The sequence below is a fragment of the Pelmatolapia mariae genome, linkage group LG10_11, assembly GCF_036321145.2.
Source record: "Pelmatolapia mariae isolate MD_Pm_ZW linkage group LG10_11, Pm_UMD_F_2, whole genome shotgun sequence".
Classification (NCBI taxonomy): domain Eukaryota; kingdom Metazoa; phylum Chordata; class Actinopteri; order Cichliformes; family Cichlidae; genus Pelmatolapia; species Pelmatolapia mariae.
In genome coordinates this window covers 4996698-5285055 of record NC_086236.1, presented here as the reverse complement: position 1 = coordinate 5285055, position 288358 = coordinate 4996698, and the positions used below count along the sequence as shown (strand labels likewise).

General features: G+C 39.9%; 1 protein-coding gene and 1 long non-coding RNA gene across 3 annotated transcripts; both read right to left on the bottom strand.

Moving 5' to 3' along the window:
• Positions 1-51927: 51927 nt before the first annotated feature.
• Positions 51928-54263, bottom strand: LOC134637374 (uncharacterized). 2 transcript variants are annotated; one of them, XR_010095108.1, is made up of 5 exons: positions 53795-54263; positions 52868-53035; positions 52500-52616; positions 52294-52402; positions 51928-52150 (listed from the first exon to the last, which is right to left on the bottom strand). It is a non-coding gene; the product is annotated as an uncharacterized LOC134637374 (long non-coding RNA). The 2 variants fall into 2 exon arrangements; XR_010095107.1 differs by having other exon boundaries at positions 52294-52395.
• A 44151-nt stretch (positions 54264-98414) lies between these two features.
• On the bottom strand, positions 98415-221775 carry LOC134635850 (polypeptide N-acetylgalactosaminyltransferase 10-like). Its single transcript, XM_063485442.1, has 12 exons — positions 221466-221775; positions 184619-184721; positions 183408-183546; positions 175999-176165; positions 139918-140103; positions 137888-138071; positions 129032-129149; positions 121058-121165; positions 111865-112086; positions 111113-111229; positions 105313-105462; positions 98415-104566 (listed from the first exon to the last, which is right to left on the bottom strand). Exons 1-12 carry the CDS (start codon positions 221622-221624, stop codon positions 104402-104404), a joined length of 1818 nt encoding a protein of 605 aa, XP_063341512.1. The 5' UTR covers positions 221625-221775; the 3' UTR covers positions 98415-104401.
• Between the last annotated feature and the right edge of the window lie 66583 nt (positions 221776-288358).

The following is a 288358-nucleotide window of genomic DNA, read 5'->3' as shown; positions in this document are numbered from 1 at the left end:
TACAGCACCAACAAACCTCATTTGCTACAAATTACAGCAGATGTTCTGGTTATTTTGTGTCTTTCATTTTGTCCAGTTTTGGAAGTGTCAGAGAGAAGGAAAGCTGAACATATAATTTAAAGTTGGTTTGGAAAAATGTGGACTGCAAGCAAGACTCAGAAGCAGAAACAGGCCTGCCCGCTATGCCATCAACTTGTCAGCTTGCATCAAGTCCAATATTTGTCTACCGTTTTACTCCCAGGTTTGGGGGGGGGGGGGAAATCTAGTTAGTGCTCAGTTCTCTTTTAAAATGTCTTTGTTACTTTATATTTGGAAACTTGAGATACTTGCAGTAAAATGTTACACACAGGAATGTGTTTTTTTTTTTTTTTGTATGTTTGTTTGTACCACTGTAACACTGACCTGTGAATCATGCAAGCATTAAAAAGGCACCCAAATTTAGGGACAAACAATTGTTATTTATACAAAACACACTACTTACTTACCAAGTGTATCATTATTCACTTTGTTACCAGCAGCCCATCACAAACATAATGTATTCCCATCTGATTTCAAAATGCCAGGTTCATTACAGTAAAATCATTTTTTTTATTTTTATTTTTAGTTTTTGTAATTCCTTAAGAGCGATTAACTGAAAATCTGTCATAGCTCAGCATGGTGTTAAGGAATCGAAAGACCTGGACCTAAAATTTGATGAAGTGTGGCTATCAAACTAAGCCAACCAAAAGGCTGATTTATGCCGGTTGAACCAGAACTGGGCTAAAAATCAGTGGCAACAGGTCCTATGAAGTGATGAATCCAACCTTCATATTTCTGTTTCAAATCATCATGTAAGGAAGAGGTCAGGAGAGAGGCTCTGTCGTGGCTTTGGTATGCTTTTCAGCCCTTGCTAGTGGTCAAAAATTATGAACTTATGAACAGAGAAAAATACTCTAAAATTTTGATCAACCATGCAATAAACCTGGAAAGTATCTGACTGGCAAGAGCTACATTTGTCAGCATGACAATGATCCCAAATGCTGTAAAAGCATGCTTGATTAGGAAAACACACAATGGAACACCATCTGTCATGGATTGGCATCAAAGCAATGTGGGATCATCGTGACACAGAATGAAGCAAAAGCCAGACTTCCAAAGAAGAGGTTTGAAAAATGTCTCAAGAAGCCTGGATAACTACTCCTTAACACTGCTTAAGGACTAGTTCAGCTGCGTTTAAGGAGAGTGGTGGTCATACCAACTACTGACTTTCGTGGTTGTTGGCAAAATATAAAGAAATTGTGTAAAGGTCAAGACTTTTGAACAGGACAACATTAGCTTGAGGAATTTCCTCAGATTCCTTTTATTTGAGAAATTTTATGACCAAGATCTGAAGAGAAAGAAAGAGCAAAGGTCAAGGCATAATATGAGGCAAAAGGTCTCCAAGAAAATCATTTAAGGTTCATAAAATCTAAAAATAAATCCAACTGCACTCGACTCAGATGTTTAAGAGTAGTGCAGCAGTGCTTCTAATTCATTTTATGTAACCAGCTGTGCACCACATTCTGGAGGCACGACATTGCATGTAAGGAACACAGTCGATGAGGTCAAGACGCTTTAATCCACATTAGGGCATCCAGTATGGAAAATGTATGCCTCTGGGAATTCCCCACAAAAACAAACCACTAAACTAAAGTGAAGACACATTCAGTATCTGCATTGTTTGTCTCAAAATAAGTAAAATTTGATTTTGGTGGTTCGTATGTGTGCTTGTCTCTTGTAATGACCACTAATCTGTGAGCTAATTCTTCTTTATGACTGGCTGACATATGCTGCTGGCTCTGAGGTCTGTTGGTCTTTGCTGTTTTAGACATTATGCTATGTAAGTGTTACATAAACTATTATGGCTGCTCAGCCATGGCCAGTAGTTTAAAAATGCAGCAGCCTTGACTGGTACCAGGAAATTTTGCCCTATTACTCCTGTTCTAGCTAGCTTGCATTGGCTGCCCATAAAGTACGGTATTCAATTTAAAATATTACTCCTTACATTCAAAATTATTAATAAATTAGCGCCAAGTTATCTTAGTGAACTTCTCAAACCACATACTCCTGCTAGAACACTTAGATCTGCCACTCAACTACTTCTGACCCAACCCAGATCTCGGCTGAAGTCCCGGGGTGACCGTGCGTTTGCTCTGGCTGCCCCGGTACTGTGGAATACCCTTCCTCTCGACCTCCGCGCATCTGATTCCATTGCACTGTTCAAATCACGACTAAAAACCCACTTATTCAATCTTGCCTTTCCCTCTAGTTAATATTTCTTTTATGATTTTATATTATGCACTTTTATGCTCATTTAATTTCTTGTTTGCTCTGTACCTGTTGCTTTCCTATGTATCAGTGACAGCTACCTGCTTGCATACCTAGTACTTGCTTTGGTCCTATTTCTATTATCTTCCTTCTATTGTCTATGTTACTTGTTAAGCACCTTGGCATACCCTTGGTTTTTAAGTGTGCTTTATAAATAAAGTTTATTATTATTATTATTATTATTATTATTATTATTATTATTATTATTATTATTATTTAAAATGATGGAATGATGAAGGCGAGGTTCCAGGCCATCTTCCTTCAAGCGCTGGAGGTGCACCACACCTTCGTACCACATGTAAGTAATTAGAATACATTGCAGGGCTGATGTAAAACAATGACAAACCCAAGTGATAGATGATGTGATGGACAGTGGAAATGAGCATCTCTAAACATCTTCTGGAGACCACCCTGTATGATGCTCCACTTAGTAGCTGGAAACACAAACCAAAGTCTCACTTGTGGCACCTCCTTCATCTCTTTGGTCCTGATTCAGCAGCACTATCAGAGACTTCCTGCTCCACCAAAGATCAGGCCTGGTTCAAAGTGCTTGTGCATACTGGGCCACTGAGGTTAATCCTGGACTTTAATAATAACTTTTAATAATTAATAATTTTGTTGCGTTTTTTTTTTTCCACTGTTGTTATTTTCTCAGTTTAGACAATTTAATGGGGGCGATCGTGGCTCAAGAGTTGGCAGTTCGTCTCGTGATCGGAAGGTTGCCAGTTTGAGCCCCGGCTCGGACAGTCTCGGTCGTTGTGTCCTTGGGCAAGACACTTCACCTACCTACCGCCTACTGGTGATGGCCAGAGGGGCCGAAGGCGTGATATGGCAGCCTCGCTTCTGTCAGTCTGCCCCAGGGCAGCTGTGGCTACAACTGTAGCTTGCCTCCACCAGTGTGTGAATGTGAGAGTGAATGAATAGTGGAATTGTAAAAGCGCTTTGAGTGTCTCGAAAAGCGTTATATAAATGCAATCCGTAGTAGTAGTAGTAGTAGTAGTAGTAGTAGTAGTAGTAGTAGTAGTAGTAAAAATAATAATAAATTCAGTTACAAATAAATTGTTACATTGTACATAGTTTGAGAAAATTTAAATACAGTTGAAGTATTTACAATGTTGTTTATTTACAGAACTTTAACTATGTACAACATAAACAAAATGTATAAATTTTATTTGAATTATTTTTTTCAAACTATGTACAATTATTTATTTATTTATTTATATATATATATATATATATATATATATATATATATATATATATATATATATATATATATATATATATATATATATATATATATATATATATATATATATATATATATATATATATATATATATATATATATTAATAATTATGTATTCATTTTTTTTCCACAAGTTTTTCTAGCAAACCAAACAGCCTGTCCATTCTCTCTGTTCTTCTTTCCTCCATTTCCCTTTTGTATTCTCAGGTCCTCTCTTTTTAAATCCAAAAATTCATCCTCCCTGTCCTCCTTTCTTTTTTCCACTCTTGGCTCCAGCTGGCCCTCATTTTGTTGCTCTTCTTGATCCTGCACTTGGTTGCCCACTGCGGAACTCGGCCCTGCAGTGTCCTCCTGGATGGAGGCAATTAGGACTGGAGGCCTTCTACCAGGCCTCTGTCCTAACACCTCATCCATAAGGGCAAACCAGGGCAATGTAGCAGCAGTGCTCTTCCCACTCACTCCCTCACCTGACGCTGGATACCTGCAACCCTAAAGGCAGAGGAAATCATAAGTGGCAGTTGACTAAAAAGGCAACACTACAGGTTTACATGAGTAAGTTCAACAGATTATAGTTAACAATATTAACATATTTCAATACTACTGTACATACTTTGCAGGCCTCCCAAAAATGGGACAATTTAAAAAAAAAAAAAAAACCCACACACACACACACAAGGGTGATTTTTGTCCTCCAGGCCCATCTTCTCAAAATTTGCTCTCCAACCCACAGCAGCTGAGTTTTTAGCACCGGTGAAAAGGTATTTGTTGTCTTGGCGGAGTTTAATGAACTCAGCCTTCTGCTCCTTTCTCCCTAAAATATAACAGGACATCAGAGTAAATTCTCTAACAGACGTATTAACCTCTGGCTAATACGTCGGTTCCGTGTCGGGCTTGTAACCAAAAACTAGCTTTACTTTGTTGTCTGGGTCAACTTTGCTAGCGAGAGACAGAGAGAGGCGTTGAAAGGCTGCTCCAACTGAACTTATTGTTTCGGAGAAAAACACAAACACAGTTTACAGTAGAGTCTTAATAGCTAACTTACAACTGGGCTACAGTGGCCATGAGGCTACATTCTTTAGGACTATGCCTGTAACACTCTGCCTATTGCCTCCATATTAAATTATTTTTGAATAATAATTTAAAAAATATTTCTTCATGTCATTATGCGGCCGCAAGTAGAGGTGACATGGGCCGCGAGATTGAGACACAGGCATTAGAGCCTCTTAATGCCCGTTTTGTTTGGGTTTCTACCGGCGTGGAATTACCAAAAATAGAGAGGGCATTGCCTAACATATGGAACAGGAAAAGACCGCCGTGTAACCCCCTTTATTTCAGCCACGTAACTGTATTCTGAATACCACCTTTTTAAACGGTAACTGTAACGGAATACAGTTACTCATATTTTGTTTTTTAAATACGTAACGGCGGTACATGTATTCCGTTACTCCTAACACTGCTTATATATCATGTTTAACATGATTAGTGAGAGACTGCGGGGTATGAAAACTATGTGCAGGGAGTCTGGTGTTCCCATGGGCTCAGTCAGCTTTCAAGCTGGTGGGTAACAGACGTCTCCAAAAATGTCAGAGCACTTTTAACCCTTATGTTAAAAAAACTGTGTGACTGTGCATTTACAGTTATGTAAGTTTAACGACTGCAAAAAAATCCAAACAAAACAAACAAACCCTTCACCTTAACATTTAAAATTAAACTGCCATTAACTTTAACATCTTAACATTTGCATCGCTACTTCACAAATAACTTGCATTTAAAAATTTACGTGTCGTCTGCCTCCGTTTCTACCCTCCCCGTAGCTGCTGCCATCATTACAAACTGAATTGGCTAGGTCACGCTATGAATTCTGGGATAGGTTGGGCCACGAAGGATACACCAGGCCGATCCTTCAAATCTGGGGAAATGAAGGACGCATTTGTCGGCTGCATTTGGAGCAGCCTTCGTAGTTTTCATGTTAGCGTTAGCTTACCCAGTTTAGGTTCTAGTTTAGTTTTGCCCCAGCTCGCTTTGCCTGTGTGTTTTGTTTTTGTTTTGTTTCTTTGCTAACAGCCTAAATCAGGGGTGTCCAAACTCCGGCCGGCCCATTTTTAATTGGCCCGCAAGAAATTTTATAAATAGAATAGAGTATGGCCCGCACGTCAACTTTTGCTTGAGTGTATTGCACTTCTTAGTTTTAACACCAGGGGGAGCTGCTGTTGATCAAGGCAGTTGCTCCACCAAAAAGGACAATCACAGAAGAAATTTACCCCAAGTTACTAAACATGGCAGAACCAAAGAAGTGAAAGGTAGAAAGTGAATGCAGAAAATTTCAGACACGGTGGGAGAGTGAATATTTCTTTAAAGAATTCAAGGGGACGTGTGTCTGTTTGATCTGCACTGAAACTGTGGCAGTTATGAAAGAGTATAATGTACGACGTCATTATGAAACCAAACATCAGGCCTATGCATCCTACACTGGTGCTGAGCGAGAGCAGAAATTAAAGCAAATGGTAGCTCTCCTGCAGGGTCAGCAACAGTATTTTTTTTCGTGCTCAAAAGGTCCAGGAAAAGGCTACAATAGCCAGCTATGAGGTCGCCCAACTCATCGCAAGACATGGCAAGCCTTTTTCAGATGGAGACCTCATAAAACGCTGCCTCGTTAAAGTCGCCGAAAAAATGTGCCCGGAAAAAGTGCAGGACTTCAACAACGTCAGCATGTCCAGAAATACAGTTGTGCGACGCATTGAAGACTCGTCAGCCAACATTAAACTGCAACTGTCTGATAAAGCTGTGCTTTTGATTTTTACTCCATCGCATGCGATGAGAGCGCTGATGTCACAGACACCGCACAGCTGCTAATTTTTTTGCGGGGAGTGGACGAGAGCACGAGCGCTTTAGGTGAGTAAAAGATATTCTACAGTACCCGTGTGTTAATAAGCATGCATGTGCAGGTACACATGCTTCAAATATCAATAATGCGCATCAATTCTGTCACTACCCTGCTTTTGCGCACCACTTTCTTATATGCGTTTTTCTTGTTAACACACAGAGTACACACCGCTGTGCACAGCGCACACACTGCACACGCAAAGTCAGCTGATCTCATCTGATCCAGATTTGCTCCTTGATCAAGTGACATTTGTCTGGATTTTTGGCACGAGTGGCGTCGGATCAGCACCGCAGCTGGATGGCCCGATTTACATACCCAGCGCAGCTGATACTCACCAGAAGAATTTACTAAAATTATATGCACTCCTGTTATTAAGTCCAGTTCAGTCTGTTAATGTTGATAACGGTTTCAAACGAACGTTAATAGGTGTGTTGCCTAAGCCTAATAACTTAAATAACAAGCTTGAAATTTACCCGTTATTGTTTTTTCTCTGTATTGTAAATTCTGTCTAAGAAGAAATCTGAGGCTGCTGTTCTGAGAATGAACTACCAAAGCTTTTTCTGAATAAATCAATAAAGATCCATTTATGGAAAGCTGTGATGAAGGCAGTTTGTCTAAGTCCACACCATAAACACACTGGCTGCTCAGCCGTGACACTAAGATGGTGTAGCCTGGATTAATTTGGTATATTCACCCAGCCTTTGAATAAAACTGTTATCATTTAGTTCATTGTAAAATATATTTTATAATTTGCAATAACCAGATAACTTCAGCAACCCATCATGTAGAAATCCAATACCTGAAACGTATAAAATGTAACTGGTAATAAAAGCATGTCCTGTTTATCACATGTCAACTGCTGATCCTACCTTCTGAACATCTCTCATCGTCTGCTTCTGTACTCATCTACCTTCAGTAATGAAGTTATCACACATTAAGGTTTCTTGCTTTACTTAATGGTAATTGTGCTGATGGAATGCCACCAAATGAAAATTGAAGTTACTTGATATTATTAGTATGCATGTATGTACAGTATGTAATGGTGGACTGGAACACTGGTTAGTTCAGACTTATTTTATCCCTCTCACCTGTCAATCATCTTCTTTGCATGACTGCCTAGTGGCTCATCCGTCAAGCATCCAGTGGTGGGAAACAGCACGATCACGCTCACGCAAAACCACCATGAATAGTCACACTTCTTGTCTGACTGTCGCTCCATTTGAAGAAGATATTTTCCACGCCTGAACACCTGCCTGTCTGCCTCCTTTGTAAGACTGGAATAAACAGGAATGAGACAATTTCAATAGAAGGAAAAATTCAAAAGGAGGAAACATGGAAAATGATTTCTTTTCTTTTTATAACAAAATGTATTATTTATACACTATACAACGACTTCAACATTATTCAACATAATTTCTGCATGTTAGAATAAGAGAAGGCTTACTGTTTTGTTTAAAGACAGTCTGTGTGTGTTCACCAAGAATTCAATGAAACAGTCAAAAACTGAAAAGAACATTCAAGTCTTTAGAATTTCTTTGGCAGCCTTAGATTAGCAAAGGTAATAGCCTAAGAAGTCCCAGATTTTAATTAATCTGTAGTAAACCACATCTTCAATTGTGTTCCATTGCCGCAACGACTCATTGGGGAAAATCAATTTTCTCTCTCTCTGTTGTTAATTGGAAAGAATGGCATTTGGCTGATTAATTGAAAAGAGGGGAGAAAATTGGCATATGTGCTTTGCCTTGTAATTTGCTACTACTCTTGTTACATGAAAACTATGAGTAATGATAATGGATAGTATATAACTGCTTGTGTGGGATTGAACAATTACTACACAAACTCACCTTTGGCTGCAATAATTAATAAATGGTCAACTGCAGCATGCAGAGCCAGAGCTAGATCCAAATGCATGTGTCAAAATTTGATTAAGTCAATTAAGGAAGTGTAGGACTGCAAATTTTTACCCCCCAACTTCTTTCTGCATTCAAAGAAATGTGCTTCCAATCCATACAGCTGTGCTTTAAAATAATGCTTTGCTGCTTTTTCCCCAAAGTTCATGCAGGTTGGTTCGCATTACAGTAACTTTCCAGTAATTTCCAGCCTATTCTGGGGACCTGGGGGGAAAGCATCCGTTACACATCACTGTTGCTTCAAACTGCATGAAAATTGATGAGCATTGCGCAGTGTCCCAGGCCCCGAAGACGAGTTACTCTTTATGATAACACAAGCTACTGATATGCACACTGATAAGAAATCTGTGTTAAGGAACAAAGCAAAGGGAAAAAAAGTGGATTCAACTTTACTCAGTCATGCAGCTAAAGCGATTATTCTGGGTCACAGGTTCAAACAGCTACTGTAGTTCTTTGCTATTGTGTTGAGTTGTGTTGTGCCTGAAGCTTCAGGTTTGCTTGTTCGCTCCTTTCTTTTTTTCCCCATCTCATTCTTTCGCTGTGTTCCTACCTCGTAGGAAAGTGACACAGTGACACTTCCAAAAACTCTTTTACAACCAGCCTTGGAAGAAACTATGGGAAAGTATTCAGCATAATATAATTACTCCTCTTCAGAAAAAAAAATGATGTGCTAAGAGGGTGAATGAAATGCACTGAAAAGACCTTTCTTACTGTAATTCTCTGTACAATCATTATTTGAAATGTTTCTTGCCAAGTTATCAGCAGTTTGCCATGTTAGCAATCTTGGTTGTGCTGCTAGTTACTGTTAAATAAGAAGCTAATAAAAATACTAGAATTTCACCCGCCAAAACTCAAACATAAAATTACTGCCTAAATGATTGCCTAAATTAATCAAGTCTTCACTTACAGCGTCCCCATTCCCACATGATCCCTCAGATCTTTGAGCACAGACAGTTGTGCGTAATTTCTTTTTCTTTCCCCATAACGACCATCAGTAAGAGATACTTTTTTTCTGTTTTTTCTTTTTTACACTTTGTTTCTTGAAGTTTGTCATGGAAGGTTGCAGGAAAATTTTAAAGTTGTGTGTGCTTCATATGTGTGCTTTATGCTTTATTCTTCTGCTATTCCTGTGCTAATTTTAGTTTGTGCAGGGTATTACTTTTATCCAATTATGCTGCTAACACAACTTCTGCTCTTTGCAAAGAGCTGCAGACACAGCATGCTAACACTAAGCTAGCCAAGAACCAAGAATATTTTAAAGCTGAACCAATGCCGACTGCAGCCCAACAGCCAGACCCTGAACCTGAACAGATGAGCTGTTAGGTGGCTTTTTAAATCGTGCCCAAAAAGTACTTAAGAGAGGCCCTGCAGAAAAGCTTGGGCAATACTGTGTTGGACTATCATGCAGCAAAAGCTGAAATAGAGTTGAACTTGTAATCGTTGCTGCAGAAACACTAAGGTGGATATCATGTGGATAGTTGGATTCTGATATATTAGAGACTGCTCACGTTTCTGTTTGAAAGAACGTGTCTCTCAAGTCATGGCTGACAATCTTTCTTTAGACAAATAGATGCAGCTGCTTAAAACGTTACATAATATTTAATGGAGGTAGGAAATCATTAAAATGATTAAATGAATAATTTTCGTAAGTGTTTCAGAGGAACTTATAAAACCAGCAATTCTGATTATAGGATATGAGTCATTTTAGAGGACGATGACTCATTTGTTCCAATGGTGAAAGCCTGTGTTACACACAGGATGACTTTCTGACATGGTAGACAGAAATATATTGTACAGTTCTGTGCAAAAGAGTTGAGCCGCGTCTCATTTCTTAATATTTTGCTTGGAAAATAGGTACAGTGATTTATTGAAATGCCCAAACATAAATGGAAAAAAGTATCTCACTACCTTTTTATTCCTGCTTCCCTTCCTTAAGAGTTGCTTCTTGATAGTCACCCTCCCACTGAGGCCATTTCTGGTGAGGCTTCAGTGAACAGCCAATGGATCAGCTGAAGAGCCAGAAGCATCTTTCAGGTTCTGTATCAGGTCTTTGCTAAATTTAAGGACATGACTTTTAGATATCGTTCATGTGCTTTAGATGGTTTTTCAGGCCTGCCACTTCTTTTCTTTTCCCTCACTTGTCTGGTGCATTTTTTTTCTCCCTCTTCTTTTCTTTGAAGGACAAAGACACCATACCAAGATATTTCAAGTTTTTGCTCTTTGGGAATTATCTTATTGCTGCAAAAATACCATTTTATACCTGTCAAACTGAGCCTGGGAAGAAATGATGTGGTTATTTACTTTTTTAACAAGCTGCTAGTAACAAAATGCTCAAAGATACAATTGAACACTAGTTCTGAGTTCGCTGTTGTGTAGACACAACATTGATTCATCCCTTAAATTATGTGCCATTTTCATGTTTGAATGATTGGTAATTGGTAATTTATTTTTTTCAAACATGTAAACAATATAGAAATTTATTTTTAAATAGAGACATTCACTTAATTTCAATATTTTCCATTTCTTTATAGTTCGAGAAGATCATATTTTTATAACTCTTTTTGAACTGTTTTATGTTTGGACATTGCTTTAATTCCATATTCAGACTGTTCCACAGTTTCACTCCATGAACAGAAACACAAAAGCTTTTTCTTGTAGTACGGACCTTCCCTGTTTTGAAGTTACAAAAACCCCTTAAATTATAGCTTCCTTCTTTCAAAAAAAACATACTCTGAATATTACCTGGCAGTTCTTTATTTTTTGCTTTGAATAGAATTTGTGCTGTTTGGAATTTCACTAGATCGTCAATTTTCAATATTTCAGACTGCAAAAATAGTGAGTTTGTATGTTCCCTATAACCTGCATTGTGGATGATTCGAATTGCTTTTTTTTTTTTGAAGAGTAAAAAGTGAATGTAATGTGGTTTTATAGTTATTGCCCCAGACCTCTGCACAATAGCTTAAGTATGGTGAAACCAGTGAACAGTAGAGAATATGAAGTGATGTTCTGTCGAATACCTGCTTTGCCTTGTTTAGTACTGCAATGCTTCGTGATACTTTGGAATGAATATATCTTACGTGAGCTCTCCAGTTAAGTTTTTCATCTATTATTACCCCCAGAAATTTATTTTCACTGACTCTTTCAATATCAACACCATTTATTTGAATCTTTGCATTTGTATTTAAACTACTATTTCCAAATAACATAAGCTTAGATTTATTCAAGTTTAATGATAATTTGTTTTTATCAAGCCAGAACTTCACTTTACTTATTTCATTAGTCATATCCTCCAATAAATTCTGCAGATCATCACCAGAGCAAAAAATGTTTGTATCGTTAGCAAAGAGAACCATTTTTAATACTTTGGACACTTTACAGATGTCGTTAATGTACAAGTTGAAGAATTTTGGACCCAAAACTGACCCTTGGGGTACACCACAAGCAATGTCCATACCTAATGATGATTCGTGGGTTAGAGTGAAGTGCCCTAACCAAACATTATAATTGAAGTGTTTAAGGCTCGTCAGTAAACAATCGCAGGGTCTTTACCTTACAATATAAACCACCTTAAGGTGACTCTTGTTGTGATTTGGTGCAATATAAATAAAACGATTTAAACTGAAATGGTCATGTGCAAGGACTGGACTGAAAATAAGTGGGAAAAAAACAGCCAATACTCAAAGAAAAACTTTGAGTATTGGCCTTCAGAAAAAGTGGAGAGCTATTTCTAGAGACTACTTTACAAATAGACTGATAACTTTGGCTCCTTGAAAAGCATATGAGGAGTGAGTCAAGCACATGTAACTCAGAAAAACCAACATATGAAAAGCGTATACAATGACATGTTCTGTGTCTTAATTAGCTGGATTTGCAGTTTGTCTGCAAATCCACTTGCATTTCTTTCTTTATTCATGTCCTCTCTGCCTTAGGGAGGCTCATCAGACATTTTTAGCTGCTTTGTGATTTTCAGAGGCCTCAACAGTCACTGAGCACTGGCCTTCAACTGTGATCTCCTGAGACGGAGTCAAGCAGCAGTTTCAGATGTAGAAAATTCACTTTCACTAGAGCAGCAATTGTGTTGGGATCCAGTCTGCTGTGCTGTGTACAACTAGTCTATTTTATGTCTGATAAGTATTTAAAACAACTGTGGTGTGTGTCTGTGACAGTTTTGTTTTTAATTTGTGTATTAAAGACCACAGTCTGACACTCCTACAATGAAACAGAGAACCTTGCACAACCATTTAACAGTTAGTGTACAGTCTCATCAAGACCTTTAAAAATCATATATAATAAATAAAGATGCTTAGAGCTGGGCTGGTCTTTGAGGGTTTAGCATGTTGTAAAATTAGAAAAACAGAAATGTTTTTAGGGTTAAAACACAATCAAAATGCTGATCATTGTTTTGAGTTTTCAGTAGCTTTAAAAGTCTCTGCTTTTGCTGTTTTCAACCATATTAAATGCTTGGCCTTGATCAAACCAAAATCATATTAACAGTAAATCTAATCATCATGTCTACAACATATAGGCAGTTATTGTCTTTTTCTTTCTTTTTTCCATTTGGAAAAACCCCTAATATTTATTTCTTGCACCCAAGCGTTCAGCGAGGAAACTAGACTGAAGCTCCTGTTGTTCCGTTTTCAGGGTTTAGAAAAATGACAACATGACAGGCTATTTTAGCATTTTCACAGAGAGGGCGTTCCCTACTGGCTGGTCTTCTATTGCAAGTATGACTGCAGGACCCTTACGATTGGGTTATGCTTGGTTCAATTGCAGAAAGTCTTGCAGAAAATGGTGCTGTTGCAGCACTGGCAACAACACAAACTACAAAACAAGGTAACAAAAGGAAATTGAACTAAAAGAGAGTCTGACATAAAATGCATTAAAACATATCCGGAAGCCATACTCAGAGTCTGATTGAAAGTGAGTAACTACATTGCATTAGAAGAAACATTTCTCTCCAACATGTAAATATCTGAATATTGCAAATAGTCTGGACTTCTGCTAACTGTAGGCAAAGTGTCACAACTGTGGCTCTAAGTCTTATTAAACTTTAGATTTCTACATTGCCTGGCAGGCTCCCCTTCCACCAAATAAATATAGGCAAGCATATTCTTTAGTTTTTTCCTTCTTGAACAGTTTTTGGTCTCCTGCAGCTTAAAATTGGTGCCATCTAGTTTAATATCTCCTGTACTTTTATTATACCACGAGTGCAAATGGAACATAAAAGATGGGGAAACAACACAGCTCTGTTTCCTTCCTCCTTCTCAGAGTTGAGCAGAAATGTCACATGAACAAACAAAGAATTTTTGACTGACACAGGTTGCTTCCGAAGCTGACTATGTTTTTAAGAGCTATACAGAAAAAATAAATCACAATAGCAAATCCTGATGATTCCCTCACAAATTACTCTGAACAATTTAATCTTTTGTTACTGCAGCTTGCTATTCAAAGCTGCTGTTGCACTTTTACCTTTTGCGGTTTGCCTCGTTCTCATCTTCCTGTTTTTGAACTCCATCTCTGTCTGTCTCCTGTAAAAACAAGCATCGTTATTAGCCCTGCTGCTCCCACATTCCATGAATCTGCTGTAATTGAGACCTTGATCATCCCACACAAGACGATGCATTGATGGAAGGAGAGAGGGAGAAAGTCGAGGTCCAATTAGCAACTCTGCAGCAGCCCCACTCCCGGGACTTCCAGGTGGTCCCATGGATCTAATTTGGAGAAGACTTTGAGAACTCCAAAGTTATCTCAGCCAGTTTATGCAGAAGAATGTTCTCGCTGAAGAATGGTTTCCACATATTATTCATGCACTGAATACCTGCTCCTGCCAATCATTTGTTATTACTATTCTAGTGAGGTCCCAAAGTACAGTACTGCCAGAAGAATGCCAGAAATTTTACTGTTGAAAATCTTTTTCTTTTCTTTTAAAGTTGCACATTCATTTTATTGCATTTTTATCTAAAAAGGAAATAAGGTCTTGTCACTGGTAACATCGCCTGAGTCTGTATCTGGTCCAATTCTGTCAGTTTGAGTGTATCTGCACTGTAATTTTCAGTAAATGTCTAAAAAAGTTTGCTTTTTTCATTGTATGATAACTAAGGCTACGTTCACCTTCAGGCGAAAGCGCATCAAAGCCGACTTTTTTTGACCCTATGCGACCCATATCCGATCATGGTATGACAGTGTGAACGGCACAAATCTGATATTTTCAAATCCGATCTGGGTCACTTTCGTATGTGGTACTGAATCCGATACATATCTGATATTTCAGAAAACGACTGCTGTTTGAATGGTCATGTTGCATTAAATCCGTCTTTTACGTCACTGACACAAGACAGACGCCAATTATCAGCGCCGGAGAAGCGCCCGATAAGACATCGCGAACGCTTCCTGGCCATCCAGTGAAACTGTTGGGAAGACAACGTTGGAGAAACGTGAACATTTTATTTGTACTGTATAATCTGCAGATTTTGACAGAAATTTCCAACTATCCTTTGAAGCACCGCTCTTCTCTAAAACAGCAACAAGGATCATTATTGGGCCATATGTAAATAACAAAATAACTTTATAACTTAAAGCAAAATTGGGAAACGTAAAGTCCGAAACAAGTCTTTATATTAAGGGCCATCAGTCAAACAATGCTGTTTGGTCTGGGTCTAAACAGAGCGTGTTGTGTGTGACGTCTTCTTTTGCGCATGCGGGCCGCTTTGAGGGTTCGCGTTTGCTGTCGCGTTTTATTTGTAGTGTGAACAAGCAGACAAAAAAAATCGGATTTGATCAAAAAATCGGAATTGAGCATTAAGACCTGCAGTGTGAACGTAGCCTTAATTTCAAGGAGGAATTGTTTGGGGAAAAAAAGAGAGAAATATTTAAAAGGAAAAAGAGTACTCAAATTAAAATCTTAATTGAGGGTAGAAGGTAAAGTGAAAGTCTTGCTTTCCAAGTTCTAAATAAGTTCATATTACTCCTTATAGCGTATTAGTTTTATTTTCGATGCGCTCTGAGGTCATAGCAAATTAGAACAAACATCCTAATGAGTGATTTTGCAGAACTACGTTCTATTTATAGAGTTGCTAATTATTTGGCATTATTGCAGGCAAACCAGCCTATGAAATGGATGAAACAAATCCTGACTGGGTTCCAACGCTACACATGGGTTCTGTGTTCCAGCAGTGTATCTAATAGCTGTGACAACTCCAGAATAGCAGGTGGAACTTTTCTTTTTTGAGGACGGCTTCTTTTGCCTTTCACTACGGATGGTCTGTTTATGTTTTGATCAAGAGCCTTTTTCTGGGCAGCTGAAGAGGAGAAGTGTATTTTATGGCCAACCTCTTGCTGTATCTTGGTCATATTACCCGGCAAAACCCAGTATGCCGTTTCATCTGCAACAGTCCTTGTGCCACGGATCCGCACTTTTGCTTCTACTTTAAACGGAAGAGCAGCGACATGGGTGCAGGTCTCTGCGACTCCGGGGATACAGGTGCAGTGGGCGTCTTCAACCTTCCCTGTGATGCTGACAGTGACCCATGGCTGCAATGCTGGCTCATTCAGTCTTTGTCTTTGTGTGTTTCAGGTACTGCACTCTTAAAGTTAATTTAAAGACAAGAACTTTAATGAGCCAAGGCCGACACAAATGTGTTTTATCTACTTTCAAATCCATCCATCCATTTTCTTCCGCTTATCTGGGGCCGGGTCCCAGGGGCAGCAGCCCAAGCAAAGAAGCCCAGACCTCCCTCTCCCCAGCCACCTCCTCCAGCTTGTCCGGGGGAACACCAAGGCATTCCCAGGCCAGCCGAGAGATATAATCTCTCTAGCATGTCCTGGGTCTGCCCCGGGGCCTCCTCCCGGTGGGACATGCCCGGAACACCTCACCCAGGAGGCGCCTAGGAGGCATCCTCGTCAGATGCCCAAACCACCTCAACTGGCTCCTTTTGATTCGAAGGAGCAGCGGCTCTACTCTGAGCCCCTCCCGAACTTCTCAACCTATCTCTTTTTTTTTTTTTTTTTTAAACCTGTCCCGTTTGGTTCTTTTGCCATCAGAATTATTGTCTAAAGGCGAAGAAAGATGCCCAACGGATTTACTTTACCAAATGGACCATCCCAGCCTTGCCGTAATGGTCCATTTGATTTACCTTTTATTGTTTATTTTATTTTATTTTTTTTATTTTTACTTGCTAGATACGGGACAGGGGAAAAGAAAAGGGAGAAAGAAAGAGGGGAAAAAAAAAAACAGCGGAGAAGAGGGACGGGGATAAAGGGCAAAAAACAAAAACTAACAAAATAAGCAGACAAAAAATACATATATCGATCACCTGGATCACCTGTTGAGAAAGAAAAAAGAAAACAAGCAGAAGAAAACGAGAGTAATAGAATAAACAACATCACAATGATATATGGGAATATAACACTAAATACTTAATATTAAACATTATTGTGCAGCACGTAAGATCGACAGCGCACAGTGTGCTTTGAGGTAGGAGCCAAAAAGGGTGTAGTTTGTGTGTGTGATCACCTGTGTGTACACCTGTGAGCATGAGCGCGCTTGTATTTAAAAGGTTCCTTAATGTAATGATCTGCTAGAGGGTGTGGGGGGCCACAGTCCCATCCTCCAGGGCATGAAGCAGGTATGGAGGAGATCAAAACTCCAGACATCCAGAGGCCCCCAGAACACAAGAGACCAAGGAAGACCAACAGAGGGGCAGCCGCGCCACTGTCCCAGAAAGAGCTGAGGAGAGTCCCAGATGAGGGATCACTCAGCAGCTGCGGAGCAGAAGCCAGGGGGGGTTGCAGTGACGTGAGCCAGTGAGCTCCGCCGGCAGCCAGCTGTGCCTGAGTGACCGAGCCCCAGGCCGAGAGGCTGAGGGCACCCCACCCCCGAAGTGGCCCGAGCGAGCCCCAGGTTCCAGGCCCCGATAAGCAGCCACCAAGGAGTGAGCCAGTGTGTACCCGGACGCCCACCCCCGGACACAAAGAACCACCAACGCATCGATGTCTGAGGGCGTCTGCCACCGGCAGGGGAAGTGGTGGGGGGAGATAGGCCTCCAAACCTTGGAGGGCCTGAGATGTCCCCAGAGAGGTGGCGTCTGATACCCAACCTGACATATAGACACAGACATACAGGCACACTCAAATACAAACATCCATTCCCACCCTCATGCTCTCATAGGCAATTACTCCACACTCAACCAACGTGGAGACAGACATAAAGAGACGCTGTACACACAATCACACTCCCCAAGCGTACTCTAAGAACCGGGTCTAGGTACCCTTGCCCCTGGAGGGGGAAACTGCACCCAGACCCAGGTGGTGTTACCCTTTTCCCTGCAGTGGGGAGAAGCAGACTGCCCCGACTCCGCAGCAGCAGGGAGGCCCCACACCCCAGACCCCAGTCGGACGGCCAACTCCTCCTCCTAGCCCCCCCGCTCCAGCAGGCCGCAGAGACCGGGGGTGTGAGAAGACTCCAAACCTCCCTCTACCCGCTCATATGTAGTGTTGATGTATATGTGTTCTAAGGTGCAATTAAAACCCAGGAGGGCATGGAGCTACCTGCCAGAGAGCAGCAGGTAAGCGCATAGCCCCTCCTGATAGCCCTCAATGTCTACATGTATTTAAAATTGAGAGGTGGGCAACGACGCCAGGGGTGAGGTGTACACCCTGATGGTAATTTGGAGTCCGTGTTGTGAGCCCACCCCCAAGATCCTATATGTATGTGTAATGAGAGTGTGAGTAATGTGAATGTCTAAGTTGTGGGATAAAATTGAGGCAGAGGCAGCCAGAAGGGGACAGAGGGGGGGGATGCCTCCTCTGCACCCTGGTGACACACCCCTACCCCAAGGCCCTGCATGTGTGGGTGATTGTGGTGGAGCGGGAAGAGGGAGGCAGCTGGAGATGGGGAGGGAAGAAAGGGAGGGGCAAGTGACCCCTCCCTGGGGCCAGCTCCCCCGCTGACCCCAGTAGGCACCGCCATACTCTGCAACCCGCCAGGGAAAGGGGGCCCAGGCCCATCCGGACCAGGGCCCAGTGCAGCAGCGCCGCCCGGCCCCACAGAGCCCGGGACAGCCCACCCGACCCCACTACAGAGAAAACTGCACCCACCCCATCATCCACTCATCTTCCAGACTACACAAGACAATAGAGATCTTCCTCCACCTCTCCTATATCTCCCCCTCCTGCAGAGAGAATTCCTGAGGAGAGGAAAGCTCCTGCAAGATGTGACAAACTCCCCCACCAGTTGAAGAGTCCCCCAGGTGGCTTGATGCACTGGCCCCCATATACCCACCCGCCCACAACCCCAGCAACACACCAACCAGGACCCGAGCCCCCGAGGCCCGGCCAGGGCCCCAGCCCAGAGACGGAGCGCCCCCAGAACCTCACGCCCGTCCCGGACCCACCCAGGGGCAGCCAGGCTACCAGGTCAGTAACCCACGTCCGTCAGCACAGACCCTCCCCTAGCCCCGCTGCACGCAGCCACGAGGAAACCGTCACCTAAGAGCCAACAGAGCCCCTAATTGGCCATGACCGCTACCCCGGGTTGAGCCCCCCAAGGAAGATGCTCCTGGGGAACCCCCCGACGCCCTAAGCCTGTCCCTACCCCCACACCAATCACAACAGTGAAGGTGGGACCAAACTATGACCCCCCACCAACCTATCTCTAAGGAAGAGGCCAGCCACCCTTCGGAGGAAGCTCATTTCCGCCGCTTGTATCCGCGATCTCGTTCTTTCAGTCATTACCCACAGCTCGTGACCATAGGTGAGACTATGGTCTCACCTATGGTCACGAGCTGTTGACCACCCATTGGCCAGTCCAGAGCTGGACTGGCCAATGGTTGTTTTTTTTTTTTTTGTTGGTTTTTTTTTTTGTAACGGCATAAACAATGTAAGCTGGTGGATTGGCCAGCATCTGGCCAATGTGTAAAAATAACTCAGTTGTTTGGTGGTGTTTTCTATGGCGGAGCTTCCACAGAGGCCAGCAGGTGGATGAGGGAAAGGAGAGGCAGGAGGAGGAGAGACCTGAGGCGGCTGCCGGTCCGAGTGTCAGGTGAACTGAACTTCAGGTAAGAAGTTATGACCTGCAGTCTATCTGGGTCAGATATAAACCAAGTTTAGGTGTAGTTTATTTTCGTTGTGCTGACTTTTTACAGTCAGTTACAGTCAGTTACAATAACTCGTACTCCTACTAGCTAGCATGACGGAGTTTCTATACAGCTGGGTGGGTGCTATGATGTTACTGATAGTGAACTTTATTTTATTCATAAGGTTAGTTGGTATAGTTGCCAACCGTCCCGTATTCAGAGAAAATATTACGCGTTTCGTATTGAGCTGAAAAAGAACACAGTTTGTCCCGGACTTCAGCTAGAATGGAAAAAGACACAAAGCTGGAGTTATTCTGCGTCTTTACGCTGTCAGCTGCCTCTTCTTCTCTCATTTTCTCCCCCTCCCTCTCCTGTTGCTATTTCAATCATGAAACTGATCAATGATCAGCTGATCGGCTTTTCTGACGCAAGTCCCGTCTCTCTTGTTTGTTTATCGCCCACTTTGTGCCAGAAAGAAGAAACCAGCGGATGTCGCGTTAAACAACAGCAGCACGTTTAAGCTTGATCAGCTGTTGTTAGAATTTATTTGATATTAATTTCTAGTATCAGCTGATGTTTGCTGGAGCCACAGCTGTAAAAGCTGCTGGTCATGATATCGGTTTGGATATGTGGTGAGAGGGAACATGAAGATGAAACCAGGAGATGTCCTTACTGAATCATCAGAGCTGAACAGGTGATGGAGAAACAGGTTTACCTTTTAGGTGACATGAATGAGTTGAAGGGAAGTTATGAACTGTTTCTGAGAGACAAATAACACCAGGATCCTTTTCTAAGTAGCTGACAGCTGGTAACTGTGCAGGGGCGGGTCTAGCAAAGTTTTGCCAGGGGGCCAGGTAGGGCATTAACAGGGAAAGTGGGCACAAAGAAATACTTTTCTTTCTTATTCTAATTTAAAATGCCTCACTTTTAATAAGTAATTATCTGAATCTTACAACCAAAGTTTTTATCTGATATAAAATCTATAGACATCATACATATACCAACAAGACAGTGTACATCACTGTCACAACAGCGTTCGTTTTCATTCAAAGGCTTTATGGCTTTTCCTATAATACCTGGTGGGCCGGTTTCTAGTCAAAATGCCTGGGCCGTTTTTTTTGTCCCAGTCCAGCCCTGGTAGGGACGTAGATCGACCGGTAAATTGAGAGCTTCGCTTTTACACTCAACTCTCTCTTCACCACAACAGACCAGTACAGCGTCCACATCACTGCAGCCGCCGCACCAATCCGTCTTTAAGTACTTTCAAATCCATTTATCACAATTTGAACAATGAACACGTTTAAAAAGTTAACACATACATGTAATTTTTATTGTTTTATGTATCCATCTATAGAACGCTGCATGTTATATTGTAACTGTCTCTATACCATCCTTTTTCTTTTGAGCTGCTTTTAAGCATGGTTCGTAGCAATCTTCCTTCCAACACAGTTTGTTTTGATTCGTGGCCTTCAAAAATGGCGCCGTGCTCCCACAATACACTGTGCCATTATGCCACTTCCAAAGCTCTATACCAGGGGTCAGCAACCTTTAACACCCAAAGAGCCATTTGGACCCTGTTTCCACGCAAAAGAAAACACTGGGAGCCGCAAATACTTTTTGAAATCTAAAATGAAGATAACACTGTATATATTGTTTTTTACTTTTATGCTTTGTGTGAACAACTAAGGTGTGTTGCTTATGAAATCCATGAAGTGATACAGATAAAATTACATTTTATTTATGTAATTAACACATTTTGAACTCTTAAAGAAATATAACAAAAGGAAAGACACCCAGCTGAACTAAAATGATCCATATAGCAAACAAAAACTGTTGTGAGCCGCCACCCTTATATCGCCTTTGGGCTTTTGGAGCCTTGACCTGACTTTTAAAAAAATAATTGAAAAAAAAGCACTATGCTACTAAAAAATGAAAAATAGATATTTGCAAAATTCTGCCTAAATATGTATTTTACCTGGTTAATGTGTGTGGCGGGGCGTGGTCTGCAGCGCCGCTGCACCTGAGCGGCATCCGCAATCACGCCTGTGCCATCTATGCTGTTGTGTTGGTGTGTGTCGGGCTGTGAGCTGCAAAGCTACAGCCAGCTGTATGCGTACAGCAACCGTGTGTGAAAAGTGGTCAATAAAGAGATGCTGAAAAGCATGTTCATGGAAACATCGTCGGGTCTGCCGTGATATGTTTACAATGGGACTTCTGCTCCTGAAACTCTGCACAGCGTCTGCAAATCGGGGCTGTACGAAGTCACTTTCATCTTTACGCAGGACTGTAAGCTGTCATCTGTGAGGCGTGAGCGGTGTTTGTTTTTAACATAGTTCACAGTGGAGAATAGCTGCTCACATAATGTGGATCCGAAGATCCATAATTGGCCTACCTGGGGTTGAAAGTCTCGATAAATGCATGGCGTTTCGGCGGGTATACCGGCTTCCGCGAGTGTGACGCTTATTTTGAAATAAAATATAATTTTATTTTTATATTTCAATATCACAATAATCTTCCAATTTAGAACTACAAGTTAAAAAAAGAACTAACATAAATAAAATACACTTCAGCTAAATACTTCTAATTTATTTTCCTAAACCACGCGGAGCCGCACTATAAGGAGTAAAGAGCCGCATGTGGCTCCGGAGCCGCAGGTTGCCGACCCCTGCCCCATACAATTGCTTATCGCAGCTGAGAGGCAGGGTGTTCCCTGTTTAGGCTGCCACCATCACAGGGCTAACAAAGAGAAGGAGAATGTGAGAATCACCAGTTCACCTAACCAGTACAACATGCAAACTCCACAGAAAGGCCCCAGAAAGGCAAAAAGTTCCAGCCCACATCCATTTTGCAGCATAGCTGGAGTGCTAGCATTTGCACCACTCTGATCTTAGACTAGTATATACTGCATTCACTTCTTATTGCAGAGGTAACTCATGTACATTAAAGGTTTATGGTAAAACAATGTGTCCTATTATGTAACAACAATGGTTTTCCAACCACAGAGTCAGTCACGTGACTTTTTTTTCCTTTTTTTTTGGGGGGGGGGGGTCCTTACAATTAACGCTCACTGTCTCCCTAAAATTCGTTCCCTCGCAGCATCACTTCTTTTCACCGGGCTTCCTAAACTATATCTTTATCAGTAAAGCAGTTAAAGAAATCTGCCTCATCCGAAGGTTTATTTTTTAGAGAATTAAAAGCACCCCTTGAGCTACGTTAATCTCAACTCTGGCAGTGCAAGCATTGTCTCATCAAATGAACTAAAAAGAATTTACCATTTCCCCATTTGAAATGGTGTATGAGTCAGACTCGGTCTGCTGCTTTACAAAAATGAAATGCAGATTGAAAGCTCGTCTCACTTTGTAGCTTAAGTAGTTCAAGTTTAATAAGTAGTGTCTTTCTTCAGATCAAAGCCGTAGGTTGTGCCTTAGCCTCAGCTTGTACTCAGACCTTTTCTTCGTGTCTTTTCGTGCTCTTTTTATTCTGCGTAATGCTTTCTTTATGACAACAGCTTGCATCACACTCGCATGTTTTTCCAGTTGCGTAAATGGTTCACCTTAATGTTTCTCACCTTTCCTTTGTCCTTGGGTGTTTTTTCACCTTCACATAAAAATTCACATAAAAGAAAACAGCGACTGATTTTCTTCTTTTAAAAAAAAACAAAAATTTCTGTCTCTTCATCATGTGCTGAGTGAGCTCCTTTCCACCTTTTATCCATGTCAGACTTATCTTTCTGCTAATTCACTGCCTTCATTAACATTCACTGTGTTCAACCTAGATCATCTATGACTCCCCCCCCCCCCCCCTTCTTTCTCCCCAACCAAAGCAGATCTTTTTACTTTTAAGAATAACACAAAGAATGTGCTCCTCCGAGGTCTGCTTCTATGTTTCATTGAAAGTAGCTTCCTTTTCCCCTTGTCTGCACTTTGACTGGATGAAAATTATAAAAAAAAATAGGAGAACCGTTGCTCTGGCAATCTCCCATTCCCCCTGAAATCCCTGACCTACTAAAGTGGGCCCATTGGAGCCAAGTCTATAATATATACTTAAAGCAGGAAATAGGATTATATGATTGCAGGACTGTATCCTGAGCTATATCTCCTTCTTTCAGCTGCTCTTTCTCTGTAGTGAGTTACATGAGAAACTCGAGAGTCCCCAGTGGAAGACATGGAAGTCCTTCAGTCAGACACACAGCAAGCAGATCAGCTCAGTGCTGCTCGGAGAGGGTTCATCATCCTCTATCATCATCCTCTGCTGCTGGACATGCTTGACAGGATCAGAGGGGAGCATCTCCCTGGGTCTCATCACAGACATCAGGAACTGTGCTGCTCTTTAGTGTTTGCAGGGTTTCAGCTGTTTGATACTGCTTGGGCTTTCATGCATATGGCAAAAAAAATGCACTTTCTGTAGCGCTCATGTTGTATCCCAGTGCCACATGATATGCAAACTGTGCAGAATGTACTGCGTACTGGTACTTCTGGTTCTGCTTCGGATACATGAAATCTGTTCATTACTGCCTAAACAGGCAGTAAGAAGATGCTTTTAAATTCAGGTAAAACTGAGGTTTTTATGCCTGGTCCTAAAAATCTTAAAAGATGGTGTCTACGCGATGCTTAGTCTGGATGGCATTACCTTGGCCTCCAGCAACACTGCAAGTCATTTTTGACCAGAATAAGTCCTTAATATAAGATAAGAGATAAGATGAACTGTTTATTAGTCCCACGTGTGGGAAATGGATTGTGTCAAATCAGAAAGTGGACATTGTTTTTCTTAATTTTTGCTGCTGTAACTTTGCAATGTAATAGGATAAAATAAAAAGAATAACATACTTTATGCAATAGAATAAAATACTACGTGGTCAAAAAACTTAGTGTTATTGCACATGCGTGTGTGTGTGTGTGGGGGGGGGGGGTGTCAGCTGCAAAGTCTTTGTTGTGGAGTCTGACAGCAGTAGGAAGGAAAGACCTGCGGAATCTCTCTGTCCCACATCGTGGGTGCCGCAGCCTGCCACTGAAGGACCTGCTCAGTGCTGTCAGAGTCTCCTGCATGGGGTGGGAGATGTTTTCCAGCAGTGATGACAGCTTAGCCACCATTCTCCTGTCACTCACCACCTCCACTGGGTCCAGAGGGCATCCTAGAAGAGAGCCAGCCCTCCGGATCAGCATGTTCAGTCTCTTCCTGTCCCCAGCAGAGATGCTGCTGCCTCAGCAGACCACACCGTAAAAGATGGCTGAGGCCACCACAGAGTCATAGAAGGTCTTCAGGAGTGGGCCCTTCACTCCAAAAGACCTGAGCCTCTGCAGCAGGTACAGCCTGCGCTTCCCTTTTCTGTAGAGTCCAGTCCAGTTTATTGTTTAGATGAACACCAAGGTACCTGTAGCTATCCACAGCCTCAATGTCCATACCTTGGATGTTTAGTGGTTGCAGTGAAGGATTTTTGCACCTGCGGAAGACTACCACCAGCTCCTTGGTTTTTCCAGTGTTGATCTTGTGACCCGTGGGAGGTACCTATTTCAATAGGATGGAGTCGTAGGCATACAGTCAGTTCACAAGGGTTTAATGTTGATACAAAAATAAAATTGAACATGTAACAGTAGCACCTAAAAACTGTTAAAAACTCTACGTTATTAAATATGGTTAAAACTGTAAAACTGTAGGACTGTAAGTGGGGATAAGCGCTGCGGGGAACCTGTTAAAAACTAATCAACATTTGACACACGTAAAGGGGACGACAATTCACACTTCACCCCAACTGGGCAAAACAATGTAAAAAGGAAAATCTTCAGTGAAGTCTCCACTCAAGCTCACCACGGTGCATGCAAAGGCAACAAGAAAAAAGATCAGTTTCCATGCAGCGCCTTCACTGTCTGCAATGATATAAAAAAAGTAAACCACTCTAAAATACAATCAATACATGCATTGGTGCCTACTGATACAGTGAAATAAAACAAACATATAAACAAAACAACATCAACAGCCGCAGCCGTCACAGTAATCGTCAGCTCTTCACTGTCAAATTAAACCAGTCTAAAACAAATTAAAATAACCACTTGTGTATCGGGACCTCGGCCCCGCAGCCAGAGATCCACCCGGGCAAAGCAACAGCTTGGCAATCTGTTTACGAGCTGGGGACACCGCCACCGTTTGCCGATATTTGTTAGGGGGAGTCCACTACATGTTTCTTCACAGGAACAAGACAATGGTTTCTTCTGCTACAACAGCAGGCTATGGGAACCTCATCAAGCTGTCATAGAAAGTTAAAAGCGCCAAATAGCACGGCTTGGACCAGGCACTCACACAGCTTCAGGTTCACTCAAGAGAATGACTAATTGTCTGCACCTGTGCTTATAAAAAGGAAAAAAAAACAGCCTCCCTTACCAAGGGCAGGTCCCAGTCTCAGGTCTCACCTGTCACAATCTGGAGGTAGTTCTGCTGGCACCAGTCCACAACGCCTTGGGTCAGTTCTGTGTATTCCTTGTCCCATTAGTGATGAGGCCGACTATTTCAGAGTCATCCGAGAACTTCTACCACAACTCCACCCAGTGCTTCCTGCAGAAGTCTGCAGTGTAGATGGTGAAGAGGAACGAAGCCAGAACCATTCCCTGTGGGGCCCCTGTACTCCAGGCGACCCTGTCTGACACACTGAGTTCTCACATACTGTGTCAGTCGGTGAGGTAGTCCAGTGTCCATGTTGTCAAGTAATGGTCCACTCCTGAGCTCTCTAGCTTGTCACAGGCCTGGAGTTCGACACCCCTGTTGTAGGATCTTTACTATAGAACAGGGGTGGGCAACTCCAGGCCTCGAGGGTCCTCCAGGTTTTAGATATCACCCTTGGTCAACACACCTGAATCAAATCATTAGTTCATTACCAGGCCTCTGGAGAACTACAAGACTTGTTGAGGAGGTAATTTAGCCATTTAAATCAGCTGTGTTGGATCAAGGACACATCTAAAACCTGCAGGACACCGGCCCTTGAGGCCTGGAGTTGCCCACACCTGCCTTACAATATAAAGCACTCTGAGGTGACTCTTGTTGTGATTTGACACTATATAAATAAAACTAAACTGAATTTAAATTGAATTGAACAGAATGAGATGTCAGCCTGTAGGATTATTTGCCCTGGGTTAACATTTAAAATAATGGTTTTTTTTAAATTAACCTGGCTGTGTTGAACATCTGTTGTAGTATCTGGTTGTCTTTGCTTTAGATGACTTGACAAACCCTAAAACCCCAGAGAGATAAATAAGAGACATCATAGATCGTCATCACTCGGTCATCTGATAAAGACCAAAAAAAGTATAACAGTAAAATCCAGTATTGTTATAGCAATAAGACAAGGAGTAATCATTAAACAGAAAATCACTAATCTTGAGAAACCTTGATCATCACAACAACCCCAAGCATTAAAAAAAGTGATGTATTATTTAAAGTTGTCTCAGTCCTGGGGCCCGTTCTTCGTACCTCGCTAAGTAAGTTAGCCGGATTTGAATGTTGATGATTTCGCGTGATCTTGGATCGTTCGGTTCTCCGAAGCTCATCTGGGACTTGCTGTCATAGCAACAGATCCGTAAGCGTAAACCTGCTCGGGAGCAGGTTTACTTTATGTAAACAGGATTAGATAGCGGCCACTCAGGTATGTCCGCTGCAGTTATATGAAAGCAACAGCGATATTTCGCCACTGTTTTACCATAAATAAATATTATCAATGTAACTAAATATAATGCAGCATTCTTTTATTGATTTCATACAGATACATACAGGTCATTTCCGAAAAAAAGGGAAATGTACTATTAATCATTCTATGTCATGTAGTAGATTATGTCAGATGTAATTCATATTTTAGAGTAGTAATAGTAAATGACCTCGTGTAATCAAGATGAGAGACCACGGCTATAAAAGCGAAGGTGGATTTGGGAAGTCTGTCGCAGCCATGTCCTGTCCGTTTGGACGCGAGCAACCCATTGCGGAAGGTGCAAGATTGATAAGAAGGGTTTTCAGAATTCAGCGTATATTGCGGGATAGACAGGATCCTTTAGCTCAGAGCGACAGTGTGCTCATAGAGAGATATCGATTTTCCCGTGAGGGTATTATTTTCTTTCTCTCTCTCTCTCTCTCTCTCTCGATATATAGATATATAGAATAGAATAGAATAGAATAATCCTTTAATTGTCCCACAAGGGGAAATTTGGTTGTAACAGCAGCCAAAAAGACACATATACAAACAAACAGTACACAGGACACAGAACAGAAACATACACAATTTTTCTTAAATATTTACATTAAGGACAATGGTTACTATATACAGAGTATTGTACAGTTATTAAATTAAATAAAAATAACTACAGATAAGAGGCAAACCAGGTTGTAGTGCAACTCGGTTAATTAACTTATTGCAGTTACAGTGCTGATGTAAACATCTATGTTTGTTGGGAGCAGTTCTGATTGTACAGTCTGACAGCTGCAGGGAGGAAGGACCTGCGGAAACGCTCCTTCATGCATCTAGGATGCAGCAGTCTGTCACTGAAGGAGCTCTGCAGTTCAGCAACATTTACATGCATGGGGTGGGAGACTCTGTCCATCAGAGATGTTATTTTGGCCAGAGTCCTTCTGTCTCCCACCACCTGCACTGGGTCTAGGGTGCATCCCAGAACAGAGCTGGCCTTCCTGATGAGTTTATCCAACCTCTTCCTCTCAGCTGCCGATAAACCGCTGCTCCAACATACCACACTGTAAAAAATGACAGATGCCACCACAGAGTCATAGAAGGTCTTTAAAAGCGCTCCCTGGACTCCAAATGACCTCAGCCGCCTCAGCAGGTAGAGTCTGCTCTGACCCTTCCTGTAAAGAGCATCAGTGTTGTGGCTCCAGTCCAGTTTATTATTCATATATATATATTTCCCAACTTACTGTGCATGCTTCAGTCACCCCTTGCATGGGAACAAGTAAAAGTGATGGAGTGTTATGTAAAACTACACACAAAAAAACCCACAATGTCAATAAATGTCACAGTACAAAAAGCCGGGGTGTGACGAGGGGGTGCAGGACCACCACCTGTCTTTATTTGCTCTGCCCTTTTCTTGGTTGCTGTTATGAACAAACAAACAGGTTATTTCAGGGTCTCTTTTCAAGAGACTAAAAGCAATATAAGTGATAAATATTATCATTCTGTAGAATATTCTTATATTTCACTTTTACTTGTTCCCATGTTCTAGTGGGTCCTGTTGTGGCTCTAATGTGACAGAGGATATGGTGTAATATAATATAATGTGGTATAATATAATATCACATGATATAATGTAATATAATAAATTACTTACGAGTTTAATTTGTCAGCAACTTTCTGCCATTCCTCTCTCAGTGTTCCCTTGCGTTTTAATTAGACTCTGAAACTCCTGATATCCCTCAATCAAGAGTTCTTGGTCTGCTGCCGTAAAATACTGAGCGCGCTCCTTCGACATCTTCGCCGACCAATCACAGGGTTGCCGATCAATGTTTCTATCGATGCGTAGCCCCTTTTAAGCCACCCAGTGATCTCAGATTACTTCATCCAGCTATACTAATCGTCAACAACAGGTGTGTTCGGAGAACCGGATTAGCGAGCTCAAAGTTAGCGCGATGATTTGATCTTGGATGTGTCATTTGATCTTGGATGTAGTAAGCGAGGTACGAAGAACGGGCCCCTAGTTCAGTGACCGAGTGTTTTGTGTTATAATTAATCTTTGATTTCATCATGGTTTATCATTACTAGTCTTTTGGTTTATGATTCTGTATTTCTAGCTCTCTAGTTCTTCTCTGTTTTGTGGTTTCTAGTTCTTGGGTTTTGTTCCTGTGCCTCTTGTGTTCAGTGTAGGTTTAGTTCTGTCTTCATGTTTATTTTCTTGTTCCTCAGTCAGTCGTGTCTCATGTCGTTACTCGTGTCCCTGTGTTTCGTGTGTTTCCTGTTTTATTCTGATAGTCCCTGTCCTGAGTGCAGTGTATTTAGTTTTGCTTCCCCTTGTCTCGTTATGTTTGATTACTCCCAGCTGTGCTGTCCTTCTGTGTCTCATTTCCTCATTACTCCCGTGTATATTTATGCCTTGTGTTGTCCTCTGCCCTTTGCTGCGTCGTACTCCCAGTATGCTGTGTGGGGATGTTTTGTTTGTTTTTCCTACACGCTCCTCACAGTTTTCTAGCTCTGTTTCCCAGTGTCTTTGTGTTTTGATTTTAGCTCGTATTTCTAGTTCCTCGCTTTCGGTTTTGTTTTCTGTATGTTTGTCGCTGCAACTTTTAGTTCACCCTTGCATTTATGAGTCCTGTTTGGGTCCTACGTCCTGCCTGCCACACAGCAAACCATGACACAAATGGTATTCATTTTACCGTTCTGTGTGCTCTCCGAGCTGCGCATCATACGGTGGTGTTTGTAAAGCAGCTGCATATATAAAATATTTCTGTTTTAGCAGATATTTCTTCAGCTACATCACACGTAAAGCATAAAGTAAATAAAAGCATTTGTGAAAATGTCAAACTTCCATCCCATTTGAAATCAAACCTTTGGACATACCCTACTTCGGTTCAGAATGAGTTGCCATGGTGATTTCACCTGACTGAAAGAGAACCACCTGTGTGACACTGAAAACTCTGACCCAAAGCTCAACATTGCTCACTAACCCATTAATCTTGCTTTGTGGTACACCCCTCAGATCAAGTATAATCCACTTAAATGAGTCTTTTGTGTGTCTCTACTACAGTACAGCCTGCAGTTCTTCAAGATTCTTGTAGCATCCAGAGTGAACATGTCTGTTCTGGGTTGCAGAGCAAATTATGGATGATAAAATTTAAGGCAAAAAAAAAAAAAAAAAACAACACACAACGCGAAGCTCAAAATGTCAGAATTAATGTTTTGTTTTGGGTTTTTTTATATTCAGTTATGTTTATAGATCTGCTGGTTTGGTTGTGTTTTACTTCCCTTCAGGTTTCATTTCAATACCAAAGCTGCAATAACATATATCAACTGGGTAACCTGGTTTTTGACTCTTTGTGGTAACAGACTGTTTACAGCAAGGACAGCAACACTCTGTACACTACAAAGGGAAGATTTTAAGGTACATTTGTTGGCAGCATTTTTAGCCTTAACAAGAGAAGCTAATCATTGTAAATTTGTTTAAAATCATTAAATGGAAAAAGGGATGTCTTATTATAAAATAGCAGAATTACAGTGCTACGCATTTTCAGTATTTTTCTATATTATTTATTTTTGTTTATTATGTGTTTATATATCACATTAGCTGAAAATATTTGCATGTTTGAGACTTCAAAAGTCCCTAATCTAAAATCAAATAACATGTCATAGAATATTTTCAGAATTCAAATGTATTAATTTTAAGTTTGTCAGTCAAAAAAAATCTGTTCTGTCACGTTTTGTCAGACTTACTGTATAGCTGTGACCAAGGCAGAGACTATGTTATTGACATGGTCAGGATTTCCAAAACCTAAGCAAGCAACACAAGTGAATCCATATGGTGATTTCAAATTTCCACTAAATTAAAGAATTACATGTTTCTTCATAGTCTAAATAATTCCTCGTGCTTCAGAAGTTCAAAATCATTTTTAAAAAAAAGTAATGGGTAGCTGAAAAATTCATTTTCACAAAGCTAAAAATACGGCAGCTTATTAAAAGTGCATGTTTTCATATGAGAAGTTCATGTTTTCCCCAAACGGGGAAGACATACGGTAATATGCTCACATACGATGATTGAAAATATCTGTAGCTTTGCTTTAACACACTGACGTTACGCTCTTCTCATCATCACACGTTTCATTATTTAGAACATTTGTGTGGCCAGTTATAACAGTTGCAGTGAATTCCAGTGATGGTTCAAAAAAAAAACCAAATTTAACCAAAACAACCATAGAAATATCGAAACTTCTCCGTCAAATCCCTCTTCTGTGCACTTGTCTTGTTCGCCCCACTACAAACATATTTTTCACTTCTGTTTTTTTCTAGAACCAAGGACTTTGACATCCACATAACCTCATGGCATATGTTGTCATCCCAATGTGACAAAATCAAATCTGGCTGTATGAGATACTGAAATCACTACAGACAAGCTAAAGGCTTCCCTTAGACCTTGTTGTTCACGAGGTGAGCTTACCCATGGGTGCTACAGGCTGTAGGATGACACGCTTATTAGTCCGACGCTGCTTCTTTCAAACCTACAGTGCAGCAAGTGCACTCCTGAGTCAGCGGAAGCAGTCACACTGTGTCCCCGCCGACTTATCTTACCCACTGGCACTGCCATCCGCCAGAATTTAACAAGCAGACAGAGACAAGTTTGGATGTGGTTTGGGACCATTTACCCTCCTGGTGCTTTACACAACTAGGTCAGTGAGCTAAAGACTGCTAGAGCTCCTTCAGCAAATAACACACAGACCTTTGTCCCTGTGGAGGAAAGAATGACTGAATCCATCCAAACGCATGAAAACAAGCTAGATATGAAAAAAAAATAGATTGCCCAAAAACTGCCATTAACAGCCAATATATTGTCTCCATTGTCTATCCAGCACTAGAATTTGAAAGGTGTTAACATCTTAATGAGAGAGAGAGAGAGAGAGAGAGAGAGAGATAAAAATGTCATGCTAGTTTTTCATGTTACTAGCAAGTAACTTGACCACTTGAGTGAAAATGACATGTTTTGATAAGTTATAACAAGTTAACACGCCAGGCCAGAGGCTACAGTTTGGGGAAGGCCTTGTTACGGATCAGCAGCAGCTGAACCAGGTGTGGCACAGGAAAGAGAGTGTATGGGGTGTGGTCTGCATCCTGACCTTCACAAAAATGATCTCCAATAAGAAATTATCCTGAGATTTTAAAAGTACAATGGGTGGCAGAGGCTTCCGCTAGCATGTATTGGTCCCTGTTCTTGGAAACAGCTCCCAGTCTGTGTTTGACAGACTGACCTCCATTCTACTTTCCTTCTTGACAAAATTTAGTTAGACATGGTCCTGTGGCCTTGAACTATCCCTTAATTATGCATCTATTACCTCACACTGCTTAATGACCAGCCATGATGCACTTGCACCTTCTGTTTAGTCCCCTCTCTTCAGCTCTCTATGCATTTATATGTCAGTATTGCATGCCATTAACCTTGTCTTTATTTTTTGTCCTGTAGTGCTGCTTTGACCCCTCTGTCTCCCCGTTCCTTTCTGTAGGTAAGCATTTATTATGCTGGCTGTCATCTCTCTGTGCTCATCTTCGCTCACCTTGTCTCACAAAACCAGCTGCTGCATTGGTTTTGTCCTTGTACCTAAAAAAGACAGAAATGCAAACAAAATCCAAAACCAAACACGCACAGCTTGGACCAAATGTCATGATTAACTTTGGGTTAGTCAAAGTCAGCTTTATTGTCAAAAACCATATCAGGAATTTGAAATTGCAATGTTCCCACGGCCCTCAGTGTACACTAAAACAATATAAAGATAAAAATAAAATAAAAGTCTTTTATATACAACACGATACACTACAATACAAGCTTACATAAACAACAGTGTCCAACACAATCAGAGTGCTTGTGGGCAAGAGTTTGTGTGCAAGTAGGGGTGGGGGGGTAGTCAGTGAAAAGGCAATGGTGGTTTGTATGTTTTGTGTGTGTTGAGAGGTGGGGGGGTCAGAGGGAAGAGGTGAATGCAGGTCTGGAGTTTGCATGTGAGAGTTGAGGGGGACAGAGCAGGGAGTGAATTCAGCATCCTGACAGCCTGATGGACGAAGCTGTCTCTCAGTCTTCCATCAGGAAGGAGACTAAAGATGTCCTGGTTAGAACCAGCAAACTGAAAAAGCTGTTGGACGGATGAGTGGATTCACCTGTAATGCAGAGGGCTTTTTGGGTGAGGCGGGTGCCATAGATGTTCTAGAGGGAGGGAATAGAAGTATCCACGATCCTCTCCAGTGCTGTCACTACTCGTAACGTTTTCTGGCAGGAGCCATAGCACACAGTGATGCAGCTGGTGAGGATACTCTCAACAGTGTCTCTGTAGAAGGTGCTCATAATGGGGTTTGAGGCTCTACTTCCTCCAGAAACTGAAGAGAGCAAGAGTCTTTGTTGGGCTTTCATAGAGAAAAAACACAGCATCACTGGCCAGTAGAGATCTTCTGAGATGTGCACACCCAGGAATTTGGTGCTGCTTACTCTCTCCACAGCAGCACCGTTAATGGTTAGTGGGGTGTGAGTTCTCCTGAAGTCTATGATGATCTCCTTAGTTTTGATGATCATAAGCTCTAGCAGAAATGAACAGTGTTTCTGTTTGAATAGAATAGAATAATCCTTTAATTGTCCCACAAGGGGAAATTTGGTTGTAACAGCAGCCAGAAAGACACACATACAAATTTTTTTCTTACATATTTACATTAAGGACAATGGTTACTATAAACACAGTACTGTACAGTTATTAAATTAAATAAAATTAACTACAGATAAGAGGCAAACCCAGGTTGTAGTGCGAATCAGTTGATTAAATTATTGCAGTTACAGCACAGATGTAAACATCTATGTTTGTTGGGAGCAGTTCTGATTGTACAGTCTGACAGCTGCAGGGAGGGAGGACCTGCGGAAACGCTCCTTCATGCATCTAGGATGCAGCAGTCTGTCACTGAAGGAGCTCTGCAGTTCAGCAACATTTACATGCATGGAGTGGGAGACTCTGTCCATCAGAGATGTTATTTTGGCCAGAGTCCTTCTGTCTCCCACCACCTGCACTGGGTCTAGGGTGCATCCCAGAACAGAGCCGGCCTTCCTGATGAGTTTATCCAACCTCTTCCTCTCAGCTGCCGATGAACTGCTGCTCCAACATACAACACTGTAAAAAATGACGGATGCCACCACAGAGTCATAGGTCTTTAAAAGCGCTCCCTGGACTCCAAATGACCTCAGCCGCCTCAGCAGGTAGAGTCTGCTCTGACCCACTCCCTGGATGTTCACCGGTGTCAGTGTGGTGGGTCTGCGTCTCTGGAAGTCCACCACCAACTCCTTGGTTTTCCCGGCATTGATCAGCAGGTGGTTCTGCTGACACCAGTCTACAAAGTCCAGAATCCACTGTCTGTACTCTGAGTCGTCCTCACCTGTGATGAGGCCGACTATGAAGAGGAATGAAGCCAGCACAGTTCCCTGTGGGGCCCCCGTACTGCAGACCAGCGTGTCAGAGACACAGCCCTGTGACCTCACATACTGTGGGCGTTCTGTGAGGTAGTCCAGTATCCACTGGGACATATGGTGGTCCACTCCCGATAGCTCCAGCTTGTCTCTCAGAAGTCGTGGCTGGATGATGTTGATAGCACTGGAGAAATCAAAGAACATGATCCTCACAGTGCTTCCAGGCTTCTCCAGGTGAGTCAGAGCTCGGTGCAGGAGGTAGATGATGGCGTCCTCCACCCCAATGCCAGGGAGCGCACGTTGGACAGTACGATGGTGGAGAAAACGGGTTTGTGTGGATTAGCTACTAGCCTACTCCGGATGCCTCCTGCTCCTCCCTCTTGCACTGCCTGATCTAGTAGCTGATCTAGGGTTGTTGATGATAGATCCCTCCAGAGCAGTCCGTAGTTCCTCGGTGTAATTCGTAGCTCTTCCATGTGAGAACACCATTTTGTCGGGACAGAGAGCAGTGGCAGCGTGTCCGTGCCGCTAATCTTAGGGTTAGCTAAATGACTTGCATGGAAACATTTTAAATTTCAGCTATATATCTTAAAGTCCTGGTAAAAAGAAATTGTACCCTCGTTCAAGACTAATATGTTACGTATCAGGACATTTTAACATTTTAACCTTTTTTATTAAATAAATAATGACTTGACATCATGTGTTCTAGTTCTTATAAGAGATGCTAAGATCTAGATTATCATTAAAGTAGGGTGTGAAAAAAGAAGTAGACTTACTGCTTCCATGGGAATTCCTGTAATAGGGAAATTAGCTACCAGTGCAGCTAACCAAACACGGCTGATTAACTAATCATCAGTATTGTGAGCACTTATATAAAAAGGACTTTGTCAGTTTGCTGACGTCTAACTTCCTTGGCATTGTGGTAACAGAGATCTCAATGTTCCAGATCAGCAGTGATCTTAAAGAAGTAAATGCTGCTGCCCATCAATCTGGGAAAGGTTAGAAGGTTATTTCCAAACAATTTGAAGTCCATCACTCTACAGGAAGAGATTATTCACAAGTGACTCCTGGAAGTTTTGCCAGGAGAAAGGCTCTTCTCTCTAAACATCAAATCAAAATTTATTTATATAGCACATATTAATAACAACAACTTGACCAAAGTGCTTCACAGTCAGACAGAGCGATAGCATGAGACACATAAAAGAAAACGGTTAAGAAGGAACAGGGCGAGAAACAATAAGTGACAACAAAACAAGCCAGATAATAGTCAACTAGTTTGAATCAAAAGCCAAAGTAAAAAAAATAAGTTTTAAGATGCAATTTAAAGGACTGGATAGACTCAGAGGTACGAATATGAGCAGGGAGGTTATTCCAGAGTCTAGGTGCTACGGTTGGAAAGGCCCGATCACCTCTGGAATTCAGTCGAGACCTCGGTTGTGTTAGGAGCATCTGATTGGAAGATCTTAGTGCTCTATCGGGATTGTACAAATGGAGGAGTTCGGATAGATAGCTGGACGCTAAATTGTTTAGAATTTTAAAAGTAAACAAAAGAATGTGAAAATATAAAGCAACCTGATGGTGCAAGATCTCTCTCTCTCTCTCTCTCTCTCTCTCTCTCTCTCTCTCTCTCTCTCTCTCTCTCTCTCTCTCTCTGCTAAACATGGCTTAGCAAAACTTTCTGGAACAATGTCCATACACATACTGGACATAATGCACTGTGCTACGTTTGGCAAACACGTGTCAGCACTAATGCCACATACCAACTGTCAGCACAGTGTTGGAGGGGTGATTTTTTTGGGCTTGTTTTCTAGTCACAGTTCACAGCCAGCTCAAAGTATTCTAGAGTCTAATGTGAAGCCATCTGTCTGACAGCTTGCCCCAAAAAGGATCACGTAACACGTCAATCATCCTAAAACTCCAATAAATCTGTAACACAATGACTGAAAAAGGAAAAGTGTTGCAATGGCCCAGTCAAAGCCCTGACCTCAATCTGATTGAAATGCTGTGGTGAGACCTTAAAAGCACTGTGCATAACTGAACGGCTGCAAACCTCAACGAACTGAAGCAACGCTGTGAAGAAGCGTGGACCAAAGTCCTCCACAATGAAGTGAGAGACTGTCACACAGAAAACAATTACTTCAAGTTCTTGCTGCTAAAGGTGGTTCTGAGAGGTAAAGGACCCTGAGGGATACTTAGGTTTTCACACACTGCTCCTGTATAGTGGCTTTGTAAAATAATAACAGTCATATTTCATATTTTGTCATTCACCTGGTTGTATTTACCTAATCACCTAATCATTTTTAATGTCCTATTAAATCCTGATATGTAAATCCTTAGAACCAAAAGAAACTTTATTTGAAGGACTTTTAGTTTCTTTAATTTTCATAGTGAAAAAAGTAACCACTGACAATGGCTACGTGGAAACATAAACCCACAACAAACCAGCTTATCTCATGGCATTAAAAGTCATGTAGACATGAATTCACTGCCAACTGAAATGTGCTTTATACCAGCAGGAAAACTGTGAAATTTCACTAGATCACCAAACCTTCCATTTTAATTAGTGCAACACCCACTGGTGTCACTAAAAACACATTTTAATGAACTTCCTGCTGTTGTAAGAAAATACTGAAGCATACTTACTGTACAAGACATGGAACTGCTGCTGAATGACTTCTTTGTGTTGCTCGAGCTTCCGATAGATTGCAGCACCGATTTAAAAGCTTCTGATACTTTTCTTTGGTGACATATCACTCACAATAAATCATTTCCAATTGTGTTTTGCAGAAATATCAAGAAAAACCCTCATTGTTATATGAAAATTAAAAAAAATATCGAAAAGTAACAGCAACAAAGCTTGCTGTATCACACAAAAGGCCTCATCTCAGGTTTCTTTCAAACTGGTTGACAATTTTTAACCGAGGACACAAACAGCATGACACTTCGGCTGCTGTGACAAATGCTTCAGGTTAAATGCTCCTTCTCTCACCTGAACTGGACTGCACCATGCCAATATGGCCCAGTTTCTTTCAAACTGCTAAGCCATTTTTAACAGAGACAAGTCTCTCACTCCCAACTAAGAGGCTGGAAAAATGAGGCCAAAAACTGCAGTTCCTGTAAGCGCCACTTGAAGTGGGTTTCCCAGTCTGTGGATATTTCTCCTTTCCAAACTGTAACCAGCTAGCTAGGCCTCTAGGCCACTCCTCTACAAACTGAAGTCACTGAACTGGATCTCTCCATCTTACTGTGGCAGCACGAGGTGGTGGAGAATGGATATGGAGCAGAGAACCAGTAATGTCAGCGGCACGGCAACTGGAAGCTTAAAGCTCTTACAATTTAATGGAAACCCGACAACGCCACCCTGGGACTTTCACCCAGAGGAATGCTGAGTTGAGGTTATGTTCATTATCAACAGGCACTTAGGTCAGTTATACTGAGGACCAGTGTAGGGACTAACGCGTTATTAAGTAACACGTTACAGTAACTACGTTATTATTGTGGTAATGAGCACCAAAATCAGGAACGCATTAATCGTTACTGGGATTTAGATAGGGTCGTTATTCGTTACTTCGTGTGGTGGCTATCGCGGAGCTTCCACAGATTCAGTAACATTAGCAAGTGGTGGAGGCCAGCAGGTGGATGAGGGAAAGGGGAGGCAGGAGGAGGAGAGACTCGAGGCGGCCGCCGGTCCGCGTGTCAGGTGAAGTGAACTCCAGGTAAGAAGTTATGACCTGCAGTCTATCTGGGTCAGATATAAACCAAGTTTAGGTGGAGTTTATTTTCGTTATGCTGACTTTTTCGCACTGGGTACTAGCTAGCATGACGGAGTTTCTATACAGCTGGGTGGGTGCTATGATGTTACTGATGTTGAGCTTTATTTTGTTCATAAAGTTAATTATTACCGTCCCCTAAAAAACTGAATCGTCTCGTATTCAGAGAAAATATTACGCGTTTCGTATTGAGGTGAAAAGGAACGCAGTTTGTCCCGTACTTCAGCTACAATGAAAAAGACACAAAGCTGGAGCTGCACAGCTGCCTCTTCTTCTCTCATTCTCTTCCCCTCCCTCTCCTGTTTCTACTTCAATCATGAAACTGATCAATGATCAGCTGATTGGCTTTTCTGTCGCAAGTCCCGTCCCTCTCGTTTGTTTATCGCCCACTTTGCGCCAGAAAGAAGAAACCTGTTTAAAATAGCACATAAAAAGAGGCAATGAAACAGTTGCACGTGTTGCAGTAAAATTCAGAGCTGTGGCTTACCAGTGGGGGAATGAGATGCCAGATAAGGACAGGTCCAGGAAAAAAAAAAAATCACCAATGAATACCAGCCAGTCAGTCAGTCACTCTATGGTGCAGCTCAAACCAAGGGTGTATGGCACACGTAAGGTTCCACCATGAAGGCGCCCCAGTCACCTTCATTTCAGGCCTTCTGTGTCTGTATAAAAGAAAAGTTGTAATGTACTCCAACAAAAAAAAAACCTAACTACACCCTCTGTGGTTAGCCCTACTGCAGAAACACACTGGTGATCCGCAGCTAGATAAAGGGCCTCCTTCCAGTGGTGTAACACAAGAGAATCTGCAAATTAGTGATGGGAATTCCGGCTCTTTTTAGAGAACCGACTCTTTCGGCTCGGCTCACTAAAAAGAGCCGGCTCTTTCGGCTCCCAACCAACTCTTCAGGTTGTTTTGTTGCTTTAATTTATTATCAACAACAATATAAAATTATCCACGTCCTCCGAGGAGGAAGCAGAGTCTGGGGATGAGGGGAATGATCCGCCAATTTCCGGGGGCGAGGTCACTGAGGCAGTTAAACAACTCCTTGGTGGCAGAGCCCCTGGTGTTGATGAGGTCCGCCCCGAGTTCCTGAAGGCTCTGGACGTTGTAGGGCTGTCTTGGTTGACACGCCTCTGCAATGTTGCGTGGAGATCAGGGGCAGTACCCCTGGACTGGCAGACCGGGGTGGTGGTCCCCATCTTTAAGAAGGGAGACCGGAGGGTGTGTTCCAATTACAGGGGAATCACAATCCTCAGCCTCCCTGGGAAAGTCTATGCCAGGGTGCTGGCAAGGAGAGTTCGTCCGCTAGTCGAACCTCAGATACAGGAGGAACAATGCGGTTTTCGTCCTGGTTGCGGAACACTGGACCAGCTCTTTAGCCTCTCGAGGATACTTGAGGGTGCATGGGAGTTTGCCCAACCAGTCTACATGTGTTTTGTGGACTTGGAGAAGGCATTTGACCGTGTCCCTCGGGGTGTCCTGTGGGAGGTGTTGCGGGAGTATGGGGTGTCTGGCCCATTGCTACGGGCCATTCGATCCCTGTACAACCGTTGCAAGAGCTTGGTTCGTATTGCCAGTAATAAGTCGGACTCGTTCCCGGTGGGTGATGGGCTCCGCCAGGGCTGCCCTTTGTCACCGGTTCTGTTCATAATTTTTATGGACAGGATTTCTAGGCGCAGCCAAGTGGCGGAGGGCTTTCACTTCAGTGGCCTCAGAATCTCATCTCTGCTTTTTGCGGATGATGTGGTTCTGTTGGCTTCATCGGGTGAAGGCCTGCAGCTCGCACTGGAACGGTTCGCAGCCGAGTGTGAAGCAGCAGGAATGAGGATCAGCACCTCCAAATCTGAGGCCATGGTTCTCAGCCGGAAAAGGGTGGAGTGCCCACTCCGGGTCGGGGATGAGTTCCTGCCCCAAGTGGAAGAGTTCAAGTATCTCGGGGTCTTGTTCGCGAGTGAGCCGGAGATCGACAGACGGATTGGTGCTGCGGCTGCAGTGATGCGGACGCTGCACCGGTCCGTCGTGGTGAAGAGGGAGCTGAGTGTAAAAGCGAAGCTCTCAATTTACCGGTCGATCTACGTCCCTACCCTCACCTATGGCCACGAGCTGTGGGTAGTGACCGAAAGAACGAGATCGCGGATACAAGCGGCAGAAATGAGCTTCCTCCGAAGGGTGGCTGGCCTCTCCCTTAGAGATAGGGTGAGAAGTTCGGCCATCCGGGAGGGGCTCAGAGTAGAGCCGCTGCTCCTCCACATCGAAAGGAGTCAGTTGAGATGGTTCGGGCATCTGACAAGGATGCCTCCTGGGCGCCTCCTGGGTGAGGTGTTCCGGGCATGTCCCACCGGGAGGAGGCCCCGGGGCAGACCCAGGACACGCTGGAGAGATTATATCTCTCGGCTGGCCTGGGAACGCCTTGGTGTTCCCCCGGATAAGCTAGAGGAGGTGGCTGGGGAGAGGGAGGTCTGGGCTTCTCTGCTTAGGCTGCTGCCCCCGCGACCCGGCCCCGGATAAAGCGGATGAAGATGGATGGATGGATGGATGGAATTACTAATGTAAAAAATGTGGTTTTATTTATAGATGTTTATATATAAATATATAGGTTGGCCTCTAGAGACAAAGCACGTACAAACTCCAAAGCACATTGTTTTGGAAGTTCAGTTAACGCTAGCAGAGCTACCTAGATCACTTAAATTACACAACTGAAAGCATATGTGTATTGTTTGTGTATTTATACACAAGTACTCATATATATGTTCAAATAATTAAAAAAAAAAAAAAAAAAAAAAAGTTCATTTACCTGTTACTACCACACACCAAATCCGATCTTTGGTACTTCCTGGCTTGTGTAGCCACTAGGTAACAAAAGCTCAACACTGCCCATAGCATCCTGGAGCACTGCCGTTGTGTTTTGGAGTTTGTACGCATTTTGGAGTTTTTTTGTTTTGTTTTTTTATTTGTTCATTTCAGGCACAACAAAAATACATATATTGAACATAAAGTGCACAAAACAAAAAACAAAATTTGCCTGAAAAGGAGTGGGACGAAGAAAACTTATTAAATCCCACCCCTATATCACTCATCAACAAAAACAATAAACTTCCCGCAGCTACGCCCATCGTTGCAAACCAAACAAACCCATTAACAGCCCCGGGCATGTGCATGTGCATGTGCAAGCATCTCAACGGCAGCTCGCAAACAGCAAATAGAACCTTCATAACTGAATACAGAATATATTAATTATAAATTGCGTTACCACAGGTAACAGGCAATTACATACATATATATCTACACACACATGTACATACATACGCACACACTTTTTTTTTTTTTTTGGAATCCATACCAGCAATGGTAAGAGAACAGACATTACAGAGCACACTAAAACCATCATTGAGTATACTGTGACCAAACCAACTGTTTGTAGAGGAATTTAAATCTATGAATATTTTTGCATTGTTTCAGTTGTAAACTCAGACTGTTCCAGATTTTCACACCACATACAGACACACAAAAACCTTTACGGGTTGTTCGAGTTCTGGGTAATTTGAATTCTCCGAAGCCTCTCACATTATAAACCCCTTCTCGAATTTCAAATATAGTTTGTAAATTTGCAGGTAGAAGTTTATTAAAAGCTTTGTATAAGATTATGGATGTATTGTAATTAACCAGATCCTGGAATTTGAGTAACTTTGCCTGAAGAAAGAGTTTATGAGTATGATCTAGATAACCAGCCTTGTGAATAATACGCAGTGCTCGTTTCTGTACTGTGACTAATGAATTAGTTGTATTTTTATATGTGTTTCCCCACACTTCCACACAATATGTAAAATATGGAAGAACCAGGGTACAGTACAGAGTACGAAGTGCATCTTTATCAAGGTATGGTTTCACTTTGTTCAAAACTGCGAGGCTTCTTGAAATTTTGGTTTTTATGTGTCTGACGTGGGGTTTCCATGAAATTTTGTTATCAATTACGACTCCCAAAAATTTGTTTTCACTCACATTATCAATTGGTACACCTTCAATGATAATTGGTAATTCTATATTATATTTTAAATTACCAAAAAACATTGCTTTAGTTTTATTTATATTTAATGATAGTCTATTTATATCCATCCATTTTTTTATTAATTTTAGCTCCCTGTTTACGGTCATTACAAGATCAGTATAATCATCGCTACTGAAAAATATGTTGGTGTCATCTGCGAACAGTATGAGTTTAAGTACTTGAGAAACATCAAAAATATCATTTATGTATACATTGAAAAGTTTTGGTCCCAACACTGACCCTTGGGGAACACCACATGTAATACCAAGTTTCTCTGAATAGTAATGCCCTATGCTAACATATTGTTCCCGACCCGTTAGGTAACTTTTTAACCAGTTACCAGCTTTCCCTCGAATACCATATCTTTCCAATTTATCCAATAAAATTGAGTGATTGATTGTGTCCAAGGCCTTTTTAAGATCAACAAAAATACCAACTGCATATTTATTTTTATCCAGTGCGTTAGTAATTTCTTCTACTGCCTCAATTATCGCCATTGAAGTGGTTCTTTGCGTTCTGAAACCATACTGACCAACATTTATTATTTGATTTTTTTCAAGGAATTTTTCTAATCTTGAATTAAAAAGTTTTTCTAAAATTTTTGAGAATTGAGGCAGTAGAGAAATAGGCCTATAATTAGTAAAACTGTGTTTGTCATTACTTTTGTATAGTGGTATTACTTTTGCAATTTTCATTTTTTTTGGAAAACAACCGGACTGAAATGATAAATTACAGACATATGTTAAGGGACTAGCAATATTCAGAATAACCTGTTTAACTACAGACATAATTATGTCATGATAATCCATTGAAGACTTACTTTTACATTTTAATGTGATATTTATTACTTCTTGCTCATTAGTAGCTGAGAGGAACAGTGAAAAGGGATTTGATTTTATATTACTGATATTTTCATTTTTTTGACACGGGATGTCCGCTGCTAGTTCAGGGCCAACATTTATAAAAAATTTATTGAACCCTTCAACAATGTTACTCATGTTGTGATTTTCACCATTTGCATCAATGAAATATTCAGGATATGATGTTCCAGAAGATCCTTGTTTAATTAGTTTATTTAACACATCCCAAGTTCCTTTTATATTGTTTTTATTTTCATATAATCTTCTTCTATAATAAAGTTGTTTATTCGTTCTTATAATATCAGTCAATTTATTTCTATATGCTTTATATCTTTGTTCCACTTCTTTTGTTTTTACTTTGATGAACTGTTTATACAGATTGTTTTTCTTTTTGCAAGCATTGATAATTCCTTTTGTGAGCCAAGGACTTTTTATCTTTTTTTTCTTTGTCTTGTGTTCGTTTACAGGACAATGTTTATTGTACAACATAGTGAAAATATCTAGGAAATTGTCATAAGCCTTGTCCACATCTGACTCTTCTTACACCGAGCTCCAATCATGTTGTGCTAAATCGAAATTGAAGGCATGAATTGCTTCTTCATTTATTGTTCGCTTTGAGGTTTCACATGGTTTGGAATTTGTATGTGATTCGGAATTTGTACGTGTTTTGGAATTTGCATGTGTTTTGGAGTTTGTACGTGCTTTGTCTCTAGAGGCCACCATATATATACTTTTATTTATTCACTCCACGTAAAATGTAATAAATAAATTATATAATACAAAAACCAACTATTTACATTTCAGCTTTTAAATATTTAAATGCATGAATAAACTTACTGAATCCTTTATCATCTGCAACTGAAAATAGTTGTGGATGATTACTATACCTTTCTAATGTGACGTTGTTGTCCCTCCGCTCTGTTCCTGTGCTACTGAGAGTGTAACTACCGCCCCTCCCCCCTCTGCTCAGCGCAAGCACAAGGCTCACGTGCAGCGTGAAGCGGAAAAAAAGTGCGAGAGAGAGGGTGAGAGAAAGGGGGGGGGGGGGGGGGGGAACGCGGCTCGCGTCGTTCACGTCAAAGATCCGGCTCTAAGAGTCGTTTCGTTCGTGACCAACACATCTCTACTAGAAATCAAACATTCAGAAACCAAATATAAAAACACAAAATTAAACCTTCAATTTAGAGCAGATGGCGTCATGCCCACTAAGGCCCACACTTCCTGTAATGCATCATACAATTAAGGGCTGAAAACGAGGCTGAAATCATAACAAATCTATAATTTGTAAATGAAGCGACCAATAGGATGCGCCTGCAGCAACAACTTATGAACACACTCGTTTACTACCAAGTTTTGTGCACTTTATGTTCAATATATGTATTTTTGTTGTGCCTGAAATGAACAAATAAAATAAATAAATAAAATAAAAACGTATGGCACAGGATAAATGCATACCAGCAACTGAGGGAAGGCTTTAGGGAAATAATCCGCAGGTGATCTCTGTAACAGCTGTGGAAGTCAGGTGACCCAAGGCCCGGATGCAGATAGCAACAGGTGAGCGAGTCAGGAATGCTCAAATAGCAGCAACTATTTATAACAGCGCCATTTAATGTGATTGGCTAATAGCGGGATTGAAAAAAAACCAAACAAACAAAACAAACAGTATTGAAATACTATATTCATTCTGCTACATTACTTTTGCTTCTAGTGCCATTTGGAGCATGTTTAATGGAATTATCTGATAAATTACATACTGTGTGGTATTGCCAGTTCAAGAAGTTGTGCTTTGAAGATGACTAAGGACTGACATACAGCTGACATGGACATCCTGTACGTTTTTTCTCAGACACTAATGGTTTCACACAGAGAAGCATCAGGTAAGAACTAAGGAGCTTGGAAAGAAAAGCCTGTGGACTTCTTTTAGTTTCTTGAAGACCTTTCACCTCTCATCCGAGAAGCTTCTTCATTTCTGAGAGCAACTGGTGGAGTCCCAGATTTTTAAGCCCTATTGGGAGTGTCCCTAAGAGGGTTGTGGATACGCCATAGTTCCTTTGACTAATCACACGAGCCAGGGTGTGAGTCCAACACGTTCTCACTCCCAACTCGTCAAATGTGTGACGCATGGTCAGGCTCCCTCTGCTTCACTTATCGACGCGAAGGGTACCCCCCTGGCGTCGAGAATTGACGTGCGGGGTCCTCCTATTGAATACTATACTGATCCCTAATCGTTGTTTATCGACGACAAGAGATTTCCGCGGAAGAGCCTGTTGTCCGTATATTTATATATTTCCAAAATCACATTGTAGTGACGTGTACTGAACACAATATATTATATAATGTAAACAACTACCTGAGAAACAGCAGATACAGCAGATAAATTAATTATAGGCCATTACTTTTGTATCGTTTATTGCATTTATGGAGGGAGAGGTGTATGCTGGGTAATGGCACAGCTAGCGACCGGGTGACTTTATTCACCCGCTTCGGCTGTTATCAGTCCATACAATGGGCGTTATTAGCAGAAATCAGTCCCATAGATGTGGGCCATCCACCTGCTAGATTGTTCAGAAGCTTGTTATCATCCATCCAGATGGAGGATCACTGACAGGAGCGTGGAAGACTCCAGAATCCACTCTGGCTGGAATCCGGTGGATACAGCAGTGTTACAGGTAAGACCATTTAAACGGACAGCATTTATAGAAGGACTATTAAAAGTCAGCGAGTGTCAATAATGTTAATGTGGTTATGTTAGTAATACACCGAGTGCTAATATAACAGCTGTAAGATGCATTTGTAGATATTATTACGTGTTTTACCGTCTTTATGGTGCTAGCTTAAAGTTACGGTGTAAACGTTAGCTTATATTGTAGTAAAGCTGTTACTGTTTAAACGATGTTGGGACAGAAATATTAGCTTCTGTCATGACTGATGAAGTTACTAGTTAATAAAGTTTCCAGTAAAGTGATTAATCGCAGCCACAGATTGACAGTAAATATCTCGATTAGCTTCAATGCATCTGTAATAAATATGTGCAAGTTTCAGTGCTTCGTTTAAACTGTATGATACTTATACTGACCCAGGGTCAGTGTAAAATACAATCCTAGCTGTGTGAACAAAGCCTGGCTCTTTTAATCCTGCATGACAAACCTCAGGATGCAGGTTCTTATTACTCTTTCCTGCTGGCACACCTGTCACACCTGAGAGTCAGCTAGAAACTTACAGTGACGTGGACATCATGCAAAGACTGCCAGACTCTGTAATACTGTAAATGATCAGTGACTCAGGTTAACACTAAACTTTAAACAGTCCCTCTGTGTCTCTGTGTGTGCTGAACATCTAGGATTGAGTCAGGCTGCATTGACTGTGGGACTTTTCTGTGTTAAAAGCAGGTTGAAGACGGCTCAGAAACATTTGAAGATTAAAATTTAGCGTTATGGCTGCTGGTGGTTTGTAAAGCCTCTACTCAGCTGTATTTTTGTTACTAATTTATGTTAGTTGTTGTTTAACACAGATTTCAGAAGAGCAAAGATGAGCACTGTTGCTTAATCCTTAATAGTTTAACCTGATTGGAAATCAAAAAAATCCAGATTCTTCTTCCACAGAAGTTTCATTTGTCAGTGTGGGACTGCTGAGTCACCTGAAGAACTCATTTCATTCTCCACGATGTTGATTTACAGAAATGTTTCACAGGAACTGATTCCTCCCAAAGGGTGAACTAGTGTGTTTCCATAGATTATCTCTGTATGAATGTACTTCTTAAATGAAGGCAAGTGTTTGTCCTTTTTTGTTCCTCAGGTACAGTACGTGATATTAAGGGCAGGTGGTCATCACTGGGGGAAGACAAGAAGCAGACGTACTTCCAAGAGGGAGCTGCAGTGAGGACACAGCCTGGTCACTAAGGTCAGAGGTCAGAATCTGAAACAGCTCAGGTTTATATTCTAGGGGTTATAAAAAAATCAAAATGTATTTATAGAGAAACCTTTAAATAATATTTCAAATAATAGTCATAATTATAATTATTATTAGAAATATCAAACATTTAAGTGGATTTTCTGTTACACGTATTGTCTTAGCCCTGCGATAACTGGCAGCCTGTCTTTGTCCTGTATCAGCTGGGATAGGCTTCATCCTCCCGCGACCTTGAATTGGATACATGAATTATATTGAATTGTATTCCAATTATGTAATCTGATCATTTACAAACTCAAGGTATCCAATCAAAATGTAAGTAATAATGATAAAAATGGGAAAGCAGAAATAAGTGTGACATGAATGTAAATGTGTTAGCTGACATAGAGGACAGCTACATGTAGTCTGAAAAACCTTTGTTGTCAAGTTTGCAGGTCCATCAGCACGAGACATTCTTACATAGAAGAGAGTGTTAAAGTCTCTAACTCAGTGAAGTCCCGTCTGTTTGGATAAATATAGTAAGCTGATGTATGTGCATTTATTGACACATTTTCTTAAGTGCTTATCCAGTTCAGGATCACAGTGGAGCTGCAGCTGGATATGTTCAGTAAAGAAACCTATTATTATATTTAGAAACCTAAATATCTAAATATCTAAATATTTCCTGCCCGTTATATTTTAATGATGTAAGTCCAGACGTCTGTTATCGTGTTACATTAGCATTCCTCACATATCAATGAGATGCTGTACAGTACAATCCTACTGACACAGCAGAGGGATAACGACGGCTATTTAACATCGTTGCACGACACATTCGAGCTGCATGATGCAGACAAAGTGACTAAATCATCTTTTTTGTGGTTTATTGTCTTCAAACCAGCAGACAAAGCCGATGGCAGAAGATCTTTGGAGAAGAACTTCAGGTCGTGTACTGACAAGGTATTTTTTTCTTGTTATCAAAAGACATTTGGAGTGACGGCTTCTACAACTGTGCTGATGTAAAGCTTACAGTCTAAGAAGTCACAGTGTTGATATTCAGCACAAAGAGAAAAGCTCCCTTGTTTGAATTTATTTACAATCATAGTTTTATAAATTCTGACTGTAAACAGCTTTTACAGCTTTGATATTGTTTGACACTCGATATCAGGTGATGGTATTTAATTTAAAGGTTTCTATGTCCCAATGAGCCATTTACACTGACCAGTGTCAGTTTGACTGTAACACATTCATTATTTAGATCCAGCATTTCTAAGAGAAAGAACTGAATGTAAAAAATGGCAGCCCTCAGGCCAGGTTTAATTGATAGAGATATATTCATGCATTATGAAATTTATGTATCGCAGATCATTTTTATTTATCTAGTCCTGGGAGACCCACCCCTTTCTCCCAAGTTAACTGCAACCCAAAAGAACTAGTGGGGCTATTTACACACTCACAACCAGTAGGGGTAAAAAGAGCCACCAAAAACCTGTCAGCCTGCACAGCTACAGATGTGCTAGAAGCTATAAGAGTTAGAAGCTCTGCTTATGGAGAAACGTTCTAAGCCTAATAGAGGACAGGTACTCCTGCCCAAATAACATTATATAAGCCCACATACAGCCCAGCCATAAAGTGAACCAAGTCATTTGGTTAAAGACAGCATGGGACCAAATGCATGTAACCAGCCTGCACCAACCTAACATTTCTTCCTCCTGAATTAAATGAATAAATGTATGAAAGTTAAATGACTACAAACCTAAAGCCACTAGTTCCCACACTGGAGTTCCCTGACACTGTGTTAACTGTACTGAGCTTGTATCAACAGTTGTAACAGTCTAAGCTACGTGAGACACTGCATTGAACGATTGTTTCTATCTTAATGGTTTCAGCTCATATGTTATTTTTCCTTTCAGTAGATCAAAGCAGCTCATGCTCTTTCTGCTTCCATTTTGATGGCAAGAAGAAGAAAAAGAAGAAGAAGAAGACTTCAGCGAAGTGGCGTTCATGGTCTCAGTGGACAGTCATGGTCACATACTGCATGTGGTTTTAAAAGCAACATGTCTGTTCACCACAACAATGGAGATGTGTAATATCAGTGCAGCTACGGTTTGTTCTTGAACATCAGTTCTGTTTTCTACTTTGACCACTTAGACCAAAAAAGTCTTGTTTTCAGATTCTTTCTTTTAAATCTATAAAGCACCTGCTCATATTTTATTACAATTAGTTTCACATAAATAGTAGTGTTTCCTTTATGGTCTTTTAATGCTTACACTAGACTGTACACGTCTACAATAGAGACATTTCTGTTACCTATTTATGAGACTGGGCTGCTTGACTACAATTTGGAAATTGGTGCTATTGTTTGTTTTTTAATATGATGGACTGAACACAGGAGGTATCTGACTAAGCAAAGATTAATCTGATCCCATTTCTACCTGTCTCTACTGTTTCAACTGTAATTGTCAGGATATATATTTATTCCAGCTCTCACAGGGCAAAGGAATGACTCAGACTTGTCAAATGTTCTTTGACTTGATAAACAATTTGAAGTTCACAATTTTCTTACAAATAAAACTATAATGACAAACATGAACAGCTGTGCTTATTTATGAGACATGATTTTTTTTAATGTGTTCACATTTAGACAGTGTGCATCTGTATGCTGAAACTGTAATGGTGAACCTGAGGTGATGGTCAACACAAGACAAATATATATAAATATAAAACAATACTGAAGTAATGTCTTTACCCTGTGCAGCGTGTGGACGCTGTGCACACAATCACCTTAATCACTGTAGTAAACGTGCACCGCTAGCTCACGTGACTGACTGTCTCCATGGTTACATCGTATATTATTAGCTATGCAAACAGCTTCCAAAGATACCGCCATATCTCTGCAGCTGTAACACTTTCATGCTTTACAAATCATTTCACGTTTTTGATAGTTATAGACAGTTATAGACATATATACAGAATATGTTTTTAAAGTCATGCTAGGCTGTTGCTATGGTGGTTGCTGTGGACTAGAGTGGACCGCGCGTCCGATTCCTGTTGTTAGCTGTCCGCCGTAGGAAGCCTGCGTTCCGTTTAGAAGTAGCGCCAGTCTGCCGTAACTCGAACTCAAACCCGCTTTGTTCTGTAATTAAAGGGCTTTTACAGCCGTTCATGACACACACGCACACACACATAAAGCACTTTGCCTCACCATGAGAATGCAACTTTACTAAAACCTTTAAAGTGTCTGATATAGGATAGAAAAATGAAGCAACCAGAGATTTAATGATGAAGACTCTGGGTTCTGTAGTTCACGTTTTACAGTCCTGAAGGACTCACTTCAAATAATTTATTGAAGAGGAGTTTATAATGCACTTTACATTTAGACTGTTGCTGTTTAATTTTTTACATTGTTACTGTGTTATGTCATGATAAGGTTCACCTGCTGGGGGTTTGATGGATCAGCTGGACAATACAGTCAAAGACAGACTTCATCCATCATGTGCAAAAATCCTAGTTGGATTTTTGTTTTCACTCATGTTTTAGAACCAAATATTGAAAGCATTTCTGACAGACTGGATACCTGGTCAGGCTGTACATTACCTTTCACTCAAGCATCCCAGGACAGAGCCCTGCCCCACCATGAGCCTGGGTGGATATGTGGTTATAATATAAAATGACTGATACTAAATATGAATATTTCATGAAAATCAAATTATAATATGAATTCCTAGGTGTTTTTTATATCCAGCAAAAGATTGATTACATATGTCTGAATTGCTAACCCTAACCCTAGCTCAACAGACCACAATGCCCTGGACTGTCACTATTATTACATGCTGTGAACATAAGTAGCTTTGATCACAATTTATGTTGTAAAAGAGAAGGAATATTGAAAAAAAGATCAACATTGTGATATTATTGACCAGAAACTTGCTTGCCAGACTCTCACAGCACAGGATCAGACTCACTGTGCATGACGGCTCAGGCCAATAATGTTTGTCAGTTGTTTAGTACTTCTGTACAGTTAGGGTCACTGTCTCTGTGTCAGTATAATTAATATGCAGAAAACACTGAAAGCTGATTGTCTTCCAATATTCTAGCATAATAAAAAACTTTGACTTTGTTAGTACATATTGTTACAGTCCTAATGCCAGTATGATTCTTCATAATGCCTGCTTTGAAATACTGAACTTTAAAATTGACCTGATGAAAGATAATTTACAGTTGGAGTCTGTCAGGATAATTCTGACTGTAAGATCACTGTATTAATCTGAATCCTTCTGAAATGTGCTGTGAATGAATGCTGATGCAATTCACTGTGTGAAAGCTGTTAATAAAATGAATCTGTGACACATGCAACACATTCACAGAGGAAGAGGACACAAAGGGAGGACACGTAGAGGCTGTGTTAAAGTCAGAAATCCAAATCTTTAGTCAAAAACAGGCGGCGGTTACAAACAGGAAGACAAGCAGTCCATTAAACAGTCTACAGGGTCAAACATGCAGAGAATTCAAACAGCAGTAAAAAATAACTGAACACTGAAAAACTTAAAGCAATGTGTGACGCAATAAAAGGAAGCAGCGCAGTATATTCACTGAATTACAAAATTACAAAAGAGAAAAACGACGATTTCTAAGGTTTGTTTTCTAAATGCAGGCAGAGTGTGGCTGGTAAAGATGGAAACATACAGAATGTAAACTGTGTGAGTTTGGTGAACTTTGTTAGTAACAAATGAGGTAAAAAAAACCAACACAAAACAGACAAAACACAGAAAGAGGCTCTCAGTATTCATTAATAATTAGAAAGCATATAAACATTCTGGTCATGGATTTTTACAGTCTTAGTTCCGCTCGCTGTCATCACTATAATCATCATGATCAATGGCGAGATCATTAGGTGGGCGGGGCTGTCTCTGTTGATGTCACCATGAAGGAACAGCATCTGGCACGTGTTGGTGAAACAGCCCAGTACTGGTTTAGTTTCCTCTCCAGCTGTTGGACATTTGACACTTCAACATTAAGGGGAAGAAGAAGAAACAGTGTTAGGTCAGGTGACCACATGGTTTCTAAAAAAACTGACAGGAAGTAACCAGGCCGTTAGAAATGGATATCATGTGTTTATAGTTACTGTATGTTAGGTAACTCTACTTACCAAAAGCAAAGCTGCTGAATGTTGCAGGAACATGCTCATGTGTGGTGGTCATTCAGTGCTGCTCCGGCAGGTTAGACAGTCCAAGACTGATATCCTGCCCATCTAAGAGCTTGAAAACACACATGCAAAGATTTAATTGTATTACAGTCAAAGTTGGATGTTCGTTTTTGTCCTTTAGAAATGTTTGTGTATTTGAAAGCACTAACATTTAGGGATGACTCGGATTGTCTCTCTATCTCCTTTAAAGGGGAGACAAGTGTGTCCACTGATCCACGTCACTTTACCTGGATGATGACTCCTCTCTCCCTCACCCAGAAACACTCCTAAAATAACCAAGCAAATAAATAATACCGAAGATTTACTCACATTTCAAAAACATCAAAAACATCTCCCTTTGATTCCATTACTCCATTCCTGCTAAACATCAGGCAACAAATGTCCCAGTAAATCACAGTAAAATGTAAAGCACATGTTTTCTCTGCTTTGTCTAACCTCTGCAGAGCCCCTCTGTCAAGAAAAACATATCTTTAAGCATAAAATAAATATACATTTCATAACACGTCACTGGACAAACCTCGATCAGTTGATTTCCTCTGTGCAGTGCAGACGAGCATCAGTCAGCAAGTCAAGGTGGTGAGATGGACTCGTGCCCTTGGTGACTCTGCTAGTTCTTCTGCTTCTGATGAAACACCACCGTCTCTCCACACCGTCACCATCTGTGAGCACAAACTGCCGCTGTGCTCTGCCAGCATGTAGGAAATCACATATCACACACACAAGGGTGAAGAAACATTAGAGCTCAACTTTGGATACTTTAGATCTAAAAATCAAAGTAGCTCTTAGTTTCAGCAATCAGTGAACAGACACAATGATACCAAACTGATTCTGTATGAATACAATATGGTATTTTCAATACAGGTGTCAAATTAATGTATTAAAACTAATACAGATATATGTATATATATATTTGATAAATTAGTTTGCTAAATTAGAACATATATATATATATATATATATATATATATATATATATATATATATATATATATATGTATATGTACACATTATTTAACAATTGCAACTGAAAGAAACTAAATATTGAACAAAAATATATTGTCACATTCTGCATTCTCTAATACAAATTTCACAAAGTAAATTTTTGATTAACAGAAAAAATATGAATTACAAAAAATAATTGTATATTATTAAAATATTATGCAACCGTGACCAAAGTCAGAATCATCATTACAGTATTGTGGACTTACTGCTTGGGTAATAGTGATAAACTTCAGGGGAGATAATTGATGACAGAAAACTGTAAACAACACTCTGAAGTCAAGCTTCTTATCATGTTTCTGTGACCTCAGCACGCTGACAGACTTGAAGTTGCTAAAGATTTCAAAAAGTGATAATTACAGGGAAGAAACTTTTTCATCCGTTTAATCAAACATTTAATGCCTCAGCTGTCTCAGTCCTATAGCATTCTGCAACTACAACTAACCTGAGGAGGCTTGGATTTGGCTGCAGGTGCCCCTGTACATCCTTCTCAGCAGCACACATGTGGGTACCATTTAATCACACTTCGTCCTGAGCTTTGCTTCATCACAAGACTAAAGGTGGCATCCCGTGTCACGGTCTTATCATCGTCCAACTGGAGAAGAAACATTTATGGTCATCCTGGTTTTGTTTTCTGATTCTGCAAAAAGACTGAGGACAACAAAGCCCAGAGAACAAGAGATACACAACATCCAACATTCAGACTCAAACAGCCTCCATAAATGAAGAGCACCAGGTTGGTCCAGTTATACTAGATATAAGCATAATTCACATTACTGTGTATGAATAATAATCAAGAGACAAACTTTGAAGATGCAGAGCATGATGTCCCATCATCAGACTGTAAACAAATATCCACCAGGCTTCTTTGTTGGCAGAGGTGATGATTCTCCCATCAGGGATCAGTAGCGTGTATTAACATGTGGTATAAGCAGCAGTCACTGAAATGTTACTGTTTCAGATAAGAAATCTAGCACATAAAAGCCAGGGTGGGAGGGATCTCTATAAACTGACTTACCTCTGCAAGTGTGAGGCTGTTCCTCCAGCTTCAACAAAATTATAACTCTCCAGTCACAGACAAACAAAGAAACTCCAGCTGGGAGATAGAAAACACTGTCTGGGTCTTGCTGGATGTTGCTGGTCAGAGTCTCACATTAGCAGAGTGCTGCTTGGTCCCACTGACCCATGTGCACAGTGACTGTGGAGAACTGTTCTGGAAAATGGAAAAGAGAATTAAAATGACAAAAAGCCAAACAGGCTTTCCACAAAGACTCTCTTGGAATCAGCAATCAAAAAATCATTGGTTCATATTACAATTAAATATGAACAGGCTCCTTAAATGTAAGCAGTTAAGATCTGATTTGATTTACATCCTTCACACAGCACATGTGTCCAGGCTGTCAGGTAAACATAGAATTAATCTCAGGTAACATGACTCACAGTAGAGATTCAGTAAGAAAGATTGCTAGCTCTAATATTATTACCACACCAACAGCTCAGATTTCTAGAAGTATTTAAACAAATGTCAGTCTATCCATTCATTTTCTTCTGAATATTCAATTCATGTTCACAGGGGGGGTCTCGTGGAATTTTGTAAAGTCTGCAACACAGAAAGAGCTGTGATCAAGCTATTTATTACTGCGCGCAGGAGAGCCAACACACATCAAACATCACAGTTCACAATCATGCCAGCTCTGCCACAGAAGTCGTGCTCCTACATCTTTATGCATTCCAAGGAAGAGGAAGTTACAAACTGATCATACCACACTTCACACGCCTCGCTATGAAACCTAACGGATCAATGGTTACGCTGTTTTGTGCCCTTGGCCTTATCAGCACCTGTAAAGGGAGTTGTTTTCTCAAACTGCTGATGCTGAAGTAAGTTCATCTAGTTTTAGAAACTTTCACTGATCAGTCTATAACAGTGTCACAAATAAGCATATGCATAAGCACTTAAATACTTTAAATGAGAATAATAGAACATTTCTATTACAGGAGCCAGAGCCTGTCCCAGTAGTCATAGGCAGAGCACACCTGGACAGGTACCAGTCTGTCAGAGGACTAACAGAGAGACAGACATCAGAGTAACAAATCTATTTAAAATTAATGTAAGCTTGCTACAGCTGTATGTATGAGCATGTGTTTCTGTGCTCTCAGGAACCTGGAATTCATTTTTAGTCTACTTTAAACAGACCTCACAAAAGGCTGATGTGGCTAGGTCAGTAGTCTGATTTAAGTATGATGCCTTTGGCCAGGGATTAATCTGCACTGCAGTCTTACATATTATCCCCACACCTGAATCAAAAATATTGATATTTACATATAACATTTCAGCTGATGCAGCCTGACTCAATCCTAGATGTTCAGCACACACAGAGACACAGAGGTACTGTTTAAAGTTTAGTGTTAACCTGAGTCACTGATCATTTACAGTATTACAGAGTCTGGCAGTCTTTGCATGATGTCCACGTCACTGTAAGTTTCTAGCTGACTCTCAGGTGTGACAGGTGTGCCAGCAGGAAAGAGTCATAATAACCTGCATCCTGAGGTTTGTCATGCAGGATTATTAAAGGAGCCAGGCTTTGTTCACACAGCTAGGATTGTATTTTACACTGACCCTGGGTCAGTATAAGTATCATACAGTTTAAACGAAGCACTGAAACTTGCGCATATTTATTACAGATGCATTGAAGCTAATCGAGATATTTACTGTCAATCTGTGGCTGCGATTAATCACTTTACTGGAAACTTTATTAACTAGTAACTTCATCAGTCATGACAGAAGCTAATATTTCTGTCCCAACATCGTTTAAACAGTAACAGCTTTACTACAATATAAGCTAACGTTTACACCGTAACTTTAAGCTAGCACCATAAAGACGGTAAAACACGTAATAATATCTACAAATGCATCTTAAAGCTGTTATATTAGCACTCGGTGTATTACTAACATAAGCACATTAACGTTATTGACACTCGCTGACTTTTAATAGTCCTTCTATAAATGCTGTCCGTTTAAATGGTCTTACCTGTAACGCTGCTGTATCCACCGGATTCCAGCCAGAGTGGATTCTGGAGTCTTCCACGCTCCTGTCAGTGATCCTCCATCTGGATGGATGATAACAAGCTTCTGAACAATCTAGCAGGTGGATGGCCCACATCTATGGGACTGATTTCTGCTAATAACGCCCATTGTATGGACTGATAACAGCCGAAGCGGGTGAATAAAGTCACCCGGTCGCTAGCTGTGCCATTACCCAGCATACACCTCTCCCTCCATAAATGCAATAAACGATACAAAGGTAATGGCCTATAATTAATTTATCTGCTGTATCTGCTGTTTCTCAGGTAGTTGTTTACATTATATAATATATTGTGTTCAGTACACGTCACTACAATGTGATTTTGGAAATGTATAAATATACGAACAACAAGCTCTTCCGCGGAAATCTCTTGTCGTCGATAAACAACGATTAGGGAGCAGCATAATATTCAATAGGAGGACCCCGCACGTCAATTCTCGACGCCAGGGGGGTACCCTTCGCGTCGATAAGTGAAGCAGAGGGAGCCTGACCATGCGTCACACATTTGACGAGTTGGGAGTGAGAACGTGTTGGTGAGTCACAATCAGCCAAGGTTTCAGGTGAACCCATTGTGAGACCTAGCCCCACCCTATCATGTGATTTCCTGAGGTCAGATGGCCCAGGATGTGAGTGAGCATTAAGGTGTCTGGGAAGGGATCTCAAAACTGGATTATAGATGGCAGACAATTGGTATCGTAAACCACCCACTCTGTTCAAAGATGGTCGTTCACAGTGGACATAGATGGTTTGAAATACAAGTGAAAGAAGCCATCTGTCTTCTCTGTCCAAAATGTGAACATTGGCATCCTCGAACGAGTGACCTTTGTCCTTTAGATGCGGGTTGGACAGCCGAGTCTTGTCTCGTTCAACTGCTGTGCCATGAATTTCTGAAGAGGCTGTTTGGTTTCTCTAATATAGAGGTCTGAACACTCCTCGCTGCTCTGCATAACTTATACCACATTGTTAAGTTTGTGTTTGGAAGTTTTCTCTTTAGGATGAACCAGTTTTTGTCTGAGTGTTCAGAATCAGAGAGACTTTATTTATCCCCAACGGGGCAATTAAGATACAACAGAGCAGCATGACGTTAGAGATAAGGACAGGGCATAAACAGGCAATTAGAATGAGATAATAAATACACAGAATATACAGTATATACGCAGTTTTAAAATGAAAGTGACTGAATAAGTAACTGTAAGTGAATACAGTGTTGGTGGTATATTAAAAAAAAAAAAAAAAAGCGTATAGAGTAGTATAGTGTTTCTCAGAAAAACTCAGAAGAGTCTTCTCCAAGCATGACATCCCAGTGTACTTCAGACACAGCCAAACCTGCTACATAAGGGATGACAATATTCGTCTGTTTGTCCTTGTTTTTAGGCTTTCTGAAAATAGTGAGGTGTCACCAAAAATGAGTGACTGACCATAAAGTAATTCTACAACTGGCTCCCAGTTTGTAGTGAGGAGGGTTATTAAAAAGAAAGAAAATACAAACAGTTACCATACAGCACTGTAGCACAGAGGCTATGTAGACAGTTCTTTTTAGTTTATTATGAAGATCAAGTCATTTTCTTTCTTTTTTTCTCTTTTTTTTTAATTTGGATTTTTGACAAAAAGAAACATACAGAATTTCACCAACCTAATCCCCCGACCAAGAAGGTCACTGAGATTAAAATAAAAATCTTTTACTTGTTGCCAGGCAACAGTAGAACCCAGTGACACTATGTTATGAAGATAGTAGTTCTGTAATTGCCACTAGATGGGTGTTATCAAAATTTGCCAATAGAACTGTCCGATATCGCTTTAAAACAACAAAGAAAACTATCGTCCAGAATCTTGTTCAGTATTCCACAAAATTTAATGAAATTATGAATCTAGGGGTCTGTTAAATTTTAAAAAATATCCATAAATAAACTAAGCATAAAGAAAAACAGCAAAAAAGTGATGACGAAACCCTTCAGTCCAGCATTATCCTAACATGAACTTCAAACTAATCCATAAAACTGAGGGATTTACTTCTTGGGGGAGATTATCAGACTTTGTCATATAATTTAAATTAATCCATGTCATCCACACAATTCAGTTTCACTTCGGTGCACTTGAGGAAGCAGGACACAATCAAAATTGCCATTTCATGTTGCCTGTAGCTGAGCTGTTTTAGTTTGTTTGCAGTAACTTTGAACTATTTGGTCACTGTCTCTGTATTGCTGCTACTTTGTCAGGATGTCATAAATCATAAGTAAAAAGTCACGCAAGAATTAGATCTACAATGTGTATCTTACAAATATGTGCGATATTGGGGGGGGTTGTTTTGTTTTCCCTGTGTTGAATTTCAAAGTGCTGATCAAAGCAGAGAGACTTTTCACTAAATTAAATGGAGAGAGAGAGAAAAAAACCTGTCAGCATTCACAGCTGGAGCTCTTTATTGATTTTCATAGCTCGTGTTTCAGGCTCATTACTCATAGAGCTACAGTAAAACTGCAGCAGGAAACTTCAGAGGAGATGCTGCTGCCCACATGAAATTGCCAAAAGCACCAGAGGAAAGCACCAAATCCCAAACCTAATTGAGGGCTGATCAGTTTCAATTACAAAGGTTTTCCATTCAGTGTGGCCGCTGTGAATGCTGCTAATGGCGGGAGAGATGCCCACTTACACCCACTCACAATATGTTATTGTGCCATTTTTACACAGAGTGGCGGGGTTGGAGACAATTCTAGAGATAAAAAAGAAAAAAAAAACAACAACTGAAGCTGTGAAGGACCATTGCTAAGTTAGATGTTCAATCCACAGTTGGACAAATGGAGGCTCTCTCTCTTTTTTCTTCATAGATTCCTGTAATTATTGCTTTGGCTTATTGCTGTTGATTTGGCTTGTAAGATGGTTGGTGATGTCTTTGGGTAAAATGGAATTCATCCTTGAAATTTAATTGAATTTGCTGGATGACTGACATGATAAGCAACTTTACTTGTATCTACCAGCTCAGCTGAGTATGGACTGCTTCCTCTAGTTTGTCCAAGAGATGTTGCCCCAAATGATGAATTTTAAAACTTCAGGATCTCGTTCACTAATGATGGGAAGGTGACACGTGAGACTGGTGCGGTGTCAGCAGTAATGTAGACGCCTTACCTGACCATCACGGTGAAGAGAGAGCTGAGCCAGAAGGCGAAGCTTTTGATTTACCAGTCCATCTACTTTCCAGTCCTCACCTGATTTATCGGGCAGTGACTGAAAGAATGAGGCAAACTGGTTCCTACGTAAGACAGCTGGGCTCAATCTTAGAGATACTGAAAGGAGCTCAGACATCTCTGTTGGTATTATGCAGTGCTATGGTGACAGCGTGTTTTAACACAAAGTTTGACAGACATAAATCCTTGCTGAGCTTACTGAGAAATCTCAACCTCAAGCTGAAATTTCCCATACATATGAGTTCATAAATTCACATTTTTTTCCAGTTTTCAAGACATCATGTTGGAAACATAGCCCTCTTCCCACTATTATTAAATTAAATCACTTTTTTGCACATCATCAGCTAAAGTGTCATGCTGTGTCCACTGCCTCCTGCTGTTCCCATTCCCTTGCCTGTGCAACTGCAGTTTAATCTATCAGTGAAGAGAATTTCAGCAGTAGTAACATGGAACACACAAGCAAAAATCCTGTTCTTAATGTTCCTGAGCTGGAGCTGCTGTAACAAACACTTCATGTTAAACGTTCCTTCTCACTTGAAACTTAACTGGACTGTCAGTATGACAGGTAGTTCTGATCAGGGAGACAATATACAGTCTGTGTATTATAAACCTATAATTTTAGGTTTTTGACCAAGTATCTTTCCTTTCCAATTCCGCCAAAAGCAAAAGAAATTCACTTTAAAGTTTTAAATGCCATATACCCGTCCAAGGACTATCTTCACAAGAAATTCAATATAGATACGAACACATGCACATTTTGCAGCACTGATATTGAGACTACAGAGCACCTTTTCTACTCATGTGAAAGCACCAGATCTTTTTGGGATGGTTTTCAGTACTGGTTAACCTCTAAAAATATTGACTGCCCTTCTCCAACCTTTCAAGTAATTAGATTTGGCCTACAAACAGAAAATAAGAAAATAGAATTTGGGATTAACAACCTATTTATAGTCGCAAAATTCTTCATTCATAAATGTCGCTTCTTGAAAATTACTCCGATCTTTGCTGCTTTTAAAAATGAAGTCTCTTTATTGAAGGCTTCATTAGACAAATGTAATGTTAATAAAGCTCACACCTTACTTGATTTTTTGATGCTGCTTCTAAGCTAATGTAGATAGACTGTATGTGCGTAGACTGTACGTTTTCCTTTCTTTTTTGTTTTCTTTCAGTATTATTACTTTTTTTTTTTCCCTTCTCTTTAATTTAGTTATATCTTATTTTATAAGGAAGGACATTAAGATAATTGTATGCTGCTGGATACTTCTATTACTGTGCCTTTCCTTTCTTCTTTGATAAAAAAAAAATATATATATATATATATATATATATATATATATATATATATATATATATATATATATATATATATATATACAGTCTGTGCAAACTTTCTACATCTTTAAGGGCATGCATGAAGTGGATGTCATTTATAGTTTGTTTTTAAATGCATTCAGAAACACAGAGGGATGCAGGGGTATCACATGAATGGTCCATCTGTGTGCAGCTGACGTGGACGGACACAACCTTGTGCTCTGCAAAGTGCAACTGAAAAAGGAATAATGAGTTTGACTTGGACATTAATTATAAATGAAAGAACAGTGTTCACATTGAATGCTCTGAGCATTCGAGGCTCAAGATGTTGTTGAGCAACAGAAATCATATGATGGGCAACACAACACATTAATGATTTCATCCCATTTAGAGAAGAAAGTTCCAGGGTTTTGGTTTTGTGCATGTCAGCCAGTTGGCAAGGTTCACTGAGACATTTGATGAAATTGAATCATCAAAAGTTTGTTTTTACTGTATAAAAGCTCTGAGCTGTATTTAAAAAAATTACTATGTACTACTGCATGCAGCTTGCACATAATTGGACACACTACTCTGCCATAGCATTGTACTTGAACTTTGATCCATGAGAAAATTTGGAATAAAATACAAAACATGGAGTTTGGAATGGGTGTACCATTACCTTAGAACCATTTGTTAAGTTTACTATACATATTGGAGGTCAGCCCAGAGAGATCTGCAGCACTTAATCTCTTGGTTTTTTTTTCTTTCTTTCTATTTTATTACTCATGGAGTACTTTTATACTTTTGGATGCCCTCATATAGCTGTTATGAAAAGAATGAGAATATCTTTATTGATCCCAAAGGGAAATGCCATTTGAATGAGAACTGTGAAGCCTGGTGTCTGGTTGGTTAGGGTTGGTGTTGGTCCATGAAGATAAAGTGAAAGAAAATGTTTTCTTATTTTTTGAGGTGTACTTTTTGAAAATATTGTAGATTAGTGCAGAGACCTCACTCCTAACCAGTCACAGCAGACAGCTGCCCCTCCCAGAGTCTGGTTCTGTTGGAGATTTCTTCCTCTTGAAGGGGAGATTTTCCTTGCCACCATCACCAAGTGCTTGCTCGTGGGGATCATCTAATTATGGGGGTTTTCTCTGTATTATTGTAAGGTCTTTACCTTACAATATAAAGTGACCTGACGTGACTGTAGTTGTGATTTGTTGCTATAAAAATAAAATACAATTGAACTGAACTGATTTATCTTCAGGTCATCTGCGATGTTTTTTCTGGGTTCAGGGTGTGCTGAAAAACAAGCCAGTATCTCCACCCACCAGTGTCTCTCTGTATCTGATTAAGTAATAATATCAGTATGCTCTGAATGTTGCTTAGGGCAGGTACACTAACAGGCTGTCCAGGCCCAGGCACATAATAGACTACTCTCTGGAGATGATAAAAACCTATTTCTGTCCCATCTTTTCAAATTTTGAGATATAAGCTGCATTTTTCTACATTTTCTCTGTTGTACAATCCTTCAGTCTTTGCCAATACAATGTGATGAAGAAGATGCTGAAGCAGGAGATGAGGGAACCTGAAAAGTCTAAAACAGGAAGTCAACTCAGCCAACTGAAGTTCCCAGAAACTGCAGGTCTAATTAAAAAAAAATACTAATTAAAAAGTTTGGTGGTTTGTCTGAGCAATTCTTAGACAACATACTTACCCCAAGTTGGTCTCTGTGTGTGAATGTTAGAAACCACTTAAGTATAAAAAAAAAGTGCTTGTATGAATGGGTGAATGAGGCATGTTGTATAAAGTGTTTGGAGTGCTCAGGTAGAGTAGAAAAGTGCTGTATAAGCAGTCCATATATCATTTAACTTTACAAGAGCTGAAGTTATTGGATTACTGTACAGGTATACAGGTCCTTGTAGTTCTCATACGAGTGTTGCAAGGTCAAAAAGGTGTTGCAGTTTTCCCTGAAACCAGAGTAGCCCACTAATGGCAAAGGTACAATCACTGGAGAGAAAAGGCAGATCGTATCTAAAGATCTTTAAAAACCCTGGGAACTATTGCTCAGAACTGTTTTAAAGTAAACGCAGCTCCTTGGAAGCGAAATTTGAAGAAATGAGAGGCAATGCAAGACCTTTGCTGTATGTTACAGTACTGTTTTGATAACTTTTATTTTTACTTTTGACTTAGGACCATTGTTCTTGTTGAAAAGAAGAAAAAAGACATAGTTGTGATGGGGCGTGGTCTGCGGTGCCGCTGCAGGGGAGGCAGCACCTGAGTGGCATCCGCAATCACGCCTCACCACATAAAATGGGAACTGGGTCCTATCATTATGTTGTTGTTATTGGTATGTGTCTGACTGTGAGCTGCAAAGCTGCTGCTGAGTGTTTGTAACAGCAACCGGTGAATAAAGAAAGATACTGCAAAGCATGAATATGTCGTCGGGTCTTCCATGGTTCTTTCACAATAGTTTGCTAGGCTGGCTAGACACAAGTTATTGCATCAACGGTGACTTTCTAGATGTACCAAAAGGAAACCGATACATGCAGATGGAAATATGGTCAAACAGTAAAGCCTGTGGTAGCTGGAAAGGCCATGGGAGACCAGGCTTCCGTTGTCATCACTCAATAAATATTATTTTCACTGCCAAAGCTAATATAATATAGCAGACACACACTGTCCAGTTGACTAAACAAAAAGCATGAAATAAACATAAATTAGGAGTTGAATAAAACAAACAAGTTAAAAGTTAAATGATGCATCCAGCAGTTTCATAAATGTGTTTTCCTGCCTCTCCCTCGTACCCAAAAAGCTTGTAGCTGATCAAACAGCTTTTTTTTGTTTTCTCTGTCTGTTTTGGATAGTTTAGGACCGAGTCCTCCCCTTTCATCTATTTCTTAATAGTGTTCATTCTGAATTACTGGACCACTAACAGCAGGAGTTTAAATTACAACAGTCTCCCAGCTAATAAAGAGAGAAGTATTGGTAGGGTGATGGATAGCTTGCTGCTTAGTGGCACATCCATCACCTGACAGCATTTCCACGAGGCTGCTTTTGCCTCCCTTTCCTTGGGGGTGACCTATGTTCTTGGATTTAAGTCCTGCAAATTAGATAAGAGAAATTTGTGTTACTAAAGAAAAGCTTCTTCCACTTCCTTTTTTTTTTTTCAAACCCAGATGGGTTGCACTCAGCCTGTTATCTACCACAGATATACCAAAAATGGCATAAAGGGAACCCAGCTGTGGGCTGAAATGCCAAGCAATGACAAATTCTTCTGTTATCATATGTTGTTGGAAAGTAGGAGTAGTAGGAGTTCGTGCTTTTCTGACTTCCAGCACATATAATTTCCCACATGTTCATCAGACATTAAAAACATCCTGTAAGCTGTGTTTCCCCAGGAACTTAATGTCTTTTACTGCACAGACATGTTTTAAAGGCATTACATTGCTGAGAGCAGAGTACTGTGGGTCAGAATGGTCAGAAAAGCACCAGCTTTATTTTCTGTCCCACCAAAAAAAGTGCTGTGACAGATCATCCTGATATGTGCGGCTTCCTGTATTGAGAGACCATGTATTTAGGCAGGTTTCTGCCCCACCATATTGAATGTCACCTGGATATTAAGGAACAACTCATGTCACATACGCTAACTGCTTATTATTTTCCACCTGTGACCTAGGCCAGTAGTCTCATTGGTTTTTGTGGGGGGGGTTTTAAATCAGGGAACCAATCACTAACCAGAGCCCCTGAGGCAAGAGGAAAAGTCACACACATCAGTTTCTTTCTGCTTTAGACATTGAGCTGAAATGTGAATTTATCTGGTGGCGGCTCTGAGATACCAAGATTCTACCTCAGCAGTCCATTTCAGCTATACCAACTCCTATGCAAAGGAGCTAAAGGGAGGGCAGCAGGTCAAAGCATCTTCAGCAGGCTGACTGCATGAAAACTATTTTTATTCAGTGAATTTGTTCAGAGTTAGATATACTAGATAAAAACATTAAAGGCTTTGTTTGAAGGCGCAAAGGGTAAGACAGAGTGTCCTCTTCCTGTTAGGTTGTCTCCTTCCAAACATGCACAACAACTTACACCTGCAACTAAACAAAGCAAAAGGTCCCACCATGTGTTTGATTTGTCTGTGTTAGGCTACTGTAGAAACATGGCTGTGCATCATTGTGTGGTTAAACAGCTGTCTCTGGAGATTATGCTTCAGTAGGAATGCCAGAGGAATGCTTAGTGGAGAGGATTTAAGCTTCAGTGGTAATTTTAAGACCATCCAGTGACATAAAACATGACGACAAGCTACAGATTGTATGTTGTGTTGTGGTTTCTGCACTGCTAATTAAAAAAAATCTATATGTAATTAAGTAAAGTAAACTTGCAGCTTATGTCAGTTTCATATCTTTACAAGGATTGCATAACATGAAATGACCCAAAACATTTAAAACATCAGATTCTCTAGAATATCATTGTGAAGTACCCATTCTAATATTTAAATGCTTTTATTACTTTTATTTCCCTACTCGACCTTTTAATGACATGCTAAATCAACAATTAATTAACTGATTAAAAATAAATAAATATATAAATAAAAATGAAACCAAAAACATTGTATGAACAACAAAGAAAGGTGAGAATTTCATGTGCTCCCAAATATTTTAAGGCTATTCCAGATGAGAGACATCTAAAACTTTAATGAACAATTTTTACATGCAACACTGCCTTGTTTGGTTTTAGGTTTTGTTTTGTTTTTTTGTGCCCAGACATTGTTTTCTAGGCGAGAATAAATCGGAGGCAAAAAGCCATTCAAGGCGAGGGCAGAAGTCTGAAGAAGTTAGATGGCAAAAACTTTGCTTTTAAAAACTTCACACCATCTGATCTGATGCAGCAGCACACAGATGTGAACACAGACCGGGTGAAACACGCAACACAGCAGGCTCACACCTTTACTGCCTCCGAGTCTCAAAGCAGCTGAATAAATGGAACAATAACAGGGCAAGAACAGCCTGCCGACAGAAAAGTTTAAACCGGGGAGCCTGTGGTTCTTTGCTATAAAGCAGAAGGTAGCACAAATTGAAGAGAGATCTGCAAATTTAATTTGGGATGAAGCTGCCTTTAAAACCCAGCGCCGCCTCATTGAGGCACCAATGTGGTTGCAACACATGACACACAATAGAACACATTAGAGTAAGGCCCCTCACAGGCTTATGGATGGGAAATAAACTGCAGTGAGTTTCTGTCAGGAAAATCAAGGTCAGCCACACTTTGTGTCCATCACATTGAAAATTACATCTAGGTCACTTCTTTCATCTGCTGACCCCAAGCAGGTATGTTCCCTTGATCTACACATGTGGTGTACACATGTTTTGGCTGTTTACTGCATGAATGGTATTCAGTACTGTTGTTTGATACGACCTCTGAGCTAAAGCTAGAACTACCCTCTTGTCTGTGTGCATCAGCCAAAAAAGACCCACTTTAAAAAGTTTAGGAGAATAAACAGAGACTCGTTTAGATAACTGTTGTTATTCTGGATTAAAAATAAATAAAATCCATCACTGAGCATCTTTCCTTCATGCTTTTGGATTATGTTTATTGCTTCTGCCATTTCTTCAGTTTTTAATTTTAATTATTTTCCTTGTCTTGACCTTTAATACTTCCAGTCTTTCTTCAGTTTCCATCCAATTTTTGGCCTCATGATCTCAAATCAGCTTAGACTCTCCTGTGCATATAAGTACTTCTGGGTTTTCTTTCTTTGTACAACTCTGTAAAGTGTTCAGTCTCTACCTCTTTAACTTTATTTTTCCTGTTTGATTTATGGTTTTCCTTTCCTGTATTGTTCCTTCTGTCTGTCTGTGCTTTGTTTGCTCAGACTATATTTTTATATCATCTCACTGTAGGGAAAACTTGCATTTTGCGTTACTATAGGCTGTATATTAAAATGAACATAGTTATTGTTACGTCTGTGTTTACTGACGTCCTGTTCTTCTGTTATACACAGCTCTGCATTTAATTAAGAGTTATTATTAATTTCTGTCTCTCTACCACACAATGTCTTTTGTTCTGTTTCCCTACCCTCACCCAAACCATATGGCAGACGGCTGCCTCCCTTGCTTCTTCCTGTTATAAGGGAGTTTTTCCTTCCCACTCTCGCCAAAGTGCAGCGGGGGGTCTGATTGTTGGGGTTTCTCTGTATTATTGTAGGTCTTTACCTTACAATATTAAGTGCTTTTAGGCAGCTGTTGCTGTGCATTTATGCTATATAAATAAAATTGAAATGAACTGAAATTGTGACACTAAAACGGTTTTTGCCATTGCCTTGTTCATCTTCTGTAAAAAGAGCAGGGCGGAGCTCTACAGCATTTTACAATATTAACTTTTTATCCATATATGATAGCATTTGGACCTCTGGAGTTTATAAATGTTAGTGACTGAACTTATTTTAGCTCATAATTCACCCTTTTTGTCCAAATCTGGTATCCTCTCTTTCCAAAAATAACCCAACCTGGTGGTGGCCAAAATGCCAATGTCTTTGCTTAAAACTTTGGTGTGCAAAACCACTCAGTGATGTCACAGTGGTGGCTACACCCATCTTTTAAATACAGTCTATGGGAATAACCCAGCAGTGAAGCTTTATAGTACATCTTTTTGTTTGTTTGTTTTTCGCACACTAATTAGTGCATTCATAATTCTGCGAACCATTCAAGAGTCATAGCACTGGTCTTTTCATAATCTTTGTCAGATCATAATTGCTATGTATGGATACTGCAGTTAGAGGTTGCAACAAAGCACACAAAAACCTCTGTATTGGATGAATGTTGTCACTGAACAATAAGCAAGTCCTTGTAGAATCGTTGAGTATGTAATTTTCTCGTCTAATAATAGGCTTTTTATTGAAACAAAGTGTTAGAGTGCTCTTGCTCTGAATGAAGATATTTCTACTGGAAGGACACTTTCTTTTCTTCAGGTGACATTCTCTCCGAGTAAACATGATCATGAAATGCAGAGCAAACACTGAAAACAACAAAGAGTGTGGAATTACTAAAAGCCTTTAAAAAAATGTAATTTAACTTGGTCGTGGTGTGTATGTCCGCACGCTATGACTTATTCTCATTGGTGAATTACTCTCTAATCACGTGCACATGGCATGTAATCATAAATTCAACTGCCATTTGTCTTAGGGGGCAAAGTCTAAACCAAGGGTTCTCAAAGTTCTGCCCGCAGGTGTGATAAGGCAGGAAAAATGAACAATTGTACATTTTCCTATTTCCTTTATTCGCTTCATCTTTCCTTTCAGCTTCACTATGATAAAGCAGCTCACAATGACATCATGAGTGCATTTCTCTTCAACTCTTTTATTCTCCCAACACTGAAAGTATTTCCACTAAAAAAATATGACGACGCCAACATTCAGCACTACGCCAAAGTAACGCATAACTAACATTAAATATGTTGTGTATATTATTCTTGTGCAGCCCTCATTAATATCTTGAACATCTGGTCTAAACTAAGCTCAAAATTCACATGTAATGTTTCCTCAACTCTACAGTGCTGGTGTGATATCAATGTGAAGCATGTTGCAAAGTCTGGCAAATGAGCAGTTTAAACATCTGTGTAGATTTTTGAAAGCATAGTTGAACCACATTTCCCTCTCAACCAGATGGTTTCGAATTTCCATTCAACTGCTCCCAAACACGACAGGTGCAGAAGCACCTTCATTCTGCAGGGAAAAGGATTAGAACAGTCAGCCTCACAAAGAAAACGTGCCTGCTCATTGAAAAGGCTTGCAGATTGTTGGGATTTTATCTGTTCTGCTTCCAATCTCATTTGGCCGTATTGATTCAGACTGGTGGTGGTAAGTATTTTGTTATCAAAATAGTTTAATATTGTGGCACAGGAAGATTATAGCTTTGTTTGGAGAAATGGGACAATCCTTTCCGCACAAACGTTCTTAACGAGCAGTAGGTTGGCTGGAAAATAAAGAAAATACAAATACAGGCTGTGATTGCATGGCTATACATCAGCAGAGGATTGGAGAGGATCCCGAGGAAAACAAAAACCTAAGAGCACTTTTTCTTCCCAGTGTCCTGCTGTCAGTCAGGATTCGGGGACCCTGTGGAGAAGCTTGTTTAGAGCTCTAGAGTGTTTCCTGAGCAAATGATAGTGGACGCAATATAATAAAGAAAAATAAATCCTGGAGCCCTCTGCTGCTTTGCTCTCCTACTCTGTCTCCTCTACGCTCTACTTCTTCCTCCTTCTCTTTAACTTTCATTTTGTGTCCATCCTGCTCTCCTTTTATTCATCGTCCCAATTCAAAGCTCTTTGTCTTTTCTGCCGTATGGTGGGCTGTGGTGTGTTTCTGCTCTCAGAGCCCTCTCTGGCTTTCAGTTATCAGTCATTTATTCTCTAATCTCTCCGTCCAGGAGCAGCCTTGGTCTGACTCCATATGGCAGAGAGCAGAGGCAGCAGATGGCCTTTTATCAGAAAACAGAGACTGACCAGGTTACATGCACAAAAAAGCACATCTCTAAATGCAAAACCCAGAGAAGCACACACAGACAAACATGTGCAGGTACGAGCACAGATCAGCTGCTCATGCAGAGTTGCCAATGCACAAACAGCTGAAATTTGTAGCCTGTTCTCATTTCCCAGTGTGTCAGTATCAAAAGTAGGCACAAGGTGTCTGGTCACACAGAGTGCAATCAATCCTTAAGGGTCTACTATAACGTAAGAATAATGGCTTTTAATGAGCTGTGTTGAATTTAAAGCCAAACTTTATGTCACAAAGGTAGCTCTGTTTTGACCAGGCTACATAACCTGGCTCTGTTTAGAGTTTGGGTTTAAAATCATCTGTAAGCTCCACGTGTCTGATTCTTTTGATGACAGTATGCTCAAATATCACTATAGAGCCACAGCAGGGAGAAGATAGTATACAGCCTGTTCAGATTCACTTTAGTAACTCAGCCAAATGAAGTTGGGCAGTAAAGTTACAGCAACACATTACCCTGAGAATTAACATGTATTCAGTTCATGATGCAGAAAATATTTAAATATGCTTTTATGTTTAGTCCTGATGTACTTTTAACACTGCTGATATTTCAGCAAAGTGAACATAAATGGGGAAAACTGATTCTTATTTACTTATGTTAGAAATACAGGGCAGCACTGAGACAGTAAGAAAAATGATTCAAATACAAAAGTCTTTTGTGAAACAAAAAGGAAGTTATGAATTTTCAGTTTCCACAGTTTTAACCATGAGGCCTTCCTGTCTGTTCTCTTTGGCCGAAAACCCTGAAGACAAGTGTCTATGTGCAGATTTTATTTCATTTTTTTCTGTTGAAAATGTGCTTGTTGAATTCCAGTGTTGACCCTGAAGCCATAGTGATTATGAACTTGCAGAGGCAGTACCAAAAAGCCGGTATCAAATTGTGTATTCTCTTGCCTTATTTGTAGCACCTGTGTTATATTTTGCTATTTTTTTAATCTATATTCTTCAGATCTCTCCTCTGGCTGAAAGCAGGTGGCACTCAATCAGTGCATTTTATGCAGAAGAAGAGTCAAATCATGTGGTAAATGCCCCTTTTATGTAGGAGCCTGAAGCAGAAAGCCTGGGTTAACAAAGAGAGCTGATAACTGCCATCATGATATCATCATCTCTGCCTGCATTCGCTGCCTTGACAAAAACCTAAAACCCTTAAGAAAGCTTTTATTAAACTGTAAACTTGCATCATTGTGTCCCCTTATATACAGCCTTATAGAGAGTCTCTGTACAGAGGCAGAAGATGTTATAAATCACCCGAGCCAGTGAAGTACTGTTACTGCTGCAGGTGTCAAGTAACTTCATTGAACTGAGTGACTCACTGACTCAGAATTAATCATCAGCGTGACTCGCAGATTCACCGTGCAGATAAAACAATGTGTTGCAGTGTTCTAGGCGTGATGTATGGAAACTATCTGTTGCACAAGTGTTTACATTCACCAGGGTATTAAAGATAATTGCTTGTGTTTGGTTCAGAAGACAAAGGGGCAAGAAGAACATCCTGTACAGCCCCGTCTCCTTAATGTTACTGCAATCCACCTCTTCATATCAAAATATTAAGTTTGCTATTTTGAAAAAAGAAACTGTAGACTTGGCTTTAGAGTAATGAATATTATAGCCTTAGTTTTTAAGTTGTAATCCTCTGCAGATACTGTTGTGTCTGACTGCATTGTAAGTGCTGTGGATTTATGGTTTCTTGTGGAGCTTTTTAAAACTGTAATATTTTATTGTCAAGTCTTTTAAACCTGCCTTGCAAAGCACTTTGTTCTGCATTTTTGTAAGGCAGGCAGTGTATGTAAATCAAGCTGAGCGTTTCATAAATTATTAAGAAACGTTTTCTATCCCACAAAATCTCTTTCAAATAGTGAGGGGGAAAGGTAGGGGAGGCCAAGAAGTGATCCATTAGATTTTCATCGATTAGAACCAGGTTCAACTGCTTACATTTGAGAAAAGATTATAGGCCTTTAACAGAGAAATATGGTAAATGTTTTAGAAGTGTCCAGCTCAACCCCAGGCAGGAAACCAAGAAGTTAAGTTGATCTACAAACTTGTTGACCACCACAAAAAAATCTATTCCATGAGAAAAGTTGAACTGAGAACAGTTTCAGTCATTGTGCAAAGGTACTGTTTATAAGGCTGGGGAATCCTGCAGTCAGCTCAGACTGAAGACTGATGAACCCACAGAAAACGCTAAGTCCAGATGAACAGAATCAATCTTTTGGGAACTGAGAACAGTCGTTAGTTTCATTTTCAAAAACTACAAAATATTGACTTGATATCATTTGAAGGATTTCCATCCCCCAAATGGTTTTTAATTTCCCCCAACCCCTAAAAGACACAGAAGAGCAGCTTATAGGAAGACTATTTCACACACAATGTTGCAAGAATACAGGTCTGGCTTTGTGTGTGATGATGCCAGAAAATATAGGCTATGGTGCAACAACTAAATCTAGAATTACTGGGAAAACTTTCATGTCACTCCCTAAGGTGGTAGTTCTCAAACAGCGGACGGGCTCACTGGTAAGGGGCGGGGCCACTGCAGGTGACGTGAACTTGTTTTTTTTTTATGCTGTTGTTGTTGCCTCTGTTGCCTTTGTTTTTGAGCAAGAGATCCAGGAATATCCACAAGCAGCTGCTTCGTAGACCCTTGGGCTTTGGCCATCCTACGTAACTGAACTTTTACATCCCCACACTCCTACCAAACCACTGAAACTCTTAAAAACAAGATATAAAATTTTAAACTGGAGCCAGAGTAGGGAGGTCAATACAGGAGTGATGCGATCACACCATGTCTTTCCTGCCAAACGGCGAGCTGCAACATTTTGTACAGCCTGCAGGCAGTGCAGTAATAACTGATCAACGACATCTTTCAAGTCTGTAGTCGAGCTTATTTAAAGAAATTTGCTGCTGGTACAGTTATGATCCTGGACAAAGTACAAGCTCCTCAGGGTTAAGAGCAGTTTGACAAAGATGATAAGAAGGACAGTTGTATATTTGCATGGTGTTTCTGCCATGAACAATTTAACACTGATTCTTACTTAACACATCACCCGCACTGTTATTCATAACATATGCAAATTCATAACATGTGCAACATATGGTCAGCTGCAATGATATGATATCGAATACAAATCTGTTTCTTAGCAGCATGCCAGTATTATGACTGCACTTAAGCCAGCCAGCATGTGATATAACAATGACCTTAAAGTTAACATGGAAGGATAAATTCAGTTGAAGAACTACAGGAACACATCCCATCAGTAACTGATATGTGAAACAGCTAAGAACCACTGGTTTATGGAGAATTTCAGCACCAGAGAAAGCAGCAGCCGCCCTCAACACATGCAATGAAAAATTCAGGACCACGGACAGCAACCGAAACCACAGAGCTCAGAAGAAGGCAAAACAGTGACCTGACGCAACTTTACAGCTGTTTTGTTTGACCTGTAAACAATGCAAACTACACCAGGTAAATAGCCGAATTCAAGGGAGTTACTGGCAGTAAGATACAGAGTTATTAAAGTTTTGTATTTTTTAATTAGCTTTTATTTTTATTTCGTTTTGACTTTGTTTTTAATTCAGTTTAGATTCCAGAGGGGATTTTCTTGTTTCACTTTAGTTTTTAATGTTTGAAAATGTTTGTTTTTATTTTAGTTTTATTAGTTTCAGTCTTTCTAATGCTGTACTGGAGGGAGGGCATGTGTCAGAGGCAAGATTTAGAAAAATTAAGGTACTAAAATAAAAACACGTGATTTTTTAAAATCTGTTGACTTATAGTGTGTCATAGTGTTATAGCCATCTAGAGCCTCAATAAACATGTCTTTCAGTGACCCATTAGGCAAGCTGTAATGTTTGTTTTATTTAATATTATATTTTATTTATTTAGTTTGGTAATAAATAAATAACAGACACTTAGTCTAGTTTTTATTTTTATTTTAGTTAACTCCAATGTGTTTGTTTGGGGGGTTTTTTCCACATCAGCCAGAATACTTTATTAATCCCCAAGGAAATTATGTGGTTACAGTTGCTCCAAGACAATAAGAACAATAACAGACTGTATTAATTAAATAAGACAATATATTCCAAAGTTTACAAAATATAAGAGATAGCTGTAATATATACAAATAGTTCAATTATAAATATCCAGAATATTACAGAGGTGAAATATATATATATATAAATGACATTTTACACTGTGTGCACAATTATTAGGTAAGTGAGTAGTTTGGCCATATCATCATTTTTATGCATAGTTTCCAACTTCAAGCTGTATAAACTTGAGTACTTATTGGATGTAAGCATGTCAGCTGATGTGTATTTAAATAATGAGTGAGAGTGTGGCCTAAGGCAGATCAACACTCTGTATAAAGGTGTGCATATTTTTTAAGCAGCTTCCCTTCCTCAGGGAAAATGGGCCAAAAGAGATTTAAAGGACTCTGAAAAGTCAAAAATTGTAAAAAGTCTTTCAGAGGAATGCAGCACTGTTAAATTTGCTAAGATATTGGGGCGTGACCACAGAACCATCAAACATTTTGTTGCAAATAGCAAACAGGGTTTTAAGAACATATTGAGGAAAAAAAGACGGATATTAAATGCCAAAGATTTGAGAAGAATCAAACATTACATTTTCGATTGACCAAGAGCACTGGAACTTGCCTAATAATTGTGCACATAGTGTACTCTAAACTGTAAAATTATTTTTACTGTAGAGGATGTGCAAAAGACTGTAAATATTGCAGTGTGTACTGTGCATTAGATGGAGGAGTTGTACTGAGATATCCACAGGTGGGAATGATTTCCTGTATTGTTTAGTGGTGCATTTGGGTAATCTCAGTCTCTCACTGAGCGTGCTCCTGTGACTGGCCAGCACGTCATGGAGTGGGTGGGAGGTATTACCCAGCATTGTCCTTATCTTGGACAACATCCGCCTCTCCACCTTAAGGGAGTCCACCTCCATCCCCACAACATTACTGGCGTGGCAGATCCGTTTATTGGGTCTATTGGCATCTGCGACCCTCAACCATATAACAGTGATGTAATACCTGAACTGACTTTTGAGATTACTGTGGCAACAGAGGATCTGCTGTGATTGCGCTGTTTGCTCTGTCCTACTTCTGTTATTGATATTAGAAAAAACACTGGATAAATCTCTTTTATATTATATTTTTACTGATGAACTTGCTGCCTCAGCAGAGACTATGAAATATTTGCCTGGCTTGTTTATCCTGTGTCTCTTGTCTAAAGTTTCTTATCACCTGGTAGCATTCACATTTTTATTATTTTTTATTTTTTTAATGTGTGTGATTTTTCATTAAAAATATTCATTAAAAAAGAGAAGATCTTACCCCCAATTACAGCACTGATAATAATGGTAGCACACCTCATCCTTTGCTCAGTGGAGAATTACGTGCTCAGAACAATGCAGCTCACATCTGTTCTTCATTACGCCTCTATTCAAAGGTGCCTCTCATTATCCCCCCTCCAGAAATAGCATGAAAATAAATACACAAAATTAACCAACAATATGTTCTCACACAAAGAACAAAATTAGGGGGTAAATTAGTTGAAAATAATTACTTGAATCACTGAGTCATCATACAGTCAACACTGAATTCAGCACTGCACAACAGCACTTGCATTTTATTTGTTTAAAATGTGCAGGGAAGCACTAAAGAATTTCCAATAACATTTTACTTGTTCAGTTGTGTGAAATTGTTATACATCTTGCAACAGATTCTCCATCTTATCACAGATGTCATTTCAAAATCAGCAAAATCCAAGCAAATCCATTTCCCCAGCAGTCGGAACCAGAGACAGATGTTTTCCCCATGTGGGGGCAACAATCAGCTGCATTTTGCTTATCATGTGTGGTTAAATGTCCAGTGGCGTGGGAGACGGAAACATCTGTTTACTCTATGAGGGAACTGCTGTTTTACAACTGTAACCATGGTGGAATATCTTTCATGTGAAAGAGTAGATTTTCAGTGAGAAAGAACAAATTAAACTCTGATGCAGTTGTAGAAAAGCTGGAGTATTTACACAAGGTACAATCAAAGTTCTGTTACTGTGCCTCTCCAAAAGTCAAAAACTTTACTTCATTAAAGTTTGGCTGCTACTACCACCTTTGTTAGTATGCCTGGGTTTTGGACCCAGTGTCTTACGTGATTACATTTTACTTTTCATTGACTAGTCCTTTAGTGTTTAGTAGTTTTTTTCCCCCAGTTCTTCCTAGTTTAGTTATCTGTATTTCTGTGTCTTAGTCTGTTGTTTAATTTAGTCAGTTCATTTTTATTTCCAGTCTGCCTTGGTCTCGTCTCTGTGCATACTCCCCAGCATCTCCTGTATTTAGTCTTTCATTGTCTCCATGTTGGCTTACCTTAGTCTGTGTCTAGTTTCTAGTTTCATGTCAAGTTCATAGTCTCTAATGTGTTTATATTTTGATCTATCTTCTTGCTTTGTAATATTTAATTATCTTAGCCTGTGACCCTTGTCCTGTCTCCATGTCTATTCTCTCTGTACCCTGTCTCTATGGTTGTCTGCTCTCCAGATTAGTTATGTCAGAAAAGTATTGTTTCCCTTTTCAGTGATGTCTTTGTGTTTGTTGTGTTGACCTTTAGCTTTTATGTCTTGAGTCTGGATCTCTTGTCCATTGTGCTCTGTGTTCAGGCTTCCCCTGTCTTGTTAGTCAGATTTAGTTCACCTGTATTCCAAGGTGTATTCCATCTCCTTGATTACCTCATGTGTGTATTTAAGCCCTTCGCTTTCTTCTGTTCTTGGTTGTGATCTCCCTCTAAGCTGTGTGTTCTGTTTGTTTGGTGGTTCCTATGTAGTTTCCTAGCTAGTGTTCTGGTTCCTGCAAGTCCAGCAATAAAGCTGTCTTTGAGTTCAGTTCTGCGTCTGAGTCCTGCATTTGGGGCCACAACTCTGCCTGCCTCACAATATATCGTTACACCACCTAGGTGTAATATTAGCTGTACCCTTTTCACTCTGTCAAGTAAACAAACTTTCAATGTGAATTTTATTTTGTAGTGATAAAGTTTCAGGCAGCAGCACAGTAAATTATGATTTCCTGTTTGTGCTGCAGATGTGAAGCACACCCTTAAACTTGTCCACTGAAAATTGCTGTTTGGTCTGAGTCATAACCAGATATCCAGCTCTCATTACTGGTAATGATCTTTGACATGAAAGTTGGGTTGCTTTGACACAGAGGTGGATGTTTTGCTCTGCACAATTTCAGGTCAGTGCCAAAACTGCTGTTGATGAGTCATCAGGACAAAATCTAAATATGGAGGTACATAGCCAAAGCCAAATTAAAATCTGGTATGGGTTCTGCTTTCTTTAGGCTTAATAGGCAACATCATTTTATATCCCATAACTATAGCGTTAGTGGCCACTTAGCCAAAATCCCAGGCTTCAGACTGCTATAAACAGAAGTGGAAGCCTGGGGGAGTCTCTAGGATTCGGGCCCCAGGAGCTCAAAGGCAAGTGTCTCGTGGCAACATCTGTGTGCACGGGATTTGGTTAGGCCTTAGGCACAGCCTGAAAAAATAACATACATCCTGTAAGTGAATCCTCTAAAGCACAAGTGTCAAACTTCAGTCCTCAAGGCCTGGTGCCCTGAAACTTTTCCGTGTGTCCCTGCAGCAACACTCCTGAATAAAATTAATAAAACTGATCAAGACTATAGAACTTGGCTGCATGCTGAGATGGCAATTCAGTCATTTGATTCAACAGCTCATGAGTGAATGAACATGGTGCAATAAAAGTACTTTCAGAAGTACATTTTTTTTCAAACACTTATAGTTACTTGAGTAGGGTTAGGGGTTGCCACCTCAGCATGCATTCAAGTTCTATATAGTCTTGCTAATGACCTACTCATTTTAGTCAGGTGTGTTGCAGCAGGGACACATTTAAAAGTTTCTGGACACCGGCCCTCGAGGACTGCAGTTTGATATCCCTGCTCTAAATCTAGTTTGATAGATTCCAAGAATAATGAGTCTGTCTAGTGTCTTGGATCTGCCTGGAGTCTTCTCACATGCCCACCTCTTCCTCCAAGAAGATGCCTAAAAGTCCTCACCTAGGAGGTATTCTGTCTACTGTGACCCCTCCCAAACAACCAAGTTACTCACCCCATCTCTAGGTGACAGCCCAGACACCCCACAGAGGAAGCTAGTTTCTGCTTGTATCCACTCAGTTTTTTCACTCACTACCCAGAGCTTGTGACCATTTGTGAGGTTCAGAATGTAGAGCAACCATTAAATGGGCTCTGCTCTACAATGAGCAGGATTCCACTTTACTGCAGACGCTGCTCCAATCCGTCTGTCAGTTTCCTGCTCCCCTCTCCCTTCACTTATGAACAAGACCCAATGCATTTCACTTGAGGCAGCATCTCGTCCTTGACCTGAAGTGGGTACTCCAACCTTTTCCTACTAATTCTCATCCGACTCACTCGACTGCAAACTGCCTCAATTGCAACTTGCAGGTCATCTCTCCATGAAGCCCAGAGAAGCGCATCCTCTTCAGGAGGTGGAGATGAGATTGAGACCAATGGGGGTGGTTTGCAGCTAAGTGGGAAGCAGATGGGATGAGAACTAGCATCTCTGAGCCTGAGGCCATAAGCCCTAAACCCCCCACACTGTGGCTGTATTTAGAAATTCTGTCCATAAATATTATGAACAGATTCTGTGAAAAAGGGAAGGCTTGTCTGCTGGGTCTGACTTATTGCTGGCAATGTGAACCAAGTTCTCTCTGTGGTTGTACAAGAAACAATTGAAGCTAATCAAACACAAGAGGCAGCTATAGCACTGAATTTGCCTCCTGCTAGGCTCGGAGTATGCTGGCCTGTTACAGGAGGAACAAACAGTTGTTACCTTCCTGTCTGTGATTAAGGAGCAAATGCAACTTCTTTTGAGGCATCAGCAGGTGAAGTTTTAATCACAAGAGAGTCATTGTTGCTCAGATTTGGGCTCATAATGTTCTCATTTGTGGCATGGCTAGTTATGTCACAGCTCTCTCAGGTACAGTAGATCCAGAGACCTCTTCAACATACCAAATTCCAGTCTGGAAAGTCCCCTATCCAGACGACGAAAGCAGCAATAGCATCCAAGTCTTTTTATTAAACACAATAATCAAAGCAGCAATATAACACTCCATTAGGAACACATTTTGTCTTAAAGCCCTAAAAATTAAGAATGACAGAAAAAAACAGTCGGCAGGATGAGGGTTAAACAAGCTGTTTCATTGGTTGGCTAATTTGTGCTGTGCCCAGATGTCATCCGTAAATGCCAGCAGCTGTCCATCCGTTTGGTTCTATAATCACAGGACTGATGGTTGGATTTGGTCATTCAGGAGAAAATAAGCACAGACATCAGAGAGTAACCACAGTTGGTGAGCAATAGCAGGGGGTAAATTGAGGATAATGGAAAGTCTGGCTCATGCAGCCTGCTGTGTTCAGGCTTGACCAACAGTTGTGAGGGACAAAGACCAACAAAACACAATGGAAAACACAGAATCTTTCGTATCCATTATAATTGTCCTTGTTCAGGACAGCTGTGTATGCATCAATTTGAGGAGCACCTGGCAGACTGACCTGAACTGCACAAATAGATTTGACAAAATGTGGTTTAAATGATGGTGGTGATGATTCTACAGCTGGCAGGATTACCTGTTCTGTCACCTCTGAGGCTGAGAAGCATTTAAAAAAAGATTATTTATTTGTTTTAATGTGGAAATAAAAACATTTCCCAGTGTGTTCAACATGAATTTGTATTTGCCATTAAAACTTTCATATGTTTCTAACCTCAAACAAAGTGTATATGATAAAAACCTCCATTTCCTGTATCAGTGCTTGGCTCTGAATTCTACCTTGAATGTAGAATAAACACCACACTTCCTACACACACACAAAAACGCTGCCAGTGGTCCATAATCAAGCGTGACTATATCTAGAAAAAAAGATTAGTAGTGCATGAATTTCTAGGAGGAAAAACCTCTGTAAATTATACAACAATATTATCATCTAGAGTGTACATATGAGAGCTCTTAATTCTGATATCCTCCTCCTGGATGACGTTTGAGTGACAGTCTTCATGTACTTTCCAAAAGTATCACCAGAGTGATAAATATTGAGTGATTGGTAAGACCGCTGGGAAGATCCTAGAGCCAGTTACAGTAAGTACAGCTGTTTACAAACACTCACCATGGGCATGTACGTCACTGTAACGATGTTTAATGATTTCTTTGAACTGTTCTGTTTTTTCCGAGTAGACTGATTAAAAAAATAGCTGTGCACCTAATTCATATTTTATTTCTAATCCAAACGGGGGTCAGAAGTACATAGAGGCTCAAATGCATACGCACACCCTCACTAATACTTGGTTAAATGCTAAGTTTTACACCTTGACCGGATGCTTTTGGTAGCCATCAACAAGCTTCTGGCAAATTCTGACTGGATGTTTGTCCAATCTTCTTGGCAAAATTAATAGAGTTCATTTAAATTGGTTGGTTTCTTGGCACAGACCTGGCTTTCAAGCGTAGTCCATACATTTTCAATGGAGTTATGATTAAGGCTTTGGGAAGGCCTTGATCATAATAAGGAAACCCCAAAAAGATGATTCTCTTCATCTGGACATAGTGTTTTCTGTGTGAGAAACGTTTCGTGACTCATCCGAGTGAGTTTTTTGGTCTTGAATTGAAGAATTCACTTGGATGACTCACTTTGGGAGGAAGCTGGAGTATCTGGAGAGAACACACGCAAACATGGGGGGAACATGTAAACCTCCACACAAAAAGGTCCCGGCCAGATGGTGGAATCAAACTCAAGACCTTTTTGCTGTGAGGCAACAGCATTTAAGCCTTGCCCACTTTGATCCATCCGTGAGAAAAAAAAGCTAAAATCACTTGAAATGTTTTTAGAGGCATTTCAGATTGAGAGCCTTCCATGTTCTAATAATGTTCTAATTGTTACCTCCAAAATCAGAAAATATGGGGCCAACAAGACTGAACTCCAATATTACCTTAAAATATAACAGATTTCATACTTTGCATAAAAGCAATTGTTGATAATGAACTGAATAAAATTCATAATCTAGAAGTTTGTTTGTTGTTTTTCCATTTGTTATTACACTATGATAATGCTGCAACTTTATACAAAATTACAAAAAAACATGCTCAAAATACGGGATTATCGACGAGGTTATTCTTGGAGGGAAAACATCACTAATGTGTTACCTGTAACTCCTGAGGGAGTCCCTGGGAAGAGGTCATTTCTCATGAATAGTAGAGCATTTCACAGCAAGATGATTCTTGGTGTGAACCTCCTGGTTGGCTGGAGCCTTCCTGTGTGGGGATTGCATGTTCTCCTCATGCCTCTGTGGGTTTTCCAGTTTCCTCTCACAGTCCAAAACACATGTTGTTATAGGTTAACTGGATGAAAGTGCGGATATGAGACTGGTCGTCCGTCCAGAGAGTACCTCAGCTGGGACAAGCCCCTTCCCTCGGTGTTGCATTGCACAGATTGAAGACACTGGAGAACAACTTTAACATTTCATCTAGCCCTTGGCACTGATTGGCTAATCACTAATCTTTGCATTAATTAAACCTTCTGAAAAAAAAAAATGTCACTCATCCGCTTTAGCTTTTCTTCTCTCATGGATTTTTTTTCCCCTTTACATTTTTCCTTACATCCTTTTTGAACAAGAGCAAGAAAAATCTCCCCACATAACACATTCATTATAACAGAAACTTTTCCTAATTTTACTAAGTAGCACACAGTTTTGCATCTCTTAAGGCAGTGACAGTGATGGTGTGGTGTTTTGAAATATCTGTCATCTTTTTTTTTTCCTCTTTTTAATCTGTTTCTTCTCTCTGTTTATGATGCTGTGACATTTAGAGGCAAAACCTATCATGATATCATTTCGAGACATCTGTTAGTATTCGTCTTTGATTTTTCTCTATCTCTCCCCCGCACACGCGCGAGCGCGCACACACACCCCGCACGCAGTCATGCACTACAGAGGCTGCCATTGTGAATCCAGAGCACAGCATGGCAATCCGTTAATTACACAGCTCCCAAAGTTCAATGTTTCAGAGGCCATAACTACAAAGGAAAGAATGGAAATGTATAAATAATGAATTCGGCATTCTCTGTGATTAAAGCTGAATATCAAACCAATCAGACAGTCGTTGCAGCCGCTATCTGATTATCATTCTCTGGCTTTTTTTTTTCTTTCTCCGGCTGGAGTGATGCTCACTTTCCTCAGCTTTCATGCAACACCAGGGAAAACAGAAAAGGCGAAAAACAAAATAAGCATGAAATATTTGTTATTCATGAGTTCATTTTATTCAGATTTCCCTCTGTGTGATAGTTCATATCTCGCCCTAATATGGTTTCATGCAGCCGAACGTCTCCAGTGTGGCTCCGTAGATGGTTTTTGTCTCGAGGAGAGACAAAGAGATGACTTTGAACTGTTTGCACAGAAAGTGTGAGAACACAAAACTCTTCCACTCTCACTCTGACTCACAAGGTCATGCACACAACGAGGAGTGTCACATGTGGGCCCGCATCGCTTGACTCAGATGAATGATATATTGCAGCTCAATTTAAAACACTTTCTCTTTGCACTGCAGCACCTTCCAACCTCAGTCCTCCCACAGCACATGACTGTTTTTTGCATTGAACAAAAAATATATTTCAATCAATAAAACTTCAGGCAGTAGCCTTCTTTCCCATTCCATTCCTTGTTCTTACAACCTCTCCTTTTTACCTTTTCCCCCTCTTCTCTGGTCATGTTTATCTTTTTCCATCATTCCCTGCACTCTTGTTTCTTCCTCTGTTCCTCTCTTTCTTTCTCAAAATATGACTAGGTAGAAATATTTAAACTTGTTGTGGAAGATTTTTGGACCAGAGTGATGGACAGCTTCTTCATCGCTATTATCAAAGCAAAGTGAGGAAATATCTTTTGGAGAGAACCATCCCATTTCTCCAGTAGAATTCCAGACTTGGAGATTTTAACGATATAATAAGATGCAGTGTACAGTAGCTAATGGCAGTTCAGTGGCTTAATATTTACCAATACCATTTTCTGGTTTTTTGGTCTGTATTTGTACAGTTTTCAAATAGAAATCCATTTTCTGGTCTGGTTGTAATCAGGCTTTGGTTACCATGGGGTTTGACAGAGTCCCTAATTAAAATCATAGTGTTGCTAAATTTACATTTTTTAAGGGGTTTGGTTTAATATTTGTGTCAGTTGATGTTTGGCCCTGCAACATATTGGCAATCTTTCCACGATGTGTGATTACTCAGACAGTGAGGATAGGTGCGAGCATCCCCTCTGGGATGGATGGATGTTAGCCCTCCATGAGCAACCCCCATTTAGACAAAAATCCTGAAAACACAGGTATTATGCAAAAAATGATTGGTCTTGTATTGGATGCAGGTTTCATTTTTCATCTGTTGCCAATTTAAAGGGTAAAAAAAAGCACATTTTTACAGCAAATTCATGCTTATGCCTTGAAATTGTTGTTTTTGGTACTAGATCGCATGTATGGATCCCGTAGAAAATAAGCAGTTGTGTTGCTATATCATAATACAACAGTAAAAGGTTGACATCTAAAGTGGGGTGGGCTGTTGTTTCCACCAGTGTTTTCCCAGTTCATGTTTTTTGCATTTTAAACAATATATTTTAGTGTAACAATAGTTTTTTGCTATGCCCACCAGTTATAATTGATTCAACTTTATTTCTTAAATATTTTTTCTCTCATTTTGGCATGGCGGTTTTATATAAATACCCATGAGCCTTTGCTTTGTTTGTTATGGAAAAGTGCAAGTCAGGGAAGTGAATCAAAATTGTACGGCGAATTCAATACGGTTCTAAGTCAATTAGAATAAGCTGCAGACTGTTTTTCCCCAGTAGTATAATGTTGGTCCTCTTGAGTTTAAAGCCCAGTGATTGGAAGTTACTTGCCAAAAGTTACCTTGAGTTGTAATTAGTTTGCGAGAGTTCACTAATAAGTGTTAAATTGGTTTCTGTTGGTAGGATACAGGATCAGCATCGTTTTAGCCATCATTCTAAATCAAACCCTCTCTCAGTGGTCATATATAATACCATCGCTATTCCTTAATATTCTCTCTCTGCTTAAAGTGATCAGAATTCCTCACAGGGCTACAGGGCTCTGTTACCAGAGTCAAAGGAATTGCTATTACAGGGCATTTACTGGAATGATCGACGTTGTTTTTGTGAGAAGGATGAGAACGATGAGAGTGGTGTAAACACTTTGTACTTTCTCCAGAAATTGTCTAGTTTTGCAGAGACCAAGTGGAAGCTTAAAGGTGAGTTCTGAAACCTTGTACATGTCCCATTAATGTGGAGTGTTGCAATTCACTCCCTTTTTTTGTGTGGTCTTTAATGGTTATACAACGATGCAGCCAACTATATTTGCCTTTAAATGTATTAACCTTAACTGACTGCATAGCAAATTTATTTTTTCAAGCTCAAAGATACAAAGTACAATTAAAGCTGCAAGCAGCGATATGAGGGCCCTCGCACCCCAGCACGTCGAACCAAGCCCAACACCTAAAACCAGTGCGTCCGATCTGATGTCACATTGATGGAATTCATGCATTTAACCACCAGCTAACATTTTATCTAATTCAACCATTATTATAGTCGTCCCACTAGGTGGCGCTCTAACCATTACTGACAAATGGCATGAAAAACATTTCCGAGGTCAAGTCTCATCACGCCTGCGACCTTTGGGAGAGATTGGACATTGTATTTTTGAGTGATAGCAGATTACTGCTTTTTGGCCAGTGATTGAAACTCCACATGCCGCCATGACCACCCCGTTTCCCTGAACGTAAAAAGCTTCGCAATTTAACATCACAAAGGTCTTTGGATTCCACGCACTGGAGATCGCGTAAATCTAATGAAATCCCTTGGAGGAGTTCGTCAAAGAACGGTGCCTGAAAAGAAGGGAAATTGTCTCCAAAATTACACATTAATTTCAAAATGGCTGACTTCCTGTTGGATTTGGGATATTGCTCCAAGAGACTTTTTTGTACATCTGGATATCTTCCATAAGCTTACCAGGTTTCAGACTCATACATAAAACACAGAGCAGGGGCTGTTGTTTTGAAAATTTGTAGGGGGCGCTGTGGAGCCATTTTGCGCTAATCAATGAAGATGATCACATAATAAGATAGCCCTCATCACATTGGAGGTGTGTGCCAAATTAGAAGACTTTTCAAACTTTCTAAGACCCTCAAAATCCGCTTCATCTTCCATGGTGAACTGCGTTGCCACCAGGGTGCGCCGTTCAGTTTAAAGTTACAATTTTCGCACTGAAGCATCACGAGGGACTGATCGTGATATTTACCGCTTTTGAGGTGGCCACAACGTACCTGTGAAAATCAGTACAACAAAATATAAGACATGACATTTCCTGTTGCCACTAGGTGGCGCTCTACGTATTCTTGACAATGGGCACGTCAATCTGTTCAGGGCGGGTCTGACATCATCCCTGTAAAGTCTGGTACTGATCAGACTGGATTTCATTGAGTTATACTATTTTGTTTCTTCATGGCGAGACATCAAAGTTCGCCATGCTGCAGGGGTCACACCCTCTGACGAAAAGTCACAGTTTTCACTGTAACCCAAGACCAACTCCTTAAGGCTTTCCTGGAGAAATTTGAGGCTGCTGAAGTCACCCATAACAATACTGTACACCAAAGTGTAAAACATGACATTTCCTGTTCCCACTAGGTGGCGCTGTCCCTGGTGTCAAATATGGCAGTTGAAATATGTTCAGGGGTGGAGCCTTATCATATGTGTTCTCTTTGGTCCAGATGGGACCATGTATGACAAAATGAGAGGCAATAAGATTTTCATGGCGAGTCATCGAAATTCACCATGGCGCCACGGCCTTAACGTATTGTGAAAACTCAAAAGCTCCGCAATTTAACATGGCCCAGGTGTGTAGTTGACACTGACCAAATATGAAGCTTATACATCCAAATCCCAAGGAGGAGTTCGAAAAAGTTCGAGGCATGGAAATGGCAAAATTAGAGCCAAAATGTCACCTTCACTTGCAAATGGCGGACTTCCTGTTGGGTTTGCATCAATGGTCCCACTGACTTTTTTGTTCGTCTTGGCATGATACACATGTGTGCCAAATTTCATGCATGTAGCTCAAACGATGTGTTCGTAGGGCTGCATTTAACAACACATAGGTGGCGCTACTGAGCCATTTCCCAATGCTCATATGTAAAACCATTAAAATACAAAATTTTTCACCAGACCTGGCATGTGTGCAAAATTTCATGAGTTTTTGGGCATGTTAAAGCCCTCAAAAAGGCAATTCATTTCGGTTAAAAAAAAAAAAAAAATAATAATAATAATAATAATAATATTATTATTATTATTATTATTATTATTATTATTATTATTATTATTATTAATAAACGGAGCAGATACAATAGGGCCTTCGCACTCTATGTGCTCGGGCCCTAAAGATTGAGCTATTTGGCCACAATGATGAGGTAGTAGAGTAGTAAAAGTGAGATTTCCACCCTAAAAATATACCAACTATCAAGCATGGTGGTGGTAGCTATACTCTCATGCTGCTTTGTTCCCATGGTGCTGGTACATTGTTTTTCCCCATTCACTGTGCAAAGGAGGAAGACTACCTCCAAATTCTTCAACTTCCCCTCAAACCAAATGAAGCTTATGCACAAGTTCAATAAGAAAGATCTGTAGTCACACATCTGTCTGCTTCCCAGGTGTTGGCAGTTAATCTAAGCTTTATAGATTAGCTGCCAACTAACTTCCACTTTCCAACAGTGTCAAGCGGATTGTGACATCACTGGTCTAGTCCAATCATCTTTCTGCCACCCTTCTTCAGGCCAATCGGCCTTCACTCAGCGTACTTTAAATCTCACTACTTATCTGTCATTCTTTCTTGCAGATGGCTTTGTGCAACCCACATCCTCCACATCTCCGCCTCTCCCTCATCACTCAGGCTCCATTTAAGCCTCCATCTTCATCTCCATCACCACTTGTGCAAAACTTGTGCACGCAGTTCTTGCTTTTTAAATTCATTAAAGGTATATGGTGCACAGTGATTCCACCCTGGAAGAAAAACCTGTTAAAATGAAAAGGCATCATGCTCGTGATGAATGTTTGCAAACTTCTGATCATAACTATACTTCGACAAAGACTTCAAACTTTGGGCCTGGATCATAGACACTATATAAAAATGCATGTGCATTGTTTTGGAGTAATGGCCTATTGGTTTTGTACTGATGGCCATCTTTTTTTTTAAATTGGTTATTAGTTTGGAGCCAGACATTAGCATATTTGGAAGAGTGGTTGGAGTGTTAGCACGCTTGGTTACCAAGCTACTAACAAATGCTACAGATGCAATGCACATAAACCTGCATTTGCTAATAGTGCTAAGTAACTGACTAATAATATATAAAAATTTCCTACACCTAAACTGAAACATAAGCTTCTTAGATGCCAAATTATTATAAGCCATGTTGTTATAAGCCAAATTATTAATTAGAAAGGCATTTAAACTGCACTAAACACACAGAGTTCCAACAGTTCCAGTTCAGTGGAACTGATTAGAAGCAGTGCATCAGAGTAGACTGGCTACAACTCCAGGATTGAGCCATATAGGCTATAAGCTTTTTTTGGTTGCTTTTTATAAATTCCCATAAATGAATATGAGGGCTCAATCCATTTTGAAGAAAGTGGCTATTACCTTATTTGTTCTATGGGTGGTATGAGGATCTATGGTGCTGTTGCATGCTGTCTGAAAAACTAACTTTAACTCAAAACTCCTACAGAGCTGTTTTATTTTATTTTTTTCATAAGCTGAAAAAAAACCTGTTGAAAATTGGCTTCACACTGTCACACAAATGTCAGCCCAAACCCATTAATGCTGTTATTTGTTTAGAGGCTGATGAAGGTATTAAGGCAGCAGTGGATAGGAAATAAGGTAGTAAATGAGTGGAAGGCCGGCTGTTATCTGCTCAGTATGAAGCGAACGGCACAGAGAGAGGACATAAAAGATTGAATTTGTCGAAAATGGACTACACAGGTCTGTATTGTCAACAACCCAGATCCAAAGTCATTTTCTTATTTACCTCATACTTGTGCTGAGATAATCAAGTAAAATGTGGAGTCACAAACATCCTCCTCCATTTCCTCCTCCGTGTGTCTGAAACCATCAACTGAACATGGGACACTGATTACCTTAAAGCTGCAGCTTGTGATTCCATTACCTCACATCAACTCCAGTTCATCAGGGTTTTTTTAAAAATAATAATTTTTATATATATATGTATTATGATTAGCTCTAGCATTTTCATTACAATAAATGTCTGTTTTGTAAATGAAGCTATGTGCTCACCAGTGCAAGCTTGTTTCGCCTCATTTTATTTCATGTAAAATTTGAAAAGACAAACTGATACTTACATTGTTGCAGTTGCATGATGACAGTGGCAGTACACATTAGATTAACAGAAAAAGGGTTCTGCACTCCACGAGACTCCTACATGGGAAAGTAACAGCGTGGTCAGATCCTGAGGGGAAAGATGACACAGCAGCAGGACTAAAGAAAAACCTCTGCAACGGCAGCATTCAACACCCTGGGATGAAAACACATTAGGCATGCTAAGGTATGCACAAGGGATCCTTTGGTGTTGCCATCTTGATGCACTGTCTACCTTAAGATAACAGTTCTTTTATTTAAAGTGCAATAAAGTCCGCATTAGGAAGTTGTGAGATGGCAGGCTGAAAAATGACACTCACCACAGTGCATTTAAAAGTAACACCATGATGAGATGGGAGTGAGAGATGACTGCCGTGACTTGATATGTCTCATATCTCTGATGGCAGTGGCTGTAGCAAAACAATATGTGTAATATGTGACTCCTTGGAGCACTAACAAAGTTGTGACTGCAAGGTACTAACTTGCCTTGGTGCTGAAATGATGGTGTAACCCATTTATTGAGCAACAAAGCCAAGAGCCTGCAGCCACACTAGCCCGCTTAGTGCTAATTTGAAGATTTAACAGTTCTATTTATCATGTTTGTCTTGTATTATCATGCTACCATGGTGATGTTCACCCATTAGAGACAAGATGCAGCTAACGTGGATTAGTCAGATTACTGAATGGTACATGAATAACATCAATTATTTTTGTTCGTTTTTAATTTTCAGTTACATTTTACTTTAACTCTTATTTCATGGCATCAACATAGAGAAAGGTTAGGCTTAAAGTTGGGCTAAACCCTAACTCATAACAAGCCTGAACTACTGATGTCAATGGTTTGGTAGCAATGCTCTTAAATGGAGAAATGGGATATGGTAACTCTATAGGGATACAAAAAAGTAACATAAGTAACTTGTAATAACTTGTAATGAATTAATCTGGCCTTATTTTATTACCACTCACTGCCAGTAACTATAACAGAGTTGCCATATATTTTGTACCATTAATTGTGCTATAAGATGATGTGATGGCCCTCATGCCTTGGCTAGAATTGCTGTCTGTTTTTCCCTTTGTGTTGATTTGCAGGTTCTTGCTAGGCGGATTTAACCAGGGCAACTGAGCGTGCCTGGCCAGTCTTCCTGCATCATGTAAGAGCTGTCAGCCTTTGCCCTTACTCATTCATGTTGTTTCTTTTTGTCTAATAAATTCAGTGACCACATCCTGTAATGAAACATCAGTGAGGTATTTGGTGCTTATTTAGACTGTTTATGATGTTTTGTGAAGAAATGATTGCTGAATATAAAGTCAGGCAGCTGCTTTGGTGAGAGAGAGAGAGACTGTTGTTGTTTGCCACTTTGTATTTTGCTCCTAAAATGTGATCTGTGGCTTCCCTGGCAGAGAATAATCCTTCCAGTGCCCAGCTAGCATGAGGATTCAGTTTAGACTCTGAACCCCAATTAGCAGTGATGTGATGCCCCTCAGCTTGTGATGTAGGCTGTTAAGATAGGTGTACTCTTACATAAACATCAAGCCTTCGGTCTGATCCAATAAAAACAAAGGGCTGTGAGGCTGACAGCCACCTTCTCTGCTGTCAGAGAGCGAGCCACCTCACACTGTGCCTGTAATCACTGAGCAGGATCCCTCCACAGTGGCAATCTGACACAGAGCTTATTCACTCTGAAGCTTTCGTTTCTCCTTCAGTCTCCAAGGCTTGTTCACTCCATCTGTGATCAAGCAGGAACTGAATGCTGAAGTCGATACAAATGTAAGTTAACCTGGAGAAAATCTGCCTCTACATGCTAACACTTTTCCTAGTTAAGTATTTTAATACACTATGCTTCCCAGTTGGCCAAACTGAAATAAATGTAAATTGACCTTAGAAGTCCTAAGAATATTTCGACCAGACGGTCCTTGTTGGCTCATTACAAGCTTCTGCGACTTGGCTCTGCTGCATTTTTAGGCATGCCCAGTGGAAAAAATCCCAAAAGCTGCCTTGAGATGGACTCCTCTTGGAAAGCAAAAGATGGGCAGGCTTCAGGCCACCTGGTGTAGGGACGTTCATGGGGTGACGCACATGCTCAAACCCAAGTCGGTGACAAGTAGAAAAAACTTATTGCAGCCTTGTGTCACACTAGAGACAATGTGCAAAAGATGAATATAGTCCTTTTTGGCTCCTCTGTGTTGTTGTGTATATCCACAGCAGTGTTCTGAGCTAAATGCTCAGACTGACAGAGGCACAGTTGCCATCTTAATCCTGGTTTAAATACGAGTTTAAACCTGGAAAAGTCAAAACACTACCAGTAGTCCTGGTGTGACTGAAGTTCTTGATTGGCATCAAAACCCAGGTGGTATATAAAAGACAACTGCAGCAATCCTGATCTGTGGATTAGCATTAGTATTAGCAAAACCCAATCTTTCACATTTTGGCTGTTGGCCTGTTTATTGTTTAGTGTAGCCAGAAGTCATATATCTCTCCATCCTCTAGTTTAAACATGATAAGGTATTTCTAGCTAGCACAGTTAGCTAGGTGCATCATACAGGTAGGTACATAATAAATTCTAGTAGTTTATATTTTACAATTTAAATTACTCTTTGGGTTAAGCACAGACCTCTTGGAAGATCCTTTAGTACATAACAGCAAAGCTCAAAGGTTTCAACACCTCAAATGTAATGGAGATATTTACTTTAGTGGTTCATATGTGCTGAGAGATGCAGACAGGTGGGTAGTGCTGCTGGTGCCTTTAGCCATAGCTTTGATGTAGTGGCCACATCCTTAATCAGGCATCAACTTAGATGCATTTTAAAATATTTTAACATGTGCATCTATGAGGGACTGACTCTCTTTTGAAGCGGACCTCAAGTGGCCATTAGAGGAACTGCAGTTTTTTGATACATTTTTAATAGTCTTTGTTATAGTATATGTTCTTTACCCTTTGAGCATAAAGATATAATTGAAGACATGTGATCAGTGTTTTGTTAAAGGTCAAAGAAAGTACTCTTGAACAACACGTAGGTAAATGTATTGAAATTCCTCAACATCGATATTTAAAGCACTGGCAAGGCTAAAGGTTACATCATTCACCTCCAAGTGAAATGCCATAAATTTGGCAGATTGGCTGAGCCAGCAGTAGCTTGAAACAGATTTGAATGAAGGAGGGAGCTGACTTTCTCGGTATTTGAGGAGACTGTTTCAATCCCCCCCTCCAACTGGAGGCAGATACCAGAACTGAAATGCATTCAAGCGCAGGCCGGGGGAAGCGATGGTAGAAAAACAAATGTGACATCTTGTGTTATTGTTGCTGTGCCCACACGTGTCGCTGTCAGTTTATGTCAGGGCTGAAAAACCGACTGCAGAAATTAGATATGAGTGGTTACTCTGAATTGAGCACGAAAGGCGGCAGTGGAAATGAGGCTGTACATGTCTTCAGCCCAGAAATATTTGCACTGTCTGCTTGTCTTTTATCTGTTTTATATTTTATCCACCTGTGTTACTGTGCCTCTTAGTCACTGTCCAAACTCCACTTGCTTTCACCGTCTTTCTGCCTTTATTTCTTTCTCTGGTGTCTGGATCCTTTTTATGGTACATATGCTCCATTCTCTTTTTACTTTCTCCTGTTTTTTGCTTTCCTTTTCATTTAGAGTCCTTATGTTGGCCGGATGAATTCATTGGCTCAGTTAAATATAGATTACAGTGTTTTGAATATGAAACACAGATCATTCCTCCTTCCTGTTTTCTATAGGTTTCTATTCATGCACTGGACTATTTTAGTGGTCTACCCATTTTTTTCTATTTGCTGGAATACATTTCAAAAGGCTTTTTCTTGCCATATCGCTTATGATCTGTCACAAATTCTGCAGCAAAGTATTCAAATTCCCTGAACGTAAACTTGGAAAAAGTGTGAGTGATTGTGGGGATTATTAAAGTGCATCACTTCACCTTTTTATCTCCCCTTCTCCTCCCCACATCTAATTTTCTCTGCTGTCCATTATTATCTCTCTTCTCATCACCTCAGCTCAGCAATCTGACCATGTGCTCATCGCTCACTTTTCTTTTTTTGCCACTTTAATCTCTTGTCTATTTGTACTTGATTTAATAGCTTCTATCTGACTTTGTACCCTCAAAGATAGGAAAGATTAGGAATGAGTGTAGAATTTTAAAAGGAACCTCATGGAGTTAAAATAGTCTTTGAATACTGAGTAAACAACTTGCCATTCACACATTAACACAACAGATATGAGCTGCTGATATTTGTACACAGAATCTGTATTTTCTCTTCAGTGCAAATTGAGGTAAAACATTTGGAGCTCATTCACACATCCACACACACAGATGCTCACACACAGTGAGCTACCATGCAAGGTTTTGGCCCAACCATCAGGAGCAGCACGGAGCTCAGAAGCTTGGTTAAAATAACTGCTGTTCTACTAACACAGGTTACTGGAAGTAAAAGCTTCACCCCACATGCTAAGCATCAGTGCTCATGAAAGGGACTACAGGCAACAGATGATCGGCACATAAAGTAGGTGATTTAAACTTCCATTATTTTCTGTCTCCAGAGTTGACCAGATTTACAGCATGTGATGCTACGTATTGTTCGGTTTTTAAAAAAAATGCAAGCTGGCAATGAAAAGCTCCAAACTCACATCCCATGAGTGAAAACAAGGTAAGACTTTAGCATGTTGGCAAAAGGAGTCCAACCAATAACTGTATATTTGTCAACAGCTACTGTAGCTGCTAGCATCTGTTTTAATATGGGACTGTATGGCGGACTGAAGAATTAAAGAATTACTTAACCCCAACCCCTAGGCTTAACCTTAACCCTCATCCTAAGAGATTCTAAGAGTCTTATCTCTGATAATTGGTGGGTGTATGGTTGACATGAACAAATTAAAGGCTGGCCTTCAAATACTAGAGAGAAAATATTTGAATCTGGCTGTTGGCGCATTCAATATCTTTTAAAAAAGGCTTCACAAAATAGCAGTTTTTTAAAAGTAAAAAACAAAACTAAACACCAACTGGAACTTTTCTATCCAGAGTCTGGGTGTTCTCCTTGTGCCTGTCTCCCACAGTCCAAAGACATGCTTGTTAGGTTAATTGGTGATTCTGTGTTGGCTGTAAGTGTGGATCTCAGCATGGATGTTTGCCTGCTGCTGGTCATGTTGTACTGAGTCTCGCCCATTAACAGCTGGGACAAATTCCAGCCTTCCCACAACTCTGAACTGGACAAGCAGTCAGCAGACAAGAAAACTGAAGCCTGGATTTCAATAAAGAGAGATAATTTGAAAGAAGTGATCACGATATATTGAGAAATGAATATATATATATATATATATATATATATATATATATATATATATATATATATATATATATATATATATATATATATATATATATATATATATATATATATATATATATATATATATATATATACATACACACAGAGAGAGAGAGAGAGAGAGAGGAATGATTGTATTTGGGAATCCCAGCAGGGACAGGACCCCCAAGAGTCTGGACACTGGTGGTGACAAAGAAAATTTGAGCCTTGGATGGAGCTCTGAGTGACTTGGGTGAGCGTGCATGAGTGAGTTTCTGGAAGGGAGAATGATTTAAACCACGCAGAGTGGCATGTGTGTATACATGTATATGTGTGTGTATTTATACATACTATACAGTTATCTTGGTCTCCTGCCATGCTTTCTTTTTGTCAGACAAATTAACATGACAACTTGAAAAACTTGCTAAAAGTATGACAATAATGCAAGAAAGTCAGTAAAAGCTCGAAGATTAGGCAACTAAATTTGATCTATTGCCAAAGCTGCTCTTAGAATAAATCTTCATCCTCTTACTTTCCAGGCTCTTCAAATGTCAAAATGCTTCCTACCTGTTTCTCGTTGTGTAATCCTTTCATGCTGGGGAAAAAGGATTAGTCACCTCTCGAATCATTAACATATGTAGACGTCACGCCCCTTTCCCAGTATTTCACCAGACTCTGCTCGGTGTGCTCATCCAGACTTGGACACAATAATGATCTTGCGCTTCTAAAACTTTTTCTCATCTCTGTTCTTTAAAGCAGCTAAGACAATGATGAATGTTGTTGTCATTTCTCTACATAGCTCAAGTTTTAGTAGAAGACAAATCGATGCAAAATCCGTGCAGCCTAGTCTGGCTCATGTATCCCTGCAACGGCACAGACACGACGACGCGCATGAGAATCACCAATGGGCCACATTCATCAATCAGAACCAGCTGAAAACAAACAAAATCAATTCGGCATCAGTATTTTAGAATGTGTAATGATTCTAAAAATAAATGTTCTGACCTTTATTTAATCGATGCAGGGAGATAAAACTCACTTTTCTTGTCATTGTCACCTTGGCGCTGCACAGTCCTCAGAGCCCACACTACAGCATTGGGGACCATTTGAGGAAACTATGAGGAATCTCAATAAGGAGCTGCATTCTTGATGTGAAAATGTTCCTTTTACACGTGTACGTGTTTTCACAGATCTGGTTAGAAGCATTCAAAGTCAACAAATTGTTGCACCTGAAAACAGTCTTTTGTCCTTTTGGTTCTAGTCTGTGTTTTCATTCTTTATTTCATCGCTATTTGAAATATGTCTTAGAAAACCTTCCTGAAAGACTTTTGCTACAAAAGTTGACCATGGTTAAATTCTTAAATGATCAAAGACATCATACGCTCATCGGAAGAACCACCTGGAGGCATCGGTTATGTTTTTTTTTACCAAACTGTCTGACGCAACAGTTGTTAAATTCAAAGTATGTCAGTAATGTCTCAATAAAGCCCTCACCCAGTCCAAAAAATGTTTTTTATACCTTATAACACTTAGTTTTAGATAAAGACTATTTGATGTAAAATCAAAGAATAAAGTTTCAGTTAAAACAGAGAAAAGCAAAACACCCTTGTTCATGTTTGCCAGGATCATACATCGCCTTCATCCATGAGTCTGGCTGCACATAAAAATTAAACTTGCCGTTACAGCTCCATCACCTCGAGTTTGGTGTCAGAGAAAGACATTTTGTTGTAGTTGCACACCTCTTTTTGATTCAGTGACTTTCTGAAATCTCTAGCAATTTCTCCTTACCAGCAAAGGTAAGGAGTTGTGATTGAAAAGAGAAACTTTGTACTATTTATGTTTGATTTCCCTAATCTTTGAAAAGAGAAACTTCCTCATGGCAGACGCATGCATGGGTCTCACTATATACTCATGCATCTGTCTACTGTATTTAACTGGGCTTAAGCAGAAGATGTGGACATCCAGGTTTATCCATGGGACGTGGCTGACCCCCTACCACCAAGCCCAAACTCCCTGTGCATTGCAGCATTTATATAAGCAGACATCTACCAGCGACAGCTACTGACATGATGTATTCTTCTACAAATTTATAGCTTATTTTTCATTGAAGATGTTTCTAATAATGTTCAGAATCGAGACATGAGGGAAGGGTTAAGCTGGTGTCACTAAAGCAACACCAAAGACTTGTAGAGCACAGAGAAATGGACACATTTCACAGTATGCAGTTGTTGTTGTTTTTACTGTAGTCTATAGGCCGAAATAAGAAAATATAAGGAAAGAAGCAGCTTTAAGCAAATGTCTGAGAACTGAGAAGAAAAAAGCAAAAATGGAGAGCTGGAGAGTACTAAAAAGCTTTGCGCTGATGTTCAACATCAAAAACAGCACCTGCATAACAGCTAGCATCAGGTACTCTCTACTCTTAGGAACACAGATGTCAGTGGTTTGGAGTTAAGCAGGACTACATTGTGGCGTAGTGTTAAGTCTGCATTATTGTTCTTCATTTGCTTTTTGTTTGAGTTGTGGAGAAGGAGAGCACAGGCAAGAACCCTATCCCACATTTAAGTTTCTTCTGCCTCCTGACAGTGAATTTGCACCTCTGTTTTCTCCCCACAGACGCTCCCACTAACAATGAATCGATCGATGACGGGCGCCGCTTCAGCCCAAGCTCTGTATCGTTTTGAATTTCATGGACCAGCTAAGTGTGTCTGTCTGTGGAGCTTGTTAGTTTGTTTTGAAGTGAGGTCTGACCGGAGATGTATTATCTCTCAGGCTGGAGTTGTATTATCCTTCACTGACCCAAGACCGAGATAATAAGACTGAGGAGCAAAGGGCTGATAGCTGAGAGAGAGAAGAAGGGCGACGCCATGGGAAACAAACAATGTTATTTAGTCCCTTGTTCTTTCCTTTTATTATATTTGTTCATGCGGTGGCGTGTGTACGTTTTGCTTTTGTTTTTTTAGTTTCTTCCCATCTCTTATATTATTTTATGTGAGGCGATGATGCCTTCTTCACATTTTGCTGCAGGGAAAAATGTGTTATGATAGGCATGACCAAAGATTTTGTCAACATGTTTTTTCCCCCATATTCCTATAGGAATAACAGATTTATTGGCAGATGTGTAGATGTGCGTGGATGTGTCTCTTTTTCAACAGCTGTGTAACTTTCCCATTAGCAAGGACGCCCCATGTTCATATGCATAAAACTATGCTTTGAGAACTATGAAACCTGGGTGTAATTGATGCTGTAGGTTATATGCCTGTGATACAGAACAAAATGCTGTGGATGAAGAGGGATGCTACACACACATAATGCAGTTTGTAAGTAAATTTGAACCTTTGTACAGATATTACAGAATTTGCATTACCAAAGTTTTAATGCAATTTCTGTAATGGCTGTCGATTTGTATTCCCAGGGCATCAAATGAAGGGCATTATATATTTGATATGACATTTAGTTTACTTTGCGAACCCATACTTGGCTAAGCCTTCAGACCACATGTCATCACTGTCATTACAACTCAGTATGTATTTGGATCTGAAATTTATTTTGTCATCTGCATTTAGATGAATTAATAAGATGACCCAGCACTGCTTCACAGCAATGGATTGCTGTATTTAAAGGTAGCTGCAATTTAAGCCCTCATGTGTGAGACAGCCTTCCTCCTCCATCCAAAACTTTTCTTGTCAGCGTGGGATGGAACAAAATGACGTGAGACAAGAAATTGCAAAACAAAAGGCAACCATATTCCCCACACCCCCATATAATTGTGCAGTTCAATCTGCCAAACCCTCTGTACTCTTTGAAGATGCGTGGAATCAAAACCGTGACACTCTGTCATTGAAACGTCTTCCCATTTTTGCTGTGTAATCTGAAGGAGCTGTTGGCCCAGAGAGCAAGCAGCACAGAGAGAGGGGGTATTAGTGAATTATGGGAGACAATTGGATTGTGTTTTTCTTTTTATAATGGTGCTGAGCCCAATAAAGAAACTTAATGGATATCTTTAGAGGAACACTGTGCTAATGTAATAGCCTGATCTCTGTCCCAGTTACAGCTCCTGAGTCTCAGGGAATGCTGATTATTTGCTAATTAACTGGAAATAAATATGAATATGAAAACAATTAGTATCCAGATAACATCAGTCTGGTTTGCACACCCTGAATATATTGCCTCATCATTGAAACTTTTCCTCTTTTTTACTCTCAGAAACCTAAAACCAGTCCTTTGATCAGCATGTTGCTGCTCAAGTGTTCTATGTGACTGTGCAATTACATGAAAGCTCCCATAACACGGACACTATAAGTGTTCTTACCAAACCAGAACGTTCTCAGTCCTTCTCAGCCAACATGAAAAAGTTTGAGTTACGACACATCCCAGGAGACTCTGGGAGAAATGGGCCAACTTGCAAAAGCAATATCACTCCAGCCACGGATAAATCACTGAAACCTGAAAGCTATCAGAGTTAGCGGGTTGCTGGGGGAAATGATTATGGGATTAACGCCTGTGGAAAGTGTGTTTTTGCACCATCAGTCAGAGAAACGATTAAAGCCAGACAAAACCTACAACAAGAAGTGACAAGGGGAGGAAATTAGAAAGCTCTGAGCACCAGACGTTTACGCTGAAGTTATTTAGGGAAGACGATCGCAACTGGAATGAGCAGCCTTTTCGCCCACCTGGTGCTCTGTCATCTCTGACGTTGATTGGTCACTGCCTCACACAGACTGAGAATCTCTTCATCTCATCTGAGGGCAAAACTGAGAAAACTATATGGATTGGATGTTAGAAAAATGAGCAAGATTCTTTTTTTTGGGGGGGGGGACGCATGCTACAGCAAGGGCGATGGACGATGCTGGGGGAGATATCGTCACCCCCACCCGAGAGATTGGACCAAGCCCCAAGTGCCCTGGGTGCAGGATCGCAGTGACACTCCCTGTAAAGTGCACCTGTTTATGCCTTATCCTTTTTAATTATGTATCAGACTTAAATGAAGAAGACTGAAAGTTGGCTTAAAGAGGTGGTTCGAGGCGAGAGGCTTCTAGTATAAGTTTCCCCCCCCCCTATATAGAGCTATATAAAAGGACTTGATTTGATGATAACTTCCAACTATTTTATTTAACTATGGAGAATTTTTTCCAGAGTTCCAGAAGCACAGACAGACGTTCATCCAAATATAGAAACCTTTTTATTTTACAATTTTCAGAAAAAAATATCATACAATTCCAGTTTAATTGTACAGTTTGTTAAATACCTAAATACACCTTTACAGTTGCAATGTCAGTAGAAAAAAATATTGGATATTTTTGAGATACAAAATGTACACTTCCCTACACATCAAAGCTCACACACGTACACAACATTGTGTGATGGGCCACGTTGGCCACTGACATTAAAAACATTTGCTCCTGTAAATTAAGATTATTCTGCCCAACAGACTTTCGACTGAACATATGAAGGTGGGAAACAATTACAACTTAAAAATGTATTTGGATATTAACGTTATAAAACGTTTCAGCACATTTACGATTGCTCTATCCCAGCAGCTGTGGAAAAGTATTACATTTGAAGTGTTTGTGTACTTGAACTGTGGTTTATACCATTATATGGGTGCCAGCTAAGGACAGGAATTGAGGATCGGGTCTTGTAGGGAATGGTTCCCAGTAGTTCAATTCCTTTCCTTTGATATGTTTCTTAGTGATGGTGTCGACTCTCAAAACGGTGCCAATGAGAACCGATCTATGTTAAGTGACAGTGGAATCGATTTGCTAAATTCGTATCCCTACTGTCTGCAAGGGAAGTTTTTTTTTTTACTTAAATACTTTCCCACAGTGGATAAAAGCTGAAATAAAGCAGTGCCTCAAAGACTTCGACCCAAGTTATGCTTTGATGTAATAAAACAAACTTTGCATGTGCAATGGAAAGGTACAGATTACTCCGATTGAAAAAACCCCACACTTTTAAAAGCTTATTCAATTAAACATAATTGAGGGGATACAGTTGGCAACATCCTGTGAAATTTCCCCAGAGACACCGATCCATTTAAGTTCCTTTTTAATTTAATGCACTTTGTACAGAACACAGTAAAGATGAAGAGCATGAACGCACTTTTGGCATCATCTCGTTTCCTCCCCTATCCTTTCCTGCAGAACGGTTGATTATCATTGCTATCATCTTATCTACTCAAACAGAATGCAGTTCCCATCATTTTGTGATGACTCACTAAACTGTCAAAAAATAAATAAATTAAAAAAAAAAAAATCACAAAAGGTGCTCCTTGTCTTCCTGCCCTCGAGGCAAATATGCCAAGCTTGGGATTATTCTTTCAACAACAGGGACTGAGAGCTGAGTTTAGACTGTAGTGAGATATCTTAATTTGTTATACTGATAATATGTTATTTTAACCTCAGATTTATTGGTGATAGCACTTTCACCAACATCTCAATCATGGTGGGACCAGGCCTGTGTGACTGGGGCTTTACCAAACATTTTCCTGGAGGAAAAAAAACCTTCAGCTTTCATGTCATTTTAATGACGATTCTGGTTGTGAGACCCAAAAGACTCAACTACTAAACTACTACTAAATACCAGCAATGACCTCTGGTTCTTTTCTGCGCAGTTGAGGCAAGGGGAACAGGAAGATTACTCTGCAGGGGAGATTAGGACATCTAAATAAGACTTTTGCTGGCAGAGCTTTATGATTATACCCATACGTCTATGTTTTCGGCTGCCAAGAGTAGTTTTCCCATCTTTGCCAGCTGATTTTACCTGTTTGCTTTCTGCAGTTGATTTATAAGTCTTTTTTTGTATTTTATATTTTGTTACTTAAAAATAGGACTTTGGCTATTCTATAAAGCATTTTTAGCACATTCCAGGTCAAATTATATCATGATTTACTGTCAAGAAACTGTCAGATACTTGTTTAAAAACTAGCCAGTTGACTAATCATGGCATTCTATTTGACAGTTAAGTTCTACATTTTCTCTAAAATCAACTCATCTGCATCCTACTGCATTTGATTCTGCTGTCCCTGATGTTTTATTGGAATAAGGGATTTTCTGGCACTACTATAGCTCTTCATGCCTAAAACATCTTTGAAAAAGCACAAGCTAACACATCAGCTACCTGAAACACCTTTCTTACTAATTCTATACAACACAGCCAAAAGTCATGTGACAGTTGGGCTTGGCAGACTCAAGAAAAACCAGATGCAATTCTAAACTGTTCTGCAGGATAAATGTGAGAGAAGAAAAACAAGATGAAATAATAAAGAATAGTACACTTTCTCAAAAAGAAGTATAAAGTAACTTTTAGTACTTCGACAGTCTCATTTCAACCAAAAATGTTGCCTTATGTACCCACCTTCTATAAAACTTCCACAAAGTGTTCGTATTAACAATTCTTCAGGAAAAAAAAAAAAAAAAAAACAATCCCAGAAACAGCCCAGCCCACTATCAATTCTAGCATGATGTCAAAGAAAAGAAATGCAAGGAAATCATATCTGGATATACAGTGGATAACAAAAATAAGTCAGATGCTGGATCAAAATGTTCCTGTTGGATCATCTGCTGGTAACCTTACTCGGTGGTCTGAAACAATAATTCTAAGTCATCTTTTAACAATTTGACAGTGTACAAAGTATCCAGGCATGTAGCTCGAAGGTCAGCGTGAAGAAGAGAAAGAAAATCTTTTGTTCCTCTTTAAAACAGAGTAGACCTCATGAAGACTGATTTTAAAAGTGCACAGAATGAAAAGCTGTTATCCTTTATTGTTCAAATCCCTTAGAGACATGTGATGCATTATGTTAGGGTAGGAAAATCGCACAAACTGTTGATTGTCTCTTTTGCTACAGTATGTAACACTGGGCTTCAGCTAGAACATCCACAGTTATCCTCCATGAGGTACGAAGTTAGCAAGTCTGTCAACGGTTTATTAAAATAATTTGTTGATTAATTTTAGTTAATATTTAATTAAGTCCACACTACTATACCGGTGTAGACAGTGTGGTAAGGGACCAACAGCAAGAAGAGAATACTACAAAAAGGTTTACATTTGGTACGCTCCTGCTGGTAATAAATAGCAGTTACATGCTGGTAAATGAACCATTTACTGTAACTCAAGAAGGGTTTTTTGAAAAGTAGATCAGGTTTTAACAACTTAATAGTCGAACATGTTAAATAACTATCACAAGTGTTTTCTATCTTCACCTCTCAATAATCTCATTGCAAATCTACCAGCTCCGCTATCTAAATATGGGTTCTTGGTTAGCATTTGTGTGAACAATTTATGTGATAAGACAGAATTGGAAACAACAAATCATTGTTTGCACTGATTGTGATAAAATCCGTTTTGCATTTGTGTTGGTAAAGGTTTTAATCTGCACACAACAAGGAGCTCAATATATATTTTTCCCCAACATTTTCTAATATCTGACTTAAATACTGAAATATTGTGATATATAGTGAATATTACCATTTCTTTTGGTCTACTACTGCATGTTAATATCTTCCAGAGCCCAATACCTGGATCTGATGATTAAAATGGCACACACTGAACATTGTTCTGCTTCACAAAATGGGATTAGAGAATGTGTGCAGGCGACAGACCAGAACATCCCAAAACATAGTGTCAAACAGGGATTCAAGCAAAATCACCATCAGCTAAACCACAGGATCAAAGAAAGGATGAAAGCACATTTGATTAAAAACAGAATGAAAAAAAGGATTTATAAAGGCAGATGGCGACACTGGTAAACAAAGACAGCAATTTCCTTTCTCATTATAATATTCTGGATTGAACAAGTGGGAAAACAACACAGCATCATATCATGATTTCAATACAACAAAAGGTCTTCTTAGGGTTGTGGTTTACTTTTGACAGCAGGAGCAAATATGCTGGGAAAACAACAAAAAACAGTCTTTTTAGCTCTATTCACAGCCAGCAGTTACATGTGTGTTCACAAAGCCAGTGGTGCGTTCAAGGTCCTGCACCAGAAGTCAATTCATGATCAGTTCAAAGACTTGAGGAGTCTTTTTACAGCATAAAAAAAATCCAAGCAAAGTCACTTCCTGAATTGAGGAATTGTTCCCTATTTTCATCTGGACATTTCAGGCCACACACATTTTCTGCAAATACACACAGCAACATCTAGTCCTCTTCTAACAAGGCACTAAGATTTCATTCAAGTTTATCATTCCATAAGTGCTTAATGCATTTTAACCCCCCCCCTCACACACACACACGTTAGTCTCAATCCCAGCGCTACCTTGGCGAGGCTATCCTGGATAATTTCCCCTTTTGGTCTCTCCTCCTGCTCACACTGTACTCTAAAGTGATGTGTCAGCATGGCGGCCGGCCAATCAGGCAGCCCTGCTGAGAATCAGCTGGCCTGTCAGTCACACGGCCAGCCATCCAGGCACGCAGGGGTCTATTTGTGGTGCTGCCTGCTGCTCCACACCTTGACGAGACCCCTTGCTCGGCCGTCTGTGACCGGGTTGCTTCAGTGACTGAGTGGAAAGCGGCAAATAGCGCACAGAAAGCAAGGGAGAAACTCATAGAGGTGTGACAGCTACTCCCACTCCCACTGTCACCACCATAATGACAAAGAAGCTCTCATGGTGCAGTCAGACAGAAGTTTGGCTTGGGAAAACTTACAGTGCATTTAAAATTGCATATTTTTTTTCTCCATTTGCTTTTGGTATAGCCCCAACAAAGTACACACTGTTGAATGTAGCAGGCAAATGAGCCCCAAACTTTAAACACTTACTGTGTGCGTAGTGCCAAAAAAGCACACCTACTTGTATACTGCAAATCCTATGAGATGTAGTATGAATAATGAGTAGTAGTAGTAGTAGTAGTAGTATGGGTGATGCGAAGTAGAACGGCTATTTAGCTAACAAACCGCAGTAACCACGCAACCTTAAAACTAAATTCTGAACAAATACCTCCTGATTTAGTAGTCACTGCTTTGAGGAGCTTTTCTCAAAGCATTCTCAAATAAAGGGACCCACTCCAGGGTAAGATCTCAAAGGAAGCACTTGTTGGAGCCTTGTTGCAGTGCAATGACCTTACCTTGCCATTGTCGCTTTTATCTCTGTGCAGGCCTCACAGACAGCCTGCATTCTTATTGTCTACTTTAAGAGATGCAGGACCTCTATGAAGAAAGCAAAATCTAGTCTGACTGCACCATTACCCAGCAGGAGTCAGCCTGCACATACCCTGGCATCGGATAGCGCTCGCCTCTGAGGAATATAAGAAGAACGTGGCACAGTGACAAATCTGTGAAGGACTAATCAATAAATACAGACAGGAAAGCAGAGAATAAGGAAAAAATAAGTGAGGCACGTGCAAAAGGTCTTATCTCCTCGGACCGTCTTTGTCAACTTTCACCCACTACATTCAATGCAGCTCTGCCCGCAGACCAGGAGTTACACACATGGGGGGAAGGATGAGGGAGGGAACAGAAGGTTGTAAAGGAGAATCACTTCACCAGGTGATTTTCAGAGTGGTTCTGCCTGGCTTCACCCAGGTGTCAGTATGACTTTGGCTCAGCACGAGCCCTCCCCCCTTCATCTACCCCCGGGGAGGTTGTCAGAGCTGGAGAGACATAAGGATATTTGAGAGGGAGAATGAAAAAGGTGGGCAAAGGTGCAGTCATGCAGGCAGATAGAGACGGACATGCAGGCAGTGGCAGACCGGGAGAGAAACGAGGGAGGAGAGATTGGAGGATAAAAGGTAGATGGACAGAAAGAGAGGGAGAGAAAACTGCAAACAACAAACCCCCAGAGAGGAAACAGTACAGGGGAAGAGAGGGAGATTTGAAATAAAGAAATAAAGAGGAATGGCAGACGATAAAAAAAATTAAATAAAAATCAGGAAGTGAGACAGACCTACTGCCACAGCAGCACCCCGACAGAACACACCCATCTCTCACAGAGTAACTTTTACACAAATCCCATCAATCAAACTCGAACCCAATCTTCCCTCACACTAATGCGTTTAACTAACCCCCTCTGCGTCCCGTCCTGCCTCACTCCCAGCACCCCAAAGAGAAACAGCTGTCACCTCATTGCGAGGTAAATGGGAAATACCCCAGTTCGCAATAGCAGCAGCAGCAGCTCCACTTCTGCGTGAGTCCTTCCTCGTGGATGCTGCAGGACTTCACTTGGCGCCCTGATTGAAGTGCTCCAGCACGGTGGCGTTGGTTTTCTCAAACAGCCACTGCTGAGTGGGCGAGGACGGGTCACACGTGTTCATGAAGATACGCCGCTCGTTCGGGCTGCTGTCGATACAGCTGTTGCTGACGGGGTGATACAGACTCTTATCCTGGAGGGAGAAACAAGGGAGATGACAGCTGCGTCAAAGAGAAACTATTCGGAAACTCATTTAAAACATGGACAGTGTTTGAAATAATGACTCCCTGACAGCTATTGCTCTAAATGCTCAACTTTTTCATGTCTCGTCTGTTTTATGTCAGCGAGAGGGGATATCTCGACTGTTCAAACCTTCTGTTTGTGAGGGACGGCCAATGAGAATAATCTTGGGTTAAGGGTGGAGGACAGGAACTATAATGGCTTGTTTGTGGTGGAGGATAAAGACAGGGGACTGCACAAAAACTCAGCTCATGTTAAACAGTGACTCATGCAAAGATATTCTAGTAGAATCAAATAAATATACAGAGCTGGGAATGGGTATAACAGGTCCACTTTAAACCAGTGTTTGCAAGTAATGCTTTCAAGTTGTGTTGTTTACTGCTGCCAGCATGTTTCTTTGTGGCTACATTAAATCCCACAATGGTTACAAAAATAGAAACGTGGCCCTTTGTAATAGCCGAGCATAAAAGCACAACAACATAATGAGCACCGTAGATTCGGTTAAAAAGTGCAAAGCTTTGGGAACTGATTAAGCATTCTTGAAGTCATTCATTCTGAAGCAATTACATTTGCAATTTTGCTGTTTTGTACTGTAAAAGGAAAACAAAAAGGCTCAGAGAAAGAGAGCTCACCACACAAACATTACACATAACCACGCCGAAGGCGCCGACTCTGATCTCCGCTTCATCTCTGTCATACCTTTCTGTAGCGCCACAGCTGGTTGCCTTTCATGCCGTGGCAGTCGTACAGGGTGACGGGGCTGTTGTGGGAAATGGCATCGAAGCAAACTTTTTTCGTGTGCATGGGGTCGCCCACCCGAATGTCCTCTCTCCAGCCAAACGTAAACACCTGCAGGAGATATAATGTAATGATTTTTTTCTTTTTTGAAGTGCGATGATCTTTACGCGACATGAAAAATTCTGAGCACAGGGTGAAGGGACTTGCGGGGGACTTGAAATGAATCGTTTGTTTTGTAGGTCAGAACTTTTGAAAAGAGCGATACAGGGTTAAAATATCAATGTGGGAGAAATCGCTTTTATAACCTACTGTAAGAAACCTTCACTTTCCTAGGCTGCTTTTGCTCCTTTGTGCTGTTTTGCTTCTGTAGAGTTCTGAATTGAATTTTATAAAAATCTAAAAGTTTATCATAGTTGTGGCCTTTGATTATTGATGGAAACTTCTGACCTGTTTTATACAGGAGGAGACTTGAACACCTTGGTTTCTGGAGTTTTCTGTATGAAACCTCTGTTTTTGTTTTTCTCCTCTCTCCTGGTTACTCTGGCTTCCTCCCAAAATCCAACAACATGCACGTTAGGTTAATTTGTGATTCTCTGATTGGCTGTAGGTGTGAAGTGCTAAAAGCGATGTATGGGTGAAATTGGCTTGCAGTGCAAAGTGCTCTGAATGGTCAGTAAGAGTAGAAAAGTGCTATACAAATGCCAGTCTGTATCCATTCAGTGTGAATCAGACTTTCAGGGAGCAATCTAAAAATAGCAGCCGTACTGGAAGCAGTGCAGCACTGACAAGAGAGTTCACTACATTTTAGTCACCATTTTTCCCCCATATCCAGTGAGGGTAACACATCTGACTGATGACCGAAAGGTAGCTGGTTCGATTCCAGCTGGAGACACAAATGTCAGAAAACGCATCTGGTGTAAGACTCTGCCAAATCCAACATGTGGCGTTACCTGCTGTGGTGCCCGTTTGTGACAAGGGAGCAGCTTTTAAATAGGCAGATTTTTCAACTCACACTGCATTTTGTGTATATATATTTACTAACCAAATGAAAGAGTTATGTACACAGCAGATATTTTTTTTTAACCGTTTACTGAAAATGTTTATCCTTTGTCCTCATGTCAACCAGCCCATAAACATGTCTGCATGCAGAAAAATGTCCTAATATAATACACAAAACTGGGTGCATTTTAGTGTATGTGGTCTGAAAGAAGACCACAGTTTTGTAAAAGAAGAGCCAGCTTCAGTCTATGATCACAATATAATCAAATCTCTACTCAAGAACCCTCCTCTCTGGACTGCTGGTGCTTAGCAAGGTATCATGTTTTTGACAGATGAGCAATATTGTACCGTTTTTTATTATGATTCCCCGTCATTCTTTACAGACGCAGACCTATTACTAGATTTTGACAGACTGTTTCCATCTTTCTCTGCAAAGGTTATTTTAATGTGTGCAGCCTTTTCCTTTGTCTTTACTGTAGTCACGTATGTAGAAAGGAAACACAGACCCAACTGCGTGCTTTCTAATTCTCTAAGCAGTCAATCAAATCTTTTATTCAGAGCACATGTGAAAGCAGGAAACAGAAGACGAGCTGCAGAAGTCTGAAGAGGAGAAACAGGTGGGGGGAAAAGGAGGCTTAAAGCTGAGACGGTTTATAGTGAAAATTTAGTTCAGAACAACGAAGAAAAGGGGAAACCCCAACTAAACCTGTTCATTATTTTAAATAAAACACTATTTGAAGACAAGCTCTTATTATTTTTAAGGAGAAGCCTTATTTTACTTGAAATGAGAACAACACTTTACTACTTTATTATTAGAGTAGCCTTCAGGTCATTGGGAAAATTAGTAATAAACATTGTTAAAATGTGTTTTATTTGATAGCCGACACTCATTTCTGTTCATTCTGTACACAAATGAGTGTCGCAGTAATTTCACGAACAGATACATCCTGAAGTTTGCTGACGACACAGTCAGTCAGTCTTCTAGTGGGGGACGAGTCAGGCCATGGACAGGTTGTAGATGATTTTGTAAATTGGAGTCCTTCCTTTCACTTAATGTGTCTAAAATTAAAGACATGATTATTGATTTTAGGAAGTCCTCTGATAGCTCATCACCTACTATCATGCTGATGCCACTACTAAAAAAGTTCAACAAAGACTTTTCTTTTTAAGGAAAATGAGATCTTTTAATGTCTCATCTGAGATGTTGTCTTTGTTTTATAGAAGTTTTATAGAATCTGTGATGTCTTTTTGTATCGCTGCCTGGTTTGGTAACCTGACGGTGAAGAATAAGAATCGGTTGGGACTTCTGGTAAAAACTGCTTGCAAAATTTCAGGGCGCTGGCAAGATGGACTTTTGGCCATCTACAATAAAAATGTGCTCAGAAAGGCTCATTCTATTATTAATTGTTTGAACCATCCACTTCACAGTGAGTCTGAGTTGTTGCCTTCCGGCCGCCGTTTCAGAGTACCTCTGAGGAAGACTAAAAGACTCCAGGTTTCTTTTATCCCCACTGTATCTTGTCTCCTCAATGGCAAATAACCGTCCTTGGACTTTCTATCACTATTATTGTCATTATTATTTTATATTATTGTTCTGTTTATTTTTATCCTGCTGCTAAACTAATTTCTGCTTGTGGGACAATAAAGAAATTGAATTGAATTGAAGTGTTGACTGTATACAAACACTCATACAACTGTTCAGCTACTTCAGAATATATTGCATTGGATTATAATGTGTGTGAAACTTTCTCAAACGAATGCTCAAAATATCATAATTAGACCTCATTACATTTTTACTGAATAGTCCTCCTTTTTTGGCATGAAGCATGCAGGAGTCATCTAGAAACTTTCTCTTGCTTTTATTTTCTCCCCATCCAGCTACTATTTACACACCTGAAAGTGGTTTACCTGAACTTCAGTGTCTCATTATTATTTGCAAACTGGCCCCACCGAGGGAATGCGCCCAGTCGGAAATCCATAAAGGACCAATCGGCATTGAGGCAAGTGTTGTTGTGAGATTGTAGAATTATGTTTTACTGAGTTTTACTGGCAAAGTCATTCAGTTAGAAAAATCCAAAAGGCATAAATGTTGTTTTATTTCATTTTGAACAGGTTATCATGCTGTATGAGCCAAAAATACATTAAAATGGGAAATTCCAATGTGAGCTTTTTGCTATAAAAGAAGGTAAAGATGATTATTTACTGAGGGTTATTTTGTGAGGGCACCCCACTGCACACTGGGATGACCTGCAGCCAGTTTCTGTACAGTGGAAGTATTGGGAAGTGAAATGGCTCTCCACAGGTTGACTTTTTTTTGATTCAATAATTTTGTATTTATCTTATATTTATGAATACAGAGTGGATATCCATGATTATATACAGTTTTTATTCATGGTTCTAAACCTAAAAAACAAAGACCAACGCGTACTGTATCAATTGTTCTTTTTCTTGACCCTTATTTCGTTTTCTGTGACAGTGATGGATTAACGCAGCTTCTTATGATCGCTATCCATTTGTCTACATGCCGATGAGTTCATCACAATGATTGATATCATATCTGCTGATATCAAAGCTGCCTTAGCCGTGAAATCAGCGATTATGATAAATCTTGATATGTACAATGAATTGAAACGTCTCAGCTAACAACTCATATTAGATTTTTGCATTTAGTTTCATTTAAACCAGCAAATGACTCATTTTGATTTGGTAAATGATTCAACAATTAATATTTCTGCAGAAGTATTTCTGGATTCCAGACATATCCAGACAAAAAAAAAAAAAAAGTCTAATTCGCTCTTATTTAAAACCAAACATACAAAATTAAACTTTTAATCTCCATCTGTGATGTCCAGGTGACTGTTGCCCCTCTGGCTCCCAAACACTGTCTGAATGATTTGCTCCACTCCTCCTGTACAGAATCGAAAAGCCCTGACAAGGACAGCTGCCAGAGAGGCCACCTGTGAGCTGCAGCGAATGCATTTCGTGCTGGCTCTGAATACAGATTGAGACTGTGACACAAATTAAACTACAATGCATCTTCAGATTAAAGCAATTAAACTGTCAGAGCTCTGAGGCGCAGTATTTTGGCTGTGGAAACAAAAGGGGACATTCAATCCATTAAGTTTGTATTATGAGCTGTGCTTTAAGATCTACGCTATGACGTGTGAGTGCAGAGTCCTTTTAGAACAATGCAGAGATAATGAAGAAGCTTTTCCATCTATGTGGGCACTATTTTTTTGACATTTATGTCTCGTTAGCTGACAAAATCCAATTATCTAAGCGATTTCATAAATGTGCCCTTAAGAAAAACCTAAAATCGCTCAACTTTGTAGTTGAAAGGCACATTTTTGGACCACTAGACCTGCTTTCCTTTAGATTTCTTTTTAAATCTACATTGTGGAGTATAGATGATCGCTATAATGCTTATTACATTCTGGACAGCCTGATGACACAGCAAGTAAATAGCAGTTATAATAAATCACTCCTTTGTCTGACCTGGATGACATACCTGTACACCTGCCACCTTCAGCAATGTAAGGACTGGCCCACACACACTATCGAAGCTAACAGAAAACTCCCAATGCAGGGAATGCTGGGAAATCTGACCACAGTATAATGAATCTTCTGAGTAAGTACGGGGCAGAGAGTGAAACACATCATTGACAAAATTAAAGAGCAGCTTCTTTTAATAAAGCGTGCCAGGATCCTGATGAAATCAAGGGTGCAATTACATCAACTATTAAAATTATATGGAGAAAATTAAACTATTAATAACTTCTAAAATAACGACTTTTGGCCTGGGTATCAAAAGATGAAAACATCAAAGTATGGTTTCTGCATGCCTAATGTTGAATTAATGTATGAAAAGGAGGCATTTAAAAGTTTCAAAAACAGGCTTTAAAAATAAAAAGGGAACTGTGTGTGCAAGGGTTTAAAATATTTAAAGGCAGGTCCACAAGAAAAAAAGTAAAATAAAGTAGAACTCAAGTCTTTGATTAAAAAAACAAAACAAAACAAAAAAAAACAACAAAAAAACTGAACAACCACACGAAAAAAACCCATTATGATGTATGAACCAAAACTCCCATGGAAAGGAAAAATATAAAGAAAAACAACAAAAAACAAAAAGGCCGTTTCTGTTGCAAAATCCTTGGAATCATAACATCCTCTGGGACTCACAGATGGATTGGCAAAACCTGCAGTTTCTCCACTGGCCACTTGGACTTGTCTTTAAAAAGTCAAACCATGTTGCCGTCTATAAATCTGTACACAAAGGCCACATTTTTTGAGCTTTGTACTGCAAGTTCAGCTTGGTCAGTAGAAAGATCTGACAACATGGCAGACACACTCCAGGTTACCAACGAGAGCAGCACAGGCAGAGATGATGCTGTGCCGAGTTTGCCTAATACAGTTACGCTGCAGCTTACGCTTCCCCTCAGGATATGTCTGGATTCTATTTTGAGATTTTAATTTAATGAAGATGCACATTTTGTCATGATCTGGACAATGTCAGCGCATTAATTTTCTGGATTTGCAGGTTTTCTTTATTGCCGCCTACAGTGTTTGCATCAATGGGACCGTGTTAGGCGTGCTCACTGTGAGCACACAGGTTGAGTTCTTTCTCATCACTCTTCCTGTATACAGAAGAACTTTGGTTAAATGAGTAATAATTAGACGTTGAAGGTGCACTAATAACATGACCTTAATCAGGTTCCATTCAAGCTTCACTGATTAATAACTGACTTCAGTGACTTTTTCGTACCTGTCCATGACTCCAGCTCACATCGCCTCGTCCCTTCACACAATTCTCCAGGCGGATAGGACTCCCAGACACAAAATGTTTACTCTCCATACACATGCTGCTACCCACGTTACGGATCTTCATCAAAAAACACACATAAGAGCAGAGTCACATAAGCATGAAAGACGGCAGAAGGACGTCATTCATGCAACAAGAGTTGTATATCTTCAACAGAGATCAGAGGTTTTCTTAAACTACCAAAATCACAAAGAATATAATGCTAAAAAAATCATCAGGCAGCTTCAAGTAGTATTATACCATTAGTTTGGGTTATTTCGGGAGGCAAGAACACTGCAATTAAGCTCTAATTAAATTCATGCACTGAGTGTAACCGGTCCACAGCTCCAGACAGCAGTCTGGTATGACAGACAGATAGGATTATTAGAGCCAAATGGAGAGAATTTTTGACAGCTTCTTGAGTTATTTTAGAGGAAACCGCTGGTAATTACTCTTATCTTTTGGCCTGTCATACCAAAGGAGAAAAAGAAGAATTTGCTTAAGACACCAGTAACAAGACCAACTATCTTTAGACTGAACCTCTGGCACACAAAGTGGCATTTTAAAACTAAACTACATGAAGCTGAGAAAAAAATAGCTTCACATTACATATTCAAAGTACTCACTGTCATGACTTTCTAACACACATTTCTTGGTAGCTCTAGTTCCATCTTTCAATTAGGCTGCCTTTAATTAGAGGATAAGAGCAACTGTACCTCTCCCCATGCAGCAGCAGGAGGCTCCACAGGTGGGTAGTGCTTGGGCAGATCCCAGGCCACCTCACTCATGAACCACTTGAAGTTCTTGCAGTTGAGCCGGTTCCTCAGCTCCTTCTGCACAGTCATGTCTCCTGCCGACAGGTGGCGGTACTCAGGCCTGCGCTGGTAGATGTACTCGGCGTACTCGTCCATCCACACTTCTGCTACTCGCTTCAGGTTCTGAGATCAGAATGGTTTCTCAGTTAACTCTATAGTTACATACCACATTTTACACTGTTAACTGTCAGAACAGCAGACATCAAGTTTTCACACCAATCAAATAAATGACTGCATTTAAAAAATGTTGGTTCATTTATTGGCAAAAGCTGAGGCTCACAGAATAACTTTGCTACCATCAGGTTAGTTCTTTGTTTGTAGGTGATATATATATATATATATATATATATATATATATATATATATATATATATATATATATATATATATATATATATATATATATATATATATATATATATATATATATATATATATATATATATATATATATATATATATATATATATATATATATATATATATATATATATATATCACCTTTCAAGAAAAAAAAATCATAAAGTGCTTCACAGAAGCTAAAACAAAAATCAACCAAAAGCAAGTTTAAAAAGATACGTTTTTAGCTGTTTTTAAAAGCGACCACCGAGTCCACAGATCTCAGGCTCAAAGGGAGAGAGTTCCACAGTCTAGGGGCCACAGTTACAAAAGCTCTGTTGCCTTTTGTTTTTAGCCTCGTGTGTTGGGCAACCAGCAAGCCCTGATCATATGACCTCAGGGACCTGCTGGGAATGTATGGATGTAAAAGTTCCCTGATATATGTTGGTGCTTGTCCACGCAGAGCCTCGAATGTCAAGGTCAAAACCTTAAGTGGATTCTGAATTTATTAGGGAGCCAATGCAGCTGAATCAGCAGGGGTGTGACATGGGAGTACTTGGAGGGCTTGGTCAGAAGCTTTGCAGCAGCGTTCTGAACAACTTGCAGATGCTCCAAAGAGGCTTTATATAAACAAGTAAACAAAGAATTACAATAATCCAGACGAGATGAAACAAATGCATGAATGACAATTTCTAATTCGGAGCGCGATGCAATGGGAATCAGCTTAGCAATGTTTCTCAAGTGATAAAAACAGGAGCGGACCAGAGATTTAACATGAGCGTCCAAAGTCAGAGCTGAGTCAAAAGTTACACCGAGGTTCCTGATAGAAGGTTTGGCAAATGTAGCAAGTGGACCCAAGTTTTCCATAACACTAGGTACAAATTTTTTAGGAGCACAAACAAGGACTTCAGTCTTCTCCTCATTTAGCTGAAGTAAGTTTTCAGCCATCCAACCTCTAATGGAGTCTATGCACTTATGCAAAATCTGCAGCATGGAAACATCTTGGGCTTAAAGGAGATATATAACTGAATATCATCTGCATAGCAGTGATAAGAAATGTCCTTAAAAGTGCTCAATAAGTGCTGAAGAGGAAGTAAATACAACAAAAACAATAAAGGCCCCAAAACGGAACCTTGTGGCACACCATAGGCAAGAAAAGTAGAAGAGAAACTGTACTTAGAGGTAGCCACAGAAAAGGATCGTTCATGCAAATAAGACTCAAACCACTCCAAAGCAGACCCTGATATACCCAGCCAGTGTCTCAGCCTATCTAGCAGAACATGATGGTCCACAGTATCAAAGGCGGAGGTCCAACATCAACAAAACGGAGCATTCTCCTGCATCACATCTCATCAAAATGTTGTGGGAGACTCTCAGAAGTGCAGTTTCAGTAGTGTGAGCTCTACGAAAGCCAGATTGGAATTTGTCCAGAATGCTGTTCTTCAAATGGATACTTGAGTTTGACTTCAAAGACGCCCAAGTTAACTTTACAACTTTCAGGTAGAGAAAGTTGTTTTAGTCTTTAAAGCCTTTATAGCCAATATTCCCTCTTTTTTTCTTAATAACGTGTCTGTTTCAGTGTATTACAATTTGGGCTATTGGCTGCAACAAGTGTCCACATGCACATTACATTCCTTTGTGGCTACTATTCCAGGCTTTGTTTGTGCAGGTAACCCTCTAATATATTTACCATCTTACCATATGTAAATCAATAATAGATAGCTCAGTAGGTAAAGCGGTTGCCCCATGATCGGAAGGTCGGGGGTTCGAATCCCCTGAAAGGCTAACCTGAGGTACCCGTGAGCAAGGTACCGTCCCCACACACTGCTCCCCGGGCGCCGCACTGGTGGCTGCCCAATGCTTCACTGAGTGAATGGGTTAAATGCAGAGAAGAATTTCCCCACGGGGATCAATAAAGTATACATTATTATTATTATTATTATTAAAAAGAGCCATGAAAGATTTCACAAAAGCTGCTCATAGGTGAAGAAATCTGATGAATTTTCTTTATGATAAATGCATTGATAAAAAGTCATGAAATATGTTAGAAATTTAAATATTTGTGAAGTTTCAGTTTTTCAAAGTCATCTAATGAAAAACTGGACCAATTGTACTTACACATGCGTCTATTCCCTAACCAACCACCAGTTTGATCATCAAAGTCGTGAAATTCCCTTTAGATTAATTCCAGACTCGTAATAGCAGAACAGCTATCTGAGATTCTGTGTTAGTTTTGTCATGCTGTGCAGCACATTTAATATTCTCCCCTATGCCTTTTTTTCTGCCTTTGCTGTCTGAAAATATTTGTTGTGTCAGAAAATAAAATCTGCTTTTAAGTCTTACAGTTAGCTGGCTTGTTAGCTAAATTCCTGCCTTTCTGGGCATTGTGTCTTCACTGCAACAAACAAAGCCATCATTTGTACATCCTGCCACCCTTGAAGTTTTGATTGATTTGACATGACAAAATGATCAAAGCCGCTCAGTAGAAAGGAGGCCAGTCATCATACAGGACCTGTCATCATGCCCCGGGAGGCGAGAGATGAAAAAACGGAAGTACCTTGTCTCTAGTCACGAAAGCAGATACAACACTGAACTGAATTATGTGCTAATTTACAAGGTGCCTTTATAAAGGATGAAAAACTGTCTGTTTCTTTTCTTTTTTTCTATATACTTGGTGTTGGGAAGCTGTTACGCCTAATTAGGTCTCTAATGACATTACACATGGATCTGAAACATTCTTTGTAGCTTTATGAAATAAGAAAATTTGAAATCAGCTGTGAGACTGGCTTGGCTTTAATAGATGAAAAGGAGCAAGACGCGTAACGTGAGTTGATGTTGTGAATCCACACTTAAGTATTACTGCTTTGTCAATTCAACTTGTTTTTATTTTATATTTATATACTGATGACATTATTCACTAAAGATTGAAAAGATGAATTATCAGGAAAGAAAAACCCAAATGCCAACTGCATTCATTCTTCCTCTTTACTCAGAGGGGGGGAACGTCTTCTTTTGATGCACTCCTGTGGCTCCACCTTTTCTCCTCTCCTAAAGAAACCCAAAGGTCCAAGTCACCACTCCAACCAGATTTAAGGGCTAATATGCCTTGGGAATAACCATTTCGATAACCCCAACCTTAAGGTGAAATTCTTAGAAAAAGTGGTAATTTTAAGACTTTTCTTGGTATTTCATCACTAGGAGCTACTCTTACTGCAAGGAAGTCCTGGAGAATAAAAATAAGGATTACGAAGCAAGAAGCCCTTCTGTTTCACTCTATTTAAAAAGTGAGGCACGTAAAGGTCTGATTTAATGACTTTTTACAAGATCACATCCTGAAAAAATAATTACTAAAATCATGAGGAAAAACAAATTAATTTTTTAAAACCATCAGATACTGATAGAAAACCAAGAAGGAAAAAAATTAGAATATGGACTTACTGCGAGCTACATAAACAAAACAAATAAACAGAATATATCCATGTAGGTTGTTTGGGCAAACAAGATGCTTCTTTAGTTTTTATAAGCCGACTGAGAGTTCCAGATATTTAACTGCTAGCGGAGCTGTCCCCATTGTGTTGGTTGCTTCATGTGGTGCTGGTAATATCATTGCACAACCACATCCATTATGGTATTCGCCTGAACGATAGGTGCATGGCATGATTGTGCACTTGGCAAACGCACCGTTGGCACAACCCGCCAGGTTATAAAAATCAAGATGTGCACGACCCGTTGAAAACAGCAGCTAACGACAGTGGCTGTGTCGTCAATTTCATGTCAACTTTGTCATATGGTGCTGGTCGCAAGGCACTGAGATTTCCTGACCTACCATATCTTAAGATGTTGGTCATTATGTGAATCATTTGAGAGACACTGTAGAATCTACACATGTCAAGATGCGAGTAGAGCTGGAATCACCCGAGAAGACTTCCAATACTTCTTGGTACAACATTGAACACTCGGATCCTCGAAAGAGTTTCCCTTCTCTGTGTAGGTGGAGTAAGTGCAGCCAACGCAACAGGACAATAGAAATCTTGAGAATCAGAGAGGAGTAAAGGACTCCATCAATGTCCACTGTGAACAGTCGCTGAACAGAGATTGTTATAAGATCTAATGAGAGCAACGTAAAATGAACAAGAACACCCAAATGTAAGGCATCAGCTACAAAGAATGCATTATTTATTGTACATTTAGGCCACTAAATTATACATGTAGTGACATAAGCTCACAGAAAAAGCCCCACCCTTTTTTGTCTCATTATAAGAGCATCTAATATTCATGACTAAGAGGCATAAAACAGGTGAGGAGGAGAGAAATCCGATGCAAAACATGAGCGACAGTAATGGCAGCACAGACAACATCTTACACAGGTTCTTTAAGCCTGCTTTGAGTTGCAAACATAAAAGCCTGAGCAATGCGAAATCCATCCATCTGAAGCCTTTGAGGCGTCAGCCTCTGGGGTGTGCACGCATGCCTGGGAGTATAGATGGTAGCAGCCTTGGAGGCAGGGATGGTGAAAGGAATGAGAATACAAGTTCAGCAATCCTCCCAGGAAGGAATAAATACAAATCCTCCAACCCTCGGAGGTACAGATGTAGTGAAGAAAAGCTTCCAGCCACACACACACACAGGCACACATAAAATCCCTGTAGCAAAGCTCATCGCCTGCAGCAAAACTCAAGCTCTGTGCTCCCTAGGTGAAGTGCAGTTCAGTGGTTCTATCTTCCTGTGTGCCGACTGGACTTAGAGGGGGCTGAGATTCCCTGATGTGCACATACATACGTGCACACGAAAGTCTATAAATATGTCTGGAGATCCTTTGTTCTCTTTATCTGTACCTGCTGAAATGCTTCTCTCACCATGAAGAGATTATATAGATAAGGAATACTTTTAAAAAAAAATCAGCATAAATGAAAAAAAAAAAAAAAGGTCTTAAAGGTTTAATTCTTTCCTCAGGCAAAAAATTTTTTAGAGCATGGCAGAAGTGTCTCTTAGTGAGCCATGACTAAATCCTTACACAAACCAAAGTCTTTATTGAGTCCTGTTAAGGGAATTCTTCAGTCCGTTAGTTCTGCATATCTAGATATACATTCTGGATTTTGTGCAGCAGATCTCTACTATTAAAACTGAAACAGTTAAGGCACTCTGATGGACTGGTGACCGCTCCAGGGTGTATCTGCCTCGCACCCTATGGGAGCTGGGACAGACTCTGGCCTCCCTGCAACCTTAAGTTTGATAAAAGCGGCAAAAAAAAAAAAAAAAAAAAAAAAAAAAGGATGGATGTTTAAAATTATAAGCTTTTTACTGGGAAAACTCTTTTTACTCAGTTGGGGTTAGTTCAGTTGCTTTGAAGTGAGAGCCACACACAATGTGTCATCAACAGCAGGTGGTGTCAAGCTGCCAAGCAGACGGGAGCATTGACCGGCACCGGAACTAAAGTCATGGACTGTTGACGACACAGTCAGTAACAAAATGGATTTTAGCCACCTAAGAGAAATCAATAGTGGTTTAAGTTTATGCCCTATTTACCCACAAAGCCAGAGCACATCATTAGATTGACAACCCCGCCCCCAGCAATTTTAGCACACAAAATCTTAAACTTTTTCCACCTCCTGCTGTTTTGATTGGTTATTGGTTATTTGATTGGTTCCTTTTATTATGGTGTCACATTGTGACATAAACGTGTACCTTTAACATTTTGGGGTTATGAATTGTTAGACGTCTGCTGTCTTCCTGCATGTTGCAGGAGAACTTTAGGCTTCAGTGAGCAGAGGGATAGCAGGGGCAGATTTGCATAAGTCGAATGTTGTAACACAGCAGTTTGTGAAATAGTCGAAGCTCTAATCCAGCGCTATCAAACTCATTTTACATGGTGGGGTACATAAAGTCCAAATATGATCTTAAATGAGAAATGTCTGTTAGTAAGACGACTGTAAAACTGCCAAAAACACAGCTAAAAATCCAAATTTATGCCCTCCTTGGCAGTTTTCACACTTTGCAAAGTCATGCAATGGGCTGTTTGATTACGTGATTATGTTTGCTGTGTTTGACACCCCTGCACTAATCTATTGATTTGTGTTCCTCACACAACATTATACTTGTGCTGCTAAATGAAATTCTCCATCATTTTGCTGATCATACTAGAGCTCAAGTTAACTTGATTTATTTTGATATGATATATAGATAGAGAAATAAATATCTAGCTCCATCTCTCTGAATGTTTTGTTGGATGATATATTTGAAGTTATGTTTTCCAAAACAATTGACACATTCTCATAAATTTAGAACTTTTATTTTTCCTTTCCCCAAGTTCTAAATTTTTCTTCATGAATTTAGAACTAATCCATTACAAAATATACAGCAGTTCTTTGTAGCTGTTTTTTTTTCCCCCCCAGTCCCCGCTGTCTGGACAACACAAATGATCCCAAAATACGCTCAGTGATTGTTGCTATCATTTGGAGGGAGGTGGACACATACATAGCTATAGTAATGAGACTTGGGCACTCTCAAATTTGCCAGCCATGTACAGTAAGTATTTACTTATATGAGGATGTTATTCAGTGTCTACTAAACACTGGTCACTGTTTTTCACACCAATGTTTTAAAAAAAAGAAAAATCACAAATAAAAACAAAAACAAAAAAACCCACCTAAGAACACTTTGTAAACTGTGCTAACCAACCTTATGCTTTTAGAGCTGAACTGATAACTAAGGTCCACAAAACTGAGTTAAATCTTAAAGTGCTGTTTGTGTGTGACAGCGCTTTGTGTCATTAGCATGTAAGTCATTTAAAAAATGTAAGTCATTTTAAAAATGTAAGTCATTTTAAAAATGACTTACATGCTAATGACACAAAGTGTCATGTGGAAAAAAAAAATACTAAAAAACAAAATAAGAAAACGCCAAGATCTTTTCTCCCCCCAAGCTGACATACAAAAAAGCTCTCTGTAGATCTCACACGCACACACACACCATCTTCCATTCTTCCAAACATTTTTTCGTCAGATCTTCTATCAGGTGTGTTTGTGAAAACAGATATAAATGAAGAGTCTAGCCATACAAGCCAAACGTGAAGATTTTTGGTTATATTATTTACATTTTTACAATAAGTCATGGCCAAAATAAAATATATCAGCTAATATCAAAATTAAAAAGAAATACAACAGTTGGTCAGTGACTTCAGCCATCACTGTGTGGTACAAAAAGAGCCTTTGGTGTTCAGAGTTATCTTGACTTAAGATCGCGCTAATCATCTAGTCTAATGGGGCAAGTCAGCAGTAAATAAAAACCTGTATTATTATTTGATTCTTTGTAAACTAGTAGAGAAATCAACAAAAAACAGATTCATAACAGCCCCAGGTACAGTCAATACTTTTATACTGTTAAAACTAGCCTGTTTGTTTCCTATCAGTATTCAATACAGCCTCACTGTGGGGCTAATGGTCAGACCAAGAAGGCAAAAACCGAGGCCAAAGGGATTAATTACATATTCATCTGAGCCAAACAGAGCCAGGTGTCAGAATGAGGCTGAGTCATACATAATGAATAATGTTCAGCTACAGGCCAGAAAGCCATTTTTAACACTTCTCATGCTGTTTCACAGTGTTAAAGCTGCCATGGAAGAAAGAAAGGGGAGCTAATTATGAGAAAATTCTAAGTTGTATGCTGTGTGTGTAGGTGACAACTTTTAGAAATGCAAAGTAAAGGAAACGAAAGCTGCTAAAAGCATGCATCACACTCACAGCGGCTTGCAATTCAGTGGTCTTTTTATGTAATGCTAGCCTTCAGTATTGAGTAGATGCATTTTGGATGGTAATCGGGTTTTTACGGCCAGTCACAGATAGGAGTTGTTAATGCTAATGCTAATGCTTCTGCAACCTCCCAGGAAGGGTTGAGCGATGTGTTAAAAGTATCCAACTGCCACCATCAGTGCAGGAATCATAGACTGCTGATGTTTGTGTGTGCATGGCAACGATCATTCCCCCATTTCACTGAGAGACTTAAATGAAGAACTTTTAGATGATGGAGTTAAATGAAGAAACAGGTGGAGGTCATGCATGTCAACCGAGTTCGAAAGCAGGGTTTGTGAAATAGCTGCAACTTTTAATACACTAATTTGTGTTTTTGTGCATGAATGTAACAGTTTTTATGCGATGGCCCAACATTTTCATGTCCCTGATCACGATTTTTGTCTGTCTGTTGTTTACCGAGTTGTGTCCAAATACACATCAATATTGCGCGTAGACGGAGACGTGAAGAAATCCACTTTTGGAGGTTGGAAGGACTTTAACACTCACACTAGAGACCAAAGTTCAAGTCATACACATTATAGATTTTCACACAACATCTGTAGAGCCCAACCAATGTAGCATTATTAAGACTGATACTGATATTTAGTTATTTAAACCTGATTCGGATTTTGTTTCCTTTCATATTAAAGAAACAAATGGATAATGGATTTCCTTTGCATTTCCTTTGTGTAGTTATTCATTACATGTTTACACTCTGCTCAGCACCCCTTAGACTGACTGGTTATTATGTTTGTGGTGCTCCAAAGCGCATTGGCTTTTGTTGTTTGGACAGTAAAGAGAAGAAAGGGTTTTTGAGGTGAAGCTTAACAGATAATGAGAGAAATTCCTAACCGACACCTCTGCACAAGGCAAGACATTTCACCATGAGGTCACTGAACAAATACAAGGCACCAGAAATGGAAAACATCAAGCTTTCCCATAATGCTTAAGACAGATCTGAGACTTACCCTGGCAAGGCTGACACCACCAGGAACTTTGTAGGGGACATACTTCCTGTAGATGTGCCCAACCCTGGAGCAAGGAATGTCCTCCATCCGACCACCACACATCCACACCTACAGAGACAGAGAGAGAGAGAGACGGGGAGTCAGCAGTGATAAAGATCATATCTGAGAGTGAGTTTGTGTAATTGAACAGCCTGGAATTGAGAGGGGCTGATGAGGTTAACATTTCAGAGATGAAACAAAAACTATGTGAGAAAGACAAAATGTGGGAAGACACGACCAGGAAAAAGCAACAGAGTAGACAAGGTCAAAACATAAAAGGAAAAAAAAGGATAAATGGGAGAAGTAGGAGAGGGACCTTTAAACTGAAGAAGGGTAGGGACTGTATAGGGTACGCACAGGGGTGCAAGGTATGCTGACTTGGTCATGAAATCCTGGAGAGAGGAACGAAAGCAGGAGATTCAAGTAGCACGAAGAGAGTTGAAAACTTCAAACTACTACAGATATGGATCCCATTTTATAAAAGACTGCAGAGGTGATAGAACTCTGAAAAAAGTTCATGTGTTTCTAGATTGCACAGAGACCAAAGAGAGGAAATTACACTGAAGAGAATGAGACAAGTCAATCATGCTTAGCTAAATGACAAAGACTCAAATTGGATTTGGTATGCTACTTAGCAAAAGCAGAGCTACTTTTCAAGTCTACAGGGTGTGAAAATCTAGTAATTTAAAGCTAGAATTTAAGTGATTAGACACTTTAAATTAATGAGAAGACTTTGGGGTCAAAAGTTTGACTATATGAACTTTTGACCCCAAAGAGTTTGGGATTATCTTTTTTACATTACATGCTTTGAATTTATTCTCTCAGTGTGCTGTTGATGTCAACCCGTTTTTTATTTAGCTGAATGATGCAGACGTGTAACAGTTGGAAGAAAAAGAAGCAATTAATTACCACCTAATTATCAGAGTTTTGGTATCAACCACAAAATGTAGTCTGATCTTAATCTAAGTCTCAAATATGCACAAACACAATCTGACTAACAGATAAACGTGTCGATAAAATATGCAAAAAAAAACAAAACAAAAAAAAACCTAATAAAGATTCAGCTGAAACATTAACACAGTGTGCTGCACAATAATGATCAAACTAATATCCAATACAGATGTGTTTAGGCTACAACATGTTACTTAGAAATGTGTGCTGCTGACTTCTCCACAAGCTACTGGGAATTAGATGTTCCAGTTAAGGAGATTGGATGGGACATGTGGGTTGTAGAGGTGTTCTCGTCTATATATAGACATGCAAAAATCTGATCTTCCAAACAAACTAGTGTAACTCATTTTCATAGCACCTTAGAAAACTAACATCAATACCAGTGAATGAAATACCAATAAATATTTGGCCTGTTTAGCCAGTTAAAGACTTACATACTAGTTTATTATGAATATTATGGACTAAGCATTTCAGGACATTAGGGAAGAAGATGGATTCCTATTGGAGCCTGAAATTTGGAACAAAATCTGTCTAAAAGCCAGATTAAAATACATCTACTTTAAATCAGGATTTAAGATTTATGTAAGATTTTTTTGAGTGTACTTTATATGAGCTCTGCACCAAAACCTCCCGTGACCTTTGAAGCACACTGTCCTCCATATCCGCCTAAATCTTGCATTCCTCCTACTTCTGTCGTGACTTGAACCTCTGAAGCCTGAACTTCTGATGATATAACAGTTATAATATGCTGTCTTTATACAATTTGAAATTCAGACACTTTAATCTAGAAAAGTCTTCCTTGCCTTCGGCTGAAGGTCAAGACATTTTCTCAAAGAAACCTCTCTGATGATGAAGATAGAGGCTGTATTTAAGCTCAGACATATAGTAACGAGAGCAAAATTGTAATTTCCCACCTGAATGTTGTTATACTCGCATTCCCCTCCTGATTCTCCAGAGTGGACATCAGCTGGCTGCTATTTCAATTCAATTACTCCTTGTCAAGTTTGTTGCATCGCTCCAGCTTGGACAAACAGAATCGGGGGAAATAACAGATTGAATCTACCCTCTCCACATTGTGCTGTAGGGGGAAAGTCTGACCTGCTGCACTGGTGCCTTCCATCCCCTTTATCTCTGCACTGAAGCACTTGAGCTTAATAACAGGGGCGCCCCACCGCAGGAGGGATCAAGAGCTCGAGTTCAGTGGCAGTCAGATTAAATTAAAAGTCTTATCACTCACCTCTAACACCTCAACCTCTACAATCTGCTCACCTCAAAACATGAACACCGGAAACCACAGCACGGCGGCCCAGAGCAGTACCATCTTGTTTATATAGCTCCTTTCAAAAACAAATTATAGAATGCAATTACATTGGCATAATGCTGAAGGCCCCAACACCTCAATAATTTAATTCCATACACATAATCAATCTGATTATACCTGACTTTTGGCACTAACTTACATCTGAAAAGTCAAGTGAGGAATGGTTACCTTAATGAGAGAAAGGGAATCCTTCTTAATGTATTAAGAAGATATTTTGGCTCTGCACTCCAACTGCAGTGGTGCTACGGATCGATGTCTTTTAGGAGAAGATGCCAAGAAATCTAGCATACCAACAAAAAAGGCCCGGATAAAGAATGCAAACGAGTAAACATGGATGAAAGCAATGTAGCTCTTAAATTATTTTTAACAAATCAGCATTGCAAATGTCTCTGGAAGGGCTTTGATGTCTTTTCATTTAAAAGGACAAAGAGGGAAGGAAACGCTATAGCAACAACACAGTATGATGGAAGAATGAGGCTCTTTTTTTAGTCCAAATAAAACTAATCTCACCCAAGAATCTCTCAATCTTCCTGTTACCAACTCAAAGCTTTAGTCACTAAATCCATTAACCTTTCATGCAGAGTTTGCTTGCCCAATTAAGCAAGAAATGAACAGCGCATTTATTTAAAGATGAATGGTGTCTGCTAGTAAAGCCTGATGCACAGAAAATTAAATTTAAGGGGGATTTTAACAAGTGTTGACATCAAAGCTGGTTTGACCTTCAATATGTGTGGTTCATAAAACTTCTTTCAAGCTTTCACAGCTGTCAGCCGGGCAGCAGTGTACATCAGCCAGCAAATGGTTTAAAGTTGTGAGTTCATATATTTTTTCCTTCTACATTTGTTTTTAGATCACCTCTAAACTGAAAACTGAACCACAGCTCTTCATTTGCTGATCAGCAGCAAGTTTTGATGCTGCTGATGTGAGAATTCAAATGAACTGGGGTTTTTTGAAATGAACCAAGGCACAACAACCACAGCTAGACCCCTGTACAGAACTGAAAGGGCAACAATGACAAGAGTGTTTGATGAAGACAGACACGGCATGAAAAAGTGGAGCTGAGTTGGAGGTGGGTTGCAAAGCAGCTTAAAGATAAAAAAACCATTTGTTTTGTACCTTTTTTTGTAGTTCTGTACATCACCACAGTGGATTGTAAATCAGACAGTCAAGATGGGTAGACTTTCAGCTTTGAATCAAGGCAATGAGTAAAAGTATTACATAAACCATTTGGGGATTACAGCCATTTGTATACAACCCTTCATTGTCAGTGGCTAAAAAGTTGTGACGTCACCAGTGCAATGCACTAGGGGACTCTCTGTCACGCAACTATATGTAGTATGCATTGAGTATATGGAGACAGAGGTTGATTTTGGCTTTGAAAGTTAAATTCATTGAGAATGGAGGGTCAGCTGCTATGCTGCTAAATGAACGTTTTTGCTTTTTCAAGCTTGAAAAGAACAAAGAGGAACTGAGGTGAAAAAGATAACTGACGGCTAGGATAGCCATCAGAAGAACGAAACAACAACAGCATTTTGTAAGAAATGTGGCAGTTATCTTGGCTGTAGCTACATGGTAGCATAACTAGAATCAAACAAAGTCTTTATGATTTTGTTTGTTTAAAAACAGGTTTTGTAATACAACCATATGATCCGACTGATTGCGGTTGTTACAAGCCTCTAACCGGCATCAAGAACAATGAAGCTGCAGTCTCCTGCATGCAGCTGCTCTAGAACATGAAGCACTGTAATGTAATATTTTCCCATAACAAAAGACTAAACCACTTTATCTTGAAGGATTTTTATTTTTAACTAGTGCTGTCAACATTAATCTCGTTAAAATGATGTTAACGCCATAACCGCATTAATGCGGCAAATCTCCGTTAGCGAGTTACTGCAGATCGCCCCGCGTGTGGGGCTGCACGGCGTCAACGCGTTAGCGTGGTTAGCTCATAAACGTCATTTTAATGAGATTAACGCTGACAGCACTATTTTTAACATTTGACCTTTCTTTGTGTTCATATGGATCAACCACTCCTAAGAGCAATCCTTTGCCTTATTGTTTAGCTTCTCCCTGTATATTATTATTGTGCTTTTGAATTTGCTTGTGCGTCATTTAGCTGGAGTATTTTTCTTGTCATTCCATAGTGACGTCCAATAGATAAAAGGTAAGTGTTGAACTTGCATTTGATAGCATTTAACTACAACTACAAATTTATAGTCAAAGAGATGTTGATGCAAGTGAAAGAACCCATGATTAGGCTCTGTATGATGACATTAAGTTGTTAGGCCTCCATCACTCAGGCCCAGAGATCTGTAAGTGATCATGGCGACCAAGTTTGCATCTAGTTGCATGAAAGACACCAGCTTGTTTACGAACACTGACCAGAGTGATGCAAACTGGAAACAGACAGTGGGACCTTTTGAAAAATGTGTGTTGTGGTGGTCAGGCAAAACTGCAATTTCAAGTGTTTCTCATGTTCCACTGCTGCTTGGCCAGTAGTTGGTGAATGTTTGCAGACAAGTTGAGGTCTGCAAAGCAACTACGGACAACCGGAGCAACTGGGCAAATCGGTCACAAAGAGATTATTGATGCAAAATCGTAGTATCAGCTTATGTTTAGCACTGAAAAAATTTCAGGAACCTAACCAAAAACTTCATGACTTTGAGATGTGGAAAAATGGTTATTTATTTGACTGAACTAATGCTATGATAGATTACCACTATTTCAATCCACATATAATAAATACGCAAAATTAGATATTTATACCTCTTACATTTGACAGGATTATAGATTTGAATTGAACGTAAACAATATTTTGGAACATCCAAGTCTTTAAATATATATTCTATCAACAGAATTAAAGTCTTAGAGATAAATCAATGCATGCTTTGACTATTTTTTTTGCATTTGTCAAGGAGTTTTTGTGTTTACAAAATTATTACCACCATCTAAAATGTATGTCACGGTTGTCCTAAACTAACAATATTGCTCTTTACTAATCCACCAGTTTGCAAAGGCTCAAAATTGTTGTTATCCATGAATTTGACCAGATTAGTTATTTACTCATCTAAAAATCAGTTTTAGTGGATTATGCTTGATTAATTTCCAACTTCTCAGAGACATCCAGTATGCTGGCTCAAGTTTAGTTATAAGAATGTGAACTCAGTTGGTTTTATATAATAAATAGTAACAAATTTAGTCTTAAACATGTTTGAAATATTTCTAAAATATTAGTGTTCCCTTGTTTTTATGACAGATGCTCTAATAAATTTGTAAATCTATGTATATAATGATGTAAAATATATATATATATATATATATATATATATATATATATATATATATATATATATATATATATATATATATATATATATATATATATATATATATATATATATATATATATATATATATATATATATATATATATATATATATATATATATATATATATATATATATATTTTCCTTTGGTCATAAATGTTGCCTATGTAAAAGTAAAACTTTTCACATAGGCAACATTTCATGCAAGGCATACGTTGAAATTTCTCTTATTCTGTATCAATAGCAGAAAATAGCAAAATGGCATTACGTTAATATGAAGAGGCACTCACAAGTAAAACTATTTTGATGGAAAATTTGATTTAGGTGTTCAATTTGTATAAACAACAATGCCTCTGTGCTGGAAATTTCACTCTAAGGAACAATCGCAGTACTATCACACAGGAGCATATGTCCAATTTCATCAAACTACACAGCAGTGGCCTTTGTGTCTAATTGAGTGAGACGACAAAAGTCCTTACTCATTCAAACCAGAATTCAATTATTGTGACGGGCCGTTTTGTCTGTCCGGAGCACGCAGAGAGAGGAAGCAGAGAGGAGGGGGAGACCACTGCTTAACATACTGGCCAAGTCGCAAGCAGTTATGGCTGTGCTGTAGAATAATTCATGGTGAAGTACCAGACAAAAACATAATCTAATAGGGACTTCTGAGTATGATTAATGTGGAGAGTCGTAGATGCAACAGATTATATTTGGCTCATGAGTTGAAACCACAATGAGGGATGCACCATGTGGCTTTACAAGTCTTTTAGCTGCTTAGTTAAAGAGATACGGGGAAAGCCAAAGAGAGGGAGGCACATGGGACCAAATTCTTTAAAAGCTGTTTAATGTCAAAATATAGTAATGCTGCATATGAGCATTAAAATCAGTAAACGCTTATTAAGAAGGAGGTGGTTCAGGAAAAATGTGAAAAATATTTCATTTACTCCTGCACTTAGCAACAAGACCTCTTTTCTTAATAGCTTTACAGCAATTTAAGTTGTGCAACTATCTTCTTCTCATCCAGGACTGCCCATTTCCATTGCAGTCTTTATTTAGTCAAGTTGCTTTCTAATGCATTCTAACCCGTTCTCTCCTCTTCTCTCTTCACAAGCTCTCTCCTTTGTCTCTTTTCCTGGCATTGACAACTCTTGAAGTGACTGTAACCAATTCTCAATTTAGTGACAATTACGTGGTCTTTCCTATTGATTTTGATATTATCCCCCCCACCCTCTCCTTTTGTTGCACCTTGCCATTACTGTTCCCATTCCCTCTGAACTCTCTCCTCTCTGATTTTCATCAAATTTGACAATATCTCCATGAACACGTATTCTCTCCTGACAGCCTCTTTTTTCCAGTGTGTCTGCTTTCTGAGTATGTCAGTACTCACATGAACTTCACATTTTTCCCCTTCACAGGCTAACCTTGAATCAGTAAACAGTACTTCATATACTGTCTTGGTGATTTTGGGCTTATTCGGCTTTAATCTTTGACAGCAACACTGAGTCACTGCAGATGACTATACTTTCTACCACTTCCTCTGCCCACTCTCAGTGCTAGAGGATGTGCAAAAAGCTAGACAGCGTACACTCTCTAACTGTTGTTTTCTTACTGACCCCAGTCTCCTGAATCACCACTGGTTCCTGCTAATGGATGATTTGACTTGTCTGTTAAAAACTGGCAGGTCAAAGGAATTCCATAAGAAAACCTTAAATGTTTTGAGGCACTCTGACAGCAAGCATTTTGGGTCCTCTTAAAAGCGTGATCATCTTTATCCTATGACGAAACAGGACACAGGTAATCCGAGGGCACCAGGGCTCACTGGATGGCTTGAGGTTTATGAAAATGATGTGAATTATGCAATTTGACCTTCATGGTCTCTAAATCTCAACCCAGCTGAATGCACAAGGGAGATTTTGCACCAACATACTAGAGAATGATTCAACACTGTAATCCCAATTTCAAATGAATTTCTTTGCCAAGAATGATGTCATCACTTCTGTACAGTTTTATTATGACTTATTAGTCATTTGACTTTTGGATACTAATTTTTAAATAATAGGAAAATAGCAATTTTTACAAAATCATGAGTTAGTGGCAAGCATGACTGAGGTATTCAGTGCTGTCATTTTCTGCTTACACACACACGGTTTATAACCCTGGGTTTAGTATATTCAGTACAAAACTGAAATGCCTGAATCCAAACATTAAACGAGGACCAACACGTCTTGGGAATCAAGTCAGCTTTCTTCACGGACGTCAAAGTGATTTTTTTGATTATTTTCTACACTACACTGCACTTGTGTGCGCTCTTCTCTCTTTTTAAATTGTTTTTTTACCTTGAAGGATATCTCGTACTGCTCCCCTCCCCAAATCTCTAGACCGGTGTCGTATCCCCCGAGCTCCCAGAACCACTTCCTGTCGACAGCAAACAGTCCACCTGCCATCACTGGAGACCTAAAAGACACAAAGGCACAGTTGGGCATAAATTGGAATACAACAGGAACTATTAAATGACTTCAAATCTTCCAGGCTGGCCATACATATAAAGTGCCAGGTTTGAACATACCCTTGTCACATCCTGTGACTTGCTAAATGCACACAGGATTAAATAAACAGAAAAGTGTGTTAGAGAATTCCGGCTCTATCCCACTCCAGAGCTGTGTTTTTCACATCCCCACGTGTGTGTAGCAACCCAGTGACACTCTTCACAGCACAAACCCAATTAACCCATCTGAACCAGTGAGAATACTGACTGGGATGACAAGCTCAGCAGTGCCAAACAACATAATAGTCCTCAGCTCAGAGTGCAGTGGGAGCTTCTCCCTGCAGCAAAACTGAATGGTAAAATATCGAACAGCTTCTCATCAGGACACCGGCAACAACTGGAGGAAAACGGGAGGAGCAGGCGGGCAGAGAAAGAAAAGTTTTATCCACGGGGAATATTCTGTATTGAACTATGAAATAATGCAAGATAGATGAGAACATAACCTCACAGATAGCATTATAAATCCAAGAAAAGCCTCTTTTCCTTCTATTTCCTGAAACATTACAAGGCATTTGTGCCCAGAGTTATCATCTAGTGATACACTAGTGCTCAGAATTTCAGAGCTTTATTTTTATCCAAATTGTAGCAGTATGGAAATTAATAGCAAATGGTATAAAAGGAAAATAAACTGGAGGAATACAGAATTTATTTTCCAATCAGTCTCATGTTGAAACACCACACGTTTGTCTTTGTTGCAACCAAGGTGGATACTATTGTTAGTGAATTATGAGTCTAGAGCCGTTAGCATGGACGATACTATAGGCTTGGACCATAATCTCAGGTTCCATCAGTGATCAGAGAGATCGCCAACAGCTTGCCAACTTTAGCTTTTTTCCCCTTAAATTAATCATTAAATCAAATAAATTTCACATGTAAGTTAATCTGCCTCGCTATAATATCCTCTTGTATCTCTCCATATAAAAACCCTTGCACTACACGTATGCATGCACACAAGTTCACAATCACACCTCTGCGCTCTTTGAAATTATCATGCGCATGGGGACCAGCAACACTGATTCATCATGATCTCTGAACAAAAGCAAACGGGAGAATTCTTTTTGTCTGTTGGCTCAGTTTTGAAATTCAAACTTAATGCAGCCGTGCATTTGCAGAGAAACTTGTTTATTTCTTTTTTTTTTTCTCCCCTACCAGTCAGCAAAATCCTTGTACGGGGAGGTCACGGTGAAGATGATACAGGTGAGACATTTTGCATACAAAAAACCACCCAGAGTGTTAACAGAACTAAAAAAAGAGCATTTGTTATTCAGCTAATATCCATGCATTAGCCTTTTTGTGTGAACAAACCTCTGCCCCTGCTACGGTCTCCCTCTTACCAGCAGCACTTTTCCATTTTTTTACCGTTAGTCCAAAGTACGTATTATGGTGGTAACGGTGGATAGGAACCGTAATGCGTAACTGCTCCTTAACAACCGGCTTTGTGAACGTAGTGATGAAAAATATAATGGAAACGAGACTGAGCCTAAATCACACATTAAGCGTCGTAAAGGCCATAAAAACACGAGCTGAGGTCGCCGCTCTCGTTTTCCCCTGCCTACGTTTGTTCTGATAAAGCACGCCTTTCTGCAACAGTTTGAATAATTCTTTCACACAGGCATACTTGACCTGTCTGACCAGATAACTGTGCTTGTGCAGTTCATTGTCCATAACTGGTGACTGTTGTATGCTGGAGGAAGCAAAGTGAAGCAAACACAAAGCTGCCACACACACACACACACACACACACACACACACACACACACACACACACACACACACACACACACACACACACACACACACACACACACACACACACACACACACACACACACACACACACACACACACACACAGCTTCCCTGGAATAGCGCAGAATGAAATGCACCAGACAGACTTTCATCACAGGACAAAGGGTGAACAACAGTAGCTGCAGGGGCGCAGAGAAACAGTGTGCTGCATGTCTGTGTGCGAGTGCTGATGGTGGTTAGCGGACTGTGTGAGTTTAGCAAAGAGAGCGTAGACACTGCGTGGGCACTGATTTATGGGGTGGTGATTGTTAGCTTTTGTTCACCGGAGGGAGAAAACACAAACGCTCTTCCCAGAGTTGTGTGGAAGGAAACCCAGCGGCTTTTGGGAATGACAGCACTGACATCTCACAAGCTAGTGAATATGAAGATCGCTTAACCACAAGTTAAAGTTTAATCTGGCAGGGTAACAACCACATGTATGTTCAACTATACTGATAATAAGCATAAAACATAATAAAACAATTATTGATTTTGCCCAGGAGACAGATGCACTCCACTGTACGCCAGGCCAGGCGACATCATCTCAGGTGCAGATGCTTTAAAATGCTTCAGGTGATGGAAACAAACTATGTCCCATTCAAGATCGTCTCATCTATTCCATTAGTCTCAATTAGCTTGACTAGGTCAATGGATCAGCAGCTTTTGATTGTTTCAATTGCAGCCTCCCCCTCAAGAACAGGTCATTAACTTCACAGTCAATTATAATTTGTAGTGTATGGTATTAATGACTGCACCTGTACACCCTCTGATGTTTGGAATTCAGTTTTAATGACTCGATTTGTTTAGATTTTGTCCAATGTCATGGTGGACTGTCTTGACAGTACATTGTCTTTCAGTCTATGAGATCAAAATGCTGTTTTTGGACTGTAGGATATTATTATACATTACTAAATCCTTGATTCATATAAAATAATATTGAAAACAAAATCCGCATTTGGTTAGCATCATCAGATATACTGCACACCAAAGTAAAACAGGGCATTTCACTTAATTCTATATGCAATTTTGAATGCATCTGACATATTATTCTATGCATGAATGTCCAATTAATATCTGTATTATAAAACTGAATTCAGCTTCCATATCTGTCAGATTCTGCAGAACCTCTAATTCATCATTTCGTGGTCATTTGTCATGTTTGTTTCTCACAAATGCCTGAACACAGATGTGAACATTCACAAAGACCACTTGAACACAATGAATTCCATTCTCTTTCAAACAGGGAGCCACTACTCAAAACCAGAAAAAAAACCCTGTTGCTGCAAAACACTTAATTTAAAATGATAATGAGTTGACCCAGTCACTACCCACACTGCTGCTCCTGAGTTGCTTAGCAACTACTTTGTTTTGCCGCTGTGCAGAAAAAAAAAATCTGTTTGTGGGGGAAAAAACAAACAAAAAAACAAAAAACAAAAACGTTTTGGGAGGACATATTTAATTCATTTTATTCAGGCATATAATTAAATCAGGGTTTCATATACACAGTACTGTGCAAAAGTCTTGAGACACCCCTCATTTCTTTATATTTTGCTAGGGAAATGAAAAATGCATGCAGTGATTAACTGAAACATAAATCACTTCAGTAACACAGTATATTGGGCAAAACAGGACTTGTTCAATTCTAATGAGCTTTAAAGTCAATACAATACTCCATCAGTCCATCATGGCTGAGGGGTGAAAAATGAAGTCAGTGACAGTTATTGGATGGTCTCCAAATGGTATTACGTGGAGCATTCATATTTCCATCAGCTTTGACTAGACCCAAAACACCAGTGGCTGAAATGTAGGGTGGCTCAAGACTTTTGGACTGAATTGTATGAATCTGACTTTGGCGTTCCTGAATTAGTTCCTCCATTCAGCACCACCTGTGTCAAAGTTATCTGTATCTCTAAAGCCAAACTAAACATCCATCTCATTCATTGAAACATGGGATTAACAATTGTGGGTTTACAGTTAGGTGCCTTGACTCTTTGGCAGTGTTGGGCAAGTTACTTTGAAAAAGTAATTATGGTTACTAGTTACTTCTTCAAAAAAGTAACTGAGTTAGTAGCTGAGTTACAAGATTCTAAAAGTAATTAATTACTTGAAAAGTAACTATTGCGTTACTTTAAAAAAAAAAAAATGTTTAACCCTCTGGGGTCCAGGGTATAATTGGCCATTTTTGACTACTTATGATTTTCCCTCCACATTTCACCTTTAAAAACTATTTACTTTGCCTTGTTTGGTATCACCCTTTTCAGCACAACCTCACGTGTCTGAATTTACAGTTATGTTTCATTTTGACATACTGTACTAACACAATTGATCTAAAATCAGACAAAAAACATAAAATCCGAGTAGAAGAAGTTATATTTTTTACTGTAACAACCACAAACATGTTTAATGAATCATATTTCATAACTTTAAATGCAAATATAAATTGTCAATTTTAAAATCCTATGCACAAGTTTTGTTATTTGCAGCCATTTACCTTTTACCCTTTTTAAAATAACCATTTCAAACTATTTACAGAACCATCAGGTGTTCTGCATTCAATAAGATGCCACACAAATTATTTGTGCCACTCCAAAAAAAAATAATTTCCACTATAAAGGAGAACATCACAGCCTGATACCTGCAGGTCTGACAGCAGCAGGTGTATCACTCCTCCTGTTTCTACCTGGAGACAGCAGTCACCTCATTGTACACACAGCACAAATCACAAATCACCTTGTTGCTTTGTCATCTTAAAGTGGTCATGTGATTGGCTTACCACGACTACTATATTCTTCCTCAGCCAAACAGCAGCACTCATGCGATTGTTTTGCCCCCTTAGCTCCAGGTGTTGTGCCAAAAAGTGATCGTCTACCAGACAGTGATTGCCGCCCGCTTTCACTACCTGAAAGGTCTTTAAGTATCCCACGCTTTACCTGACTCGGTCAACCTTTTAAGATGGATCAAGTGGATAGCCACTACTACTGAAGATCCTCTTTGCTTTGTAATGTGGGTCTGTCTTCGCCTTGTCATCGTACAGTGTTGTAGCACACTAAAAACAATCTGTCCAGAGCGTGGGTCCCAGTCTCATGTGCAGACAGCACAGTCTATTTACTTTAAAAATGTCATTACTTTATATTGAACAGACAAACACGCACACAGAGAAAGTCTGCAGACCATCTGCTAGTACCAGGACCCCATACAGACTCTTTTTGATTACCTGTTCACCCACACTGTGAAGCACAAGCTGAACATCGACCGGTGTGATGGTGGCCACAAATTTGTCCAACCAGGTTTGCGAAACACTGCTGTAGTGTTTAAAGACGAGAACGGAAATTCCACCACTCTGAATGCCTGTAATTACCTTCCTACGCATGTCAACATTAAACTTTATTTCTTTTCAATAAAAGAAAATCACAATAAAAATGGAAATGGCAAATTGGATTTGCACAGTACAGACTTCAGCCCTCCGCCACAGAGCAGCTCTACTGAATTAATATTGACCGGCATTGACTAAAGTGACCTTAACAGGCCAGAAGCAGCAAGAAAATGCAATACCATAAGTAAAGTACTGGGATCAACATGTACATTTGCCAGAATATAAAGTCTCCGTACCCATTTGACTGCTGTCAGAGTAAATCAGATTGATGATACCACAACAATCATGTTTAAATTAAATCATGATTTCATAAACTTTAAGTTACATTTGATTTTGGCAAAGTTGTTTACTTAACAGCATTTGTCAGAACTGTGAAAATTATATTTATTGTCCTGTTAGTTTTGTACTTTTATTTATTGTTTTAACTGTAACTGATGAATGGTAAGTTTGCTCATTTTAGACCATCTTCTCAGAGAAAGTACCAATTCCTACAAAGGAACAGAATGTCTGGTTTAAATCACCAAGAAGGGGGCGGTGTATTTGAGGAAAAGGACAGCATGGTCCAGGGTCTTTCTAACAAACAACTGAGATTTAACTACAAATGCTCAAGTTGATATTCTCCATTTCAGTCTATTGACCTTGGGGGGAAAAAGAAAGACTTAAAGCCTGAGCTAACTGCTAAATGAAACCTTGAAGCTTAAAGAAGCAGAGAGAGAGACAGAGAGCGGGGGGACAAATGAAGGGAGTGTTGATGGCATTAACAAAAGGGACAGTGACAGAGGCATGAGGACAGGGATAAAAATCATACTCCATTACCCTCAAACACACACGCACGCACACCTCCGAGATGGATTTTGTCAGCCCACCATGCCTCGTTCTCCACTGCTGCAATGTCAATCAGAATGAAAATGAAAATCTTTGCGACTCAAATTGGATTTGCACTGATGAAGGTCATTTCATTGGGCAAGAAGAGCAGACTAATTCACGAAATGAGGATTGATTCTGATTGTTCTGCAGCTCATTTCTTCTTTAGTTTCTTATCCTCCTGCATCACCGCGTGATCATGCCTACAGCATTTCCCCAGGATAGTCAAATATTCTCTGGCATCCAAACATAGACAAATGTCTAACTAATCCCTCAAAGCTCACAAATGGAGTGTTTGGCATCCCATGCAGTTATTTGGTTATTTATTTATATCAGTGTCCATTACTTAAAAGGTACAGGAAGGAGAAGAAAGTATGGCAAAAACCTATTAAGCTTCTTTGCAGAGAGGCAGTGTTACCTGGGAATCAATTCAACAAAATTGGCCTCAAGGCACTTTATATTGTAAGGTCAAAACCTTCCAATAATATCCAATGACTCTGTAAACACATTAATCTGTGACTGATCTTTGTTTAAATGAAACTTTATAGACAACACTCAAATGGTTAACTACATCAATGTATTTTCACTTAAACAAGCAGCTGTTTTTTATGTGCATTAAAGTTATATAAAAATGTAACAGCGCAAATGCAAATTCCTTGCTGACAGTTCAACCAAAAGGCATTTCCAGTGGAAATTGGCTGACATATCCTCAGCATAACCATGTATAATATCCACAAAACTTAAAAAGAGGTTATACACACACACAATAGGGTAATATTATGTTGAAGCACAGTACGTATCACTCCGCGAGGCTCCTGCCTACAATAGCCGTAATGCTCCGACAATCCATCAAGCGGTGCAGGTTTGTAGCTTAGCAAAGTCGTACTAAAACATTTGACAGATTTTCGAGCGCCGTGTAGCACATAAAATCGTTTCGAGGTCAGTAAACACAACCAGAATTCATACATAAGGCACACAGGATTATAAGGGGCACTGTCGATTTTCAGAAAATCAAAGGATTGATTTTAAGTGTGCCATATTTTCCAAAAAACACGGTAACAACGACAGCCCGCTAGCATGCTCTACCAAAAATAGTGCTTTGTTGTGTATCTGACGGACCAAAGCTAAACCAGTTCCACACCACTGAAGTTGCAGCATTTTTACAAACCAATTCTGGTTCATCCGTTTCATTCAACGATCCGCTTTCACCCTTCTCATTCTCCGTCACCGCCATGCTTTTTCCGCCATGTGCGCATGAAAACAAAGGCACTGCGCATGCGCGTTTTACCCATATTCTATTGCAATATTTCATTTCCTTATCGTTGCCCAACATTATACCGGTATTACCGTGAATGGTATGATATGGCCCAGCCCTAATTGAGTGCCAGTTATCATCTAAGCTAGCAATGTCAATTAGTGCAAAGAGCATCCACGCACCACATGGGTCCAACACAGACACCAATACCTGCTAATTACTGCAGGTACAAATAATTAGGTAGAATTTCACTCACCAAAACTGAAGCACAGACATTTTCAGTGGGCTTTTAGTACAATTAACCACACAGTGAACCACATGATGTGCCAGACAACTGCATTACAAATGCTCCAATTAGCACAAACAGAGTTGGAAAGTCCACTTCCAACTGTGTTTGTTGGAAGTGGACCTGGTGACTGGAATAAGCTGAGCTGCAGCCCAGCGATGGCACCCGTCTCTCAATATCTCTATATGGCTGAGTTAGAAAAATAAATAAATGAATCACTTCCTATTTCGTTTTTATAAAGTTTTGTTTTATTAGATAGAGTTTTACTTAGTTTGAGGCCATTTGATGAACTGCATTTTTTGGAATTGTCATGCTGTATAAAACATGAGGTGACTGTGAAATGACCTAAATATCCACCGATCTCTAAATTGTTTTAACGCTAGAACTCACAGATCTACATAGATCTGTTTTTTTAAGCTATTGCTGCATAAAAGCTAATACAATAGCAGCTAAAAGTAAAGTTTAAGTAATTCCTTGAAGAGCTCTGCACAAACTGAAGTAGCAAAATAATATAAAAATAGCTGAATGTCGCTCTTTTCCCACTCATAAATCCTACCTGATAAGAAAAAACAAGTAAGTCATAGTTCAGTGCTGCAACATAATCAGTCTTTTATAATGACATAGCTTTTGATATATATCTTGTACTGGCATTAAAAATCAGAGACAAAGTTTAAGACAGCGAGCTGGCATCTTTACTTCACCACCACACTGGTTCATTAAAATCCGAGAAAGCTTCCATTTCTCTGTACACTCTGGAATGTAAGACTGGGATTTTGGCATTTATCCACTTTGGAAATGGAATTCATTTTCACATTTTGCAGCTTAATGGGGTGGTAGTCGAGTGTTTTAGTATCCATCCTATGCAACACTCAGGTGTAAACGCGTGTATGAGCATAGCAGTGCCGACAAAGACCTTCAGTGAATAAACACGGTGTGGTGTAAATCATTCAGAGGTGCACAGCTCAGACAAACCCAGATGAAAAGCTTTAAGTCCCACTGGGGCCAGATGCATGCATTTAGTCATGGCACAATCAGATAATGGGTATAAAAAAAATCCCTAACCAAGTATCAGAGTCACTCACTCAAAGGGTTCACTGGGGTCGTCCTTCTGCAGCTCTGTGGGGATCGGGATCCGCTTGTAATACATTTCCCAGTCAAACGCCCCTCGCATGGCATCGCCCGCCTGTGTTTCATAGCCAAAGTTGTCATGGTCGATGACATCAATCATCGGGCACACGATAGTCTTCCTGTTCTGGGCAATTCGGTCTGAGAGGGACAGAAGGAGGCACACACGATGGCGAGCAGGTTATGACAACAGATGGTGCAGAAAAGTCGTTCCCAAGCTTTGTGGCTTTAGACCTTTTACAGCCAAGCAAAGCCTACTCGCCCCTCCTGTCCACAGACTGCAGGTTATGAGGGGTCGGTGGGCTGTTTAAACGACTGGTGAAACTGTGTGTGTGTGTGTGTGTGTGTGTGTGTGTGTGTGTGTGTGTGTACAAAATGAAAATTTGCTCCTGTGTTGCAAACTGAAATGCATCAATCCTGACCAAGTATTTTTTTTTTAAAAATGTTGATTTATATGATTTATCATCTTTTACCATTGGTAAAAATCATGTTTTTAGGAACAAATAAAACGATTGATAATTTTTTACAAAATATTAATTTATTTTTTTACCACTTGATTTTATAGGAAAAAAGGTTAAAAGGTTTCAGTATTAATCAGTAACCATCGCGTCATGTCTCTCAGCTCCATCTAGCTCAGATTTATTGCTTTGTGACTGACTGAAATCTAATGGATGAATTATAACGCACACTTATTTTACACGTGTCATTGTGTTGTCATTAGCTGTGTGCGCATAATCGAAGCAGCATACAGATGTAAAAATGTTGTAAACCTGCAGTTTTTCTAGTCTTCGGTAAGAGAGCCACCCCTCTGACTACAGCAGGTTAGATCCCACAGGAGTCAGAAAATGACCCTACTTCTCGTTTGAATGATATCAAACACTTTTCTGATAAGCACATGGTATCATTTACCATTTTATCTTGCACACCTTGGGTAGTTGTAACAAACAGACGTGCCCTTCAGACAGCAATACACAGAGTAGAGGCACCTTAGATCACATGCTGCTGGTCACATGATCACATTACATGGAAACCATATGCAGTCCAAGCCCATATAATGAGTAAAAAATACTAATTCTAACTCATATCCTGGATTTCAAAATGTGATATGTATGCTTAAATGTCTGTGTGGGCTGGCATACACATCGAGTGCTACCAGAAAGCATGATCAGGAAAGTATGAATCACACTGTGGCTTGCTTGAGTTATGCTGGCACTGAGCATGTACATCTCCCAAGGAGAGAACACTTTACTCTATCAATAAGAACTCTTTTGGATTTACACTTCGGCTCCTAAAGGTCTCAATCGATAAATGGATGTTATTTTAGTTTTTTTTATGATCCCTTGTATTTTTATGTCTGGCTGGTTCAGCTTCTGGCTGTCTGTATACAACCTGTATTGGAGGTTTCTGTTTTGTTTCCTCACTTTCATTTTGTATTTCATTTTTCATTTATTTTTTAGTGCTCCCCCCCCCCCCCAAAGTGTTAAATTCATCCAAAAAAGAAAAATGTATTTATTTACTTATTCAGAGATTCAATAATATTTCAGACTGTTAACAGTGTGTAATGCACCACCCACACATGACTTCGAGATGTTATTTATCTAGCAACTATGTAATATATGGGCTCTGAATGGACATCGTCATGTGATGAGCTCACATGACCAACAACATTCATTATCTGATGAAGAGCAGGTGTGCTTGAAACATTAAAACAAACATGATGGTTGTTGTAATGAGGCCCTGCAGAGTGAGAGTTGTCTAATTTTTTGGCCCAGCAAATGTCCCAATTTTTTGGTATATTTTATTCTATTTATTTATTTTTTTAAATCGTATTTAATAGATTTTTTGACACTTTTATTTTTCCCCAAAATGAGTTTACCGTCACATGTAAAGAGCAGCCATCACTAAGGTTATGACCTGGGCACACAGTGCAGGCCGGTTGAGGATCGGGCTCATGTTAAGGGTCATGGCTCAATAATGAAGTCCTCACCCAGCAGTGGAGGCAGCCAGTTCACATTGGCTTCACAGTGCGAGTCCAGGAAGGTGAGGACTTCTCCCTTAGCGGCAGCTGCTCCAAGCAGGCGAGTCCGGATCAGACCCTCCCTCTTCTTGGTCCTCAGGATGCGAACCTTTGGCAGCCGTACCATGTACTCCTCTAGTGCCACCTTAAGGTGTTCTGAAGAGACAACATGAGAGAGAGCATAATTTAAAGAGGGGGAAAAAAATGCCATAATGGTATAGAGGGGATCAATATCATACCTTGTTAATGCGTGCAGGTAAATACGGACCTACTGGCATGAACTGCTTCAGAAAACTGTCCACAAATAGGAAACCCTCACAACAAAAAATGCTCCTCAAAAAACATGAAAAGAAAACGAACCCATTAGCTGTCACCATCAAACACGACATCTGCTGCTGCCACATGCTCCACACTGAAATGTCCCCCTTAAGGCCTCTACATCATAACGTACTTTCACCCATACAGAGAAAAACTTTATATTACTTACTTTTCTACACTCACTGACTTTTTTTCTTTTTTATATCTGCAGTCATTAGACAGAATGTTACCCTCAAGAGGAAGAAACCAACTGAGAGGAATGAAAAAGGAATTAAATCAGCCCCTCTAATGTGCGGTCATAAAGCCTTTTGGCAAGAAATAAAACAAAAAAACAAAAACAAAAAAAACAAAACAAAAAGAAAAACAGTGCTGTTGCCAAAATTGTGATGATGTTCATTTTACCCAAAACTCATAATGTCCCATTATGGACCCTTTTCCCAACAACAATCCCTTCACTGAGTAAATTACGCGATCAAAGAGTTTTATTAAAGTTCATGTCTGAGCCACTGGTCCTATGCATGGCAGCTGTGCCATTTTCCCGTGTTTCTCTAGCAGCAGTGACAGTAAATCTCAACTCAGAGTGAGGTGTCAGTCAAATGGTCAGTTCCATCGTCTAAAATGGCAAATACACTGGAACAGGGTGGATGGTATGTGTGTGTGTGTGTGTGTGTGGGGGGGGGGGGGGGGGGTCTATATATATGGCGACATATAAAGACAGGGCAACTTGAAAGCGTCAATCAATCAATCAGAGACGGGGCTTATACATGCACATTTTCTCCAATCTTTCATCACAGCTCGCCTTTGACAGAAATCAATCCTGCTCTAAATGGAGCCTTTAAGTCTTTCTGCTCAAATGCCCAGTCAGCTGTGACAGGTCAATAAATATAAAAATAAGTCACACTTAAAGCCATGTTTCAACGGCCATCTGTCTAGTGTCAATGTTTCTAAAGCTGTCAACCATTGCAGAGAAAAACCCAGAAAGTCCAGTGTTGTAGTATAAAACTGAATGTACTCCATCTCAATCCATCCATCCATCCAGTGCTTTTCACTTTCTGTTTAAATATTCAGTAACCGCCAAAAAAATCATTTGCACTTAACACCACCTCAAAAGGGGGACATCTTGATAAGACGCTGTATGTTACAAACCAACTGGACATGAATGGTCGCAGTTATAATGTTATCCACTGTGAGCAAAGACAAAACAGATGCACTGGAAAAGCAAGCCACACAAATTGTGCTTCCTAAATAGTCTCCAACAGACAGACATGACTCAGCAGTGTCTTTTAATCCATCTGTCTACTGTTAGACAAATGATTTAATTGCCTCCAAATCTGACGTCTACAGTGACTCTGCAGAGGATCACGTTCCAGCTCACCAAACAATCAAACTACAGCGCCAGAAAACAAAAACGCAACAAATGTCACATCAAGTCTCTTTGAGCACATGGTTTGGTCCGTTAGTTTGAGGTCAAAAATCATTTGCAGAGGCTTGGGTTTTTTGAAAAGAAGAAAGAAGTCATGATCAAAGTGTACCTTCACCATTCTAAGGTACTGACAAACTCAATTAAAAATGTATTTATTTAGTGCTAACTCACAATATATTAGGACACATTACATTATAAAGTTAAGACCTTGCAAACCCAACAAACTCTGCTTTCATTGAGCATTATCCATGCTGCAATCTCTGGGGCAAAAAAAAAAATGAAGTCTGCACAGAAGTCTCAAACACAGCAAAGATGATTTGTGTTTCCATTCTGTTAAGTTAGATTCTAGCATTTTATTAGCACTAATAGTTTCTTAACACCAATTAACAGAGTAAAACAAGTGTTTCTGTGAATTGTTCATACAAGTTTCATGTGCAAATACCTATCCAAGCTGATAATTTTGGTACTCCACCCTCTTGTCCAAACATGGTAGCTTCCAGCTCCCCAAAAAGCTAACACAGAACTAACTAACATAGAACGGACACCATTAAGGCTTCAAGCAAAATTTCTGCAGGCATATCACAAGCCCAGTGGTTTGACCTGGACCAGTCCAAAGCATTATTAGCCCATCACTATATCCCCTCTATTTAAAGAAGTCTAAATCATTCATAGTAATACACGAATGAGGTCCAGTGCGACTCGGACAAATAAATGTGCCTCATTGTACCATTTTTTTCTTTTTTGCACCTCTTCTCTGCATCAACATAAAAAATGTGAACATTTCTCAGGACTACGAAAAGAGAACATTATATACAGAATAAAGGAAGATACGCTTTACATTAAAATATTACCTCTGTCAGTGTTCCTCCTTACAAATGGCCCACTGTCACAAAGGAGCTCCCTCTAACACATCCACTAATTGGATTTTGAATATCAGAAGGGTGGAAGGAGGAAAGGCGGCAGTCCTTTCACACCTTCAAACTATAATCTGCAGCTGCTCAAATGCCTGACAATGTCTTTATCTCTGCACTCAGTTGTTTCTTTCCAGCTGTAATTCTTTCACTTTTTGTTCTACCTTTGTTGCTTCACTTCCCAACCTTCATCCTTCATCCCTCATTCCGCTCGTCTCTGTTCTGATGCTGCTTGGCAGCCATTGCCTCTTGGAGAAGGTACTCCTAATCCCAACAGACATCAGAGGCACTGAAAACGGGAGAACTGGCCAAAACCAACAAACCAGAAGCCAGCTGGTCCTCCGATTTGTCTCCATCCTCACACTTTCCTTTCATCCTTTTTTTTTAACTTTCATTATTTCTTTATTTCTTTTTTTAACTGAGGCTAAGAAGATGACAGCTCATCACTTGAAGCCAAACACCAAAATTCACCATCATTTCCCAACTAGTCCAAAAAGATTGGATCTGGTCCAAACACTCCCCAATCAGACATTATTAAAGCAAAGCAAAGCGAATTAGACAACAGCAGTAATCAAGACCAGAGTGAGAGGTGCTGTCTATCAAACTGTCACAGAGGTCTCTGCTACTTAATCCTGAAGGCCTCAATTGAGATGCAGCCCGCCTCAAGTGGTCTGGCTCTAATTAGCCCTATCCAATTTGAAATATTAAAAAAATACTTTAAAGCCAGGAAATAATTTATTTAGCAAAGTGATAATGAAATCCAACTTTGGTCTTTCTGTCTCTCCCTGTTGGTCCTGTGATAGACCGACAACCTGTCTATGATGTGCCCCACTTCTCAACCCAATTAAAACTGGAATAAGTTCTCATAGTTGGAAAAGTTCTGAAAGCACTTGCCTAACATTGGGTTGTTTCCTTGTACGCCACCAAAACGCCTCTGACCTGTCTGGGGCATTACAACAGGACCTTTGGGGATATCCTGTGGTGTTTGTAACCAAAATGCTGGCAGTAGCTCCTGTGGGACATGTGGGCTGTGGGCTGCAGCCTCCATGGAGGAGGCTAGGTCCACTGAATGCTGCCAATTCTAGATTGGATTGGGATCTGGGGAGGCGGGAGGCTGGGTCAGTGCCTTGGGCTCATTGTCATGTTTCTTCAGCTGTTCCTGGGCAGTTTGTTTTGTGGCAGAACATGTCCTGCTGGGGGAAGCCAATGACACTGAGGAGTGTACAATAGCCTTTAGGTAGGTTGTACATGCCTAGGTAACCTCAAAATGCATGACATGTCACAGCCCAAAGACTCACAGGAGGCTATTGCATGATCAGTGTTATTCACTTCACCTGTCAGAGGTTTTAATGTCGTGGCTGATAAATATGTATGCAGTGAGATAAAATATGAGCACTGTTGCTCTCCATCCTGGTGACTTATGTGCCTTTAACATAATCTTGTGACACAGAGATACATACATCTCCATGAATGTATCACCAATTACTGGTGGTTGGACGGATTATGGCTGGTTGGAATTTTGTTTTTTTTTTTGGGGGGGGGGGGGGGGGGGGGGGCGGGAATCACCCAACCTTAATACAAAATGTTATACCGTGTGTGTGTTTCAGGTCTCATTATATAATAAAAAAAATCAATATAATGTAACAGATTTCAGAATACTTGCCAATTCTGTACTTGTAAAATTTTTCAAGTAATTCCTACAGTCAACTCTAGCCAAGTAGAGTAACTGGAGATTAGTAAGTTTATAGGTGATATACTTTATATTAAAATGACTCATTGCAGCAATAATATAAGCTGCACAGTTTTGACATTGGAATAATGGCTGAGGGGCTCCATAGGGTCAATGCCACCATTAGAGAAAAGAAGGCCTTCACCTTCATTACATGGCAATAAATCAGCCCATTAGCTATTAAGCATTAGGAGATTGATTCAGGCTAAACTTTTGCCCTGCATGGGGCGATTCTTACATAGCCTCCCTAATGACAAGCAGGGAGATTAAACAATGAACATTTGCATTTCATGTAAAGCGCATTCAGACTAGGAAAGGAAAGCGGGAAAGGTTATGGTGTCTAATTATGAATGGTTAATTTGACCTGAATAAATTGGAATACGTCTCCTCTGGTTTACTGAAAACTGCCGGGGCTATAAATCACTCTAATGAGAGCAGGCTGACGTCGGCAAACACATTAGTCATTATTAGAATGTGAAATCCAGGACATGAAGAGGGCTCAGACATCGTCGATGCTGGGGTCAGTTCTGTAGACCCCATTTACCGAACTAACAAACAATCGCTGCCCTCAATCTCTTTCTGTTCCAGGAATGCATCTTCCTCTTAGTCATTTATTAGAATTAAACCACAAACAATAAAACTAGGAAAAAAAAAAAAAAAAAAAAAAAAAAAAAAAGAGGTCAGGGTGAAATGTGGGCACCAGAGCAAGTATTTAACTGGTACAGTGGTTCCCAAGAGCTTTCAGCCCCAGAACCACCAGATCACATTGATCTGATTGATTTGAACTCACTCCAATAAATATCACAGAAAAGATTAATATGAATTTGACCAAGATACTGTAAATGCTATAAATACCAGTTTTAGTAGCACCTCAAAAGTAATCATGAAGACCACCTTCCAAACACATTATAGCAAAGAAACCATGCTAAACAAGAAAAAAACCTCACTAAAAATCACAATATCAACTATAAAAATATTTAATCACATCAACTTAACTTTATCCACAAAAATATAGTTAAAAATCTTTAGCGATTCCATTTTCTTCAACGCGCCTCATTTTGCTTAACAAAAATGTTTTGCAAATTTGCAAAGATTGGAACAAACTACCTTTCAACATTTAAAAAGTGTACAGGATCTTATGGTGCAATATCTTTTGTTTAATATAAAGATGAAAAATCCCCTGTATTATAACCATGAGAAACCTGGGGTTGGGAAAAATCACAAAAGTCTAATGGAGCAGTTTTGTCATGAAAATTATGCATGAGGATCAAAGATGAAAGGTAAATATTCCGCCTTCAATGGCATATTTACCCATTTTAATGGATAAAAATCCTTAAACATTTGCTGATGTGGATATGACGTGGCAAATGTGTTAATTTGAATTCAGTTTAAACCGTATGTCGACGTTTACAGCTCATCATTTACTGATGCATTGCTTTCAGGTTACCGTTTAACAGGTATGGTTTCTGTCTTAACCGGTGTTTAATTGTTGCCTTAGTATTTCATCTTCTTTAAATAGCTACCATCCCATTTGCTAGTTTTTCATTATGTTTACTGACCAACTGCAAGCTTTTATACATTATGTCAAGCTAAAACGTTTGAGAGTTAATCTAGGTTGTTAACTACCTATTTCAACTGTTAGCCTAAAATGTTAATGTTTAAAAAAAAAAAAAGTAACCCAAGTGCAGCTAGCCATCAACTGCTGGCCATACTTTAAAATATAACTTTACAACTAGTTTCATAACAATTTAAGCTATCCATTTTATTTATTGATTTTGCTAACACATGTTTATCCATCTTGTTAGGTAAAAAAGAAAAAAAAAAAAAGAACAAACTGCTAGCCATAATTAACTATTAACCTCCTAGGACCTGGCGTCCACATATGTGGACATCACATTTTGGGTTATTTAGACTAAAATACTCAATTTTGCTCTACATGGGCCTGATATCCACTTACGAGGACATTATACTGCTACTGTTTTATCAACATTTTAAACGAATATCCTCATGTGGCTCTTATTTTTCTTAGAAACAAAAATAAGGTAAAAAAGAAAAAAAAAATCTGGTAATTCTTTGTTTTTACATTCATCGGGCCCCAATATGCCCAAATATCAAAGAGAAATTAAAAATGCATGTCGTGGAAGAGTTCGGGTCTTAGGAGGTTAACTAAGATGATTATGATGATGGTAGCCATTTCAACTTTGGACATTATACTAGCTAGGAATGTCCTATGTTAACCATATTTTTTACTATAAATTTCAGTCTTCTTGTTTTATAATTTTAGCTATTTTACCCATTGATGGACTAAATTAGCTACCAATTTGGTTGATTATTGATCTTCTAGCTAACAATTAACATTTTTCTCGTTTGGCTCTCAGCGAAGGCGGTCGCACTTTCTCCTCTCCTCTCCCTTATCTTCCCTGCTTAGCTTCTTATGTCCTTGTCTTGTCTCGTGCTTTTTTTCCACTTTCCCTGGAACACTCTCTCACAGTCTGTTTCTAAAACCTAAAGAGAATTATGGATTTGATCAACTGGTCTCTGAATGCAATTGACACGCTCTTCTCAACGAGAAGCCCCGGCTTGGGAGAGCCCGAGTGCCCTGGAGGGACTTTCCCTGCCGGATACACGATGGACGGGTGGCAGACATGGAGGATCGTGTGCCTGGCGGGACTGTCGATCGAGGACGCTGAAGATATCTACCTATTCGGAACCATGATAACAGGGTTCTTGCTGATCGGAGCTGGCTTGGCCCTGGCTTATCGGAGAATTAAGAAAGCGGAACCAGCTGTTCAAACCCCTCCAAGGCTGCCCGCTGGGATTGAAACGATGGGACGAGGCGCGACTTTTCAGAATGGGCTCACTGAGTGCAGCATGGTTAAGATCTTGGAGAAGCTAACGGCTGCAGTGAATACTCAGAATAACACCTCTGAGCGTACACTGGATTACATCAAGGAAAAGTTCACTCAGGATAACACCTCTGAGCGAAAGTTGGATAACATCTTGGAACAGCTCACTACGGTCGTGAGGTCTCAGAATCGGCTCTTTGGGCACACGAATGACAACACCACGGAGCGCAAGCTTGACAACATCATGGAAAAGCTCGCGGCTCTCCAACGGGAAATGGAGAGACCAGTGTCGGAGTGTTAAAGAACAACTTTGAAATTCTCATGAGTTGTTCGCAAAAAAGAAAACCACCATCATAACTCGGCTATCCCTTCGGCGCCAGCTGTGGGCTCAAGGCTGGAGCCGAACAAAAAACTCCCTGATAACGACTGTTTTTAGACTGTTTCTAGACTGTTTCTCCCATTCTATGCAAGGCCACCTGGGTTGGCTGGAAGACTGTTTACTTAGCCTGGCAGGGCGAAGGACACTGTCTCAGCTTAACTCTGGACACACATACACATACACACATACTGATATGCACACACTCATCCCCCCCCTCCCTTTCCAACGCCTTCGATGCTTGTTTCCTGCGGGGGAACACGGCGGGTCTGAGCCCGCGCTGGAATGGTAGCGCTGGGCAGGGCGGCTGCTGTGTTCGCTTCAGATTACTCCTCACCCCCCACCCAACCCTGTGGCTTGTCATGTCCTTCATAATGTTGTGCTGTGGACATTTATGTGCTTTTTGTGCAGAGGAGTTTTTTTGTTTCCTGTTCTCATGCTGTCCTACCGTGGAAGCACAGCATGAGTAGAGGTCTCTTTTTTTCCTCTTGTACTTTCCCATTGTAATGTACATTTCAGTGTTTTTCTGTAATGCTACCGATCTCTGACTTGTATCCCCATGTAATGTCTGTGTTGTGTGTGTAAGGTCGGGGGGGGGGGGGGGGGGGGGTTGTCCCATTTCACTGCAGGGCAACCTGCATGTGGCGAATAAAGCTTTGATTGATTGATTGATTGACATTGCTATTTTACCAAAATTCTAAATTTTTTTAAAAATGTGACATTTTTTTCTCGTCTGTTACATATATGAATTCATTCATTTTGACTCTTATTTGGAAACTTTTTCTACATTACTTGTAGCTATTCGGCAACCAGTTTAAAAAAAACCTTAGAGTAAGAAGAAAAAACAAAGACTAAAAAGCTGAAGCATCTGTAATCCTGATCAATAACCCAGATTTGTTGAATATTTTGAGGGGTTCAGAAATGCCAGCTGTATAAAATAACCAACACATCCATAACACAGTTCATCATTCCTTCCTGTATATGTTGTGTTGGTAGAAGCTGGGGGGATTTTCAATTCAATTAACCTCAAATTAGAGTGAATCCAATGTGTCATCCAAATCTCATCTTTCCAAGGTGCTGGATTACTTCCCAGAAGTCTTGGCACAGCACCAAAGAACCAAGCTGCTAATTTATTCCTCCAAAATATTCGGCTGCTTCTGTGAACTCTATCACACATCCTCCCTTTGAGCCAAGGCTGAAAACATCTGAAGCAGCTTTTTTTTTTTTTTTTTTTTTTGCAACAGTCATAAAAAAAGAAGGATGCTGACGGAAAGTCCGTGATGACATAAGCCAGTCTGAGGGATTTTTTTCCCCTTCTTTTTCAAGAACACTCCCCCTCATCTTCCCCAGTCACACAAAATATACACTGCTTAAATATCTACTGAGTCAATGATAAGAGATGTATTACAGATGTGCACTTTGCTGTCACATCATAAAATGATGAAAGCAATATTTTGATAAGGAAGGAGAGGACGGACAATTTCATGTTTCTGCCTTCAAGCACTGTCAAACATTTAGAGCACAGGCACACAAGCTCCTGCTTCACAGCAAACACTACTGCCTCTATGGGGCTGCCATAGTTCTCCTGCATATTTCAATTCTTTGGTTTTTCCATGTTTCTTCCATTTCCCTTAAATAGGACACTAGAAGCAAGATGTGTTTTATACATGTAGGACCATGTACATGGAAAATGTTGCCTTAAAAGAAGGATACTAGATCCAAGCCTGGCAGGAGGTGATTACACTTGTTGGAGACTTCTTTTAGTACAGAAAATGACCTTATTGCCACTTAATCAGTAACCCCCTAGAAAATACTTTGTCGTATTGCCCTCTGTGACTCAGTTCCACCCATTGCTCTAATTCATTTTTAAAACACCAAGATAGCCCAGATGTTCACCTTGAAGCCTGAAGAAGGGACTTCACTAATGGTTGATACCACTTTGGCTTTATTACAGCTAATGGTTGGTTTTCTCTTTTATTTGGATTTTATATCGGTGGACCGCATTTAGAGCGTAGTTATTTCAGACCCACTCTAAATAATATCCTTCACAGTCAAACATATTTCTTCATCCAACCAACAAGCAAGCTCAGAATCTGGATTTAAAGAGACTAAAGGCTAAAAGTTCATCTGTGCTTTCCAGTTGTTTTCTAGGTAATAGGTGGTAATGTTTCAAGGACAATTTCCTGTCTCTTTATTCCTATTTTTTATTTTTTTTGTTAAAGAATATTTGTTCTTGCATTCCATTTCTTCTGGTCTACGAGTGAAATTGACCTCTTACATGTCTGACCAACTGTCAAGCCTGCAAAAAATTCAGTCAGTGGGTCTAAGAGGGAATACGTTAAAAGCGAGGCATTAGCAGAGAGCATGCTCTTCTGATCAGGTCAATCTGCCCTGATTCAGACCATGTTTTGCTTTTCTATCCACAGAAACAGCAGAAAGGAGCCAAAGGGCAAAACTGGTTAAAAATTGTTTCCATGTTGGCCCAGAAGGAATCAGAAATGCTTCACATATTGATTCACTGAATTTATCGATTTCTCCAACTAGCTACAAGCAAAAATCAAACATCATTGTATAATTCAAACCAAACTCATATTATTAGGGTTTGAAGAGCTTTCTGGGAAGATTGGACCAGTGAGAAAGAAATATGCATACATTGATGCATTTGACTGTTTTCCATGTTTACTCTCTGAAATAGTAGACCAACTCTCTAAATGCTTACACATTGCGCTTAAAGCTGTAGAAGTAGTCTGCAAAAAACGAAAATAAATGGAAACAATAAAAAAAGATGAAACTGGGCAGAAGTGGGAGCATTTGATATGACAGAGGAAGGCAGTGGCCAAACAGACTTCATAAAGACAGAACAGCAACAGCTACAAAGACAGAGTCACTGCTAACGTGGCAGCACTGATGCTGTGCTCACTCTAAATCTCCAAACCTCATCCTGTCAAGCAGCCCCGTACTGCTGCTGTCGACTGCTATAAAAATATCCCTGTGGGGATTGTTAGTCCTTGAGAGTCATTTCCACGGTCTGAACAGACTGCCAGCTTGGACCTGAGAATTTAAGTTTTGTCACAGATACCATCATCCAGGTTCTGTTGACAATGGAATAGCAAAACATTTTATTGAAAATATAAGCTTTTGGGTCCCAATATGATTTTTTAAGCAATTAAACTCAGAAGTGCAGAAAAAGTCAAGCAGTAGAAACAGTCTGAACATGATGGCTCAACTACATTTAGCTTTTTCATAACCCAACGTTTGTTTCAGGCCCAGTGAAGAAGAATTCAGAAGGGAAACAAATGCTTTTTTCCTTTGGCATTGGCAGTATTTTTCATGCTATCATTTCTCAAAACTATGCTTCAGTTCTTTAGTCTTTGTATGATGTGCTTTATTATTTGTTAAGCAACAACAGCCATCAAACTGCTCACTTTGTATTCTTCTATGTACCGTTTAGGAATAAAGGAAAGAAATGGCAAAGCGTGATGGCACGCTGGATGTTTGGATCAATAAGTCATTTTTCAATAACACTTACCGTGTGTGCTTAAACACCTTCAGGCCAACAAATGTACATGATGCAAACTAAAACACAAACACACTTCTCTTTTGAGTGTCAACGCAGGAGCAGTTACTGGAGATTCAGGTTTTAAATACTCATTGGTTTGGTTTGTGATTTTAAGCCTTCCTTAATTGTCTGCTTTGAAGAAGTGTTATGTGGGATTAAAGATACGTCAGCTGCCCCCTGTTGTCACATAATTTGACTGTCTAGTTCTTGCTCTGCCAAAAAAAATATTTATAGTTATAATCTTGTTTCTCTAACTTCCTGTTATAAAAGGATTTAACTCCCCCCTCCCCGCCTCCAACCAGGAGGACATGTCGAAAACACCAAACCTAGGAGGTGTCCAGGAGATCAGACACAACTTAACTGGATTCTTCCAATGTGGAAGGAGCACCAGCTCAAATCTGAGTCCCTCACAAATATCCAAGTTCCTCACCCTTGCTGAAACCATATACCCTTTACAGCAGGAGTGTCCAACTCCAGGCCTCAAGGGCCGGTGTCCTGCAGGTTTTTGATGTGTCCTTGATCCACAGCTAATTTAAATGGCTAAATTACCTCCTCAACATGTCTTGAAGTTCTCCAGAGGCCTGTTAATGAGCTAATCATTTGATTCAGTTGTGCTGACCCAGGGTGATATCTAAAACCTGCAAGACATCGACCCTTGGGGCCTGGAGTTGGACACCCCTGCTTAACAGGGAAGCAGTTCTACTGCTCATCTCATTCTGTTAGTCACTTCCCTAAGTTTGCAGGTCAGGTTAGTAACATAAAGCGACCAGTAAACAATAGCTCTGCCCTGAAGAAAACAGAGGGAACATTTGCTGTAGCAAGGAGGGATCACGTGACTTGGTGTGCATTAAAGGTAAGTTCTATTTATCATGACAGTCTCAGACTGCAGCAAGTGTTACACCAATATGCATGGGAGGTAATAAAACACGTCTCAGATTTGGTGAAAAGCTGAACATTCAGCTAGCGTACAGCCACTAATTGTTCCAGGTGCTTACTTTGGAGTTTCTTCCTTCTCCAAATTGCACAGCAGACAAATGGGCTCTGTTCTCCAGAGAAGGCCATTAAAGCACAGTAACAACTCTCCAGCTCAAACTATCCCCTGTATTATTGACCATTTTTCATATCATTGTACATCTCTCTCCCCTGTTCCTCCCATTCTCTTTTGTTTTGTGCTCAACTGTTAACCTGTATGGATAATTATTTTGATATTAAGATTGTCTCCTTTAAACTGGCAGATTGCCAGACATTTGCACTAATATACATGCAAATGATTCCTTGCACAGCAGTGCTATTCTCAATTTAAATTTTAATAAGACATAACTGGAGTAACAACCCCTTTGGAAACGACCCCCCCCCCCCCAGAAAAAAAAGAAACACGCAAAATATTTCATTTTTGTGCAGTGGTGTTCATCCTGTAAGTCACAACTGGGTACAGAACACTGGACACGTTTTGAATCGAAATCTTTTGTGGCAAGAATTTTTGGAAGACAAAGATCTTTATGTGCCGCGCTCTCTCTCGCTCAATTTTTCACTTTTCTCCAACATATCTGGATGCTTACAGGTGCTAATGAAGTCAGCCTCCCCAGAGAACAGCTCTCATCTCTAAAGCATACGCCAATTAAAAAGGCAAACACTTGTTAAAACATGATAACATGCTCCACTACTTCGCACAGCCTCTCGTGTAAAAAAAAAAAAAAAAGAAATACAAAAAGCACCGCCTTTTACCCCCTGGCCCTCAAAACAGCTTTATTAGAGAAACAACATTAGCTCCCCCAAATTAAACTTGAACATGACAGCTGAGCAATGCAGACAAGAACACTGAGAACGACTGGGGTCACCTTCTCAGAAGCACATGCTGTACACCATTCATATGGATTTAAAAGTATAGTCTCCATTCCTTGAGGCTGCTGCCTGCAGCTCTTCTTTGCACTGACTGAAACAATAACAACCACAGAGAGGTAACACGCCCATCGTAGGGATCTAGTCAGGAGACTGAAAGAGACTGGTGGCATAGCTTCCAGTTCTGTAGGGTTAGCAGCCAGGAGACATTTGCCTGTGTCCCACTGGACCTTCATGTTTTAAAACATTATTTAGCACTTTTTCATTCATTGTTTATTTATTTAAGTTATTTTTCTCCGAGTTTAGGAACCTAGAACTACTTGGCTGGGGTTAAGAAAAGATTTTAGCCTAGGTTGAAATAAACTTCTTACCAGCAATTCTCTGCATTGGAAAAAAAAAAATGATGAGTTGTGAGTGGCAGTCCCATCTTAATAATGCCATAACTGGATACATTATGCTCTGCCGGCAAAGGACATCTTGTAGACATGCCAGTGGCTTTGACAGCATTACTTTATGGGAATGTGAATGGGCTGGAGTTTCTACTGATTAAGAATACAGCTGGTCTGCTAGATGATGAGAAAAGCTGTAATAAAGACAGTTTTGGTCAACAACTAACACTAATTTATTAAAACAAAACATAAACATTGTGCATTTAATCGACCATCAAATGTGTGTTCTTACATGGGATTTACGTGATTTATAATTAAAATTCAAGTGAAAAACAAAGACAAAGATTGCAGAGGTGGGTTAAGCAAGCAGGGTTGTCTGGTAGCTGCTTAATCAAGACTGGACCTGCAGAAAAGCTTTTGCTTATTCTAAATGGATCCTTTTAAGGTGAAAATTCACAGTTGTAAAGGAAGTAGATGATTTTCATTTCCTTTATGAAGCTCTATTTTGCACATTATAAATTAATACAAAAAAATAAAATACAAAATTTACACCAACTCTCTTTTATAACTCTTCAAAGTCACTTGAGAATTTAGACGCAGGCCACCTACAGACTCATTTTTGGAGTCTGTGAACAGCTTTAACAATAAGACACTGCTGAGTCCTCTGTTGAGTCAGGACAGAGGTGGCCTTCTGCACTCCTACTAAAGCTGCTCCATATCATATCTTCTATGATTATTTCACAATGAACTTTTACATAATATAAAAATGTCATCGTAATTGCAATAATATTGCTATAGCAACACCATGCCTTTCCTGGTGCACACAACAATAAGACCAGGCCGGGCATATCAGAGCAACAGCCGCGTGTCAGCCTCCGATAGCAATTTAGTGCCAGGAAAGCGAGTTACTTTGCAAGAAAATGATCCTCTAAAAGTGGAAACAAACCTTTTGACCACTTGAGGAACTTGTGCAACCCAAATCTAAAATGACTCCACCAGTCGTTGGAGCACTCACTAGATGTGCTCCATATGACATGAGAGGTGGATGGAAATGACTGATGTAAAGGAGGGTGTTAAAGCAAATGGTTAAAAAGCTCAAACCAAGATGCAACATCCCAGCTGTAAAAAATGTTTGTGTTTTATTATGTGACAGTTATGGATAAACTTGTGTTAAGCAGTTATTTTACAGTTTGTGCTTACATTTGATTTCTGCTGCTTCACCATTATTACATTATAATGCTGCTGGTGCATCTTGTTTCAGTAGATTCTCATTTCAAATTTGGAAGAATGTCATCAGTGACAGTAGCTCACTGGAAAAGAATAAGGGAAAATGCCTTTACTTAATGCATCTACTTAAACTTAGAAATGTTGCTGTCTGCATGCTGTGAGCATCAATAAAACGCTGTTCAGCTTTTTATATCATTTCAGAAATTTTCTTAGTGTAAATTCTCAAAATTCTGTGACATTAATTTTAGGGCTATTTTGCCCACCCCTACTGTATTCTTTCTCTAGTAACTCTATAACCACAGCATCACATAATGAAGTGTGTACCTGCTCGCCTACATGGTCAGACATGCAGATGACAGATGGCGAGCAGAAAAATCCATGGAGAAACTAGCCCATTAGCTGAGCTAACCTTGAAAGTACTGGGGAGGTTGGGAAGCTGGAGCAAGCCAACAGTCCCCTGCAGGGAGAGCGAGAGCTGAACATCCTCCCTGCACGGGCTGTGGAAATTCAATTACAGCCTAATGAAGAGTGAGCTGACCTCCCCGCACTGCCACCCCTCCTCCTTCATCCCTCTCTCCTCTCACCAAGCTGAAGCTCATCATTTACTGTAGCTGGGCAGGTTGGCAGGTCTAACTGGTTTCACTGAGACCGCAGGCATCTTTGTCCACAGAATATCCATGTCTCCTGACATTACACTGTTTGTGTACAATGGATTCCTGCCCTATTGTGTTATTTCTGTCCTTCTAAATCCTTCTCTTTTTGCCATCTGTCTTCTTTGTCCTTTACTAAGTTGAGGGCTAACAGGCTACTCAATTTTGTCACAATCATTGTCACAGAAGCTCTCAGCGCTAGCCCGCTAATACTGATACAGAACGAATAACCTTCTGTCCAATCAATCTTTTTTTTCCCCTCACATCCTGGTCTTTGTTTTGATTTTGTTTCTATTCTTCCCCTATTTGTTCAAAGGTAACAAGTATTTACAGAAATAACAGGCTACTTTTAAAGTTCTTCAGGTATCACAAATGAAATAAATGATGAATACTGGCTATTGTATTGCATTCACTAATGTCAGTGTGCCAATAATAGTCAACAGGGTCATGTCGATACCTATATTTGTACATCAATTGGCTCATTATCTTGGTCAGTAATTGGAGCAATCATTTCCTAGTTTCTTCAAGCCAATTATCTTTACCACAAAATATCAGAATTGGAAACTGTGCCATTCTCATTTACTCACATGCATATTTGTAAAACTACCAATGACTAAATATAAAGCAAAACCTGTGCTCTGCTATTCTGTGTTAAAATGTCAAAAAAACAGGAATGAAAAACAATAAACGCAGAGTTTAAGGAGTTACTAAAGCATACAGTAGGAAACGACAACAGGCAGCTTTTCAGCAAGCACTGAAGAAGCCAAAGAAAACGTCCAGAGACGACTCACAGCCTGTGAAAATAACAAGCTCTTACCCAATACACTGACCAGCTGTTGTCAGTTGGAGATAATATGAGTTTTTGTGCTCTCATCAATGTAGTAGAACCCAGGCATGAGATGCACCACATCGTAGTAACTGTAAAAAGAAAGCTCCAAGACTTTTGCAGGACTCTTCAACCTTTATTAATGATATATAGAGTAGCTGTGTCAGCCCAATGTTGCTCTCAACTGTGCAGTGAATTGGTGGCAATTTTGCTCTGCAGAGAGAGCAGTTCAACATGCAAAGCAGCTCTGGAGTTTTTGAAGCTAGGTTAAGGAGAGAGGTGAGCAGCAGTGTGGCTTCATGCTGAGAAAGAGCACTACAGATGTGATGTTTGCTTTGAGAGTGCTGATGGAGAAGTACAGAGCAGGTCAGAAGGTGCTGCTACTGAGTCTCTGTGGATCTAGAGAAAGCACAGATGGAGAAGTGTGTGACGGTGATACAGGACATGTATGAGGACAGTGAGGCAGTGGTGAGGTATGCGGAAGGAGTGACAGATTGAATCGAGCTGGGGGGTGGGATTCCATCAGAGATTGGCTCCGAGCCCCTTTTTGTTTGCAGTGGTGATGGACAGGTTGACAGACGAGGTCAGGCAGGAGTCTCGATGGACTGTGATGTTTGCAGATAACATTTTGATCTGTAGTGAGAGCTGGGAACAGATGGAAGAGAACCTGCAGAAGTGGAGGTATGCACTGGAGAGAAGAGGAATAAAACTTAAAGCAACATAGAATGCGTGTTGATTACAGGAGGACAGATGTAACGTTATAATAAGGAGTAGAGGTAGTAAATGTAGATGAGTGGGAGGAGTGGGAGATGAGTCCGGGGTGACAGCTCAGGTTATGGAGTTAAGAGAAAAAGTAAGAGAGGCAAAGCTAACATGGTCTGGACATGTGCAGACAGTGGATAGACTGGAAAGGACACTGGAGACACCAGGTAAGAGAAAAAGAAACCACCGAAGAGTCTTGAGTGTCGGTAAGGGACCATACAGAGGGCTGGTGTAACAAAAGTGGATGTTAGGGAAAGGGTGAGGGAGCCACATGATGTGGAGACTCCTTGCAGTAAGAAGAAGATGGTAGCCAAACAGTAAGAGATGTGTTTAATGATATGCTTTAGATGTTTGTTTCATCCAGTTCACAATGTGCCACAAAACAATAGCAAGAACACCAAAACCAATACTGAAGGTGGACTTTCTAGCCTGCCAAATAAAGAGGAAAACAGATTATAGTCGGACATTTTGGAAATTTCTCTTTATCCTAACCCTCCTAAGACAATATTTACATGCAGCACAACCAACCTATTGAAAGATCCCTGCAACACTTGACCCAGTAGATCAGCACATACTTCATGCTATAGTCTCTTATAAGCATAAGTAGGTTCTCATTGGTAAAACTGACATCGTATAATCAAGTGGTCATTCAGTGCTTAGAATAACCAAGTACCCCAAAGTAACTAAGTGGTTTATCTGCAGCCCTGCTGTACACTATACATTTCTGGCTCTTTGTGGTCTGGGGAGTGTTCAAAGGTTCCCATCAGCAGCACAAACTGTCAGGGTTCAATAAAAATCAAATCAAATATACAGGAATGAAATAATTTCACTGCATTTTTTAATATACGTTGCTGTGATGAATCCTAAATATATTATCCTGTCAGATAATATGCTCAACTTCCAGCGACTTGAAAAAGCTGCAGTGATTCTCCCAGTAATGTTCTATAAAACTAAAAGTATACCATCTATCTAAAAAGACGGCAGGTATTAAAATCAGGAAATAAAAAGACACAAAATTGGTTGATTCAAACTATCCACTCAAATGGAAATGCCATTATGAAATTCCAGGACTTATTGACACCAATGACTCAAAGCATTTACTAAGGCAGAGGAACAGTTCATGCATTTAAATGATTGACGGTAACCAGAGTTCCACCAAAAAGGTTTCGTTTTCTTACCTTTTAGGGTGCGAGGAAAAAGGAATGTGTATGATGACTATAATAACTGTAACCCCCAAAAGAGGGGGACTATTTTCCCAAATTTAAAGTTCTCAATTGATATTGCAGTGTCAGTAAAGTACTCTGATCAAAGTGTTTGCCAGGCACTAGCATTTAATTGCTCCCTTTTCAGGTCCTGATGTTCTCAGATGTCCTTGCAAATTTAAAGTCAACACTGATCTCACACTAAAAAGTGGAGAAAAAAAAAATAATTATGCATACTGAAAAAAGGCCTCTTCTATACATATTTCTTTTAAACCTCTGTTCTAATTATCCATTGTATTAATTCAAATGTGAAGGTGCCTTTTAAAGTCCAATCTATCATAGGTCAACCATCAGGCGTGCCAGAGATGACCTAATGTCCAAGGTATTCACTAATATGGTCTGATGAAAGTCATAAATTGCTTCATTCTTCTACAAAGCACCAAGCTCACATCTCTGACATTGTCATTCCCATTAACTCTCACCCATCTTCCCCTCTTTGAATGTTGTTTCACGCCTCTTGATTGTCTCACTCTGTGAGTAAATGTATTTCCCATGCCCATTTATCACCTGCCTCCACACAGCGCTTTCATTTTCCTGCCAAAACACGATAACTATCATTTAGGACGTGTCATGCCATCTCAAATTGCTGGCAACAAATTGCCTACCGAGGATATAGAACTAATTACATGTTTGGAAACAATTAGAGCCGTTCACTAAACATTTGAGAATACAATCAGTGTCAAGTTTAATACTTTCGTTCTCCCATACCGATTTTTTTCCTCCCTTCATTAAAATTCAGTGTTATCAAATGTTACGTTTGTTTTTCAGACAGTTGTCTAATTGATCCCATCAGGCAGTGGAGGGAGTAATCCAACTATCAATCTCAAGTCAGTGACAGGCTTCCAGTGAATACTGCAGTGTGGCTCGGTGGTCCTGCTGAGCGGGACCGTCACTGTCACAGAACACAGTTAACAGTGATGGATACATCTGGACTCACACGGTCCCTGGTTTAATGAAACTGTGCTATGAAGATGTCTGAGCACAATAATATGCCAAAGATGAGATGCCAAAGAGAAAGAATGGAGCTGCAAAATCAAAATACTTTGGGTTTTTCCTTTTTTCTTTTATCTTTAACAACACAGCAAAAAAAAAAAAAATTAAATCTGTAATTATTTTTTAATTTAGTTTTTCATTAAGAGGAAAAAAAAAACATTAAAGTGATAACTGGCAACTTTTAGAGCTGACAAATCAGACATTAACGACTCATTCAAACCAGAGATAAGGCTGCTGAAGTGCCAACCACCGTTTCATGGTTCAATCACTGTAGAGTAAAAACAGGACAGGGAAGGGAAAGAGGAAAAAAAAAAAAAGTTGGTGGCTGCTTGGTTGTTTTATTACATTTGCAGTTGTGATCACCAACTGGTCGACATTTAAGGGTGCAACACCCTCAACGTCTGACAACCACTTTCAATTGCAAGGTGGACGGAAATCTGTCACCAAACAGCCGCGGTGTAATCTCAGACAGACTGGTAAAGGATTGCAAATAAGTGTCGTCCAACGTATAAACACAAGCAGATTCCCAACATCTTGTAGTTAATCTGAGAGAATCTTTGCTGATCTCTTTGCACTAGGGCAGCGGTCCCCAACCCCCGGGCAGAGTCGTTTGGTACCGGGCCCCCAGAGTTGAGGCTCGGGTATGAAATTTATGGTTTTCAGGGTTTTTATCATTAACTCGGTTTCCCTGGGTCTTTTCCCGTGTTATAGTTGTGTGTCTTATTTTGAAAGAAATATTTACTTGTTACCATAGCGATCAGAGAGCATTACGGGGCAGAGAGGAGGATGTTACTCTCAATGTTGTTGGCGCATTTCAGGAGGACGCTGATAATTAAGTTACAATTACACAGAGAATTCGCGTTTATTATTATATTTACAAAATACCATCGTTTTTGTCTATGGTCGTATCATTTTATTTTGTTGTATTTATCCGCAAAATCTTAAAGGCCGGTCCGTGAAAATATTGTCTTACATTAAACTGGTCCGTGGCGCAAAAAATGTTGGGGACCGTTGTACTAGGGGACCCAAGTCAGCTAGTAGCTAACGGTCATGTTCAGGTCATGTTCTTATGTCAGTGCAAGGCTGACAACTGCCTACGTCATTTGGCGGTTAAACTGCTTGACATCCATGTACATTTTTGCCAATTTATCAGTTAAAGACAAAGACCTGATCTCAGATTCAAAGCAACAATTTCAAGGTCACTGACATCGCTGCAGAGAGTTTGGTGGCGCTACAGTCTTCAACCACTGTTTTCTCTAGTGTAGCAACTGTGATTGTTAAAAGTGCAAAGTTGAAATACTGACATGTTTGGAGGTGTTATTGGTGATTTAGGTTCCAATGGATAAAGTGCTTTGAAAAATCTCAGTGCAGCTATTTCTAAGGATTCTTCAACAATGACCTCTATACTTTTCTCAACTGCCTAATACGGAATTGGGGGAAAAAAAAACCAAACATTTCCAAACATTTGCTTGCCATTGTAACTAGTTGGTGAGCATAATGGAGCGTTCAAACTTTGTCTTCCATCATTCTCACTTGGTTCAAAGCTTAGTAGGAGCAATGGGCGTGAAACAAAGTAAAATGAAGGGCTGAAAAGGCAAAGCAAACAGCTGGAAAACCAACTCTTTCAGGGAAACTGCAGGATCAGGTGAGAATGTACCGTGGGTTAATCACTTTATGCAATGCCAATCAAATTACCTGCAGTAATATCATCTATTGTAGGAAAAGAAGTGTTGATTAGTGCAATTTTAAGGATAAGGGGAGCCTATGTCATGGTGTTTTTAATCATTTAGTATATGTACACAGTAGATAAGTTAATCCTCTTTTCTTCATCTGATAATGATTTAGGTTATTACCAAATAAAAGCGCTTTATGTGTTCTTTTAACGATAAAGTGTGTGTGGTACTCTGCTGAGTAATCAACCTCAGGCATGCCATGACAGATCATATGATGAGATTCCTTCTCATCTAGAGAAGGAAAAAGAAAGGGGGCTGATTTTGGACCAGAAGCAGAATTCATTCTTTCAGTTGTAGGCTTTAATCAAAACCCAGCAGGTGCTGAGGGTACATCATATCATTTTCTACTGAGACCATTGTAGGAGGGGAAATTGGTCCCTCTTGCTTTTCTATGATGAATTTCTTACCTTATGATTGTTGAATGTCAGTGGCAATACAAAAAAATGTAAGGGAAAAAAAAAAAAGAAAAGAGCAACACTTGTTCTTTGATTGAAATACACTGAAAACTGATATTTACTGTTGCCAATCATTTTCTAATGACTAAAGTTTTTCCATGTCGGCAGCAAAAGAGATTAGAAGAGAGAGCAGAAGTGAGGTTAGTAACGTCGCAGCCAACAATCCCAGCAGCCAATCAGGCTCAAGGCTCTACCAGAGTCAGATTTAGGAGCTTTGTTGATCTGATGCCTGGAAGAGAAGGAGATCACTCCCACAGATCACACATATCACAGTCCGAAAAAAGAGGAGAAGAAGAAACAAGCAGAAAACATTACAATGACAACTCAGGATCATTTTAAGACTCGCACCAATGCATCACTGTGGCCAGTTTTATATTCGTTTAGCTTCTCACAGGCGTGCATAGCACTGAGTGTACACACATGATGACTAACAGTGTTGGTAATTTAGAAAAGATGCACCAATCCACTCTATCAGATCAATGTATATTGACTGAGACCTTAAACAGCAAGCTGTGTGTTGATTAGATGCCTGATCTGCACTAAACTCAGCTTTGCTCTTCACCCTAATGTAATTTGCTGCACTGAGCTAATGTTGATACATAAAGCTATTCATGCTCACATGTATCTTACTGCAAAAAAAAAAAAAAGGTGTGACAGTGTGTAAATTAACATGATGCAGTGATTTATAGGTTTCATTAACCCATATTTCATTTACAAAAGAAAACCTGGTTTAAACTGGGAAAAAAATGACCACTTTGGAATTTGATGGCTGTCATTTTGAAACCGTTGCATAAAAAAATGAATTAAAAATAACATTTTATGATTTTATATATCATGACTTTTCATGAAATGTGTTCATGAAAAGAAGGAAGAAGAGAGAAGAAGAACAATGGAAGAGAAGAAGAAGGCAAAGATGGACGAGGAAGACAGAAGGCTGGAGAAAGGAATGGAAGGAGGGAAGGAAGGCAGGAAAAAAGGAAAGAACATTTTATCCTAAATTTGAAAAATTATTGTGAAACTGCAGCTGAAGGCAACAGTAAAAAAAAAATTTAAAAAAATACTGTAAAAAAAAAAAAAATACAGCAATTAAAATATTCAAAAAAAACAAAACAAATGAAAAGTGATTATAATCTACTTGTTAACAAAATACTCCAAGATTTTACTGCAACACAGCAGACTTGATACAAAGAGATTTATTTCCATTTAGCTCACAAAGGGAATCTGTTTCAGGAAGTCATTTGAAAAGGAAGACTGCTCAGAACTGCTGTTACTACATTACTGACAACATCGAGCAATTAGACAGGAAACATGTTGGTTTAGATCTAAAAAGTGGAAAAAAGCACCACAGGAACTACTCTCTGAATGTCAGGTTTGTGTGTTCCAATAAGATCCATTACATAGTTTGCCCATTGGCGGGTTTTGTTCTTTGTCTGCAACTGCAAAATGTCACAGCCGCGAGGTAAAAGACCACAAGAAAACTAATTTCAAAAAAATGGAAATAAAAAAGGACAACAATGCATTAATGTGAGATGACAAATGAACGACGCTGGAAAGTTTTGCAACAGTCAGGGCAAATAAAACAAGCAAGCAAGAGTCAACAGAAATAAGCAAAAATTGAAATATGAAGAAATGTCAAAGTCAGATAAATGATATTAAACCACTAAAAAATGTAAACCCACCACACTGAAATGGATTCAAAGCCACATAATGCAGTCATAACTTCAGCTAAATTTGTGCTTATACTCAGCTTTGTAGGTGTGTTCCCATATAGTCCTGATCAAAAGTTTAAGCCCACTTGAAAAATGGCACAAAAAAAAAAAAAAAATCAAAAAAAAAAAAAATCATACTTTTCATGGTTGGATCTTAACATGGTTCCAAAGTAGAGCTTCAACATGCAACAAGAAGAAGTGGGACTGAGACAAAACATTTTTTTGAGCATGCAATTTACTGAAAACAACACTTAAAATGAAACAAGCAGTTTCACAGCTGATCAAAAGTTTAAGACCACATGCCTTTAAAAGGCTTGAAGACGTTTCACATGAGCCAAGGTGTGAAAGTGGGTGTGGGTCCCAATCAGCCCGGGTTTCGGGCTGATCCCTTCCCAGACGCCTTAACGCCCACTCACATCCTGGGCCATCTGACCTCAGGAAATCACATGATAGGGTGGGGCCAGGTTTCACAATGAGCTCACCCGAAACCCGGGCTGATTGGGACCCACACCCACTTTCACACCTTGGCTCATGTGATTAGGTAGAGGATCATCAGGGGGTCCTTTGTCCTTCTTTGGGGGGAAACTCCCACTGGGTTTAAATCTGGGACTCTCCACCATTGACCCTTAGAACTGAAGAAGCTTCTCGGATGAGAGGTGAAACGTCTTCAAGCAATTCAAAGAAGTCCAGACGCTTTTCTTTCCAAGCTCCTTAGACTATTTATTACACGGCGTGCTCTAGAAAGCCTGTTCTAACGTTTGAGTCTAAGGTATATTTTTTAGCACCTAACGCCTCTTTTTTTGCTTCTCATCCGTAAACACTCTGCATACTCTTTCACGATTTTGTTTATTTTGAAAAGTCTCAACAGGATCTTGAGCTTTATTGTGAAAGGTTAATATGCAAAACAAACAAGCGGACGGCGGAGCCACGCCATTGTTTTACCGTCGTGGTTGCTAACGACAACGCGTAAAAACAGTCGCTTGTCCGTCCGTAGTGTGGTCATATTAAATATAAGAGAAAGAGAGAACTTTAACAAATTAATATAGCCACTACAATGACCATCAAAACGATGAAAAAAATACTGTCGTAAACAGTTTATTTTGCGACACCACGAAACAAACGATAGCGTAAAATGAAACGACAGATGTTTTTATATCATCATCCGATATATATCGTTATATTGAACAGCCCTAGTGTGGAATATAGTGCAAACATTAACTAAAGAAATGGCATTAAGTGCATTAAACTTGCAAATAAGCAGAGCTGACTTAAAACACAGGATAAGCCACACAAATTTCACATACTGTGCTGGATTAACTTTACTATTTAATTTAGTAACAGCTGTGTTAAAATAAGGAAGTTACATTAACTCATCATCTTATTTTTTATTTTTGGTACAGTTGAAAAGGAGAAGCACAAACAAGATGAGACGTCAAAGAGATGAAACAGGGCAGACATGTCTTATCCTAAAGATAAGACAAAACAAATGACAAAACAGAAACGTGAACACTCAAAGATTAGAGACATGCAGGGAAAATGAAGAGAAGAAGAACAACAAAAAGGAGAAGAACGGAGGGAAGACAGGAGATAAAAGAAGACAAAAACAGCAGGTTTCAGTGTTTTGCGTGTTATCTATGAGTCAGTGTTCTGCCTGAATGAACTTCTCCAGCAGCTCAGAGGTAAGCGTGGGCGAGTGTGTGTGAGAAGGGTACAGCGAGGTAGGGATCACGTTACCCTGACAAGGTGCAACGTATTGAAAAACAGATGAATGTGGATGCAAATATTGCTAAATGTAATCTTTTTCTTCCACTCCGGTGGGTGGCAACAGCAAAATCAATCATCACTTTGAAATTACAGTGGAGATTTTACACAAACATTATTTGGCAGTGAAGATTTTGTACAGAAAAGTGTGAACGTTTCTTTTTTGTGTGTTTTCCCAAACAGGTTGCATAATTAAAGATGACATTTAAAATGACAACTTCAAATGTATATTTTAATCTGCTGCTTTGGAGTCTGGCTGTGTTGACCACATTGGCTTCGGATACACAAAATAGCTTACTTTTTGGGGGGGTTGGTTTACATTAGGCTTTGGTTTAAAGAGAGATTATGTTGTGCAAGTCAGTTTTTTTTGTTGTTTTTTTTGTTTTTTTGTTTAAAGGTAAACAGTAACCCTGAGAATCAAAGAACAAAGGAGTAGCAAAAAGCTTTCCTGTAGCTTAGGCTTGTTCATGAGTCTAGGATCATAACACTCAAGGCAGGGGTCAGATGGGTTTTGTGGGAAGTCTATATATATTTCCCACTGTGCTCAGAGTGCAGATTATTTTAAAAGTTACCTCTGCTGTCCTTGGTGCAGCTGGTTCCTACTGCAGAAGGACAAACCAATGTGGACAAATGTTCACCCTGCTAAGATGTCAAGTTCACACAATGTCTGGAATTAACAAATGTTTTCTCATTAGCTAAAAATAAGTATGGATAATTTGTTTTGTTTAGTACTTGTGATGACATCTATAGACTTAAAATGAGATGAATAAATGTAAAAGAACAGCTCACACAACGCACTGAATAAATGTGTTTATTAAAAAAGGTTTCCATGGATTCCCATTTTGTCTTTTTGTGATTATTATTATTATTATTATTATATAATGTGGCTTCAAAGTTAAGTAATTTCTTCTTATAAAAGACACACAAGATGAATACATAACTAACTCTTCTGCACCGAAGATGCCACTTAAGACAGAACAACACCACATGCAAGTTTATCAGGCAATGCCTGTAAAACATTTTCAGCTGCTAGCCCGCTAACTAGGTGACACTAGCTAGCTAGCTAGCTAGCAAGTGCGGCACTTCTGCTACGTCACAAAAAATGACGACAAGCGGACAACCTGTAATATCCCAAACCTAAACCCCTGAAGATCAACAAGCTATTATTGTCAGTTTGAATTCAATTTTGCAATCAAATGCCAACATCAACAGAAATTTACATGATTATAGACACAAAGGTGATTTTGCTCATCTGACTGCAGTGTTTTTATCAACTGCATGATAAATATGCTGTGTTCAGATGAGCAGAATCAACCTGGGATTTTCTTACCTGGATTACAGCATAGGAGCCTGACACCCCTTCTATAGGTTGAACAAAAAACTTTTCTTCCTATTCATAATAAATGATCACCTCAAGCTGCCATGGTAACTGATGGCCTGCTGAACTGCTCGGATATATTCATGACTTTTTGTAACATTATTTGGCATTTAGAAATGAAGACATAAATGCATGAGCATAATAAATAATGTGGGAAACTAAAAAAATAAAAAATAAAAAGCTAAAAAGTGCTCTTATTTTATAATCCACTTTGATGTGTTCTAGTTCAGAGCTACAACTAACAGAAGTTCTCTCCTCCAGCTTGTTCTGATGAGTTTATCCATATCTCTCCATCCACCATCTCATCCAAATTAAATTCCCCTTTCCCCCCCATTATAATTATTTCCCATTTCATCACAGAGCGATGCATAAATTTGCACATCAACTTCTTGATAAATGCCCATGTCTGCTTTGCAGTGGAACTGAATTTATGTTCTTGTGCACTTTTGTTCGGTTGCCTGAGGACACCACTGTAATCATACCCCATCTATCCCAGTGTGCCGTCTCTGTAATAACTGATTCACTCAGTATGTGTTTTTTTGCGCCTGATAAACTGAAAAAAGAAACATCTGTGAATGTTACATTGCTTATTCAGTTTGGGAGGAGCAGTCTTTGCTGGTTTTGAGAAGCTTCAAGTCAGAGTCCCAGCTTTATTGAACTGCTGCATGTACAAGCAAAATTTACAATACGAGGTTACCACAGTGCATTTCTCTTGTATATGGAACTTTAGACTGTGTCTCCCCAACACTACTTATTTAAGTGGTGTTTTTTAAACACAATAAATTAACTCTGGAAATAGATTTTCTGCATTTTTACTACACTGTAACAAACTGTTGTACAATTATAGGACATTTTCACAATAACGTAGCGCATTTTAACACATCTAAACACTGTAAATACTGATGCCTATGGAGAAATTATAATGTATATACAGCTACAGCTATACTGTAAACCATTCATTCTATATTGTACGACATTTTCTATATAATAAGACGTTGTTTATGTACATTACAGTACTTTACTTGCCCAGTAGTGGCATAACTCACTCATGAAGTTATTAATTGCTTTCACATATAAAAATCTAAAAGTTTACTGTTTGAATTCACACCTGTAAATTCCATATGGTATTACAAAAATTCTTCAAAGTGTTTTTTCTGTGTTTGGTATTCCTATGACATTATCCTCGCTTCATCTCCCCTTGGTTAAAATTCATGAATGATCCTGGATTGAACACAGCTGAGAACTGAAGATACTACAAAGTTTGTATTTAACATTCCACAATTTGGTTGTACATGTACAATGACAATAAAGAGTCTAGTCTAACTTCTTTTTTTTTAACAGTAAGAAATTATAAAAATAAAATGTTACCAAATCATCAGAAATTATGCACATTTCTATTTATCCAGTTTCTTCCCTTCAATTTTATTTGAATATTTTATGATAATATGCTCAGAGTAAAACCTCTTTAACATATTAGAGTGTAAATAAAATCTGCTGGTTTTTTTTTGGGGGGGGGGTTATGTTGACACCTGGAAATGCCACATGGTACTGCAAAAACAACTGAACAGTGACCTTTGTGTGGTCATAGGCATGAGTCATCACAACAGCCTTTGTAATACTCAGTTTCCTAATTCACACTACACTCTAAGAAATGACACATTGATGTTGGTAGCATTATGTAAATGTTTCATGTTAAAACTAATGCCACCAATTGATTTTTAACTTTAAACACAAGTATGTTGTTTTGAATTTAATTAACAACATAATATTTCAATACAACAAAATGCAGTAAATTAAATCCAACGTAAAAAGTTCATTTAAAATGAAGAGCACTTTAATTTAAAGAGGATTGTCCTAATAGGCTCTCCGTACTTCTGAGTTTGCACATGTGCAGTTTGGAAGTTTGATCTTCCGCCATTTTCAACTGAGACTTGCATATGCTTAGTATCCTGGATTGAATCCATCGCCATCTGAGGATTATTTGGTAAGTACAACAATTTAAGGATGACAAATTTGATTAATGTATACTAACTGATAAACATCTGACACTTTCGGGAATACTTTTGCATTTTTTTTTTTAAACAAATGATGCCTGGTAAATTTTTTAACACTCTAGCTTGTATACCTCTCTCATGTGTTAGAAGTATGAAGACATTTAACAAATATTGTTGAACCTGCTTCGGTGTAATTTTCCAAAATCTTTTGCGATTCCTGTTAAGGTGAGACTTGCCTACTAAGACCAACAGTTTTAAAATTACTCCCAACATCTACCGCACCTGCTCCCTGACATCAGTAATGACCACCGGGAGCGCCAGCGATCCTGTAGTTTGAAGAATGAAATGAATGTGTAGTGTATTTTAGAAATGTGCATCAATTAAGTTGCTACATTGTTTGAAAGAATTCGACTCCAAGTTGATTTCTGGTTTAGTGTCAAACGCAGGGATTTAAGCGATTAACACTTTGATTTGTAAAGTATAAGACATGCGTTCATCTGTTGTCATTGAAGTGCAGAATAATGTGTAATACTGTTATACGTAATGCATTTAACTCCTTGTATCAGTTTCCATTGGTTATCATCGCTACCGAAGACAGGAAATCATCAAAGACATGCCATTCATTGCAGAGGTCAACAACAGTCGGCCTGCCCTGTTTTCAGAGACTGAGGTAATTCTTATTAACTTTGTTATTGAAAGTCATTTTCATAAGAACTTGTATTTGAAGAAGAACAAAGTACTGTAAATTGTTAATTTTAAAAGATACAAAATGTTTGACTGAAAGTTGTAACATTCTTGCATGTGGCCTCTATTAAAATTAATAGTGAATACTCTCTAGTTGTACTTTTTAATATGTTTCAGGTTGTTGCAGAGTTCACCCGCATCACCATGGTCCCTTTGTTGTCGACTTTCATGGCCAAGCTGGACCACTACGCTGACCACCTTCTTAGAGTGTTCAAAAAGAAGGGGGGAACAGCTAAACGCAATATTAACTTGATCATGGCAGCCATGGATGGGGTATGTATTTTAGTTGACCTTGATTGAGCTCTGAAATTATTTGAATGCTTCTTAAACTTCTGTGTCTGTCATTAATCGGAATTTTTTTTCAACTGAATATGTGTATATTTGAATATTTTGTAGATACATGTGAATCAGTGACATGCAGTCAAGTGAGGAACCTTAATGAGAAGTAAAAAACTAACAAAAGAGAAATTCAATTTGTACACTAGATTTTAAATTTGCTTTCTGTGTGATTTCAACATTTTTATGGTCAAAATTGCTGTCATTACGGATTTTCTGTTCAAATACAAGGTAAAACGCTGAGAGGAGGCAATGATGATGCTGTGTCTCACCGCGGACACCCACATGCGCAATCCCACTGCTGTTTCTCTAAATCGCCAACGTACATGTTTGATTACACATGTAATACAGATGATGACTTGATGCAGACTACCTCATTTATTTGACGAATGTGTGTTACATGTTTAATGTTATTGGTCATAAATGTGCTGCAAAAATGCATGGAGTGAGGCTGATGGAGGGCAGTGCTGAACCCTAAAGGCAACATGTACTATAAGAGGTACACGTATATGGATTCACAGTGTAATCACATTACACTGAGAGCGCCATTGACACAGTGGATAAAGCAGCGCACTTAGGGAACATCAGTAAATTTCACAAAGGACAAATTGATACCAAATCAGTCCTAAGCAATGAGACGCACCAATTTTATTTCAATGCATCTCCTATTTATAAATTAATAAATTGATGTAAAATTAATGATTTTTCTATAATTGCTTCCAGGTCATTTGACCAATTTATTTACTACACACAAAAATGAGACACACCAAACCTAAATAAATTGTAATGCATCTTCTGTAGGGCTGGGCACTTATTGCATCGCTTATCAATATTGTGATAACACACGTCCTATGTGATTAAAATGATAGACTGCTTTCAAACCTCTAAAAAAAATATATGATAATTTAGTTGAGACTATTACTTCCATTAATGTCAAACTTATCATCAATTCAACAAGATAAATAACTGCTGGTTTGTCTAAATAGCACATTTGCTAAGTTTAATTTGCAGTATTTGTATTTGTGAGGCAGGATTGATAGATTTATAGGCAAAAATACTATTATGATCTTTTATTGTAACTCTTATTGTTAAGAAGACTTCTTTAAGTTGCTTGAAGACATTTCATCTCTCATCCGAGAAGCTTCTTCACTGAAGAAGCTTCACTTTTCTTTCCAAGCTCCTTAGACTGAGAACCTTCACAGACTTATTGTTATCGCAAAAAATACCACAAAATGTCGTGATAGGATTTTAAGTCCATATTGCCCAGTTCTAATCTTCTATTTAATTTTAATATTTTTAGGGGCACAATTATTAATTATATTGTTGAACAATCTAGAATTGATTAAAGCAAAAATGAAAGCTTTCACGTAATGTCAAAATTGAAAAGCTTCGATTTTTGGGTTCATATATTTGTTAATCTGACACAGAGGAGTCAGTGCCTTACCAATCATGAACCTCACTGCACGTCACTGATGTGAGTTATGAAACATTGCTTAATCACTTATCTGGATTATGTTTTAATATTTTTGACTTTGTTTTGTAAAGAGGTTGAAAGGAACCAAAATAGGAAACTTCTCTCATATTGAGTTCTTATCTCCACCAGAATCCCAGCGTTGATGTTCAACGGGAATGCATTCTGAAAGCTGTCTGTGTCTACTTAAATGAAAAGCCAGATGACCTGTTCAAGGAATTCTTGGTAAGTTAAAAAAGGAAAACAATCAGTTATTTTCCTTTTTTTAATTTGGGATTGGAAATGGAAGGTAATGCAATTAACATATCTTTTTCTTTTATTTTTATTTAAAGGATGTGGATCTTGGTGCAAGCAGAGAAACGGAGCAGCTGACTTTGGGAGTCTATGTTATCAGACATGAAGGAGCAAACTCTGCAGATACACCTGAGGGCATTGGTGTCATCATAGAAGGATGCACTGTGCTGCAAGCTCTTAGTGATGTGGCAAAGGGTTGTGCCCTCCTGCTTGGACTAATCTACAGTCTAAATCTGAGCTACCCAAAGCACCTGAAATACACATTTGAATTTCTTCAGAAGGTGCTGATGGAGTTGGATGGGAACAACCTATCCATGAAGGTGCAGGTTCTGAAAAACAAACTGCTTGAGTGAAACACCCTGCACTGAACTATAGAGGACACTGAACTTTAAGGTTCTCGAACCCTTCTCCTTGCACTTCATAAACTGTTCAGTTTGAATTGCCACAAGAACTTCTGCAAGGCCTTTCACTTTTCTGCCTTCTTTGTTCTTGAACCTTTACCAACATCCAACTACACTGAAAAAGACTGCTCCTAACTTTGGACTTCAGTTTAAGTTTTGAAGCAAAGGTTATTTTTCTAAATATGGACAAAAATGACACTAAAGTAATTTCTACCTGCTGTATTGTGGGCTTTTCATTGTAGCCCAATCAAGTTTAAATTAAGTCATGTTAATGTTAAAAATATTGGAATCACAACACTTTCCAGTTTTAATCATTTCAGTTTAACATGACATTCTGTATCTTGTCTTCCTGCACTTAAAATGCGCTTGAATATATGTAAAGATTGTTTAGGAAAAAAGATCTAGAAGCATTTGAATTGCTCAAAGTGTGCTTCAACAAGTTTTACACAAAGTGTTATTAAAGTTAGGTTAACTGAATAAACTTGTTTGATTTTTTTAATTTACAAACTTAAATAGAGTAAGTTGCAATTCTGTTAAAGTGATTTAATCCTATAGTTTCAGTAGAGCATGTTTTGGGTGAGTAGATTTATCAGATTTACTTAAAATTTCTTGTTCAAATTAAATATATCATACATTTTATATTTCACTAACCCAGTTGTGTGGAACCGGTTGACATAACTGGGTGGAGTAAATACAACATGTTATTTCTCAAAGTAAGTAGAGCTTGTTTTGGTTGAGTAGGTTTTATTTAGTCTTCTCAATTTAAATCAACAAGGTTAGTTAGATCAACATTATGATATTCAGCTAATACAACATGATTCTTTTGATTTGCATTTAATTATCCAAATGTTATCAGATGTACTTAAAATTTCTTGTTCAAATTAAATGTATCATACATTTTATATTTCACTAACCCAGTTGTGTGGAACCGGTTGACATAACTGGGTGGAGTAAATACAACATTTTATTTCTTAGAGTGTATAAAGCCACATTATTGTGACACTTCTCATCATTGATCGTCCTCTGGGCTTGATTTTATAATGACACTGATTTATTTCTCTTCCGATTACTTGTGGATATTTAAGTCTCTTTCAACTAAACAATACCGCTAGACATCAGAACCCATTAAGGTATTCCTGAAATGATCTATAGGTGTGAATGCTCAGCAACCACAGTCAATTATTCTGTGTGGCTTTGTTCTTTGTGTTAGGAGGCAGGCTGTGCTTTGCAATCAGTCAATATACAGAAAAGTATGACTGATTGGGTCACTCAAAAAAAGAAAAGAAATAACCTACAATAAGCTTGTATTGGATTTCATAGTTCTTCCATAGCTGGAGTGAAGAAGTTCGAACCCTCAAATTAGAAGGAGCACAAAGAAAGAGTGGATTTTGAAACTTTACAACACCGCATGAGACAGATTTAATTTGTCGGTTTCTCAGAATCACAAAACAAAAACGTGTTTGTTTATTTGTCATCTAGAGGCAGAATTACAGTGGTGGATCAACTGCAATAATAATGATCTGGAGTACTGACTGACCTGAATGTTTCAAAGCTTCAACCAAACCGGGACTCAAATGTGTAAATTTATTTATTCTTTTCATAATACATGCATTACCACACAAATTCAAAACAGCTGATGAATTAAGAAACAATAATTCAACATTATTCATTGGACATCTACATTATTTAGGACTCTCAAACAAAAATCTTAGTCTCTCATTGCTGTCATTTAACATTATCAGCGCTGACACGGGGACAGCCAAACGCCACAGGCTGAAGTGTCAAACGATGCTACCAAGACGTCCCCCCGCCAAAAAAAATTTAAAATTTAAAACAACAACAAAAAAAAAAAAGTATAACGCAGTCAGGTCAGGAATAACTTCAAAATTTTCAAAGATGCCCCAATAAACCAGAACGCCACCGTTTGACAAATTACAAAAAAAAAAAAAAAAGACCTGTAAGTAACATATTTTACACCTATGCATCCCAACAAAGCAGCCACAGTTTAACTATTAAATATTAACAGTTAATGATTTTTTTTTTTTTAAGTATCTCTTCCCAGTGCCTTTTTTCCTCAACTTTCATCATCCTTCTTTCCCACCTCCTTTTGCGGCCTTCTGTTACAAAGCAATAACCCTCACTCTCACTATAACCTGTCACAGTGCTTGTACTAATTTGACTTGTTTTTAAGTATCTTAAGTCAATGTCTGGTCCCATTTTTTAAAATAATGCATTAGAATAAAAAAATATATATATCTCCCTCCCAACACCCCCCTCATAGTATTTACAATAATGATGCCGTCCACGTACAGCTCCAGCAACCGCTTCCCTTTTTGGTTGACCAAAGAAAGTGAAAATCTATAGCAACACATTAAACTTAAATAAACAATGTTATCTCCAAAAGATGCAAGAAAAAGATTTTCAGAGGAGGATTTAATCAAGTATATAACTTTAGAGCTATATAACTTTTCATCTCTATATTCATTAAACATGATGTTAGGTTCCAATAATAGTCTTTTGAATTCTAACTTTTGAGCACAAGAACTGATCTGAAGCTGACACGCACCCACACGCACATTACAAACTTGCAATTTATGTAAACTGGGAACAACAGTACTCTAATTTCACATTTAATTTAATCTATTTTAAGATTCTTACATTTTTAACATCTGAAAATAACATCACAAGAAGTTAAATTAGTTTGAAATGAGCAGAAGTTCACAATCCACTTAAAACTTTCCTGAACCCAAAGAGAAAAGTTCTGTTGCGTCAATACAACACAAAGCTGAGCACAGCAAGCACAGAGACAAATATAAATCATCAGGTATCCTCTAAGTCAAGCAGGAATAGTTGCATTAATTATGATATTAAAAGGAGAGAAGAGGCTGTTCCTGAAACGCCGCTCTGCAACAAGGCTATAATTACACAACATATAAACCTGGTACTAATTAGCACCTCAGAAAATATAACTGCACTGAGAAAAACATCTCATCAATTGTTTATCTTCCTCATGTCAGCAGTGAGGCACCAAAACAAAACAGCGCCAATTAATATAACAGGCCATCAGTAACTCTGCGGGCTAGCCTGCTGCCATGGAGCACGGAGATTGTTAATCAGCCTGAAAGAAAGTGACAGGGTTTGATAAAATGTGAGCGGTTACCTCTCTCCTTAACAACCGACAACAGCAGTTCACCTCTGAAAGTCGAGTAAAAATCCTCCTTCATGCCAGTTTCTTCTTCTTCTTTCTCCATAAATTATTTAATATCTAAGGAGCTGGAAAAGTGAACCTGAAATTATGCATCACACGGTGGCTTTGCAGCAGGCTTCGTGATTAATATCGTGTTCTCACCTCCATCGAGGCCTTGCTGATAACATTGCACTTGTCCCCCACGATTTATTATGTAAGGGTTCAAAGCTGTACATTAATTTCAGAGTTCAAACTGATTAAGCTGTCTGTGTGAGAATACCGGTTCACACCAGAAAGTAGATTATTCTGCTGCTAACCTCGCTAACACTAGCTGGGCCACAGAACACCCTCATCATCAGCATTTGTTCAGAGACGGCTGCAGGCAGCAGCTCCGAACATATTAACAATATAAATTCTTTTTATGCAGACAGGGAAGCTTGAGGCTTTGCTTTGGAAACTAACCCACAGTGTCGATTTTAGAAGGAAAATACTAAGAAAGGCTGCGAAAGCATACACGACAAACATGACAAACATCTAGCATTAGCTGCTTAAGCTAAACATTTGTCCTGGCATTATTACAATGATAAAAAAAGCTCAGCTGATGTTACGAGCTCGCACACAGAGCTTGGTTAGGACTTGCATTTAATATAACCAAGTGTAATATTAGTTTGGGCCACCATCAAATTAGCTGAACCACACCAACTCCTCTAGGCCAAAGTTGCTACGCCACTGCAAGCCTCTTTGAAACCCAGCTGTCCCTTTCCTGCTGTTTCTGCCCTATTCAGTATCATAGCCATTCTAAGTGTTCTGTGTTGGGTTTTTGCTACAGCTGCCTGCGTAAAGTAAGCTGAAACGAGGATAGGAAGGACCTAGAAAACAGCCTTGACCCCAAGTAATACTACTGCAGATAGAAATAATATTCTTGGAATTATACTGAATCAGTTATAAATAAGATCGTTACCTTTTTGCAGTATGCATTATGTTTCTTATTTTATTGTGCTTTTACCTTTACTGACCATACTGGCAAGAACAACCAACCAAATGCTCAGAAGTGAATTTAGGCAAGGCTCTCAGCAACAAGACTCTAGTCTTGTTAATAAATGGCCGACAGGCCCAGTGAGATACATTTCTGAAATCCTGACTCACCACTATGAGTGAGAGTGTCTCCATTTCTCTCCCGGTCTGTTTATAATATACATACGCATGAGTGTCTTGAGATCACTTTCGGGCCTCCACAGAAGCTGGCCGCCACGTTTACTTCTGAGCAGCTCGTTATTTGTGCAACAGTCAACAATACTAGCAAACAAATGATTCAGTGGTTTGTGTTTGTGCATGGAAGAGAGCAGGGGAGGAGAGAGAACAGCAGAAATAGTTCACTTAAAGTTCAGTTATCTGCAGCAAGCCACACAGACTGTGCGTATGTACACGAACGAGGTGTTTTTCTCCTCAGTAGTGACGAGCGTGTGTGCGCTGTGTACCTTTGTCGCTGAAGTCGTCGACCAGGATGATCTCGGCTATGAGCTGTGGGGGAGAGCGATTCAGCACGCTGTGAACTGTTCTGAGCAGCGACGACCAGCCCTCGTTGTGGAACGGGATGATGATTGTGGTGTTGGGCAGCTTCTCTGCATACACCTTGTGTTTACAGCTACACAAACAGATGGAAGACACAACAAATAAGAGGGGGAATAGACAAAAGGGAGATATGTAATAATATATTTTTAGCCAGTGTGAAGTATCTCATTAACTACTGGACAAAGTTTGATGACTTCAGTGCCCATTTACTGGTAGTAATACTAACAACCACAAACAATCTCGACACACACTTCTTTCTAGGATAAATCAATCCAAAGCTCAGTAGTATTCCGAAATCTGTTGTTTACCAAGTAAACACTGGGTGGTACCAGTAATGACAAAGCTCAGTAGTACTCTGAAATCTCATCTAGAAAATGACAAAAAAAATAGTGAAAAATACCTATAATTCAAGGTGTGATAACAAAGGCCTCCAACTTGATCTATAAAGAATTATAGGCCTTTTCGTTTGGCTCCAACAGAACTGGTAATTTTGGATTGCTCCCTGGAATTGGTCACTATTGGTCTGTTCTGATCAAAGTTTTCCCTATTACAGTATTCGCATGGGTAATAAATCTACAGGAGATAAATCTTGGGGAACAAGTGGTTGGTGAGCAACGACTGTGTTTGTGTGACCAGTAATCGCCTGCGTTTTCCATCCACTTTGTGCCAAAACACTATGGTAGATACACACCATAGTTCAGTTTGTCAAAGCAGAACACTGCATTGACAGTCTGAACATCAAGTTTATGATGCAAAATCCTGAGAACGCTGGAAAAACAAAAAAAAACAAACAAACAAAAAAAAAAAAAAAACACGTTACTGGTCACCTGACCGTTGCTTTCAAGCTTGGATGCTGCGAGCTGAAAACTGTTGTTTGGTCTCTGGATTGGAGTTTGAGATCCAGCTCTCATCACCAGTGAAGGTCCTTGACTTGAAAAGGCCAGCTTAAAACAGATTAATAGTTTAAATACTTTCTGTGTACAAGTGCAAGTTTGAAGCACACAATGACATGACCTTTGAGCACTGATTGGCCAAATTTAAATCAGGGACAGTTTTTGATTTTTGTGAAGACGACATTTTCAGATGTCTTATTCTGTTGAGCTACAGTCTAATATTCAAGGACATTCAATGAGCTGTTGTGTTACAAGAAGAGGAAGAAATCTTTATTTTTAGAAGTTACAAGGAGGAAGATTTGCACATTTTTCCTAATCATCATTTGATTATTTTTAATGACCAAAAAAGTTGCAAGAATAGCTTTATTCCTTTTCAACCTGCTCGATGAAGTGTAACCTAAATAAATTGCAGATGGACTGGAGATATATAATGTAGCATACTAGCGTACTATAGTATTGTGTTAGCAACAGGCATGCCCACACTCATTAGTTCAGTGGCAAGCGTTGTAAATGTTTTATCCTTTTACCTTTAACTCTGCAAGTTCATCGGATTTTCTATACAACTTTTTCTTCGGGTACATTGTACATGTAAGCCCTTCTCTTTGTAACAGAGGTTCATAGAGCCTCATCATCATGTCTGTTTGGCCTTTACCAAAATGCAGTTACCACATAGTTAGAATATTCCTCCATGTGTTTCTGTGCTGGGGTTATTATTAAACATGCTAATGGAGAGCGTGGTAGAAATTCTTCTGGAACCTGTGGAGCTGCCCTTTACCTTGCTGTACTGCTGTGCTCCCTCTACCAGCCCAACCTGAACAATGAGCTGCTCTTTTAATAAGATCTAATGAAGCATACCACCTGCTGGCTTGCCCCTCTAGACATTTGTCTCTTCTTTCTCTCGCTCTCTGAAAGATCAGGAGGAGAATCTATAGCGGCAGTAATTAAGTCTCTCAAGGCCCGTGTGGCTGCCTGAAACCCATCCTCTGTGTCTCTCCATCATGTCATTCAGGTAGTGAGTGAGAGCGAAATGGATATACGAATCCTGTTGAGAGGCCCGGGCCTGATGTGAATAGATTCGGCACACAGCTGTCGGACACCCGTCACTCTCCTGTTACTTTGACCGGTAAAACAGATACACCTGCTGGCCTCCCCCATCCCCGTTAGCCCTGTTTGAAGCATCTGGGTCCTCCCGCTAGTTTCCCACAAGCCCAAGTGGCCTAGACAATAAAAATGTTCAGTCTTCAACAGAACTCTGTTGAGTCAGATTTTAACCATCGCCCGTTGGTGGTTCTGGCTGAGCAAAGATCCGGTTATGAACTCAAAGCTGTCATATATAATGAAAAACCTCTTCTAAAATAATGGTTGCGTAAGACATGTCCAAAATGTTGAACCAGAAAAAGGCAAGAACAAGAACTCCAAGTTTTTCTATTAACTTATCATTGTGCCAGCGCCTGTACCTTTACTGAATAAAGACTTTCCCTCAGCACAGTTTTGCGTTCATGTTCTCTCACTTTAGCAGAATCATTATGTTCTGGAACATTGCCAAATTCTTTTAGCATATTCAGAAAGCTCCCTTGATGCAATCAGGATAAAAATAACACCAAAGAGCTAAAGACGAATTTAAAGTAATCCCTGTGTCTATGCACAACAGCTCAACTTTTAAAAATCATCCTACCATTAGCAGGCCGGGCACACCTCAAGCTCTCGACTGGAAATTTCTCACTTATCTGCTCTTTCTGACATTTGACTCCACGCTTGCTTCACGACACTGCTGCCTGTGAGTTTGCAAAGTTTGAACTCTATTCCCTTGACAGCTATAACAAGCAAAGAGTTCTCTGTCCAATATAAACTTGATAAAGCGTGCCACCGTGATGCCGTACTGGTGGAAACTGGCTCTGTGATGGAAAATGCTTCATAAAGGTCACAGGATGTGGAAACTTTATAAATCTGAAGAAAAGGGAAAAAAAAAAAAAAAAAATCAGAAAGAACATAAATGCTGTCCTGGAGGGACCTTGAGAGGGAAAGCATTTAAAACTGCTTCCCACAAGAAAGTGACAGCAGGGTCAGAGAACAGCCCTGTCAGGTAGAGAGAAAGAGCTGAAGGCTGATCTGTGACGAATCGGGTCACCAGATCCAAAGCTGTTAAGCAGATGATATTTATAGTGTTGCCGTTGTGTTTATTTTCAGTATTTTGTTCTTAAATGAGTCAGAGGAGAAGCTGGAAAGAACCCAGCACTCTGTACTGCAAACACGGGCCCATATGGCTCGTCGTGCTTCTACAGCATCTGTCTTTGAATACTTTATTCTGCAGAGAAAATGCTCAGCTTAATGTGCACCTCGTCAACGCATCAAGTCCAGGACACCGGGGCAGTAAACAAAGAAACAAACATCTTGTCTCATCTTATTCATGAAGAGTAAAGCCAAGTAGTAGTTAATGTAGAAGTGCTAGCTGTTGCACTTGTTGTTTGTTCATGTTATTCTTCAACTGGTCTTTTCTAGTTTTAGGCATAAACTCTAGAACAAAAGCGTGCTGGGTCCGACTCCCAATTCTGGTCCCCAGCATGGTTTATTTTTTTCTGCTAATCAGTGCTGCAAAACAGCTTAATATTCTACAATGTCATTGTCCAGACTGAAGCACAGACTTTTTGGATGGACTGTACCACACAGCAGTTTTTATTTGTCAGATATTAAATATGTTACATAAGGCAACAACATTAGAAAAACAGTCACAAGGCCCAGTCAGTGAGCTGAAGTGAGGCCTAGTGGACTGCTAGCAGCCTACTTGGCACGAATCTATCACTCAAAACAGGTAAAACCTTTAATAATGAACAGGCCTCGATAAAATTTAAAAAGATGCGTTATAAAAATCACACCTCCTATAAAGATGTTATGAAGATGTTGAACTAGCAACAGAGATATAACATGCCTTTTGTATCAGGCTAGTAAGGCATTCATTTCTGCTGTAAAGCTGCGGCATTTTCCATGGATGTTTACGGGAATAGACCTGCTTTTGGAGAGAGCCTGAAGTGGCCATTTCAGGAACTGCAGAATTTGGCTTTATTAGAAGTTTGAGCAAAGCTTTGCCTTTGGGATCATCTTCCATCTCGGAGTAATCAAACAAAGATGACAGAATTGATTAAAATGACCTCCAATCAATGAAGTTAACACATTACACTTCTTGCTCATAAAATCTGCCTTCTGAATGCTTCTACAAATTAACCCCTCCTTTAACTAGAAACATGAGAACTGATGGGTGACGTTTGCTCTGCACATTCATGTTCTCACAGAATAAAATTGTTTTCACACCATTTTTATTCCATGAGCTTTCTGCAGACTCCAACAGTAAAGCCAGACATTTATTTAAGCTCCAAAGGAGATAATCCCATTGGACTCTAATGGCCTCTTGGCCACAGATTAGCAAAATCATCAATATGTTATTCATTCCGTCCAGTTCAATAACCATGGCAGTAAATGGGGTCATAAAGGGTTTTTGAGTTTGTCTTGTTTATTAAGCTTCCCTGTTGCTTCACTGTGACCAATTAAAAAAAAAAAAGAGCCAGACTTTCCACTTTCTCCATCCTCTGAACTCATCCTCCTCCCAAGAAAATCCTGGTTGAAAAATATTCGCAGCCCCACAGCAGCCAGACTGAAAGCTGCTCCCGTACAACTCGGCACACGTGTTCTGTCACTTCATAACACCTTGCACACGGGGGGGACATCAATGACACTGTTAATTACTATCAAGAACATGGTTTATAAGTACATGGGCGACACATGGTGCATTATCAACTTCTGTGTGTAAAGCCAACTCTCTCCTGTGAATAGGCTGGTCAGGTTGATAATCAGAGCAATTGTTCGAAACAGTGCTCGTCGTAATGAGTTGGACCAAAGCCAGCCTGGATAATAAAGGTACAAACATTGCCAAGTAGGTTTTGGTTAGGGCAGAGTTGTCCTGGTGTCTAATAATGGCTTTCTGCTTTACATCGAAATCGGTATTTGCTTCACTTTGGACGTTTTGCATTTTTCTCTCTAGAAATCACTAAACTCTTTCAAGCCTTCATAACAGATTTTGACCACACGCTAAACCCAAATGCACCTACTCTTTAAGTTCAATAAGTAGTGTTAATGTATTCACAAATTAAATTAATTTAAGCTTCTGGAATTTCTTCGACAATTTTCTCAGTTTTGGCTACTTCTATCATGTCTGCACGTGTCAGGAGAGTTGGATGATGCCTGTATGAAACCGGTAGATTGCTGGGTTGATGAATACATCCATTTCAGCACAGATACAAGTTAAGCTCTGGTCATTGTAAAATGAAAATAAAGTGAACATGATGCAGTTGTTGGTGATTGTCAAACATCAAACTTGTGAATCCAAGTGCACATTTGTCACTTAATCAAAAGATTTCAATTTGTTAAAAATTGTTATTTTTATAAATAAATTAGACTAAAGAGACTTTTTAAACAGTGCATTAAAAGGAGGATATTTAACCATTTGGATTTTGAAGTTGCTAAATAGCATACTATTTATATATACACTATACACTACTATACAATGTAGTGTAAAGCACTTTGGGGTCCTTAGGGACTGAGTAAAGCGCTATACAAATACAGGCTATTTACTATATACTGCAGAAAAAGTACCCATTCCAAACTCATTCAGCTTTCACTCTGGTTAAACAGCTTTACAACATTTTTCCTCTTTTTTTATTGCTGTGGAATTTCATCAGGTCTGAACTTTAGAGTCGATTCTTCTTTGTTCAAGTCACACAACCGGTCAGATGACGTTATGGATGGACATATCAAGGCTCTTTTTTTGGACATTCAAACTAAACCAAATGTAGTGTTTAAGCCTAAAGTTGTCTTCAGACACAATTAATCATTGGTAGGAATTTGACCTCCTTATCTGACCCAAACAGCCAATGTACCAACTATACGCTAGCTCTAAGCCAGAGGTGTCACACTTATTTTAGTTCATGGGCCACATACAGCCCGAATCGATCCCTGAGGTAGTAAAACCAAACATCAAAAGGAAGGAAGAAAAGAAGAGAGTAAAATGCCCTCTCTAAAGAACTACAAGTGCATCCTACAAATATGAAGAACAGAACAGCCTGATGTCTCTGTAAAATAAATGTAATTGCATCATAATGTCTCCACATTAATTACATTTACTTTCCTTACAATTGCATACCAGTTTAGCGGTTATTTGTATCCCTCTAATGTCAATCAGCAGTATCCTTCACTCTCATCAGTAGTTGCTTGAATCACTCTGCCCAAGCTTAAAGTAGGCCCAAAGTTAAGTTGCTTTTTGGTTCTATGGCCTGTGGTCACCACATTGCTGCCAGCTTCCTGTGAGGACGTGTGGACTTTCCATACATTTTCACTCCTGTATAGTCTTACTGTCTGAACATAGCCACACTGGTAACAGCAATGCATTTCATTTTAAAAGATATTTCACTGCAAGTTTCACTGTTTTTTTTTTCAAGCCAAAAACCAGCCTGCTGGCTACTCCCAAGGCCTCATGTTTGACATCCCTACTCTCAGCTAAACAGCAATGAACACACTGATTGTGTTTGTGCGAGTATGCCTGTGTTCTGTTATGTAAAGCACTGGAATACACAGTTTCATGCTTGAACCTAAACATTATGAACGCCTTTCCCGTCCTTTTCAAGGCAAAAAAAAAAGAAGAAACATTTCCACTGACCTTCATTATTAATTTGTGTAAATCAGCATCTTGTTGAGCAGAAAGCTTATCTGAATCACTGATTTCAAATATAAGCCTTGCACAACATGTATCTTACACAAAGAGCTGAGAGCCAGCAGGTTTTCAATCCAGCTAAAGGACTGCAGCAGGTGATTCATTTTTTTCCTCTCCGGTTGATGGAATGCCAATCTGTAAAATAACCTGCTGCAGTCTTTGGCTGGAATGAAAACCTGCAGACCCTTGGTCCTGTGTGGCCCATTTTTGCCTCTATGATGAAAATGCTCACACCAACAGAGACGTATTTTTTGTAGAAAATGGCAGTTTTGCCTGAGGCTACTGGCCACTTCGCTAGAAATTTTAAGAAGTGTTTTCTCTTTTTCTTTTCATCTGGTGCCCACCTCACACTCAATAGAAATGACTGATATGGCAGATTGAGATGTGATAAAAATCCCCAACATAAGCCTGTTGGAACAGCACTGAACAACACTCAGTTATTCACTGACTCATGAAGTCTACCTCTGTAAAAACTCTACTGCTAATCAAATGGCAGCTCGTGTAGTAAAACTTTGAGTGTTTTACCACACGGGCCAGTAGTGTGCAGTCCCAGTCTCATATACAGAGTGACGCTAGAGACTCTGCAGATTTATCTTTAAACATATGAATAAGACTATAAAGTGACACATTTTTTGGTGTTCTACCGAAAAAACACATGACTCACTTTGGATGGCGGATGTCAGGAACGGAGCGGTTCAGGGAGATGCGGTCGCTGACGTAAATGTTGAAGCCGTTTTCTCTGTAGGCTTGATCGACCCGGTCAGCATCAGTCAGGGGGAACGGCTTCCCCTGTTCACCGTTACCTACAAATTAACAACATTTCATCACAAAAACTTCAATCTATACAGACCAAAAGTGAGCAAGCAAATCTCACATTTCATTCTCTTCACAGAAATTCAACAAGAGGGGAGAAATTAAACAGTAAGTGAATTTGGGCTTTTAGTGACTGCATCACTACAGGAACAGAGGCGTGCACGAGATAAAAGAACTTAACGAACTAGAATTACAGAATTATAATAACTGGAATTAAAATTATATTCACTGTGATACCAATTTACTAAAATGAATACTGTGTTTTATTTAAGAACACTTCAAATTAGCAATTGAGTCCATGAACTCATCAGGAAATGTTAAGAGCAAAGAAGTCCGGGTCTGTTTTCTCACACACACACTCTCACACACACACTCACACACACACACACACACACACACACACACACACACACTTCCCTTTTGGACCCACAGGAGTCGCCCCCTTCTCATGCTTAGAAAGCTCCACCTTTTAGACCTAGAAGCTACATCCATCCTAGAACACTCTCCACACCCACTTGTTAACTATAGCTGAAGTCAAAACTAATCTAAAATATATTAGTTTGTCTCTGGATATATAAAGCGGAGATTAATGTTTGAGAACAAAACGACAAAAAAAAGCCACACAGGATAATATTACATCGTCATATTTTGGGGATTCATTAAAAAAAAGGAAGTATGGTCCTGTGGAGAACAAAAAACAACTCTAATCATCTACAGACATGCATGTTTCATTAAGCAGAAATTACCCACTTTTTCCTCCTAAAGGAAAGAAGAGTGGAAAATAACTTTTAGCCTTTAACGGCTCATTTCAGGGGATAAACCCATTTGGACTAATTTACACTCAGTGTGTAAAAGCTGTTTTCCCTGAACAGAAAATTAAACCCAATCAGTGGTGATTGTAGAAGATATAAACAGTATTTATGGCACCAGTAATGCATCCAAAGCACAGATTTACACCCTTGCTGGATACCAGGAGAGCAACGCTCTGGATGCAAATCCAAAAGCATCTTTCTTCATTAAGTTTCATTTTTGCAGAAGTTGTAAAAAGAGATTTTGACAAACCAGATCGAGATGCGTCTCTTTTGATTGCTTCATAGTCATGCCAGTCTTTTCGCCGCACACCGTTGCGTCCCAGCTGAGCGCCCTTCCCCGCACGATTCACTCCCTGATGGAAAAAACAGAATTGGACAGAGGGATGGTTATGAGCACCGTCATACACACAGACACATCTGCATTTGCTCTGCTCTGATGGCTGGATTAACCAGTGAACGGTTTATTGGCTGCCATGTGGACATACAGCACACATTTCCACAGATGTTCAGATTTTGTACTCCAGTGTGTCTTACAACTGTACGGCAAAAGGATATTTTAAGTAGGGAAGAGCTTCCAGGACTTCCTGATTTATAACAATCATTCACAACATATTCAACCAATTTCAGCTTGAAGCTATTAAGCAAGCAATGTAAGAGAACTTCTAGCTTCAGTCACAACCAGCTGCTTCTTATGCATGCTTGCAAGTTGGTATCTTGGTTTAACTTTGCTCTTCAAGTTCCTCCTATTTTAGTAATTCTTTGGAAATAAGTGCCACATCGTAGACTGTATCAATGAAGTAAATGCTTAGGTGAAATGCATTAACTGACCCAGTAAGTAGTAGGACATGCCGAAAACACTTCACCTAGGAGGTATCCAGGTGGCACCCAGGCCAGACACACAAACCACATCAAATGGTTGCTGGCAGCCCAAAAGAAGTGGTTCTTTTCTGGGCCAAGCTTCTAATGCTGTGTAAATAACTAAATAACTCAGACAAAACCTCCACATTAGGATTGGTACAAGAAGGTGAATATGAAAAAAAAGTGGAAGCAAAAAAAAAAAAAAAAAAAAAAAAGAGCTTCTGGACTGATATATATAAAAGAGACATGATTGTGCACTCATCTCTCCATTTCAGTAAAAGTCAGTTGAAAGGTGCACGATCAGCAAAAATGGCGGCTTGCGACAGCGGATGTGATGCAAATTTGGCGTCAGCTTTCTCATAAGGTGCCGTTTGCCCGGCACCAGGCGGCAGGCATGGGGAGGCCCTAAGATGAATGTAGTAACTATTGGGCCATAGAGTCACACAAAATTATAAGGACTGACTATGATTTTGATGCTTTTTAAGCAATTGAGATGCGTTACTGAGCAACTTGGAATATAAGGGGGGAAAAAAATCAAAGCTAATCGTAACTTTGATTGTGCAAAGCCTTTAAAAAAAAAAAAGAAAAAAAAAAAAAGGCGATAACAGACAAGGATGAGCAGAGAGTTGTGACTGACTAACAGAAGAATAGCACGTCTCTAAAACATCTGCTAATCCAGTGATTGGGGATCAATTTGGATGTGCACCAAAAATAACGTTTGCCAGCGGTTAGTAATGTGGAAGTGCAGTTAAAATTGGAGATTGATTGAAGAGTAAAAATGGCAAAGTCACATAATCATCCACTATAGATTATCCAGTTGACTGAAGCTGAATCTCAAGTGCTAGACATTTCTGTTCCAAACCAGCGCACAACCTCCCACGCCAAACCTGCAAAGGTTCAGCCACCTCGAACAGAAATGGTCAGGAGGATGGTAAAAGACACCTTTTTTGTTGTTAATGAGATAAAATGTGAAAAACCAACATAACTCGTTTACACAACAGAGCAGCACACTCAGTCGTTTTTACCTCACCCCGTCAGTATCTGTGTCAGCTAAGAGATTTCTCCAGAGCATCAGCTCTCACTATCTAACAATGCTCTGCTGAGAGTTTATCCACAGAAAGTGTACTCTTCTATTTCATGCTTGACAACCCTGTGAGGAGAATATCAATGCCCTGACTGACGCCCCCCCCCGTGGAAGCTTTATACACACACACACACACACACACACACACACACACACACACACACACACACACACTGCAGCTCAGCATACAAAGGTGGAGGCTGTTTCTTCTTGCACTTAGTCATTCTACACGCTGAGTGACTTTCAGTGACTCTGCATTGTGAATTACAGGATCACAGCACAATGGAGAAATAATTAGCTCGATGGGAGGAGGCAATTAGTGAAACACTTTAAATACAAATGGCACCACTGACTGCATGAAATACCATGAATTATTAAACAGACTGCTGGCTTAGAGGAATACGACCCTGAATAACAAACTAATGGACAGTATATAACCACAAAGATTTAGTTTTAGGTTAATCTTTTTGATTAAGCCTTCAGACTCAGGCACTGACTCCCCCCACCCCTTTTGCAAAGTGAGGACCCCCACCCCTGTGAACCTCATTTTGACAATTTAAGGGTTATGTTAGGTTTAGATTTTTGTCAAGTTAATATATGCATTACTCAGTATGACCTTGTATGGGAAAATATCTGCTCCATCTGGGGGCAAAACATTCCCACAAGCTTAACAATGTGTTTCTGGTGTAACAAATATGATGGTTGAAGATGACCAAATCTGACAAAAGAGGAATTTATAGTTATACATCCAGGGGCCATGCTCTAGCTTGGGGCCACGAGTACTACAAAACAAGCAAATCATAGAAACTGGCTGGTAAACTTTGAGGTGGAAAACCTTGAACAGCTTATTTATTGTCTTTTTGACCACTCAAATACCAGTTTTCCACCGACACCCTCCCCAAACTAAAAGAGATTCTATGCCAGTCTATCAGACAACAGTTACTGCCAAAATGCTGCCATTGGCGTGGTATCACAAAACTGGCACTAATGTCAGAGGCAATATTTGTATGCAACACTGCGATAAACTGGTCCTCATCAACTGTGACATACAGACTGAAGAAAGTGGATATCAAACCACCAGCTAACCCTGTAATTCTTATGTTTTATCAGTTAATTAGTTAACCAAGTAAATAACCTGCCATGCTTCTCACACACCACACGAAGCTCAAAAACCAGCAATCCCCGAGTTGGGAGGCATAGGCCTTATACTTAGGCAACTGGGGCTGCCTGAAATACGGGAACTACTACTATATCCTCTTTTGATACGTGGCATGGCTGCATAGTTTAATGGTTCACACATGGCTAACAAGCAAAAAATCTGCGGTTCAGTCTCAGGATGAGAGAGAGAAATCCCTTTGGGGTTGCAGAAGGAAAGGTTTGATTTGATTTGGTAAACCAGACATGCGGAGCTGCCTGCTGTAACAACCCCTTGAGAATAACGGGGCAGCCAGTAATAGCTTCTGTTGATAAATGGCACCGCAACCATTCTCAGTGCCTGAATTAGACTTCCAATTTTAGTATGGTAAACTTGAATTGTACTTGAATACTCTGCAACTTTAATAACTGTACTGGACAGCTTCCGTACATTGATTAGAGCAGATTAAATTGTGTGAAGAAAACTGTATCAACTCATGATTCAATCTAAATTCTGACTTTTCCAATGAAGACTTATGTGCTCCAAGACATCCTTCCTTCATGCAGTACTCAACCTCTTAGGTCAACCGAAGAAAACCTTCAGCCCATTTGTAAGATGACTGACTAGACGGTGTGGATAAATGAAATAATTTTTGGGGTTTTTTTTATAAACTGATTCCGCTCCATTTACTCGTCCTTCCTTTCTTTCATGGTCTCCCTTTTCTGACCCCATGATCCCACTACTTTATTCCCTTTCTGTTGCAGACACCTTCAGTGTGTCGCATATGGATCTGACAAGCAGCAAGAGTCCATCTGTGCAAATTCATACTATAAAGGAGCAGTACCGTGCCGCCCCATTTCCTCCTGATTAAAATTTCAGCGCACATCGCCACAATATTCCTCTGGGGTTTTTCTTGCTGCTCAACAAGACCTTGAAAAACAAGACAAGGAGAGGGGGGGAAAAGTTTTCAGCTAATGTGTGCACATGTTTAGTTTTGTGGACACAGGACGTGGGCGGGTGGTTAAAGAAAAGAAAGTAATTGAAATAGACGGAAAGAGGATGGGCATGAAAACAACTGAATAATCTCAGGGAACAGATGGGGAACATGTCCACACGTGGGTAATGAAAGAGGAAAAGAAAAAGTAAAAGTCTGCAAAGTTTTAAGGCTTTGTGCTGTGGGTGGCAGGTTAAAACAACACAGTGACTAAAAGAGCTTCACACTAAAAGCAGCCTGCAAGTTTGTCACTGAAAAGCTAGAAATGTGAAGAACAATAGCAGTTAAAAGTGAACATCTCTACTAACTAATAAAGCTGATATCTTGATGCAAAAACCTTCACATCAGAGTCGCACTAAACTCTGTTAGATTTGGTTAGAGTCAGGTAGAGGATATAAAAGTCCTGTGAGCTTCATAAAGAGAGTTCTCTCTACACAATAAGCAAACAGGATTCATTCAGCTCAAGGTGGCCATGGTTAACAGTGATGCCCACATGGTCTGGATGAGTAAAAGAAGGTAAGGAGGGCCACCAGAAAACCCCATAAACTGAGTGTATTCATTTAAAATCCACTTGAATTTTCTTAGTTAACTGGATGTGGCACAGCTAGGCATGAAGTATTACAGTTAAGTCATTCTTGTTGCTAAGGTTCATGGAGATGTCATTACTTCGGGAAAATAAAATAACTCGACCTGAATACTTCACTGCGTGTCATACCAACCAACTGGTTATCACTGCTGCTCCTTGCAAGGTTATAATCAGTACATGCTGTGCTCATTATTCAGACTGGTCTTAGAGGAAGAGAAACATTCTGAAACATACAAACTATCTGCAATTTTCACAAAAATTCTTTTTCCCCCCTCTTCAAAAACACCAGTTACGTTTAAGGTTACAGTTACTGTTATAAATAAGGATCTGGCCCTCACAAGATTAAGCAGGATTTCATTACATTTCATACGTTTTCCTAAAGCTCTACAAGTAACCCCAGAGCTGATTTACAGTAGCAGATAAATTTTAATGAAGCCAAACTCCGATCAAATTCAATGGCACATGAAAGAATGCAGCATTGTCCAATCACACAAGTTTGTGGTAAATTACTTTTTGTAATGAGGGTGCGAAATTTGTGTAGTTTAATTTACAACTTTGCAATGGCAGGGATCATGACCCAGGGTGTTGCATCTATGTAATTTATTTAGGCTGTACCTGAAACACTGCTCAAGGCTCAGCCACGAAAGGCACAGGTTAGAGCTCCATGAAGGGTCTAGAGCAGGGGTGTCAAACTCATTTTACATCACAGGCCACATACTAAGGGGTGGCTGTAGCTCAGGAGGTAGAGCAGGTCACCTACTGATCGGAAGGTTGGTGGTTCGATCCCTAGCTCCTCCAGTCTGCATGTCAAGTATCCTTGGGCAAGATACTAACCCCAACTTGCTCTCCGATGCATCCATCGGAGTATGAGTGTGTGTGAATGTACTTAGAAAGCACTGAGCGCTATATAAGAATCAGTCCATACTGACCACTTCGATCTTAAGTGGGCCAGACCAGTGAAACTCCCCTGTCTCTCAGTGTAAAGAAGTTACATTTAACTGCATTTGCTACGTGATAAAGAAAAAGCTGACAACTCTTTGAACTCAAATTGTAAGAAACTTCTGGTAGCTCGTTGCCCAGCCTGGCCAGGTTTTTTTTTTTTTTTTTTTTCATTTTTTGTTTTTTGTACTGTAGTCGTAAAAAAAACCCTGACATTTCTATAGTAGAAAGTGAAAAACAAACTTTTCAATCTTTAGTTGTTTATTGCTTCATTACTTTGTGTAGTATGAATGGCCAAGGGAGGTTTTTAATCCGTAGGAAAAAACTGTAAAACTTGTGAAAATACAGTTAAAAGTCCAGCACTTCTGCTTGCTTGTTTACGGTGAGTTAGATTATAAATGGCTTCAAGCACACATTCGGGTCTGCGAAACTCATTTAGACACTCAGACACTGAGCCGTGGCTCTGTGCTACATGCACACATTTCTGCATCTCTGCTCCCCAGAACATCTGCCCCCCTTCCTTCTTTCTTGACCCCAGTCCATCTTTGCATGTGATTGGTTGCAACATGTGCCCATCAAAATAAAGTCTCACATTTGCCTGTATGGATTCTCAGCAGGGCTGAAGATTTGACTCACACATACCGACTGAAATGTGAAATTATCTCGTTTGCCGGGGCCACAAGTTTGACACCCGTAGTCTAGGGTGTAGTGCCTGGGTTTTCGATTCCAGGTATAGCACTATAGGTCCTACCTGACAAGTTCATTTGGATGCACTGGCCCACTGTGGACAAGCGAGAGCAAACTTTTAATTCGTCAATCAATTAATCTATTTTCATCAGCTCTGGTGATGAGATTGGGTAGTAACTAAAAGAACGGTATGTTGGATACAAGCATCCAGAACGAGTTTCTTTTGCCTTAGAGATAGAGGTCCAGCCTCACCCTAAAATATAGCCACTGCTCCTTTGCTTCAAACAGAAGTAGCTGGTAGACGACCCCAGGATAGACACAGAACTCCAAACTTCTTGGTCTACCCAGACAAACTACTGATACACTACTGTTCAGCGATTTAGCATTTGAAAAAGCTTAAAATTCAAGAACCCGATTTTGTTTTGAACACCTGCTAAATCTTTTGTATTTCATGTTTCGTAAGTACCTGAAGCAAGACTCTCCCAACAAAGCCAGCTGTGCTGCTTTAATGCATGGCTGATTTTGGTTTGAATAGCTGCTAAATCTGCTGAAGAAAATGTAAAACTGCTGATCAAAAGGCAGGCGTGCAGCCAGAAGCAGCAAAGAGTTTGTCACGGAACACAAACCCTTTAACGACTTCATTCTTTTGTGAGTTTTTTTTTTTTTTTTTTTTTTACTGAAGAAAATGTTTATAAATTAGTCTGTCTAGACCCTCCTAAGCATCAGTACATTTCATACAGTATGTATAAAGTACTTTCATATTCTACCTGGTATATTTGTTAAACAATGTGAAACAACCACCTTAAAATATTGTAATATAAATGATTACTTTTATTATGACCTTAGTACCTTTAAACCATCTGTTTGACAATAGTGAAAGTTACATTTAGTTTCATCTCAGCCGGAGAATGAATATTCATGGGCGGGACCAGAGGCGCCTTGAAAGGGAACTGAAACTAAGGTGATACCAGACATGATCATCTGCGTCTCTGCGGTACTCCACAGCAGATTATTGCCTCCCTCCTCTCTGCTAATCACCATCATCACAAAGCATCCATGCTGCCACAAACTCATTCCACTCTGGGCACTTTTTGGCTCCATCAATATTTAAGACTCAGCCCAAACACCCTGATAAGTCACTGAAAGAGTGACACCATGATCCTCACAGGGCACATTGTCTCCATGCAGCTAGGGCTGCTCAATTAATCGAATTTTAATCTCGATTACGATCTGGGTTTTCAACGATCATTAAAAATGACTGAGCCGATTATTAGCACCTCCCTCGTGCTTTACTCTCGCGCTGCTCCGTGTGGCAAATCGAGCGCACCTCTCTGCGTTTCGAACACGCGTCACAACAATTAAGAGGACCCGAGGGAAGCTCGGAAAGCTCGGAAAGCTAAGCAGAAGTTATTTGGAGAGGAGAGGATAATGGCTGCTGAAGAAAGAATGCCGTTGGTTGAAAAGAGAGGTAAAACGACTTCAGTGGTGTGGAAACCAATGTTCCCTCTAAGCTGCGCACGTGCGCAATTGCGCACTGCTGGCACGGTCTCTGCGCACAGAAAATCTGCGTTGCGCACAAAAAAAATCTAACCTGAATTGAAATTAAAATTAAAACTTTAACAATTGTGTTTTGCAGTGTTAGTCAGTAAGTGACTGGCTGCTCCCGTATGGGATTAGAACGATGCCACCTTATCCTATAGTCCAGCCAATGATGCGATTCACATTCGTATATACGCAGCTAATCAACGTGGTTGACAGGCTATGACAGCGTCCTTATGTGCCGACACCGGTGTTTTAGCTAGCAAAGCGGTGTGGCTGACGTGGAGTGAAGCCACGTTAATGACAATGTGTACAACCATTGGAGATGTGAGCAGGACAGACGGAACAACTGACGGAAAAAGTGTGGACTTTATACCAGTTTTTAAATTGTGTTGATAGGCCACGTAAAACCAGAGTTATGATAAAAATATATGCAATGTTTGGTTTTCTTCCTGAATACTATCGTTGTTTATATTTACTGCGGGAAGAAACGGTAAAAACGCCGTTTTATAAGGAAAACGCTCGAAAGCACTCTCCGCCTGTGAGCAACAAACTCCACCCACCTTTCCTATTGGTGGAAAAATGTACCATGTCGACCAATCAAAAAATGATATGGCAACGTGGCATCTAGTTGTTAAGAAACGGGGGGAAGTTTTAGGAGTGACAGCGGTGTTTCAGATGTGAGACATTTACGACGTTTAGCACAAATCTTGTGTAGTTAGTGTGTAGTGTAGTCAATAGTTTTGTTGTGTGTGTCAGAACAATGAGGCGACTGCTGAATGTTACAGGTGTTACAGGAGTGATACATCTCCTGTTGTCAGGCCTGCAGGTATCAGGCTGTTGTTCTCCTTTATCTCATAGTGGACAGAAATTATTTTTTGGAGTGGCACAAATAATTTGTGTGGCATCAGATTTGATGCAGAACAGCTGATTGTTCTGTAAATAGTTTGAAATGTTTATTTAAAAACACCTTGGCTGCATTAAAAAAAAATAGCTGCAAAAAACTTTGTTGTTTGCCAAACTCAGTTACTTTTTTGAAGTAGTAACTATATAATTAATTGCCCAACATTGGTCATTATATATATTGTATTTTGCAGACAGAGTTACAGGACTCTCTCCCAGACCACAGACTCAGACTCATAATACAAGTCAGAGCTTTATGAAAAAAAAAAAAGAAAGAAAGTTGTGTTTTCAAAATTGGAGTTCAAGTTATTTTTCCTTCCAATAGTGTTAACATACTACACAGGTCATGAACAGGATTTTTTATATTTTCATTGTAAGTGGGCTAAAGCAGTTAATTAAAAGTAGTCTAACATAAATGTAAATGCTGTAATTTGATTATTTTAATAAACCATGTAACTTGGATGGATTAGATGCTGGCGTGACCACAGTGCACACGTCTGATGTCGCTCACAGTGGTCCAAGGGATCGCTCAGGGAGTTTGTGTGTTCGCTCAGACACATGAAATATTTGAGGGAACATTGGTGGAAACATTATGGGTTCGCGGAGTCAGACGTGGATCAAATATTGTGCAGTATTTTGAAGTTCACTAAACATAGATGTTTACATTTTTCATTTATTTTTGATATTGCAAACATTTGCACTGTAATCAGTATTTGCACACTATTTTATATTATTTTTTGACAATCTTTAAAGCCATTATTCAATACATTGTTATTGTTAAATAAATATCGTCAAATAATCGAGATCTCAATTTCAGTGAAATTAATCGTGATTATCATTTTTGCCATAATCGAGCAGCCCTACATGCAGCACTCTCATATTAACTGACAGGCCCCCAAAATGTCTTAAATGCGACGCAAACAGGAACAAATGCTCTAAAGGAAAGCAGAGGGGGGAGAAGAAAAAAAAAAAAAAAAAAGCTGCGAGAGAGCTGAAAGCACAGGGATGTAACTCCTGTCACCTGGCACCATGAGCCCTCATTAAATTTAATGTAGCCTTTTAGTGGTCTATTTAACTGATGACAAAAGGCCACATGTCAGTCAGTGTTTGCACACAGACTCGTAAAAGACAGACCGAGAGTGTCAGGCAGCAAATGTGTGAGTATTTGCATAAGACATGGAGACAAAGCCGCGTTCCTTAATCTACCTAAAAATGTGATATCAGTTCTGTCCAAATTGAAGAATTTCTCTCCTTGGAGCGACACGCTGTCTCCTTCTGAATACTGAGCTCTAGACTGCTCCCTGTATTCCTCCTCCCAAACATCAGACAGTTTACAGAGCTCTCGGCGCAGCCTCGGCCATCATAGCCTCTGCAGTGGTTCTGACATAGAACCGATCTGTTTTTGTTAAAGACAACTGAGCGTGAAGGTGAAGCTGTAGATTTAAGAGGTGCATCTACACTCCTACCCTCACCTGTGTCCATGGACTGTTGTTAGTGACAGGAAGAATTCAATTGTAGATACATGTGGTAGAATTCTGATTCCTTTGAAGCATGCTGAGGAACTCACTCAGAGGTGGGAACAGAGCTGCCGTTCCTCTGTTCTGGAAAGGGGTTGATGTGTTCCAGGCACAGGGTTAGGATGCCTCGTGGGAGAGGTGTTTTGCACATTTTTCACATACTACAATAGCATCAGTTTACTCAAACAGAAAAATGTATACCTAAAGAGCATAGGCTGCAACATGAAGGCAAACTGTTATGTGGCAGGGCAACTATGAGGACTTGTAGCCACTCAAAGAGGAGCATTTTCCACACTAATGATGTGATTTAATGTGCCAGTGGCTACTGATGACCTACATGCAAACATCTTGCGTAAAAAGAAGTCCACATGTCTTAATGGATATGAGGGAAATTAATAAGGATAGCATATATTCAGCCTGGGCATCACCTGAATTGGGGGCATTTTTAAGGGTAGTGAAACTGTAGTCACTGCTCCATCAGTTTTCCTCCTGGTGACCTCGATGGAGGGATTTTCAGATTATGGCGAGGCTCTCTGAAACGCTGGCTGCCTAACCTCATTTCCATGCCGATGTGGTCTTCTGCTAATCTGCCCAACAGCAGATTATGTCTCCTATTTGGTCAGATAGAGTGGGACTGATGCTGGTGCTGTGGGTTTAGACTCTCAGCAGCTGTTGAGGGACATCACAGAGCCACACAGTTCCAACATGCCAGAGACGCTCACAAAAGCAGCAGTAGATCTGCTTCTGTCTGAGCAAAACAATCAAAGGTAGTGTATGTGTGGTCACTCGGAGACAGATGTCTGGCTTACATTCATTTCTGCTTTTCCGCTCTGTGTCTTATTATTTCTTTCCCATCCTTGGGTACAGAGACTGCTTGAGGTATGGTATTTCACAGATGAACCACAGATGTTTTTTGTTTTGTTTTTTAATTCATGAAAGCCGGAACATTTGTTTTTTGTTTTTTTTTTTTAAATCTAACTAGAAAGTTGAACAAAACCACTGCCCCTCATGTAAGCTGGATTCAGTCTTTCTACTAAGGTTGCTGTAACACCCAAGGCAGAATCAGTTGCACATATGAGCTGGCGACTGACATGTTTTCAGACTGGTCTTTTATTTGTACGGATACAATGCCGAGGTAATAGTGCCACCTTAAAAGGACGGGTGAAAAGGAAGGAAGAAAATAAAAGCACTGGTGCCGTCTTTCCCTCTTCCTCTCATTTTCTAGCCTACTGACTGACAGCACCAACACTAAAGGTTGAATGAACCAGAGGTGTGAAGTGGACACCTGCAACAAAACCAGGTTGTACTTTTCTTTTTGTATCAGTTATGTTACAGGGTACTGTTCTGCTCTGTTAAAAAGGGAGTAAAGGTTAAATAAACCAACTTTAACTATATATTTGTCAAAAAAAAAAAAAAAACAGACAATTTGAGGAAAGTCCGATGTTTGAATTCCTGTTTGTTGTGTCCACCTGATGGATTTTCCTAACCCACAAAGATTGCATGCAATCAAACTGCAGGCAAAATTAGCTCAAAATCCGATTACTTTGCTTTTTGTTGCACAAAAATCACACAGTTATTCAATTCTGGATTTTGACCGCAGCTGAAAGTAGTCCTTAAGTAAATGTCCTCCAAAAATTTCTAATTTATTTTACTCTCAGTGATTCTATTCATATCCAGCCCAGCCACTCCTGGATCCAACCCAGCATCCACGTACACCTTTGTTCAGAAGTTGCAGCCGCCGTTCCACAAAAAAGCCTCATCCTCAGTGACCACTGAGTGCTACTGCACATGAAATTGTAACAATTGACTTTAGTAAATCCATGTTTATTTTCATATATCCATCCATCCATTCTCTTTTGCGTATCCTTTTCAGGGTCGCGGGTGGGATGGAGTCTATCCCAGCTACCATAGGGTGAAAGGCAGGGTACACTGTGGATAGGCTGACTGTCTGTCGCAGGGCTTACACACAGAGACAGACAACCATTCGCACCTATGGGCAATTTAGAATGACCAATTAACAGAACCCTACTGCTGCATGTCTTTGGACTACAGGAGAAAGCAGGAGTACCCGGAGAGAAGCCACGCAAACACGGGGAGAACATGACCCACTATGAGCACCTGGTGACAGCGGGAAGGAAAAACTCCCTTAACCAGGCTTATGGAGAGAGAGCCATTTGCCGCGACCAGTTGGAGGTGAGGGGCAGGTGAAGAGGAGACGACAGAACAAAAGACACACTGTGAAACTAGTAATCGAGCAGGAATAGCTTTAATCAGGAGGAGGACCAAGAAATGGATCATTTTACCAAAGATTCAAATGGTAAATGGAAAGGTGACCACTTTTTGGATTTTGGGAGAATCGCAGGCCAAAATGAAATGGCCTGCTTCACACATGTTCCAATAGAAGGACTCCAATACAAGCTGAAGGAGGAGATGGGCAAACCTCATGCACACTAGCTAGTCGTACACGCGCTGGAAAATTCACTACTCTGGTCACACGTCGACACAATATGACATCACACAGACTAGGAATCAAGTCAGGATCAAGATCACCTAATATTCGTGAATACTTTCTGTTAGTGAATTTTGCAATTTAATCGTGTATTTGCTTCAGAAAGATTTCCTGCATTTGAGGCACTGAATTTTCATGACAAAAAAAAGAAAGAAAGAAAAAAAATCTGGTGTCTGGGATAATGCTTGAAGTAGAAGGAAAGCTGGTATTACCAGCGGTGCGGTATGTGATGAGAACAGAACTGCCCATTCATTCTCAGAGGAGGATGAATCAGACCACCTTGGGTCAATAGTTCTCTTTTCTCTTTCCTCTCCACCTGCTGAGAGCAGTCAGTAGCTCAGCGTGAGAAGAAGAAGAAACCTTTCTGTGCTTTTTTTTTTTTTTTTTTTTTAAATTCCTTTCCCGTTCTGTCAGATCACAGGCAGATCCACCTCAACCCCAAGAGACACAATTACCTGTCTTTCCTGTTTCACCTCACCCCCTGCTCCTCCTCTACCTCCACTTCTTCCCTCCTCTTCACAGGCAAGTCAGCTTGCCCCAGCTGTCCTGCTTCATCGCATAGAAACATTAGACTGTACTTTCTAAAAGTAGAGCACTGTACCACTGTAAATACCACCAGCCAAAATTGCCTGAGATTCAACAGAACTGTAGACGTGAGATGAAACATGAAAAAAAAATAAAAAATTCTTGCAAAGTGGGCATCTTCTTCGGTGTCAAACCAATATGTAAGAGAACAGGTAATAGATAAATAAACCTTAAGGATAAATTATTACTTCTAAAAAAAAATGCAATTTAAGAGATGAGCAACTTGCGAGAGTAAAGAGGACAAACATAATACAAGTAGTATAATATTTTAATGCCATTAAAAATAAAGTGTTTGCAGCTTTTTTCCATCAACACAAAAACTGAGTTTAAGAAAGGCCAACTGGGAGTTCTGACTCTTCTCAAATGTCCTCTGGGCTCCAGCTCCACTGCTAAAGATGAGGCTCTCAGGGCAGCGACTGAGGCGCTGAGACCTCCCTGAAAGAAGAGCCCAGCTGCTCCGCCACACAGTCTCATCTACCAACAAGAGTCATTATCCACAGCTTTGCTGCAACCACAGATACTGAGCAGAGGACTGGACAAAGGCCATGACAGATGGCAGCTTCTCTGCCTTCTCCTGGCACAAAACTCTTTAATTCTTGGAAGCGTGACACACAGACACAAAAAAAGGCAATTTCGAGATTTTAAAAATGTTGTGTGAACAGTTTCACCCCTTGCATGATGTTTATTTTACAATTTAAAAACAAAAAAAAAACCAAAAAAATCCTGTGAGTCAGTGTTTATCTCAGCTCTTGCCATATCTAAACTAGACCACTGCCAAACAAAAGGAAAGCACAAGATCAAATGTTTTGTTGGAATTGTTAGACTTTGTTCAGCAGCACAGCATTTATCGTAATCTAGTTCATTAATGTAAAGACAGTTTGCAAGTACTTAAAAAAACAAAAAAACAAAACAGAAGGACCAGATGAAATATACATCTATTAATGAAGAGACTCGGAGGAATGCAGTTGAACTTTGGCACCAACAGGCAAGAGAAATTACACCAAAGACTCTGTGAGAGAGGCATTGGAATCTATGGAAGGATTCTGCAACAGCAAGGATTGCAAAAATCTGGTTGGGGGGACCAGATTTTTAAATCCATGCTTTATTACAAATGCAAAGTCTCTGATTCATAATTGCATGTCTTATGATTTTGCAGGTTGGCATTGACTAACCAATGAAAGAAAACAGCACTGGTATATTTTCCTCTAAATGGCTGAACTAATAGTTTACCTATATACCCATCCCTGTTCCCAGTACAAATAGTTACCAGCTACACACTCTGAATGGTTTGTTTTTAATGAACCTAGAGTTCTGACAGATCTTGGGAAAATGGCATTTTCTGAGTATGCATGTTGGACATGGAATACTTTACAGAAAGACCTAAATTTGAACATGCCTATTGGTGAATGAAGTTATACGGATGCAGGGAAGAAGACTTATGGTGGATGTTTGTTTCGTGAAGCCACTTAATGTTTTATGTTACAGATTTTATATTATATATATATATATATATATATATATATATATATATATATATATATATATATATATATATATATATATATATATATATATATATATGAAGTTAGTTAGTTTAGATAATGCTTAAAAAAAAAAAAACTGCCCAAAAATTTGCCAAGAGGTATTACTGAGATGTTTGCCAAGTGACAGGACTTGTTTCTAGAAAGGTTTTAGATTACACCATGCCATTTAAAAGAACGTAATTATCAAAGGACAGATAATATAATGGATGTTTAAGGCACTCCAATAGTAATGCCATGGCTGTGATCACAGCCTTTGTTGGCTCTTGTCCAAACCCATCAGAGAAAACACATTCAGATAAGCTCCTTAATATCCCATCTGAGCAAGTGAATGAATGGAAATACTTTACACTGACTATAATACTGCCAGCTCAAAAAGCATTTTGTTGAACCAACTGAGCTAGATGTCGTCATCCCACGGTCCTCGTTTTTTTTTTAAAATACAAAAGCACAAACTGCTTTCACTCCTACATCCAATCAAGGTACAGCGATAGAAACTACGAGCACTGATGTGGTATCATTAAGCAAAGCAATAAATTTCTCCTGTCCTGTCACACTACATAGCATTCCTTTTGCAGAAAACCAAAAGAGGCATTTTTTCCAGCAAGTCGTCTACATGAGTGTTTTGGCCCCATGCTACCAGGTGAGCATCATATGAAGGTCTATTTCTCTTCATCGTGTCTATCACTTTATGACCACAGTGTACCCATGTTATAATGGCTGCCTCAAGAAGGATACTAGATCACAAAGCTCAAATAATCTCAAACCAATAGAGCACTAATGGGATGTGATGGAATGGGAGATTTGCATCAAGGAATTGCAGCTGACAAATCTTCAGCAACCCAGAAGAAGGATCTGAAAACATTAAGGTAGTTCTGAAAGCAAAATGCGGTAAAATTTCAAACGAGCGTACTGCCATGACTATCGTGACTATTTGAATAATCAACAGTCATGACAATTCCAGACTAAATGATAAATAAAATATAGACAAATTGTTGAACAAAACTTTCTTACAGCGTTAAATCAAAGATAATATGATTTACTACATCCATTTGCAGGTTTTTATACTAAAATTAAAAGCACCATTATATGGATATCATTTTTCCAGCTACCCCCATCTTCGTGCTGCTTCATGTTTTTTCCTGACGAGCAGCCAGGACAATGTTCAGCCCCTCCCCCCTCGCCTCATCCCCTGGCTTGCACTCTGTAAGCAGAACTCAGTCTCATCGCTTCACGTTGCTGCCGGGTTTGGCTGTGTTCAGCGTGGGAGGCCGGCTGCCACTGAGGGGACAGAGGACAGATGTGGCTTACATAATGATCAGCAAATCAGTTATCTCAGCGCCCCTAATCCTGCAAGCATCCCTCCATACATCTCCCTACGGCTGCTTCGCCAAGCCATGCCAAGCTTACTGTGCTGTGCAGAGCCAGAGAGCCCCAGGCAAGTTGCTCCTTCCCACTACTGGTTAGAAAGAGCCAATCAATGGACTCAGCAGGGAGAGCTTTTACAGCTCCACTGGAAGGCAATTATCAACATTTTTCAGTAAAGGGACAATCAGGCCACCGGATGATAGCTCGAGGTTCAGCAGACAACAGTCCAATATGAGAACATAATGTGAAACAAAGTAGGGAGAAGCAATGCTTTGTGAATATTTAGAAAGACCCTATTCAGTGGCTGGTTCATAATAGAATAACAAGCTGAACATCTACAAATTTGTTTCAGCCTGCTGCACACATCAGGGCTGGGTACAGAGACAAATGACAAGCACCAGTTCACCCAAGCAATAAAGGGACCCAACAATGGAAGCAGAAATGGGGAAGTAGATTTAAGATTCAAATAAAAAATGAAAAGTTCATATGTTTATACTTTTACACAGTAGTTTCCACTCTACTGGTTTGTGAATACGGGTGTTCAACAATAATAATTTAAGCTGATTCCTTAATATTCTAGGGTTTCAGAAGAATGGTCATTAATATCTTTTTTCCCCTCTTCAAATCAAAGGATTGATCAGTTACAGAAAGTTACTCGAATTCATAGATCTTTGCAGCTAGTTACCATTTTTCTTACAGGACAACTTTAGACTCAAAAAGAAAAATATTGACCTCAGCAGAGACTTCTGGAAAGTCATCCCACTTTATGCTTTAATATTTCGAGCTACACAAATGAAATACCATTTGACAAATAATGCGTGGCGGGACATTTAGCGCACTCAACGATTTATCCTATTAGAACTGTGGTTCGCTCTTTGTTCCCCCCAGTTATGCAGAGCAATTAGCATTTTGTAAAGGTTACACAGACTTTGTTGCCATCATTCCTTATCATTTGGTTTGCCCAAGAAGGGCAGTAGAAGGTTTTGCTAAAGAAAAAGTTTGCCTCCCTCTATAAAAGCAGCAATTTTCCTAAATTCAGATCCCAAATGGCACGGTGTAATCTTAATTAAAATACAAAAAAATCATTATTACCTTGAGAGATCAAGATTGGGGGTGGGTGTTAAAACTGACCTAACAATTGACTAAACAAAATGACATGACATGTGCAAAACACACAGCGACTCAACATGAAACCCAAAGTCAACTTTAAAGCAGATTCTATGTTTCAAAGTAGTATTTTATGTTGGATTATTAGCAATACAAATATTTGCATTTTCATTTCACATCAACAGTATTTTTCTTATTCATTAATGTGCAGAAAGAAAAAAACCTGTAAACATTAAGCAAAGACATTAACCACTGAGGTTGAGCGTCGTCAATGTCCAAAAACCACCAGACACACATAAGGAAGAACCCTTCTGAACTCCACTGAAAGGGTAAATCTAACGCCGAGATTATTTATCTGACTTTTATAGAAGCTGAACTGCTGCCAGTAAAATTGGAAACATGCTGACACTAAAGGCGTGTGGGATCTTCTCAGGGGCAGGATGGTAAAATTAAATGACAGCTAAGATGATGAGTTATTTTTCACGCAGTATGACGTATTTGTCATAAACTTAATTCATACGTGCCAGTCACCCGTTCATAGCTGAAAGAAACTCAAATCCCATTTCCACATGCAGCAACACAGGTGATTCACCAATTAGCTCTGTGCTCATCATTTCCAAGAAGGCAGACATCCACCATTTCAGATTGGAAACGACAGTTATGGATGTGTGAAGATACTACAGAAGCACCACCCAAGCATCCTTTGGAAACATTACACATAACTGCAATACAAAGAGAAAATTCTCCAAGGTGCCTGATGAAGCATTTGAAATATACAAAGAGTGGCATAATACAATTGATACTAAAGACATAATATCTAGCCTGTGGGTCCTTCAGCTTTTCAAACACTAATATATCGGTAACCTCCCTCAAGAAAATTATGCTGGTTCAGCTTGGCTAACCTGAGGAGAGAGGGGAAAAAACGTTGTGCCAACTAGCAACAGCAACTCGTGCTGATCTTCTTGGCCTTCCAGTTACTGAGTGACTCACTGGTTTATTTAGTGATCTGCATTCATGGTTTCTTGTTCTAGTATACATGTTAACAGATGTCATACAAGTAATGGGTATCTTTAGCAATTTTGCAGAAAGAAATGGCAAAAATTTGGTCGATGCAAAGCAGCTGATAGGCGACAGGGTGCTGACATTAAACTGGACTTGTTGTACATTGCATCAGCTACCACATTTCCTCAGCTTAGAAATAAATCCTAACATTTATTGCTTATTTTATCTTTTCCTCACCCACACAGCTTGCATAACTAATCAATTTATTCACTTTACCTAGACAAGGAAAATAGGACATGTTCTCCATACTATTATTCAAGCCAGGTAGGCTGCTGCTGGTGGTGGTGGTGGTGGTTTCTTTTTTATATATATTTATACACACAATTGAAATCTCATGAATCCTGGCAGTGACATCATCTGCTGTTTCGGTGAGTGGCTCAGTAAGAAAGGCCATGGTCTAGCAGAGCAAAAAATCCAGCAATTTCTTCCAGAGACAGCATGTCAATCTTCAAACAGCTGTTCAGAAGTGCTGGTGTGGTGGCAGCCTTTTTTGCAGTTTGAGGAAAAAAAAAAAGTACTTTAAGACTAGAAAACGAGGCCGACTACCTCAGTTCAAACCAGGCCTCTGAAGCCGTCTGAACTAGAGGAAACATCTATTGCGCCACAGTCTGTCAGAAATGAAACGAAGGCATCACACTTCACAGAGAAACGGGATGGCAATAGCCTAATGGTGAGAGAAGAAAGGTTTCATTCTGGAAACTTGATGGCATGAATCGCGACTGTGGGAATGCAAGCGAGGCAAGCTCGACAAAGCTATGCAAGAAGCAGCTGCTGATGTGCCACCGAGGAGAGAGCCGAAGCCTTCATTGCTATGTTTACATTCATTCATACATGGATTATTCTGGATAATCAGGCTATGCAGGAACGCTGGAAGCTTTTACAACACAACACCTGCTCCCACCGGGCTCTATATGCGAGCAGGTTTTTCAGACTTTCTTTTTTTTTTTTCCTTGAATTTAATCAGGTGTTACTGAAAGCAGATGGATGGAGAAATGTATGCTTTTAATACTGCTGTGTTAATAGTTTCATTGCGGCAACTCTAGTGCTCTCAGGCCTGAAAAATGATCCTTTAATAAATCCAGTATGCTGATAATGACAAGCATTAAGCGAAGAGTCTTGCGAGTGAAAAAGTGAGTCAATGGTTTTAATAATTAAATAAATATAATTAAAATTTAAAAAAAAAAAAAAAAAAAAAAAAAAAAAAAACATCCTTATCTCACTAATATGGACTCCAAACTTAGGTTGGGCAGTTATGGCATTATAGTAATGAATATAGGCAAGGGGTGTTGGCGCCATTTACATTTGCAGTCCCTGTTCCACTGTCTCATTGGCGAGCTGAGAGGGGAATGCTACACTTTTTTTGGATGATTGCCGGTTTCCCCCAGAAGCTAAGCAGGCTAACCAGTGGCCAGACCGTCCATGCAGAATTTGACTACAAAGTCTAGAGGATTTGCCACAAGCAGCTGACCTGAATAATGATCAGTGACCACTCACATTTCAATGAATAAGCAGGTTTTTTTTGTGGGGGGGGGGGGATGCTCACATGCTCAAATGCAAGTGGCCATTCTTCCAGGAAGTGAACTAAAGCAGGAGCACTGCCAGCCAAGGAGACGCGCTGAAGAGGAATAATTGGCATAATTGAAATCAGGTAAGGTCTTGGTTTTTTAACATTGTGCCCCCCTCGTTTATGGGTCAAAATATTAGACTTTTCAATATAATACAGTCTAATGCAGTATCAACCATTATCACTTCAACACTAGATATGCGTTTTGTGTTTTAAGTATTCAGAAGTGTTGAAAAACATAAACCCCTACATTTCTGGTTCTATCACTGAACAATCTGGGGAAACAATTATTCAATTATGAGTAGAGCTGGGCGATAGAACGATAACGATATGTATTGCGAAATAACTTTTTCTCGATAGAAAAAATAAACTATTGCGATAGACCTTGCTCTCTTAAAAAAAAAAAAAAAAAAAAAAGAAAAGAACAGCCAATCCAAATTAAGTAGCGCAGAGCCGAACCAATCACAGCTGCAGCGTCACGTCACGTGACTTGTTACGTACAGCACAAGTGCCAAGCCGCACATGTGTAGTTGTTTGGGAAGCAGCCAGCCGGGCTGCCCAGGTAATGGAGGAAATGAGTGTGCCGACTAGAGAAAAATCAACCGAAAGCGTGGGTGACCAGGTTACCGAAGAGAAAAGAGATGATGGTTCCAATTCCGGAGAGATTGTCGAACGGAAGGGCCATAGAAGTTCCGTAGTGCGAAGGTATTTCGCAGTGATGTGTTGGTCGCGAACGAAATGGCTCTTAGAGCCGGACTTTTGACGTGAACGACGCAAGCCGGCTCCTTATCGCGAGCCATGGGTTTTTTTTCTTTCCTTCTCTCACCCTCTCTCTCGCACTTTTTTTCCGCTTCACTCCGCACGCGAGCCTTGTGCTTTGCGCTGGGAAGAGGGGGAGGGGCGGTAGTTACACTCGCAGTAGCACAGGAACAGAGCGGGAGGGAGAGAGAGAGAAAGAGAGCCAGGGATAACAACGTCACATTAGAAAGGTATAGTAATCATCCACAACTACTTTCAGTTGCGGATGATAAAGGATTCAGAAAGTTCAGAAAGCTATACAACAAGGAGAGATTGAAAATTTCCTTTTAGTTCTCAGTTTATTTGATATTGACAAAAGTTAGTCAATTTTGTCTGTTCTTCTGTAAAACAAACTGAGATTTATTTTTAGAATTAATATTTTGTTTCTAAGTGGAATTGTCAATTTAGTAGTCTGTTTTGTTTGTTCTATTTTGAAACTTAAACGCTTTAGCGGCTGCCTTTTGTGTAGTTTGCAACATTTGCCTTTATTTATCTGGAAAAGTCTCATGTTCCTTAAGTACATCTACCCTGTTGAACTTATTATGGGAAATAAATATTAAAATCAAGACAAGCTGCTGATTATTTCACATTTTACTTGTGAGCAACGGCACATTTAAATCTTACAAATATAGTTATTTGGCTTATATCGTGATATATATCGTTATCGCCTGAAATGAAAAAAACATATCGTGATATGAAAAAAATCTTATATCGCCCAGCTCTAATTATGAGCACCATTATATAGCCAGTTCTCTTTCACTACAGCCTTAGTCGTGCCATGGTTCAGCTATGCTCCTGCCAAGGCAGTGCTTTTGCTGTGCAAAAACATTTTTTATGAAAATTTTGTGAGAAAAAATAAATATTGGAGGACGTGAATAAATTCAGTCAGGAAGTCTTTATAAGCCGTGTAATGGTGTTTCTCTCGCAGAAATCCACATTTATTTCACTGACTTATTCTTAATCCTTGAACCTGAAAAAGGAAGCCAGATTTCCCACTGGCATTTCTGATTCACATTCCTCCCCAGAGAGGAGAATAACCACAATAATGAAAGGCATGTGAACACACCGCAGTGCTCTGAGGTTCTGCTCAGTTGTTAATGGACACCGCTGAATGAGAAAAAAAAAAAACATACCATAGTAGCAACCTGCCTCGAATGAAGTGGATCACGTGCTAAGGACGCCGACGCCTGCCCTCCTCCTCCATGATGCTTGGCTGACTTAACTGCCATGCCTGCAGTTTGCCTTATCAACTTATCTTTACTGCTGTGCAGCCAGGCAGGTGATGTAGAAAAGATCCTGCTTTGTCTTTTGTGCTTGTGCGCACACACACGGAGCTTTTTATCTCATATGCACAAAGCCCACAGCGGAGTGCCTTTAAAAGGCACAGACTCAGAACAAGCTGCAGAAAGCACTTCACGCATTAAAGCTCAACACTGGAAGAACACAAGCAAAAACAAAAATAATCTCTCTAGAAAAACTACAATGGAGCATTTCCCTTGAGAAAGATAAACTCATCACAAGTCAGGCGTTGTGGTCAAGTGCACACTGAGCTTTTGCAGCAAAGAAAAAGGAAACCGAGTCTCTGCTGCCGGTGCACTGTGAGTGAACACAACACCGACAACCTGGTCTGAAGAAGAGCTCAGGCAACAGTTAATAACATATTCTCAGTGCTACGAGTTAATCAGGAACGTTTTACAGTTCAGGAATTCAGCTGATGAGTAACACTAATGGCTAGTGCAGTTAGCAGTAGGTGACCTTTAATTCCTACTTCATCACAATTACGAGCAGCTGATAATGAGGAGTACAAGGGGCAGAGCCGGTGTTCACATGGTTAATGTAACAAACACAGATAATCTACAATGTAGGCAGCATTTGGAGCAGGACAGATAACCTGCAACAATAGCTCGCTGGCAGCCTGAAAATATTTCCCCATCGCCCACCGGCACAGACACATCAGTAATGGTTTGGACAGGACGCTTTGCGATTTCCATTCGCTGAAAACATTTCATCCATTCTCATGGTACGGTAATCCAGATGGCAACAGCAACCTGTTTGGTTAGTGTAGATTAGGGTTGGGTCATATTTTAAAATCACCCAGAAACCTGATATATTACCAAACGGTGGGTGGATGCATGTGTGCATGTTCAGCCCACCCGCTGACACCTCCAGAAGCAAAACTGAAGCAGAAGAGGAAAAAAAACAACAACAACAACAACAACAACAACATTCTGCATCATTATTATTTTTTTTAAACAAAAAAAAGGTTCTCTACGCTTTGAATACCAATTTTAGGAGCCAGATTATGATTGTGTTCTCTTCTTCTTTGTGGCAGTCAAACACTTTCAGTACAAAATATAAATATAATGTGAGTAACCAGAGTTTTGCCTTATACTAGCATCCGTCAGCCTGTGTTCATTTCTACTGTTTTTTTTTTTGTTTTTTGTTTTTTTTTAAACCATCAGCAGCTTGTACATTTTTTTATTTGTCAGTGTTAGGAAGGTTTAGTCTATATTATGGCCGGAAGAAGACAGCAGAAATTGCTGAGAAATGCTCCTCTTGTCTTATTGTCAGATCTGCTATATCATAGCACAGCATGAAATCTTTCCTTATTGGGTTTGCAGAACTATAATACATTACCAAGGCCTGCCACTGGCCTGCAACAGCACTTTTACAAACCTGGCTCCAAAAAGAAAACAGGTGGGTGTAACATACGCTATTAAACGATGGTGTCTGCAGCAAATATAGCAACATGACACTCGCTCAAGAATAACCTAGAACATAGGAATGGAGACTTCCACGCTGGTGCTTTGTCCTACAGTATTTTACACTTTACCTCTTAAAACCCTACTAAGAGAAACCCATTGTTGCATTTCAGGCCTGCTAATAGCATCAGAACTAGTGACAGTATCTGCCTCTACAGCTACCCTTGGAAAAAATTCAGAAACTATTCTAATGGCCATTAAGCCATAACTTTATTAATATATTTAAGGTGCCAAAGCTCCTCATTAAGGGTACAGGAAGGTCATCAAAGGTCGTCTTCATGAGGGAACAAGTCAACACCCATTACACAAATGCCATCAGTCCAGGGTTTCCCCACTGGCTTCTACTGCATGCTGAGACTCATTGTCAAGCTCGACACAAAAGATAGGAAGGCAGTCCCAACCTGTGACACAATTCCAACTATTTATCCATTGAGTTAAATTCTTAAGGTGGTCTGACACCAAATCGCTCAGCGATAACCTAATAGGAACTAATTCAATATAATCATTAATTTCTGTGCTGAGATTTTTTAAAGTTCCAGAGTTTGTATTTGTAGCGCAGGTTTTCTGCTTGTGTTTAAAACTAACAGAAAAACTATTGCATCAGTGATTAAATTATTCAGGCCACCGTTTCTATGTGAAATAATAGAGCAGAACACAGTTTCTGGAAAAATCTCTGAAAAGCGAAATTATAACACCTGACCAGTGGTTAGTGTGACTTTATGTAGATTTAAAGACAAATTTATGTTAGAAATAGGCCACTCTAATTATATAAATAAATAAATATATATGATACAGTCCACATAAAACAGTGCATCTTCTTCTGTGTGAGGCTCAGCACAGTGAAGTACAGTGCGGGCCTTAAATTAGCATCTAGGGATTAGCTTAATCATCTGAACATAAAAAAGCGGCTTCATAACCCACGTGGCTGTAATTAAAAGCCTGACTCCCTGCTCTGTATCCACAGGCTTTCAGCTGCACCTGTCCCTCTTTTGGCTCCTTGTGCTGATCTGGGGCAGCAGATCCCTGCCAGGCATACAGAGCAGCCTCTGCACGCGCTCAGTCTGTGCCGCAGCCAGCAGCGACTCAACGTCTGCCTTGTGTGAGGAACCTGGGGAGGAAACGCTCTCCAACAAAGTCAGACTGTGAACAAACACCTCTTTTACCCGCGTGCTCTGCCTTTTTCTCCTGAGGTGTTTCCTCCCCTCCCTTCCTCCCTCCTTTCTCTCTCTCTCTCCGCTCAGAGTGATAAAGTACAACAACTTGAGACTGCAGCGAGTAACTCCACTTGTCTTTGCAAATGACTTTCACCCCTCAGTCTCCCTCATTTCCAGAGGCTTAACACATTAAAGATAAAATCTCATTTCCCAGTCTAGCAGCACAGCTAGCCCACAGCTCAGTGAGACTGCATCAGGTACTGATGTTAAGAGCTTTTCTCCTGATCGCAAAATCCTGCAGCCAGGTGATTCGCTCTAATCTCACTACGACCACATCTCATGTTACAATTCGCTGCTTCTATTACATATTTTGCATTTCATTGAAAATTTCAGCTTTTTGAAAAGCAGGGGAAAAAAAGCCCTCTGTGGAACTGTATGAAAACATCACCATCGCATTAGAGTGTTTGCTGAAACAAGCACTCGATGGATCGTGCAACTAATTAATTTCCAGCAGAACAAGCAGAAAACATTCTCAGTTCCCATCTTTTCAAAAAACAGAATATGCTGCTCAGCGTTACCATACGAAACAGTAAACTGTCCAATTTTCATACGTTCAGTCCAGAAAAAGAAGTCACAGCTTCCCACCGAGGATTCAGATAAGATGCAAGTGGCATATTCTCACTGCTGGTTCATATTTCTAACCAATAAATCATACATGCATGCATGCCGCTAACACAAGGTCATCTCTGGGTTTCTGCTTTGTATTTTTAGCACCCTCTAGGGGTTACACAGCATGGCAAAGGTGTTTGCCTGCACTTTAACGTATTGTATGTTTTTATATATAAATATGAAAAGAATGCCCGCTGACATTTTCATATTAGAGATTGACCAGAGCTGGATGATTTTTAGCGTTCTTAGCTCAGACTGGTGATCGCAAGTCTGTTTATATGCTGGGCCCTTTCATGCTTTACACACAGCCAGCGTCACAGGCAAATAGTCACACCTAACAGGTCGGCAGTGTGGAAGGTATGCTGCTAGTGAAGCAAACCGTGGAGCTCAACATGGACATTTTAAAAGCAGCTAACAGTGGTTAAAGCTAAAGCTTCCCAGAGCTCAGAGCCAGCCGCAAGCCAGGAGCTTCGTTATGAACAGTCACAGGTTCAAAGCAGAAACAAGGAAAACTATGGAGACGAGTGACAAACAGAAGGAGTTGACATCACGTGATGTTGTGAAGTTAGAAACACCGGAAAATGGAATTACTGGCTTTTTGTTATACAAACCTGTTGCACCTACTTTTGCTTAGTAAAGTAAAATATGTCAGGCAAAAGTGAGAACACAACAGCTTATTTTCACTTGTTAATTATCTGTACTTCTTTCCTGTAGAAGAGAGTGCTTTATTTCCTGTTGTTGTGAGGAAGTGAGAGAAGATCGTGCAATTTACTGATGTTTAAAAACACCAGAATGGACCAAGAAAACTGCAATCTGTGCATTTTTTACTACATACGGCCAGCGGTCCAATCTCCGTAAATCAGCAGATATACAGGAATTTACAGTCATGGGTGGGTGACTGTTTTTGTGCTGGTGATAGCATGATTAAGAGGTGAAAGATCACTTAGCAGGTAAATTACATATAATAACAGTTGTTTCGCTGGAATACAAACGTTAAATAAAAGCAGAATAAATAGTGGTATTGGTTACGTGCCAATTTTGCGTGTTGGAATCAGCAGCAGAGTGTTGCATTCAGTGCATCAGCTAAAAAAGAAAAGTTAAAGAATGAAATATGTGACCAAATGCAGCACATCCGTGTTTAAGCTCTAGCTAAAGTAAAGGACCATGCTAGTTAGCAACAACACAAAGAAGTGCTCGTATCTTTGAACTTGGCAGCATTTTATTTAAATGCACAGCCCAACACTGCAAATTACATAAGGAGTTAGATTATATCATAACTAATTATTAATGTAAAACTAAGCAATACATGCACACAAAAATCCTAATTAAAAAAAAAAAAGTCCAACAAGTTCTTCATTTTTTTTTTTTTTTTTTTTTTTTTTTTTTTAAATCCACATTTACGATCTCAGCAATTACCTCAGCGAGTGCAAAATAAATGCAGTGCGGAGCTCTTATTTTCACCAAATCCTAATGTACAGCTGTGTGCAGTGTAATGAACTCGCACAGCGGTTATCATAAACCATGTTAAATTGTCTTAATCCTGCACTCACAGCCCCTCTAATTGCTCTTAACCCCACAGGATTCGGAGCGTTGATGTGATTTCCTTAATTGCAGAGAGCTTGCATTTCCTACACTTGTTTGCTGTCAAATAAAGAAATTCAGTGCAGCCTAAAATTACTCCCAATTCCAGAAACATGCCTGGAAGGCCAGACCTGTGTGTGTGTGTGTGTGTGTGTGTGTGTGTGTGTGTGTTTTTGGTGCAAGAACATGTTTTGCGAGGGCAGCCTAAATCCATTCAATTTCAATTTTGTTTCTGCACACTTTGGATTCAGATTTCCTGTAGGCGCAGCCTCGAGGTTCCCGAGCACTCTGAAATCGCTGCTTGCTATTGGCATGAAACATCATTCCCTCTCTCCCACATAACGTCAATAGAGCAGAAAAGAGATTTTTTCACAGGACCAAAGGCTAAACTCTTATTCAACTTTAATGTTTATCAGAATAGCAACAGAGGAAACAGACACACAGCTCCAGGTCAAACAGTTTGAGGAAAAGCAGGGACCAGGCCCTGAAGACAATTGTTCCGAGCATCGGAATCTGGGGCATTTAGATGACTTTATGTGTCTAGTTGGCCCAGTTCCTAGAATTTAGTTTTGTTGACGAGAAAAATGTCAACTGTTACTTCTACACATCTCCCTATAAAGTTTCGGCTGCCAAAGGAGATATCATTTATTTAACATGTTATGTTTTTCAAGGGGCTTCTTAAGTAACACCCACATTATGCTAATATGTACAGAGAGTCTCTGCGTACAATACGCTGCCATTAAAGTATTTGCTCGTCTATAACAATGTAGGCTAAAGATGCAGTTTCTCAATTAAAATCCTTTCATTGGGTCCAATCATACGTCTGTGACGCCGCAGCTACATAACAGCCCGTAAATGGTTCTTTGGAATAAATAAAAAGTAAATAAAGCATCAAAGGTTTGTTTATTTCCCCCAAAAGTACAAATGTCAGACTTTCAATGTTTTTCGAGGCCCGTGGGAAGCCTGGAGGACAGAAGGGTCAAACAAATATCTGATTTGCATTGTGACTGTGGGGTAGGAATACATCACAAGCAGACAGCCAGGGAATTCAAAATCAGACTGAAGCACTGGGGGTATTTATACAGAAACTAGTGCGCGCTCGAGTAATTTGTCCAGTAAGCTGTGGTTCAACAAACTGCAGTTTAAAAAAAAAAAAAAAAAATTTAAACAAGATGTTCTTGTAATATTTTTCCCCTGTTAGGATTCTCCTTTTCCTGAGGCGCTCTACATAAATGTCCTTGTTTACTATGAGCTCTGCTCATTAATAAGACCAGGCTGTCATTGAGTGACCTTCTGCTGACTGTAAAAGCAGTATATGCAAGTGCGTGTGAGTCAAGGAGTGTACCGCACTGCACATGTGTCAGAGGCGAAATGCACAAGGTCCTGCAGTGATGAATGAACAGTAACCCACCCTATAGTGTGTGGCTCATAAATGTAGCCTCCAGTGTACAGAAGCCTGTATGATTCTCATTTCGCTGTGACAGGGTCGTGAATCTTGGCCAACTTTCTTTCCAAGTGCACACTATATCTTCTGGACTTTTATCAGAACTGATCACATCCAGTTAGCAGGAGCCAGTAAAAATGGAACCTGACCTAGGATGACTAACAAGTACAGTGGCTTGCAAAAGTATTTGGCCCCCTTGAACTTTTCCACATTTTGTCACATTACAGCCACAAACATGAATCAGTTTTATTGGAATTCCACGTGAAAGACCAATACAAAGTGGTGTACATGTGAGAAGTGGAACGAAAATCACACATGATTCCAAACATTTTTCACAAATAAATAACTGCAAAGTGGGGTGTGCGTAATTATTCAGCCCCCTGAGTCAATACTTTGTAGAACCACCTTTTGCTACAATTACAGCTGCCAGTCTTTTAGGGTATGTCTCTACCAGCTTTGCACATCTAGAGACTGAAATCCTTGCCCATTCTTCTTTGCAAAACAGCTCCACAACTGCCCTGTGACAGCCTCGGAGGTTGTCTAAGAGAATACTGGGAGCAACAACACCATGAAGTCCAAAGAACACACCAGACAGGTCAGGGATAAAGTTATTGAGAAATTTAAAGCAGGCTTAGGCTACAAAAAGATTTCCCAAGCCTTGAACATCCCACGGAGCACTGTTCAAGCGATCATTCAGAAATGGAAGGAGTATGGCACAACTGTAAACCTACCAAGACAAGGCCGTCCACCTAAACTCACAGGCCGAACAAGGAGAGCGCTGATCAGAAATGCAGCCAAGAGGCCCATGGTGACTCTGGACGAGCTGCAGAGATCTACAGCTCAGGTGGGGGAATCTGTCCATAGGACAACTATTAGTCGTGCACTGCACAAAGTTGGCCTTTATGGAAGAGTGGCAAGAAGAAAGCCATTGTTAACAGAAAACCATAAGAAGTCCTGTTTGCAGTTTGCCACAAGCCATGTGGGGGACACAGCAAACATGTGGAAGAAGGTGCTCTGGTCAGATGAGACCAAAATGGAACTTTTTGGCCAAAATGCAAAACGCTATGTGTGACGGAAAACTAACACTGCACATCACTCTGAACACACCATCCCCACTGTCAAATATGGTGGTGGCAGCATCATGCTCTGGGGGTGCTTGTCTTCAGCAGGGACAGGGAAGCTGGTCAGAGTTGATGGGAAGATGGATGGAGCCAGATACAGGGCAATCTTGGAAGAAAACCTCTTGGAGTCTGAAAAAGACTTGAGACTGGGGCGGAGATTCACCTTCCAGCAGGACAACGACCCTAAACATAAAGCCAGGGCAACAATGGAATGGTTTAAAACAAAACATATCCATGTGTTAGAATGGCCCAGTCAAAGTCCAGATCTAAATCCAATCGAGAATCTGTGGCAAGATCTGAAAACTGCTGTTCACAAACGCTGTCCATCTAATCTGACTGAGCTGGAGCTGTTTTGCAAAGAAGAATGGGCAAGGATTTCAGTCTCTAGATGTGCAAAGCTGGTAGAGACATACCCTAAAAGACTGGCAGCTGTAATTGTAGCAAAAGGTGTTTCTACAAATTATTGACTCAGGGGGCTGAATAATTACGCACACCCCACTTTTCAGTTATTTATTTGTAAAAAATGTTTGGAATCATGTATGATTTTCGTTCCACTTCTCACGTGTACACCACTTTGTATTGGTCTTTCACGTGGAATTCCAATAAAACTGATTCATGTTTGTGGCTGTAATGTGACAAAATGTGGAAAAGTTCAAGGGGGCCGAATACTTTTGCAAGCCACTGTATATGAAGTTCAATCTAGTTTTAGGTTTGGTTGGGCTCGAGTTTCCTCCAGGTCAGTATTCGTCCTAATGATCATTGAAAATTAAAAATAACTGCATAATCAGTGGCTCCATAGTTGTTTACACACTCGCCAAACAAGTGAAAGCTCAAAGGAAGGAGAAACAAATCCCTTTGCAGTTTACATCAGGAAGGGCATCCAGGCTAAAATCTGCCAAGTCCAACATGTGGAGCTACTTGCTGTGGTGAGTACTTATTGCTGCATATTCAACCTTAATGTTATATCTCTGTTTACAGTCAAGAGGCACAAAGAAACTGCCATCAGCTGTTTTGGAATGCAATATAAAAATCACATGAAATTTCACAAAGCCCTACCAACATCACATCAGTGTCTAAAACAGCATAATAAGTATCTGCAATGGTGAAAATTCAAGTTTTAACCACTTCAGAGCCATAAAATCAGAGCTGTGTCTAGAGCAGAGCTTCCTAAAATCACTGCCGCTCTGACATGTTTTTCATCAACATTTTAACACATAAAAAGAAAAAAAGACCCAGCCATGTTTTCATATTGCATTTACAAAAGTCTTAAAGTCTTGATCTAATCACTACATTTACATGTAGTATGCATGTAATGAAAGTGTCACTCCTATAACTTCCACAGTACACCAAGAAATATTCGAATAAATCAGGTTTCCCAATGCAAAACAGTCAAAAAGAAGTTAAAGTAAAAAGATGTTACCAGAAATGTGAATCAGCCAAAATCAGCAAACGTGCACACATACCTCAAAGACTTTCTTTAAAAAAATAATTAAAAAATAATAATCGACAACCAAAACTGTAAGACAAAAAACAAGTACTGGTCATTTTAGCAGCACTGCGATTGTGATGTTAACGTAGCCTGCAGCACAAAGGTGTAACATACATCTCCAATGACATTAAAACACAACCGATGAACTGTATCAATGACACTCCCCTGGCCTGAGTAATAGCACATTTATCACTGGCAGTAAATATTGACAGACTGCAACACTATTTGTGAACATCTCTTCTAGCTAACCAGCTGTTTCCAGCAGTTAGACAAACTAAGTAAACACAGCATGAGTCTCTCTCATCATCATCTCCATAAACAGATACTGGCAGAGAGGAATCTGCAGCCAAGGGATGACACTTTTTGTGCCAAAGCTTTCCGGTTTCTGCTTTTAGTCATTTGTAGTCCCGGCATGATTGACCAATGATATTCGAGCAGGCCTTCAATGTTCGCTAGCTTTAATTACCTGCGTTCATCCTTAGATTCTATCAGGGAAAGGTGCAATGAATGGAAAGTCTTGGCCCAAACATAGTTATCTGTTACATAACAGCTGGGCACATCTGGTAGCAGCAGCCCCAGTCATAAAATGATCACCAGCGGTTTTCTGAAAAATTGTGGGCCGTGAATAGGAGCGTTGCCTCACAGCAGAGTCTGAACCTGTCATAAAGCTGACGGCTCCCTGTGTGTGCTCCCTGTGCCCGAGTGGGTTCTCTCCAGGTACTCCGGCTCTCTCCCACAATCCACAGAGATACATGTTAAGTGGGTGCGAATTGGTCTCTGTCTCTCTCTTTTAACCCTGTGATAGACTTGTGATAGGCTGTAAGACCTGCCTTACACTTGCACATCGCCCCAACTCACGTTTACCAATAAAGGCTAGATGCTGTACAGCTGTCCCCTGTGCTTGGTTTTTGCTCAAACTATAAGCGGTGACATTTGGAGATTGTTCATTTAAAATGATCTTTTATTCAGATTCATAATCACGCTGGCCGCAGCCAAAAGCTCACGATTCAGACTGCTCTAAATGCATCACTTTACACATTTTTTCCTAATCTCAGCTCAGCATGATGACAATAATGTTGGCCATCTCAGGCACTCAACTCTGGCTGCAAGTACAGAGCTAGCAGAAGCCAATCAGAAGAAAGCCGAGCTAAAGGAAAACTAGCCTTAGAAGGAGAGCAGAACTTATTTCAGACAGAGGGTGACCTGCAGGCCTACACCAAGCCTGAGTATAATGATTGTTTTGTCCACACAATGATGTAAAGCTATTTCGATAAAGCTACTGTAAAGATAAAAATAGTGGCTACCCCTTAGCCTCCAAGTTGATGCACCTATGATCATCAATTTCTAAATCCTAAGTTGCATCGTTTGAGTAATCATGTTCATGAGATCTTCATAAAACTTGAGGTCAAATCACAGAGATTTGATCTCAGCCAACATTTTAAGTGGATGCACCTATGGTATCAATTTGAAAATCCTAGGTCACTTCCTTCTTTGGTTATGGCAAGACTCTCAGAAAACCTGACCTCAAGGTCACTCATATTCAAACTCATCTGAGATTTTCAGTGGATAAATCTATGGTATCAATTTGAATATTCCTACGTGGCTCCATTCGAGTTATAGTATTCACAAACTTGGATGTCCATAGTGCTGCCTGCCAAGGGGGGATAAAAGTATGTTCCTGAAAATGAGCATTAAAGGCCCCCTTTACAAATGAGATTAATGTTTTAAATAATAAATAAATAAATAAATAAATAAATAAATAAATAAATAAATAATCAGGCAACTTGATTTGAATAGCTTTAAAAATATTCAAGACCATTAAGAATAGTATTTAAGTTCAAAAGGTCAATGATGCCACTCCTGATGAGGAAGTTAAGACCTGACCAAAACTCTGCTTATGAAGAAACATTTCTAGCAAAATACCAAAAGGCTGTGTAAGCACAATTAAAAGCTTTAGCAAGTTAGCATAAATGCTTTTATCAGCCAGTCCACTCATGCAATCAGTTAGCTGCTCAGCACAACCAGCAGCAGGTCAGACCACACAGCCTCTTTTTTTAATTCCACCCTCTCTTCTCATCTTCTCTAACCTCCACTTAACCTGAACTGCTGGAGCAGGCAGGAGGAAGCTGAGCCACCTCTGCTTCAACACGAGTCCTTAATATGAGCCAGGAAATGTGCAAATTACCTTTCTGTCACTGTCACGGTGGGGAAGAGCTAAGCCAGCTTGTGTTTTCCGGAGCAGTGTGGACTACTCATTCAGAGACCATATGCACGGGCACATGATTACAGCTTACACTACGTGCACCTGATGCAGACAGAATTATATTAGCAGAGTGCAGAGTTAAATGCCATGGATGAACATGTCCATCTACACTGAAGGTGCGACATCGAAAAAGTTGAGTCACGCTGGCGTCTTTGTTAAAGACAGAACTTGTTAAATGACTTGCAGCATTCTTGTGCCATTAAATGCTCTTCTATTAATGGTATAAGTTGGCTTCATTCTTCAGATCAGGCTGTCTACTCCCTTATCAAACCGTTGTGGCGGCTGACAGCTGTTATCACACAGCTTGCTAATATGTAACAGGCTTTCCCTGCCTTGCGGATGTCCTTTAATCCCCATTCAAAACATTTCTTTGTCATTTAAGATATCAAATACTAACTTGAGCGGGGGAAAGTAATCCTTAGAGATCTGTGCAGAATAGGCTGGCTTTATCATTCCCACAATGCAGTGTTATTCACAGATAACAACAAGACACAGAAGACACCACTGTGGACTTCTGAGGGGGCATTTATTAACATTTGTGGGCTAAATAGCAAAGTGGTTTGATTAATTCAGAGATATGAAAGAAGCTCTAACCGATGCACCAAAGCTGCCTTTTCTCTGTCCTCTCCACTCCAGCCAAGTTTGCTAGACTGGGCAACTGGCAATCGCAACCGCCACAAAGTTCACACTAACACACATGCAAGCCCGTACATCCATGAAAGCCTCTATTCAGCAGATTTTGCCTCATTTGAATTAGAGAAGCTGCCATTGTCTACCAAATGTGGTCTGGTTTGGTGGGCCCTTTCATTTTCTTGGGGAAAAAAAGGAAAGTGGACCAACATAACTTACCCAGCATCAGCTTGGGCCTCTCACTTATTCATTCCTTTTTAACTTATGTCAGCCCATACTAACTGAATCTGATGACATTATTTCCAAAAGCTTTTTACTCTTCTACCCTACCTACTACAGAAACATTCTGTTGGCTGTTGAGACAAATTCAATTCAAAACTCGTGTGAAAATGGTGAAGGCTACTGTGATACCTTCAGCTTGGCTCATCTTACAGTTTTTCCTTCCCCTTTAAAAGTCTACAGTTGGGCGAGTCTCAGTTTTTTTAGTTATCCATTTAATTCAAATTGTGCACTGGAATCAAGTGGCAGAGTGGAGCAATATTAAGCACATTGCTGTTTTACTGATTTCCTTCTTTCACAAAACAGGGTAAGTGACTGATTTACCAATTAGGATGTCTTTAGTGGTTGCCACTTACAAGCAATAGTTTTGCAACCTGATCAATGGGGATAAGAAATGTCATGTTATCCCCACCTGTATGTTCATTTACAGGCTGAAAGTGGAGGCATCTGTCAACAGATTTTTAGTTTGGCTTCTACAGGTTGCCAGTTTAGTGCACTTTTCAAACCAAGTAAATCATAATATATCATTAGTCATTGTTAGCTGCTGAACCTTCAGGGTGTGGTTACAAATTTACAACATTACCCATACAACATTAGGATACAAATGCACAACGTAAGAGAAAATATCATGTAACACTAGTTTGGTGTTCCATACAAGCCAAATAATTACTTTCAGAAATCTATATGCAAGTTATTGAGCATGAGCTCCACCAGGAATATTCTGGCAGTCTTTCATTTGTTGTCTTTCTGGGCAGCCAGAGTACCCAGCAACGTCTCCACACACGCGAGTGATGTTCAAGAAGCACCCCACACAGCTGTGCATTGTTAGTCTGTAGGTGCCAATTAGCATGTGACCAATGCGTAGCATCCATAGCATCCCCCCTGAGCTGTGCGTCTTGTCTTTTACGACTGCATGCCTGCACAACTAATGTGTTGGTTTAATTCTCATAGTCTTTTAGAGCAAAGGAATCAAAGATACTGTTACAACACAGCCTAAAAGTTGCAATATAAAGTGAAAACTAACATCAGAGTTTGTTGAAACATTGGCTTTTATTTTAAATTACTTAATAACCTAAGCTTTAAAAAAGAAAAAAAGAAAAAAAAAAAAAAGCACGGTGAGAAGTAGTGCCGACTCCTCCAAGCTAACCTCCTGCACGCCTTTGTCTCAGCTGATGAGGTGTGGATAAAGGCCTGCCTGAGGTTAGCTTTTCCAGCTGTAGACAATCAGCAATTAGGCCCAGACAACACCTAAAGACTCTGGCAGTGCAGCCGCAGAGGGGCATAACAAGCTACTATATGGCACTCAAGCAGTGTTATATGTGTGTGCCATCACACTACATTTATGTAGACTACGGCAAAGACACAGGGAGCACCTACAATTTTGTTGTACATGTACAATGACAATAAAAAGCTATTGTCCTATTCTATTCTAAATGTGACCCATCAGAACCAGTTCAGTCAGTTTCTTGTAACAGAAGTGACTCACTGCACAAAAAAGGGTTGTGTCAGCAAATACAATGCTGCGATAAAACAACGCAAAGTTCTTTACACACACACACACACACACACACACACACACACACACACACACACACACACACACACACACACACACACACACACGTCTAACATTACTACTCATACTTTAGCTGATGCTAACCATAGCAGCTACCGCTAAATATCTCAGTCCAGCTTTATCAGCTGCTTCAACATCACCTTAAGATGAAGGCCCAATGAGAACCTCTAGGCACTGAACACATACTAATGTGAAAGCATTGAGGAAAACTGTTTAGGCAAAATGTGAAGTTTCACAGAGCTAGAAATATCTAAAAATACTCAACACTGCAGCTCCTTTGGTCTTTTATATGCAACACATCAGCAATCAAGCGTGACGGTTCTAAAAAAAAAAAAAACAACAAGCAAAAACTTTCTTTATGGTTAGACAAATGAGCAAATGGCACTAAAACTCCAGACTTATCTAATTAAAACACCATACTACTTTCTGACCGGAGAGCCTGTAAGGATGTTCATTTATTTCTCATGAGTGGCTGCCCATGAAAATCTTGTCAAACAAGAACTTGCAGAAGCTCTGCAATGAGTAAAATTTTGCAAATTGTGGCACAATTTCTCTACAGAGCGCTCAAAAATGGATTCACAACACCACCACCACATATCTGCTTTCCAGTATGACAAGCCCGAGAGTGTTTCACGGTTTATGTCACTCTGATTTGAACGTCTTTGGTTGTCATTCGCTTACTTGGGCAGTACACGTAGTTTGAAGCTGATACCTTGAGCTGTGGGGGGAAATGAGGTTGGGCGTCTGTGTTGAAACTAGCCAGCAGACTGTAGAGCCTCGTCTTGCTACATGCGTTTATGTAGGCCTACACGTAGGTGATTATTTTCATTTTCATATCCTTTAAATAAAACGATACATTGTAGGTGATAAAGAACAGAGTCTGGATACAAAGGAACGATCACGTGAAAGTAACCCTTCCCTGCACTTTTTAACCGCGATCTGACGTCTGTCAACCTGTGAACGCAGCACGGCGAGCTTCACATTTTTTGACAACTTCCTGAAGTCTGTGTTATTGTAAGTTTACTGCCACGCTCAGGTCGGGGTTAGCTACGTGGCTTTCCGTTCATCCTAGTCGCTCTTACCGCTGGCTTCCCACTGCTAAGACGGCGCTAAAACACAGTCCATCTTGGCAAGTCATGTTACACACACACACGCACAGCATGGGAATGCAGCTAAAAGCTTGATATATCGGGGTTAAACCTTCCGAGGCGAGAACAGGAGCACTGTGGAGTGTGTACTCCGCGGAATCTGCGCCTCCCCAGTGCGAACAAACTCCCATTTGAAGTGTTTCTCGCGGACACCTCCACCGCGGTCACACGGCGAGAGAAGCCGCTACTGCCGAGCCTCCCTTACCTGTATCTGGGGGATGCCGCCCGGACCGTCCACTGAGTCGGGCGAGTTGTCGAAGACTCTGTCCTTGTACAAAGACCACAACCCGACATTTGGGAGAAAAAGAAGAGCCGCTATGAGCAGCCCGGCGAACTGCAGCAACCTCTTCTCTTTCCGCCTCATCTCTCCGGGAGTAAGCGCGTGAAGCTACGGCGGTGCGAACTGGCGAGTCCCGAACCCCCGCTTTTCCGAGCGGAGACAACTTTCACTCCGGCTGTGGGGACCGACACCGGCACTGTGACGCTCCTCGGCTGGGAGCTCCGCCGCTAGGGGGAGTGAGGAGTTAAACCAGAGCGGGGGGAGGAGGGAGGCTGGAGGTTCAACCTCAACAGATGACTTTTTTGGTTTTTTTTAGAAGAGAAACTAAGACTACTCTTCATACTGCAAGTCTTTGTTGTGTACTTATAGCCAACAGAGTGAAGCTACAGCACCACCATCCCGTCTATGAGCCCGGAAAGTTCTCTAAACAGCCGACGGCCTGTGCTGCCTTTAAGTACGCCTCGTAAATATGGCAAACTTTAAGAGAGTTCGCTGCGTTCTCCTTATCAGTCCAGTTTTATTTTTGCAAATTTGCTTGAAAGTGTCGGCACACATGTGAAACCCGCCATATTCGAGTTGCTTCTGCATGTGAAACTGAGAGATTATAAAGTCGTGAACTTTGACCCTGAAGCACCTGATTGTGTGTACGACTGCTAGAGTTGCTTTGATATTGAATTCGTTGACCGATTTGTGTGTATGAGCTGAAAGCTACATAATCAGAAAGGCAAGTTTTCAAAAAAAAATTATCCTGAACTTGCGAATCCAGCATTGCTTTAGACATCGGCCACTTGTCTGTGAGAGTTAAAATGTGACCATAGCACACACGGGGCAGATTCTACCACAGAGAGAAGGGGGGGGGGGAGTCATTTAATGATTTAGTATGCATTTAAATAAATCATATGACTCACATGGTGCGACCTTCTGAATCACTAGATCTCATCTCAGCTGATGGCCCCTGGTAATTTATGAAACAGCATTAATTTGGGTAATATTTCATCTAATCTTATTTGTGGCATTGTACTGAAATTGTTTGCAGGTTACCTAGAAGATCGTCTTAAATGAATAGAACTGAATGCAGCTGTCTAAAATTATTTCATGCTTCTGAAGAAAAAAAATCTATGTTTTATGTCACAACTGAAATTAGACAACATTTAGTTTTAAGATTATTAGGAAGTCAAGACTGGATATACTCCCTTTGATGGCTAAATAAGAAGTCGCTTGTTATAGTGGCTGATTCCTGCTATTGGGTGGCTGCTTCTAGGAATTCTCTACAGCAAGTCGTTTGATGTGTAAAGTCCACAGTGCATTTCCACAGGTGTAGTGGAAGTGGACTGGTATTTGTACAGTGCTTTCTAGTCTTACTGACCACTCAAATCAGTTTAGACTACAAGCCATTTAACCATGCGTAGACCGCTTGATTTAAGGCAATGAACTGCCTGACATCCATGAAAAATGTAAAATCACCACTTTGTCTAACTGGGAGAAGCTGGAGCAGCTGGAGAGTACTCATCTAGGCAAAAGGAGAATACACAAACTCCACACCAAATGGCCCCAGCCAGGATTTGAACCAGGAACTCTGATGAAGTTAGGTGATAATGTGCACCACCATTTCTGCCATTATACGAAGAAGGTTCTATGTTTGAGCCACAATCCTAACCTAACCTTGTTAAGGTAACTGGTTCTAAATTGGCTGTAGGTGTGGATGTGAGAGCATGTGGTTGTCTCTCTATGTGCTAGCCCTGTGATGGACTGTTGACCTGTTCGGGGTGTATCCCACCTCTTGCGCACTGTCAGTTGGGATACGCTCCTGTGACTCTGAATTGGATAAGTGGTTAAGAGAATGGATGGATGGATATTTGTGCAGTCGATTTCACAGGCAGGACTTTCCAATTTTAACAGTGTTTGCGAATGCCCAGCGCGAGACGCTGGTTATTTTGTCTTTGCCACTCAGCAGGGAATTACCTCTGTGCTTTCAGTGATGTCACAGTAAAGAAATACACCCCAAACAGCTATACTGCAAAAATATCTGTTAAACTGAGCAATGCCACAGATGTAGAGTTGGTATCTTCACTACATCTCGGTGATGTGTGAAACATGTAGTATGTACTATACAAAAACAAACAAACAAAAATGCAGTTTAGAAAACTACTTTTAACAAATTACAAATGTTACAATTAGAAAAGAAAACCCCTAGCCTTCTGCGTGTAATAACTGACTTATGTGCTGTATTTTATGCATGCACAACTTCATCATATCATGTCAGATCACTAATAAAATACTGTCAGTGGTGTTTTGGGGTTTTTTTGAATAAAATCTCAGTGTAACAATTGTATTGGAAGATTTATTGGGAGTAGTTTTCAAAGATTGCACATCACAGTAAAAAAAAAAAAGAGAGAGAGAGAGAAGGTATTTACTGATCCAGCATGGTCCAAAACAACCTTTAGCCCCTTTAATACAGCTGAGGTAGAGCCAGTGGTGGAAGAAATTAAGCAACCTTGCCTGTAATGGAGACAGAAGCTGCCAGCACACCTATTTTTTAAGCACTAGGTATGGTGGATGTTGTGTATTGTAGTCTGCTGTGGGCACGTGTGAGTGTAGTTTTGAAATAATTGTTGTTAGTAGAGAAGAGACTGTCACATGAGTTTTCATAGTGCGAGCTTCTAAAGGCAAAGCTACATGCACAGAATATCATTAATTATAAGAGTGTATTAATGAGCCGTCCAAGGTGAAATTAATCAGCTATACTGCCATTGATTTTACCAGCCATAAATGACGACTAAGTCAGCTGCAGCTAATTAACATCGATTCTGTATGAGTTGGCCTAGTTGGATGTTTGGGCATGAAATGAACACAGTATAATAATTATCTTCTCCCCCGTGGACATGTACCTACAACAAGTAATGAATGAACTTCCTGACCTACCAGTATATCACATATTTTGTCAGTCTTGTGGCAAATTGACAAACAGAAAGTAAAAATCAACAACCTTCCCACCTCATCTGCATTAAAACAGCTTCTGACTACCTCCTTGTCTCCAGTCACCTGGAAACCCATAATGCCCTGCAAAGCAACTTGCTGCGAGAAAATTGATTTGTGGTCTGTAGGTTTTATTCTGGGTACACTGGGCTTGGTTAGGGCTGATGCAAAAGTTCAAGGTGCAAGCTGGAATTACTTGAGGAATGTCTGGGAGCTGTTCACATCCCACCATTCAATACCTTTTCAGTCGTTATATATGTATGAACATACAGTAAAACAAACAAGGATTTTCTTTTGGGTTTGAGCTTTCATCCTCTTGTCCTATATCTCTGTTGCTGCCTTTAGCTTGGGACTTGTGGCATCAGGACTAGTTTGCAAAGCCTCTTTCAACAATTTTTCCCACCATCCTCTTAGTCTTATGAAACCAGGTGTCCCAAGAACATGTTGAATTTGACTGTGAGTCATTCTTCAAACCGCCGTGTTAAAATGCTCATCTTTACAGCAAAAATAAGCAAATTTACAGCACTGGGGAAAAAATGTAGTTTTGGTCTGTAGTGCAAACTTCTTCATCTATGAAATCTGTGCAAAGGCTGAACCTTTGAATAATTAACCAGTTTTATTTTATTTTATTTATTTATTGATGAAGTATAAAGGTTTGCATTATTAGGGGGTTGGCCACTTTGACTAACAGTCAAGCACAGAAACAGATGGCATTAGCATAATGAGACAGCTAGTGGCTGAATATTTGAACTGGACCAATTTTTTTAAAATAACAATAATAAGAATATTACTTGCTGCTAATTGGACCAGTAGACTATCCGAGAAGCCTGTGCTCCATTTTTAAGAGGGAAATACTCTTATACTATTTGTGTGTTATGGAGTATAGATTCATCCAAAGAGTCATGGTTGTACCTTGCTAACCAAGCTAGTTGAGGCAGAAATCACCAGACACCCCACAATACGATATTATCGTAATACCTCACTCACAATACAATATTATTGTGTTTTTCCATTTATGATGAGTATTGCACATTTATCACAGTTTATCTCCTTTTTTCAAGGTCGTCACAGTTAAACTTTGTCAGTATCTGTTTTATCTGATAAGATAAAGTTATCTCACTTTAGACTGTCAAACATGCCAACTCTGTAAAACCGCTATAAATGTTATGCCAACACTTATGGCTGGTGCTATCAATCTGAGATTGAATGGGGTGAAGTTGGCAATTACATGCAATGTGTTTCTGATAATACAGCAATTCACTGTGATAAATTATCAAAAATCACACTGCTGCTGTCTACAAAGAAATTGACATTTAACAGAACTTCACAGCAACCTTCCTGCTGTACAGAAATATAACCAGAATACAACCAGCAGGCAGCTAGTTGAGTTGAATCCTCTCGAGTTGTCCTCATTGACAGACTCATTCAGATTGATGGCAACATGTTGGCAAGCCATCTGTATTCATAAATTAGATAGCAATTATTGGTCAATGTGCAACAGTTTCTCTGAGTGATTGCAGTCTTTCCAAGTCTGAGTGCAACTGTTTGCAGAAAGGTTGCCTCCCATCAGGCGACCTGTGCAATCGCCTTGCTATCAAAATTGACCATAAGTGGGCCTCACCCTCAGTACAATCACCAGGAAGTCACCATTGTTCAAAAATGTGAACAATGGGGCGATCGTGGCTCAAGAGTTGGCAGTTTGTCGTGTAATCGGAAGGTTGCCGGTTCGAGCCCCGGCTCCAACAGTCTTGGTCGTTGTGTCCTTGGGCAAGACACTTCACCCGTTGCCTACTAGTGGTGGTCAGAGGGCCCGGTGGCACCAGTGTCTGGCAGCTTCGCCTCTGTCAGTGCGCCCCAGGGCAGCTGTGGCTACAATGTAGCTTGCCATTACCAGTGTGTGAATGTGTGTGTGAATGGGTGGATGACCGAATGTAGTGTAAAGCGCTTTGGGCTCCATAGGGACTAAGGAAAGCGCTATACAAATACAGGCCATTTACCATTTACCAATGTATGTATTTAATAGATGTAAGGAGGTTGCTGTGATCTTTTAACTCATTTTACTTACTTTACTACTTGCTCTGAATTAGAAGGCAGATTTGTGAACCTGAGTGTGTCCAGTGTGGGATGTGTTTTTGTTTGGTTTTTTTTTCTTTTGGCTGAGCTGATTCACTTTAAGTTTGCTTGGCTAACATTATCTTTGGAAATACTAAGAACATGAGGGCTCACCTCATCAACCACCATCTAGAGTATTTGGTGAATATTTGCTGTCCCTGTATCGATACAACATTGGCACACAAAATATCATGATACTATGCTGCATCGATTCCCCCCCCACACCCCTACAAGCTAGCTAGCCTAAGTTGATAACTTAAGCCTTAATCCTCTCCTGCAAATATATTGAGTTTTGGGCCCAAAAAACAAACATGAACAGCAACACTGGTACTTCAGAATTTGGAGCCAGTTAACCAGTGGGTAATGCTGTGGTGCCTACATCTATTCTTTATATAAAGTCTGTGTTTGTGATTAAGCAGGTAAATCTACAATCCCATATTTTATTCACCACAGAATGTAGGAAAGAAAACATTAGAAAATATTTGAACTGAACAAAAAAAAAATTACCATTTAAGAAAAATATTGGCTCATTTTCAATTTGATGGATATATTTCAGAACATTATTCTGACAGACTGTTGAAAGAAGAGGGGATGCTACACAGCAGTAAACATGGCCCCGTCCCAACATCTTTAACACATGTTGCTGTCATCAAGTTCAAAATGAGCTAATATATTTTTTTAAAATGCTGCATTTTCTTATTTCAAACATTTGGTATGTCTTCTTTGTTCTGTTGCGAATAAAATATAGGTTTATAAAGTTTGCAGTTCACTGCATTCTGTTTTTTCTTTACATGTTACACAGTGTTACAGCTTTTTCAGAGTTGAGTTTGTACTATGCATTGGAATGCATTATATCCTTTTCTTACATACTAAACAGTATAGCAATACGATGGTCTAGAGGAAGGGGAAAGAAGGTGCTTTCAGTTTAATTTGAGATGCCCTGTTGTATGCCTGCTGACTTTCTCTTATTCAGTGTTTGTTGCATCAGTGTTAGCACCACACCACTGCTGCTTGTCTGTCTCTGCATGCGACCAGCACAGTTAAGGATTAAAAAAAAAATACTTGGCTAAACTCAATGTGACACCAGACCACAGGGTGTGGCTGACACCACAACAGGCTTGAACAAAAATGAAAATATGAAGGATGACCTACTATCAGAGAATTCTTTGAAACATGCACAGCCATACAGCATGCTGTCAGACAGTACTGAACCCAATCTCTGAATAGATTAATTTCTATATTATATAAAGATTACATCCTTCCACCACTATAGGATGTTTTAAAATAATATATAAACTTTAGATAATAAAGATTAACTTATTTAGCCATTTTGGAAAGCATATATTTCCACATAGAAGCGATGGGGAAAGACGTACTCTTTTACGGCCCAATAGATGTTGGGTTGGGTAACATTTTGGATTTATGTGGATAACAATAAGCTGATACTGATGTGCGAAGTGCACAACATTGTGACTGATTAACAAATAGCAAATCTCCTCATAAAACAGGTGTGGGCATTGCCGTAATATGGCCTGTAGCACACAATTCTTGTTTTAATTAAACATTTGATAATATGACTGCTGTGTTTAAGTCTTGTTTACTGTTTGGATGCAGATTAACTGCCTTCTCAAACACAGACAGATAAAACCAGATGTGAGCTGGAGATGCACAATTTGCACATATCTATCAGTTGTACAAGAGGTGCGTTAGGAAGCAATCATGTCACACCCAGTATGGACAAATACAGCAACAGAAAACTGCAATGTGGTTATTGGCATGGGAGTGCTGCGTTAAGAAAGACTCGGGAAGAAAATACAAAGCAATCCTTTAATCAAGCCTGTCAGCTTTTCCCCTTAAAGACATAAAGTCCCAGCGACATGTTTGTTAAGATGAATTGTATCCTGCAGGCCCCGGCCATCCTACATGACAAACTACACAGTGATATCACTCTTCTTCAGTGCTAAATAAAATTTGATCTGACGTTAGATCATCCCTAATGACTCCTAGACTGTACTAGCTGGAGACAGAGCTGATTCATCGGAAAGAAATGAAATCATTTCAGGCTCATGTGCAGGCACCACACGTAGGCTGTGACCCAGGGGTTGTTTCTCAAAAAATATATATATATTGTTTTACATGTTACTTTGTTGAAAAAGCAATGGAGTACTATATTATTATTTAATTACATCCTGGGGAAAGTAATTCATTACATTATGTTTGCATTACTCTGTAACGTGGTCTGAGATCATTAAACAAACAAAACCTTAGACTTTCTAGCACATCTTTCTTTTACAGTTTGTATTTTGCCATCATGTTCTTGTCCTTTGATGCAATAAAAATAAAACTAATGTCAGCAGCTGCAGACCACGCCATCGTTTTCCTCCTTCCTGTAAGCTGATTGTAGTGCAAGTGTGCAGATAACTGAACAGTGTTTGTGATAAAAATAATGACATAACTGTAACTGTGATGTGATTACTGGATTTATGTTGTTATACTGTTCTTCATATTTGTAAGGCCTTTAAGTTAAAAAAAGAGAGAGTGTTGCTGCCTCTGCAAGTACATGACTGTAGACTTAGTTCTAGTTTATGCCCATTAAACTTATTGATTTGTTAGACTTAATGCGATTTGTCACTTTTATGTTCATATAATTTTAATTATAACAACTCCTTGTCTGTGTGTTGTTTGTGCGCGAGGGAAGGAATCTCTATTTATTTGGGTTTTCCAACAAATGTGAGCTCAAAGCCAGAGCCACGTGCTTAAGATGACCATATTAGGAATTTATGCTCTCATTAACAGTAAACACAACCAATAATTTAAAATCAAGCCATAAACAGAATGTTTAGAGCAGTCTGAACCCTGAGCTTTAGGCTCATTATCTGAACAAACACTGACCTCGATATTTGAATCTTTGGCCATTTTTAATGACATCATCCATCTATTTTCCTAACTGCTTAGCCAATTAATGGTGACTGGAGCCTGTCCCAGCTGTCAGAGGGTGAGAGGTGGGGTAACCTGGACGGGTTGCTAGTGTATTTCAAAGCTAACCCAGAGAGACAGACAACCAACCAACCACACCTCTGGGCAATTTAGAATCACCAATGAAACTAACCTTCTTGTGTCTGAACTGTGGGAGGATCACATACAGGCACAGGGAGGGTATTAAAAAGCCCAGAAAAGACCCATTTGGATGAACTGGGAAATCTTTTATCTAGAGGCAGCAGTGCTGCATAAATATGTTGGATGGTTTTATGTGTATACATATTCTTGCTAGAGGAGCACTGGCAGCAATGGGAGACTCCTTTCTGCACATTAAAATGGCAGACCATCATAACTCATAACATTCCCACTTTGCAGTAAAACCACTTAAAGTCAACTGTGGAATAGCTAGGATTTTAGGAAATTTCACAAAATGACTTTTGTAATGGGGGCATTATATTACAGTAGCATGCTCAAATAAAGTGAGCTCATAATGGTGCTTGATTTTATACATCTGTGGTAATGGGACTGAAAACAGCTAAATTCGGAAATTAACCCTGTAATGCTGAGTGTATCATATGTGCTACATGAGTTTTTGTGAGTGTTTGAGCCTTCTGTATCATCAGCATATAAATTGCACAATACATTATTAAACAAAATGCACAAACAATGTCAGATGTAGCTGATATTTACTTTTTCTGGCAATTATTTCATGGCTCAGGCTTTGTAAGGTTAAGAGGCAAAGTCCAGTACTTTGGTTTCCTGGCTGAGAAACTTACAACATTGTCACCCAGAGTTCAGATTCGGCACTCTGTTTGTTTAGTTTTCACACACTGATTAGTGGAGTTTTCTTTACTTGCTTTTTACTCTCTTTTTTTTTAGGTTAAAGATCATAGTTTACGTTAAAATGCCCTCATTAAAAACACATCCTTTATCTTACCTGGTACATTTAAATTTAATTCTAAGGGGTCCTTAACAATATGACGAAGTGGGAGTGACATCCATCTCTATATTTTAATAACCCAGTGCATTATGGCATTAGTATCAAAGGACACCATGGGTTGCTGGAGCCTTTGACAAAATGGAATTATTTTAAGCCGTTGGAAGGTCAAGAGTCTGGGTACCAAAGTACACAGTGTAAATGGGCATAAGCATTTAATCTTAATCTGTCCCATAGCTGCTGATGTATTGAAGTGATGGGCCTGCTGACTAACTGGCAAGCCGACACTGGCATCCCTAGAGTATAGCCACAAAAACAGGAAGAGGTCAGAATTTCTCCAAAGCTGGTAATAGAAAGACACACCTTGCAGTTGTTTGTTTTGATAACTTTTAGCACTGATCTTCACCCTCAGAATGTTTTGTAGTTGCATTCCACAGCATTATAGATAAAAACATCTTTCTGCAAATCAGTGCCTTTTATTTACCTGACCTGGGCTGCACTATCAAAGCACTGTCTGCTTAAATGGGCTGATGCGTACTAATTGTTTGTCAGAAGGGGCTCGATGGCAGGATGAACACAGCTAATGGGTTTCAGCTCCCAGCAGTCAATCACTAGTCTGCCACCGCGGGAGTAACGGCATGTTAACAGGATACTCTGCTTTGATGCGCTGCAAATTACCTTGATTTTTTTCTCTCTCTCTGACCTCTTTCAAATCCACACCGAGCCTTTGACACAAAAAGGAGGAGTTACGGAGCAAAAGGCTGCTCGATCAACGTAAATCCCCACCACACTCAGAGGTTGCGGGGTTCATCCATAATTCATGCTGGAAGACACTGAACAGATTGAATTGTCACAACTCAGGCTGGTACAGACGAGGAGAACGAGAAAGGAATGAGCCATTATCTCCCTGTAAGTCCTGAGCTGGAATAGAGAGAGCAGGATTAGTACAGAGAGCAATTCCAACACCTCCAACTCCACTCTGTCTGTTAATGGAGCTAATCTTTGCCCACAATGACCGGTTACATGCCAGCATGTTGAACATGAGTACTCATACAGGCCAAAAGATACACCCAGCTGGTTTATGATACCATGGTTAGGGGGAAATTCCACATCGCTTTTTGCTTTTTTTCAGGATGGCAGTAATCAGGCTTTTACTTTGAAGGAAAAAAAATGATGTACTTGATCGAAAGGTTAAAACAGACCATTTTTAAGCCTCATCTTTGGAATTTTATGTACCCGAGGTCTGATTTGGTCAGATTAGGGATATATGGTTTACACATTTTCGTGGCAAGTGAAATGTTGCTGGTTCAATTCCAGTTGGAGACGTCCAGCATAAAATTCTGTCAAATCAAACATTCAGAGCATGTCCCTCCTTTGTACAAGGGAGCAGCCAAACAGCTGATAACTGTCTGCTGGGCCTTACCATCCGGCCAGGACATCTGACAGTCAAAGCAGCCAACTTTGAGCCTCAAAGGTATCAAAAGATAAACTATAAAAAAGGTTACCCATTGCACAGTTATGAAGGGAAAAACTATCCAAATCACAATGATAATCATTACCTTGTGACCACATCTGGCTTCAAATCAACAACATTGCGATGGTGAGGATATGATGGTTAGCACTGGTAACTCAAATCAGGTCCTGGGTTCGAATCCACCATCTGGCCAGGGCCTTTCTGTTTGGACTTTGCATGCTCTCCCCACATCTGCGTGGGTTCTCTCCAGGTACCCTGGCTTCCTCCCACAGTTAAAAAACCTGTAGATAGTGGGGTTAGGTTAACTGGTGATTCTAAATTAACTGTAGGCGTCGGCCCTGCGACACACTGACGATCTGTCCAGCGTCTATCTTTTGCTGGGATAAGGTCTAGTCCCCCTGTGACCCTAAAGTTGGATAAGAGGATGGATGGATGTAAAAGAAAACAGCACGGTAACCATGTCCATCTTTTTATAGAGTCTGTGGTTAAGCTTTATAATGCATTTTTGCTGCAGTGTTAAACTGTGGTTCAGGCTAATGTCATAGTGAGTGCTTATTAACCCTAAAGTCTGAACCATGAAATCATTGAAAGAAACTGGAGGTTTTTTTTTAACCTTTTGACAAATAAATATATAAATTAAAGAAAAGTATAATTTTAGCTGAATCTGATATTTTTTGGTATTTTTGTGCAATTTATTGCTTAAAAATTCATTGTGCAATTTGTTCAGGTTCTTCAAGAGGGAAAAAATCCCATTGATCATGTCGAGGTCTCAAAAACTAATTAAAATTAGTTATGTACTAAAATTAATGCATTAAATATGATACATTTGGCATTACGGAGTTAAAATATGATTAAAGCGTGATGTCGACACATTTTAAGTACGTCCTTGACCTTCATTCGCTGTACAGATTTCATTTGACTTTTACAGTACCCAACATCTGTTTATAATCCCACTAAAGTCCTACACAATCCCCGGAGACTTGTTCACTGTGTTTGTAAAGATTGCGTGTGAGTGTGCATCTGTGTGTGACTGGACCTTGAATTCCCAGACTTGAATTTTACCTGCTCATTAAACCCATATGAACATTGATGCACGTCTTTCTAATGGACATTCTGCTGCGCAAGACTGATTGAACATATGTTGCTGATGATGTTTCATTTTGATCCCCCAGTGTGGAGCAAGGCCTCTCCTTTCTCCTGCAGTGAAACCAATCAATGATAACTCTGTGATCGACAGGTGCACGGCAGTAGAAATGTAAAGTCTTATTGACCCAGCATGTTAAATGTGCTCCTGGATGAATGTGTTGCCTCCGTGGTTTGTCCAGTGCTGGCTTCACAAAAACACTTTGAGGAAAAACTCGACTTTTTAATTCTAAATTGTAGAAATACTATATATTATGTTAATGTGTGTTCTGTTGGTGATGTTGTGTACCTTTCAAAGAAAAATTGTCCCCACTATGACAAAAGGTAAAGAGTGTGCAAACAGGCAGACTCGGTTCAGTGACTTTATTTGAATGGCTTGGCAGAAAACATGACCAGATTAGTAAGTGACAAAAGTATAACAACATAAGTAGAAATGACAGAAAAGACTGATGATATAAGTGAAGCACGCCTGAGGGAGGAATGGAACACAAGGTGGGTATGGGAGTCTGGTGACTGCGAGGAAGTACCAAATTAAAAAAATGACTTTGACACAAATGAAATCACAGGTGGAAGATGAGCACATAGCAAAATGCAGTTAAAAAAGAAACCCTTCCACATATTATGACGTGTTCTGATCAGCCACATATCCCACATGATAATGTAACCCTTTAAAGTTTACCCAGAATGCACTTTTTGAATTTTTCTCCAGTGAATTTTCATTAAACAGATCAAACAGCCTCAGCACCAATGCTTTTTTTTTTTTTTTTTTTAAACATTCCTCTGTGTTATACACATGAGACTGGTGCAATTTTCCCACTGAATCTTTGATATAGTCCATATTTGATGTAAAAATTTGGATAATAAAAACAAGATTTGAAATTACATTGGGACACTTGGTGTTGGTCTAAAATTAATTTGGTTACAGTTTTTCAAAGAGCCAAAAAGTGTTTTTCAGTCCTAAAAATTTCATGTGGCTCTCTTGTGTCCTTTTGAAGTTCTGAGGGCTTGAAATGCTGGGAAAATTGAAGCAACATACAGTACAAATGCATCCAGTTATCTAGAGTAAGGGCCTGTAACTTGGCTGTAACTTGGAAAACATTCATTGTATGAAGGTAAAATATTGAATAGCTTTTGTCAGATTTGATGGATTTTTTTAAAGCCTGACTGACACTAGATTATATCTGTGCATATAATCTTCATTATTGTTAATGTCAGTGAAGAATCAAGGTTATAACAAATAAAATCTGATTAAGTGAAAGTCAACTGAACATCATGCAGAAAGATCCTAACTGTAGCTAATACTAGGGCAGATGTTAATTCCAGGTTTACAACAGGATGCAAACTCTTGTCACAACCTTGGATGTCTGAACCATTCCCTGTCACCACCTTGACTCCCATAACCTCACTTGGCATATTATACTATAAACATAAATTAAACTCCTGGGCTACATTCATATTCTCTTGAAAAGGTCAAGGATCTGGTTAAATTATGCATACGTACTGTGTATTAAGATGCTGTTCTGATCTGTTCCTGATTTGGGAGTTTTTCCAACTTTGACGATGGAAGTGGATCATATAAGAATATGGAGGAGTGTGATTTGCTGTGTTTTGGTGTTCAGAACCTGTACGTGAAAAGCTGATAGTAATTTCCAGTATACAACACATAATCTGAAGTGCTCTGGTGTGATCTAATAATACATTATTAGATAAGAGGGCTTTTATTAGTAACATGTTAATCTAGAAGCTATTGAACGCGCAGGGCCTTAGGAAAAGCATTCTGCTTGTAACTTGTAGACGTGCCTGTTCAGCTACAGTTAAGTACAAGTTGTGCTCTGGATGTGCCCCAGACGGGTACGAAGAGAATACAACGTCAGGAAACATCTGTAGTCTAAGACGACTGAAAATAGTTCTTTAAGACATACAGAGTGTCAACAGAGGAAGTGTCTAAAGGTCACTAACTGTAATAGACGTATGATATGATATGTTATTTGTTTATGCATGAAGAGGCTGAACCTGATATACAAAAACAGTCTGATGTGTTTTTTTAGTGGAGATCTATGCAGACGGTGACGTTGTGTACTTCTCCCACACGTGTGTTTAATAAATCATTTTCTTGACTCTACTTGTTTGGTGTATTGTTGGTTTTGTTCTCAACCCCACATCAAAGAATCGGAACAGTTTTTGGTGCCGTGAATCCTGGATGTGATGTGATTGAGGGGGTTTGACGGAGGGATCCAGAGTCCAAGTGAGAGTGGACGGACAGCATCCGGCAGATCGACCGAGTTGGACTGGGCCCACTAATAAGAGGTAAGCACAGCCTGTTGATACATTATCCAAATTGTGCTGATTGGAAAAGCTAAGACTAAATTATAAAGTCCACTCGTGAAGATCTCTGGTAAATGTTCCATCCCATAATGAGTGAATAAGTGAATTGCAAAGTTGTTTTAAGCGCCTGTTGCAAAGTTGTCTTGACGTGTTGCCGTGGAAGTATAATAAATTTTACAATAGGCCAGCAGACGTTGGACGTCGGCCGTTGGACGGTTTTAAAGTTACCAATTTGATTCTCGTACGAGAACTCTGGACTCTTAAGAGCGCGAAGGTCAGCTTTGGCAAGCCACCCATTCCTGGACGCGGGAGTGGGCCTGGTTGGACCGGTAGCCAGGTAGGTAAACCTCGGGTTTGGCCTCCATTAATTACCAGTGGTCTTCGACCACTTTCTCTGTCAGGGACAGAGTTTCGTGCTTATTGGTCAGCAGAAGTTGGACTTCAGGGGGGAGAGTTTGGACGACAGGTCGGGACCCGGGCATGATTAAAGCTGGTGGTTTCAGTCCCCAGTGATGCTCTTAAAGGTATTTGTGGTTAAACGGGCACTGATTGAAACTGGTGGCTCTAGTCCCCAGTGAGGCTCGTAGGTGTATTTCTGGTTAAAGTAAACCCCTCTTAAATTAATGACGGGGGCATAAGGGTTAGACCCAGGCGTTGGACGCCAGAAAACCCCCTAGAGATCACGGCGTTTGTGTCTGTATGTACTTGGTTTGTTTGTTTATTGTGTACTGCTGTAAGTGTAAAGTGCTGAGCATATAACTGCATGATGTTGTCCAGTTTGGGTGCACGGTTGAAGGTACACCTTTTATATTGAAAGTGAGTAGAATTACAGAGGACTCAGTGTATGGTGTGTGAACATTGTAACTAGAGTTTGAGTAGGATTGCTGTGAAGTGTGTGGCTTATTTTTATTTGTATTTGTTGACTAGGTAAAGAATTGTGTTAATTGGGCTGAAAGCTGTACTGAAAGAATTGAGTTAACTGATGTCTAAACTGTGCTGAGGAAATGTGGTGATTGTCTTTAACAATTGTGAGAAGAAACTGGGTGACTTAAGTAAAAGATTTCAATGTGAGGAGTTCTGTTATTAGTTCTAGATAATTGTGTTGCTTATTTGAAGGATTTCGTTGCCTGTATAATACTGTGTGCACGTTGTGGTGACGTGTGGTCTTAAATGTGCTGAGGGATTGGACTGAGAGGATTGTTGAGAAAAAGAAAAGACTGCTGATTTTTGTGCTAATTGTATGAATGTGAAGACACAGCCGTGTGTGATTTGTGTTGACTTTCTCATACCGTGTACATTGTAACATACCTATAATAGATCCATATTCTGTAATATATCTATATTATTGCTAAAGCACTTTCTGGATGGATGCAAACTGCATTTCGTTGCCTTGTACTTGTGACATGTGCACTGACAATAAAGTTGAGTTCTATTCTATTCTGAATTCTATTCTATTATATTGGGTGCACACATACGGACACTGCAAGGTCAAAGTTCTGTTTTATGTTGTATTAATAAATCTTTCTTTGTTTGACTTACCTAGGGGTTTAGCTTCTCCTTCCTGGTTGGCAAAAGGTGTGGCAAAGGGCTGAGGGACCTGAAGTACTGCTGACAGCCTCATTGGATTAAAGCTTTATTGCCTGGGGGGGTGTTTAGAGTTTGTTTAATTTTTTGTGTTAGTTGGTTATATGGCAACCTTCCCCTTGAGTGTCAGATGGTTTAGCTAAGCTGGTATTTAATTCAATTCAATTTAATTTACACAGCGTCAAATCACAACAAACTGTCGCCTCAAGGAACTTTATATTGCAAGGTAAAGACCCTACAGTAATACATACAGAGAAAAACCCAACAATCATATGACCCCCTATGAGCAAGCACTTTGGCGACAGTGGGAAGGAAAAACTCCCTTTTAACAGGAAGAAACCTCCGACAGAACCAGTCTCAGGGAGGGGCGGGGCCATCTGCCTCAACCGGTTGGGGCGAGAGAAGGAAGACAGGACAAAAGACATGCTGTGGAAGAGAGACAGAGATTAATAACAAATGGTAAATGGCCTGTATTTGTATAGTGCTTTACTAGTCCCTAAGGACCCCAAAGCGCTTTACACATCCAGTCATCCACCCATTCACACACACATTCACACACAAGCGTGATTCAGTGCAGAGAGGTCTATTAACACATAGTGAGTGAGAAAATTTGTTAATTATTATTTATATTCAATTATTTAAGTTCCCTTATGTGTCATTTCATGAAGGCATTTTGTCTTATGTTTGTTTGAGGTTTCGTTAGTTGTTATTTTGAGTTTAGTTTATTGAGTTGACCTCATTTATTGGTCTGCCTGTTTAAATTTTTGGCTTTGTTAATTCTTTTTCATATTTTTGGGTAAATAAAACCCCACTTTTGAATTAAACACCTGTGTCCTCTATGCTTTACTGCTTGGTCCCTGGCATCTGGGAATACAAAAAAACAAAAACAAACAAAATCATTTCTAGTGGGACTAGTGCGCCTTCTTTTTTTCCACATTGTTCCCTGGATGTCCCATTCTCCCCGTTTGCATGTCGTGGGTGATCTCAGAGTTACATCAACTTCTTTTTCAGAATGACCCGAATTTCATATCAAGCATCATCACTGATGAGGACAGCGATGTTTTTGGCTATAATCAAACAGTTTTCAGTTAAAGAGTCCACACTTTCCAAGCCTGAGGACAGCATTCAAAAGACAGTGAGTTTTTTCCACAGAGTAAGACTGGGAGTGTGATGTTCTACTGCAGTGATGGGAATAACGTCAAAAGTAACGCCGTTACAAGTAACGGCGTTACTTTTTTCAGTAATGAGTAATCTAACTAATTACTATTCCTATCGTTACAACGCCGTTACTGTTACTAACAAGAAAATCAGCAGCTCCGCGCGGCAATCACTTTCTGGCAGACGATCACTTTTTGGCATAACACCTGGAGCTAAGGGGGCAAAACAATCGCATGAGTGCTGCTGTTTGACTGAGGAAGAATAAAGTAGTTGTGGTAAATCACATGACCACTTTAAGATGACAAAGCAACAAGGTGATATATACCAGTTTTTAAATTGTGTTGATAGGCCACGTAAAACCAGAGTCATGATAAACAATATATACACGGCGTTTTTTCCTGAGTGGTTTCATCATGCTTACTGCACTGTAAAAAAAAAAAATCCTAATATAAAAGTATTTTACTGTGTATTTTACAGTTTTGTTCTGTTCTTCTAGAATATCATTAAATTTACATAAATAGATTGTGATTTCACATTTCAAATGTAAATTAACGTAAAATCACTGTAATGTAATAAAACATAATTTTCTTGTTTTTTAAATGTATTTGTCTGTACAAATTTAGATTGTTAAAATACATTCACAAATGTATCATGATTTCACAAATATTTGTCCGTTATTTGAAAGATTGAACTGTTAAATTCAAATGTAATGCTATGGAAAAATATATAAAATGATTCTTAGAAACTTTTTTTACATCAAATAATTATGTGTGCCTATGCCAAGAGGCACACATATTACTATTCGTCGGATTTATTATTATTATTATGTGTGCCTATGCCAAGAGGCACACATATTACTATTCGTCGGATTTATTATGTGTGCCTATGCCAAGAGGCACACATATTACTATTGCTCGGATTTATTATTCTTATTATTATTATTCTTCAGTTTCCGCCTGAAATTTTGCAGCGAATCTCGCCCCGCAGTTTTGAGACAAGCTTCATATATGTGACCTCATTTTGTGCGGCTGGATCTGGAATGGTGTGCTATGACTTTTGGTGTTTATGAATTTTATAGTTTTTTAAATATTAATATTTTAGTGAAAATTTTCCCGCGCCTCTCTGCCTAACAGTTTTGACATTAGGGTTACATATGTTAGATCATTTTGTGCGGCTGGAGCTGGACTATTATGTCATGACTTTTGGTGTTTATGACTTTTATAGTTTTTGAAATATTTAGATTTTAGTGCAAATTTAGGCCAATTCATCTTTTGGCGCCAAATAAACAGACTTCATTTGTGGTGTGTTGGCGCCATCTTTTGGTCCCATTGAAACAAATTTCAAACTTCATTTGTGGTGTGTTGGCTCTCTCTAGTGGTATGCCGGGAGTGGTACAGCCTGTCTACCCTTATTTGGATACCGTAATGATGACAATATCAATGGCGCGCACAGCCTCGCTGCTTTCAGGAACCATTGGAGGTTTTAAGGTTGCGCGAACCATTGAATAGTTACGGTAAACACAATGGCTTCTATGCTTGGTGGAAAACTCCATATCCCACAATTCATAGCACACCTCTGCCGAGTTACACAATGGCGGCCACCACTTCGTTTTATATGTCTTTTATTAGTGTTTCTAGGTCACAAAATCAACTTTTAAGATATTTTCAGGCGAGAATGTAGGTAGGTAAACTTCAAATATCTGCTTGTTTTATCATATTAGCGACAGTGCTCTGACGACCTTGGTCCTGCCTGACAGCTAGCCGGCTACCTAGCTAGCTGCCGCACTTGGCTGCAAATGCACAGCGAGGGGACTCTCTCTCTCCTTTCACCTCCCCGGTCTCTCGCAAATGCTCGCACAGAATCGGAGTTACAGCTGGATGTGGAAAAAATAACTGAGTTGTTTGGTGGTGCTATAATGCGGAGCTACAACAGTGGGCAGCTATCCACCGGTGTATGACAGAAAGGACATGCCGCGACCGCCGATCGACCGGTGTTTGCTAACGCGGAGGTCAATCGTGGATCAGGGAAAGCGAAGGCAGGAGCGTGAGGTGCACTGAATTTCAGGTAAGAAGTTATGACCTGCACTCTATTTGGGTCAGATATAAACCGAGTTTAGGTGTAGTTTATTTAGCAACATTTCTCTTACGTGTTGCTGATAGCCGGCTAGCTAGCTAGCGCCGCTAGCTTAGCCAGCTAGCGCTGCTAGCGACCCTTCGTGAAAAACCACCCAGGCTTGGCTGATAGTGAGGTGGCTAAAATTTGTTTCATCGCCCGATCGCTCGGCAAGGGTCTGTGTCTTAGCTGGACTTATTTTTCATTTATATGGGCCGATGATGCTGGTCGATGTGGAAAAAATAACTGAGTTGTTTGGTGGTGGAGCTACAACAGAGGGCAGCTATCCACCGGTGTGTGACAGAAAGGACATGCCACGAACGAGACATACAAGGCGGTGAGGCTACCGCCGATCGACCGGTGTTTGCTAACGCGGAGGTCAATCGTGGATCAGGGAAAGCGAAGGCAGGAGCGTGAGGTGAACTGAATTTCAGGTAAGAAGTTATGACCTGCACTCTATTTGGGTCAGATATAAACCGAGTTTAGGTGTAGTTTATTTAGCAACAGTTCTCTTACGTGTTGCTGATAGCCGGCTGGCTAGCTAGCTAGCGCGGCTAGCGACCCTTCGTGAAAAACCACCCAGGCTTGGCTGATAGTGAGGTGGCTAAAATTTGTTTAATCGCCCGATCGCTCGGCAAGGGTCTGTGTCTTAGTTGGACTTATTTTTCGTTTATATGGGCCGATGATGCTGGTCGATGTGGAAAAAATAACTGAGTTGTTTGGTGGTGGAGCTACAACAGAGGGCAGCTATCCACCGGTGTGTGACAGAAAGGACATGCCGCGAACGAGACATACAAGGCGGTGAGGGTACCGCCGATCGACCGGTGTTTGCTAACGCGGAGGTCAATCGTGGATCAGGGAAAGCGAAGGCAGGAGCGTGAGGTGAACTGAATTTCAGGTAAGAAGTTATGACCTGCACTCTATTTGGGTCAGATATAAACCGAGTTTAGGTGTAGTTTATTTTCATTGTGCTGACTTTTTCAATCACTTACAATAACTCGTACTGCGTGCTAGCTAGCACGACGGGGACGGAGTTTGTATACAGCTGTGTGCACGCTAAGTTACCGATGTTACCGATGTTGAACTTTATGACAGCCTCCCCTGTCATTCTCTCGCCTGTTGAAACTTCAGTCATGAAACTGATCAATGATCGGCTTTTCTCTCTTGTTTGTTTATCGCTAAACAACAGCAGCACGTTTAAGCTTGATCAGCTGTTGTTAGAATTCATTTGCTTTTAATTTCTAGTATCAGCTGATGTTTGCTGGAGCCACAGCTGTAAAAACGGCTGTTCCAAACCAGATGTCCTTACTGAATCATCAGAGCTGAACTGGTGATGGAGAAACAGGTTTACCCTTAGGTGACATGAATGAGTTGAAGGGAAATTACGAACTGTTTCTGAGAGAGGAATATACACCAAGCTCCTTTTTTTGTGTAGCTGACAGCTGGTAACTGTGCAGGGGCGGATCTAGCAAAGCTTTTGCCAGGGGGCCAGGTAGGGCATTAACAGAGAAAGGTGGACACAAAGATATACTTTTCTTTCTTACTCTCATATAAAATATTTAGCTTTTATTAAATAGTTATCTGAATCTTACAACCAAAGTTTGTATAATAATACACAAGATTGGCTGTAGACCATTGTTCATCATTCAGAACACTGTGTAAAAATAACAAAAAACAAAAAGTGAATGCAAAAGTGCATAAATATTTATTTTACGTGTTTGATGTGTGTGGCGGGGCGTGGTCTGCAGTGCCGCTGCAGGGGAGGTGGACCCACCTGAGCGGCACCTGCAATCACGCCTCTCGGGCGTAGTCTGTGCTCTCTCGGCTGTTTTTTGGGTGTGTGTTGGGCTGTGAGTTGAAAAGCTACAGCTGGCTGGGTGGGTACACCAACCATGTGTGAAAAGTGGTCCATAACGTACTGGTTCAAAGCGTGTTCGTGCAAACATTGTCGTGTCTGCCGTGGTACAATGGAACTTCTGCTCATGAACCTGTGTGCACAGCGTCTGCAAATCGGGGCTGTACAAAGTCACTTCATCTTTACCCAAAACTGTAAACTGTCATCTGTGAGGCGCGAGCGGTGTTTGTTTTTACCATAATTCATGGTGGAGAATGGCTGCTCTTCTGAGTTTTGCTGTCTGTAGCTGTATGAATGGCAAACTACACTGATTAGCAGCGGCATAGGCACACTTAAAATTTCTTCTGAAATTTTCGCTTTCTAGTTATTATTATTATTATTATTATTATTCTTCAGTTTCCGCCTGAAATTTTGCAGCGAATCTCGCCTCGCAGTTTTGAGACAAGCTTCATATATGTTACCTCATTTTGTGCGGCTGGATCAGGAATGGTGTGCTATGACTTTTGGTGTTTATGACTATTATAGTTTTTTAAATATTAATATTTTAGTGAAAATTTTCCCGCGCTTCTCTGCCAAACAGTTTTGACAATAGGGTTACATATGTTAGATCATTTTGTGCGGCTGGAGCTGGACTAGTATGGTATACACTTTTGGTGTTTATGACTTTTATAGTTTTTTAAATATTAATATTTTAGTGCAAATTTAGAAAGATTCTTCTTTTGGCGCCATAGAAACAGACTTCATTTGTGGTGTGTTGGCTCCATCTTTTGGTCCCACTGATACAAATTTCAAACTTCATTTGTGGTGTGTTGGCTCTCTCTAGTGGTATGCCGGGAGTAGTACGGCCTGTCTACCCTTATTTGGATTACCGTAATGATGACAATATCAACGGTGCGCACAGCGTCGCTGCTTTCAGGAGCCATTGGAATTTTTAAGGTTGCGCAAATCATTCAATAGTTACGGTAATGCTTGGTGGAAAACTCAATATCCCACAATTCATAGCACGCCTCTGCCGAGTCAAACAATGGCGGCCATCACTTAGTTTTTATTTTCCTCTTAATACTGTTTCTAGGTCACAAAATAAACTTTTAAGATATTTTCAGGCGAGAATATAGGTGCGTAAACTTCAAATATCTGCTCATTTTGTCAAAACATCCCATATTAGCGACAATGTTCTGACGATGTCGTTTCTGCTTGAGGCTAGCTGGCTAGTGTGGCTAGCGCGGCTTTGCTAACAAGCTACAGCCGGCCTGGATGACAGTGAGAGCGGCTTACTCTGGTTTCACACCCGGTCCTTCGTAAAGTCTCGTGGTCACAGCTGGACTTATTTTAAATAAATAAATGATTTATTTATTTATTCATTTTAGTAACGGTATAAACAGTGAAAGGTGGTGGATTGGCCAGATGTAAACTTCAAATATGTGCTCGTGTTACCAAGACATCCCATATTAGCTCTGATGGTTTCGGTGCCTGCAAAGAGCTAGACAGCTAGCTAGCTAACTGGCTGTCTTTTTGACTCAGGGTCATAGCTGGACTTATTTTTCGTTTTTATGAGCCGATGAGGGTTTTTTTTTAGTAACGGTACAAACAGTGAAAGGCGGTGGATTGTCCAGATGCTGGTCGATGTGGAAAAAATAACTGAGTTGTTTGGTGGTCGCTGACGCGGAGCTACAACCGAGGGCAGCTATCCACCGGTGTGTGTCAGACAGAGCATGCAGGGAACGAGGCGGCGAGGCGACCGCCGATCAACCGGTGGTAGATCGTGGATCAGGGAAACCGAAGGCAGGAGAAGCACGCGGCTGCCGGTCAGAGCGTGAGGTGAACTGAATTTCAGGTAAGAAGTTATGAACTGCACTCTATTTGGGTCAGATATAAACCGAGTTTAGGTGTAGTTTGGTGGAAACCAGGAGATGACCTTACCGAATCATCAGAGCTGAACTGGTGATGGAGAAACAGGTTTACCTTTTTTTTAGGTGACATGAATGAGTTGAAGGGAAGTTATGAACTGTTTCTGAGAGAAATAAACACCAAGCTCCTTTTTTATTTAGCTGACAGCTGGTAACTGTGCAGGGGCGGATCTAGCAAAGCTTTTGCCAGGGGGCCAGGTAGGGCATCTTACAACCAAAGTTTGTATAATAATACACAAGATTGGCTGTAGACCATTGTTAATCATTCAGAACACTGTGTAAAAATAACAAAAAACAAAAAGTGAATGCAAAAGTGCATAAATATTTATTTTACGTGATTGATGTGTGTGGCGGGGCGTGGTCTGCAGTGCCGCTGCAGGGGAGGTGGACCCACCTGAGCGGCATCTGCAATCACGCCTCTCTGGCGTAGTCTGTGCTCTCTCGGCTGTTTTTTGGGTGTGTGTCAGGCTGTGAGTTGAAAAGCTACAGCCGGCTGTGTGGGTACACCAACCATGTGTGAAAAGTGGTCCATAACGTAATGCTTCAAAGCGTGTTCATGCAAACATTGTCGGGTCTGCCGTGGTACAATGGGACTTCTGCTCATGAAACTATGTGCACAGCGTCTGCAAATTGGGGCTGTACAAAGTCACTTCATCTTTACCCAAAATTGTAAGCTGTCATCTGTGAGGTGCGAGCGGTGTTTGTTTTTACCATAGTTCATGGTGGAGAATGGCTGCTCTGCTGAGTTTTGCTCTCTGTAGCTGTATGAATGGCAAACTACACTGTTTACCAGCGGCATAGGCACACTTAAAATTTCTTCTGAAATTTTCGCTTTCTAGTTATTATTATTATTATGTGTGCCTATGCCAAGAGGCACACATATTACTATTCGTCGGATTTATTATTATTATTATTATTGTGTGGATGCCTCATGGCATCCACACTATTGTTTTCCTGTTTCTCTTTATTCTTTATCTTTATTATTCCTCTAGTTGCTCCGTTCTTTGCCGATTAACTACTCCCTCAGTTTTCAGCCGATTTTCACCGTTCAAACTTTAAAAAATTCTGCTCTTTCTGCTAATGTGTGCTATGACTTTTGGTGCTCATAACTTCTATACTTTTTGAGATATTGAATTTTTTTTGCAATATTTTTGCCCATTGAAATGAATGGAACACATTATCAGTGGGGTCACTAGTTTTCCTTGCTGGGCTGAGCTGTGTTTTAGCTCAGTGAGATGAGCAGCCGTTCTCAGACTGGGAGGCCCGGGTTCAAATCCCGCTTGTGGCAACATTTCTTTCAGTTAACAGTTAAACTTTTTTAACTCAATTTCAGCTTTTTCACCCCTTTTCAGCAAAATTTTCAGTTTTTTCACCACTTTTCAGCACAAATCCCAGCTTTTTCAACTATTTTCAGCAAAAACCTCTTTTCAGCAGAATTCTGAAGAGTTCGTCACAACTCTTTTCAGCAGAAATTCTGCTGATTGAACTCTTTTCAGCAGAATTTGCACCTCTTTTCAGCCCAAATTCTGCTTATTAACCTCTTCTGTAAAAATTTCAGCCTTTTCACCTCTTATCAGCACAAATCTCAGCTGTTTTCAGAAAAAACCTCTTTTGAGCAGAAATTCTGCTGATTCATCTCTTTTCAGCTCAACTTTCTGCTTCTTTACCTCTTTTCAGCAAAAATTCTGCTGAGTCACCTCTTTTCTGCAAAAGTTTCAGCCTTCTCACCTCTTATAAGCACAATTCTCAGCAGCTTCTGCTCATTTCAGCAGAATGGTCAGTCTGTCCACCTCTTCTTTGTGAAAATACGTTTGGCTCAGTGAGCTGAGTAGCTGCTTTCAGACCAGGAGGACCAGGTTCGAATCCTGCTTAGGGTGAAATTTGTTTTTCACCACCATACAACTTTTTGCAACTTTTCATCTTTTTCATCTTTTCAGCAGACAGCTTCAGCGATAAGGCATCCACACAGCATTTTCGCAGGAAATGCAAATTTTTCTAGTTATTATTATTCTTCAGTTTCCGCCTGAAATTTTGCAGCGAATCTCGCCTCGCAGTTTTGAGACAAGCTTCATATATGTTACCTCATTTTGTGCGGCTGGATCAGGAATGGTGTGCTATGACTTTTGGTGTTTATGACTATTATAGTTTTTTAAATATTAATATTTTAGTGAAAATTTTCCCGCGCTTCTCTGCCAAACAGTTTTGACAATAGGGTTACATATGTTAGATCATTTTGTGCGGCTGGAGCTGGACTAGTATGGTATACACTTTTGGTGTTTATGACTTTTATAGTTTTTTAAATATTAATATTTTAGTGCAAATTTAGAAAGATTCTTCTTTTGGCGCCATAGAAACAGACTTCATTTGTGGTGTGTTGGCTCCATCTTTTGGTCCCACTGATACAAATTTCAAACTTCATTTGTGGTGTGTTGGCTCTCTCTAGTGGTATGCCGGGAGTAGTACGGCCTGTCTACCCTTATTTGGATTACCGTAATGATGACAATATCAACGGTGCGCACAGCGTCGCTGCTTTCAGGAGCCATTGGAATTTTTAAGGTTGCGCAAATCATTCAATAGTTACGGTAATGCTTGGTGGAAAACTCAATATCCCACAATTCATAGCACGCCTCTGCCGAGTCAAACAATGGCGGCCATCACTTAGTTTTTATTTTCCTCTTAATACTGTTTCTAGGTCACAAAATAAACTTTTAAGATATTTTCAGGCGAGAATATAGGTGTGTAAACTTCAAATATCTGCTCATTTTGTCAAAACATCCCATATTAGCGACAATGTTCTGACGATGTCGTTTCTGCTTGAGGCTAGCTGGCTAGTGTGGCTAGCGCGGCTTTGCTAACAAGCTACAGCCGGCCTGGATGACAGTGAGAGCGGCTTACTCTGGTTTCACACCCGGTCCTTCGTAAAGTCTCGTGGTCACAGCTGGACTTATTTTAAATAAATAAATGATTTATTTATTTATTCATTTTAGTAACGGTATAAACAGTGAAAGGTGGTGGATTGGCCAGATGTAAACTTCAAATATGTGCTCGTGTTACCAAGACATCCCATATTAGCTCTGATGGTTTCGGTGCCTGCAAAGAGCTAGACAGCTAGCTAGCTAACTGGCTGTCTTTTTGACTCAGGGTCATAGCTGGACTTATTTTTCGTTTTTATGAGCCGATGAGGGTTTTTTTTTAGTAACGGTACAAACAGTGAAAGGCGGTGGATTGTCCAGATGCTGGTCGATGTGGAAAAAATAACTGAGTTGTTTGGTGGTCGCTGACGCGGAGCTACAACCGAGGGCAGCTATCCACCGGTGTGTGTCAGACAGAGCATGCAGGGAACGAGGCGGCGAGGCGACCGCCGATCAACCGGTGGTAGATCGTGGATCAGGGAAACCGAAGGCAGGAGAAGCAGGCGGCTGCCGGTCAGAGCGTGAGGTGAACTGAATTTCAGGTAAAAAGTTATGAACTGCACTCTATTTGGGTCAGATATAAACCGAGTTTAGGTGTAGTTTGGTGGAAACCAGGAGATGACCTTACCGAATCATCAGAGCTGAACTGGTGATGGAGAAACAGGTTTACCTTTTTTTTAGGTGACATGAATGAGTTGAAGGGAAGTTATGAACTGTTTCTGAGAGAAATAAACACCAAGCTCCTTTTTTATTTAGCTGACAGCTGGTAACTGTGCAGGGGCGGATCTAGCAAAGCTTTTGCCAGGGGGCCAGGTAGGGCATCTTACAACCAAAGTTTGTATAATAATACACAAGATTGGCTGTAGACCATTGTTAATCATTCAGAACACTGTGTAAAAATAACAAAAAACAAAAAGTGAATGCAAAAGTGCATAAATATTTATTTTACGTGATTGATGTGTGTGGCGGGGCGTGGTCTGCAGTGCCGCTGCAGGGGAGGTGGACCCACCTGAGCGGCATCTGCAATCACGCCTCTCTGGCGTAGTCTGTGCTCTCTCGGCTGTTTTTTGGGTGTGTGTCAGGCTGTGAGTTGAAAAGCTACAGCCGGCTGTGTGGGTACACCAACCATGTGTGAAAAGTGGTCCATAACGTAATGCTTCAAAGCGTGTTCATGCAAACATTGTCGGGTCTGCCGTGGTACAATGGGACTTCTGCTCATGAAACTATGTGCACAGCGTATGCAAATCGGGGCTGTACAAAGTCACTTCATCTTTACCCAAAATTGTAAGCTGTCATCTGTGAGGTGCGAGCGGTGTTTGTTTTTACCATAGTTCATGGTGGAGAATGGCTGCTCTGCTGAGTTTTGCTCTCTGTAGCTGTATGAATGGCAAACTACACTGTTTACCAGCGGCATAGGCACACTTAAAATTTCTTCTGAAATTTTCGCTTTCTAGTTATTATTATTATTGCTATTTAGGGCGATCGTGGCTCAAGAGTTGGCAGTTCGCCTTGTAATCTGAAGGTTGCCGGTTCGAGCCCCGGCTCGGACACTCTCGGTCGTTGTGTCCTTGGTCAAGACACTTCACCTACCGCCTACTGGTGATGGCCAGAGGGGCCGATGGTGTGATATGGCAGCCTCGCCTCTGTCAGTCTGTCCCAGGGCATGCAATCCATTATTATTTAAACCAACTGTTAACTGTATATTTCTGTACATTTAAGTATTATTATTCATATTGCCGCATTCATTGACCTTGTTTATAGGTAATTTCATTGTTTAATCAAATTAACATGTTCCTAATTTAATGTTTAAAAGCACTTGAAAAAGGCAAAATCCCATGTAAAATTAGGGCAACAAACTGTATTGTCATTACTGAAAATAACCGTATTTTTATGAGAAAGTTATTTTCTGTTATTTTCTGGTATTATTTTGGCGCCCCAGCTGCCGGAATATTACTGTTTTTTTAAGATGTTTTTTCTAACAGTGTGTCTAAGGACAGCGCTTGCAAACACTCTCTGTTTATGACCAAAAAATAAAAATACAAAACAAAAAACAGCCCATTCGTGTTGGTGGAAAAATGCACCATGTTGACCAATCAGAAATGATATGGCAACATGACATTTGGTTGTTTAGGAAGAGGGGGAAGTTTTAGGCTTGACGGCGAGAGAGAGAGAAAGAGAGAGAGAGATAAAGACAGCAGAAAGAAAGACAGAGAGCGAGTTTTGAGATGTGAGAGATTTGTGACGTTCAGCGTGTTTGGAGTGTGTAGTTAATGTGTTGTCTTGTGTAGTTAGTGTGTAGTGTTGTGGATAGTTTTGTGTTGTGTGTCAGAACAATGAGGTGACTGCTGTCTCCAGGTAGAAACAGGAGTGATACACCTGCTGCTGTCAGACCTGCAGGTATCAGGCTGTGATGTTGTGAGTGGCACAAATAATTTGTGTGGCATCTTATTGAATGCAGAACAGCTGATTGTTCTGTAAATAGTTTGAAATGGTTATAAAAAAAGAGTAAAAGGTAAATGGCTGCAAATAACTTTGTTGTTTGCAAAACTTGTGCATAGGATTTTAAAATTGACAATTTATATTTGCATTTAAAGTTATGAAATATGATTCATTAAACATGTTTGTGGTTGTTACAGTAAAAAATATAACTTTCTCTTCGGATTTTGTTTTTTGTCTGATTTTAGATCAATTGTGTTAATACAGTATGTCAAAATGAAAACATAACTGTAAATTCAGACACGTGAGGTTGTGCTGAAAAGGATGATACCAAACAAGGCAAAGTAAATAGTTTTTAAAGGTAAAATGTGAAGGGAAAATCAAAAGTAGTAAAAAATGGCCAATTATAACCTGGACCCCAGAGGGTTAAACATTTTTTTTAAATGTTACTTTTTTTAAAATAGTTTTAAATAGTTACTTTTTAAAACTATTTTAGTAATTAATTACTTTTAGAATCTTGTAACTCAGTTATTAACTCAGTTACTTTTTTGAAGAAGTAACTAGTAACTATAATGAATTACTTTTCAAAGTAACTTGCCCAACACTGTTCTACTGTAACATTGTGGCGCTTCTAAGGAAAACATTCAATCTAAACAACCTGCAGTTTGGTCTGTGACAATGTGCCTTTATGTACGAGCAGAGTCTGAAAATGCAGGAAGCTTTGGGCCACACAAGCACAATGTTTGACAAACAGCCTACTGGTCAGACTTGGATAGATTTCCTTTCACTTTACCCACTTCATGAAAATGAAAGTCAAGCTGAAGATCACTAAAGGTTATCTTTGACTTGCACATCACAAGTACAGGGAGAAATAACAGAACTTTGATGGCGTGATCTAAAAACAGCCGCTGCACAGGAAGTCCTCTCAACATGTCTGAGAATCTGACCCTGAAGAGGAAATTCAACACATTTTAATCAGGTAAAGGTTATTTTTGTCAAGCACCCTGACCCCCCAAGCTCCCTGACCCCCACCCCCATCTTTTGGTAACAGCATCACAGGTCATTTACCAAAATTTCAGTGACTGGCAACCTTCTGACAACAGGAGATTTTCATTTTTCCCATTTTTCCCTGTTAAAAATTAACTTTTACAATTAGTCTAACACCAGATGGATGCATGATCAATTCCACATTTCCAGAAAAGATTTTTATTTGGATTTTTTTTTTTACCTTCTTTTTTTCTTTTTTTTAACCTGTCCCGTTTGGTTCTTTTGCCATCAGAATTATTGTCTAAAGGCGAAGAAAGATGCCCAACGGATTTACTTTACCAAATGGACCATCCCAGCCTTGCCGTAATGGTCCATTTGATTCAACTTTTTATTGTTTATTTTATTTTCACTTGCTGAATACGGGACAGACTTGACTGGAGGAGAGAATGTGGAGAAAGAAAGAGGGAAAGAAAAAAACCTGAGAAGAGGGACGGGGAAAAAGGGCAAAAAACAAAAACCAACAGAATAAGCAGACAAAAAATACATATATCGATCACCTGGATCACCTGTTGAGAAAGAAAAAAGAAAGCAAGCAGAAGAAAACGAGAGTAATAAACAAGATCACAATGATATATGAGAATATGACAGTAAATACTAAATATTAAACATTATTGTGCAGCACGTGAGATCGACAGCGCACAGTGTGCTTTGAGGTAGGAGCCAAAAAGGGTGTAATTTGTGTGTGTGATCACCCGTGTGTACACCTGTGAGCATGAACGCGCTTGTTTTTAAAAGGTTCCTTCATGTAATGATCTGCTAGAGGGTGTGGGGGGCCACTGCCCCGACCTCCAGGGCATGAAGCAGGTATGGAGGAGATCAAGACTCCAGACATCCAGAGGCCCCCAGAACACAAGAGACCAAGGAAGACCAACAGAGGGGCAGCCGCGCCACTATCCCAGAAAGAGCTGAGGAGAGTCCCAGATGAGGGGTCACTCAGCAGCCGCGGAGCAGAAGCCAGGGGGGGTTGCAGTGACGTGCCCGTGAGCTCTGCCGGCAGCCAGCTGTGCCTGAGTGGCCGAGCCCCGGGCCGTGAGGCCGAGGGCACCCCATCCCCAAAGTGGCCCGAGCGAGCCCCAGGCTCCAGGCCCCAATAAGCAGCCGCCAAGGAGTGAGCCGGTGGGTACCTGGGCGCCCACCCCCAGAGACAGAGAACCACCAACGCACCGATGTCTGAGGACGTCCGCCACCGGCAGGGGAAGTGGTGGGGGGAGATGGGCCTCCAAACCTTGGAGGGCCTGAGATGTCCTCAGAGAGGTGGCGTCTGATACCCAACCTGACATATAGACACAGACAAACAGGCACACACAGATACAAACATCTATTCCCACCCTCATGCTCTCATATACAATTGCTCAACACTCACCCAACGTGGAGACAGACATAGAGAGACGCTGTACACACAATCACACTCCCCAAGCGTACTCTAAGCCCCGAGTCTAGGTACCCTTGCCCCTGGAGGGGGAAACTGCACCCAGACTCAGGTGGTGTAACCCTTTTCCCTGCGGTGGGGAGAAGCAGACCGCCCCGACTCCGCAGCAGCAGGGAGGCCCCATACACCAGACCCCAGTCGGACGGCCAACTCCTCCTCCTAGCCCCCCTGCTCCAGCAGGCCGCAGAGAACGGGGGTTTTACCTTCTAATTATCTGTAAGTTTCAGTTCATGCTTGGATGTTTGCCAGTTAGCTGTGAAAGATCTGAAACCAGTGAATTCACTGGCAAAGATTTTTGCATTTGATTGATTATATATTATATATGTATTCAAATTTAACAAGAAGATAAACACTCAAGTATTAAATGATTGATCTGGGGAATTTGAGAAAACAGCTATTAAAATTTATCTGAAAAACGTCTAAATTCTTGGCACTAACGTACGGTGTATGTGGATCCACCATACAGTGTTTCATGTATCAGAAAACACAAAATATCAACAAAAAATATCAAGCGAGCCTTACACTGTGGAACTTTGAAAGGACCGAGTAAGACAGTTTGTCTTTCTCCGTGCACAGTTTTAAATAACGCCTGTGGCCAAAAGTCTGGCATTTTAAACCTCTCATATGTGCTACCTTGAGGCCACCTGTCCATTAAACCCAAATAATCTTCTAGATATTGATGCAATAAAAAGGCCTCAGTAGAAGCATCTGATTAGATTGGAACAGCTGCTCCATATGGAGAGCTTGGCATGCACACTGTCCTCAACCTTCACAGTGAGAATGTAACACAGCAGTTGCCACTGAAGGTGGCAATTGGTGTTTATTGTTGGCATCTGGATTGCTTGTTATTTGATGGCTTGATTTAGTGGAATCTTCATTAGGGTTTATGGGCTGGAAAAATCAATTCCGGTTAACTAATCCAGTTAATCTTATTATATTCTACTGAATCACTGACTGTGATGCAAATGCTATGCAAACAGGAATGCTGGCATTTTAGGAAGCATTTCAGGAAGCATAATTGTTTCTTTTGGCACGTCAATATTTTGCGGTTTAAGCACATCAAACAAATTCATGAACTCATGTTTGAGCCTCTCTTTACCTGTGACACACATGCACAAACTTTAAAGATGTGGATGGAGGTGCAGATAAGCAGGCTGATTACCTTGAAAAAGTTCAGCAGTAGCTTGAACGTTTGAAAATGACTCTTAAAGAACAACAGATAAACCAACCTGGGTGACAATTTGATTTGCTTCTTTAAAGTTGCACTGATTGATTTTTCTGACCACTTGGTGGCAGAAAAACTTTGCAGGCAGACAGCTGTGATTGTGTGATCAATTAACACATTCATCTGCTGCTTTGAGCCAGTGGCTTAGGTGTTTGATTTAGTCTGTGTACTTGGTGCACTTTTGGCTCCATGGTGACATCTTAATGCACGGCGTTTTGAGCCGCAAAGGCTCAGCAGCTTCTGGGCAGTTTGCAGACATAACATCGATACTCTCTGTTTTGTTTTGTTTTTTCATATATAAATCAATACATGGCCAATGTTTATCCTTGAGTGATAAAGCTCTTTGGAACAAGGGCATATTCGCTTTCTGGAGACTAACAAAAACTCAACCCTTTGACCTTTTCTGTTTAATCTAGGAAATATTTGCCACTTGTTTTGAACCAATGCCAGAATAATTTCCATAATATTCAATGAAAACAAGATTATGCATAAGTTCAATAAAGAAGATCTGTAATCACTCATCTCCCTGCTTTCCTGGATGTTCAGCTGCTAGTCTATTCTTTACACCACTGCTACTTTCCCACACTATCAAACTCCAAACTAATATCATTACACTAGTCCAACTAAGTCACTCAGAGCTCCATCCAATCATCTTCATCACGTCCAGAGTCTAGACTCTGGGAGGTCCTCTCTTAAATCACTGCTGAGATCCTTGGAATCTAATCACCACATACATTAGTTATTTTCTCTATCTCAACAAAACATGTTCAGTTTTTCCAAATGATCTCTCTGTATTGAAATGCATTTATGTATAAGTAATAGCATGGTAACATATTATCTGTGTCACTGCAATTATCCTTCCCTTGTTGATAATTAATGCTTAGTTTCTCTGCAGCACAAACGTCAAGGACACTGAGCTTGCAGGCAGAGTGCACAGGTGAGGCTGGAATGATCGGATCACGGGTCCTTATCTGCTCGTCAGTGAAATTGTCACAGAGATCGATAAAATCCTGCAAGGGTGATATCCTTTGAGAGTCAATTAGCTGTCCCCTCTCTCTCCTCTGTCCTTCCATTTTTATTCAGTGAAGTCTGAAAGGCAAAATTCATGTATGAATGAATGCATGTGTGTTGCTCTTCAAACACATGAAATTTAAGCGATGATAATCCATATTTAAAAATATGTTCTGCATGTCAAAAATCGATGTTTAATATGTCTTGACTTTTTTCATAGTATAAATTTTATTATAATCAGTATACACACCTGAATCTGTGTATTCATCTTGTCTAAATAATAAGATATTGTTTAATAGTTATTACTCATACATATTAGGAGTTGGCAGTGGGTGATATATAATATATAAATAGTAAATTATATGCTATATGAAGTCCCGGACAGCTATGGCAGTTATCCCAGCTGTCACAGATTGAGAGTCAGGCTACACCCTGGACAGATTGCCAGTCAGTTGCAGGGCTAACACAAACAACCATTTGCACTCACATCACACTTTATGGACAATTGCATGTCTTTGGACTGTGGGAGGAAGCCAGAGTACCTGGAAAGAACCCACGCCGACATGGGGGGAACCCAGGACCATCTTGCTGTGAGGCAACCATGTTAAAATTTTACATGAAAGGAGGTTTTTAAATATCCATGGCTCAGCACATTACCCAAGAACTGAACACGTACTTCTGGAAGAGGGAGCTACACAGGGTGATGTAAAGGAGTGAGGGATGAGGGTGCACACAGGTAGCGGTAAGGCATTTGTTGGAATTAGAAAAAGGAAGAATGTTGCACAGAGTTCAGGGAGGATCTGAGACAGACTCTCAGTAGTAGGTAAAAGTTTATCAGATGACTGGAAAAGTACAGCTGGAGTGGTGAGGGGAACCGCCAAGAAGGTGAGACTTGGTGGTGGAATGAGGAAGTTACAGAAAGTATTCCAAAAAAAGAGGTTAGGAAAAAAGGTGAGATAGAGAGAGAGAGATAAAGAAAGTAGGCACAAGTACTGGGAGGCTAGGCTTGGAAGGAGCAACAAGACTGTCTTTAACCACTTTGTAATAGTTAACTAATATTTTTAATATTGTATTTTCTTATGTTATTTAAGAATTCTTTAGTGTAATATGTAGTAAGTGATGTGGCATTGCTCATATGTTTAACTGTAGATATCAATTGTAAAATACGTTGAAGGTACAAGGGTGCCAAATGGGTGATGGGTTGTAAAATTAGCTTGCTCAGTGTGCTTTATAATAAAGTACTGCTTTATTATAAGCTTTATAACAAGGTATTGCATCAGTGCACATATGGTGTTGTTCTTGGTTTTAGCTCCAATTCCACCATGAACAGCACAGGTTTGCTTGTAATGGCAGAGCAGTACAGATATATGGGTGCACATGTGTAAGCTGACTTTATCCAGTTTTTCACAAACTCCACCATGGGAAGTATTATTATTATTATTATATATTATTCAGGAGCAAGTTTCCAAACTAGTTCGCTAAAATAGCTAACTTGCGGATCACAAACAGAGCTGTTGAGTGCTACATGATTTTTAGTTAGCAAGATGGCAAAAGATGACATTTTTTTTAACAAAATACATAAACAGAAATATTATTTTATGTCTGTTTGTAATTTTCGTGCTTTAAATGCTGACTTATCTTCAGTTTTTTGAGGAATTTGGATTTCAGACCTTCTGATGTATTTCAATCTTTAGTGTGAGCTGCATTTCCTGGGTGACTGCATGAAAAGCACAGGTATGCTGTTGCATTTTTTTTTTTCATTTTTCAGTGAAATACCTTCACTGGGTCTGGTAGAAGGTATTTCACTGAGAAGGCAAAATGGAATCTAAGAGCATACCTGTGACTGCATGAAAAGCACAAGTATGGCCTCAGATCGGGAAGAAGTGGTATAGTGATTAGCACCAGTTTCTTTGTTATGTATTTTATAAAGGCATGCATATTAGGTTAACTGGTAATTCCAAGATGTCTGTACTTGTGAATGTGAGGGTCTGTCACTATTGACTGTACTGTGGACTAGACTGGCAACCCATCCAGGATGTACCCGTCTTTTTCCCATCCTATGACAGCTGGGATAATCACCCTATCACCGTGATGTAACACAGTAAGGGGAATTGTTGAAAAGAATATATCAATGGGCCAATAGGCTCGACTATAGGAGCACAGGGGTGTGTTTAAATAAGATACAGAGACAAGAATGTAACTCAAAAGAACCAGCCGACTTTAGTGAAAAAATAAAACCATAAAGTTGACAAGCACAGGTTAACGACACTTTACAATTGTAGAAAGGAAACTTACAAAAATAAAAGAAAAGTAAAACACATAAACTACTAGAACAACGACTTGGCCAAGTGTTACTTTTGTTTTCCAATGTTCGGGTTTCAATGTTCGGGTGCACCCTAGTAACCTGACTCCTTAACTCTTATAGAAACAGATTACACGAATCTAATGTACATTCAAATGAAAATCTCACACTCTTTTCACATGTGGACAATGTTCTACACAACAGCTTATTATTTAAAGTCCCAAATAAAAAATGTCCAAGGGGTAAAGTCCAAAATATTCCCAGGGTGTGAAAGAAAATAGGGGTGGAAGAATGTCAGTCAGTGGTCTTATGTATAACCAGCTGTTTGTGAAAGTGTGAGTGATACAGTCCTACCACACCGCAAGGTGCAGCAGATCATCAAGTGAAAAAGAAGCAAATCTCAGTCTCTCTAAGTCCAGGTGGGAAGGCTCGCCATCTATTTCACCAGAGGAATCCACCTCAGGAACAATTCAGCATACAAAAAAAACCTGACCTGTCAACAGACAGGGTCAGAAGAGCAATTCAAATATTAATTATACTGTTCTAGCTATAATTCACAACTTAGAATTTTGTTGACATCACATTCAACATCAATTTGCAATTAAAATACTCAAATTTGCAAAAATAAAACATCTCTCTTACACAAACTATGCATTAACCCAAGTAAAGTCAGTGCATATGCGACAACTATTAATCAAACAATTCAGATAAATTCAGTTTCTCAACGATAAAATGTGACACAGACGTGAACTAACTGAGACATACAACATGTGCTCACCGATCTCAGTGCATCACGGCCGAAGACAATGGTATGGTGTCTCTCGGTCGGAAAATGCGGGGCTCTAAATAACGTAACAGGACATTGTTTTTTCTCTTTAATAACAGTAATACGACGTGAAGGAAAATAAGCATAAGTTGCGCTTCAAGTGTTACCTTACTTCTGGAAGCAGATTGAGATGAACTTTAAGGCAGTTGATAGCAACTAGAGCTAATGAAGGCTAACAGTTTAGCTCCACGCAGTACTTTCTAAAGTCGTCAGAAAACTGCAGCATTCGCCTGTTTACTCACTGTGGCTACTCTTACCATGGAAGGTAGCTGATAATCAGCGAACTTATGTGCAGCATAGTTGGTTGCAACTAATATCTAACACTTTTTCCAGCTCGAAAGCTTCAGACTCTCTTTTCTCCTGCCAGCACGCGACTACCTCCACACATAGCAGCGAACACAGAGCAGGTGGGTGGGACACGCAGCGGCAGGCTGCTTTCCCATTGGTCAAAGCATACTGGGACCTGTGCATTTCGATTGGTTGGGCAGGCTGTCCATCTCTCCTCATATCAGTCCTTAAAGTGGTACCCTCATTTTATGTGGGTTACAGTGACATGCAGTTTAAAAAAACTTAAAATGTTGGAATATAAATATAATACATTTTAGTTCCTTTTCTTACAATGTACAAACTTCTGGTTGTCCTTTCTGAATTTGTCCTCTCACAGGCAAACATTTCTTTTCTTTCTTTCCTCCCGCCATTGTTTTCCATCATTCCAGACATGATAGTCATTTTTAAATAAGTTCCTTGGGAACATTTACTGCCCACAGCTTTCTAATTTCCTTCCCTTGTCACTCCTTGTTGTGGGTTTTATATTACTTTAATTGTCTCCCTCATTGATGATGCTAAAGGACTGTTTCTCTAAACGTTAATCCCTTAATCATTTCCCTTGGCATCCTATGAGCTTTGGTAGTCTGCAGCAATCAGTGATGTCTTCATAGTTTGGGAGATATTGCCTTTGCAGCGTGGCCCATTTCCCTGAGTCTCATGGGATGTCATGTAATGCTCAAATTGTCACACCAGCTTTGAAAGCGGGGGAAGGACTGTGGATATATTACAGGACCGCATTATATTCGTGATGAATTTGGAGCCTAGACATGTGTCCTAGAGGATATAAACTCTGAAGTGCAAAAGAGAATTCAGATTTTTTTCACTCTTTCAGGCATGAAAAGAACTAAAGACCTATTTATGTTTTCCGTTGTTATAATATTTAATTGGCAAGTGAGGAAAAATGTCTACAACTTGATACTAACTTTAGTTTTCACAGTGAAATCCCTCTGTGAAGGTGAGGGTGCAGTGAAATTTCATGAATATTCACAGTACCCATTTCCTCATTGTGATAACTTTTCCTTTGATATCAATGTGTCAATACCAGGTGTAATCATAAAGAGTCCTAGCAGTAGTGTGTTTGTGGTGTTTGAGTTGTTTGGAGGTACTTATGGGTGTCACTACAGTAAAGAGAACCCTTTAGCCTTAATTTCATTTCTGGAAAAGGTTGATGGTATTGTGGCTACTTTGCTGTGTGGCTAACAAACTTTGCATATTCAAATTTGTATGTTGGCATGCATGGGTGCACTGTGGAGGCGGTTGGTTGTCTGACCCCGTGGAAAGATTCCATGGTACGTGAATCTTGGAAAAAAGAAGAGAGACCTGGTTGTGTCCACTCAGCTGTGCCATCTTTGTGTTTTAATATCTCTGGGCTGTATCAGAAGACACAGCTGTTGTCACCAGTGAAAGGTGAGCATGTTTGACACAGAGGTTGATATTTGCTCTCTGTGCTAAATGGTTGACTCATCAATATCACAATTAATACCTCCTTCGTTGAATTCTTTGAGGATAATTTTAGAAGGAGGGGATTTGTGACTTTCACATGGTTGCCCGTAGGTAGCATAACAACAGTATGCTGAGCACTAGTGAGCATAACGTAAGTTTTGTATGTAAAACTTTATTTTCAGCCATGTATTTTCAAATTTACTGCCATCTTCTACATCCATCCAGTACAGGACATCCTAATTCCAGTTTTCACTAATTTAACCAACATGCTGTCGACTTCCAATGACAAAGCAATGGAGTTACATTTCAAATTAACAGTGACTGTGGTATATACTGGCTGACACCAGTGTCAGTAGAGCACCTTGCTAAGAGAAAGCTGCAGTAAATAACATCAAATATTTTCCCTCCCTTGTCTCTATAAAACAGCACAGAGTGGCTGGGCTGGAAAAACAAGAGCAGGGTCTGTGCACCTTACTGATGAGACACTGCTGGACTTCTGCTCAACAATTTCTAGCAAAAAAAAAACCTCTCAGTGCTGTTTGGAGCTGCTGTTATGTGCAGAAAAAACGAGGCTCGGGCTGAAGTGTGTGGTGCATTTATGCCGTATTCTCCAGTTTGTGACAGTCTGCTAACTTGTTATCATCTAGTCTTTGGTCAGGGAAGAACAATGGAAGTGTGGTCTGAGATTAACAAAATAAAACTCTGATTAAATCTCACAGTGAAATGCCAAACTCCAGACCACATCTCCCTCACAGTGTGGGAAAGTAAACAACACTATCTCAGCAGAATCATGTATAATGAAACCACGGGTAGAGACTAAACTGTAGGTTTTTATATATCATATTTTATTACTGTTCTGATAAAAGAGAGATCACCTGTTGTGTTCCCCGATATCACACTGATTTGTGTCGGCCACAAAAAGCTTGAGGTGATATGTGCTGAGGAAAGTTGTTTTCTTTTATTCATCAAAGGTGTTTTTGTTCTTTTTCTAAAACGGCAGGAAGTCTGAAGAAGAGGCGCAGAAGGGGAAACGCCAGAGAGCAAAATCCTGAAATATGAACAGCAGGAGACTTTTGAAATAACTCAAAAATAAGCCTACATTTAGTCACACTTGACAGCAGTCATATGCAGACTTCTGTGTCACTTCGAGAAGCCACACCACTTAAATTTATACTTGCTTGTTGAGGTCTGCAGTTTTTGAAAAGCCCCACCTCCCCAAAGGCTGTCAGCATGTACACCCTCTCAACGACAAAAAAGTGAACTATGTAAAAGTCATGCAAAAACTTTTAGAAAAGTTTTTTTATTAGAAAAAAAAAATCTCCCCCTCATAAATCACCACTTTATTATATCTGTATGGCCTAATGATCACAAGGACTATGTTGTTGGGGGCAAATTGTCTCTGCTAGGGTCTCTCAAGGCAAACTGATCCTGAGTAACAGGCCAGACCAAGCCTGTGGTCTGGCCTGTGGGGTGGCTGTAGCTCAGTTGGCAGAGCAGGTCAGCCACTGATCAGAAGGTCGGTGGTTCGATCCCAGGCTGACTCCTGGCTTCATGCCAAACATCCTTGGGCAAGATACTAACCCCATGTTTGCCTACTGGTGGTGGTCAGAGGGCCCGGTGGCGCCAGTGTCCGGCAGCCTCGCCTCTGTCAGTGCGCCCCAGGGCAGCTGTGGCTACAATGTAGCTTGCCACTGCCAGTGTGTGAATGGGTGAATGACTGAATGTAGTGTAAAGCGCTTTGGGGTCCTTAGGGACTGAGTAAAGCGCTATACAAATGCAGGCCATTTACCATTTCAAAAGCTTGATGAAAAATAAAACCATGGGCCTGGATCTGGGTTACTGGGGCCCTACCCTGGAGCCCATCCCTGTAGGCAGGAAGGGGCTAACTGGGGAGCTCCTGCTAGTTGGGGTCTAGCTCACTGGGGCCCAGCAGGCAGGTTCAGTTCAATGGAGGCACATGGGTCAGCCCTCCAGGTGGACCCAACAGGAGTGCTGTATGGGTTCAGTGCAATGTGTGTCTCGGCAGACTGGTCTCCAGTTGCTGAAGCTGGTTCTTGGGATGTCACCTCTCTCGTAGGGAAAGAGCCTGAGCTAGTGTGTGAGGCCGAGAGTTGGACTTGGGCTGTACTCTTCCAGTCTGGATGGTTAGACAGATGGCATACACATCAACTTGCCTGTATGTATGTATACAGTGTCATATAAACACCAGCAAAAATAGGCATAAATGATCCAGACAGATGCTTGTAGAGAGAGTCATTTTGGACAGAGCAGAGCCCGTCGTTCTCCCCAGTGTTAGCACTTGGCTAAACTCACACCCTGGCTTCTCTTCACATTTAGTTCACAGACATGAGAGTGGTAATTATCTTTTGGAAATGCGTTTTTTAAGATGCTCCAGTATTTCAATATACTGGCCCCTTCCAATTTAATTACATTAAATACAACCGAGAGCAACATAGTGAAAAACAACCACAATTCCAAAAACAGGACACATTTCAATCTGTAAAATAAGTAAACAATTACACAGCATTCCAGTTTTTTTAAAAATTGGGATTGTACATATTTAACCAAATAAGGAATTTGATTTAAGCATTCCCCTTACTGTACTGTTGGCAGTTAAAATAGGTACTTAAAAAAATTACATGTTATTTAGACAAGAAAGGAAAGTGGTTTAATCAACATGTTTAAAAAACAAAAATTGTGATATATCTTATTGCTTTCTTACATTTGAAGAACCAAATGTTTTCCAGGGTCTGGATAGTGGTCACAAATAACAGAGTGTATAAAATACGGATGTGGGGTCAGAAAACTGAATCCTGTGCTAAAAAGCCTTTTATGTCTGCAGTCTGCATAATAGCCAGCAGGAGGTCAATCTTCTAGCAAAAAGAAGTCTGAGGTCTATGGCAGAATGACACTATTGCTCACTTCATCCATCTAGTAAAAACTTTTTTGATGAGTTGATTTGATTTGACATGAAAGTTTTGAGTTTTACTTAACACAGCACAATGCTCATTTTATAAATTGTGGTGACATTTAGAGTAAAATAATCAAGAAATCAGGGTTTGCTTTATGCGTGGGTACTTATTGATTGATCAGATGCAAGCTTACAAATGTCAATGACTTCTATATGTCAGTCAGGTTCACTTAATCATAATGTACAGTTAAAAAAACAGGTATTTTATTCACTCAATACTAAACAGGGATGAAGTATTTTAAAGCTTTGAAAACACTGTGACGTGACATCAGTGGGAAAGTGAGTTACAGTGTAGGTCATGTTTTCACATTCACAGGACAGAGGAGAGTGTTTGTGGCATTCATTTGTTACATGCATGTAATTCAAGGTGAGAAAAGTGTCTTCTTCTCATTGTCGTCCACAATGAGAGGGACACAAAGACTGAATGATAAACGAGGCATTGTTGGGACTGTCATGCTGTGGTCATTGTGAGTGTATGTGTTGTGGCAGGGATATAGAGAGAAGCATGGATCTCTGGGGTTTTTTTTACATTGATTTGTCTCTCACCAGAACTGCAGTGCTGTGTAGAAATGACAACAGCATTCATCATCTCACTGGTCATTTGTATAGACAAGGCAGGTCTGCAGTACAAAGCAGCTTTGCAAGAGCAAATTATGTCTGTATGTAGTTGGAACAGTGTATGCTTGTTACCAGCACTTGACTTAGCATGTTTAGAGGATGGTTGAAATATGGCCAAACCACAAGAGTTTTTTACAGCAAGGACTTTTTACAGTATGGAACAAAACAGCTGTGATTTACAGCAAGCATCTTTTATCAGGATTGAGCAATAAAAAAAACAACATTTAAAGGTAGAAAACACTTTAAAGTGACTCATACAGTATCTCTGAAGGTTACACGTGGCATGATTGCGCAGTAGTTAGCACTGTCGCCTCACAGCGACTGGGTTTGACCCTGCTGGTCAGCTGTGACCTTTCTGAGTGGAAATGGTATGTTTTCCCTGTGCCTGGGTGACTTAGGGTCCCTCCCACAGTGCAGACATGTGAATTTTAGGTTAATCTGTGATTCTTAATTGTCCTTAGTGTGGATGTGAGCCTAAATGCTTCTCTGACTCTCTCTGTCAGTCCTGTCCAGATTGTAATGAACAGAAAAGTGGGACACGCTCCAGGACCGTTTCCACCATAGCTGAAAAACTGGTAAGAAAACGATAGAGGTGAATAAGCTATTCAGTCTATAAATAATACACTCAAAGGATTTAATAATTGCCTTGAGGCGACTGCTGTTGCGATTTGGTGCTATATAAATAAAATTGAATTGAACTGAATTAATAATGCACCACTTTATTTTTGGCCCAATTTGGGAAAGGCTGTTCTCTATTATGAAACTACGCTAAATAAAAGGTTGCTTTTATGATAATTTCCAACATGTGGGATTTCATCATCCCATCTGCATACTCAGGTCACCTCTCCTCTGCACCTGTCCTCTGATGCAAACAACACTTCTTTTTGGTATTTAGCTCCTTAATCAAGGCAATGTGACATGATAAAACATGAAACACTCTGCTCAGGAAACAGAAAGCTAAGGGTTTTCACCAACCTGGTTGCCCAGCACCTCTAACCACTGGGCTGAAAGATGACCATTGTCAGCTTTGTGCCAGAAACCACAAAGCAACCCTAGATGTCCAGTGCCTATACCTCTGCTTGGGCTCTATTCTAACAATTGTCCCATTTAAAGAAGAAATTTCTGTCCCTTTTCATCACAAAAAGGGATTCTCACAGGTCTGAATGGCTCCCTATGCCTCCTCCTCTGTAGCCAGTGCAGGAGGACAGTACTACAATGGAAACAGTGAAGGCAAGTCTCATGGGAGTAAGTCAAGCAGGTCATCAAGAGTGAGGCAGTCCAGTGTGGAATCAATGAGTTTTATGTCAATGGAAACAATGCTTGACTCAAGATTTTAAACCCGGGGCTTTGTCAGATGCCACAAATCTGCTGGTGCAGGAAAAAAAAGCTGACAGCACACTGGATATGCAATAATCAGAACGTTAAACCCCTCAGCACCCCCCCCCCCCCCCCCCCCTTTGTTCTTTCATTATTGACAGTCTCACAAGCTGCTGGCTGTGCAACTTTTACAGTGTGTATAGGAATTAGCTCACCATTATTTAGGAATTAGCTCATCCTTTCAAAGATACTACCTCTGAGCCTTATCAACTCGCTATATTTCCTATCACTATCTAAATTCAGTATTTAAATCTGAGTCCCAGAGCACGATCAACCTAAACGTTATTCATCTGCTTCATCATCATGGCTTAACTGATCTGAATGTGATCCTGTATTCTCAGAATAGAATCCTGTATTCTATTCATATACAATCTGCAATATCAGTAATTTCAGTGTCACGGCTTTTCGGCTCAAACTTTTTGTACCAATAACCAATAATGAGAAGAAAAAGCTGTGCATCGCAGATTTTACTGTGCTTATTGGACACCTGGAACAACCATCTGTACAGTTCAGATGGATAATGATTGAAAATGTGCTTTAAAACTAAAAATCAAGATCTGTAAACATTAATGTGACCTGTGGTGACTAAGAGGCTGAGACCATTTGGGACATAGTTATATGATACAATCTAGATGATATAATATTCCTCTCTACATATGGAATAGAAATATAAAACAAGCCTTCACTAATCATAGAATGGGGACTGCTAGATTATTCCCAAGTCTTATAGGACTTGTTCGTTTGAATTCCTCAAAATTCTTCTTTGTCACATCTCTTTACTCACCTCCCTCCATTAAGTACATAATGTGATTTGATTTGCTTTCTTTATTTGTCAGATAGCAGGATTACTCAATGTTATGGACAGATTTGCGTGGGGAAAGTCTTTAGAGTTATTGATTTTCTGAGTTGATCTATATTCAGATCCGAAACCAGGAACGTTTGTGAACAAATCTTTTGCAAAGACCAAATAAGTAACTGCTAGTGACAAAGACAAAAATAAGATTACAACCTTTTCTAATTTCTCTAATTTGTATGTTCTTGTGTTCTCTGTCATTCCTGCCTGTGTGATGGAAATCAGTCTCAGTACAGCATGTTCTCATCTAGGTTAACTTTTGTTTTGTAATAAATTTTCTCCAAAGTTTTAGCAATCACAGAACTAAGAAGAAAAATATTTTAACTGACACAGATAAACATTTTGTTTTTCATTTTCCCCCCTTGAAAGTCAGTTTTGCCTTTTTCCAAACTGTAGGGTTCGTGTAGGTTTAGAGTTAGGATTATCACCTATGATTACATCAAACTCAGAAAGTTACGTGTTTCCTGTAAAATGTTATCGTCCCTAAATAACACAGCAGTAGTCGTGTTATAACTAGAGATGGACCGATCCGATATTAAGTATCGGTATCGGTCCGATACTGACCTAAATTACTGGATCGGATATCGGCGAGAAATTAAAAAATGTAATCCGATCCATTAAATATCAAAAAAGCACCTCACAAAACTTGCGACACGACGTAACTCGGCTTGTAACCGTAGCACGTCGAAGCAGTGTGCTCACGTGATAGAGCGGCTGTGTTTATTTGTAGCCTCGCTAGCAATCCAGCATTTCATCTCCGAGGAAGTTATCCCAGAGAGAAGTAAAGCAAGTGTGTAAGTTCATCTCTGAATGTTTGTAAAGCGTACCTACGTTACGCTTAACAACCGATATATGGAGCCTCTTCTCTCTCCCTCTCTTGCTGCTACTTCAATCCTGAAACTGCTTAATGATCAGCTGATCGGCTTTTCTGTCGCGAGTCCGTCTCTCTTCTTTGTTTTTGGCCCACTTTGCACCAGAAAGAGGAAACCAGCGGCTGAACAACAGCAGCACGTTTAACCTTGATAAGCTGTTGTTAGAATTTATTTAATATTACTTTCTAGACCAGGATCCTTTTCTACGTAGCTGACGGCTGGTAACTGTGCAGGGGCGGATCTAGCAAAGTTTAGCCAGGGGGGCCGATAGGGCATTAACAGGGAAAAGGGGGCACAAAGACATACTTATCTTTCTTATTCTCATTTAAAATGTCTAGCTTTTAATAAATAATTATCTGAATCTTACACCCAAAGTTTTAATCTGATGTAAAATGTATAGAAGTCCATTACTGTATATAGTAACTGTTAAGTCTAATATACCCTAGTAAGCTATAGTACTTTTTCCTTTGGGAAAGTACCATCTGTGCAGTCTGCAATTCTGTAGAAGAAAGATGTTGAATATATTTAATTATTCTTGAAAAATAATTTATTTCTGTGCATTTTTTTCACACTGCATCAAATTAAAGTTGATTACGTCGATTAAGCATCATGAGGTGGAGGGTGGTTCCCTTTTTTTTTTTTTTTTTTGCTGGGAGTTTGCAACCCTATTAGTTAGGTTGCTTAATATTTCTGCTAAGTACTTTTTAAAATACCAGAATAGGAAGGATGGAGTAGGTTTAAGTTTATTAGATTGATCAGTATTGCTGAACTATGAAATATTTTTGGGTGCAGTGTATTTTTTACATACAGGTATAGCAGAATAGCTTTAGTGTTGTTGTTTATTTAAACTTGAGTATGAACTTATACAAAATGCAGAAAGATATTTAAAAAAAACAGTTTTATTGATTAAAAAACACACTATATCGGATTAATATCGGTATCGGCAGATATCCACATTTATGATATCGGTATCGGTATCGGACATAAAAAAGTGGTATCGTGCCATCTCTAGTTATAACACAATACTTTATGGAGTTATATCAATCATCGTATTTAACTGACATCACTTTAACATGGGACTCTAGGTTTTGTTAATTGTCTGTTGTCCAAGGATTGAAACTGTGGATTTGGGAAATGAGAGCATGTGCTTATATACACAGGGAAAATGAAGTCAGACATGCCAGACAATTACAAAGGAAGGAAATTAAAATATGGAGTCACACAAGGTACAAATAAATAAATAAATAAATAAATCAGCAAACAAAGAAAAAACAAAGTGAAAACTCTTAAAGAACTGGTGATACCTTTCATGAGTAAATCATAGTGTGAAACATACACTATATTGTCAAAAGTAGTTACTCATCCATTGAAATCTGGATTTGGCGATTTTCAGGAGTTGGCCTCGGTCCCTTAGTTCCAGAGAAAGGAACTCTCAGTGCTACAGCATACCGGGACATTTTGGACAATTTCATCTTCCCAAATTTGTGAAAACAGTTTGGGGATGGCCTCTTCCTGTTCCAACATGACTGTGCACCAGTGCACAGAGCAAGGTCCATAAAGACATGGATGAGCGAGTTTGGTGTGGAAGAACTTGACTGGCCTGCACAGAGTCCCAAACTCAACCCAATAGAAAACCTTTGGGATGAATTACAGCGGAGACTAGTCCAACAGCATCAGTGTCTGACGTCACACATGTGGTTCTGAAAGAATGGTCAAAAATTCCTGTAAACGCTCCTACACCATGTGGTAGCCTTCCCAGTAGAGTTAAAGCTGTTATAGCTGCAAAGGTTGGGCCGGCATCATGTTAAACACTACAGATTAAGAATGGGATGTCAGTTAAATTCATATGCGTGTGAAGGCAGACGAGAGAATACTTTGGCTGATATAGTCTGTGTGAGAATGGCCCTGCATTTTCCGCATTCACATCAATAAAAGCATGCAGGGAAATCAAGTCTTATTAATACTTCACAACTGGATAATGAAAACAGACATTTGCACTACAGTGCTATGGTGAAATAGTGTCTGATTACTGTGCCTCCCTCATTTCTTATTTTGGAACTGTCAAAAATATATGGAGTGTGACACAAACGCTATTATGGTCTCTGATGTCTGTGGAAAAGTACCTACACTCACATACCAATGCAAATATGTGTTCTGGTTACCAGATTGTGCACAAATATATAAAGGAACTGTATGCTTGGTGAAATCCATATAAGAAGATGCATCAGAGTTGAGTTTAGTCACACCAGATTAAATATATGTATGAAATTTAACATCTAGATTTTCAGAAACTGTTACAGAACATTATATTCAGCAACCACTGTAAGCCGAGGCAAGACATTCTTGAAAAGATGAAGAACTTTAACCAATGTGATGCAATGCAAACCTAAAAATGAACTAGAAATGGAGGGGCTATTTCATGTGTTATGTTCTCATCTCATTTTTAGGCAAAACAAATCCAACTTCTGCTCAGTTGTTGTTTACAAAATACTAAAAAGGGGAGAAGATATAATTACTTTTGGGATGTGTGGAGAGGTTTTTTTTTTTGCCTGTTTGAAGGGTATTCCTTCTCCTCCTCTTGCACGTAGAAGCAATACACAGAGGAGAGAGCATCCTCGACTTATAAGCTGCACAAACAGCTTTTGATGCAACAGTTAATGTATAACAGTAGGAAGCAGTCAGGGAAACTAGTATCTGATTAATAATTCCTTCTCATGCAGAGAGATTTCGAGACAGAGTCGGGGAGGGAGTGCAAACATATAAACAGTTGGCATATTAATGCACTTGTTGGGGATGAGTAAACTGGAACCACAGGAAAGAAATTATACACTATTGATTGCTGCATTGCAGAGTTGAACTGCAAACCGAGATTAAAACTCAAAGGCAGTCAAATCCAAAGGCTTACTTCATTTGGTGTAATAACTGTCTCTGGAAAAAGTGCGTGCATAACCGGGAGAATTTTTTTTTATATGATATTTTACTGAAAACATTTAGCATCGTTCTACAAGTTTGTGCTTATTCAAAAATAGATTTAAAGTATATGGTGGAAAACATAAATGTACTGGCTGTAAATGAAAGACAAAATGCATGGACACAGAGATTTCATGAAACAGAAAATGGTATACTGAAATTAAATATCGAAAACATAAAAACATACAAGTTGATTCATATGAGATCTTAAAAAAAGAATAATATCAATAATGAAAATGATTAGTAAAGAATGTGGGGTAAAGTGGACAGTGTAATGAAAAGTGTGGCTAAGGAAAAAAATCAAAATATTAAAATTTGCACAAAAAGCACAAATATTATTTTGGTCAGAGCAAAAAGTTTTTTTGAAATTTCTTTGGCAAAAAAGTATGAACATGAAGATATGATTTTCATGAAAACATGAAGATGTTTGAATTTGGTTTAATGACTCACCTTATTCAGTTGTTATTCCATGTTCATAAAGAGTCTAATATGTACTTTTTCAAACAAACTTTATTTGTCATATACACAGTCATACAAAGTACAACATGCAGTGAAATGTTTTGTGTCTGAGCTGCGGACAGGCTGCAGATGTAGCCGCGCCATTCCAGGGCTTGGTTTTTAGCATGGGGGGGGGGCTAGTCAGGACTCTTACTGGATGGGAATTGAACGTGGAACTCCGACTCCAAACGTGTGTAGACTTACCACTACACTATCCAGAGACAGAGCCATGCGTACGCCTTTTTTTCTTATTTTCATACTTGATTTACACGATTCAGACTTTAACATTTGAGGGAATTTTTTTTAAATTATAGAGTTGTAAAAAATATACAAGATATTATTTTGTATTTTAAACAGTGTATAAAATCTATATAATTACAAATAGACTTATTGTTGTTTCTGAGGTTTATAACAATAAGGAAGCTGGATAAATAATAATTGATGACTTATGGAGAAGGGGTGAATTTAAATAAGTGTGCAGTTCTCCCACGCTCGTTTTTAGGCTCTAAAACTGCAAATGTGGAATGATATTTTGTATTTGTATAACACCTTTATGTTCCATTTTCTCTGTACTATTTACACATTTAAAATAAATTGAACAAAAAACCCAACACTTTCCTTATTTTCAGATTTTTACTAACAGTAGAGTTATAAATGAGAAGGTGCACAAGTGTGGATGGAAAAACTACCCGTCAAATAATTTACACTGTGTTTTTTATGCCAGTTGTATTTTTATGGGAAGCAAACCTAAATTAAATAGTTCAAGTGAAGCGAGTCATTCCCTCCATGCACAATAATTAATCTAGAAACCATACACATTGTACCCTAAAGTGAAAAAAACATCCTCAACTTTCCAGCAGTAATTGCCCTTTGTTTGTGCACACAGAACATAAAATTAATTGCAGAGCTTCGATATATGGCCAGTTAGGAGTGTTGATCAAGAAAACTAGGCTCTACTGTAAATGCCATATTCAGAATATGAACAAAACCACAAAAACATGGATACCTGTGTGTTTGAAGTTGTAACTCTACTCACCGTAGATCTATTCTTACATGCAAATATGTATCATCTCATGACTGCATTTGCACATGTAAACATTTATTTCAAAATCTTACCGGGATTGTCTGAAACAGCCTACTGCAAACCACAAAACTGCTCCACCTACAACATTACAGCTTCTTCCAGGCATGTGATGCAACAAAGACGCGAATAGCAGTCAGGACACAGCCACAGGGAGACGAAAACACATTAATCAGGTGAAAATTTGCAAGCATATGTGGCAACTGTGAAAATAATCATAACCAGGATGTTATGTATGATGCACATACCTGGAAGAAGCTGCAATGTTGTAGGTGGAGCGGTTTTGTTGTTTGCAGTAGGCTGTTTTTTTTGTTCTCAAACTGCTCTGCTCTCCTCTGTGGAGATCAGTCTGGGTGGAGTTTTTTTTCTCCTCCTCTCTCCCCTCATGTATTGTGGATTTCTTTGTTCTTTTCATGCCACCTCTTCTGACCTGTCTTCCCAATGTGATGTTTGTGAAATGTATGTATGGTCAGAAGGGGTCCAATTTTCACTGCATGTAACATGTACGTGTAACATTGCACCGACAACTAAAGGCTCATCAACGTTAGTATTTGTCATGACATTTTTCACTATGTTCCATGTAAACATCCAATGTTAAATATGATTGAACTGGAATAAGCAGGATTTGTTTTGTGGCATTTCCTTTATTTCCACTGAGTACAAGATCTGTAAAATTCTGGATATAACCACCAAATTCAATTGCAGGAAATGTATCAGGATTAAGAACATTATGATGCCACAACATCAATGAAGTGACTTCCAAAAGGTCTTTAGGGGAAGCTTTTAGAGAAGAAAGAAAACAGTTACATAAAAGAAATAGATAAATAGTAGAAGGCCAAAAAAGAATAGTTAAATAGGTCAGTAATGGAATACAAGTTGAAATAGCTAGGTAAAAAATAAATAAATAAATATTATGTCCAAAAAACAGAAACAACTGAAATTGCAGGCCAGAGCATAATAGCTAAATGTAGTAAATAAACAGTTAGGTAAGCTAAACATATTTTAAATAGAGCATAAAATAGAATTAACCAATATGCTAAGCTAATACTTGCTAATGAGGTTAAATATATCCCTTTCAGTTGATTCACTTGGCATAACAGGTAACATATATACTTTGGACTATCATGCTTCCCTGATATGATGAATCACAGAAACACATAACAAAATCCAAAACTGTGACAGAAAAGGTGTTTTAACAGCAGTCTTGCTGTGTATAATCAAGCAAAGTACAATTTATTATCACCTTTAAATGACTTCAGAACAATACATTTAAAGAGATGCTGATGAAGGAAACTTGAATCTATATAACCCATCAGTGGGAGTATGTTAGCTAAAAACACAGATGTAATTACAAAGCTCGCAAACAGAAACATACATCATGTAATCCTTCTCTTTTTATTAATAGCCAAGTAAATGTTGAGAAAAAAAATATTTTCTACATATGGAAATGTGCTAATTAAATGAAAAGAAAAATAAAGCACATTCAAAGTCTGTGAAAATTCCTAAATGCGGGTGTATGTTTCCCCAACCGACCCCCTGTAGGACTCACCAGGAAATAAACTCTTCTTCTCTTCTTCTAGGAGTGTTTTTGATTCTGCTGAGGTAGAGAGTTTTGCCTAAGAGAAGCTTCCTTCTGTTGAAACCATCAGACAGTGTAAACAGCAGTCTGTGGGCGATTAATTATGCCTGGTGCAAAGACACACAGAGAGAGGAAAAAATGGGGCCAAAGATGGAGAGTGGAGTGTTCTGAGGTACAAATAAAGATAAGTAAAGAAAAAGTCAAGTGGAGAGATCTCCACATCCTCTCAGCTTAACTTTTTTCTGAGTGCAAAATAGTCTGAATACTTCAAAGTCAAATACTAACTGTTTGAAGTATTTGAGCTGCTGTTTTTTCTTTTTATTTGTCAAAACAAAGTAAGACAAATGTGCTCACATTAGGAAAATAAAAATTTACAGGAAACTGAGTGGGTTACCACCAGTGGGTTCTGCCGATAATCCACTCAACAAGCTGGGAGGAAACAAAATGAATAGTTAACAGCAAAAGTTGGAAACACGCCACATTACCATCTCCTGCTATAAACTTGTTTATGAATTTAGCATAATCTGTCACTGCAGCTGCTGCCATGTACTACTACAAATAATACTTAGATTCCGAGATTAACTTTGAAGCAAGATTCCAAACATGCTAAGATATTAAGAAAGATCTTTAATGACGAAAGGAACAAAGTGACTTGCAACACATTGTCTGGACCCAACACAGCCCCAACTTTAACCATGGGCTAGTCTGGATTAGATGAAGAGACAGAGAGACTGTATCCAAATCCACAAAAATACTGTAGTTCATTTTTTAAGCTGTTTAGAAGAACCTATTGCTCCGATACGTGGAAAAAGTATGGCCACAAACACGTGTGTTATACTTATTTCGGTCAAGTCCTCTATTACTACCATCGTCATTACATTTGGCTATAGGGCTCAATTCTGAAACCTCCCATGTGCGTACATGGAGCGCTTATAGAAGAGCACTTTAAAAAGTCCCCTTCACACAGCAGAGCAGGCATTAGTAACAACAGAAATCACATTAGTTTGATTATGTGCAACATGAAACAATGAGCTGTGGCAGAGATGGGTTTCAAAGAGGTTTGCAGTATTGCAGGAACTGTATGCAGGCGAAAGCTGACCTATAGTACCTCCTTCTGCGATCTGTGAAGACTACAGATGAGCTCGTTCCTTTGACTTTATTTTAAAATGAAAAAACAAAAAACGGGATAGTTTCATAAAGATTTTACAGTCAGACAAAGGTAATTCCACACACTAGAATCCCATCCCTGCATCCCTCTGTTTGTGTGTATGTGTTTGTGTGTGTTTGTGTGTACACTCACGTCATTTAAAAACAGATATGGACAGAGAGTATAAAATTTAACAGAGCAAGTACCTATTTATTTTACAAAAGTGAGTCATCTTAGGTGGTCAAATTCTTCCTGTTGTTTCTCTCCACATAAAAACCCAGAAAAAATTATATGTGAAAAAATATTTGTCCTTTGTTTTTGTGATTTTCAGTCTAATCAGTAAAATATCATCATGGAGTTTGAATATGAATTTGTCTGTTTCCATACATGCCTTTTTTTCCTTGGGTTTTTATTTCCATACTTGGTACGCAGTACTCGGATAGCTCCTGCAAGTGTTTGACATTCAAGTGTAATCACAGCAAACAGCGAATTGTTCCTCTGAAAAGCCTCATTTCACAGTGAAATTCACCATCTGAAATGAGACGCCTGCTCAGACAAAATGATTTTTGCCATGAAAATGAAACTCCGTGTGGCAGGGGGATTGAAGTGATTTGCAAAGTGGGATGCTTTAGTCACAAAATAGTTACATTTCAAAGACACAATCGTCTGCTGTTCTGAACTATTAAGTCCTGAGCAGTGCGTTTCTACCTAAATTGAAGTGCAGCATTTGGTGATGAAACCCATCAGTTATTTTAAAGTGGTTTTTTTTCTTTTTCTTCATAAGAAACCTCTCTGTCTCTGCATGATAAGGAGAAGTATGTTGATGAAACCCTCTTTTTGATGTGATGTATATTTGAGAAACACATATTTGACATCTTTTTAACATGACAGAAAACAGGATTTTCATTTATTTGATTTATTTTCTTTTATTTTAGAAAAACGAACCCATGCATGAACTTTAGGGAGTTTTCAGTATTCCAAATGTGAAAGCAACTGATTTCAAATTATTGATGTACTTTTAACATGCTATTGGATGTAATGCTTTGATTTTCATGGGTTTATGTATGTAAAACATGCAATTTTAGTGCAAACTGCTTTGAGTACAGGATTGTGTTTGAATGCAGTCACACAACATGGCGTGAAATAACATGCAGAGAGCAGAAGATGCTTAAAAGGGGAATACTGGAGTTTTATTTACAGGCCATTTTATGATAGCAGGCAGGGGTTTTCGTCATGATTTTGAGCACATTATCCTTTTTAAAGTAACCATTCTGTATGTAATCAGTATAATCAGGGACAGAAATGGTGTATGTAACGTTGTTTAGTGCAGAAAACTAAACCAAAACAGCCCCAAACTCCAAAAAGGTGTCCTAGGCAGGAGAGTCACACAGCAGCTGAGCACTGGCACACTGGGCCCAGATGTTGCCAGTCTCACTGACTGGAAACAGGCCACACCACCTGTCCATGCCTGCAGATGAGACCTGCTATACAACAGGATGAAAGGAAAGAGTGGAGTGGGTCGTCACAGATATACCTGACTCTTGCACTGAGGATTTTTATATTTTTGGATGATTAAATAATTATTCAAGTATTCAGTTTGATTTTTAGCTTCCTTTGTTACTCTGCATTTTAGGTTTGAAATAGATTAGTATTTTGTAGCCAGAACATAGGCTTGATCCTTGTTCTACCAAGTCTCATGGCTCAGTGTCATGCATTTGGGTACTAACCTGACAGCCTCTCTTCCAAATGTAAATGTATGGAAAAACCTTCCACATATCATCTAAACATGTCAATTCAGTACAACTTAAATAGCTGCTAGTTACTTTAAGGTATTTTAATTTAGAGAATCTACAATGTTATAGAGAAAACTCCAACAAACAATTCTGTGTGAATGAGCACAACCTCTAAAAGAACCAAGCTCTTGGGGCATCTGCTGCTACTGGTTGGAGAGTGAAGGAAAAGAAGACAGGGAAGTGGAGCAGAAAGTAGCGAAATAGTTCAGTACATCTGCCCCAGGTTTACATTCAGTCAGATTCTGAACTGTGAAGTCTCCCTTGATAACCATGTAATGTGAAGTAGTGTAATGTGTAAAATAATTAGATATTTTTTTAATCACATGGAAAGGAGCTAAAGAGGGTATTTAAAAGAATTAATAAAAAGCAGAATTAAAAAGATTCAGGGTGGATATCTATCAACATAAATAAGCTGCAAGACTAGTCATCAGCTGCAACTTAAGTGAGAATTTCAAATAATTGTTGTCACTACAGCTTCTAAAACAACACATCATAAATCTGCTCCAAAAGAATTGCAGGGGCACATCCCAACACTGGTTGCTGCAGCAGCCTTCTTTGCACTCCACACTGGAAACTTTCCAGTGGGCTGTTCAGACCTGCAGAAATAAGACAACCGGGGTCTCTGTGTCCAACTTCCACTGCAGCGTCTCAGTGCCTAGGGGATACCCCAGGAGTCCTAGCTGACCCCTCCATGGCTGCCAGGTTAGAATTAATTTCTGCATCTCTGTTGTCTGACCCCTGTGTTGTATATCCTTCACTCACTCCTCTCACTGTTCTCTTTCAAAAGTGTTGGACTGCACAGTTGTGGTTAATTTTGCTGATTAGGGATTACAGGTGTGGGTATGAAGTTAAAACCATCATTGAATATTAGAAAACAATAATTTTCAAAATAAAAGCATGCAGATAACAAAAGTCATGCAAAACATAAAAACACTAAGAAACTCATGGATAATTCCAGTGGGTGAGAGCCACGCTATAGATTTAGTCATCCCTTGTCTAGATTTTTATCTTGTTTCTACTGATTGTGTTCTGTGTATGTCAGATAAATAGTAACCTCTAAGGTTGCAGTTTGTGGCACTTTAACAAACTGCAGAGCCAGTTGAGGCTGGCTCTCAAAAGCAAGTGAGTCACCATAGACTTGGTGATAAAACTTTACGAGTTAAACTGTACACCCTATATGAGATTTGGGGATTTGATGTGAAGAAGGATATCGGTCAGCTTCAAGAGTTCAGCTGAGCTTGACTTTGTTGCCTGCCTGAACTAATGCTATGCTCCGTTTGTCTGTGAAGGTTCTCAGTCATCCAGGTCATGGTACTCTAAGGAACTTGGAAAGAAAAGCAACTGGACTTCTTTCAGTTTCTTGAAGATGTTTTACCTCTCATGCCAGAAGCTTCTTCAGTTCTAAGAGCAAATGGTGGAGAGTCACAGATTTTTAAACCCTATGGGAATGTCTCTAACAGGGTCTTTGACCCACTATTGATCATCTGCCTAATCATGGGTGTGGGTCCCAATCAGCCAACTCTGTTTATTTGAATCACTCATCCAAATTTGAAAATGAAGAATCAAAAGAAATCAGTATATCAGTATATCTTATATATATTTTTTATGTTTATTAAGGGATTTTACGCTAACATGTGGTTCATTATCATAGCAGCATCATCATGCAGGATGCTGTCATAACTATCTCATTCCTTCAAATTAACCCTGTCTGAGTTGTGAACCTCTTGGCTTAAACCTGCAGTAATTAAATTTGTGGTCAGTTGAGAGACCTATTTAATTCAGTGCAATTTTATTTAAATAGTGCGAAGACACATAAACAATCCTCAAAGTGCTTTATATTATCCAATAACACAGCAGAGAAAAACACCAACAATCATATGACCCACTATGAGCAAGCACTTTGGCGTCAGTGGGAAGGAAAAACCCCCGGTAACAGGAAGAAACCTCCGGCAGAACCAGGCTCAGGGAGGGGCGGCCATCTGCCACGACCTGTTGGGTGAGGAGAGGAAGATAGGACAAAGACATCCTGCGGGAGAGCCAGAGATTAATAATAATAATAATAATAATAACTAATGAATAAATGCAGAGAGGTGTATACAGACACAGTGAGTGGAAAAGGTGGCCTAGCAAACAAGTTGTGAACACAACAGTGACAATGACACTATTATCATGTTTAAAAGTGAAACGATGAACTGTTAGCCAGTAGTTGTTACCCTGAGGGAACTATATTTGTGTCAAAAGTGTCATGTGAGATGAAACGTAATCATGAGCAAAAAATGTTATTTCACAGGCACAGGTGCACACTGCAATAACACTCCTCCTGTGTAAACAAACCTGGTGTGTAAAAGAGAGTCTGCATGTGGAGATCTGCAGTGAATCTGCAACAGTCACACTGAAGGAGGCCAGAGTTCTAATGTGACTGGTCATTTTCAAAGTGGTGATGCCAAACATCTGTCACTGATGAGTTCAATTTACTGTGATTACAACTTGGAATAGGAAGTTTGATGAATTAACAACAGTTCTTTGTTGCTAAGTATTAGAGGAAGTAGTGGCAACAATCTGTGGAATATTTTAATGCTGGAGAAATCTTAAAAACCAGAGGATTCAAAAGCAAATTCTGAAATTTCTGCATTTAAATTGTAAATAAATATGGTATAAAACATGTTGCTGATGTAGCCTGAACGCATCAATCACAGATGTTGTAGCGTCACTGCATTGAAAGTGACCAGTCACATTAGGGGTCTTCTTCCCGTGGGCTTCTGCTTTGATAATATCAAAAGTCTGATTAATTTGAGCGAACAGAAATCAGCTTTGAGAGCAGACCTGCATGTGAGAGCTGCTTGAATCTGCTGCAGCCTTCATCAAGTGGAGGCTCTTGTCTGGGCGATGGCTTCTTTGTACTTTCTGCTTCTTTGGCTGATGAGTTCTACACGTGCAGGTTGTTGAATTCATGCACAAGGATTTTAATTGCATGAATGGGAATGAATACCTGCACCTGTGAAGTGAAATTGTTTGCTTGTGATTATGTTTTTGCTTGCACGCTATTCATAACGCAAATATAATTCCATACAACAGCTTCTTATGAAGAAAAGGGGGAAATGTTCATTAATGCAGTCAAGACAAGAGTGTTTCTTATGCTAATGATAAAGCCTCGCACTTACTAATGCAACTTAATGCACATTTACTTACACACAGGTGACACTAATTAAGTGTAAACAAACACTTTACGACAAGTGCATTCACCTGCAAAGGTTTGACTCGCCAATAGTGGTGAAGCTCAAGATAGCATCACCGGTTCAGGATGAGTAAAGGCGGAAGGTATGGAAACAATAGTGCATGAAGCTGACTGTGTTTGCGTCACGCGCCACTGATTCAGATTTTCATTAAATGGTTACACCTATTGTTGATGAACGCACATTTGGAGTGGACTCTGAAAAGCTCTCATAAGGCACAGAAAGAAAAATCACTCAGTGCGGCCAATTCACCTCTGACTCTGTGATATGTGCACACTGATACTGTCATTGTGTTCCTCTCTGTTTTTTATCACTGGACTTGGCTCAGGTCAGTCTGTCAGCCTTCTTGGAGAATCAGGTGAAACGTTAACCGTTCTGTGTTTTTCCACCATGGTTTTTAGTCTTTGTCCCTCACAGTCACTTGTCAGGTCAGAACACAGCAGGCTGGGTGAGCTCAATTCTCCATTATCCCTCATTATTGTCATACCACAGCAGTGGTTATTGTCAGAGGGGTCCTCTCCCTTTCAGTGCTGTAATACTCATTTCATCATGTGTCAAATCTGACAATGGGACTTGAACACAATGGGTGCCGATGCTCGACTAGAAAGGACGCATCTACACAATTGTGCGTAGTGAGTAGTTCACAGTGAAAATGTGTGTATGAGCGAGAGCTATTAGAAATTCTAATAACCAAATTAAATGCTTCAAAGTGCTATCTGTGTCAAACCTGCAATTTTCCCCGTGAAATTAGTTCAATCATTTCCATCAATAACACTCTGTATTCTCTGTGAGCTTCATAAAAGAATGTTATTCCTGTGATTAAATGGGATTAATGTGCTTCTGTAGGTGTTTCCCTGTCTGTTTTCATATAGTCTAAAGACTGTTGTAAAATTTTCAGAATGCATTAGTGGAGTAATGCGTATATTCAGGCCAAGCAGTGTATCAATCACTCACCTACAGGTTGTTGAGTTTATTCGAGCTGTAGAAAATGTAATTAGAATGAGTCATTTTCTGGCTTGTCAGCCACATCATCTCCAGTACTCGCTTGTGCCTTTTTGGCAGTTTTACAATTCTGAATAATACAAATTAAACTGTCCTTATTTCTTTATAGTCAAATATGACTGCTGTCTGCCAGGAAGCTTATTTAAACTGTGACACTGTACTTGTGGGTTAGCGCTATCGCCTCACAGCAAGACGGTTCCTGGTTTGCCGATGCCTTTCTTTGTGGAGTTTGCATGTTTGCCCTGTAGCTGTTCGGGTCTTCTTCCAGCCCAGGATGTGCAGGGTAGGACAGGTAAGGCTATAAAAATAGGGCACTGGTGTTGTGACGGCTCCGGCCTTGTTATTGTTTGTGGGCCTGCTTTTGTTTCCTGTTGTCCAGGTCCTCATGAACAGCTCCTCCTATCCTTCCTCACAGAAGGCTGGCACCCACTTAGGTTGTCTTTCTGCTTTGGTTCTTGACTGTGTTGTAGTTATTTCTAATTTCAGTTGCATGTTGGTTATAGGTTAGCACATGATTATTATTTTTTTGTTATTCTCCTTTGTTTAGTAATTGATATTTTAGTATTTTAGTAAGTTCCATTAAGAGGGGATCTAAGTTCTTTTATATATTTAAACATCTTTTAAAGTAACACAATAGTTTCTTTTCCTGGTAATTAGTTTTTTTTAGTAACATTGTAACTCAGTTACTAACTTAGTTACTTTGTTGAAGAAATAAGTAGTAACTATAACTAATTACTTCTTCAAAGTAACCTGCCCAACACCGGTTATGTCCTGAATGAGCCAGGTATAACCGTGTGAGGTAGATAAAAACATGTTGTTTAATGTAGACTGTAGTTCAAAGTGCTTTGAATGGTCAGTAAGACTGGAAACATCCATTTCTATCAGGCTCTTTGTGTCATGACCCTGTGCCTCCTCGGCGGTCCCTGTATGGCTACAAGTATGTTGCGTCTCTCTCTCTCCCCTCCTGTGCACTGCGCTCTACGGGGCGGAGTCATGACGACTCCAGCCCCTGGCTCAAACACCTGCGACTCATCAGCTCATCACCACGCTCACTTAAGGCGGCGGCTGAGAAAGCTTCTTCGCTGGATTATTGAGTAACACTCGTCAGTGTCACTGCAAATCAAGCCTTCGTCTCGAGTTTCTTTTGTGCTGCGACTTACCTGTTCTTCTCTCTGTGCCAGATTCTCGCCGGCCTGGGACCACCACTGGGTGAGCTAGCCGGAGTCTAAGCCAACCTGAGCCGCTGCAAGGATCTTGTACATAGCCCCTTTCCCTTCCGTGCCTGTGTTCTCCGGAGACCCTCTTCCTGTGCCCCCTCCTCCTCACCTGTATATATTCGCACCTGGTGTCTGTATTGTGGAAATAAATTGTGAACTCAAGTGACGGTCTGCCTCCGAGTCTCTCCAGAGCCTGACACTTTGTTTATATAGTTTTTGTCCTTTCACAGATTTTTACAAAATGTCAACTTGCTCTAAATGTTCAACACAAAAATCAAATTAAAAATTATATTTTCTAATAGCAGCAGTCCAAATAACACATTATTTAAAAAACTTAAATTATTTATATAAGTTTTTTCTCTTTTGTTACATCAAATACTCGAACAGTTTTGTGTAAACAGATATTAAAATGTCTCGCTGTTTGTTCACCCTCATGTTGATTTTTCAGTGGTGTGTAACCTGGCTGGGTTCTGTGCTGTGATAAAGGGCGAGCTGCCACCATTTGGAGCCAGACCAGGGCTGCTCCTGGACGCAGCGATTAGAACACAAATGACTGATAACTCGGGGGCAGAGGGGCGCAGGAGCCGAGATCTGCATCACAAACCTCCAAAACTGCAGAGACAGACGGAGAGAAAGGATGAAAAGTCGGGAAGGAGATGGGACGAGTATGTTTAGAAGTCAGACTCAACACAGATCTCCAGGGATTCGTAGAGTAGGCTTTGTTTTTGTTGCTTTTGGTCCGTAGTGAAAATGCACTCCATTACTGAACTAATCATAAACCTTGTAAAATCAACTCTTTGGAAATATGGGCTTCATCGAACGGCTCTCTTTCCCCTGTAAGTTGATTATGTTGTTGTGCAGGTGATTGTACTGCTGTGCCTAATTTCTTATAGAAACCCAGAGGGGGAAAAAAAGAGAAACAGGAACTTTCTTTCAAAAATCAATAGCAAGACAATTTAAGAGAAATAAACTTTGCTCCCTCTCGTTTAATCTCATACTTTCTGAGACTTAATAAAAACAAAAGCTTTACAGTGATGAAGCACACTGGCCACAGCCATATGATCTATCTAGATTTTTTTTTCAGGTGACTTCTTGACCTCTTTCTTGTAACGTTCAAGATATTGGATGGATCGGGAATTTCAGATTCCAACAAGGGGACAGAAGAAGGCACGTTATGAAACATGTATTTCCATGAGGTATGGAGACTTCAGATTGAAACTTGATAGCATGTCTCAGTTTTATTTTTATCTGAATAAAGATGCATAAAAAGATTCAACTTTTAGCTGATCGAGTCTGTAAAAACTGTTAACAGCACCCGGACTGCACTAAAGGCTTTGTTTTAAAGGTTTCCCTCATTTAACGATGTATGGATCAGTTCCCCTCCCAGCTAAAATAAAACAAACCTTTAAGTCACCAGATCGCAGAACTGACAAAGCACTATTTTCTGAGTGACGTTAACTGGTGTATAAAAATGTGCATTTAGGTGATGGACGCGTAAAAAGGAAAGCGCAGCTGACCTTCATATCCCTGACAGCTACAACTCAACTGCTGTTTACTTGATGTCCATAACTCCCCTAGGAGCTGCAGACACCTCGCTGCGGCGTGCTGTGTTTCATTGTGAGACAGTGCCAACTTCAAAAAGCAGCTCAGTCTTCTCCCAGATTACATTTGTCGCAATTCCCTCTCTTTGTGGAGCTTTCTGCTTAGAGGAGAAGAACTGTAGAGACACAACTTTAACTAAAGCAGGAGACACTTTCCTTTCATTGTTCTGCCCTTTGTCCATCTGGAAAGCAGGTACTGGGAGTTTCATTGGGTGTGTGATCGCAGCTTCGAATTGCTTCATCACATCAGATCTTGTGAGGTTATAAAAGCAAAGTTTCAGTTTGTTACTTTTCAGCTCTCCCTCACCTTTTTGTCTTCACGCCATGAGACTATCATCCTGATAACCCCCATTTGACCCACATCCATAAAGCACCACAACGAAACAAGTGGAACTAATTCATTAAAATTTCAATTTTCTCTCACCTTGAACGTCACCATAAAGCAGCAGTGCCACAGGTAAAATTATTTACACTGAGCTTGATAACCTTCTCTCCTGTTCCGAAGATAAACGTGTATTTTGGTAAGTAGAGCGGACAGACAGTGTAATGAGTGAGACTAATCCATTAAAGTTTGAGCGTGTATCAGTTTAAAACCACTGTACACACTGATAAACCTTGAGCCGCTTTTCCAAATAAAAATATCGCTCTCGTGAAGCCACACAAGCACCTGTGCGGTTCAAGAGTTGCCGTGACTCTCCTAAATATGTAATTCCTTGCCTGTCCTCACTTTGGTGGAGGGTTTCACATTTGATTCAAATTGCTGATAATAGTCGGCCTTGTCTGTTTGATTTGTTTCAGCATCCACATTTTTCATTTATGAGCCACACCTCACAGTCATGGCTTTGAATAAGCAATAAAATAAAATACAGTGCAGTCTGTGTCAGACTGAGAGTTTATAGCGGCTGAGCCATCTGAGAGTCCAGCAGAATTTTGAGGTCAAGGGCCGTACTGACTATTTTACAAATAATAAAATAAGTTCAGCGCAGACTGAACTCTGAAATTTTTAAAAAGAGGCCATCTATTAGTCTTGATCATTTTTCACCATTTTACTCTCTAACATGAAACATATGATATTGTAAGAGTATAAAATATTTGACCTAAAAGTTTGTGTACACAGGTCCAATCTTCGGCTTCTTTCAGCTGATTTTAGTTCACAGTCAAACCGAAACTTGCCCTCCTCCCTCCCAGTTGACATTAAAACTCGCTCTAGCATAAACATGTGTCAAGTCTTATAGTCTTGGTTAAGTTTAAGAAACGATATCAGTAATGGCATAATAAACAAAAGTCTGCTATATATCTATTATTAGCCCCAGTGGCCTAAAGGATAAAGTGTTTGCCTCCTAAGCCAGTGTTCAAGTCCCATCTGGGTGTCTCAGACGATGGCTTTATGCGTGTCCTGTGGCATCTGATATTAAGACAGAAAAATCCAGTGAATTTTCAGGCCAGCTAAATCTAAAAAGCACTGGTCTACTCTGCAGTAAGAGACAAAGCCAGCGCCTTTGACAGTTTCTCTGCTTTTTTTAATGCTTCCAAATAGCTCATGTGGTGGGTGCAGAGGATAGTGCTGGGAAAGCAGTCGGTCTGTGGATTACACTGAAGATTAGGTCGGGCAGAGATGAGGCTTGCTGCATTCCAGCAGCACCAGGGCAGATTAAAGTCACCCAGAGCAGTGGACATTTTAACCTTAGAAGATGATCCACCAGCTGCAGTGACATTATGGCAGCCCCACCCACAGAGCCTTATCTAATACAAATGTGACTGTGTGGGCTATTTATGTTGGCCATGTCTGGCTGTGTATACTTGTACTGGAACTTTGTCAGTTATATAACAGCACAGAGCATTCAAACTTGGTTAATGCATAAAAATGATTGTTTTCATAAAAAGTAACTTTAGAGGATTACATATAAAGAAAAGTACATTTAAAAATTATATCACCCATTATTTAATACTTTTGAAAAAATATTTAGTACCTGCTAACATGACCTCAGATACAGTCACATAATTATCAGTTAACAACAAACAAACCTTAGGCTACAATCCAACACATGGACACAATTCCTCATAGGGAAACACACAGGAACTGTGAAAAGCTGAAAACGAAAATGTGTAGGAATTGAGGCTTTAATGCTACAAGCTGAGCTGCTCATCACTGTTTTCGTTACCTGAAGATGAAGCTTGGATAGGTCAGGTTTAACATCACTTTGCACATAATGCTCTTAGCTTTGTTTGGTTAAGGACACAGTGGAAAGATCCACCCTCATGCGGGGTGGATCAAATCTATTAAAGTCATTTTTTGTACTGAAAGCGTGAATGCACAGCATAATTAAAGAAATTATGTAATGACATAACTGCTTAGTAATGCTAATGTGATTATTTGGGGCGATCATGGCTCAAGAGTTGGGAGTTCGCCTTGTAATCGGAAGGTTGCCGGTTCGAGCCCCGGCTTGGACAGTCTCGGTCGTTGTGTCCTTGGGCAAGACACTTCACCCGTTGCCTACTGGTGGTGGTCAGAGGGCCCGGTGGCGCCAGTGTCCGGCAGCCTCGCCTCTGTCAGTGCGCCCCAGGGTGGCTGTGGCTACAACGTAGCTTGCCATCACCAGTGTGTGAATGGGTGGATGACTGGATATGTAAAGCGCTTTGGGGTCCTTAGGGACTAGTAAAGCGCTATATAAATACAGGCCATTTACCATTTAGCATACAGGTAAATAATCCCCTCCCTCCCCCCAATAAAACAATAACAACAACAATTGATTTAAATAATCACCTGGCTATTGTATACCTATAACCTCTTCACCTAAGATTATATAAATCACTTGAGGTGCAACTGGCTAAAAGTCGTTTTGAGTTTTGAGAGACAACGACGCAGGACCTTAAATGCTTTTCCTTCATTTCAAAGCAGCTTATTATCATTATGACATGTTTTTCTTTTCTTTTTTACGACTTCAAGCAAACAGCAGGATTGCTGGGAGCCTTGAGGCCCGGTGATGGGTGAAGCACTCATTGTCACCTAATTTGCTAAACTATTCTGCTTCCAATTTGCCTATTCAGTCTTTGTTTATGCTCTCTGCCTCTCCTTTTCTCCCTTTATCTCTCTTTCCTTGCTGCATGAAGTGAATGCTAATGAGTATTACAAAAGACATTTTCAAATATTGCAGCTCCATGAGTGGGGAGTGTTGCTTCCATTAGTGGCATTTGCAGCGACTCTACCACAACAATGAGTTCTTTTTGTTTTGCTAAATAATTGTATGTATCTTTAAAATGTATTTCATCATCCACAAAATACCATGTAATACCACATGTACTTGTTTTTCCAAGTTTGTTTGTTGTTGTTTTTTTTGCTATTCTGATACACAACACAGAGAATTATAAAAATGTGGTATGTTTTGACATTTTACAGCTATAACTGCCAGGTTCAGTCTCTGTCAAGCACACCTACAAATTAACACAATTTCCATCACTCCCCTGGAAATAAACACCCCGTAGTAATAGAAGAGCTGAACTTCCTCTTTGACTGCTGGAAAAAAGGCTGTTTTTTGTTTGCTGCTGCCTGGTGTCCCAGCTCATGCTAAGCATAACAATTTAGCTGTCATTAAAATCGCTAGAGGGGTGCCACTCCCAAATCTTCCCATAAGAACACTCACAAATGACCCACATGAGTCATATTTAAATGCATCAGTTATGCCCTATTTTACTGTGATAGGGTAAACTATCCAATTTTTTTGTATCTAAACTGAACTAAGAAGTGAAAGCAAAAGAAAAAATGTGAATAAAAACAAAACAAACAAGCAAAAAACAGCTAACTATTAAATGAGACACTAACCGCAGTCTGACAAAGTTGTTTCGTACTCTCCCGCCACCCTTCCAACCCCCAAATGAGCTCAAGAGAAAAAACTTCATTCAGTGGTTCAGTGGGACTGGCAGCAGTGCTGTCTGTGTGTACAGCTATGGTTGGTCAGGTTGGTTTATTATATATGCGATTAAACATGTCCAAAGTTCATGTAAGTCTTTATGTAACGGCAGAACAAAGATTGCCACAGACTGTTTTGCCTAGTTTTAATCATACTTAAATTTTTATTGTTTGTATTTATTTGTGTAGTTTTTTTTTTTTTTTTTATCATGCTAGTTCTTGGTTTTCTTTAAACGACTTCTATTGATTTTACCTAAATCATGTTTTACGTGACTGTAAACCAGCGGCTCTGATTTTATTGTTGGCTTTTCCTGCCCTAGTGGGAACCCTAAGCAAACACTGAGGCTGAACTAACAGGAGTGCATGGTTCTTGGTCCCAAGGTGCCCTTGTTGACATTCTAGCTCTTATTATTTTGAGCTGGATCCTTTTCTGGCCCAGTTAGACAAACATTTATCAGGCTTGGGGATACAAAAAGTATCTAATATTCATAAAACCAAAGAAACAGAGGGTTCAGTAATAAATTCACAATATAGTGCTTCTCATGCATGGCTGCTAACAACTCCATTATCATCAAAATAGTGATCATATTAGATGGAAGCCTCATTTTTTCACTCAGTTGTATATAGCATTTGTATTCTATTTTTATCCTATTGTATATTTTATTCTATTTTATTCTACTGTATATAGTATTCTATTTTTATTCTATTCTGTACAGTTGTGTACTGTATTTATTCTTATTTTATTTTATTCTAATTGTCCTTCATAACTTTTGCGCTGTCCACTTCCTGCTGTGACAAAACAAATTTCCCACGTGTGGGACTAATAAAGATTATCTTATCTTATCTTATCTTATGTCTGATTTGCTAATTGTTAGCATTGTATCTGCAAAAAGAATTAATGTGAGGATTTTGGGCATTCACTGTGCTGCTTTAGTGTATTGATATAAACAAAGTTAGCCTATGAGCATCTTTGAGACAGGATTGAATTTATAAAATTATAGCCTGTCATGTTTTTACTACTACTGTGCTTTCCTTTGCATGGTTTTGCAACAATAACATTATTCGAGACCTTGTATGCGAGGGGAAGGATTTTAAATTCGATTCTGGATTAAACAGGGAGCTGATGAAGAGAAGCCAATAAAAACAACCGCAAAGCCAGTGAAGGGTCGAAATTTAACAAACTCTTCTCAATGTTGCAAAAGTAGATAAAGCAACTGCTGGGTTGATTTACATGCAATCACACCGAGTTTCCTCTTTGATTTTCTATCTCATATGTTGAGGTTAGGGAGACATCAGTTAGGCCACATGTTAGAATAACAGTTTAATTTTAGCAGTCGTGTGGATGACCAACTCTGGTTTCCAGATGTTCTTGTTTTTACAAATTCCAATACAAAATGATAATGTTACCCTCTAAAAGAGCTGGTGGTACAAAATTTGTTTTCCCACTGTCCAACGAACAGCCTTGAATTGCAGTTTCTCGGCCCGAGTCTGAGAATTGTTTTACTCGACCGAAATGTGCCAGAATTCTCACCTCCAGGCGGAGGGGTGTCTGAGGTGCAGCAGAGCATGATGTTCAACGCCTCTGAAGACTGTAGCGACTTTGTTGTTGCAGTGGATTGATGAGGTTTATTTAGAGTGGAGCAGAGTGAATGCTGGGAGACAGAGAGAGGAACACTGACAGAGAAGGAGAGGGAGAAGGAGTAAGAGTGCTAATGGAATTTCCAATCTGAGGGGAATTAGTTACTTCGTACAAGGTGTTCGCGGTGCGAGAAGAACGAGATGGAAGCCAAGAGGAAAGACGTACAGATGAGCACAACTCTCACAGTATTCTCACAACCTTGCACAGGCAAAAGCACCAGCAGTGTCCTTTTATTGTTGCTAAGAAACAAATCTAATCACATAAGCTATTGTCAATCACAGGCTAAAAGCAAACAACCAACAACTGTTTCAAATGAAACAGTCCAAACCACACATTATTGATTTTCTTTTTTGGTAGAATAAACAGCACAGGGAAAAGAAAATCATCATTAAATGTACAATTGTCCTTGTTCCACAGCAAGTCAGTGAAATAAAAACATCTTATAAGTCTTATATACGGTTGAACTTTGATTCTTCTATGTAGCCCTCAGACACTGTAGATGTCATATAAAAGTGGATAATATTGTTAATATTGAGGTGATTACATTCCTCCATACCAGATATATTGTTATTTAAAAGGTTTAGTCTTTGTAGTCCTTCAGTCCCTCTCCCCACGGAAAAAAAAAGGCTGACAGATCCTGACCTTGAGTGTAAATGAACCTCACATTCTAAGATTTTATTTATGGGTTGTTGTTGTTGTTGTTTTTAGCATGATTCTGCACAACCTGAGGACAACAGAGGGACCATCAACCCCTTTTCTGGAAAAAAAAATGACTTGGGGTGCATCTGAAATTAGCAGAGGTGCACTAGTGTGTACAGAAGGAAAAATGGATTTCCTTGATCTATATGTGCATTTTAAGATGTTTGGAGAGTAAAAATGACTTCTGTGGTCTCTGACTCTTTTTGATTCTTTTTCTGTCTCCTGAGCTCCTTTACTGTGT

Excerpts from the sequence above, each read along its gene's own strand:
- LOC134635850 (XM_063485442.1), bottom strand. The coding sequence starts at position 221,624 with ATGAGGCGGAAAGAGAAGAGGTTGCTGCAGTTCGCCGGGCTGCTCATA. Across the intron at positions 184,722-221,465 it reads GCGGCATCCCCCAGATACAG|GGAGTGAATCGTGCGGGGAA; the intron begins GTAAGGGAGGCT and ends TTTTTCCATCAG. Across the intron at positions 129,150-137,887 it reads GACCCCAGTGAACCCTTTGA|GTCTCCAGTGATGGCAGGTG; the intron begins GTGAGTGACTCT and ends TGTGTCTTTTAG.